This window comes from Myotis myotis, unplaced genomic scaffold (genome assembly GCF_014108235.1).
Source record: "Myotis myotis isolate mMyoMyo1 unplaced genomic scaffold, mMyoMyo1.p scaffold_m19_p_1, whole genome shotgun sequence".
In the NCBI taxonomy this organism is placed as follows: domain Eukaryota; kingdom Metazoa; phylum Chordata; class Mammalia; order Chiroptera; family Vespertilionidae; genus Myotis; species Myotis myotis.
Genome location: NW_023416313.1, coordinates 24,316,645 through 24,543,046, shown reverse-complemented (window position 1 = coordinate 24,543,046; position 226,402 = coordinate 24,316,645). Strand labels below are relative to the sequence as shown.

General features: G+C 40.6%; 5 protein-coding genes and 2 non-coding genes across 14 annotated transcripts; 4 read left to right on the top strand and 3 right to left on the bottom strand.

The window, feature by feature from the left end:
- The first annotated feature begins 28,363 nt into the window (after positions 1–28,363).
- On the top strand, positions 28,364–88,679 carry SMIM14 (small integral membrane protein 14). 2 transcript variants are annotated; one of them, XM_036331618.1, is made up of 6 exons: positions 28,364–28,490; positions 56,647–56,756; positions 59,843–59,923; positions 70,752–70,800; positions 82,450–82,592; positions 85,536–88,679. In XM_036331618.1, exons 2-6 carry the CDS (start codon positions 56,682–56,684, stop codon positions 85,566–85,568), a joined length of 381 nt encoding a protein of 126 aa, XP_036187511.1. In that variant the 5' UTR covers positions 28,364–28,490; positions 56,647–56,681; the 3' UTR covers positions 85,569–88,679. The 2 variants fall into 2 exon arrangements, with proteins under 2 accessions (XP_036187511.1, XP_036187521.1); XM_036331628.1 differs by lacking the exon at positions 59,843–59,923.
- Positions 88,680–100,245: 11,566 nt separating this feature from the next.
- Positions 100,246–141,221, top strand: UGDH (UDP-glucose 6-dehydrogenase). Of its 6 annotated transcripts, XR_004971392.1 has the most exons (13): positions 100,246–100,492; positions 108,801–108,969; positions 115,434–115,535; positions 117,585–117,785; positions 117,897–118,094; positions 118,555–118,702; positions 121,717–121,811; positions 123,523–123,653; positions 124,276–124,409; positions 125,023–125,114; positions 125,225–125,335; positions 140,251–140,357; positions 141,019–141,221. XR_004971392.1 is itself a non-coding variant. In XM_036331525.1 (12 exons), the coding sequence occupies exons 1-12, from the start codon at positions 100,329–100,331 to the stop codon at positions 128,146–128,148; spliced, it is 1,656 nt and encodes a 551-aa protein (XP_036187418.1). In that variant the 5' UTR covers positions 100,246–100,328; the 3' UTR covers positions 128,149–128,555. The 6 variants fall into 6 exon arrangements, 5 of the variants coding, with proteins under 5 accessions (XP_036187418.1, XP_036187422.1, XP_036187420.1 ...); XM_036331525.1 differs by lacking the exons at positions 140,251–140,357; positions 141,019–141,221 and adding an exon at positions 128,038–128,555; XM_036331529.1 differs by lacking the exons at positions 140,251–140,357; positions 141,019–141,221 and adding an exon at positions 128,038–128,555 and having other exon boundaries at positions 100,357–100,492; positions 108,806–108,969.
- On the bottom strand, positions 109,913–110,046 carry LOC118662070. Its single transcript, XR_004969587.1, has one exon. It is a non-coding gene; the product is annotated as a U11 spliceosomal RNA (small nuclear RNA).
- Positions 135,425–155,842, bottom strand: LIAS (lipoic acid synthetase). Of its 2 annotated transcripts, XM_036331530.1 has the most exons (11): positions 155,659–155,841; positions 154,078–154,250; positions 153,037–153,130; positions 152,125–152,205; positions 149,389–149,545; positions 149,247–149,304; positions 147,678–147,806; positions 145,485–145,630; positions 143,901–143,971; positions 139,018–139,129; positions 135,425–136,333 (listed from the first exon to the last, which is right to left on the bottom strand). In XM_036331530.1, exons 1-11 carry the CDS (start codon positions 155,701–155,703, stop codon positions 136,281–136,283), a joined length of 1,119 nt encoding a protein of 372 aa, XP_036187423.1. In that variant the 5' UTR covers positions 155,704–155,841; the 3' UTR covers positions 135,425–136,280. The 2 variants fall into 2 exon arrangements, with proteins under 2 accessions (XP_036187423.1, XP_036187424.1); XM_036331531.1 differs by lacking the exons at positions 149,247–149,304; positions 149,389–149,545; positions 153,037–153,130 and having other exon boundaries at positions 155,659–155,842.
- Positions 155,843–155,852: 10 nt separating this feature from the next.
- On the top strand, positions 155,853–160,132 carry RPL9 (ribosomal protein L9). The gene is made up of 8 exons (XM_036331536.1): positions 155,853–155,948; positions 156,395–156,441; positions 156,531–156,646; positions 157,203–157,298; positions 158,423–158,555; positions 159,433–159,513; positions 159,690–159,804; positions 160,040–160,132. Exons 1-7 carry the CDS (start codon positions 155,869–155,871, stop codon positions 159,794–159,796), a joined length of 660 nt encoding a protein of 219 aa, XP_036187429.1. The 5' UTR covers positions 155,853–155,868; the 3' UTR covers positions 159,797–159,804; positions 160,040–160,132.
- Positions 160,133–166,835: 6,703 nt separating this feature from the next.
- On the bottom strand, positions 166,836–208,327 carry KLB (klotho beta). Its single transcript, XM_036331524.1, has 5 exons — positions 207,561–208,327; positions 185,654–186,164; positions 183,142–183,410; positions 172,055–173,198; positions 166,836–168,385 (listed from the first exon to the last, which is right to left on the bottom strand). Exons 1-5 carry the CDS (start codon positions 208,296–208,298, stop codon positions 167,997–167,999), a joined length of 3,051 nt encoding a protein of 1,016 aa, XP_036187417.1. The 5' UTR covers positions 208,299–208,327; the 3' UTR covers positions 166,836–167,996.
- Positions 191,244–191,369, top strand: LOC118661869. The gene has a single exon (XR_004969509.1). It is a non-coding gene; the product is annotated as a small nucleolar RNA SNORA25 (small nucleolar RNA).
- Positions 208,328–226,402: the final 18,075 nt, after the last annotated feature.

Below are 226,402 nucleotides of genomic sequence, written 5' to 3'. Positions count from 1 at the left end.
AGAAAGCTGGATTTGATTCTCTTTTTCAAGTTTTAACAATTCAGAATTCGAAATCATCATCTGGAAACCTCTCCTTAAATAGACTAAAATAAATTATAAAATAAACACACCCTTCCAGCAGAGCCCCCTAGTGGTCCTAAGAAGAACCTACTATATATGTGGGTCATGGAACAATGAATTATTTGTATAATGTAAATCATGCAATATTATGGATATTTGTGTCAATACAATAAGAATAATTATTCTGAAGTGTGCAAAAATTTTTTTACTATTTTACATTTATCACCTTCATTCAGTCCCTAATCTTAATCTTGGAACTTCAAAAAATGTGTAATGCTCAAATCCCATGGGAACTAGTTAGAAGGGCATTGTAATTTCTTTAATGGAAAGGGATTTGGTACCTTTTAGAGCAATGATCATTGGCTCTAAAATTCCATTTCCAAGTAGTCATTGTCACCAGCAAAGACTGGCATTAAATGGAGCTCTTTCAGACCAGAAACCAGCAAACACCCTTCAAGATGAAACACCCTCTTAGTTTGGACATGGTACTATGGTTTTTTAAGATGTTCAAATCAGTAGAAGTAAGTAAAGCGTATACAAGAATTTTTGAAACATTTCTGTAAATCTAAAATTATTTTTTTTTAAAGTTTACTTTTAAAAAAACGATGGCCCTAATTGGTTTGGCTGAGTGGATAGAGTGTCAGTCCTTGGACAGAAGGGTCCCAGGTTCGATTCCGGGCGCTCGATCCCCAGTAGGGAGCTTGCAGGAGGCAGTTGATCATTGACTCTCTCTTCACTGACCCCTCTCTCTCTCTCCCTCACCCTTCCTCTCTGAAATCAATAAAAAATATATTTTTAAAAAATGAATATATGAGTCTTTCACTTCAAAGAAAACAACTGGCAGAATTTGTTGCCTACGATAAAATTCAAACTTTCAACAGAAAATTAGAGTGTTAGAAAACATATCTGCCACTGTGACTTGACAACTTCCAAATACACTTAAAGACAATTCTGTTTAAATTGGTGGTAATATTAACAAATGTGATTGCTTGAAATTGTACAGTGAAATCGCCGAAACCGGTTTGGCTCAGTGGATAGAGCGTCGGCCTGCGGACTCAAAGGTCCCAGGTTTGATTCCAGTCAAGGGCATGTACCTGGGTTGCGGGCACATCCCCAGTAGGAGATGTGCAGGAGGCAGCTGATCGATGTTTCTCTCTCATTGATGTTTCTAACTATCTCTCTCCCTCTCTGTAAAAAATCAATAAAAATATATTAAAAAAAAAGAAATTGTACAGTGAAATGTATTAAAATTTGGAAGAGCTGCATAAATCAGTGAAGCAATATTTTCCAAATGAACAATGCAGGATGTTAGAGAATCAAGGCATAGGTAAAAACATTCATTCTAAGTTCAAGATAGACCAATGGATTTTAATGTAACAGAGTACAAAAAGTTCATTGATAACATTTCAGATTCCACATTGCAACTAACCTTTAAGAAACTATAATTTGTCTAGATTTAGCATAGTATTGAAGAATAATATCCACAATTTTCTGAAAAAGTTATTAAAATATTCCTTCCCAGCACTGGCTGGTGTGGCTCAGTTGATTGGAGTGTTGTCCTGTACAACAAAAGGTGGTGGGGTTTAATTCCCGGCCAGGGCACATACCTAGGTTGAGGGTTCAATCTTGGTCAGTCAGTCAAGTTGTGTGAGGGAGTCAACTGATTGATATGCTCTCTCTTTCTCTCTCTCTCTCTCTGAAAAATCAGTAAAATAAAATAAAATTTTTAAATAAATAAAACATTTCTTCCCATTCCAACTATGTATCTGTATGAGGCTGGGTTTTCTTCATGTACTTCAACCAGAACAACATATGCAGTATATTGAATGCAAAAGCATATGTGAAGATATGGTTGTGTTCTATTAAGCCAGGCATTAAGGAGATTTTTTGGGGAAAATATAGTTATTTTTCACTAATAACATTTATGTAAATATGTAATGGATTTGTTATAGTTCTTTATTAATAAATGTTCCAAAAATTTCTCAGTTAATTTTTTAAAAATCCTCACCCAAGGATATGATTTTTTTTAAATATATTTTTATTGATTTCAGAGAGGAAGGGAGAAGGAGAGAGAGAGAAACATCAATGATGAGAGAGAATCATTGATCAGCTGCCTTCTGCACGCCCCCTACTGGGGATCAAGCATGTGCTCTTGACCAGAATCGAACCTGAGATCCTTCAGTCTGCAGGCTGATGCTCTATCCACTGAGCCAAACCAGCTAGGGCAGGATATGATTATTAATTTGAGAGGGAAAGAGGAAGGAAGAGAGAGAGAGAGAGAGAGAGAGAGAGAGAGAGAGAGAGAGAGAGAGAGAGAGAGAAGAGAGAGAAGAGAAACGTCGATCAGTTGCCTCCTGCACATGCTGGGGATCAAACCTGCAAAATAGGTATGTGCCCTGACCGAGAATCAAAGTCACAATCTTTTGGTGTACAGGAGGACACTCCAACCAACTGAGCCACCTGGCCAGGGATCTCACTTTTAATTTCTAACACAATGTTGTTTGATCTACATAAACATGATCTTTGGAATTCTCAATATTTTTGAAGAGTGTACAGGAGTCCCAAGTACATTTAAGTATACTGTACTCCTTAAACATGAGGCTTAGATCTAAAGTCACACATTTTTCAGAATATACAATTTCCATAAAAATTTTTTTGTAAAGGTTGTAAAATTGGTTTTAGATTGATGAAGGTAATTAATCTGGTAACTCCTGTTGTTCCTAACAGAACAATGTGTTTTGATGTGTTGATGCATATAAAAAAAATACAGCAAGGCATAATAGTGCTTTGCTGACCCCTGATAATAATCGCCAACATTGGAAATGTGATGCAAGTCTTCCTTTTTGGAGCTCTTATTAGTTACTGTTACTGCTTTTCAGATTCAAATTTCCTGTTCTCTAAAGTCAGAGCAGTATTTCTTTCTACAGTCCTTATGTTTTCTCAGTTTCTGGAGATTTTTTCCCTCTCTGTCTCTCACCACTGGCTATTCTACTCACGCCTCTCATTTAACTCTTTTTGAAACACCCAGTCATAACTCTGAGATCATTTTGCTCTCCCCGCCCCGCCCCCCGCCCCATTTCATTGAGTTCTGTTCTTTCCATCTTGTTAGCTCTTCTCCCAATCGGGGATCAAACTGGCAACCCAGGTACATGCTGTTGGCTGGGAATTGTACCCACAACCCCTTGGTGCATGGACCACTGCTCTAACTACTGAGCGACACTGGGCAAGGCTGTACCACAGCTTTTTTATCCATACATCTGCTGATGGGCATTTGGGCTGTTATAAATAACTAGTGGCCCAGTGCACGAAATTTGTGCACATTAAATGGGAATTAATTAGAGGAAATATTTTAATATTGCTATTTGCTCTTTCTCTATAATAGAAGTGTCAGAGATAAAAGAAAATTAGTAAAATGTATATGAAAATCTTCCTCCTGTCAGAGTCTGGGGCACCCCATGGGACCCAGAGTCAAGTCCCCGCCCACCCACGTGTGCCTCGAAATTGCATGAGACCCAGACCCAGCCGGCCCCACCCTCATTGGGCTAGATCTAGACCTGGTCGGCCCCACCCCCGTCAAGCCGCACCGGGCGGGGGGTGCAGCCTCAGGTCCCCCAGCCCAGTGCCAAGCAGGGGGCGCAGCCTCAGGTCCCCCGTCAAGCCCTGCTGGGTGGGGGGTGCAGCCTCAGGTCCCCTGTGAAGCCCCGCTGGGCGGGGGGCGCGGCCTGAGGTTCTCCAGCCTGGCAGGCAGCAGGGTGGGGGGGCGTGGCCTCAGGTCCCCCGGCCTGGGACATAGGGGCGCAGCCTGAGGTCCCCCGTCAAGCCCCACCGGGCAGGGAGCGCAGCCTCAGGTCGCCCTGGCCTGGCGCTACACAGCCTCAGGTTCCTGCTGATTGCTCATTATGGGAACCCTGCCTCTGCTGTGGGCGCAGCCATCTTGTGTTACAGGAACCCTGCCTCCGCTGTGGATGCAGCCATCTTGTGTTACAGGAACCCTGCCTCCGCTGTGGATGCAGCCATCTTGTGTTACAGGAACCCTGCCTCCGCTGTGGATGCAGCCATCTTGTGACAGCATGACAGAGTGAGGGTCAATTTGCATATCACCTCTTCATTATATAGGATGCTGCTATGAACATAGGGGTACATATATTCTTTCTGATTGGTGTTTTGGGATGCTTAGGATATATTCCCAGAAGTGGGATCACTGGGTCAAATGGCAGTTCCATTTTTAATTTTTTAAGGAAATTCCATACTGTTTTCCATAGTGGCTGCACCAGCCTGCATTCCACCAGTAGTATACTGAGGTTCCCTTTTCTCCACATCCTCACCAGCACTTGTTTGTTGATATGTTGATGGTAGCCATCTGTCAGGTGTGAGGTTATATCTCATTGTAGTTTTAATTTGCATGTCTCTGATGACTAGTGATATTGAGTGTTTTTTCATATGTCTATTAGCCATCAGTATGTCCTCTTTAGAGAAGTGTCTACTCAGGTCCTTTGCCCATTTTTAAATTGAATTGTTTGTCTTCCTTTTGTTGAGCTATTTGGGTTTTTTATATACAGAGAGTCCCCCAAAAATGTATACACAGATTTTGCCCAATTTTAAAGGCATTGTTTATTAAAATACATTTCATTTTCAAAATTGAGCTATCAGCTGTTAAAGTGTATGTACATTTTTTGGGGGGATACCCTGTATTTTGGAAATTAGCTCCTTATCAGATGTCTCATTGACAAACATGTTCTCCCATATAGTGGGTTCCCTTGTCATTTTTAATGTAAACCCATTTGTTTGTTTTTGCCTTTGCTTCTCTTGCCCTAGGAGATACATTGGTGAAAATTCTGCTATGTGAAATGTTGAGATTTTACTGCCTATGTTTTCTTCTAGGATTTTTATGGTTTCATTCACTTACATTTAAGTCTTTTATCCACTTTGAGTTTATTCTTATATGTGGTATAAGTTGGTGGTCTAGTTTCATTTTTTTGCATGTATCTGTTCAATTTTCCCAACACCATTTATTGAAAAGACTGTCTTTACTCCATTGTACACTCTTGCCTCATTTGTCAAATAGAAATTAATTGACTGTAATGGCATGGGTCAATTTCTGGGGTCTCTTTTCTGTTCCATTGATCTGTATGCCTGTTCTTGTGCCAGTTCCAGGTTGTTTTAATTATATTGGCTTTGTAATATAGTTTGATATCCAATATTGTGATCCCTCCAACTTTGTTCTTTTCTTTAAATATATTTTAAAAAATATATTTTTATTGATTTCATAGAGGAAGGGAGAGGGAGAGAGAGAGATAGAAACATCAAGGATGAGAGAGAATCATTGATAGGCTGCTTCCTGCACATGCCCCACTGGGGACTGAGCCTGCAACCTGGGCATTTGCCCTTGGCCGGAATCAAACCTGGGACCCTTCAATCCATAGGCTGACTCTCTATCCACTGAGCCAAACCATCTAGGGCCAACTTTATTCTTTTTTCTCAAGAATGCTGAGGCTACTCAGGGTCTATTTTTGGTTCCATATAAATATTTGGAATATTTGTTCTAGATCTGTGAAATATGCCCATTGATATTTTAATAGGGATTGTGTTTAATCTATAGATTGCTTTTGGCAGCATGGACATTTTAATTATGTTAATTCTTCCAATCCATGAACATGGTCTATGCTTCCACTTGTTTGTATCTTCCTCAATTTCTTTTTTCAATGTCCTATAGTTTTCTGAGTACAGGTTTTTTACCTTCTTGGTTAAGTTTATTCTATGTATCTTATTTTTTTTTTGTTGCAATGGTAAATGGGATTTTTGTTTGTTTTTAGTTTCCCCTTCTGAGAGTTCATTATTGGTATATAAAAATGCTATGATGCCGAAGCCGGTTTGGCTCAGTGGATAGAGCGTCGGCCTGCGGACTGAGGGGTCCCGGGTTCGATTCCGGTCAAGGGCATGTACCTGGATTGTGGGCATATCCCCAGTGGGAGATGTGCAGGAGGCAGCTGATCGATGTTTCTCTCTCATTGATGTTTCTAACTCTCTATCTCTCTCCCTTTCTCTCTGTAAAAAATCAATAAAATATATTTAAAAAAAAAAATAAAAATAAAAATAAAAATGCTATGATATTTATATGTTAATTTTGTATCCTGCTACCTTGCCAAATTCACCTATTAAATCTAGTAGTTTTTTTTGGTGGAGTCTTTATGGTTTTTCTATGTACAATATCATGTCATCTGTGAATAAGGACAGTTTTACTTCCTCCTTTCCAATTTGGATGCATTTTATTTTTTCTTCTTGTCTGATTTCTGTGTCTAGGACTTCTAGTACTATGATGAATAAGAGTCGTTGAAGTGGACATCCCTGTCTTGTTCCTGTTCTTAAGGGAAATGATTTTTTAGTTTTTGCCCATTGCATATGATGTTGCTGTAGGCTTGTCACATATAGCCTTTATTATGTTGAAGTATGATCCCTCTATTCCCACTTTGCTGAGAGATTTTATCAAAAAAATGGGTGCTGGAGCCTAGCTGGGTTGGCTCAGTGGTTGCGGGTCTACCTATGAACTAGGAGGTCATGGTTCAATACCTAATCAGGGCATATGGCCGGGTTGTGGGCTCAATCCCCAGTGTGGGGTGTGCAAGAGGCAGCCATTCAGTGATTCTCTTTCATCATGATGTTTCTGTCTCTCCTTCTCCCTTCCTCTCTGAAATCAATAAACATATACACGTTAAAAAAAAGAAAAAGAAAAATATCCTTGAGTGAGGATTAACAACAACAAAAGAAAAATTAAACACACACACACACACATACTAATAATTTCATTTTTCTGGAGGACCCTAACACAATTCCAAAGACATACATATGTATATACCTATTCCTCATATTTTCATAATAGTCAACAAGTGACAATCCATTTCAGGGAATGCTTATCCAAACCCACAGAAAGTTGGGAAGTACATGGCAATAACTAACATCTCACATCTGAACCTGATAAATGTCTTAAGGAGCATATCTGCCTCTCTGAGAGCACTGCTCTTCTCGGAATGTTCTGAAACTGTTTATGATGTCCAGTCCAGGAGAAATAGAGGTGACTCAGGGGCTACAGAACCAAAATAGACGTATCAATCAAATCACTCCTTAAAAGTTACCTTGAGGGTGGGACGGAGGGGTAAGAGATCAACCGAAGGACTTGTATGCATGCATATAAGCATAACCAATGGACATAAGACACTGGGGGATAGGGGAGGCCGGGGGAATGTCAAGGGGGGGGGGGGGAGATATATGCAATACTCTTTGTAATACTTTAAGCAATAAAACAAAATTTAAAAAAAAGTTGCCTTGAGGAATAGAAAGTTTGAGCAAAACTTCTGCATCATTTTCATGGTGCCCTCAAGCAACCAGCTTTTGCAATTCTCTATCTATGGCATTCCTTTTTAGTGGGCTGGGCTTGGGAAGATCATGAATCTTTTTTTCTTTTTTTTATCTGTCTTCTCACCAATTGGTGACTGATGGCAGCTGAATGGGGAGTGCATTAAGTGAAATACATTTTTCTAACAATGTTTGGTCTAAACTCTAAACAATCAACTCACCATTAAATAAATGTTTTATGATTTTTGGGTTTTAAATTTCTAAAATAGGGGTAACAATGCTGTCTATATCCTATATAATAAAAGCCTAATACGCAAATTGTCCCCTCAACTGGGAGTTCAACTACTCGCTATGATGTGTGCTGACCACCAGGGGGTGGTGCGGAACATGGTGGGCATTGGAGACGTGCTGCTGGCAGTGGGCAGCAGTGGAGGTGCTGCCAGCCCCGATGGGCTTTGACAAGAGCGGGACCCCAGCAGGATGGTGGAGCAGGTGAACAGGCAGTGCCAGGCTAAGGCAGGTGCGAGTGGGGCTGAGGGCGCTGGCTGGGGCCCGATCACCCCATCTATTGCCCCTCAGATGGTGACCAGCAGTGGCGGCAGGGGCCGGGGCCACCACCTGGCTCCCAGGTGCTGAGGGAGCTGGGCAGGGGCCTGATGACTCAGGTGGAGGGGGACACGTGCAGAGGCCTGGGGGCCCAGGTACTACCCAGGGCCCAGAGGTCAGCTGGGACCTGCCCTTCCACACCAGAAGCTCATGCTTCAATTGCCGGCTAGGCCTAGGGACCACACTCGTGCACGGATTTCGTGCACCAGGCCTCTAATCCTATATAATAAAAGCCTAATATGTTAAGTGTCTGGTCTAGCAGTTGGCCATTCAACCAACCAAAGCATAATATGCTAATGATATGCTAAGGCTGCTCAACCATTTGCAATAATGTGCACTGACCACCAGGAGGAAGACACTCCAACTGGTAGGTTAGCTTGCTGCTGGGGTCTGGCCCTGGAGCCCTCCTGCGGTCCTTCCCCATCTGGCCAACCTTACGCATCTCTCTCCTGCCCCGATCATGCACCGGTGGGGTCCCTTGGCCTGGCCTGTGCCCTCTCGAAATCTGGGACCCCTTGGGGGATGTTGGAGAGCCGGGTTTGGGGGATGGTTTTGGGGGATCCACTTAAGCCAGCAGGCGGACATCCCCCGAGGAATCCCAAACTGTGAGAGGGTACAGGCTGGGCTTAGGAACCTCCCCACCCCCCCGCCCCAGTGCATGAATTTAATGCACTGGGCCTCTAGTATTTAATAAATATGGCAGGAGAACTACAAAGAGTCAAAGTGTTTTACTTTTTAGATGATTAGAAATGATGCAAATACAAAATGTTACTGCAAACACTAGAAGGCACTATTACTCTACTGAGGCAGAAAATGCATATAATACAAATTTCTTATATCTTAAACCCCTCCTTTTGCTCAATTCCTATTCAAGAACAAAAAGTGCAGTATGACAAATTTTTAAATGTACATTTCTACAATGTATTAAACTATTTAAAAAGGGAAAAGGAGGACTAGTGAGATAAAGGACACAATTGCAAAATGTAAATCCAATAAAAAGAAGCCAGAAACAAAAAAAAAGCTGCAAAAGGCGATAAAGGAGAAAAGGAATAATGAGAAGAAAATGAGGTCAAAGTAAGTTTCTTTTATACAACGTAATATAAGGGAACTGTTTTCCACGTCATAGCTCTTTGCCATACTATGTTGAAAAACTCTAATTTCTAATTAATTAGTAGCTCTCTAGGTCTGCGCTGGCTTGCCTTTTCAATTTTCTCACCTACCCCATTTGTTTCAACTGAACCTTGCAAGTAATGCATCAGAATCTATAATGAAGATAATGGTGAGGAGTTTGTAGTTACCATGGACATTCAAATGTTTTTATAGTACTGGTTGGTGGGAAGGGAAGTGGACAAATGTCCTACTTATCCTTCCCTAAATGATTGTGCCTCAACACTTGGTTTAGAGTCCAGTGGTCGGCAAACCCATTAGTCAACAGAGCCAAATATCAACAGTACAATGATTGAAATTTCTCTTGAGAGCCAAATTTTTTAAACTTAGACTATATAGGTAGGTACATTGTTATTAACTTAATTAGGGTACTCCTAAGGCTTAGGAAGAGCCACACTCAAGGGGCCAAAGAGCCGCATGGGGCTTGCGAGCCACAGTTTGCCGACCACGGGTTTAGACTTACAAAATAATTGAAGGGATTGTGAATGATGGAGAACTAGACTGGCCTGGACTAATTTTGGTTAGAGGCTTTTTAAAATTTTTTAATTTTAGGGACTTTAGGTTTCACAATAGCTTGAGATTAATTTCTTCTTGCTGCTGCTGCTGTTTTGGTGATGGTGGTTTTGTTTTCTTTTTCTCTCTTTCTCTGAAGGAATGCCCTCTGCTCCTTTCAATTCTTGACAATGAAAGGAATCCAGGAGGAGGCAGCACAGACCTAGCTGTTTAGGATTTGATCTAGGTTTCAAGAGGGATCTTGAGGTTGACTTCTAATACCCTATCTTTGAATCAACTGAAGAAACAGAAGTTGAAAATCACGGATTTGTCTAAATCAAATATTGTGCATTTAAAAGCCTAGGAAATAATGCTTCAGATTCTGAGGACATTTTACTAACTGTGCTTTGAGGACAAAGAAATACAAGTGACTCATTTAGCAAATTGAACATTAGTTTGGAGGTTAAAACAACACCTGGGCCAAACAATTTCTCAATAATAAATCCTCTATCAAACTATGAGCTCTCAGGGAATCATGCCTTATGTAAGGAGGTACCCACTAAAAGGGGTAAAAAATTAATTTATTAGGTCATCTGGAAATCCAGATAGGCTGAGCCCCAAAATGGCGCCGAGACCCAGGGACAGAGTCAGAGATTTTAAAGGACTCAAGGCAGGGTTTTTGCTGAGTGAAGAAATCTCTGGGCAGGTCCAGATCCTGGGAAGGTCCGGAGGGGAAAGATAATGGTCCTAGCAAGTGGAATGTGGTCTAAGCAAAAGGGAATGTCGGTTGTGAAGTGGTCTAAATGTCAGTTCCCAGGGGAGGGGCTATTGATTCAATTATTTGATCAGATCTAACATTCCAGCCTTTTTGTTTTATGAAATAGGGACGAAGGTTATATCTTCCGTAGTTACTTCCTGCTGAGGGGAGACCTCAAGATGGGGGTGGGGGCAGGGTTGCAGGGGTGGACTTTGATTGTAGTCAGCTGGAACACTATAGATTTCTCAGGGTTGGAGCGAGGGGTTGCAGTGGCATGATTTCCCCAGGAGACTGATTGGTGAAGGCTCAAAAGTGGCCCTGTTGAGTGAAGGGAGGTAAAAGCTGGTCCTGAGGCTGCCACAGCGTCACTTGTCTGGTTTTGCTTTCTGAGGTTTTCCTTTCTGGGCCTGAAGCTGAAATACAACTGAAGCCTAATGTCATCTTCAGGGAGGAAAAGTCCGGGGGCCAAGCTGCCCGACTAGTGATATGAAAGGGGAGGATAGCTTATCCTGGGAGCGAGGTTCTTGTTTTCCCCGTTTTGCCCCTTGCTAGACATCCGGAGCTTTCTGCCCTGGTGAGTTTCTGTACCTGACCCACCATCCTTGCTCTGGGAGTCAGAGGGACGATCAGGCCTAAGCAGAAAATGGGGTTGTGATGGTGTGTAGGGGTGGTATTTCCTAAGTACAAGTAGGGTTTGTAACCTGGTGGAAACAAACTATTTTATAAATTTTGGTATTATTGAGGCAAAAACTAGAACAATAAGGATAATGATAAATGGTCTGGTGGCAGGAAAGAGACAGTAGTTTGGAGGGTTGTAGTCTAATATACCAAAATGAGGTTTTTTCTTTTAGTTTCATTTGTCCTTGGGTGTGGCTATCTGTCTCCCTGAGATAGATTTAAGCTATTTATTTGCCCTCTGGCTGGGGAGGAATAATGCAAATCATTTACTCTTTTTTTTTTTTAAGAGTTTCTTTTCTTTTTTTCAATATATTTTATTGATTTTTTACAGAGAGGAAGGGAGAGAGATAGAGAGTTAGAAACATCGATCAGCTGCCTCCTGCACATCTCCTACTGGGGATGTGCCCGCAACCCAGGTACATGCCCTTGACCGGAATTGAACCTGGGACCCTTCAGTCCGCAGGCCGACGCTCTATCCACTGAGCCAAACCAGTTTCGGCCATTTACTCTTAAGTGTCCTTGGTTTAGGGCAGTGGTCAGCTAACTGCGGCTCGAGAGCCACATGCGGCTCTTTGGCCCCTTGAGTGTGGCTCTTCCACAAAATACCACGTGCGGGTGCGCACGTACAGTGGGATTGAAAATTCGTGGCCCATGCGCAGAAGTCGATTTTCGGCCTGGGTGAGTCTATTTTGAAGAAGTGGCGTTAGAAGAAGTGGGGGGTGTCGGTCGGTCGGGCCACAGGAGAGGTGGCACAGGTGGGCCGCCGGATACGCAGCGCGGGGGAGGCACGCACAATTCATGCACAAGTTGAGGATGGGAGAGTTGGAAGGGGTCGACCTCAGCGAACGTACCTCAATCAGATTGAGGACGTTTTTAGCAAAGGCCAGCTTAGGAGTACCCTAATTAAGTTAATAGCAATGTACCTACCTATATAGTTTAAGTTTAAAAAATTTGGCTCTCAAAAGAAATTTCAGTCGTTGTACTGTTGATATTTGGCTCTGTTGACTAATGAGTTTGACGACCACTGGTTTAGGGAAGATAGGATTTACTAGATGGCTTTGGACTGCTTGGCATCCAAATGGCTGCAAACTGCTTTTTAACTGTCTCACTTTCCGTATTCTGCTTGTCCTGGCTTACTGGTCTGTGTCATTTAGGTGTAAGACACCAGTGTCATTTAGTTGTAAGACCAGCCTGATCAGACCTAACACCTTACATCTTTTACATCTTACTTGTCTTTGTACCCACAATACCTGGCATGTAAGAGTCTCTCACTAGATGGTAGTTAAATGGGTGAACATAAAAACACTCGTTTTTTTTCTGATATTTTTTAGTCTTTACTTTTTTTAAAATTTTTTTAAAATTTTATTATTGATTTCAGAGAGGAAGGGAGAAGGAGAGAGCGATAGAAACATCAATGATGAGAGAGAATCATGGATTGGCTGCTTCCTCCATGTGCTCTGACCGGGAATCAAACCGTGACCTCCTGGTTCATAGGTCGACACTCAACCGCTGAGCCACACCGGTTGGGCTAGTCTTTACTTTCATTCGTGCTCTTATGACAGAAAGTATTAACAATCTCTTTCTCACCTCTTATCAGTAGGAGTGTTTGAGTCCAAAGAACATGACTGAGGCTGGTGCCAATCTCTAAGTTAGAGAGAGAGGAGACTTTAATAGCCAGTAAGTAAATTTGAGATGTCCTTAAGCTTCTTGGAGTAGGAAAGAAACCATTGAAAACATTAACTCGATGGGGAGTCTTGATGACAGAGGATATAATCTTTCTGCAGTATGAATTTAGACTTTGATGCCAAGAGAATCACTGCTCCTCATTCTGTATTTCCAATGTTGGTTAGTGGACTCATCAGGGACCTAATCACTTAAGCTAGAAATGAGTCATTTTGAATGCCTCCCTCTTTCACAATCACATTGTTCCGTTGTTTCTGCCTCCCTAATATATCTCAGTGATTCTCTTGGCTCTGCTCTCTTTCTCCTGTCAGCTTCTTCCTTAGGCTAGTTTTTAGGAACCTGCAGCTATTCTGGCCTTATACGTGCACATGACTATACTGGGGAGGGGGGGCGAAGAGGCCATCTCTCCCTTTGAGAGATGAAAGATAGATTGGCCTCTTTTCTTACTTGTCAAAGCCTAGGCTGAATCTCATGCCCGGCATTAAGTCATGCCTGAGGCCAGAGGAATGCTTTGTGCTCATTTAAACCAATATCTAGCAAGGTGGTTGGATAGGATTCTTAGACTAATGAAACCTACCTCTGGAGTTAGGGTGTAAAGGATGTAGGGGATATAATCACAAAGTCCACTGGAATGACTTCAGCAGGCAGATGAAAATGTGATTCCAGAGCACAAAGAGATGCAGACATGGCAGACATTTGCATCAATGTTAATTTGAAGATTTAGGAGAATTTGAGGTCATTTAGGGTGACAGTGTATAGTGAGAAGAACATGTCAACATTGAGGAACAGTTACATTAAAGATTAAAGACTCAATGAGTGAGGGGTGGCCAGAGAGGCAGGCATTTGTAGAACCAAGGTAGTACATCCTCTCTGTAGCCATGGGATAAATGTTTAAAGGAGTTCATTTCTCATGTGTGTGCGCGTGTGTGCGTGTGTGTGTGTGTAACTTCTCCAACTTAGTGTGTAGTTCTCATGGACAAATGCCCTGTCATTTATTTCCTTTTTTCTTATCTCCTTTTTTTCACTCACAATGTCCATCAAAGTCTCTTGTACATGGCAAATGCTTGTTTGCATTTAATTTTCTGATTATGGTGGGGTATTTGGTTAATACAGAACATTATATGCATGTAAAGAAAAAGTATAATTAAAAGCAAGAGCACTTGAACTATGGCTCTTTATTAAACTCAAGTGTTGATACCCTATTTAACAAAAATATTTTAGAGCTAAAAGTTATTTTTGTGCTAATAAAACCACAGAAAGCATATTTTTTTCCTCCTGTAGGTATCTTTTGAGTATACTGATGACTATAGAAATGCTTAAAGCAAATTTACTATTGACATAATAAAATGGTTAAAATGTAAATTTTTAATTAAAGATGTTAGATGCCTGTTTCATTTTTAAAAGTCTGCCTTCCATAATGTCAAATTAGTGGTTCTCTTGTTACCTTTTTCCTCTCAGAATATAAGTTTACATGTATACATTTTCAATATAAGGAAGATAAAGACAAAGAACTCTTTATCACACAACTCAATCTGTTTTGCATTATTTTGTTTTTCATCTTCTCAAAATTTGTGTAGGCAGGGGTTGTTTTGCTTTATTGAAGGGGAGTGGGTGTCTGTTAAAGTCCCCAGCACACTAAGAAGCATCAAGTAAAGCCTTTTTGATTGGCTGGTTCTTTGATTAACATTTAGCACCATTGCCCTGGCTGTTTTGGCTCAGTGGATAGAGCTTCAGCCTGTGGACTGAAAGGTCCTGGGTTCAAATCCAATCAAGTGCACATGCCCAGGTTTTGAGCTCAATCCCTGGTGGGGCGCGTGTAGGAGGCAGCCGATCAATGATTCTCATTGATGTTTCTGTCTCTCTCTCCCTCTCCTTTCTTCTCTGAAATCAATAAAAATATATTAAAAAAAAAAAAAAGATTTAACACCATGCCCAGCTGGAGTGGCTCAGTGGTTGAGTGTCAACCCATGAACCAGGAGGTCACGATTCGATTCCCGGTCAGGGCACATGCCTGGGTTGCAGGTTGAATCCCAGTAGGGGACGTGCAGGAGGTAGCCGATCAATGATTCTCTCTCATCATTGATGTTTCTATCCCTCTCTCCCTCTCCCTTCCTCTCTCTGAAATCAATAAAAACATATTTAAGCCCTAACCGGTTTGGCTCAGTGGATAGAGCGTTAGCCTGCAGACTCAAGGGTCCCAGGTTCGATTCCAGTCAAGAGCATGTACCTTGGTTGCGGGCACATCCCCAGTAGGGAGTGTGCAGGAGGCAGCTGATCGATATTTCCCTCTCATCGATGTTTCTAACTCTCTATCCCTCTCCCTTCCTCTCTGTAAAAAATCAATAAAATATATTTTAAAAAAATATTTAGCATCACGTTAATACAATGCACAATTTACAATTAACACTGAATGATGATGCTGAAAATACTTTATGAAAGTGGAAATGTATAGCAGATGAGTGGATTAAAAAACTGTGGTACATCTACACAATGGAATACTATGCTGCTGTATAAAATAAAGAACTCTTACCATTGGCAACAGCATGGAGGGACCTGTAAAGCATTATGCTAAGCGAAATAAGCCAGCCAGAGAAAGTAAATATCTATGATCTCACTCATTTGTGGAATATAATGAACATAAATTGATGAACAAAAATAGATCCAGAGACATAGAAGCATCCAACAGACCGTCAAACCTCAGAGGGAAGTCAGGGGAAGGTGAGGGGAGGGGGCATAAGAGATTAACCAAAGGATTTGTATGCATGTATATAAGCATAACCAATCCACACAGACAGTAGGGTGGTGAGGGCCTGTGCAGGGGCATGGGGGAGTAGGAGCAGGCGGGGAGAGCTCAATTGAGGGGGGGAAAGGAGACATATGTAATACTTCAACAATAAAGAATTTTTAAAAATTAAAATAATAATAAAAAATAAAAAAGGAAGTGGAAATGTAATTGGTGCTGTGATTGCCAAAAGAAGAGATAGAATACATTTTCTATATGAATTCTTCTTTTGATGTTTTGGTGATTAGTCTAATGGACTGCTTTTTTATTTTCAGAAATTCTTTCTCCATTACTGCCAGTAGCCACTCTTCTCAGATCATTAAACAATAGCTTGTGGAGATTAGAGTTTTAGAGGACAGTGATTAGAAGCTCTGGTTCTGAAGTCAGAAAGCTGGAGTGATTTTATGTTCCTTAGGTTTCTCATCAATAACAAGGTAAAAATAATGTTATCTACTGCTTTATTGTGAGAATTACACATGATACTTGACATACCACAAAAGTTGGCACATCAACAATGCTCAGCTATTGATGGCTAATGACTATTAGGTATTGTCTCTGATGATCTATCTGCTCTGCTTACAAGTAATTAGTGGACAGACTATTAGGTATTGTCTCTGATGATCTATCTGCTCTACTTACAAGTAATTGGTGGACAGAGTCATCCATAATTTAATGTTAGTGCTGCTTATGTGATTTCCAGTATTTGGGTGGAGAATTATTTATCAAAGCCAAGAACGGTGTGTTCTGTGTCTGTCATGTTTACCCAGTCATTAAATAACCACAGTGTCTGTCTCTGGCTTTATATTACTCAGTAGTTCTATGATTTAATTGTTGAAAATGATATCTGTTCCTGAATTATGTACCTAGAGTCATTCTCCCAGTAGAAATAGCAGGACTCCACCCATATATATCACTCTATTCAGAAACTTTTATCCTAGATTTTGTTCCTGGTTCAAATACAATTACTTTGGTTTCTATAATTTTAGGGTAAGATTTCTTTGCTCTTACGCTATACCAAATATTATCTCTTTTTCATTTTTATCTGCTAGATCCATCTGATTTTGTACTCTCTCAAAACTTTTGCTCTAGCTCTAATCACGTATATTTAAGAACTAACAATTCTTCTGTGGGAAGTTTCACTTTCCTGCTTTTTTCCATTTCAGTTCATATGGGATGCTACAAAGTATTTCACCAAACATGCCAATTTATTCATGAATACTTCTCTTAAATTTCCCCACTGTCTCATTTATTCATGGATCGTGATGCCTTTTGCTTGGAGTTAGGGGATACTCTAGGATTACATGCTTAAATATCAAAAATAATTTGTTGTGCTCTCACCATACTCTTGGCTAACCATACTGTGATATCATAATAGCTGAAAGTTTAGCCAAGTATTTTATTTTTTTAAAGTATATTTTACTGAATTTTTACAGAGAGGAAGGGAGAGGGATAGAGAATTAGAAACATCAATGAGAGAGAAACATCGATCAGCTGCCTCCTGCACACTCCCTACTGGGGGATATGCCTGCAACCAAGGTATATGCCCCTGACCGGAATCGAACCTGGGACCCTTGAGTCCGCAGGCCGACGCTCTATCCACTAAGCCAAACCGGTTAAGGCTTAGCCAAGTATTTTAATTTCAAATAAATTGCTATGTGTTGAGGATGGTTCTAATTCAAACTGGAGCAGTTAGTTTTGACTCTCTTTTTTTTAACATTTTATTTTTTAATTTTATTGGGGTGACATTAATCAACATGAACATATAGGTTTCATGTGTGGATTACTAATTTACAAAATCTGTATATAGGAACATGTGTCCATCACCTAAAGTCAAATCTCCTGTCACCTCATATTAGAACCCCTTTCTTCCCCCATCCCCGCCCTCTGGCAACCACACTGCTGTTTGTGTTCATAAGTTTCAGTTTTATATTACACATATAAGTTAAATCATATAGTTCTTAGCTTTTTCTGTTTGACTTATTTCACTTCGCATAATGTCCTAAAGGTCCATCCATGTTGTTGTAAATGATGCTATGTCATCCTTTCTTATGGCCGTGTAGTACTCCATTGTGTATACGGTATATACCACCTCTTCTTTATCCAGTCCTCCATCGTAGGGCACTTTGGCTGTTTCCAACTCTTGGCCATTGACTCTCTTTTTAAGTAGTGGGGTTCTGGATTAGAAATATTCTGCTTATTATTTTTTCTTCCCAATTAGGTAATATTGCATTGCTTTGTCATCCTTTTTTAAAATTAAAAAAAAAAATTTAATCCTCACCCAAGAATATTATTTTCATTGATTTTTATTTTTTAAAAAATTATTTATTGTTGAAGTATTACATATTTCTCCTTTTTCCTTCATTGACCTCTCCCTACCCGTTCCCGCCCCCTAGCACATGCCCCCACCCTCCTATTGTCTGTGTCCATTGGTCATGCTCATATGCATGGAAACAAATCCTTCGGTTGATCTCTTACCCCACCCCCCAACCCTCCCTTTGAGGTTTGACGATCTGTTGGATGCTTCTGTGCCTCTAGATCTATTTTTGTTCATCAGTTTATATTGTTCATTATATTCCACAAATAAGTGAGGTCATGTGATATTTATCTTTCTTTGGCTTATTTTGCTTAGCATAATGCTCTCCAGGTCCATCCATGCATTGATTTTTAAATGTATATATTTATTGATTTCAGAGAGGAAGGGAGAAAGAGAGAGAGATAGAAACATCACTGATGAGGATCATTGATAGACTGCCTCCTGCATGCACCACACTAGGGATCGAGCCCGCAACCTGTGCCCTGACTGGAAATCGAACCATCACCTCCTGGTTCATAGGTCAATACTCAACCACTGAGCAATGCCGGCTGGGCTTTTTTCCATTGATTTTTAGAGAGGTGGAGGGGGAGAGAGAGAAACATCGATTTGAGAGAGACATCAATTGACCACCTCCTACACATGCCCCAACCTGGGGGCAGGGGTGGAGCCTGAACTGAGGTATGTGCCCTTGACCACAATCAAACCTGGGACCCTTCAGTCCGAGGGCTGACACTCTAACCACTGAGCCAAACCAGCTAGGGCTTGGGTGTATTTTTTTAATATTTTGCTGGTCACATAGAACATATTCTTCTTAAATAACCAGTCTCAACAGCAGACCTGAGTCCCAGTGTAAAACTGGTCTATTCCATATTACTGATGCCAAGAAGAGACATGATGGGACTATCCTTTCAGTCCATTTCTATCTCAGGGAATCAGGATAAGTAGAGAAAATGTTTGTTGTCCACTAGACAAACATTTGGACAGTTAGCCCCAATGTGGCAAGATGGGGGAAGGAATTGAATTCTATCAACCTCTTTGGAATTCTTGCATTAGGTTCAGATTAATAGACACAGTATCTCGCTTTAGATTATCAGCCTCTGGAGCCCTCAGTTGATTTCACTGATATTAATAATCAATGTTGGCAAAGTGGTACAAGTCACAGCTACCCTGAAATTCCTTAGACCAACGTTTTCAAAACAACACTACTAAACAATATGTTTCATGCCTTTATCAGGGGTCAGTGCCATGCAGGAACTTTAGAAAAACTGTTTAGTCTGATTCTTGACCTGCGGGAATTAACTGTCACATTACGGTCCTCTACCCTGATCTGTTGTCAAGATCTTTTTATGACAAGATCTTTATTGTGATAGAAGTTTAGATGCTTTAGAATTGAAGTGTACACACAAGCTTTAAATATTTGCAATAACCAGTGAAGAATTGGTGTGGATTTAAACAGAAACCAACCCATTTAACAATACCAGCATAAATTTTGTCATATTTTTATACTGACTTTATAATTCTTTTGCCTCCCTGATTTATAGCTATCTGAACTTGAAGGTATACATCTGCTGAGTGATAATGAACCATAATCAATCTGCCATTAACCAAGTCTACACCTTCCTTAGGTCAATTCTATCCATAAGGACAGTTTCCTCGGAAACAAAAACAAAAGAACATAGCCACATTAATATTTTTCTACATAGCCATATTAGAGCTCCTTTTTTTTCCAATCATTTTGAGAGTGTAGACCAGTTGTGGAAGTTTGTATTTCATTCAGCTAACTTCTTGGCTCTCCAAAACAGGAAAAGGTTTTGCAACAAGCATCTGCATCCAAGCTAAAAAAGAATATTATTCTCTTGTTCTAAGCCTCTCTCTAAGCCTCAGCGGAACTATTAGTTTTTCCCTTTGGTAAAATCCATTTATTGCCTCCTTTCTCCTCAGCAATAGTTTCACCTTTCTTTCATTAATCATTAATTTTAATCCAAGACTTTCTTTCTGGAGCAGATCCCTCTGGTTCAGCCACTGGGCTAGTCCACATAATTGATAGCAACATGAAACATGGTTGGATTTCCCTTTCAACTTCTTTCTTTCTTTCTTTCTTTCTTTCTTTCTTTCTTTCTTTCTTTCTTTCTTTCTTTCTTTCTTTCTTCCTTTCTCTCTCTCTCTCTCTCTCTCTTCCTTTTTATTTTTATTTTTTTAAATATATTTTATTGATTTTTTACAGAGAGGAAGGGAAAGGGATAGAGAGTTAGAAACATCGATGAGAAAGAAACATCGATCAGCTGCCTCCTGCACACCCCCTACTGGGGATGTGCCCACAACCAAGGTACATGCCCTTGACTGGAATTGAACCTGGGACCCTTGAGTCCGCAGGCCGACGCTCTATCCACTGAGCCAAACCGATTACGGCTCTTTCTTCCTTTTTAAAATATATTTTTTATTGATTTCAGAGAGGAAGGGAGAGGGAGAGAGAGATAGAGACATCAATGATGAGAGAGAACCATTGATTGGCGGCCTCCTGCAGGCCCCCTACTAGGGATCAAGCTGGCAACCCGGGCATGTGCCCTTGACTAGAATCGAACCCAGGCCAGCACTCTATCCACTGAGCCAAACCAGGGCATCAGCCCATTTCTGATTACAGGGGTTCATATTGGAAAAGTAGAGAAAATGGGGCTATCTTGTTCACTAGGCAACAACAAATAAACATCTGCACAGTTAGCCCCGATGTGGTGACCTAATTCCTGGGTCATACATTGCTGTCTTCTGTGTCCTCATATGACAGAAGGGCTAATAGTTTTAATTTCTGATTAGGTAACATGTCTATGCAAAATTCCTGCATCACTTAATACCTAAACTTATTTTCATCATACTTACTTAATGTCTACCAGAATTATGTCATCTCATGACCTAAATTTGAATAGTCACAGTTTTAGTTTGCTTTGAATTCTGAAAGAATTCCAGGAAGTAAGCTATATTTGCTTTTAAAAAAAGTTATGAGTCCTAGCCAGTGTGTCTCTGTTGGTTGGGCATCATCCCATGCACCAAAAATGTCTCCAGTTTGATTCCCAGTTGGGGCATATGCCTGGGTTTTGGGCTTGATCCCTGGTTGGGGCATGCAAGAGGCAGCTGATCGATGTTTCTCTCACATCGACATTTCTCTTTCCCTCTCTCCCTCTTTCTCTCTCTCTCCTTTTCTCCCTCTCAAATCAATAAAAAAATATACAGATTTTGTATCATAGAAATGCACACTAGCCCTAGCCGGTTTGGCTCAGTGGATAAAGGGTCGACCTATGGACTGATCAAGGGCACATGCTTGGGTTTAGGGCTTGATTCCCCAGTAGGAGATGTGCAGGAGGCAGCTGATCAATGACTGATCTCTCATCATTGATGTTTCTATCTCTCTTTGCCTCTCTCTTCCTCTCTGAAATTAATAAAAAAAATATATATATTTTTAAATATATTTTATTGATTTTTTACAGAGAGGAAGGGAGAGAGATAGAGAGCTAGAAACAAGCCCGCAACCTGGGCATGTGCCCTGACCAGGAATCTCCTGATCCACAGGTCAACACTCAACCACTGAGCCACGCTGGGTGGGCAACAAGGTAACATTTTTTAAAAATATATTTTATTGATTTTTTACAGAGAGGAAGGGAAAAAGACAGAGTGTCAGAAACATCGATGAGAGAGAAACATCGATCAGCTGCCTCCTGCGCATCTCCCACTGGGGATGTGCCTGCAACCCAGGCACATGCCCTTGACCGGAATCGAACCTGGGACCTTTCAGTCCGCAGGCCGACGCTCTATCCACTGAGCCAAACCAGTTTCGGCACATTTTTAAAATATCAAGGACACTTCTTCTTCATGCAGAGAATCCTTTCTTCTTTCAAATTTTAAAAATCTACATACAAATTAATTTTTTAAGCATGTACATTTCTATGAGATTTTATGCATGCATAGATCCTTATAACCACAGAAAAGCTACAAAACAACTGAACACCTGAAAGAATTTCTCCTGCTGCTCCTTTGTATTTAGACCCTTTTCCACACCTATTGTTGGCACTCACTGATCTCTATGAATTATTTCTGTTCCTATATTTATGCTTTTCTTTAGATGTCATATAAATGTAATCAGACAGTGTATTGTATAGCCTTTTGATATTGGGTTCTTTCATTTAACATAATGCATTTGTGATTCATCTGTGTTGTTGTATCAATAATCCATTCCTGTTAATCACTGCATATTCCATTGTATGAATGAACCACGATTTATTTGTCCATTTATCTATTGAACATTTGGATACTTTCCAGTTTTGGACAATTATGTATAATAATGTAAATATACAAAGACTCATTTTACACTAAAAACTCTTTTTGTGGTGTAATTATTTTTCGTAATAGTTTTATAAAATTTCATTTTAAATTAATTATTATGTTTAATCCTCACCTGAAGGTACGTTGTTATTGATTTCAGAAACGGAGAAGGATAGGGAGAGGGAGAGAGGGAGAAACATCAACCAGTTGCCTTCTGTTTGCGTTCTGACCTGGGATCAAACCTGAAACCTGGTATATCCCTGACTGGAAATTGAACCCGCCACCTTTCTTTTTTCTTCTTTCCCCCCCTATATTATTTAATGTGTTTTTATTGAGTTCAGAGAGAGGAAGGGAGAGGGAGTTAGAAACATCAATGGATGAGAGAGACTCCCGTCACCTTTCTGAATACAGATGACACTTCAACCAATTGAGCCACACCGGCCAGGGCAACATTTAGTTTTTAGTATATGAAACTTCCTTCAAGCAGGGCACCTTTGTATGAATGGCACTATGAATGCCTAACAAATATCTACTTCATATGACAAAAAGGAACTTTTTGGCAGTGTTGTCACGGTAGATATTTAATAAATTTCTAGGGATGAGGGTAAGGGGAGTAGCCCTTAATTTGTAACATTTGCCAGTTTCCATGGTGTAAAATATTACTACCATGGCAATTTAAAGCCACCAATATGACATCACTGAACTTGAAGTTGGGAACAGATGGGCACAATTGACTCTTGTAAGGAAGGATCAAGTATGAGCTGGCTCCAGCACACGAATTATTGATAATGTAAGTTTAAAAGGTGCATGAAAAGAATAGAGACTATAGAATCAGAACTACAATGTTACATGTATTTTCTGAAACACTGTTGGGAACTTCTAAAACTTCTGATTCAGTTACTGACCATTAGACAAAATGTAATATATTGAATACTTGCATATTAGAATGATTAACAATGAACTCTTTTTAATTTTTGTTTTCAATACTAAACTTAAAATATATATATAGATTGAGTTCAGAGAGGAAAGGAGAGGGAGAGAGAGATAGAAACATCAATTTTTGAGAGAGAATCACTGATTGGCTGCTTCCTGCACGCCCCCTGCTGGGGATTGAGCCCACAACCCAGGTGTGTGCCCTTGACTTGAACCTGGGACCCTTCAGTCCCCAGGCCAACACTCTATCCACTGAGTCAAACTGGGTAGGGCAACAATGAATTCTTCATAGAGGAGTAAAAAGCAAGGTTAAATAAATTTTAAAATATCATAAATATGTTTTTGAGGAAATATATTATGGATCAATTTTTACCAATGTGAAGAGAAAAGTATAATCTATCTATATATATAAAAGACTAAGTGTTCGTCCATCCAACTGGTAGCTATGATGCACACTGACCACCAGAGGGGCAGATGCTCAACACAGGAGCAGCCATGACACACACCAGCAGTTTAAAAAAATAAATGGCACTGTGGACCTGTTGTCAACAAACCAACACTCAGTTTACCCCAAGTGGGACACAAGCCCCACCACCACCCTGGAGCAACACCCCACCAAATCACAGCCAATGCTGCCAAGACCTCATGGCGCAAAATACGGCCCACAGCCCCGCCCAGCCCGGAAACAGTGGCTGTGGGCGCCGGGTAATCACATAGCAACGCCCAGCTTTCTCTCCCTAGCGACTAGCCTCCTTGGAGTTTCTTCAGCCCAGGAACCCAATTTGCTTCATAGCCAGGTGCAAACATTCTACAGTTTAACCAAATGTTTATGAAATGTCTTCCCATGCCTCATCTCATTTGATCCTCACAGAAGTTCTGGAGTAGGTAGATAGGAGATTTGGTAGAATCCCATTTTCTTTGCATTAGCAAGATGCGAATAACGATATTAAAATATTTCTTCTAATTAATTTCCTTTCAATGTGCACGAATCTGTGCACCAGGACACTAGTAAATAATAATAATGAACCAGTTTAAAAACTATCAATACATGGTCAATCTGTATTGATAATGGTCCATCTTCTTTCATCCAATCCACTGTCCATTTTCCTTTCCCTGATTATTTTGAAGCAAATTCCCAATATAACATATTTCATCTGTAACATTTTATTGTTTCTCTAAAACAGTGGTTCTCAACCTTCCTAATGCCACGACCCTTTAATACAGTTCCTCATGTTGTGGTGACCCCCAACCATAAAATTATTTTCGTTGCTACTTCATAACTGTAATTTTGCTACTGTTAAGAATCATAATGTAAACATCTGATATGCAGTATGTATTTTCATTGTTACAAATTGAACATAATTAAAGCATAGTGATTAATCACAAAAACAATATGTAATTATATATGTGTTTTCCGATGGTCTTAGGTGACCCCTGTGAAAAGGTCATTCGACCACCAAAGGGGTCGCGACCCACAGGTTGAGAACCGCTGCTCTAAAAGAACTCTTTTTAAACATAGCCACAATAGTGTTTAGTGTTACCATACAGAAAACAATTAACAGAAATTATTTTTTTCTTTTTTTTAAAAAAAATATTTTTACTGATTTTTTACAGAGAGGAAGGGAGAGGGATAGAGAGTTAGAAACAACCAAGGTACATGCCCTTGCCTGGAATCGAACCTGGGACCTTCCAGTCCGCAGGCCGATGCTCTATCCACTGAGCCAAACCAGTTAGGGCCAGAAATTCTTTAATATCATCAGATACCCAGTTAGTGTTCACTTTCTTGATTGTCTTATACTTTTTAAAAAAATGTATTTTTATTGATTTCAGAGAGGAAGGGAGAGGGAGAGATAGAAACATCAGTGATGAGAGAGAATCATTGATCCGCTGCCTCCTGCACGCCCTGCACTGGGGATTGAGCCTGCAACTCAAGCATGTGCCATGGACCAGAATCGAACCCAGGACCCTTCAGTCCACAGGCTGCTCTATCCACTGAGTCAAACCAGCTAGGGCTTGTCTTATAATTTTTGACAGTTTTTCAAATAGAGATCCAAATAAAGTCTATAAATTGTGATTGGTTCAATTGATTTATTTTACAAAAGCTTTTTGTGCCCAAAGGTATTTAAAAAATTTTTTTGTATTAAAAATTTAAATTAATATACAAAAGTAGAGGAAACTGTACAACAGAACTTAGCTTCAACAATATAATATACAATCACACCCACTACCTCTACTACTAGATGTGAGGAAATCCTAGGACTCTTATCATTTCAGCTTTGAATACATCACTATGTACCTCTAAAGATAAGATTTTTTAAATTTAATAACTTGAGTTTCTTTTGACTGGAGATAATATATAGTTGGTGTGGGTATGCATTGCATGTGCATTTGTGTGTGTGTGTGTGTGTGTGTGTGTGTGTGGTGATGGAGCAGTTTTCTAGGGCCCTGCTATACCATGTAGTACCACTTGATTTTTGGGAAACTTCTTACCATTCCAACAGTAGAAATACAGATTGTCCCACTACACAGCTGACACCTCCCTCTCTCAGTTTTACCTACCCTCTCATGTCTCTTTTTCTATTCCCTAGCAGTACCAGGTGTATTGCTTGGCAATTTTTAGACTGGAGGCAATCACCAATTCTCAACTTAGTGGCATCTAATAATTCAGTGGTTCAAGTACCCCTACTTTGAGTGATTCTTTTGGTGACTCCCTCCCCCATCTTGGGGAAAAGGAAAATTCTCTACCCTCCCTCACAACAGGAGAGAGAACACCCTCTTTATTTAGAACACTGCAATCCCCCCAAAGGGTAACTTTACCTTAAGAACACTGCCTTCTCCCCAAAAGATACCTTTCACTTGTTCCTGTCTTCCCCTTATATTGGGAGGGAATAAAGATGGTGGTAGTGCTGATTATCTTAACTAGTACCTTTCACTAGACCCAGTGAGGAAGGGATCGACTCCAAAAGCCCATGCTTCTTCAAACATACAACAGGTTAGGGGAAGGTAGTTATTAGCACCAGGTATTCTTAGTTGTGGGCTCAAAAACAGGATTTTGTTTCCCTTAAAATGAAACAACCTCTGACCTAAATAATGAGCTGGATTCCTTTCAAACTCCATTTAATTAGAAGAGGTGACCCTTTCTCTCATGGGACTGCAAGCAGATGTTGGGTCGGTAGGCATTCTAATATAATGCTTGATTGGGGTTGTAGGATCAACCCCATCGAGGTAGCTCACCCACAGGCTGGTAAATTGGTGCTTGGCTGGCTGTTGGGGAGGCTTTTGTTCCTCTCCACAAGGGCCTCTTCACAGGGCTGTTTGAGGAGAGATGGAGACTATCTTCCCCCAGAGCAAGCAATCAGTGTCTTTATGACCTAGTTTCAGAAGTCACCCACCTTCAGCTGTGTTCTACAGGTCAGAGTGCCCTTGATTCAAAGGGCTGGAGGAGACTACAGAGGCAATCTTAGAGCCACCAGGGATCCTAACATCTCGATTTTCCAGTAATTTATAAAGCAAGTCCTGATAATTTTGCAATAACCAGTACAAGTCTAGTTTTGTACCATATTGTTTCCTTAAACACAGCTGTGTTGTCACGTATGTGCACATGGTGCACTCAAGCAAACAAGACTTTCTGTCCCACAGATTAAAGGCCCTCTGCTGCAGGGTCAGCCCAGGAGCTTCTTGGGGCACTAGATTCCACTTCAAACTCCCTGAATTTGAGTCAAGTTCAAGAATTGCAGATTAAGGGCCAAGACGCTTGACTTGTACTTTGAATCTGTTATTTAACTAGGAAACACTTTTGAGTTTTACCAGAAACCTTTAATTTTCTAGAAATCTTTACCGGTGCTCAAACACTTTAATTAAAAAGCTCTCGCTTAATCATACTAATTTTCTGAAGGTGACTCAGGTAGTTGAGATGATTAACCAAATGGCTGAGGTAGAAGTCTGGGTAGGCGCAAAAGTCACCAAGTCAGAGTGAGGAAGACAGCTACCTTTCACTTCGCCTGCAGGACAGGCCAAGAGGCACCTTTGTGAAATCTTTCTTGGAACTCCTTTTACCACTGGTTCTATTTTATTTTTTAAATATATTTTTATTGATTCCAGAGAGGAAGGGAATAGAAACATGCATGGTGAGGGAGAATCATGGTTCAGCTGCCTCCTGCACGCCCCCCACTGGGAATCGAGCCCACAACCCCGGGCATGTGCCCCTGACCAGAATCGAACCTGGGACCCTTCAGTCCGCAGGCTGATGCTCTATCCACTGAGCCAAGCCAGACAGGGGACCACTGGTTCTATTTTGATTAAGTTTGTCAACGCATGGACCTTAAGAAAACAATAGAGTAGCCCTAAACTTTGCCAAATTGGGAGATTTCCTGGACCCCAAACGTTTAGCAGTGAGACTAAGGGGGCCAGAGTAGGAAGCACCAACTTGGTCTAAAAAGACGATTCTTAACTCCACAAATAGTATCCTTATTCCAGCACCTAAGGTCAAAGTAACAAAGGCTTAAGCTGGCTGCCTAACAATCTTAGATGGTTTCATTTTAAATGAATAGGATCCTATTTTCGACCTCACAGCTTCTCTCTTCCAGTCCCCCCCCCCACCCCCCCCCCCCCCCCCCCCCATTGCTCGACCAGCAAGTCGTCTTTGGTGACATCTTCCTTGCAGTACTCCTTTTGAGCTTAATTGTAGCCAGCTTCCTGGGTGCAAACATGTTAGGGTAAAGGGGATCAATAGCTGCCACATTCAACATCCCTTTGTACTTAAGACAAAATCCTCTCTGCCCCATTTTCACCTGGCCCTGAGTTTTGATCAAAAACAATGTCTGTTAGTGGTACCCTGTCCCAGCGGACATCAACCTGCGCCCACCTCCACCCCCGCTATTCTAAAGACTCCAGTCGGGGACAGCCATCCGTTTGGGCAAACAGGGACGCCCAGCAGAGGAAACAGTCCATCCCGGACAAAGCAGAGGCTACGTGGGGGCAGTTTAAGATCCGCGAGGCCTCGCCCCAGTCAACCGGAACTGCAACCGCCGCAATCCGTCCCCCGAATATCGCGACGCCCGCGCCCGTCCCGCCTCCGCCGACGCACTGCGCAGGCGCGGCGTTCGCGCACGCTCCGCAGACCCGCCGCCGGGGTCTCGGGCCGCTGCAATCTGTTGCGCCGCCGCCCGCGGAAGCGGGCAGATCCGGGTCTCGTGGCTAATAGTGACGTGGGCAGTCGCACCAAAACAGAGGAGGGGAGGAAGCCCGAGGCCAGGAGCCGCCGCCGCCGCAGCGTTCCGGAAGCCCCAGGCGGTCTTTCTGCCGAGCCGAGCTCCCGGCCCCCATCCTCCCCGCCCCGTCGGTTGTTTTCTGGGCGGGTGAGTGTCTCCCCTGCGGCGGCCCACCTTCTCCTCACCCCGGTTTTTCCTGGGGGGTCCTCCGGCTCTCGCGGGCTGCGGTGGCGACGACAGAGCGGGACGGCTGCTCGGGTTCGGTGGTTCCCGGCCGGGCTGGCGAGTCTGCCCGGGAGAACCCCGCTGCTGTCGAGCCCGGGTCCCCCCCGCGAGGAGCGAGGCAGAGAGCCTGCGATTTGGCTTTTCTGCAGGAAACCATAGTCGGGGCTATGGCAGGACAGTGGACGATGGCCCCGGGTGGTTTTATTTTTAGGGTGAGACAGTTAACTCGGGTGGAGGCGTATAATGGAGTAAAAGAGGGAGTCGTTACGTAGCTGGCAGGAGAGACCCACAAATCCTGAAATTCACACTATGTCGTTTACCTCTGGTTTTCAGCCCTTGCCAGGTTTAAGGCAGGCACCAAGATGCGTCCTTTGTTGGGATCGATGAGACAGGAAAGCTGCCATCTAGAAAGCGGGAGCTTTTTATCCTGCATTGTGTTGCGAATTTAAAGGATTTCCCCCCTTTTTTTCCTGTTTGTTCAATAAGTGGAACCAGAGCTGACAGTCAAGAGGAGGTTGTGCGCGATAAACTGATGGCAGGAGCACCTGAGATCCCATGTTGCCGTTGAAAGCCAAAGTTTTCCAAAGCGGCTGTGTCTCTGTGTGTGAAGATTTTAGCCCAGATGATGTTGCTTAGCCGGCGAGAGTCCATAGGATGTTTCTGGTTGTCCTAGTTGGCAAAGTCGAAGCTGTGGCCTTAATACCTTGGGTTTGCATTCGAGAGAGTCGGGTTAGCTTTATGCACATATTAACCTGTGTGTGGTGTTGAAGGGAGACCGTCCAGTTTGGGGGTTATTGTCAGAAATCGTTGGCAGCTCTGCCTGCAGGAACTTGGAGGAGGGCAGTGACTGTCTCAGCTGGTTTGGTCTTGAGAACCCGTAGGCTGAGGAAGCGTCTGGCTGCCGGTTTCTGTGGAGGAGGCTGAACGCGTGTGTTCCACCTCGGTGGCTGGCCACGCAGATTCCTCCAGCGTAGCCTGCAGCCAGCCCCCCAAGACACCAAGGAGACCTGAAGACCAAACCTCCTTTTTGTCCAAACTTGTTTTTTTAAAAAGAACACGCCCCCCCCCCTTCCAACTCATTAATTGAGGTGTTTCTTTGGTAAACAATAAGAAAGAAAAACAGAAGTATGTGCTAATTGCTTGTCCCTTATCAAATCCGGGAAGAGTGCTTACGAATTTAGAGGACTACCTTGCAGGGGACCTTCTTGTGTGGACCTCTTCTTAACAAATTTCTTCCTCCTGTGAGGGCAGTTGAGATCTTTTTTCGTTCTTTTTTTTTTTTTTTTTTTTTTTTTTTAAATTGATTGTAGAGAGAGAGGAAGGGAGAGGGAGCGGGCGGGAGCGGGCGAAGGAGGAAGAGAAAACTTGGGAGATCCAGGACGGGGACCAAGCCCACAACCTGGGCATGTGCCCTGACCAGGAATCGAACCCATGACCTTTGGTGCTCTGGAGCAGCGTGGGCAACAGATGGTCTGTGGACCACTGGTGGTCCCTGAGGTCCGAAAACCGCTGCTCTGGAGAATGCTCAACCATCTGAGCCACACTGGCCAGGGCTGAAATCTTTTTCTTAACACCACAGTTGGAACCCTGTTGAATTAGTTGTTTTCTTGCAGTTCTTTTTTAACCTTTTATGCTAATGCATAACTGAATATTTTTGCTTACACAAAATAATTTGTAATAGTTGGGAAAAATGTTGATTAAAGCATATAAACAAAAAAGAAAAAGAAAAAAGTCATCAATATTCCTGCCATCACCAATGTTAGCTGTGGTTTATATCCTTTCAGACTTCTTTTTGGCATTTATACATATATTTAAAAAAATTTATTTGTTGATTTTAGAGATAGAGAGGAAGAGAGAAAGAGTGAGAGAGAGAAACTTCGATTTGTGTCTGATTCTTCTATGTGCCCTGACTGGGAATCGAACCCACATCCTTGGCATATCAGGGCGATGCTCTAACCAACTGAGCTACCCAGCCTGGGTGGAATTTATATATGTTATACAAAAATGGTTTACAAGAAAAGCTATCACCTGCTTTTTCAGATGTGGGTTTTTGGACCTTAACTTTTTTTTTTTAATATATTTTATTGATTTTTTTAAAAAATATATTTTATTGATTTTTTACAGAGAGGAAGGGAGAGAGAGAGTTAGAAACATCGATGAGAGAGAAACATCGATCAGCTGCCTCCTGCACATCTCCCACTGGGGATGTGCTCGCAGCCCAGGTACATGCCCTTGACCGGAATCGAACCTGGGACCTTTCAGTCTGCAGGCCGACGCTCTATCCACTGAGCCAAACCGGTTTCGGCTATTTTATTGATTTTTTTACAGAGAGGAAGGGAGAGGGACAGATAGTTAGAAACATCAATCAGTCCTCCTACTGGGGACGTGCCCACAACCAAGGTACATGCCCTTGACTGGAATCGAACCTGGGACCTTTCAGTCTGCAGGCTGACGCTCTATCCACTGAGCCAAACCAGTTAGGGCTGGACCTTAACTTTTAAGGACTATTCACTGTATGTTTGCCAGACCATAACAATAAAAATGAGGGTTTTAAAAGATTTCCTCCCAAATATTTATGATATAAGATTTAAGAAATTAGTATGCGTTGTGTGGCAAAGTAAGGCCTTTCTAGTTTAACTGTCGGAAGAGCAAGCACAGAATAACTTGAGTTGACAGTATGGAAGTTTCAAAAGTGTTTGCTGTTTTAGTGATTTGATTCAGGTAGAGGTTTGGTTCTATTTCATAGTCACAGCATGTTCCCAATGCTGACCAGCTGTCCGGGCCTGCAACAGTAAGGTCCTGAAAGATTTACTTTATGAATCATACTAAGTATGCTTTATTGACATTGAATCTTGGATGTGTGCTTTAGGGGTGGTGCCAAAAGAGAAGGAAATGGCCTCTTCACCTCAGCTTCAAGGGATAAGTACATATTGTGAAGTACCCTAAATATGCTTATAATTTTGGTTTCCATTAGTCATAAATTTACCTAAAACCTTTAAGCCTCTATTTTCATTCTGTGTCTCTTGGGGAAGTAAAATCAGTCCCAGATGCTAACTACTCATTATCTGATTAATTCTTTTTCTTTGATTTGCCTTAAGTTATAGTGTTCAATATATATTCTAGATTGACCCACTTCTTCCCACCTTTACTGCCACCACCTTTGCCAACTATCACCATCTCTGACCTGGGCTCTGCAGTAACCTGCTGGTCTCCCTGCTTCCACTTTGGCTTTTTATGGTTCGTTCCCCTGACTACAGTCTAGGTCTAGGAGACCCTAAAATGTAGATCAGATTTTGTTGCCCCTTTGTTGAAAGCCTCCCATCATATTCAAAATAAAATCTGAACTCCTCACTGAAGCTTGCCAGGCACTACCTGTTTGGCACTAGATCAGCGTGATGGAGCCTGGCCACATCCGTTTCTTCCTTTGTTCCAGCCCCACTAGTGTTCCTGGAACTTGCCAGGCATGCTCCTGCCTTGGGGCATTTGCACTTGCTTGTACCCTATGGCTTCACTATTCTTATCCCAGATCTTGCTAATTCCATGATATAATTCAGCTCTTGATTCAGATGTTGCCTCTTCAAGGAGATTGCATTGCGTTGACTTCTCTTGTTTTCTGCATAATATTTGTCACTATTTGAAATTTCCTTTTTTTTTTTATATTCAGTCTCTCACACTAGAAATTAAACTCTGAAAATGGGACATGTCTTGTCTTTTCACTGCATAGTAGGTCCTCAATGAATGTTGGTTGAATGCATGAACTTGGTGAATATGTCTGTATTCCTCTTGAACGTACTGTTCCATTTGAATGTTTGTTTCCGTAGTTGGGCACGTATCAGTAGAAACTGCAGTTAGGTAAAGAACAGTTTGGCACTTTGAAAGCCATTCTGAAAGAGGGCTGAAAATTATTTGAGTCTGACATTAAAAAAACAATTACCTGTCTGAATATCAATAATAATGGCATTTACTGTTCATGGAATATATATGCCAGTCCCTTTATTTCCTTTATATTAAGTTTACCTGACATATCAACCCTCCAAGTCAGATATTGTTATCCCTAATTTACACTGGAGGAAACAGACTCTGGGTATTTAGATAAGTTGCCCAATGTAAAGTTACTAGTACTGTTAGGATTCAAGCCCAATTTTCCCTTGACACAAAGCTCACGTACCTCCTTATATTACAGCAGTATTGACTAGTCTTTTTGACTTACAGAATCATGGAAGTTGTCTTAAATAAATCTACCTGTTTTAGCTATCTGAATATGCTGCTAGCACTACTTTCATGAATCGTTTTGTTGTATTTAAATTTAAATTGGCTACACGTTTCTAATAGCCCTTCCCCCACCATTTTAAACAAAAGACATGTTATTGAAAAGCTACAAAGGATAGTAATATATAAAGCCAACAACAACAAAATATAATCCATTTATTCAAAAGTCATCTCCACATAGTTTTTTCCAGTGTTTTATTTTTTAAAAATTCATCTTTGGTGTAAATGAGATATAATATTCACATAGATTTGTAACCTAATTTCTTGTTTGTTTAACTTAATGAGTTTTATACCATGGCCTTAGAAACTTTCTAAGCTTGATTTTAACTGGCCGTATTTTATAAGATATTTTGAATAAAGTGTTTTTTTTTTTTAAATTATGGACATTAATGTAGTTTCTAATTTTCACCATTATACTAGTAAATATTGTGCTGAACCATGGCTTTAAGTAGTTAACCCAAGCTCTAAATAATTAGAGCAACCAGTCTAAATACAAAATAAGTCATATTTAAAACATTGTAGTGATTTGAAGTGTAGTGATTTTAATAGTAATATAACAAGTATATATAGCATGCATATACTTGCAATACCTAGAAGTTGCCTCTGAGGAAAGGAGAGTACCTTTTACTTTTGCAGTTTTATTATCTTTTTTAAACCTTTTTGTGTTTGAATTTTAAAACTATAAATGTGTATTGCTTTTAAAATTAAATTAAACTCTGGAAAAGTTTATTTTTTCTAAGCTAAAATTTTTAGGTGTATAGTAGTGTTTATATTTTGTTTATAACATTTTAAACGTCAATGCATTTGTTCTGGGGAAAGTTACCTTCTGTTGTTTATTTTCATATTGACTTTTCATTTCCTTTTTTAAACTTAGGTCAAAGCATTGATGTGAGTCTCAGCTTTGTAAAAATACAGGATGAAGCTGGTTTTTACTTGACCGCACTCATTGAGGAGTGTAACAGGTGCAGCACTTCTCAAAATTTGACAGCTAATAAAGGTTCTTTAAATCAAGTTAGGGATTCAGTAAGCGTCTTCATGGTATATGCCCCAGACCTAGAGATCAGTGGTCTGGCTGCTATCTTGTTTTAGCTCACAATATACTTTTAAAAAAACAAGTTAATTTAACATAGTATGTATTTTTTGCTTTGTTACTCTTAGCAAAGGTAATGTGGAAGAAATTGACTTGTTTGACATTTTGAAATCTTTGGTGTTTATTCAAGTTTCTAGGCTGCAGCATGGTTGAGAGAGGATGTAAGTTACAGGAGTTGGGAGAGCAGTAGCCATAATTCTTTCTGCTCAAAAAGTCATGTAGGCAAGCAAGTGAATGAGAATGATACTGAGAATAGATTCTACTCTAATTTATCTGAATGATGTAAATCAGGCATAAACTTGTAACATTACTTGTGATGTACCTCACAATTTCAGAAGACACTAGTACTTTGTAATACAGCTGTTGAAAAGTGCTTTCTTAACATTTATGAGCAATTTATATACACTGTGATTTGTAGTAGTATGGAATTTTTATATAATCTGTTGAATTTTTCTGTTTCTACCTTATGAAAAATAGACCTTGAGTTTAAATCTTGTAATTCAGAGTATTTCTACTAAGTACTCTTTTATTTTTTTATTTTATGAAATGCATATGCAATTTTCTTTTTTTGACTACTGAATACTCTTGAGTAGAAATTTAGAAGACATTCTCTGACTATGACACTTTGGGTTATGATATTGACTGTAAACAAAGATGATTCAATTGAAAAGTTTTCCTTTATTTAGCTACTTATATAAATGTTTACTCCTGGACCTTGAGAGAATGTTTGGGATTGTACAGGAGCAAGGAACAGCCAGGGAAGGATAGGAAGTTTTCAGGTGAGAGACCAAGATTTAGAACAGAGACTTCTTTCTTCCCTTTCTCTTTTATGCCCAAGAGTGATAGCTGAGCCCCAGGGGAATACAAAAGCTCTAAAGCAGTCTACAGAGAACTTGGCTGAGGGTTGAAGATACATTTCAAATCTAAGGGCTTAGAGTTGAATTGGCCCAGAGCATTTTACAGTTTATAAAGCACTCTTACAAATTCTCATTTGATCCTTGCAACGACCCTTTAAAATGAATAGTTTCAGTTAACACTCTGATTTTATAGTTAAAGAAACTGAAGCCACAGAGAGACTGAGTAATTTATCCATTCTCAGTAGTAGTGCCATAACTTGAATCATTTATCTAAGATTTTCTTTCTGCGGTCCCATGATGTTTTAGCAAGTGTTCCCTAAGGTAATTCCTAGAATACGATCAAATACTGCTAAGGAAAAAAGGGGTCACTGAGGAAAGAAAGGAAAGGAAAATAGGGTCGTAGTAACTGGGAATTTCTAGAAGAGTGGCGGCAACCCCAGGTGGACCTGTAGTAGAGTCCTGTGCTGCAGTGACATGGAGCTAAGAACATTCTTGATGACCTTCAAGAGTTAACTTTAATATCAATGTGATAGAAGGTTGAGAGAAATAGTTCTCCTTTTCTTTGAACTTGAGCTTTCTCCAGATTACCACAGAAGTCATTTGTGACATTTATGTTGGCTAATGATATTGGTATATAATTATATTATTATCATATGTAATTCAGAGTATTTCTACTACTCTGGCACTCTTGGAAGAAGGGGCTTTTTTATGTTTTCTATATCCTCAGAACTCTTCTGCCAGTTACTTAGTCCCCTGAGGACTTATTAGCAATATCCTTTTCAGGAAAGGAGAAGTGAGAGAAGACATGGGTTTGAATCCCACCTCTGCTGTGTGACTCTGAGTAAGTCACTGAAGCTTCATGAGCATCAGTTCTTTCCTCCTTAAATGAGAGGTTGAGAACTGCTGCATCCCCACAGTTTTAATAGTATCACTTGTAAAGTTGTCATTTGTAGAATCTGAATAAATGAAGATTTGACATCCTCTAATCTACATGTGATCTCTGCAGTGAAACCTTGCACAGGCTTCCTAGTCATGCTGACCTTGTTTTCTCTATACATTCCCATTCTTCTCCATGGAAAGAAAACATTTTGTTGTCTTCTTTTTTGTTGTTCCTAATCCTCACCCGAGAATATTTTTCCATTGATTTTTAGGGAGAGTGGAAGAGAGAGGGAAAGACAGAGAGAAAAATCGATGTGAGAGAAACACATCGACTAATTGCCTCCTACGTGAGTCCTGACCAGGGCCCTGGGCCGGAATTGAACCTGGGACCCTTTGGTCTGTAGGCTGACGCTCTAGCCACTGAGCCAAACTGGCTAGAACTGTTGTTGTTTTTTTACACGTTTTTATTTATTTATTTATTTTTATTTTTTTAATATATTTTATTGATTTTTTACAGAGAGGAAGGGAGAGGGATAGAGAGTCAGAAACATCGATGAGAGAGAAGCATCGATCAGCTGTCTCCTGCACACACCCCATCGGGGATGTGCCTGCAACTAAGGTACATGCCCTTGACTGGAATCGAACCTGGGACCCTTCAGTCCCCAGGCTGACGCTCTATCCAGTGAGCCAAACTGGTCAGGGCTGTTCTTGTTTTTTTAAGCTTGCTCTAGTCTCTTCCTCTTGAATAGTGTGTCCTCTGAAAGAGTGTCTTTAAGCTTTTTGTTATCCTATAAAAAAAAATTATTTTTGTTAATCCTCACCCAAGGATATTTTTCTATTGATTTTTAAAGACAGTAGAAGGGAGGGGGTGGGGAAGACAGAAACATTGATGTGAGAGAGACACATCTACTGGTCAACCTCCACACACACACCCTGCCTGGGACCGGGGATGGAGCCTGCAACTGAGGCATGTGCCCCTGACTAGAATCGAACCCAGAACCCTTCAGTCTGCAGGCCAGCGCTCTATCGACTGAGCAGAACTGGCTAGGGCCTGTAAAAATGTTTTATGTTAAGAATTTCAGAAGTGGTTTTCACTATATTTTTCTCTTATAAATAGCTATTTATAGATGGAACAATGTATGGTCACTTTATTGGATCAGTAGAGGGAATATATAAGAAATTTGTAACTGTAATTGCTTGACCGTTAATTTGAATTTTTTAAAATCTCAGAATAGAATTCAGAGAGTTCTTAAGCACAGAGAATTGTGATATTTAGGGTATATAATGGAGTTCATTTCAACATGTAAATTTTTAAAATTTCTAACTTCTCCCATATGTAGCTTTAGTACAGTTTTTAACAAATGATTGCTTGATTTGAATTTGAGTCTGTATCCTTTTCTTGCCCATCAGAGATGTAAATATGGTTTAAGAGAAAATATGGTTTAATTTCTGTACTGCTCACAAGTTGTCTTTATAGGCCTCACAAAGTATTGTATGTGGGTGAATTTGAGCTCCTTATTACATTGAGATGCTGGGTCATCTGATAAAAGTAATCCTAACTATATGTTAGTATATAGTATAATATCATATTGGAATTAATGGACAAATATTTTGTTTTCCCTGTTTAATATGCAAGGTAGCCAGAGTTTTGGGATAGCCCTGATCATTTGGGTGGTCAGTTTTTAAATTGGCTACTGGGTAAAATCTTAGAGTCAGAAAGCTGTTTCTAGAAAAACATTATTTTTAGAGGTGAGTAGTTACCTCTGCAATGTAATTTAGAATAAGGTTAAAGAATAGAGAGCAAACTCAAGTGAGAGAAAACAGGCTCCCTGAATGTCCTGGGGGCAGTTCCAGCAATTTCTGACATATGATTCACTTTTGTGGTTTTACAACTCTGGAGCTCTCATCAATAGAATTGATGCTTTTTCTGAGTTCCCCATTTCACTGGCTAGCATCTCTATTTTCCACCTTGTAAAAACAATGGGGAAAATATCCTCTGGTGAGGATTAATAAAAAAAAAAAACACATCTAAGTTAATTTTTCTGCATTCAAAAATTTTTTCTGATTATAGGAGTTAATATATGATCATTATATGATACTAGAGGCCTGATGCACGAAATTTGTGCAAGAATAGGCCTGCCTTCCCCCTGATGCTGGGACCCAGGCTTCCCTCGCAGCCCTGGCTTTGTCCAGTCTAATTAGCATATTGTGCTTTTATTATTATAGATTTGATAAAATGTATAAAGTAAAATCATGTCACCAAGTCATAACCAGTGTTAAAGTTTGGTTATATTTTCTTTCAACTTTTTAAAGTGTGTGTTTTTCTGTGCTTTTTATACTTATGTGCATGTGCTATGCTTATTTTTTAAAAATATATTTTTATTGATTTCAGAGAGGAAGGAAGAGGGAGAGAGAGATAGAAACATCAATGATGAGAGAGAATCATTGATTGGCTGCCTCTTGCACAACCCCCACTGGGAAACAAGCCTGCAACCTGGGCATGTGCCCTTGACCGGAATCGATCCTGGGACCCTTCAGTCTGCAGGCTGACGCTCTCTCCACTGAACCAAACTGGCTAGGGCTATGCTTATTTTTTTTTTTTTATCTTTAGTATACTTTAATATTGTATTGTGATCATTTCCCCATGTCGTGAAAGAAAATGAAACATAGGGCTGCATAATACATCATAGTATGTATTACAATTTAAACATTCCTTTTTAGCCAGACATTTAGATTATTCTAGATTTTGTTTTTCTTAATTCTTACGCTATCATCCTGACTGGAACTCCTTTTGTTCCTGTTTTTTACTATTATAAATCTATGATAACCACTTTTGTACATCTTAGATTTTTTTAAATAGAACCTTAGAGGTGGAATTATGGTTGGGATGTTCAGAAAGTTCTAGAAAGAAGAACTAATATCTTATTTACTTGGTTGTAATATTTATTTATTTTTTAATACATTTTATTTATTTTTTTACAGAGAGGAAGGGAGAGGGATAGAGAGTTAGAAACACCGATGAGAGAGAAGCATCGATCAGCTGCCTCCTGCACACCCCCAACTGGGGATGTGCCCGCAACCAAGATACATGCTCTTGACCGGAATCGATAGAGCATTTTGCAGGCAGATGCTCTATCCATTGAGCCAAACCGGCTAGGGTTGGGTTGTAATATTTATTATCTCTTATCCTTCTTCACCTTCTTTCTGTTTGCCATCCCAGCTATAGTATGCATCCAGTGTCTTTGGTTCTGGATGTGCCTTGGGAAAAAACCTAAAACAAAACCTGTGTTAGCCCTTGTTGTTTTCCTTCTGTTTGGTGTGTATTTTAAAAATGAATTTTAAAATGTATTACCATTTGCCTTTATTTTAAACTCAATTTGATAAAACATTATAGGAACATTAATAGTTGCTATGTACACTGTTGTTTTACTATTTTGATTCTCTTAATTGTTAAAGCTTCCAGCAGAGGGTGAATAGGGGGAGGGAAAGGTGCAATTTGTGTTAGGGTTACTGAAGGAGGAACGCATGAGGTCAAAGTGGTAAGGGATTATAAATTTACTAGAGGCCTGGTGCACGAAAATTCTGCACTGGAGGGGGTCCCTCAGCCCAGCCTGCCCCCTCTCACAGTCCGGGAGCCCTCAGGGGATGTCCTACTGGCGGCTTAGGATGTCCTAAGCCGCACTCTGGCCTCTCTCTGCAGGAGGCGACTGGGCCAATTAGGGGAAGGTGCTGCTCCCGTCACCCTGCCGTTGCTGCTGCTGCTGGCCGCGTGGCTGCCTGCCCTTGGCCCTCGAAGTCACCATGGCTTTGTCCGGAAGGACGTTCGGCTGTCTGGTCTAATTAGCTTTTATTATTATAGATTAGGTCATCTGGAGACCAGATGTGCTGAGCCCCAAAATGGCGCCAGCACCCAGGGACAGGGAGTCAGAGATTTTAAAGGACTCTAGGCAGGCTTTTTCTCAGCGCAGAATTCTCTGGGTGGGTCCGGATTCTGAGCGAGTCCAGAGGGGAAGGTACTGGTCTTAGCAAATGGAATGTGGTCTAAGTGAAAGGGAATGTTGGTTGTGAAATGATCTAAAGGTCAGTTTCACGGGACAGGGGATGTCAATTCAATTATTTGATCAGACCTATTCCAGCCTTTTGATTTTATGGAATAGGGTCAGAGGTCATTTCTTCCGTACTTCCTGCTGAGGGTGGTCATTGAGATCATAAGCAGATGGACTTTGATTGTAGTTGGCTGGAACACTGTATAGATTCCTCATGGTTGGAGTGAGGGGTTGTAACAACATGATTTCCCTGAAAGACTGATTGGTGAAGGTTCAGAAGTGGTCCAATTTATATTTAGCCAGTAGTCCCATGAATTTGATTAATGTTCTCTAATCTTTGTGGCTCTTTCTGTTAATTTTTGGGTGGCATCCCTGACTAGGCCAGACTTAAAAGACAGTTATGAGCTACATGATCAAGCAAGGTACCAGGCTTTTTCTTGCAAGTGGCTTTTGACTGGCGTCAATCAGTTTTGAGAGTGCTTTCTTGTGGTGCCCTAAATCCAGGCACATTTTTTTCAGGCATGGCATTCCAGTCAAAAACTTGGTTAATAAAACAACAATTGGAAAGTGGTCTTATTGAATTCATGCAAAGAAACGTATTGCCATGATTCACTCATTAAGAATTGCCAAATTCTAGAGCGATAAATAAGGTAGGGAGAAAAATTCATAATTTATTAAACTGTTTTAATATACCAAAATAAGGTTTATTCTCTTAACTTTATTTGTACTTGGGTGTGGTTGGCAAATGCCACTAATTGGATTTGTACTATCTGTCTCCCTGAATAGGTTGATTTAAGCTATTAACCCTGTGGTTGGGGAGGAAAAATGCAAATTATTTTCTCTTTTTTTTGTTGTTGTTAATCCTCACCAGAGGATATATTCCCATTGATTTTTAGAGAGAGGGAAGCATTGATGTGAGAGAGAGATATCCATTGGTTGCCTCCTGCATGGCCCCGACTTGTGGCCGGGGATTGAGCCTGCAAACGAAGTACATGATCTTGACTGACTGGAATCGAACCCAGGACCCTTCGGTCCGCAGGCTGACGCTGTATCCACTGAGCCAAAACGGCCAGGGTCAAACCATAAATGTCTTAACTGTCCTTGGTTTAGGGAAGATAGGATTTACTAGATGATTGCAGATTGCTTGGCATCTAGATTTTCTAGATGGATGCAAACTGCTGTTTAATTATCACAGTTTCCCTATTCTGCTTGTCCTGGCTTACTGGCCTGTGTCATTTATATTACTTCCCTTTAACATTTCTCTCTACAAACCTTCTATAATTTTTATAAACCTTTTTACAACTTTCACAAACTTATCAACTTTCACAAACTTTCTTACAATTTTAACGTACTTTCTTTTTCCTTTATAATGCATATCTATGCCTCATGCCTTCTATTACCAAATCCATACAATTTCTTTCCAACTTAATTATAATTCTTAACGCTTAGAAACCTTAATTCTCCAATGATAACCAAAAAGTAAACAACCAGCATTTCTTAGATTGACATTTATGAACACACTCACTTTCAAGAAACACACCTTTAACAAAGCACATTACATTAACAGTTCCAAATCTACTTTATGGGCTTTCTTTAACAAAAGGTAAAAGCAGGTGAACTTAAAACTTGCTATATTTAGATGTATGTCATTTAACCCAGTAATGCTTCAAAGCTTTTAAGTTACCAAAGACTTTGGAAAATTATGTATAGGCATATGAGGCTGGAGAAAAGGCGGGGCGGGGATGGGGGAGAAGCAGGTACCACAGCCTGTTCTAGGACTGTAGTTTCCAGGCTGCCAGCTACTTGGGTTTAAAACTGCCATGTTTTCCTTAGAGATAACATGCTAAGGTTTCGGTGATAATGAGTTCAGCTTCTGATAGTAGCAAGACTGTTAAGTGAGTGTTTGCAGTTTTACAGTAAAGGAAGTTGTTCTTTGGAAAGGGGGGATGAGAAGGCTCTGAGGTGAGAGCAGTTTTTTAGAGCATTAAAGGGGATGAGAAGGCTGGCCTTGGGATCTAAAGGCTCAGTGTGGGGTCCCTTTCTCACGCATCATAGAGGGGCCTTGCGAGAAGACCAAAGTTGGGAACCCAGAGGAGAAAGTACCCAGTGAGCCCCAGAAAGGAAACTATATCTTGTCTAGAGGAGGGGATAGTCATGGAGGAGATAAGGTGTTTATGGCCTAAGGTAATGGTTCAACTTTGTGGGGTGAGAGTGGAATGAGGTAGGTGAGTGGTTTGGGACAACTGGGCTTTATGAGGGGGATTCATGGTAGCCCTGTTGGGCACTGGGATAGAATGAGAAAAGAGTGGATAAAGCAGGTATTTAGTAAGATGCAGTGTAGAGGTGAGGTGGTTAATGGCTGTGAGACTAATCTGCCAACCCCCATAACCGAGACTGAGGAGAGGACAAGGGTCCCAGTGAATTTGGGGAGGGCAGAATAAGTGGCCCCAGTGTCAATTAAAAAGGAGATCGGCTTACCTGCCACCACAGTCATTATCTGAGGCTCTGTCCTAGTGATATAAGTTTGTGAGGCCCTATCAGGGCCTGGGCAGCTTCAGTCTTTGGTGGCCATTCCCAGGAGATCCAGAGGGCGGCTTTGCTGGACTGGCTGAGGTCTGACCTGGAGAGGCCAGACTGTAGTCTGATCTGCAGTGGCCTTCCCTTCCACACCTTGGGCATTGGCCCGGAGGAGGCTTAGCCCCTCCCTTGGTTGGAGGACCAGCACTTGGTTTGGGGTTGTGAGAGTAGTGGCTAGGAGCTGAAAGGCCTCCTTCTGGCCTCAGTCTTGGCCTGATCTTGCCTTTGTTTTGACTTTAAAGGCCAGGTTACAAGGTCTCTTTGAGGGGTTTGTGGATCTGTGTCTGTTTTTCAAGGTTTGTGGTGTATGTCAGGGGCTGATTGAGATATAAAATGGGTATTCAGAAGAAGGGTTCCTTCTGGGAAGGTGGGGTCTAAGGTGGTAATTTCTGCAAGGCCTCTGTGAGATGGGAGAGGAAGAGAGCTGGGTTTTTGTCAGAACCTTGAGTGATCTTGTTAAGTTTGTCATAGTTGACTGCCTTATGGGCAGCCTTTTTGAGTCTGGCAATGAAACAGGTGATCATGGATACGGAGCCGGCGCCCTGGAGAATTGACCTGATAGTTCCATCTCGGGTCAGTTTAGGTGACGGCGTCAGCACCAACCTGGTTTGCCGCCGTGTCCTGTCTATGGAGGGCATCGGCATAGCCCTGAGCTGCTAGCCAGAGGTGCTCCTCCTCCTCTGGGGTTAGAGAGGACAGGATGACGTAGATGTTGTGCCAGGTCAGGTTATAGGGTGGGGTCAGGTACCCAAATTCCTTATTAAAGGTGGTCAGGTCAGTGGAAAAAGACCCAAGACACCTCTCAATCTGTGCGAGGTTGGACATGGAAAATGTGTACTCAGACAGTACTCAGGCTACCTCTCGGGAGGGTAGGATGGGAGCTGGAGGCTGGGTTGCCTTGGAATGCGTCAGAAGGGGGCTTGGTAAGAAGGCTGAGGAGGTGGACAAAGAGATGGAGTCCGAAGACAGCGGGGCAGTTGGAGGAGGGACATGAGGTGGATTCGGGGGACCCATAGGGGAACAGAAGCAGGTGATGGGAAGGGTCCAAGGGAGGGTTTGAATGACCTGACGGGTCGGAGAAGGAAGGATCAGAAGCCTCAGGGTGGAAAGGTCCAGCAGAAGGGGGCTTTGAGTGGAGAAGTAGGACTTGATAAGTAGAGCAAGTTTGACAGAGAGAAGGATGATTGCGGAGTGTAGGAGATCTCTGACCATTTCCCATTGCGGTGACAGACATTGTCTAAGTCCCAGAGACTTAAAATTGAAAGTTCCATTCTCGGGCCAGTGAGTCACTGTCTAATTTATATTGTGGCCAGGCAGTATTACAGTAGAAGATAAGGTGCTTTGGTGAGACCTCCGTGGAAAGGCCGAGTTTGTTAAGATTACGGAGGAGGCATCCCAGAGAAGTGTTTTTCGGGGGAGAGGGGACAGAAAAACAATTCCCCATGGTGAAATTAGGAAGAGGATGTAAGCCACAAAGGGAGACCCGGGAAGCCAGGAGGGCGTCCCCACCGGCAAGTCAGGCTCCAGAAGAGAGGAAGACAGTCTGATCCGTGTGGCGGGCGTCCCCGAGGTGAGGAAGACTGTGGGACCTTTGCCTGAGATGGAAAACAGCAAATCAGAAATCCAAAGGGTGATCTAATTGTTATTTACCGGAGATGAAATGAGCTGGTGTTGAGTGCAGGGAAGGGGGGATCAGCAGTGGGAAGGAGGGTTCCCCATCCCGCATCCTCCTTGGCTGGTTCGGGAGGGCTATAAGGGAGGGAGGCCTAATCGAGGCTGGCGATCATGTCACCCGAGTAGGATTTGGAGGTAAGACAAGCTTGAGCTGCCGCTGTCTACTGTTCTCTGAGTAGCACACTTGGGGTGACTGAAGCTGGGGCAATGGCTCCCCTTCTCCGTGGAACCCCCTGTGTTTTCCGCACCAAATATTAGGGTCGCTGAAGGAGAAATGCATCAGGCCAAAGTGATAAGGGATTATAAATTTATTAGGTCATCTGGAGACCAGATGGGCTGAGCCCCAAAATGGCGCCAGCACCCAGGGACTGGGAGTCAGAGATTTTAAAGGACTCCAGGCAGGCTTTTTCTGGCTGGATTTTGGGCAAGTCCAGAGGGGAAAGATACTGATCTTAGCAAATGGAATGTGATGTAAGTGAAAGGGAATGTCGGTTGCGAAATGATCTAAAGGTCAGTTTCTGCCCTAGCGGGTTTGGCTCAGTGGATACAGCATCGGCCTGTACACTGAAGGGTTCTGGGTTCAATTCTGGTCAAGGGCAATGCCCAGGTTGCGGGCTCGATCCCTGGTAGGGTGCATGCAGGAGGCAGCCAATCAATGATCCTCTCTCATCATTGATGCTTCTAGCTCTCTCTTCCTCTCCCTCTCTGAAATCAGTAAAGGTCAGTTTCCCAGGGAAGGGGTTATTGATTTGATTATTTGGTCAGACCTAACACTTTGAAAATTGATTTTGCAAAGAATGATTACCTCAGATTTAGAACAAAGGCTGACTTCAGAAGTTTCCATTGTATGGTCTGTTTATATTTGGTCATTTCTCATTGATGATGAGATTTGGTTCATTTTATTACACATTTACTTAGAGAGTTTTGAAGATATCTGCTTTACCATATTACCTCTAGCCAACAAATTGAGTCAGGAATGAGGTTCAGATAGAGGGTTAAGATAATTTATCATATTCTTTACAAGAGCAAATTTAAATGTAATTATTTGTCCCTTCTGGTAGGGGGAATAGGAAGCTTACTTTAGAAGTTGTTCTTGCCAGTGCGGTGACGCACGCCTGTAGTCCAGCTACTCGGGAGGCTGAGGCTGGCAGATCACTTGAGCTGACGAGTTCTGGGCTATAGTGCGCTATGCCCATCGGGTGTCCGTCCTAAGTTCGGCATCAATATGGTGATCTCCCGGGAGTGGGGGACCACCAGGTTGCCTAAGGAGGCGTAAACTGGCCCAGGTTGGAAATGGAGCAGGTCAAAGCTCCAGTGCTGGTGAGCAGTGGGATCGAGCCTGTGAATAGCCACTGCACTCCGGCCTGGGCAACATAGCGAGACCCCTCTCTAAAAAAAAAAAGAGAGAGAGAGAGAGAGAGAGAGAAAGAAAAAAATAAAAGAAGTTGTTCTTTTAAAAAGTTAATAAGTAGTTCAGATACAAATGGTGTGCAGTGAAATGTTTCATTACTACTTCTGTGTCCTAGCCCCATTCCAGAGGCAACCAATTTTAAATTATTATTATTATTTTTTAAATATGTTTTATTGATTTCTTACAGAGAGGAAGGGAGAGAGATAGTCAGAAACATCGATGAGAGAGAAACATCGATCAGCTGCCTCCTGCACCCCCCCCCACTGGGGATGTGCCAGCAACCAAGGTACATGCCCTTGACCAGAATCGAACCTGGGACCTTTCAGTCCGCAGGCCGACGCTCTATCCACTGAGCCAAACCAGTCAGGGCTTAAATTATTTTTAAATACGAAATCCTTAATGTTTTAGACCATTTGCAAGCATCTCTCCATAGGTAAAAATTTATGTTTAAGTTTTCATGTGTGGAAGTTTGGGCATCAACCTTTAGTATTTACTTTGTGTAGAACCTTTTGTTTACATGTATACATGTTTGCACATATTTATAAATTTACATACTCATGTAAATAAAGGGTGGGGCAAAAGTAAGTCTAGAATTGTTAATATGGAAATAATACAATCCTATATAATAAAAGCCTAGGTGGCGTCACTCCCGCACATGATTTCATCACAAGATGGCTGCCCTCACATAGTCACAAGATGGCCACCACATGTTGGCCCCCCCCCCCATGTTGTCACAAGATGGCCGGCAGGGGAGGGCAGTTGTGGGCGAACAGGCCGGAAGGGGAGGGCAGTTGGGGGCAATCGGGCTAGCAGGGGAGTGGTTAGTGGGCGATCAGCCTGGCAGGCAGAATCAGTTAGGGGCAATCAGGCAGGCAGGCAGGTGAGAGGTTAGGAGCCAGCAGTCCCAGATTGTGAGAGGGATGTCCGACTGCCGGTTTAGGTGTGGGATCGGGCCTAAACCAGCAGTCGGACATCTCCCAAGGGGTCCCAGATTGGAGAGGGTGCAGGCTGGGCTGAGGGACACGCCCCCCGCCTCCCCCCCCCCGCATGAATTTTGTGCACTGGGCCTCTAGTAGTTAATAGATAGCAATACAAGAATAAACTGTTTTGTGTACTCACAATTGTAAACCTACTTTTACCACACCCTATATATAATTTGATTCATAAAGTAAAATGTAGTATACACAATTAAGAAAACAAGGAGAAAACACATCATCTGATTACCTTAACAGAATCAATATAATCATTTTAATGTAGAATACTTAATAAGGAATAATGTAGGTTTAAATTTTGGGCATATAGTAATTCTACATATTTTCTCCCTTAACCACAGGAATTTCACATCAAGCATACTGATTCTGTGACTCATTGCTTATGATGGAAATGAATTTCTTAGTAATATTGCTCTTGGAACCAGGAGCAGGGAACTAACCTTTATTGAAGAGAGGAAACTAGAGATTGGAAAAAAAAAGTGAGGAGGTTAAATAAGGGTACATATTTTTATTATTCAACTCTGAAAAAAATAAAGGAATCAAGTTGACAAATCAGATTTTGGGTTCTTAGAACTGACTGTTTCTCTTTTTCTTAGTAAGGAATGGATTGGAGGTGTGTACAGGATAAGCTGCCATTTTGTTATATTTTGAGGTGGGAATTGGAGGATTTTTTTAAAAAGAAAGGAAAAGACCTTTTCCAGTCTTGCATTCAGTTTATGTTGGCACCACAGTGGAGCTTCGGCAACAGGGACCAGAGACTCCAAGTCATAAAATGTAAAGGGATTGAATGCTTGCATGGAAGGACAGAAATGCCTATCTCTCCCTCAAATAAAAATTAATTTCTAAGTCTCTTGGTAGTTTCACAGGGAGGGCAGTCTCCAGAAGTTTCTGGAGAATAATGGATGATAATGGTACATTACCCCGTATTACTGACTTAAGTAAAATGTCAGTAGTAATCTTATTTCTTTTTATCATTTACTAGTGGCCTGGTGCACAAATTTGTGCACATTGAAAGGAAATTAATTAGAAGAAATATTTTAATATCACTCTTTGCCCTTTATAATAGAAGTGTCAACCAAATTCACGATCAACAATGACAGATTGAAACACACCCGTGCGATTGGCGCCAGCAAGAGCTTTATATCTATACTAATAAAAGGGTAATACACTAATTAGACCAGATAGACCGGACGTCTTCCAGACAAAGCCATGGTGGTGAGGCAGAGGTGGTTAGGGGCAATCAGGCTGGCAGGGGAGAATGGTTAGGGGCATTGGGCAGGCAGGCAGAGGCGATTAGGACCGATCAGGCTGGCAGGGGAGAGCAGTTAGGGGCGATCAGGCAGGCAGGTGGAGGCATTTAGGGCAATCAGGCAGGCAGGCAGGTGAGTGGTTAGGAGCCAGCGGTCCCAGATTAGAGAGGGTGCAGGCCAGGCTGAGGGACCCCCCTCTCCCCACCTCCTACCCCTGTTCATGAATTTCGTGCACTGGACCTCTAGTATATAGATAAAGACTTTTCTAGGATCACCTGGAAGAAGTAGTGATGTGCTTTGTAACTCCTCTGGTCTGTGATAGTTTTGTAGGCCTTCCTTGTTTTTGATGCCCTTGCACTTTTTTTTTTTTTTTAAATATATTTTTATTGATTTTTCACAGAGAGGAAGGGAGAGAGACAGAGAGTTAGAAACATCAATGAGAGAGAAACATCGATCAGCTGCCTCCTGCACATCTCCCACTGGGGATGTGCCCGCAACCCAGGTACATGCCCTTGACCGGAATCGAACCTGGGACCTTTCAGTCCGCAGGCCGACGCTCTATCCACTGAGCCAAACCGGTTTTGGCGATGCCCTTGCACTTTTGAGGCCCATTGGTTAAATGTAGAATTCTCCTCAATTAGGGTTTGATGATTTTTCTCATAATTTGTCTTGGTGTTATGGTTTTTGAGAAGAATACCACAGAGGTGAAGTGCCCTTCTCATCACATCATATCAAAGAGTACATGATATGAACATAACATCACTAATGATGTTTACCTCAATCTTTTGGTTAAGGTAGTGTTTGCTAGGTTTCTCTACTGTAGTTACCTTCTCTTTATGTATTCTGCCTTTTAGAAATGAGTCACTAAGTACCATCCTCATTCAAGGTTGGGGGAGGAGATAAACCTATTAGTATTTGGAATTCTGTAAAGAAGATGTATCTCTTTCCTTGTCTTGGAATATTTTAAAGCAAGCCACATATAACATACATTGATACGAACATTTTTATAATTCCTGATAAAAATTACATTTCGGAGGGGTTGTAGCAGTTAACTGTAGAATTAGGAATGTATGATGAAACTTTCATTATACTTTGTTTTGTTTTTAGGTGAAAGTTCACATTTTAATTTGCATGTTTTAGATGACTTACGGTTACCTTTAAAAAAAGTTTCTTAATTAGCTATAGTTCCTCTTTTGGGAATCACTGTTTCCTTGGGCCTTACCTATTTCAAAAAAATGTTATACACTTTCTTGGCTATTTTAACTCTTATGTCTCTGAGACACTTGAGATTTATTTACATTTTGCTTACTAGCCCTTAATTTTTAATCATCTTCATGGTCTTGTCTTTTATTCAAATCTCACTACCATAGCATTCTTAGTCCTATTGTGGTCTTTTAATTTTTTTCTTCCTTCTGTTATATTTAGCTACAGGAAGGAAATTTACTAGTCATTAGTGAAGCAAGAAATAAGCAAGTAGCCGAAACCGGTTTGGCTCAGTGGATAGAGCGTCAGCCTGCGGACTGAAAGGTCCCAGGTTCGATTCCGGTCAAGGGCATGTACCTTGGTTGTGGGCACATCCCCAGTGGGAAGTGTGCAGGAGGCGGCTGGTCGATGTTTCTCTCTCATAGATGTTTCTAATTCTCTATCTCTCTCCTTTCCTCTCTGTAAAAACTCAATAAATATATTAAAAAAAAAAAAAAAAAAAAGAAATAAGCAAGTAAGGCCATCTTAGGCAAAAGTCATGTAATGGCAGTTCCATTACAAATTTCATGTGAGAACTATTGTGGGTTAATCTATCATATGTTTGGATTTTTTGCTTTAAAAAATTCATGACTGATTCTCCCAAGAATTTTGTGTTAAAAGCACTTTTAGCCCAAGCCATTGGGCTCAGTGGATAGAGTGTTGGCCTGCAGACTGAAGTGTTCCGGGTTTGATTCCGGCCAAAGGCATGTATGTACCTTGGTTGCAGGCTCAATCCCCACCCAACCAATTAGATGTGTCTCTCTCACATCGATGTTTCTCTCTGTCTCTCCCCCTCCCTTCCACTCTCTCGAAAAAATCAATGGAAAAATATCCTCTGGTGAGGATTAACAACAATAACAAACAGCACCTTTAAAATACTATTTTGAAATGTTACAAAAATAGCTAATCTGTTTGAAAATTAATTTTATAATTTTGAGATACATGTTTACATTATATTTTGGGAATTTTATTATCCCTAATTATTAATAAAATATACCTTCTTTTAGAAAAGAAATTTAGAATATAATAGCTTCTTAAAAGCATATATCCCAAACCACATATTTCTTCTGTAATACAAGGAACCAAAGTGAACTCTCACACACACAAACATATAAACACTTTCTCCCTAAATCTTTAATGGTTTGGAAGACATTTTTCCCCCCTACATGTAAGTCCTTAACCACTATGGCAACAAAAAATAGCTCCAAAATAAAAGAGCTGAAGTAAATTCAGGGTTTGTCACTATCCTTCAGTTCCTCCTGGAAAAAATCAGTGTGTTAAAACATTATAGAAAATGAAAACACTTTCCAAATAATACGTTATATTATCATTGTTATTTTCACTTGCCCTGTTGGGATTTTAGATGTATTTTTCTGTGGTTTGCAATTGTATTAATTCTTTAGTCTGAGAAGATAGTTAAGTAAAAAGATGTGTGAAAACAGACGCTCATTAATCTGATTTTGGCGCCATCTAAAAGGAAGGCAAGAAAATAACCTATAAAAAGTTCTCAATTTTATTATGATATAACAATGGATTAATATTCAATAGTACAAAGAGCTAAAATCAATAAAACAAAAGGAAATTTACTAGTCATTAGTGAAGCAAGAAATAAGCAAGTAAGGCCATCTTAGGCAAAAGTCATGTAATGGAATGTAAAAGTCATGTAAATGTCAAAAATAAATATAAATACCAATAAACTTGAAAGCTGTACAGTTTTATTAGAATTAGGAAGTAAAGTCAATGAAATACATTTTTTCATCTTGACATCCTGGCAAAAACATTTTTTTAAAAATTGGTTTTAGAGGGTTCGATTCCGGTCAAGGGCATGTACCTGGGTTGCGGGCACATCCCCAGTAGGAGATGTGCAGGAGGCAGCTGATCGATGTTTCTCTCTCATTGATGTTTCTAACTATCTCTCTCCCTTCCTCTCTGTAAAAAATCAATAAAATATTTTTAAAAAAATTGATTTTAGAGAGGTGGAGAGAGACAGAAAGCCTGACTGGAGATCGAACCCGCAACCTTGGCACATGGGGACGACACTCTAACCAGCTGATCTACCCAGCCAGGCCACACATTTTTTTTTTAATATATCCATATATAATTGCACTATTAGTGATAGTAATAGTGATACTGTATGCAATTACTATGCTGTACAATTTGTAATTTGTACTATGTGCTGTTGATAGAATTAAAATCGCTAAAGACTCAATGAACGCCTTTACATCTATACAGATTTAATTTTGTTGTATCCTGTTCTACAGAAATATGGGCACATAAACTTTTTTATAACATTATATTAACAAAAAATTGGAAAGGCCCTAAGTAATCTCTACTAAAGATTTGCTAAAATTGTATGTACATGTTTTGGTGTACTAAAAAGAATGAGAGGTAGAGCTTTATGTATTGAAAGGTCTCTAAAGCTTTTTACGTTAGGAAAAAGCAAGTTGCAGAACATGTGTAATATAATCTCATAAAATCCACCAGGATGATACATGTATATATATAATTCTAAGGGTGTGATTACATATAAAACCACCTGGTATTATTCAGAACAGACTGCTAACTGGGGTGGTACCTTTGGGGAAAGGAAGAAAAGTTGGGGGGAGAGAGGAATGGGAAGGTTGACATTTTTCATTTTACGCTGTGTGCTTTTGGGGATGCCACTGATTCCAAGTGATCTGATGAAGATATACATCACTGATAATGTTGCTATCTTACTATTTCCTACTAGGAGGGTTTGGCCCAGCCGTGGGCAAACTACGGCCCGCAGGCCGGATCCGGCCCGTTTGAAATGAATAAAACTAAAAAAAAAAAAGACCGTACCCTTTTATGTAATGATGTTTACTTTGAATTTATATTAGTTCACACAAACACTCCATCCATGCTTTTGTTCCGGCCCTCCGGTCCAGTTTAAGAACCCATTGTGGCCCTCGAGTCAAAAAGTTTGCCCACCCCTGGTTTGGCCTAATTAAGAACCACTTTTAAGAAGTCTATTTCCCAAGGAATCAATTCTCTATATAAACACGTAGTTCCATGGCATAATTCTAGAAAGCACACTGTAACAAAACTACATTACCTACTTTTTCACCCCTTCCAAAGTTATAAGCAGGCAATTAAATTTGATTCCCCAGTGATGAATGATATAAAGTAAATTAAACCCACGCAGCATGAGCTGAAGTGTTTAAGGTTCTAACAGCAGACAATAACTTAGTTAACAACACTGGAAAATTCCCTCAGCGCATATAGAAACTGGATGACTCGACTGACATATTACAGCTGAACTCTACCAGGAAAGGTTTGTTAGTTGTAGTGGATGGAGAAAATGACCCAGATCTGAGGGATATAGGGAATTGTATTTGTCCTCTCAACATACAGAGTGCACTATTATACTACTTTTCTGGGTTGAGAGTTGTTTAGGAGTGGATGGTTTGAGAGATTTAAATGTATCCACTTATTTTGTGCTTTATGCTGCCTAATAAATCACCTATAAACTGTTGCTTAATTTAGGCCCAGAATCAGATTGGTATCACACATATTAATTATAATGGGAAAATACTGATGCATAAATTAGATACTTGTTATGGAAATTTTCAAAGTAAAATTATGTAGGAATATATATTTATACCTATTACCTAAGTTCAATAATTATCATCTGTGCCCATATTTACTTCACTCCTTCCTCTCCTGGATTTTTTTAATTTTGAATTTTTTTCAGTGCATGTTTCATATTTTTATGACTTAAGCCTTTTGTAACTGATAGTAATAAAGATGGTTGTCTTCAAGGGTCAATCAAGCCCATGCTTTTGGTATTATTTAACGCTAGGGGCCCAGTGCACGAATTTTGTGCACCTTGAAAGGAACTGTGGGCTGCGAGCCTGCGGTGGGCACAGGGGCAGGTCTCGGCCCATGCTTCGCGCCCCCCCCAGCCCCTCTTACCGAAGCCCCTGGTCCCCCATCTGCTGGCAGCCCCGCTCCCGCCGTTGCCACTCCCACATGCTGATGGTGTGGAGTGATTGGGGCTGGCGCCAGCAGCGGACATGAACAGGGCTGGCGCCGTCAGTGGGGACAAATGGTGGCTGCTGCCCCGATTGCCCCTCAGGAGCAAGGGGAGGTGGAGAAGCCCTCAGGGGCGATCGGGGCCAGCAGCCGCTGCTCACTATGCCAAGCGATCAGTACCTTTGCCAGGCTCCGGCAGCAGGTATGAGAGGTGGCTCCAGCACCGGCTGCGGGTGTGAGCGGGGCCAGCGCTGGCAATGGGTGTGAGTGGGACCGTTGCTGGCAGTGGGTGTGAGAGGCGGCTGCCGGCCCCCATCGCCCCTCAGGACCAGGGGGAGGTGGAGAAGCCCTGAGGGGCGATGGGGGCCAGCAGCTACTACTCGCACCCGCTGATGGTGCCAAGTGATCAGGGCCGGCGCTAGGTGCCGGCAGCGGGTGTAAGCAGTGACTTCGGCACCGGCAGTGGGTGCGAGAGGGGCCAGTGCTGGCAGCAGGTGTGAGCGCCAGGTGGAACTGCAGTACGCGGAAGCAAAGAATTTTCAGTAACCACCAGAGGCTTGCCTCGATGACAGCGACCAGCGCTCCGGCTTGGTCTGGCGCCCCCGCTCACCTGCTCCACCATCACGCCACGGCCGACACCCACCATGTTCCACTCTTTGCCACCTGCTGCTGATGCCCACCATGTTCCGCTTGCGCCCCGTGGTGGTCAGTGCACATCATAGCAACTGGTTGTTTGGTTGTTGGGTGCTCGGTCTGTTTGCATATTAGCCTTTTATTATGTAGGATTGTTCTTACATTAGGGATATATGTTGGGGAGGTGAACACTCCTCTGGAATGTGAAAGGCAAAAGCACTGCATTTATTTATTTATTTATTTATTTATTTATTTATTTATTTATTTATTTAAATGTTTTTTATTAATTTTAGAAAGAGAGGAAGGGAGAGGGAGAGAAATACTGATATGAGAGAGAAACATTAGTCAGCTGCCTCCTGTGCGTGAGAGAGAAACATCGATTGTCTGTCTTCTGTACTTACCAACTGAGCCACACAGGCCAGAGCAAAAGCATTGTTTTAGATTACTTTCTGTCCAAGGCCTCTTCTAGGCTGATTTACTGGGATTCTGATTGAGTAACTCAGTTCGGTCTTGCCCTGGATGGAGTAGCTTCTTTTCTCTCTCTCTCTCTCTCTCTCTCTCTTTTTTTTTTTTTTTTAAGGAGTAGCTTCTTAATGTCTCTGGACATCAAGGGATTTAAATGTGGGGTGGGATTGGTTAAGCTTTTTGCTTAGCTGCTGGTGTGCTGAGGTCCTAGCCAAAAGAACTGTTTCCATTCTATTTTTTTTAAAAACAAGTACTATTAAGTGGAAACTCTTAACTGAAAACTGAATAATACTTAAAACAGCTCAAATTTACATGAAGAAAATTCCATAGAAGAGTAACACTATTGAGGAATGCCCTATTTATGAATATTTTTTCTTATTTTACTGAAGAGGCTAATTAAAACTCATGTATACTTTAAAATTCTAGTTGATTTATGTGCTCTTGGCATATATAGACACAGAGAAAGTCAACCTTGGCAAAAGTCAGTAAATATTTATTCATCCCTGTGGCTTACTCAATGAGGGAGGTGTTTACAGACAGACTGATGACTAAGATGGGTTCCTGCCCTTAAACTGTGTGGGTTTAAAATAAATTTTTTTAAATGGGTGATAAAAACACGTCTCCCTTTCTTTATAAAAGTCAGTTTGCTAGTATAGTAATTCCTCACTTAATATCATTGATGGGTTCTTGGAAACTGTGCCTGTCAGCGAAGTGATGTATAAGAAACCAATTTTACCATAGGCTAACATATAAATAAGAGTTAAGTTCCTATGGCATATTTCTGGTCACAGAAACATGACCAAACTGCTATATAAAGACCCAAAACACTTCCAATAGTAAACATTGAAATAAATGTGAGCTATACAGACATTTAAGAAAGATGAATAGCCCTGGCTGGTTTGGCTCAGTGGATAGAGCGTCGGCCTGTGGACTGAAGGGTCTTGGGTTCAATTCTAGTCAAGGGCACATGGCTAGGTCCCCAGTAGGGGGTGTACAGGAGGTAGCCGATCAATGATTCTCTCTCATCATTGATGTTTCTATGATGGATTCTCTTTTCTCTCTCTTCCTCTCTGATATCAATAAAAATAGATTTTTTAAAAAAAGAAAGATGAATAAAAACAAATAAGATAATTTTAGTTTCTAGCCTGCTTATTCCACTTCAGGATGGTGTGTGTCCAGAGCCTCTCTCCACAGCTCAGGGTGCAAGGCTGGAACCCACCCTGGACAGGACACCCTTCCATCTCAGGGACGGACACACACATACATACACTCAGACTGGGAAAATGTAGACACTCCAGTTCACATGACATGCACATCTTTGGGATGTGGGAGGAAACCTATGGAGAGATGGGGAGAAGTTGCAGACTCCAGACAGACAGTGGACCCTGCTGGGGATCAATTTTTTTCTTCTCGTCAACATTATAACAACTGTTAATCGAGGACCTACTGTACTTTCTTAGCATTTCTGTGTTTAGAGGCTCCAGAACTGGATAGGTATTAAGCCCTTTATTTATTTATTTATTTTTAAATGTTTATTGATTTGGGAGAGGGAGAGATAGAAACATCAATGATGAGAGAGAATCATTGATCAGCTGCCTCCTGCACACCCTCAACCGGGGGTTGAGCCCACAACCCGGGCATGTGCCCTTGACCAGATTTGAACCTGGGACCCTTCAGTCCTCAGGCTGACACTCTATCCACTGAGCCAAACCGGCTAGGGCGGTATTAAGCTCTTTAGTATTTTAATTTCATTTTTAAAAATCTTAGTAAAATATCCTTTAATTTTAACTGACATTTTATTGGCCTAGGGAGGCACAGATAGGGAGGAAGGAAGGACCAGTATTTGTAAGTGGACACTTGCTTATATCACACCAGCAGTATGAGCCCCCTTTTCTCCTTATGGACAATTTGAAAAGACAGTTGAGAAACAGGCTTTCAAGGGTAACTTTATGTATAAGGGTGGATTATATTTACTTTCAGGGTTTTCTGTGTTGGATATATATAGTCAGTTCTCTAACATGAAGGCTAATCAATTTTCAAAGAAAGGTGTGGACACAGAGTGGCCTCAGACAGAACTAGGAAGTAGTCAGAATTGATATTTGGTGTTTCCTGCTTCTGGAGGGTTAGGCTATTCAGCTCAGGTTGTCTCTGACGCCACTTACCCTTTCAATCCCACCTCCCCTTACTTCAGAAAACAGATGGGAAGTAGGTTGCCCTGCTTGTTCTACAACTTGATTTCATCTCAGTATTAACTTGGTATTTCCCCAAATCATCACATAGAAATCTGCCTCATACTTTTCAGCAGCTGTAAAGGATGTACTTATACTATCATTTATTTAATCAGAACCACAGGGATGAACACTTAGCATTACCATTAAAATTTTTTCCCTTATTTATTGATTTGAGAGAGAAACTTCTATTTGTTTTTCCACTTTATTTATGCATTTATTGATTCTCGTATGTGCCCTGACCAAGATTTGAACCCATAACCATGGTGTATCGGGATGACATCCTAACTGAGTAAGCTATCTGGCATAGAATTCATAAAATGTTAGTACTAAATTCATAGATATAGGTTATTAATAAATATGAACTAAACAGGACTATTTTGAATTGTACAGTATATGAAATTTTCATAGCTCAAGAGAAAAAGTAATTCTGAATGATAGTCTTACAATATTTTTTCCTTTCTCCTAGATTTAAACAGACAAGTTAAATCAAGCTGGGTAATCATGGCAGAAGGAGGATTCGATCCCTGTGAATGTGTTTGCTCTCATGAGCATGCGATGAGAAGGCTGATCAATCTGGTGAGATGTACAGGACAGTCCTATTCAGAACTGAACTGTACTGCTTCTGCTCTGTTTTTGTGAAAATGTTATGGAAAGATTTTCATCTGATGGTCACTAAAATTATTTCCTAGTTGAAATTCCACTGTGGTTTAAGTTATGGTTAAAATACTTACTAGCAATTATTTTATTAAAGATAAAAACAAATTTATTTATGTTAGTGAAATTCCCCATCACTGTTGAGTAACATTCTGCCTATAGTTATTAACTATATGGAGCTTGTTTACCTGATAAATTGCTGTGAAGTCAGTTTCTGTTAATGATATAGTTCAAATCCTACTCCTTCAGATGGCATGACAATAAAAATCTCTATGTAAAGCATTTAAAAATTCAAATTATTTAACAGAGGCAGATTTCTGACCAACATACTTTGTTTGGATAGTAGTCTATAGACTTCAAAGGAGGTTTGAATTGTGGTGTTTTTAAGATTTCCCTAATATATAAGCTTAAGTATGGGGCTATTTATGCATTATACTTTTTCTGTACAAAAGGAGAAATTTAACCATTATTAACAATAAAGCATATTGTTATGTTATACATTATAACATTTTGTTGTTTTAGAATACTCTTGTACAGAGGTATATTGTCATTGGTCAGTTAAAGACAGGCACCAACATTTGCTCAAATATTTGAATTGTTGGTAGTTAATAAGGTTTTCTGCTGACTCGGTGTCTATATATAGTGATCAGAAGTGTATTTCTTGTAAATAATATTTCTTTTAGAATCAGCATATTCTAAGACATATGATCCTCAAGAATGCATTAGAGGGAAAGCAATAAACTAAGAACTTATAAATTAAATCTTACTCTTGTGGATATAGAAATATAATGGCAATGTCATATCTGTGATAACTTGATATAAAAATAGATGAGTCTGAGGAAAGAATATTTTTAAAAATATTTTCTCCTGTGTATTTATGAAGTTAAAGAGATGATAATTTTTATTTCTAAATTCAAATATAAGGCAAACATTTTTTCTAGTTACTGTGACATTAGGAACAACTTTTAGGTCATCTTTTACTCTTTCAACCCCATAGCTAATGCAGAAACAAATCCTTTAAGCTCAAAACATATCCTTAAAAACATATCCAGAATCCAGCCATTTCTCACACCTTCAGTGCAACATCCTGGTCTAATCTAAATCATCTCTTGCCTGGATTATTGAAATTAGCCTTCTTATAGGTCTCCTCTTGCCATACCTGACTCCCCTCAGGTTCAGTCTCACTACAGCAGCCAAAGTGATCTATTTTTGATAAATGATAAAGGAGTGGGGAAAAGTTGTCCCAAAAGAATGTGATACTCTAAATCTCAGACAAAATATAATTTAAAGCCAAAACAATGAAATGGGACATGGGAATTACTAGTATATTGACCAAAAAAACCCAGTTCATCAAAAAGATATAAACCTTTATGTCCTGAACAACAGAGAATGCAAAAACTACTAGAAAGACAAAAAGAAGTGTTTTAGAAGTATCTGAGAAATGCTAGTGAAAGCCATAGGGATGCCTTTGCAGGTTAGAGAGAGAGAGAGGTGTGCAGGTCAGTATATGTTTGTAAGTACATAGAAGCGGTTCCAAGGGATATACCTCAGACTCCTAACAGTTACATTGGGGAGAGTTTGAAGGAAGTCGGGTACTATTTTAAGTCCATAGAAAGCATCTAATGTAGGTTTTCCTCTTACAAATGAGGAAACTGAGATAAAAGAGGTTAAGTCACTTTTCCCAGGTGTTGGAGTTGACTAGTGGGTGTCAGGGGATGCTCAATCTGACAGCTTAGCTCCAGGCCCTGCCCTGCTTCTTTAGTACCATGCTCTCCTCCACTGCCTGTTGATCTCCTTCAGGCATTTAAAAAGCACTATATTTGAAATCAAGGGTGGGGGGGATGGAGGGACAGCTGTAATACTTTCAACAACAAAGATAAATTTAAAAATAAGTAAATAAGTCCTGGGATGTAAAAAAAGAAAGAAAGAGAAAAGAGAAGAAGAAAAGAGAAAAGAAAAACAGAAAAACCAAAGGGGCAGTGGAAGGATAGGAGAAAGTAGGAGGAGAAAGACTCTTCATTGTATTTTTACTAGAGGCCCAGTGCACGAGTTCGTGCACCAGTGGGTTCCCTTGGACTGGCCTGCGGGATGGGCCAAAACCGGCTCTCCAACATCTCCCAAGGGGTCCTGGATTGCGAGAGGATGCAGGCCAGGCCGTGGGACCTTTTTAATTAATTTAAAAAGAAAACTTTGTAAGCACCTTCAAAGGTATTAAAAGCAGTACAGTTATATACAAAAATTTGTAATTATAGACTTTTTCCACTGGAGAATAAAATTTTTGAATGTACTTTTAGGTGATTTGAAAAGAAAATACTATATTTTACAATGTTTGGCTTTTCAATAATTCTAATAAGATTTTCTTCTCTTCTTTGACCTTCTTTTAATTTCTAAACTGGTAGAATTTTTTCTCATCAGAATGTAAAACATACATAGAAAAATAGAAAAAATGTGTATGTCTCCTAAGGCTCAGTGATACAAATAGCAATTCAGACTCTTCTCTACTGCCTCATCAGTACTTATATACAGAACAAAGAATATAATCTGATTTTCATTCATTGTATTGTCTATCTGCAATATGGACTTTCGAGTAAATGATTGTATCTCTGACTATATTTATGGGAATGTTTTAAAATGATACATTATAAACAGCATTTAAGTTCAAGGTTGATAACACTGCAGTACAAAAAATGCCCAATTTGGGGTGCTGGTGACAAAGCTTTACTTACTCTCTTGGCATGTCTCCTTCCTGTGATTTAATTATATCACTGAGTTACACAAGTGTTAGACTGGTCTTTTTTTTTTTTTTTCCCTAGGCAGTTTTCTACCGCCTCAGTTCAGGGACTTGTTCTGTATCTCGACACAACAGAAACTGATTTGTTGGTATTTTGTGGTATAAATGTGGCATGCACCTCAAAGTTCTTAATGGGGAATGTATCTAGTTATCATGTCTATTTAGTCTTGATTTCCTTGTTCAATATGAGTACCGTTTCTATCTGGATGAGACATAGGTCAAAAGTCCTGTCCTGGGATGTGAGAAAGGGGGGCCTCCACATCTATTCCTGTCTGCTCAAGATCCCAGGACTGTAAAGGTACTTGTTCACTAAAAGGGTGTAAGTGTAAATGTTTATTTGATGTTTGTATGTCTACTTGGGTATAATTTTTTTTATATAATCTTTATTGTTCAGATTATTACATTTGTTCCTCTTTCCCCCCCCCCCCATAACTCCCCTCCACCCAGTTCCCACCTCACCCTCCGCCCTCACTCCCCACCCACTGTCCTCATCCATAGGTGCACGATTTTTGTCCAGTCTCTTCCCACATCCCCCATACCCTTCCCCCCCCCAAGAATAATCAGTCCATTCCCTTTCTATGTCCCTGATTCTATTATAATCAACAGTTCATTCTGTTCATCAGATTATTCATTCACTTGATTCTTAGATTCACTTGTTGATAGATGCATATTTGTTGTTCATAATTAGTATCTTTACCTTTTTCTTCTTCTTCCTCTTCTTAAAGGATACCTTTCAGCATTTCATATAATCCTGGTTTGGTGGTGATGAACTCCTTTAGCTTTTCCTTATCTGTGAAGCTCTTTATCTGACCTTCAATTCTGAATGATAGCTTTTCTGGATAAAGTAATCTTGGTTGTAGGTTCTTGGTATTCATCACTTTGAATATTTCTTGCCACTCCCTTCTGGCCTGCATGGTTTCTGTTGAGAAATCAGCTGACAGTCGTTTGGGTACTCCCTTGTAGGTAACTGAGTTTCTTTCTCTTGCTGCTTTTAAGATTCTCTCTTTGTCTTTTGCTCTTGGCATTTTAATTATGATGTGTCTTGGTGTGGTCTTCTTTGGATTCCTTTTGTTTGGGGTTCTCTGTGCTTCCTGGAGTTGTAAGTCTATTTCTTTCACCAGGTAGGGGAAGTTTTCTATCATTATTTCTTCAAATAGGTTTTCAATATCTTGCTCTCTCTCTTCTTCTGGCTCCCCTATAATTCGGATGTTGGTACACTTGAAGCTGTCCCAGAGGCTCCTTACACTATCTTGGTATTTTTGGATTCTTTTTTCATTTTGCTTTTCCGGTTGGGTGTTTTTTGCTTCTTCGCATTTCAAATCTTTGACTTGATTCTTGCGCTCCTCTGGTCTGCTGTTGGGAGTCTGTATAATATTCTTTATTTCAGTCGGTGTATGCTTAGTTTCTAGTTGGTTCTTTATCATAGCATCGAGGGTCTCATTAGATTTCTTGTAGATCTCATTAAGTTTATCGGCAGCTTCTAGACAGTTCTTGAGAGCCCTTAAAAGTGTGGTTCTGAACTCTATATCCTCCATGGACAGTTTTGTCCTGTTTCTTTGTCTCCGCATTTTTTATGCTTTCGTGGTGCACCCCCTAGTGGTCTTTGTGCACAGTCTTGTTGTAGTTAAGCCTTAATTGTTGTAGTTGATACGGGGGGGATTTGACCTCCAGGCCAACTGGCTGTCTAGACTGGTCTTAATGCAGTAGTATTTTGCTGGGTGCATGTATGTTTCTGTTTGTCTCAGGAATGTTCAAAAACATTAAAAATGGAGGTATTGCCCAGCTGGCATGGCTCAGTGTTTGAGCATCAACCTATAAACCAGAAGGTCATGGTTCAATTCCCGGTCTTGCACATGCCCCAGTTGTGGCCTCAGTCCCTAGTGTGGGGTATGCAGGAGGCAGCTGATCGATGATTCTTTCTCATCATTGATGTTTCTATCTCTCTCTCCCCCTCTCCCTTTCTCTCTGAAATCAATAAAAAAAAATGTTAAAAAAATGGAGGTATTATCTGACATTACAGAGATTTTTCTTAGTCTGATACTCTTCAAATACTGCCTAATAGGACTCAAAGGAGGTAGATATGAATATATAGTAAGTCTGTCTCAATTAAAATTCGATATCTTTGTCATGTTACATATAATTCTGTGTTTTATTACTTGACTTAAGATGGGAATATACATAGTGATAAAAATAAGGATATTTAGTGATATAGAATATGTAGTAAGATGCCAACATAAAACCATAATCTAATTATAAGTTATTCTTTTCTGTTGACTAGTATTTTTTGTCCCCCATCTGAAGTCAGTACTCTTTTTTTAAAAAAAAGAGGTATTTATAATTACTGTATCTAGTTTTGGGGTTTTTATTTTTTAAAAAATTATTTCAGAGAGGAAGAGAGAGAGATAGAAACATCAATGATGAGAGAGAATCATTGATCGGCTGCCTCTTGCACGCCCCACGCTGGGGGTGGAGCCTGCAACCGGGCATGTGCCCTGACAGGGTATTGAACCATGACCCCCTGGTTCATATTCAACCACTGAGCCATGCCAATTGGGCTAGTGTTTGTTTGTTTGTTTTAAAATACTCATATTTCCTTAAACCACACAAACTGCCTGGAGAGGGGCTTTTTTTTTCTTTTCTTTTTTTCCCCTCCCATTTCCATTGAAGCCATTTGTAAACTTATTCTGGCTTCATCCTTTCCTACTCCCTTGCCACCACCTCCTTCTCATGTTTTCCTGACTGGCTGTCTCTTGGTATATAGTTTCTTCTATAATGATAGGTGTTTCAGAAAGAGAGAACAGATGGATTTAGAAATGTGAACTTGAATTATGCTCTGTTTTTCCTATTCTCTGTTGTAATCTAAGATTTGGAATGCAGATAATTTTTTTTGCCTGTTTGTTTTGAGCTCTATTTCAGCTCTAATCTAAATAGTGTAATTTAAACTTCTACATCTTTAATTTACTTAAATTTGTTTCCGTATTGAAGTACTATAAGCATGTGATCTGGGAGATCCTTGGACAGATTCCTCTATATGGCCTGACAGCCCTGTGAATTGTGACTAATGTTTTCTGTACTTAAAGAAGTCATATTAAAGACCTATTGGCTTTTACCTGGAAGAAGATGTGGGCCTGAAAATCTTAAGAAACCTCTCTATCTAGCAAATATATCTACTACTAGTATATTTTAATTTTTGTAAAATATAAGAATTGATACAAACCATATATGAATATGTTCTTTTGAAAAAAAGCAACCAATGTATTGAAAGTAAGACTGAACTCCTCTGTCACTTCTCCAAACTGGCTTATTTCCTGCTTCTCTAGATGAATTTGGTTTGCATTTTCCCAGATCTTTCTAACAAATATATATTTGTAAACTTTCCCCCAATTCAATAATAGTATTTAGCATTTCCCATGTTGCTACAAAGTCTTTTTAATCATATGATCAACTTACAGTCTTTATTTTAGTCAGTAAAGGAAATTTTATTGGACTTTGGAGCTGTGCCAGCACAGCCAAGGGTTCAGTGAACCTGGGGGCGTGGGGGAGGGGAGGTGCGGCGGGCGGCAAAGGATGTAGAAAAGACAGACAAAGAGAATAAGCTGGGTCTAGTGCAGCCGTGGGCAAACTACGGCCCGCAGGCCGGATCCGGCCTGTTTGAAATGAATAAAACTAAAAAAAAAAAAAGACCGTACCCTTTTATGTAATGATGTTTACTTTGAATTTATATTAGTTCACACAAACACTCTATCCATGCTTTTGTTCTGGCACTCCAGTCCAGTTTAAGAACCCATTGTGGCCCTCGAGTCAAAAAGTTTGCCCACCCCTGGTCTAGTGCCTGGCTGAGACCACAAAGAGAGATCCAGACAGCAAGCTGAGCCTTTAGTTTATAGCCAGAAGTAAACAAGGTAGTGGTCACCATAGTTACAATGTTCTTATGAGTTTCACTTGTTTTGGCAGCACTTGCTGCATCTCCCTCAGCCCAGTTAGCTACCCAGGTAAGATCTAGGGGGGTCATAAGGTCAAGCCTAATTATGCTAAGAGGTCTGTGCCCTCTAAGCTGGGACTTGTTTGTGGCTTTGGCAAGGCTTAACCCTATAGCTGCTCCCTACAGACTTCTTTCTTAAATCTTAATGTTTTTAATCACTATAATCCAGGCAGTGGAAAACTAGATACTCTTCCTGTGGTAGAGTTTGTTTTATTTAAAAGACTAGAGACCTGGTGCACACAAATTTGTGCACTCGGGGGAGGGGGTCCCTCAACCCGGCCTGCGCCCATTTGCAGTCCAGGACCCCTTGGGGGATGCCCACCTGTCGACTTAGGCCCACTCCTTCTGGCAGCCAGGGAGCCCTCAGGGGATGCTGACTAAAGGCTTAGGCCCCCAAGGGAGCTGTGATGAGGAAGCTGGGGTGACAGAGGAGCCACACTTTCCCACCCCGCCGCTCTGGGTTGGGTCGCACACAGGATGCCCGGGCGGGCCGGCGGATCACTGCTGCCCTGCCCGGCTGCCCCGGGTTGGGTCTTACACGGGATACCCTCAGCCCTGGGTTGCAGATAGCAGGCCCAGATGGCGGCAGGGTAGGTGGGATGGCGCTGTCCACCCTGCCTGCAATATGCAAATTAGCCGCCATCTTTGTTTGCATATCACGCTGATTAGCCAATAGGAGGCATAGTGAAGGTACGGTCAATTACCATGGTTTTTTTTATTATTAGATAGGATAACTATTGTGTGTCCTCATGGCACAAAATTCACACAGTGCTAAATGTAGAAAGGGAAAGACAAAAAGTCTCCCCGAGTTCCCCAACTCCTTATTGCCACTTTATCAAATTTGAACTATTAACAGTTTCTTTTATATTGTTCCAGTTATTATGGCTATATAAATAAGTATCCCAAAACTTAAATAAAACTACCTTTTATGGAGTTCGCAAACTGTGTGTCAGGAGTTCATACAGAGCGCAATGGAGGTGGTTTATCTGCTGTACAGCATCTGGATTCTTAGCTGGAAGACTCAGGCTGGGAGCTGGAAACATCTGGAGGCTTTTGCTCACTCACTGTCTGGCAGTTGATGCTCATGGGCGTCTGAAACCCTACCTATTACTGTCAGCAAGAACAGCTACATATGGTCCTTTCAAGTGGCTGTGTGGCTTCATCACAGCATTGTGGCTTTGTTCCAAAGAGGATTGGGGAGGAAGAGAACCAGGCTGCAGCTGGCAGCTTGTTATGATGTAGCCTAAGTCACATACATACAACACTTCTGCTAAACTCATGGTTGTAACAGTCACAAGCTTGCTATTGGGTTCCAGAGTAGGGGAAATAGACTTCATTTCTTGGTGGGGAGTGGCAAGATTCTGGAAGACTGTGTGACTGGTAATAGTGCTATGGCTATTTTTAGAATATATAACCTGCCACGTATATCTTTCTAGAAAATTGTTTTACATAGGAGAGATTATAGTATGTATACATTTCTACAACTCCCCCCCCCACACACACTTCATATATCTTTGCATATTAGCAATATCTTAGTTCAGGCTGCTTATGAACAGAAATGTATTTCTCACAGTTCTGGGCTTGAAGTCCAATATCAGGGTGCCAGCCTGGTTGGGTTCTGGTGAGAAACCTCTTCCGGGATGCAGATGGACACTTTCTTGTTGCATCCTCAGTTGGTGGAAAGAGGGTGAGAGAGCATTCTGGGGGCTCTTTTATAAAACCACTAATCCCACTCATGATGGCTCCACCCTCATGACCTAATCACCACTGAAAGTTCCCATCTCCCAATAGGGGGTGAGGGTTTCAACATACAAATTTTGAGGAGACCACACATTCAGTCCAAAACAGCAAATCAAAGTCAGGTTCATTTTTTTGTGTATGTGTGTCTTTTTTTTGGCCTTTCTTTTTAATAACACATAAAATATGTGAATATCTAAATTATTATCGCATGAAACGATACAGAAATATAGAGCAAAATATCAAAGTCCCTCTCCCTATTGCCCACACCCCTTCCCTCCATCCCACTTCATGACCTCAATTGCTTGCTTGGCTGGAGGTTGCATTAAGTTTGTGGACTTTCATATACCTGTGTATTTATGTCTATGTTTTTATATATAATAAAAACAAACTGTACCATATGGGTGTAGCATATAAATTGTACTATTATCTTTTTTTTTAATATATTTTTTATTGATTAAGATATTACATATGTGTCCTTGTCCCCACGTTACCCTCTACTCCCCCCCCCCCCATTGTACTATTATCTTACCAGTGCCCATAAATTGTGTGATGATTTTTGGTTCAGTAAATTAACTCAAATTCAGATAGTATTTTGTAGGATTAGGGAAAGTATGTGCATGTCATATGGTCAAAGCAGCCCAGCCTATTAGTGTTAGACATTTAAAAAATATTTTCAAAATATTCAGTCTTGCCTTTACCTGATTATTTGAAGCCTTGAGGCTTAAATGTGAATATATTATTGTGGTCTATCAAAATTATGTTTGTTAATGTTGTAGGAAAATATGTAGAGATGCTGCTTAATCATTAAGGACTAAATGTGCTCAGAAATATTAGGTTTTAGCTGATCTCCCATTTGAAACACTGAACTTCTGCAGTGGTGTGATTATGCAGAAATACTTGAATTGAATGTACTTTGTCATTTCTTTAAAATTCCCCTCCTAAAAAAGGGCTTCTGTCGTGAGTGGCACACGTAGAGCAGCCTGATTTAAAAAAAAAAAAAAAATTCCCCTCCTGTTGTCCTAGCCAGTTTGGTTCACTGCATAGAGTATCGGCCTGGGGACTGTAGGGTCCCAGGTTCGATTCCGTTAAAGGGCACATACCTCGGTTACAGGTTCCCTGGCCCTGGTCAGGGTGTGTGCAGGAGGCAATCAATTTGATGTATCTCTCTCACATCGATGTTTCTCTCTGTCTCTTCCTCTCCCTTCCACTCTCTCTAAAAATGAGTGGAAAAATATCCTTGGGTGAGGATTAATCAAAAAGTAAAAATAAAATTAACCTGTAATTGGGGAAAGTGTATCAAAACTTAAAATGCACATACCTTTAGTATTCTAGTAATTTTTATATGCCTTATCCTAAAAAGATTAATGAAGTATGCAGGAATGTATTTGTAGGAACATTCACCATAGCATTGTTTTTCTTTTGTCAGAAGTGGTTGGGGGGGGGGGGGAGGAAAATCAATGATGAGAGAGAATCATTGCTCAGCTGCCTCCTGCACACCCCCCACTGGGTATGGAGCCCGGAACCGGGACATGTACCCTGACCAGGAATTGAACTGCAACCACTGAGCCACACCAGCTGGGCAGCATTGTTTTCATATACAAATTTGGGAATGATGCAATTAAATGGAATACTGCGCAGCATTAAAAGTTATATAGAATTGGGTTTGGTCATTAAAAGATTTGCAACTAGTTGTTGAGTATGGCAAAAAGGTAGCAAAATAACATGAAGTGTTCTATTTTATAAAATTATGTGTACATGCATATATATATATATTACAAAAATGTATGTCTGGAACACAGTTAACCAAAATGTTAGCAAAATGGTTATCATTGGATGGTGGGATTTTGTGTATTTTGCTTACTGCTCTATTCCAACTAACTACTAGAACATACGGAGCAACATTGGAATGTAGGAAAATTTTTTAAAGTCACTGTTTTAATATGTTTTTATTTCAGAGATTGGAAGGGAGAGGGAGGGAGAGATAGAAACATCAATGATGAGAATCATCGATTGCTGCCTCCTACACGCCCTCTGTTGGGGATTAAGTCCGCAATCCCACATGTGCCTTGCTGGGAATTGAACTGTGACCTCCTGGTTCATTGGTCAATTCTCAACTACTGAGCCACTCCAGCTGGCCTGTTTTGTTTGTTTGTTTGTTTGTTTTAAGAGACTTTATGTTTTTATTTTCTATGTGAGATTCTCTACCACATCTTCAAATCCATAATGTAGAGTCTATTTATATGGCTATGTTTCCTAAATCCCACATTGAAATCCATGACCTGACATTGATGACCATTTCAAACAAGCATGTCAAACTCAAAGGCTAAGATGGGCCAAATAAACAAGGTTTAAGTTTATGTGGGCCACAAAAAAACAAAAGCTTCAATTTTCATAGAAACTTAGGTATAGAAACTTAGGTTTATTTCGATAGAGACATGGTGAATACAAAGGGCTGAAATAAATGAGTAATCGTTAACATAAAATAATAGAACATTTTAGTAAAAATTAATATTTTTTCTTGAACATTAACTTACCAGACACTGAATAATTGCACAAGTTAATACGCGTAACGCAAATAAACCTATTTTTCTTTTCTCTGAAAGCAAAATATTTCCTGTTGTGCACACCAAACAAGTCAGTACAAGACTAATGACATGGCAATCAGCTGCTAAAATATCCGCTGCTAGTATTAGTGTAGAGAAATGGTGCGCCGGCGTGTAAGGGAAATTAATGCAGCACGATTATAGTAGTCAGTCATTAGCAAACGTTGTAGTTCGTTATTAATAACTAGAGGCCTGGTGCACAAAAATTTGTGCACTCGGGGGGTGGGGGGGGTCCCTCAGCCCGGCCTGTGCCCTCTCGCAGTCTGGGACCCCTCAGGGGATGACCACCTGCTGGCTTAGGCTTGCTCCCTGGGGGATTGGGCCTAAGCTGGCAATCAGACATCCCTCTGGCAACCCAGAAGCCCTCGGGGGATGTCCACTTGCCAGCGGGGAGCAGACCTAAGCTGCAGTCGGACATCCTTAGCGCTGCTGAGGAGGCAGGAGAAGCTCCCACCACCACCGCTGTACTGGCAGCCATCAGCCTGGCTTGTGGCTGAGCAGAGCTCCCCCATGTGGGAGCACACTGACCACCAGAGGGCAGCTCCTGCATTGAGCGTCTGCCCTCTGGTGGTCAGTGTGTGTCATAGTGACCAGTCATTCCTAGTCTTTCTGCTGTTAGGGTCAGTTTGCAAATTATTCTTTTACTATATAGGATAGAGGCCAGCTGCACGGGTGGGGGCCGGCTGGTTTGCCCTGAAGGGTGTCCCGGATCAGGGTGGGGTTCCCGCTTGGGTGCCTGGCCAACCTGGGTGAAGGGCTGATGGCTGTTTGCAGCTAGTCACACCCCCTTCAGGGTGGGGGTCCCCACTGGGGTGCCTGGCCAGCCTGGATGAGGGGCTGATGGCTGTTTTCAGTCTGCCTGCTTCCCTCTTAGGGTGGGGGTCCCCATTGGGGTGCCTGGCCAGTCTGGGTTGAGGGGCTGAGGGCTGTTTTCAGGCTGGCTGGCGTCTGAAGCTCCTAGCCTCTCCTTTTTTTCTTTATTTTTTTAATTCTGGGATTTATTTACCTTCTATAATTGAAACTCTGTTGCCTTCACTGGCACTCCCAGCTCTGAGGCCGTGGCTGGCTGAAAGCAGGTATCTGGGGTTTGTTTAGCTTCTATAATTGGAACTTTGTTGCTTTGGAACTGTTGCTTTCGGAGCTTAGAGCCGGGCTGCGGCAGGTGGGGAACCTTGGCTTCCTTCATCACTGGAGCAAGCAAGCTTCCTGCTCGCTTCAGCTGCATGGCTGCCAGCCACCATCTTTGTTGGCAGTTAATTTGCATATCTCTCTGATTAGCCAATGGGAAGAGTAGGGGAGGTACGGTTAATTACCCTTTTGTCTTTTATTAGATAGCATTATGTACTTCAGAATATTGTAAAAATTAAGCTACGAAATTTTTGAAATGTTTCTTACATACTATTATATTGGCTGGGCCACAAAAATATTTGTGCTGTGAGTTTGACATGCTTGATTTAGAATATTTTAAACTGGGCACATCTATTTTCCATCTTCATTTTCAAAAATAGCTTGATTTTAAGCTGGCAGTGAATTGAGTTGTTGCAAATAAAGTTGACATGAATTCCTGAGGAATTTGAAAACAAATAGCAAATAGACTTTTAAAATTTAAAAACCTTATTTTAACAAAATGCACATAGAAGGCACTTTTTAAATTTTTTTCAGATAGGCCTCCGCTGGGTAGCTTAGTTGGTTAGAGTGTTGTCCAATGCACCAACGTTGCGGGTTCAGTGACTATTTAGAACACATACGAGAATCAACCAATGAATGCATAAATAAGTGGAACAACAAGTTGATGTTTCTCTCCCTTCTCTCTCTCTCTCTCAAATCAACTTTTTAAAAAATTTAAAAAGTATATTTGTCAGATAAATGGATACTTTATGTATGTTTTGAGGAAAGCCATACGAGTCTTACACTCAGATATTTTCATACCAACGTTATGACTGTGAGCTGTGTGAGGTCTGGTCAGAGAGGACATTGACTTGGACACTTATTCATTGATTTGAAAGAACTTTTTTGTTGTTGGTTTGGGAGTTTGGTTTAAGAAAATATTAGTGATAATTTTGAGCAGATTTATTTGCACAAACAGGCAGGACTTTTCCCCCCTTTCCTGAATCTAGTCCAATCAAAGTAAAATGTTTCATCTATGGGTAACCAAGTTTTAAATATAACCATTTAATCAGACCTCCTGAGGCCATGAATTCATTCTTTCTCATTTATGTGTGTTTTTGTTGTTGTTTTTGTTTTGGAGTGGGGTTAAAATTTTTTAAGGTGAAGCAAACTCAATTTAAATGAACATTGAAGTAAAATTTAGTTACTGTGGACTAGTACCACATGGCAGGGAAATGGGACTTTGAAAACTCAGAAATTTAATTCTGCACAGATAAAAATCATTTCATTCTCCTGTGAGAGTCTCAAAAAATTCCTTTTCTCAGGAAATCGTAAGAATCCCACCCTCAGTGACAACCAGGGGAAATAAGCCCCCCTCCTCTCCTGTAACTCTTTAGGAAGTCTAATGACATATGGGAGCAGGAGTTCCTGTCATAGGTGTGCGTTTTCTAATTCCTTAACTTAAATAGGTGAATTGTGGTAGAGCACAGTATATTTGAAAATTACTTTAAGTAGGAAAAATCCCCCAAAACAGAACAGCCCCTCAATGTGTTCTGCATTTATATCTGATTTTGAAGATACGATATACACTGTGGTAGCATTCATTAAATAACAAAACATGACCATTCTAATGAATGGTATCCATTTTTGGTGAAGTCCAATGGCTAACTTTCCTTTCTTCTTATTCATTGTAGTTGAGGCAGTCCCAGTCCTACTGCACAGACACAGAATGTCTCCAAGAATGTAAGTAACGATGGGACAGGAGGAGGCTTGGCATTGAGGGCAGAATTAGAGGCCAGATGACTGGGCATATTTGTCAGAAATTACTCCTGGTTTGTTCTTTAAGAAAATGGTCCTCAGTAATGTATTTCTACTTAAATATTTCATCTCTAACTGAAAAAATGGTATGGTTTTGTGTTTGTTTGTTTGTTTTTGCCTCAAAAACAAATCCTGTTCATTGAAGAAAATTCACAAAGAAGAAAAAAGAAAAGGAAAAACGCCCAGAATACTAAAAGATAACCACTGTTGACTAACTTGGTGTAAACCCTTCCGGGCCTTTTCTTGGCAAATATATGTGTAACAGGGCACTTTTGGCTGGTTGAACTGGAACGTTGAGGCTGTTAGCTCAAACCCTTGCTCTTTGCTTAGCATCTATTTTCATCCATTGGCAGCTCTGAGAACTTCTGTGTAAAGGAAGAGGCCATTCTTTACCAAGGTTTGGAAGCTTTGGGAGCCTGTGCAGTCATTCGTTTGGTTCTGACATTAGCATTCCCAAGAGGAATGAGCAGTGGGAAGGTTTCTGTCTGTGTCTTTATGCTCAGTGGTGACAGTAAAGTGAGATTCAGCAGGAACGTGGATCCTGCATGGGAATGCAGCTGGCAGACTTGGTGGCCATTATGTTAAGTATCTTTTCTTTCAGGACAGAAATAACTTGAAGGATACTTTGGGGGAACTGATAACTAACATTTAAGTCAGTCCAGTCTTGTACTATATTAATTCAACAGTTATAGAATGGAAGTATGACATTCACAGTTAGGTTTCATATACACTTATAAAAAGGGGATCACTTGGTATTGTTTTTCACTACTGTATTATGAAAATATCAGTATATATCTATATTAAAAATATTTACCAACTGCTCTGGCCAGTATTCTCAGTGATTAGAACAACGGCCCATGCACCTAAGGGTCACGGGTTCAATTCCCAGTCAAGCGCACATACCTGGGTGGCAGGTTCAATTTCCAGCCCTGGTTGGGAGTCAACCAATTGATGTGTGACTCTCACATCCTTGTTTCTCTCTCTCTCTTTCTCCTCCCTCCCTCCCTCCCTCCCTTTCGCCCTCTTTGAAAAAATAGTCTCAATTGAGGATTAACTTCTTTTGCCCTTATAAGTAATACTTAAACATCCTTTGTATGTACACTTTAGGGCTTTTCACATATGCTAAATTGTGTTTATTTATAGGCTAGTTGTTTATATTTAACCATCTCTGAAGCTGAGCTCCACTTTATTATGCATATGAAGTAAAACAAATCACAGTAAAGTACCTTTATAAAGGGGCTTGTTATTACATGATTAATTGTTGTTCTTGCGGTGTGTACTGGGTGTTTCATCAAATTCTATAAATATAACAACTTATAGGAGCTGGTACAGTGCCTCGTCCAAAGTAAGAATTTTGTCAAAACATAGTCCATTGGTGCGACAGGGTAAGCATTTTATGCCTCTGGAGAGAAGGTAATGGTACTGTGCAGATGTGTTAAGTTGTTAGGATGATGAGTGGTGGTTCTCTCCACCTTTCTTTATGTTGCTTCTTTAATAGCATTTATTAATCTGCATTATGCCTTCTGATAAGCAACTCAGTTTTTTGACTCAGCAGGTAAAGCTAAAACTTGTTCTTCTAGTTGAAAGTAATCTTACTGAACTTACAGGAAAACTAGTGTTTATTACATTTGTGGTATTTGTGACCTTTGAGCCAGCCCCACCTGTAAACAGGTACACTCTTATTTCTGTGAGTTAAATTTTCACTTCCTTAATTTATTTTATTTTATTATTATTTTTTAAACAAGCTCCCTTTCCTTCAGGGGTTTATTTTTTAAAAATGTATTTTATTAATTTTTTACAGAGAGGAAGGGAGAGGGATAAAGAGTTAGAAACATCGATGAGAGAGAAACATCAATCAGCTGCCTCCTGCACACCTCCTACTGGGGATGTGCCTGCAACCAAGGTACATGCCCTTGACCGGAATTGAACCTGGGACCTTTCAGTCCGCAGGCCGACACTCTATCCACTGAGCCAAACCAGTCAGGGCAGGAGTTTATTTTTATATATATATATATTTTTTTATTTCAGAGAGGAAGGGAGATAGAGAGATAGAAACATCAATGATGAAAGAGAATCATTGATTAGCTGCCTCCTGCACGCCCCCCACTGGGAGGATCAAGCCTACAACCCAGGCATGTCCGCCCCCCCTCGCGCCCCCCCCCCCTACCGCCGGGCCAAATGGAACTGGGACCCTTTAGTCCGTAGGCTGATGCTGTATCCCCTGAGCCAAACCTGCAATGGCCACTTCCTTAATTTAAATATAAAGGCAAGCTCTAGTCCTTGAGTATTAATTTGGTCATATTTGCCAGGTTTTTTCCTACCAGTTCTTTTAGCATTTATTGGAAATCCTTTCTGAGAGCCATATTTTTTAATGGTTTAAGCAGTTGTTTCCTCTGGGTAATAGAATCACTTTTCTGTTTATTCTAAATTTTCCCTAGTGAGCTCTTGCTGTTTTCATAAAATATAAATCAAGGGTTCCCATGACTCCCCTCCTGAGGTTCAATAATTTGCTAAAATGCCTCACAGAACACTGGAAAACAGGTAATTTACTATCACTGGTTTATTAGTAACCAAATGGAAAAGATACATAGGGCAAGGTGGCGGGGGGGGGGGGGGGGGGGCAGAACTCATGTCTTTTTCTGGTGTGCCCTCCCAGCACATTGATGTGAACACCAGCCAGCAAGCTCTCTGAACCCCATTGTTTTATGGAGGTTCCATTGTATAGGCGGGAAGGATTAAATCATTGGCCACTGGTGACTAACTTCTACCCTCCCTGGAGGTCAGGGAGTGGAGCTGAAAGTTCCAACCCTCTAATCACCTGGTCTAAACCCTGGGCAACTAGCCCCTATCCTGAAGCTAGGGGCCCACCAAGAGTCACCTCATTAGCGTAAACTCAGGTATAGCTTTAAGAGATTAATTATGAATAACAAATGATGTTCCTATCACCCCAATCACTCAGGAAGTTCCAAGATTTTAGATCTCTGTTCCAGGAACCAGGATGAAAGCCAAATATATATTTTGAATTATATCACAATATCACAGTACCTGTTATGCCTGCCACGTAGAATTGAATATTTGAGATGATGTAGTTGAATAGGGAGCTCATTACTTCATGTGGGAGCAGGATCTAGTTGCAGTCTGTTAACAGATCTAGTTGCTGTGTGATTCTTTATATTGAGCTACATTTCACTTTATTGTGATATACACCCACAGTTTTGCTCTCTAGAATAGTATAGAACAAATCTGCTCACTTTTCTGAAAGACTGCCTACGAGATAGAGGTGTATGGCAACCAGCTCTATCACTAACTTACTGTTAAAGTAAATCAGCATGAAAACAGGTAGCTGTACTGAGGATAATGTAATTACTGCATACCAGCTATTTTCAACTGTTTCATCTCGTGGCACACATAAACTAATTGCTAAAATTCTGCGGTACACCAAAAAAATGTATTTTTTGCCATTCTTACAAAAAAATAGGTATAACTTTGATTCACACTGGATGGCTATTGTTTTTGTGTTGATTCTTGTCATTTTTTTATTTGACAATCTAAGGGAATAGAGATCAGTGCCCCTGAATAAATAGTCAGGTATTGCATGTTTTAAAAGTTGTTGCGACACACCAGTTAAAAATTGCTGCTGTATATAATCCCCACAATTACAGGCTTAAAGCCTATTGGTGCTTTGTCCACTTTCACTGTTGTAGTTCTACTTTTCCAGTGAAAACTTATAAAAGTCTACAGAAATAATCCCTTAGGCTCTGCCACCTCATAGACTTCCTTCTCTACTCTCTCATCTTCCCGTGTCCAGCTAAGTTAATAGCTTCTTTGTAATATTCCATTGGCATCATTTTTTATTTTTCTTCTTTAATTCTTATGAAACTGGACAACCAATGGGTCTGGGCTGCCTGTCACTACTTGAACCAATTAAGCTGAGACAGGGTTGAATCATATATGAGCATTTATTCCAATACTGCCAGCAGTATGGGAGAGCAGCAGGTCATCCACAAAAATCTGCTCTTGCCCACCTGGTGTGCTCAGTGGTTGAGCGTCGACCTATGAACCAGGAGATTGAAGTTTGATTTCCACTAGGGGCACGTGCCTGGGTCGTTGGCTTGGTCCCCAGTCAGGGGCATGCAGAAAGCAGCCTATTGGTGATTCTCTCTCATCAGATGCTTCTTTCTCCGTCTCCCTTTCTCTCTGAAATCAATTTTTTTAAAAACCTGCTCTACCCCTTCCCATATGCCAGCTGCTCATATTGGGTAGAAGGACAAAGATTACATGGGAAAGTAGGAATTGCAGGCATGGGAAGTGGGCAAGGTGTAATGGTTACAGGTTACAGGCCATGTGGGCTGGGGTGCAAAGGGCAGGCAAAGGTCGGTACCTCTAGAGCAGGGGTGGGCAAACTTTTTGACTCGAGGGCCACAATGGGTTTTTAAACTGGACCGGAGGGCCGGAACAAAAGCATGGATGGAGTGTTTGTGTGAACTAATATAAATTCAAAGTAAACATCATTGCATAAAAGGGTACAGTCTTTTTTTTTTTACTTTTATTCAAATCACATGGGCCAGATCCAGCCTGCGGGCCGTAGTTTGCCCACGGCTGCTCTGGAGCCAGATTGTCTCAGCAATAAGGTGGTTAATCTTTCCATGATGATGGGCCGTTCTCGGAAGAGGAGGATGGACTGCATTCTGATGTTGGCTGGAGTACAGCTCTCAGCCAGGTTAGAATGTGCTTTCTCTAATCAGAACAGAACAATCACAATTAACAGAGCATGATTAATATTTCTTATAATTATAGCTAGTCCCCACTGTTCTATTTCTGCCCCTAAAACTTACCTGAGGACATGATTAGAGAGAGAGTGAGAGAGAAAGAGAGAGAAACATCGATCAGCTGCCATCCTCACACGCTGTAACCTGGGATCGAACCCATAACCCAGGCATGTGCCTTGACGAACTGGCAACCCTTCCGTGCACAGGATGACACTCAGCCAACTGAGCCACTGTCGCCGGACTGGCATCTTTTTTATAATACTCATGTTTGCTTTTAAGGAAAACAGAACACTCTATTTTGGTGTAAAAGTTCTTTTGCATTTTTATGATTTGACATCTTTCCAGACCATAGAGTAAAAAGCATTCACCCTCATTTTTAAAAAGTTTATTTTAGAGGTGAGAGAAAGGGGGAGAGAGAGGGGGTGAGAGAGGGGTGGAGAGAGAGAGAGAGAGAGAGAGACTTGTTGTTCCACTTATTTATGCATTCATTAGGTGCTTCCTATATGTGCCCTGACTGGAGGTAGAACTCGCAACCTTAGAGTATCGGGACGATGCTCCATCCAACTGAGCTACCCAGCCAGGACTAAAAGGTATTTACCCTCTTTTTTGTTGTTGTTAATCCTCACCTGAGGATATTTTTTCCATTGATTTTTAGAGAGAGTGGAAGGGGGGGAAGAGACAGAGAGAGCCACATCGATTGGTTGCCTCCCACAGCCCCAACGAGGCTAGGGATCAAGCCTGCAACCGAGTTCATGCCCTTGACTGGAATCGAACCAGTGACCCTTTAGTCCCGGCCGACACTAACCACTGAGCAAAAAGGCTAGGGCTGTTTACCCTCTTATGGCAAATAATTTCCAGATAGTGAGGGAACAGATTTTATAACCTCCACTTGATGTTCCCCTTATTATTTATACGTGCCTAAAGGTTATAACAATGAAAAGCACAGAGGCCAGGCCATTTAAAGGTCCATTTACCTCTCCATACTGACCTTAAAATAACTGCTCCTAACATTTGTTTGTATTACCTGCATACAGCGTCAGGGAATTTGAATAGCATACCTGTTCTGAGACTACATGAAGTGAAAAGCTGTCATCCTACTCATTCTCCCATCTACCCAGATCAAATCTCTAGATGTTATTAGCCTTCTATATATCTTCCCAGAATTTCATATACATGTACAAGCAAAATATGTATTTGCCCCTTGTTTTTGGACACACTGTTCTGCTTTTTTTCTGTCAAAAAATAGTATATCTCATGGAAACTTCAACTTTTTTTTACAGCTTTAAAGTATTTTATTATACAGATATACCATAATTTATTAGTCAGACACTCTTGATGGACATTTAGTTTGTTTTAGTTTCTTATTAACCTCTAGAGTGCCGGGGAGCACGATCGCGCTCCTCCTCTTTTACCAAAAGTGCCCGGAGCGCTATCAAAGCTTCGAAATGGCGTCCAGTTCTAAGTCTGCTTTTATTAGTGATGATGATATTACTAAACATGTCAATGTAGTAAAGGTTTCCTTAAGTTTTTGAATGTGTAACTTCATTTACTTGCGATTCATAATTTTTTTCCTAAACTGCTGTAAAATCAGCAAAAATGCCTTGGCAATTTTAGCATAGTTCCTAGGATATTGGTTGGCACTCAAAGGGTTAATAACCTTGCACGGTATGCCCATGTGAAAGTAAATTCTAGAGCGAATCTTAATTTTGTAGGACTGCTATAAATGAAAAACATTGACTATGAGCAAGAGGTTTTACAGCTGGTTCATCTGTTATCCTTTACTCCTAGGAGGGTCTTTCAGTTAGTGGAAAATACGAGAAATGATCTTATTAAACCTTGGAGGTTAGAAAAACTATATCCAGTTAGCCTTTTAAAGGGAGAAATTCGACTGCATACTACTATCCTTTAGAGCAAGGGTGGGGAATCTTTTTTTCTGCCAAGGGCCGTTTGTATATTTATAACATCGTTCATGGGCCTTACAAAATTAACAGCTTAAAAATCAGCCTGCTGTTTGGTCAGACATTTAATTAACTCACCCTAATGCCATGGCAGGGCCAGACCCAGTGATTTCATGAGCCTTATATGGTCTGAGGGCAGGTCTCCACCCCTTGTCTAGAGGCACCCTTCACTTCTTTTTCTTCCTCCTCCTACCACCATTCTAGTCAGCCACCAAGTGTACTTCTTCCATCCTAATACCATTTGTATTTGACCCTTTTCCATTCCCACTTCACCATCTTATCTAGGCTAGTTATTCCCACTAGGATCCATCTGCGCTCAGTCTTTTCTGTGCTGTAGTTGACCTTAGTACTGGTAGTGGCTAATGTTTATTGAATACCTACTGTGCACCAGGCATGGTGCTAACTGCTTTCCGTGTACTGATCATTTCAACCTTCACAACTCTCTGAGATGATGGTAGTATTTCCATTTCACAGCTAAAGAAACCGAGGCATGGATTACATAGCTAAGAGGTGGTCTCAATTCTTAAAAAGTTAATGACTTAATTAGGAGAAATAGGAAACCATTTCTTTAAATTAGAAATGCTATACTAGTCCAGAGCAGAAAGGAAAGAGTGGTGAGAGAAAATGGAAATTTTTACAGAAGAGAGAGAGGGATGTAGGATATAAGAGAATAAATAGAGGTTGTATACTAGTATAAGAACATGTCAGACAGAAAAAATAATGAGTACCCCAAGGCTGAGTTTGCAGAGTTGGCAAATGCTGACAGCCAAACTAGTATTGAACTATTGCATCAGATTCATTTGGAAAGCTTTGAAAATATCGTTGGTTCCTTACCCCACCCCTGAGTTGCTTCTGAATTAGATGGTGTGAATTAGAATCTGTGGTGTTGATATTGTTGCAGGCTATCCTGATGCACAGGCAGACTAGGAACCACTGGCTAAAGAGAAGGTATAGGGTTAACAAAGGATGCTTTTTCTGAGAAATGATAAGAGTTTATATTGATGAATAGGTCAAATCTTAGGAAGGGCCAGGCTGAAAGAGTTCAGAGTGGAAGCAACAGAGTGAGTCACTGGGTTGGTCAGCAGAGATGTGTTAAGAGCAGAGTTTTCTGGCAGCAAAATGCAGGAAGGAAAGGCTGTAATAGGAACCAAGCTATGAGACAGTTACAGGGAACCAAGTGTCATATTATCCCTATGAGAGTTTTAAAAAGGAGTGGGCCTTTTGTCAGGGCTGCTTGGTCCAGAAATATGAATTAGTAAATTTGTGGTCTGAGGTTCAACTCTGAAGCTTCAGAATCTTTTACTTACATATAATATAAAAAAGTAAAGGATTCATTTTTCAAATTGAATAAAATAAGAATTGGCATTGGAGTTACACTTCTGGTTTATACAATTAATTAATATTTTATTTCTGAGAGGGACACTATAAGGTGATAATGTACAACTATCTTTCTTTGGCTAACTTAAAATCTAGTTTTACTTAACAGGTAGTTATAAGCTTTCTTATAAAAAATTATTTTTAAATCTGTATTTTCCAGTTTTACTACCTACAGTTCTAATAATTTTCAGAGGTCTGCCTCACTATGTGATATTGTCAGAGATTATGACATAGCAAAAGAGGTCAAGAGCACAGGTTCTGGAATGAGAATACTTGTATTGAAGTCCCAGCTTTGCCACATACCACCTATATGACATTGGGATTTAATCCCTTTTCCCCCAGTGTCCTCATCTATAAAATGAAGATATGATAGTACCTACCATAAAATAAAATTGTTAAATGGATTAAGAGAGATAATACTTGGTTCAAAGTAACCACTGAAATTTTTGCTGTTTAGTAATGAAATAATAAATAGTATATGCTTTTTAAAAATCACTGTTGGATCAGCATATAGCACAGAATTAGAGGAGGCAAGAGTAGGTATGGGGAGATCTGCTGAGAGGCCATTGCAATAGACCAGACAAGAAGTGAAGGTAGCTAGAGCAAGTGTGGGAGTAGAGCTAGAATTGGACAGATTTGAGTAATATTGAGGTAGTAAAATTGACAGAAAACTCATGATGTGTTAAATAGATCATTGAGAGAGAACAAAAGATATTCTCATAGGTTTCTGGCCAAGGCAGCTGAATGAATGGAGACCCAGTTTGGTGGGACAGAGAAGGTGGGACAGGGGAAATGCTTGTTATTTTAGTTTAAGAAGCTGCTGAATGGTTCTGATGTATACCACAGTTTAAGAACATTTGATGGCGGTGTCATAGGTGACCTTTGGAAAAGCTGTTCAAATGACAGTGGAGGTGGATACCAGCCAGAGCCGTGATGGGAGGTAGTGAAATGTAGACAGTTCTCAAGATACTAGCTCAGGGAAAGGGGTTAAGATAGGGGAAATGAGGATTTTTTTTAAGATGGGATAAACTTGCTCACATTTAAGTGATTCTGGGTTGGCTGCAATGGAGAAAGGGGTGTTGAATACACAAGAGAGAAGATAGTGGGTCCTCTGTAAGAGCAATGGGATCCAAAGCTCAAGTGGAGAGAAATGGGTTTTAGTTATAAAAGAGGCACATTCAGTATAATAGGAGGGAACCAAGGAAAAGATATGTATATAGAGAAAAACCTGCTGATTCATTGTGTGGTGAGCAATGCAGTTTTGGTGACTGAATACTATGTTAGCTGTGCCTGGGGAAGTGATTGGGGTTGGAACAGACCGAGGCTACATTCCTATCCGGCCTGCTGTTGGGCTAGCTAAACCCTTTGCCTGACTTTGTCCCCTTTGGTCACTAATCTTGTGGCCTCAGCAATGCCACCCCTCATGGCCTTCACTTTCTTGGGAGTGAGTCCTGGGCCCACGGACCCCAGTTGCAATGCATCTTGCATGGATTTCTTTTACTTTTTCCTGAGGCAAGGAGAACAAAACCAAACAGTTATAGTCTTTTTTTTAAATATATTTTATTGATTTTTTTACAGAGAAGAAGGGGGAGGGATAGTTAGAAACATCAATGAGAGAGAAACATCTATCAGCTGCCTCCTGCACACTCCCCACTGGGGATGTGCCCACAACCAAGGTACATGCCCTTGCCTGGAATCGAACCTGGGACCCTTGAATCCGCAGGCCGACACTCTATCCACTGGTTAGAGCGTCAAACTGGTTAGGGCAACAGTCTTGACAGCCTATTTTAATAACCAACTAGAGATACTATGCTTAGAAATTCAATCTTCTGTAATTTTCATTTCTGATAATTGAATTTTCTAATATAGTACAGTAAAAATTTGTTTCATTTATTAGAAGTTTTTGAAGCTCATACCATGGACTAGGCACTGTGGTAGGTACTTGTTATTTTGAATGAAATAAAATATGGCTGCCTCAAGGAGCAGAGAAAAATGATATATACATACGCACACCTGACATTTCTTTTTTTTTTTTTAAGATGTGGAATATTTTTGTTGTTGTTTTATTTTTTTATTGATTTCAGAGAGGAAGGGAGAGGGGGAGAGAGACAAACATCAATGATGAGAGGAATCATTGGTCAGCTGCCTCCTGCACGCCCCCTACTGGGGATCAAGCACACAACCTGGGCATGTGCCCTTGATCGGAATTGAACCTGGAACCTTTTAGTCCGCAGGCCGACTCTCTGTCCACTGAGCCAAACTGGCTAGGGCTGGCATTTCTTTTGATAAATGCATAGACTTTAAATTTATATATATATATATATATATATATATATATATATATATATATATATATATATATGTAAAATTGATTTTTTACAGAGAGGAAGGGAGAGGGATAGTTAGAAACATCGATGAGAGAGAAACATCGATCAGCCGCCTCTTGTACACCCCCTACTGGGGATGTGCCCGCAACCAAGGTACATGCCCTTGACCGGAATCGAACCCAGGACCCCTGAGTCCGCAGGCCGACACTCTGTCCACTGAGCCAAACCGGTTAGGGCTAAATGCATAGACTTTAAAATATCTAGATCTGAATCCAACTTATTTATGCAAAAAAAGGCCAAATTAATATCTCTTTGTTTGAGAATATCATTAAAGAGATCTTTAATCTATATATTATATAACTCAGATGTTCCTTTTTCCTTAAGCTTTGTTATTTTTTTCTTGCTGCTTCTGTAATTAAAATGCAGAATTCCTCCTTCCCCAAAAGTAAGTGTCTTTATTGTATATCAGATAATTTTAACCTGGTTCCATAGATTTCAATATATCTGGATTAATGGCTTTGTGGGACCATGAACTTTCCACAATTATATGCAAAATTATTGAATTTGTATACATAGATATTTACAGTGAAGAGGGTCCCCTTAATTTTTATCAAGTTCTCAAAGGATTCTATTATTCCAAGATATTAAGAACTACACTACTAAAATCTTCATTTAGCCCTCACTAGTTTGGCTCAGTGGATAGAGCGTCGGCCTGCGGACTCAAGGGTCCCAGGTTCGATTCCGGTCAAGGGCGTGTACCTTGGCTGCGGGCACATCCCCAGTAGGGGGTGTACAGGAGGCAGCTCATTGATGTTTCTCTCTCATAGATGTTTCTAACTCTCTATCCCTCTCCCTTCCTCTCTGTAAAAAATCAATAAAATATATTAAAAAAAATAAAATCTTCATTTAGTAGGTTTTGGCTTTTGACTATTTTATACAATTTACCATTTAGATTTTCTCACAGGAGGAAAGGGAAATTGAAAATGTAATACTTCATAATTCTACTTCTCTAAATTATGACTACAGTTTTTTATATTACTACAGTTTTTGAAGTTAACATTTAAACATAATTGCTTTTACATTTATCTAACAATATTATAATCATGCTGCAGTTTTTGTTGCAAATATTTTTTTTGTCTTTAGTACCAGGACCCTCTGGTGATAATGGCATCAGTATTACCATGATCTTAATGGCCTGGATGGTAATTGCATTGATCTTGTTTCTACTGAGACCTCCTAATCTTCGAGGATCCAATCTCACTGGGAAGCCAACCAGTCCTCATAATGTAAGTGCTGTTGATTAGAAACCCATTTGAAGAGGTGGGGTCGGGGGAGTAATGGCATGAAAAGGGGGGGGAGTTTGTTTTGACTGAAAGATTGAATTAGCAAAAGGAAGATTTAATTCATGGAGTAAATTAAAGTTCTTCCTTTGTCATCCTAGTAAATCTTGCAACCTCAAATGGCTTAGTGTTTATAGCGTTTACATACAGAGATAAGCATAGTAGCCCAAAAATAATTTAAAATAAATTCCAATTTTCACTCACACGAGAAACATTAAAAATGATTCAGCTTATGATAATCTACAGCAATATTTCTCAGATCTCAGGCCTCTTCCCCAGTTCTATCCACCTCTCAGTTGATTCTTTGCCTGTCATGTTTCCAGCTCCCTGAATTCTCTTACTAGCTGCAATTGAAATGGTTTTACCCACACTCCATTTTCTCCCCTCTGTTCTAGTTATTAAATACAGTAAAGACACTGAGTCTACCTGGCTAAATCCTGTTTTCCCATCCTATTTCTCTCAAACTCATTTTTCTGATTCTGCATCATAATAATCAACTGAGCGGGCAAAAGCAGAGGTAGGAATCACCCATGTTGATAAATTTTGATAGTCATGATTACAACCATTTTTAGAATTTTCTATATGAAAGACATCACTTCATCATGTTTTCTCACAGGAGGAAAGGGAAATTGAAAATGTAATACTTCATAATCCTACTTCTACTAGAATTCTACCCAGTACAGAGTTCTCAGTACTGTCTTTACTAGAACCTCCATTAAAGGATCCCTTTTCATCATTTTTAGAACCAGCATTTATTTATTTATTTTTTCATTCGATTTGGATGTCTCTTTTAAAATATTTCTGTGATGGATTCATTTGTTGAACATCAAATTATCCCACACATTCCTTCAACCTTCACCATGTGGAATTCCTAAAATAATTGCTTCTTTTCCTTAATCCTGTGTTGTTAATATAAAAAAGTTCAGATAACCTAATTTCTTATGTAAGAGAAAGCAAATGTGCAATGTTAATTGGTCAGTGCTTTAGTTTTTTTAGGATTAGAACATTTAGATATATAACATGCTGACTTCAGTTAAGAAAGAAGGCCTCATTAGCACTATCTAAAAAAGCCTTAAATTTATTTTTGTTTTTGTCTTGGAGAGGGGATTAGCCATTAAACAGCTATCTTTTTTTTTTTTTTTTTTTTTTTTTTTTTTTTATTGCTTAAAGTATTACAAAGGGTATTACATATGTGTCCATTTTATCCCCCCGCCCTAGACAGTCCCCTAGCCTCCCCTATCCCCCAATGTCTTATGTCCACTGGTTATGCTTCTATGCATGCATACAAGTCCTTTAGTTGATCTCTTACCCCCCTACCTCCTGCCCCGCAACCCTCCCCGGCCTTCCTGCTGCAGTTTGACAATCTGTTTGAGGCAGCTCTGCCTCTGTATCTATTATTGTTCAAAAGTTTATAATGGTCTCTATTATCCATGAATGAGTGAGATCATGTGGTATTTTTCCTTCATTGACTGGCTTATTTCACTTAGCATAATGCTCTCCAGTTCCATCCATGACGTTGCAAATGGTAAGAGTTCCTTCCTTTTTAGAGCAGCATAGTATTCCATCGTGTAGATGTACCACAGTTTTCTAATCCATTCATCTACTGATGGGCACTTAGGCTGTTTCCAGATCTTAGCTATGGTGAATTGTGCTGCTATGAACATAGGGGTGCATATATCCTTTCTGATTGGTGTTAAACAGCTATCTTGATAAATTGCTTTCTCCTTAGCCCTTTTTCTTACTTTCTATATACATTTTTATTTTATATCAAAGATCTACCTCCTCACCGCTTGGAGCTAAAGAAATCCAATTTCATAAACTAATTTAGAAGCCATTAAAAATGACAAGATTACAGCCCTCTGAGCCTTAGGTCATTGTTAGTAGTAGTCCCACTGCTCTAAGAAAAAAAACATATCGCCCTGGCCGGCTTGGCTCAGTGAATGGAGCGTCGGCCTACGGACTGAAGGGTCCCGGGTTCAATTCCCTCCGAGGGCGCATGCCTGGGTTGCAGGCTCGTTCCCCAGTGGTGGGTGTGCAGGAGGCAGCCAATTGATGATTCTCTCTCATCATTGATGTTTCTATCTCTCTCTCCTTCTCCCTTCCTCTCTGAAATCAATAAAGAAATATATTTTTAAAAAAAAGAGAGAGAAAGAAAAGAAAACGTATCGAATAATTCCAAGTAGAAAAATTGACCACCCTCTCCTCGGGCCTCATAGCATGTCAGAGTAAATACATAGAATCTTCCTGAAGATTCCTGAAGTGCTGATATTCCCTTTACAGTTCAGGTGCTTTCTATTGCAAGTTACAAAAATCAGCTCAACCTGGTTTAAATAAGTGCTTTATTGGTTTACACATCAGAAAATCCAGAGGTAGAGTCAGTGTTTAGATTTAGAAAGTTTAACAGTGCCATCAAAGACAATTCTTTCATCATACCATCAGCTTCACTCCAAGATGGGCTCCCTCTGTACTCATTAGATAGCTGCCAATAGCATCTGGAGCCATGTGCATCCTCATTGACATTCTGTAGTGAGAAACAAGTCTCGAGTTCATTTTGTACTGTACTCAATCCATCACCTTAGCAAGAGAGAAGAGACTACCTTTATTAGTTTGAATATCACTTCTGGAGCTGTTAGGGAGAGAAGTTTCATCCAAAACATACCACTGTTAAACAATTTTCCTTTCTTCCATAGCACAGGGAAGAATGAGACAAACATTGGTGAAACACTAGTAATCTAGTGTTCCCTGTGCAAAACCGTATGAAAAAATCCTAGTAAGGATATGATTTGAGATGGGAAGTTGGGGGACACTGCTGCTCATTTCTTACTAAATGTGTTAGATTGGTTGCACTGGGATTTAAGAAGTCAGTTCTATAATTTTTCTCCAATACAGGGACAAGATCCACCAGCCCCTCCTGTGGACTAACTTTGCGATATGGGAAGTGAAAATAGTTAACACCTTGCACGACCAAATGAACGAAGATGACCAGAGTACTCTTAACCCCATTAGAACTGTTCTTCCTTTTGCACCTGCAATATGGGATGGTATTGTTTTCATGAGCTTCTAGACATTTCATTTGCAAGCTTATTTTTGCCTCCTGTGTTAACACCATTCCTATTCATGGTGTATTTGAGTAAATAATTATATTTTTAAAAAATTACATGGGCTTTTTGGTTACCCTAAACTCAAACATTCCATTCATTCTATTGGTAACTGTGATCACAATTTTGGTGATGATTTCTGGCCTGATTGAAGGAAATTTAAGATCTCTGCATTTAAATATTTTAAATAGTTTTGATAGATTTTAAGGTTGCTTTTTTCATAGGCTATTTATAAAGTTATTTGGGGTTGTCTGAGGTTTTATGAAAGAAAATTAAACCACACTATATTTCTACTTACCTTGGTAGTTTATTTGTGTGTGGGTAGCAGTTCTTGGGACTGTGGCAGCCTTTGGAATTTTTACAAGTTACAGCTGAAATCTGCATCATCCATTACAACTGGCTTATGTGACTAGAAAAGGAGGAGAGAATAAATTATATAACTGTTTACTAAGGTTTTCATTCCCATAAAAATGTCTAATACTAAGAAAACTTTAAATAAACGTGATTTAAATATGGTGGATGATTTTCAGTCCATTATATGACATATGAAGCCACTGTATATTAACTAGCCTTACAAGGTTCATGAAAGGAGGAAAATAGTTAATTCTTTTTGCCTTTGCCGGGTATAATCTATTCAGTAATAATTTAATCTGTAATTTATTTCTTAAATGAGTGCCTCTCAGAAAGCTTCCTTTTTGTTCAGACACTTCCCTGTTAAATGAAACTCCTAAAGCTAACTGTATAGGGAGCCTGTTTGCTTACTGACATTTGAATGCGATTTGCTTATTTACTCTCTTTTCCTTTGAAGAAAAATAAATTTTGAATATTTTGTGGTCCTTCTGACTTTTAAAAATATTTAATAAATTCTTGGTTTACTCCAAGGGAAAAGGAGAAAAATGAGGAACAATCAAGGATTTTTTTCTTACCCTGTATCTCATTCTTATTTTGGTAATGGAATGGATTGGGGTGGGGAAATATAGGCAAAATTTTGAACTGTATGAAAAGTAAAAGGTTGCATTGTTTTGGTTAGTTTGAAAGAAAATGAATACAAATGGCATTTTAAAAAGGCATCACCTATGTGGTTATGGAATTTTTTTCTAGCAAGTGATTACAGAGGATTTATGGGGGCTAGAAGAAATTTTGCTATCAATGTAAGGAGTTCCCCCCCGCTAGACTTGTCTAGCTTTTCACTGTATTGATCTGAGAAATTGTATGAATTGAATAAACTTCTCAAAATCATTGTACTGTTTAAGAGTCTCTGATATAGTTGTGTGACACTCCTAGGGTATTTCCCCCCCTTTATTATGATTATATTCTGGGCCATGAACATTGTAAGGGCTTCATTTCATTATATAATCCATATTGACTGCTTGCATTCCTCCTGTGCATCTTGGCTTTGTGCTCAACTTCTTGAAGTAGTATAACCTATTCTTAATTACTTGTCTAATCAAGGGTATTGTAACACAGGTAAGTCAAATCCTGGATAAATAAATACCACAGACTTACGGTTTTTCCTCTTGCTGTGGTGTACTGGAAGCCTTCCCAGCTCTATAGCTACTATCATATTTAAAGCAGAACAGGCAGGAATGGCATAAGATGGAGCTAAATGCCTATAAGCATTCCTATTTCTGCCCTTGCCCCCCTGAACTTTGAAGGCTTACACGTACATCCTAAATCTGTTCTCTAAACTGCTAGAAATCCTGGCAAGGATCCTGATGTATTCACTGAATCAACGGCTCACAAGTAATTGAGAATTGGCTTTGGTAGAAGATGTGGCTGTGACATGGAAATAATGTCTAGTGTTAGAGACCTGGAAATCTGGATTCTTATTCCTAGTTCTTCATTTCTGTCACATCCACTTAATTGACAGAACATCTAGAATATTAACCTTTCCCTGTATGGATCATCTAATTAGTAACAAAAGTTTTTAGTGGAGTATTTAGTCTTGGGTTTTGTGCTTGTAAAATATCTGCAGTTCTAAAAAAACATAGTGTGCTACTACATATAAAGTATTCCTATTAACCTAAGTAGTAATTTATATTCTTTTTAATTCTTAAAGCTTCCACATGTGGCCTTTTTATTAAGCACACTCTTATTCATTACTTGGCTTGTAAACATTCACCTGAATTATGGCTACAAGCATTTTTAAATAATCTGGAAAAAAGAAAAATAAATCTTCACATTTTAATCACTGCAGGCTCTTAAAACACTCCACAAATGCCATTCAGAATTTATTTTTAGAGCCATTTAATGTCCCTTTATGCAAAATAATGTTTTGTTTGTTTTTTGCTTTCCATTTGGAAAAAAAGTTAACATTGGAACTATGTTTAGTAAAAGATTTTATCATGTAGATATCCAAGCACTGTTCCCTGGTCAGCAAGTCATATTTTAAACAACTTGTAGAGATTTTCCAAAGTAACTATGAAGTTCAGCTATTCCATAGTTACCTTTAGTGTCTTTGTGTGGTATGTAATATGATAGTGTTTATGGAATAACCAAATTCTTACATTTTCAAAGGAACATTGGGAATTTTTCACTCGGAATGAAAGTCGTCACTCTGAATGAATATGTGCTAAACTTTGACCAGCTCAGCTTAAGACATAAAATAACAACTTGAAGGAGAAATGGGAGTTTACAGTTAATGAGTTAAATTTTTGTTGTTGAATTAGTAGGTTTAGTTTTAACATTATAATATTTCTAAATGAAAAATCATGTATTTGTTACCATGTCTGATGATTACTTTGTTAAAAGGAAAGTGGCCATATGCTATGCTAAATGTTAATTGCTGTTTTTAAATGTTTAATCATGCCAAACAAATCATGTCTGTGCCATCCAGAGTTTATTGTAATCTCTTACTGAGTACTTGGATTGGGATAAAGGGCTTGTACTATGCACTTTTTATTAATGAATAAATAGAAAATGTTAGTAACACTCATTGTTTTCTGTTTGGCTTTTGTTGGAAGAGAACCAAGTATCTTCTGCTTAGTAAAATGTTAACATCCTTTATTAAAGTTTCTTTGTAAGCCTTTTTACCCCTAACTAAAGACTTTCCTGCCTTAGCCGGTTTGGTTCAGTGGATAGAGCATTGGCCTGAGGACTAAAGGGTCTTGGACTCGATTCCCATGAAGGCACCTGCCTGGCTGCAGGCTCGATCCCCAGTAGAGGGGCGTTCAGGAGGCAGCCAATCAATGATTCTCTCTCATTATTGATGTTTCTATTTCTCCCGCTCTGAAGTCAATAAAAATATATTTAAAAAAGACTTTCCTAAAAGAGAACTTTAGGTTATAAGAAATACATTAACATTATAATAGCAGTATGGGACCTTACAATTAATCCAGCAAGTACAATTTTTGTGTTTACAACATACAGAACAGATGTAAATCTAACACCAGGGCATACACCCCCAATAAAAGGGTTAAGATTTATCCTTGCAAATGTTCTCAGTCTTCATTTTTATCTAACAATCTTAAAGACTACACTTTCTCCCATTGCACCTTTGTCAACGTTCTCTTACTTTACCATTTTTACTAGCAACAGCCTATTGAAAGCTGGCAGTCTCAAGCTTCAGTCAAGCATGATTCTGTTAGCCAAAGCCAAATCAGAAAATACAAGTCTTAACAAAATCTTGGGCAGCTAAGTAGCATTGAAAATTATGGACTTGGGGTGGTGAACACACAATCTATAATAATAAAAGGGTAACATGCTAATTAGACTGAACGTCATTCCAGACGTCCTCCCTGACGAAGCCGGGTTTGGAGGGAAGCCAGCCCGGGCCCCTGATACAGTTGTGTGACACTCCTAGGGTATTTCCCACCCCCTTTATTATGAGGACGGCAGGAAGAGGGAAGCAGCCTGGGTCTCAGGTGCTGGAGGGAAGCTGATGCCAGCAGCCAGGGGAAGGAAGGCCTACTCGTGCACAAATTTTCATGCATCAGATGTCTAGTCTATAGATACATAAGCTTAAGCGACCAAACGACTGGTCGCTATGATGCGCACTGACCACCAGGGGCAGACATTCAATGCAGGAGCTGCCCCCTGGTGGTCAGTACACTCCCACAGCAGGAGTGCCGCTCAGCTGATTGACCCATCCTGGTGGCCCACCAGCCCGGTGGCAGCCACTCACTCCATCAGTAGTTTTGCAGGTCCAATCTGCGGAGAATGGGCCAGGCACCAACGACCAGCACTGTTGGCACAATCCCAACAGCACCACCGGCCTCCTGGAAGTCAGCTTTGGGCATCGCGGCCACTTCCCCTCCCTAAATGCTCTGCAAGGAAGACGCAATATAAAAGCAGCTGCCAGGTGGTTCCTGACAACAGGCATGAATGTCAGCAGGACAGATCCAGATCCCAGGATGGCAAGGGTATCCCACCGCCCACCCGGAGGGCTGATCGCATCCCACCCCCACCCCACTCCCCTCAGGATGGGCACCAGATGCAGGGCTCATGGCTGGTGAGCCTACTATCCCAATCAGGACTGACTCGGCGCAGTGGGGCCGGGATGAGCAGGAGTGGCAGGTGGTGTTGGACTGCCAGTTTTGGCACAGTCCCTGTAGGCTACACTGAGGAACCCCAGCCATGCACAAATTCATGCACTGGGCCTCTAGTATAATATGCAGATGATGCATTATAGAATTATACCCCTAAAACCTATATAATTTTATTAACCAACTAGAGGCCCAGTGCACAAAAATCATGCCCTCGGGGGAGTCCCTCAGCCCGACCTGTACCCCCTTGCAGTACGGGAGCCCTCGGGGGATGTCCAACTGACAGCTTAGGTGGGGAGCGGGCTAAGCCGTCAGTTGGACATCCTTAGCGCTCCCTCCACCACTGCTGCTCTCGGCAGCCGTGAGCCCGGTTTCTGGCTGAGCGGCACTCGCCCCGTGGGAGTGCACTGACCATCAGGGGGGAGCGTCTGCCCCCTGGTGGTCAGTGCACGTCATAGGGACCAGCCATTCTACCGTTGGGTTGATTTGCATATTAGCTTTTTATTATATAGGATGTCACCTCAATAAATTTAAATTAAAAAGAAAACTATCGTTTTTCTATTGAAGAATGGGTAGGGCCCACCCAGAAAGTGTGCCTCAGTAGTTGAGCATCAGCCTATGAACCAGGAGGTCATGGTTCAATTCCCAGTCAGGGCACATGCCCAGGTTGCAGGCTAGATCCCCAGTACGGGCTGTGCAGGAGGCAGCTGATCAATGACTTTCTCTCATCATTGATGTTTCTATCTCCCCTTTCTCTTCCTCTCTGAAAATAATAAAAAAATATATTTTTAAAAAGAATGGGTAGGGCTGATAATTTTCTCCCTCTACAACATCCAAGCAATTTTTTTTTTATTGTCACAACATTTTAATAACTTAGTCACATAGATGTAAACTGGCAGCATTTAAGGTTGAAATCCTTTGCCCTCTCATATTAATAATTTTTTGTGCTAATATATGAAAGCATCAGATATTCAGAGAATGTTTTTGTTGAAGAAAGATGGCTGACAATTTTTAAAATCACTCTAATTTTCACCCAGTTCTCAAACTTCTATTTTTATTGCAGCAATCTTATTGTGTGCTAAATAAGAATATTTAGTATTGTCAATAGTGTTTTAGCCTTGGGGAAAAATGTTAAAGTAGCTTTGTCTGATTCTGGCTTAATGTTAAGGTAAGCAATTCATTCGGATTTTAAGCTTTTCTCACAACTAAAAAAAATATGACACAGGCTATAGCATTTAGTGATAGCTTACAATGATTCTCAAACACTGGTTTGGGGACCCCAAAGAGCTTTTGTTTATATGGGTATGTCTATCAATATGTTGTATCCCAAATTAAAACATTTAAAATATTAAATATTTTTAAATAACAATAAACCCAATACATGTTAATATAATAAAATGCTTTAAATAAAAAAATAACCTTTTTCCAAAATGAGAACTTAGTAAGAAGAGTGGCACTGCTTTACAATTTGCGAATCTCTTTAATGGCTGGCTTAATAGAAAAACACTGGTTTATCATTTTTACTTCCACATTTTAATGTTGCAGTATCTTCCCTTCTTATGAAACTGTATGTATGTTAGTTTTCAATTATTAAAACACTAATGCTATTTTGAGCATCCTATGCCTTGACAGTATCCATTTATTTTAATACAATCTTTGGGGTAAAGCCATTAAGTGATAGTAAGATCATAATGCAGAAACTACAAGAGATTTTGCAGGAATTGCAGGCAAGACTTGGATAGCTCCAAAGCATTAAGATAATTGTAATCCTAGCTGCTGTCCAGAATGCTAGAGTCAGTGTGATCAGACAGCTTGGAAAATAAAAGATTTGCTGGGCTGGTGTAGTTCAGTAGTTGAGCATGGACCCATGAACCAAGAGGTTGCTGGTTCAATTCCCCGTCAGGGCACATGCCTGGGTGTCAGGCTTAATCCCTGGTAGGGAGCATGCAAGGGGCAGCTGATCAATGATGTTTCTCTCTATCCCTTTCCTTTTCTCTCTCTAAAAATCAATAATAATGGTAATAAAAGACATTCATGAAGCATTCTGAGAAAAAAATATTATAAAAAAAGAAAATATAAGATTTGATAAAACTAAGTTGAAGTACTTTACTGGATAAATCTTGTAAATTTTATCTGTGTCAATTTTATCCAGCCTCTCTAGAAAAATTTAGTAGTATTGTATAATATTCAAGTTACTTTTAAAAGAATCAATGTTATCATTTATATGGCCAGAGTGTCCTGATTCTCAGAAGAAAAACAGAGGTGTAAAAAGATAAGAGACATCTTGGGACCCAGATGGGTCCACTTCTCAGAAAAGAAAATGCATTTGGAGAACAGACAAAGGACAAGGTGCACTTTGGGTTTTTTAAAATTTATTTTTAAATTTTTAAAAAAAATATTTTATTGATTTTTTACTGAGAGGAAGAGAGAGGAATATAGAGTTAGAAACATTGATCAGCTGCCTCCTGTACACACCCCACTGGGGATGTTGCCCACAACCAAGGTACATGCCCTTGACTGGAATCAAACCTGGGAACCTTCAGTCCGCAGGCCAATGCTCTATCCACTGAGCCAAACCGGTTAGGGCAACAAGATTCACTTTGATTTGGTTGCTGTGCCTAGACCCTGACCCGCTCTGGGAATTTGCCTCAGGAATGCTGACCATCCTCAGGTCCCAGGTACTGGCTGGTGAAGGTGGGTTTTAATACCATTGAAAAGTGACTATCTTGTTATCTCTCAGAATTCAAAATTCTGGAAGAAGATACACGGACCACAGACTCTGCAGTAACCCCCGCTGCATGCAGCATTTCTTCCTTATCTCTATATAGTCAGCCAGCTAGCAGGAGGTGTTAGAGCAGATTTTTGTGGATGACCTGCTGCTCTCCCATACTACTGGCATTATTGGAATAAATGCTCATATGATTCAACCCTGTCTCTGCTTAATTGGTTCAAGTAGTGATAGGCAGCCTGGACCCATTTGTTCAGTATCATTTTCTGGCGGCTCTGGTGGGATTACACGTGGGGGACTCCTCTGAGGTAAGTACTGGGGATCCACTTGCTGCCTGGACTGGGGGTTCCTGGGGCTGAAATTCGGGACACTATTTGCAGCATGGCCAGGAATTTGCCTATGGAGTCCCACTCTCAGCCCGGCAATTCCCATCCTTTCACTTAAGCATTTTTGTATAACATGAGAAGCATTTGCAGCCTCTCATCTGGGCTTCTTTGTAAGGCACAGGCAGCACTTACTGTGTATAGCACCAGAAGCATTCACTGCCTCTCTTCTGAGCAAGCCTGATCAGTGGGGTTTTTTTTTGTTTTGTTGTGTGTGTGTGTGTGTGTGTGTTAACACAGAACATCTGAGGTTTCTGTGGCTGGACAGATAAGCACAGTGTAAAGCTCTTGTCTGTGGGTTGTGTGCGCCTGTAAATATTGTACATAAGAGTGTCTCTGTTGATTGTTCTTTTGTGTCTCTTTGTTGTTTGGTTTAATTTGTTTTAAAGATGAGGGCATATCCCACTTTGCTGGGGTCCCCAGCTGCTTATGGTGGGCTGAACCCGGGGCAAGAATTGCAGGGACTTCCCAGTCGCTGCCAAGAGTTCTTAATCTTGGGGACCCTCCCTGCCTCCCTCTCAAGGCATTAGCTGCCTGAAACACTTAGCTATAGTGAGAGATCTTGTCTGTCTGTAATGCAACTTTGGTTACAGGTGTCCGTTGCTTTCTTTCTTATCTTTTGGAGATTTAGTTTGCTCTTCACCATTTTATGAACACAGGGAACCCTGTGTCTCTGCTGTTTGGACTTTGCACCACTCAGATTAAAGGTCATTTGCTCTGCTGGGTTAGTGTGAGATAAGATTCTAAGGGTTATGTCCCAGTCTCCCCTTTTGAGAGTACTCATTTATTTACTTTAGGGGTTGTTTTTGTTTTGGAGGGAGGCCCCAGCAGCTGTAAGGCCCCAATTGGCCCTGATCTCTGGTCAGGTCTAGGGCCCCTACCTATGCACAAATTTCGTGCACCAGGCCTCTAGTAATAATAATAATAAATGTTTTGGTCAAATATGTTTGACAGCCTTCCCAGGGTTTGAATTTTAAGAAACTTGCCCAGCAGGTGTGGCAAAGTGGTTGAGCATTGACCTATGAACAAGGAGGTCACAGTTCAATTCCAGGTCAAGGCATGTGCCTGGGTTGTGGGCTCAATATCTAGTGTGGGGAGTAAAGGAGGCTGAAGATCAATGATTCTCTTATCATTGATGTTTCTATCACTCTCTCACTCTCTCTTCCTCTCTAAAATCAATAAAAATATATTTAAAAAAAAATTTTTATTGACCTATAATTGGCTTTAGGTTCTTCCAATAGACCCTGGAATGCATCAAGGATTTTTTCTCTCCTTATGAAGGAAATTTTTATGCTTAAGATACATGGGAAGCTTTGTCAAATGAAGAAATAATAACTATACTTATATATGCATATTATTAAAATGGATGTTTTGGAGATTATCTAAAAATCTCTACGAGTCTATACATTCTAATATACTTTCATTTATAACTCTGCTATTCTAGAATATTGTATTTTACAGAAAGGACAAGGTTCCATGTCAATTGTAATCAGGTCCATAACCCTATCATTTTAAATTTCTTCTTGTCATTTAGAGACAGTCACTGTTTTGTTATAATGCATTTGCAAAAATGTGCATCTTCTGAGAGCTCCATGGAAAGGACTCTGATTTATTTTAAATTACATATCTCTGAGAATAGATTTTCAGATCATCCCCTTCAAACTGTATGAAAATTATTTTTAAAATGTTTTTATTGATTTTCAGAAATAGGGAGAGGGAGAAAGAGATAGAAACATCAATGATGAGAATCATTGATCAGCTGCCTCCTGCATACCCTGCACTGGGGATAGAGCCTACAACCTCAGCATATGCCTGAACCCATCCATGAAGGAAGTGTTTTTATTTTTTAAATTTTTTTTAAAGTAACATATTTTGCTCAACAGCTTTTATTTTCTTTATTTTTACTGATCTCAGAAAGAGGAAGAGGGAGAGAGAGAGAGAGAGAAACATTAATGATGAGAGAGAATCATTGACTGCCCTCTGCACATCCCCCACTGAGGATCAAGCCCACAACCCAGACATGTGCCCTTGACTGAAATTGAACCTGGGACCCTTCAGTCTGCAAATTGATGCTCTACCCACTGAGCCAATCTAGCTAGGGCATAAGGAATTGTTTTTAAATTGTAAGAGGAACCTGTTTATAAATTGAAATGCTACATAAAAATTGATATAGAAAGCAGATAACAGTAGAACTGTTCTGAATTGAAGAAGGGAGACACAGGAAACCCAGAACCCAGCCTGTTTTAACCTCCCACTTATTCTCTCCTCACAGACTGACACACCACCAGAGAAACTTAGAATTCGTGAAACATAATTTGAAAATACATCAAGAAGTTCTCAAACTCTTTGTTTTCAAGACTCCTTTAAACATTTATACTTTGAAGACCCCAAAAGTTTTTTCATGTTAATTTATATCTATTGGTATTTACCCTATTAGAAATGAAAACTGACAAATTATGAAAAATACATTATTTTCTTAAAAATGACTAATAATTACATGTTAACATAAGTAACATTTTAATGAAAAATTATTATATTGCCAAATAAAAAATTAGTAAGATTGGGATTGCTTGACTTTTTAAAAATCCTCACCCAAGGATATTATTTTTCATTGACTTTCAGAGAGAGTGGAAGAGAGAGAAAGGGAAGAGAGAAAGGGAAACATTGATGTGAGGGAGACACATTGATTGGTTGCCTCCTGTGCACCCTGACTGGGGCTGGGAAGGAACCTGCAACCTAGGTACATACCCTTGACCGGAATTGAACCTGTGGCCCTTTGAATGCTCTACCCAGTGAGCACACCAGCCAGGTCGTGCTTGACAGTTTTGTAAATCTAAAAGTCTGCATTCAATATATTACAATGTCAACGAGCCTCTAGCAAATTCCAATATGTTACTAACAGAATTAGAGTGAATAAAGCAAGTAGCATTAGTTTTATATTTTTATTTTATTTTATTGATTTTTTACAGAGAGGAGGGAGAAGGATAGAGAGTTAGAAACATCGATGAGAGAGAAACATCAATCAGCTGCCTCCTGCACACTCCCTACTGAGGATGTGCCCGAAACCAAGGTACATGCTCTTGACCGGAATCAAACCTGGGACCTTTCAGTCCGCAGGCCAAAGCTCTTATCCACTGAGCCAAACCAGTTACGGCTAGTTTTATCTTCTAAATGTTTTGATCCCCTGGATCCCTTAAAAAGGTCTCAAAGACTGTCAGTGCGTCTTGAGAATGGCTACCCTAGATCCAAAGGTCCATTCTAGCTAATATTGATATTCTGATTTAATTTCTGAGATTTTACTGATTGCTGTGAAGATTGTGATGATTATCAAAATACTAACAAAGAATGTAAAGTGAATAATAGGTAGAAAAATGTTGAATTCATAAGAAGGGGAAGAATAGAAAAGTGCATTATTTTATTTTTTATTAGAAAGCCAATTGTAATAGGTAACAAATCTACATGCCAAGTTAAAAGTGATACCCCCTATTATAGTATAACTCATATGCATTGCAATTATTTATGTGTTCATGTCTCCTACTAGCCTGCGAGTTTGGAAGAAGGAATTGGGTCTTGATTCATTTTGCATCTTTGGTCTCTAGGATAATGTCTAATGCACTAAATATTTGATGGGTGATAGAATTTAACTGCATAGAATGTACAACGCCTACATATACTATCACACTTTATACAATTCACAGCAAATTATTTTATTTAGTCAACATTCAACAGCTTTTTAAAAGTCCTCATTATGATCCTATCAAGAAAACCATCATCTACATGCGGTATTTTAAGGTCTTTATAACCTAATGGATCTCCTCATGATGTATCTAAAAATGCTTTGACTTCTAGTACAGATTGTTACCTGATGTAATTCTTTTTTTAAAATATATTTTTTTGGAGAAACCAAGATGGCGGCATAGGTAAACACCAGAATTAGCTGACTCGAACAACCACTTCAAAAATACAACTAAAAGACGGAACGGACATCGGCCAGGACCACAGGAAGACTGGCTGAGGGGAAATTCTTCAACTAGAAGGAAAGAGAACAGCATACGAGACTCAGAGGAGGCGCAGTGCGGAAAATACAAAGGTGTGGAGGTACGCGCGGAGCGGGCTGGTAGCTGAGGGCGCAGTTGTCGTTTTCAATCGGGAGGGAGGCTCAGATTCTGAGCTCCAGTTCTGGGCGAGCCTCTAGGGACCCAGACTCAAACAAAAGAAGCGGGACTGTTTGGCATTGGTCGGAAAGCGAGGGCAGCTTTCTCTCCAAGGTTTGCAGCGGTTGCTGGGACTCTGAGAGGCAGAGCCTCTGAGGACGGGACTGAGAGCAGCCATAAATGCTCCCTCCACCCGCTCTGTTGATCCCGTGAGACCCGCCCCGCCCTGCCCAAGCCCTGCACAGAGCCATTTGCCAGATAGCCTCAGGCAAAGGCTAGATTAGCACCTGCCTAGAGGACAGAAGTTTTCCCACTGCAGACACAGCTGATTCTCACAGCCAGTTGGCCTGGAGGTCAAATCCCCCTAGTATTAACTACAACAATCAAGGCTTAACTACAACAAGACTGCGCACAAAGACCACTAGGGGGTGCACCAAGAAAGCATAAAAAATGCGGAGACAAAGAAACAGGACAAAACTGTCAATGGAGGATATTGAGTTCAGAACCACACTTTTAAGGTCTCTCAAGAACTGTCAAGAAGCCGCCGATAAAGTTATTGAGATCTACAAGAAATCTAATGAGACCCTCGATGTTATGATAAAGAACCAACTAGAAATTAAGCATACATGGACTGAAATAATGAATATTATACAGACTCCCAACAGCAGACCAGAGGAGCGCAAGAATCAAGGCAAAGATTTGAATTGCGAAGAAGCGAAAAACACCCAACCAGAAAAGCAAAATGAAAAAAGGATCCGAAAATACGAAGATAGTGTAAGGAGCCTCTGGGACAGCTTCAAGCGTACCAACATCAGAATTATAGGGGTGCCAGAAGATGAGAGAGAGCAAGGTATTGAAAACCTATTTGAAGAAATAATGACAGGAAACTTCCCGTACCTGGTGAAAGAAATAGACTTACAAGTCCAGGAAGCGCAGAGAACCCCAAACAAAAGGAATCCAAAGAGGACCACACCAAGACACATTATAATTAAAATGCCAAGAGCAAAAGACAAAGAGAGAATCTTAAAAGCAGCAAGAGAAAGAAACTCAGTTACCTACAAGGGAATACCCATACGACTGTCAGCTGATTTCTCAACAGAAACTTTGCAGGCCAGAAAGGAGTGGCAAGAAATATTCAAAGTGTTGAATGCCAAGAACCTACAACCAAGATTACTTTATCCAGCAAAGCTATCATTCAGAATTGAAGGTCAGATAAAGAGCTTCACAGATAAGGAAAAGCTAAAGGAGTTCATCACCACCAAACCAGGATTATATGAAATGCTGAAAGGTATCCTTTAAGAAGAGGAAGAAGAAGAAAAAGGTAAAGATACTAATTATGAACAACAAATATGCATCTATCAACAAGTGAATCTAAGAATCAAGTGAATAAATAATCTGATGAACAGAATGATTATAATAGAATCAGGGACATAGAAAGGGAATGGATTCACTATTCTTGGGGGGGAAAGGGGTGTGGGAGATGCGGGAAGAGACTGGACAAAAATTGTGCACCTATGGATGAGGACAGTGGGGGGGTAAGGGCAGAGGGTGGGGTGGGAACTGGGTGGAGGGGAGCTATGGGGGGAAAAAAAGAGGAACAAATGTAATAATCTGAACAATAAAGATTTAATAAAATAAAATTAAAAAAATATTTTTATTGATTTCAAAGAGACAGGGATGGGGAGTGATAGAAACATCAATGATGAGAATCATTGATTGGCTACCTCCTGCACGCCCTCTACTGGGGATCGAGCCCACAACCCAGGCATGTGCCCTTGACCTGAATGGAATCCCTGCGGCACTCTATCCACTGAGCCAAACCGGCTAGGGCCCCTGATGTAATTCTTAATGAGGGAAACCAAATGTCATGACTGCTTTTATTTGAGGTTGAAATGCCCGTGGGATGGGGAAAGAGAAACAGAACTGCTTTCCACATTAAAAGTGGGCAGGCTCCATGTTAATTTCACCCCCCCCCCCCCCCATGCACGGGACTTACATGTGCCATATTCTGCTAAGTCTCATGCACAGACACCCCAGATCCTGCATTTGGCAGGAGCTTCAACTCTAGAAAACATCTCTGAAGGGCGTGGGTGTCCCGCTTCTCCTCCCAAGGGATCGGGGCGGGGGCACCAAGCGGTCCAGTCACGACAGGACTCAGCATCCTCCAGACGTCAGGCATCTCCTTCCCAGAAGCGGCGGGTCCGGCCGGATCTGACTCAACCTTAGGCCGCAAGCCCGCAGGGTAAGGCGGCCCCAGGGGCCTGGAGGGCGTGGGAGGGGAGTCAGCCGCCGGCCCCGTCCGACCGGCCCCGTCTAACCCACCGTCTAGCGGGCCAAAGACGAGGCCGGCCCGCCGGGCTCCTGGGGAGACCGGAAGGGGGGCCCCGACCTTCCGGTCCCCTCGGGCTGCCGCGGGACCAGTCTCCCCACTCGTAGCCCCGGAGCATGGCGGACCTGGTGCGCATGCGGCAGCACCTCGGCGCTGACAGTTAGCCAGCACCCGGTGACACGGAGGGAAGCGGGGCGCAACCGTGGTCCCAGTGCCTCTGACAACCAAGACGGGGACGCGCCAGGGCCCCAGCCCCGCAGAGAAGACTGCTGCGCGCGCAGCTCCGCCCAGAGCTGTTCGCGGCAGGGGCGGGGCCGCCTACCTGGACAGAGCGGATTGGCCCAGGCTCGACAGGGGCGTGGCCTGACAGTCCCAGCCGCGACTGGCCCCGCCCCGCCCCGCCCCGCCCCGCCCCGCCCCGCCCCTGGACCCCGGGCCTGGTGTGGCGGGAGGAGGAGCAGGCTTGCGGCGGAGAGAGGAGTCCAGGAGGGCCTGGCAACTGGGGAATGAAGCCTCCGCCTTCTCGGGCAGAAGCCTTTAAATACTGGCCCAGGCCGGGGACTCTCGTTGCAGTGAGAGGAGACCTGGCGGAGCGGCTGCAGTGCGGCCCAGAGGGAGGAGTTGTCCGCGCCGCGGGGACAGGAGCGGAAGCCGCGCTCGGTGCTTGGAAGTGGGTAAGCCCCTTCCCGGGATGGCTCGCCGCCCCGTCGGGATGCTCCGGGGTCCCAGCGGCGTGCGCAGGGAGCGGGGCGGGGGTGTGCGCGCTGCCCCAGGTCCCTCCCAGCGCTCAGTCCCGGGCTTTCTGTCTCCAGACCCCCGTTTCCTCCTCTAGGCTCTGGGCGGGAATCGCCTTTTGGGTCTGCTGCCCTGGGGATGGTATTGCTTGGGCTTTTTATCCCAGACTCGCGAGTCTTCCCGTCACATCTCTGTCTGATTTTTCTCACTTTCTGAGTTGAAATAAAGGAGATTTCCCCGGCCGCTCAGAAAGCCGAACGCCCCCCGAAGGAAGCGGTCCTCTGCTTAGGGACCCCATTTTGGCCTCAGAATCACGCCTGGTCTTTTGTTTGTGTGAAGTCTGCTTACCGGGTGGGGGGGGGGGGGGGGGCGCTGGGCTGCTGCTTTCTTCACTGTATTGGCTCTTCTTAAGAAACCAACGAGAATACGAAGCCAGAAAGCCCTTTTGAGGGCGAAATCCGAAGGCATTCTATTGTGGCATCTGTATGGGCTGTCCTGGAATGCATTGTTGCCGCTACACCATATACATGGTTTTTATTTCATGTCAGGGGAGGCCTGTTGTGGGTGCTTTAGGAGATCATGTTTGCGTGAGACCTTGATTAATTATACCTCTTCTATAGGAAGGTAATTGAGTAGGGTTGAGAATTCTGGAACCGAGAAAAGAGGGATTCACTGGTATGGAGCTTTTTATGGATATATGTACAGAGGAGGGCTGTCCATTGACTGCCCTCAAAGACACAGTGAGTCTTTGAGTTTCTTCAAGGCCCCTAAGAAATAGAGAACAGTAGTCTGGTCTGTTTCTTCAGGGGGGTTCTGCAAATGAAAGAGCTTACTGTCTGCTCTGAGATGTGCTTGTTAGTACCAGCAGCTAGTTAAAGGTAAGTGGGAGACAGTCCTGATTGGGAGGATCCCACTTCTTCTCTGACCGCTGTACTTCTTTCTCTAACATAAAATCTACAGCTAAGCCCTAACCGGTTTGGCTCAGTGGATAGGACGTCGGCCTGCGGACTGAAGGGTCCCAGGTTCGATTCCGGCCAAGGGCATGTACCTTGGTTGCAGGCATATCCCCAGTTAGGGGTGTGCAGGAGGCAGCTGATCGATCTTTCTAACTCTCTATCCCTCTCCCTTCCTCTCTGTAAAAATATCAATAAAATATATATTTTAAAAAAATCTACAGCTAAGAAGCATATTCCATCCAGTCTCTCACTATTTCCACAGCTAAAGAAACCCTTTAGATCTAACATTAGCACTCTCTCACTGATTAGTACTTTTCCTGGGTCAGGCATCTGTTAGGATATAACTTTTGAAAATGACTAAAATGATTTGTGAAGTTGATATATCCAGCTATAGTCAGTCCATTGCTTTGCGCAGAGTATATGAAGAGGGGGGGCGGGGAGGGATTGTATTTAGTTTAGATTATGATAGGACCTTCCCTATCTGTTAGCCACATATTCTAGGTAGAAATATTGACCTCAATTTGTAAAATTTTAAATGAAGAGTGTTTTTGGAATCGCCTGGTTTGTTGTGACTTTCCCAAAATACAGAGGTAAAAAACTCATTTCAAACTGACTTATAAAGCAAACATGCCCATTTCCCTGACAGCCCAGTAGGGACGGTCAGAAGGTACATAAAAGTAGAAGTAGGAAATGGAATCAGAAGACATCTGTGTTGGGGAAAGTATATAGCTAACACTGTATCCATATTAAAGCGTATTGAACATTTTATTGAAATTTCCAAAGATAATTTATTTGGATTTGCACAGATTGTACATCTAACTTCTTCTGTAATTTTCCCATTGTCATTTACAGCCATACTTCTTATGAAATAGCAATGCAGGGACCCCAGAAACATATGTAATTCTATAATACAGGTCCACCTGCTATCAGTCGTTTACTCCATCTGTTGTACATGAGACAAGCTGAATACAGCTTTGCAATCAAGGTAGTTAAGAAATAACTGGGAAGACATACTGAAGTTCTATCTAAAGAGGAGAATATGATAGGATTCTGGGCAGTCTCGGCAAAAATACTATGATCAGCCATCTAAGCTAAAGATATTAAAATAATAGTCTTCATTTATAAAGGTAGACCCTCATGGAGAGTTACTCATTCATTCAATTAATATATATTGAGAGCCTACTGTTCTAGGTATCGAGGCGAATAGCAACAGGTAAGCACTGGGAGTACCTCATTAAACTATGAACTTCTTGAGCTCAAGTTGCCTCATGTACACATTCAGTCCATGTTTTTATTATTATTATTATTATTATTTGCTTTTATTAGTATTTATTTTATGCTGAATTTACTCCCCGGCCATAAGTTTTTGTTTCTTCTGGGTTATCTTTTTCTTCTGTGCAACCTCCTCTTCTCGTTTAGGAACACTCTGCTCTTTTTCAGTGGGATCATCTCCATGTGGCAGGGAGAGCTCCTGTGTGGGTTAATCTGCCCATGAGATCTGTAAGTTCTGTGCTGCATTTTAGGAACTTCGTTCACCTGGATGTGCTCAATGACCAGAGAATCTACGTCTAAACCCTCAAGTTCAGCATTACTGTCTGCATTTTTAAGCATGTGCAGCCAGCACCTGTTTTGCTTGAGATTGAGGGCATAGGATTCCCTATTAACCTCTGAACTATGGGGTTAAGTGGTAACCCAAGGAAATCCTCTGGTCCAAAAATACTTTGAGATGACACTTTTTACGTATTCTAGATTTATTGGTTTTACTTAGAGAGAGAGGTTGGCTAGCTGTCCAGTAAGGGTGTTATAGTGTAGTAGTTCTTCAGGTTCATTACAGTTCAGAACTTGATCTTCAGCCTTTCATATCTGGAAGGTAGTACCACCCTCCAACCTCCATGAACCCAAAGTTAATGAGGCTTTAAATGTTAACTTATGATGATTAAGCTCATAAGAGACTGATGAATAAACTAGACTAGAACTTTGCTATCACAGTAGAGAAATTTTATTCCAGTGCCTAGAATACTGTTTCTCAAATCCAGGCCATCACTTTCTAGTATTATGGTTCCTGGAAATCTGAATTCGTAAGGCAGCATGGAATCAGAACAAAGAATCTTGGGGGAGTATGCCATCCAAGCATTGGGAAAGCCTGTTTTTGCCTTATTCTCTGGAATCAGAGTACTTCTGACTTCCAGATTCTGTGTACTCTTATGTAGACAGGACTGAAATAAACAATGTCATTCTTGTTCTTAACTCCCTCTTTCCAGACTGATCATTCCCTTTGTGTCCCCCCCAACACACACACCCACACCACCCCTTTTTTTGTGTAATTATTAGATTTTAGCTACATTAATGCCATTGATTCTTAGGTTACTTTTGCCATGTTACCTTAAGTTACTAAGTTGTAGTCCCATGGATTGTTATGGCCATGCTTTCCTGAGAGAGGCATTCAAGACCCACTTTCAATTCATTTCCATTCTAGGAGTCAATTATTGCTGCTCACTACTTCTTAACATCCACTTTTTTTGTCCAGAGAGACAGATCTCACTTCTTTGGACTCATTTCTCTCTGTAAGTCCTTATTTATTCTCTGCTTCTCATCTGGAATGTCCTCCCCCACTAATCTATACTTTTTATATCCTACTCATTCTTTAGGTCAAGCTTAGATTTTACATTTGCCTTGATGTAGATGCCTTATTATTTTGACTTTCCCCCCGCCATAGACTTTAACACTCATTTTGTCATTTATTGTTTATACTGCCTTGTATAATTTAGCCATGTTATCTGGGTGCAACTAGCAACTTTTCAACTTTTAAGTCAGCTTAAAAGTCATTTTCTCAGAGAGTCCTTCTTTAACTACCCTATCTAATGTAGTCCTTTCTCCACAGACAGCTTTTCCCTCCCGCCCTGTCTCCTACATGATTATTTCCTTTATATGGAACTAGAGGCCCAGTGCATGAATTTGTGCACCTGTAGGGTCCCTCGGCCTGGCCTGCGGGATCAGGCCGAAACTGGCTCTCCGACATCCCCCAAGTGGTCCTGGATTGCGAGAGGGCGCAGGCCAGGCCGATGGACCCCACCGGTGCATGATCGGGGCCGGGGAGGGGGCAGGGGAGGGCTCCAGGGTATGTCCAGCCTGACTCACTCAGTCCCGATCGGTAGGACCCCAGCAGCAAGCTAACCTACCGATCAGAGTGTCTGCCCCCCTGGTAGTCAGTTGCGAGCTGTTGAGAAGCCTTAGCATATCATTAGCATGTTATGCTTTGATTGGTTGACCAGACGACCAGACACTTAGCCTATTAGGCTTTTATTATATAGGATGTGTCACAACTGCCATTATTTTGTCTGTGTGCTCTCCTAGAATATAGCCATATAAAAGTAGGAACTGTATCTTTCTTTTTTTTTAATATTTTATTGATTTTTTACAGAGAGGAAGGGAAAGGGATAGAGAGTTAGAAACATCATTCAGCTGCCTCCTGCACACTCCCCACTGGGGATGTGCCTGCAACCAAGGTACATGCCCTTGACCGGAATCGAACATGGGACCCTTCAGTCCGCAGGCTGACGCTCTATCCACTGAGCCAAACTGGTTAGGGCGGAACTGTATCTTTCATGCTCACTACTAGTATTATCCATAGTACATAGACCAGTAGTGGTTGTTACATAGTAGGGTGTTTAATGTCTTTCAATTGAATCATTCCCTAGAATAAATTGTTAAATACCAGAGTGTCAGTTCCTGTATCCCTCTATGGCCAAATTCTCTGCTATGCCTACACAGTAGACCCTTACATTGGAAATACTAATTTTTCATGAAGATGAAAATGGGAATAGGCCTGAACTAAGTTGAAGCAATTTTTAAAAAATATGTATTTTTATTGATTTCAGAGAGGAAGGGAGATGGAGAGAGAGAGAGAAACATCAATGATGAGAGAGACTCATTGATTGGCTGCCTCTTGCAAACTCCCTACTGATGATGGAGCCCACAACCCGAGCATGTGTGCCCTTGACCGGAATCGAACCTGGGACCCTTCAGTCTGCAGGCTGATGCTCTATCCACTGAGCAAAACCAGCTAGGGCTTGAAACAATTTTTTTGAAAACAGATGCTGAGCCTTTTCTGTTATAGAAGTGGGAAGAGCAGCAGCAAATGCTGGAGACACATCTTTGGTAAACCTGCTCCAGAGTCAGAAGGCCCCTTCCCACAGGTGGGAGCTTTAGCCAGTTAGCTACCCCAATGCAGTCTTTTCCTCCCATGTAGTTTTTCTTTCTCCTGGTGTATAGGACACTTGAGGCATGGACAATGGTAAAGAGCAGAACTGAAAAGTAGAAGGGTGAAGAAATGAAAGATGGATGGTTGCCAAAAGTAAATTTTGAATTTTTGCTGAGTTGAATCTTGTAATCCTAAATGTTTAATAAGAATATCAATTAAAATATTTTTAATTGATTTCAGAGAGGAAGGAAGAGGGAGAGAGAGAACTAGAAACATTGGTGATGATAGAGAATCATTGATTGGCTGCTTCCTGCACACCCCACTCTGGGGATCAGCCCACAACCGGGCATGTGCCCTGCCCAAGAATCGAACCATGACCTCCTGGCTCATAGATCAGTGCTCAACCACTGAGCCGTGCCAGCTGGGCAAGAATATCATATTTTTATGCTTCACATGATAGGAAACTAAGTGTTAATCCACTTAGATTATCAAGGAGAGAATCTACCAGATTTAGCATTGGTAAGTACATCCACACAATGGAATACAGTATAACTTTTTTTTAAAAGTAAGAGGAGAGGAGACGAAATGGATAGGACTTCAGAATGCACTAAGTGGAAAATAAAACAAATGTTGATAGTGTATATGGTATTCTATCATTTGAATTTAGGAAGAAAAGATGATTAGAATTTACTATGTATTTACTTGAGTTAAAAATACTGAAAGGATACACAAAATTCTAATAAAGGAGTTGCTTGTGGGAACAAAGTAGATAGGGATGGGGTAGTTATGAGACTTCTTAGAGTATATACAGTAGGCCCTCGGGTTACGTCGGAGATCCGTTCCTACGTCGCCGTAAGTCGGAACCCACCTACATAAGCACGTACGTCACTCACATGGAGCACACACACAGCAGTAATGAAGTGAAACAGTAAAAAAAATTTAAAAGAACTATAATTCCTGACCTTGTGGTAAATAAATAATAAAAAACATAAAGCACCTATGTACATACGTCAAAATGACGGAACTTTTTTTTTATAAATAAATGGGAGATGGCGACATAACCACGAAAGGAGGTATGTCGAGTCCAACATAACCCGAGGACTGCCTGTACCTTGTTATACGGATTTAATTTTTGAACCATATGAATGCATTACCTGTTCAAAACAAAAAACAAATTTAAAAAATATCTTTGTATGTATATCACTAAGAGTATTGCTTTCTGCTCATATTTATTGTTTTACTAAAATTCAGTTTCTTTATACAGTTTTAGAAAGTCATTAGAGATTAGACTCTATGATTGGTTCTCAATCTTGGCTGCACATTATAATCGGAAATCTATTTCTTTGTTATGGGGTGGGGCCACTACATTAGAAACAAAGAAACAGAATTTCCAGGGGATGAGGTCCAGAAATCAGGATTTTAAAAAGATTCCCAGGTGATTCTAATGTGCAGCCAAGGTTGAGGACCACTGCTCTATGAGTTGATATCTGCTAATTATGACCACTGACGATCAATTTATAAGCCAGGGTTAATTGTTAATAATACAAACCAGGATACTTTTATGGTTTGGTCAGCTCATTCGTTTCCAGTAGGGAAATCTACCCAGAGAACCAGTGAAGATTAGGGATATATTTGGCAGGCATTGTAATGAGATCAGCCTTCTCTGATCCATGTAGGAATATACTAAAAAGTTACTGAATTTTCTGATTATCATTTTTCTTTACTTTGGAATCCATGAATTAGATGTCTGCGGTCTTGACAAGGAGTAAAATTCTGAGAATTTGATCAGTTTGATAGTTTTTGTTCTCACTATAATGAATAAACTGACATTCTTATGTTTAAATTAGTCTTTTGTAATTTTGGTTAGTGTAAATCAATTTAACAAATGGTTTTTGAAAATCCGTGAAGCCCTTGCCGGTGTTATTCAGTGATTAGAGTATCAGCCTTTGCACGGAAGGGTTGTTGGTTCAATTCCTGGTGGTCAAGGGCAGATTTGATCCTCGGCCCATTGGGGCATATGTGGGAGGCAACCAATCGAAGTGTCTTTCTCACATCGATGCTTCTCTCTCTCTCTCTCTCTCTCTCTCTCTCTCTCTCTCTCTCTCTCTCTCTCTCTTTCTCTCCCTCCCTCCCTCCCTCCCTCCCTCCCTCCCTCCCTCCCTCCCTTCTACTCTCTCTAAAAAGCAATGGAAAAAATATCCTCGGGTAAGGATTAAAAAAAAAAACCTGTGTTAACAGCTTTGGTTACTACAGAAATTTCTTTCTTTTAACTACCTCATGGTTTCTGATTAAATTTGAAATTGAGTTTAAGATCATCGTCAAATACCTAAAAGTAAACTGAAGCCAAACTGGGTAGAGAGTATAATCTCAGAGGCCAATAATTCTGGACGTCAGAACTAATCTTACTATCACTGTGTTTGTCTAAACCGGTCTCAAAGCCGACCTTTGTATACCAGCATTTATTTAAGCAGGAATTGCACTGGTATTTCACCTTTGAACTTTACTTCCGCAAAGTTGTTCTAGTGTATTAAGAGGCCTAAGTAAGGTTTTATTTTGCTTCTTGAGTTTCTGAATATTGGGTCATTATAATCTTTGTGGCTCTTCTCCAGTATTACCAGTTATTGTAATTTTTTCCTTATGTTTCATACTAGTGCAGCTGAGAACAGGTTTGGTCATCCAAGTGGAATGTTATTTTATTTTATTTTTTTAAATATATTTTATTGATTTTTTACAGAGAGGAAGGGAGAGAGATAGAGAGTTAGAAACATCGATGAGAGAGAAACATCGATCAGCTGCCTCCTGCACATCTCCCACTGGGGATGTGCCCGCAACCCAGGTATATGCCCTTGACAGGAATCGAACCCGGGACCCTTCAGTCCGCAGGCCGATGCTCTATCCACTGAGCCAAACCAGTTTCGGCGGAATGTTATTTTTTAATCACTATTTTCATAATTCTTAATGAGTGTGAATGTAGGAAATCTTTCCAGATGTGGCACCTTGACAATTTTTATTGTGTGATGAATAAGCAAAGTTATTTTAAATTTTCTGTTTTCAATAGTAGAACAGTCTTACTGTTTCTCTTCTAGTACAGTCATGTTTGAAATTAAGAAGATCTGTTGCATCGGTGCGGGCTATGTTGGAGGACCCACGTGTAGTGTCATAGCTCAGATGTGCCCTGAAATCAAGGTAACGGTTGTTGATGTCAATGAATCAAGAATCAATGCATGGAACTCTCCTACGCTGCCTATTTATGAGGTAAACCATATTGTACAACTCTTTGTTCTTATGTTCTTTGTTTTCTTACTGATTTTGTGAAATAACTTACTATTGATGTAAAAAATCTATGATCAAAACTGATAGGAAATTAAATTAAAAAATTTAGATATACAGTGTTGTGGACATTATAATTACAATTATGTCAAGTATGACCAGGAAAATGACTGGAAAGAAGTAAATTAGAATATTAATAATGGTTGTATTAGTGCAGTGAGTTTATGGGTAATTTTTTTCGCTACTTTCTAATTTTACTATGGCTACCATACATAATAGTAAAATTAAAAAGTGGTATTCAGGAAATACAAAACTATGGATGTTTATAATATTAATTCATATATGTCTGTTACAGTTCTTGGATTATTGTACTTATATCAGGTAAATCTTGGATTGGTAAATGGTGCTTTTCATATTTAGTGTTTAGTATCACAAGTTTGTTTAATTAGAATTTCAAAATTTCTGAATTTAGAGAATTTATAGTTAAGAAAATATGCTTTTAACTATTTTATTAAGCTCTCTGCATCCCTTTTTAAAAATTATTTCATTGTAAATGAATTCATGATAATGATTTTGAAGCCCAACAGGGAAGCATTTGAAAATTTGATGGTAGCATTTTCTATTCAGTATTTTTATATATAAATACTGGAGGAACAATAAAGAAAAAATGGCAATAAATATGTACCTATCAGCAACCACTTTAAATATCAATGGCTTAAATGCTTCAATCAAAAGACATACGGTAGTTAAATGGATAAGAAAACAAGACTCATATATAATGCTGTCTGTAAGAGACCCACCTCAGAACTAAAGACATAACAGACTAAAAGCAAAGGGCTGGAAAAAGATATATGTTTTTTTTATTTCTTGATTTTATTTCATTTATTTATTTATTTATTTATTTATTCATTCATTTATTTAGTTATTGCGGGGGGCCAGGACCAACGATCACCAGCTGCCCAAGTACCAAAAAACTATGCTTCTGAAATCTCTTGATGTCAATTCCGCACGTAGAGCAATCAAGCTGCTCTATGTGTGCCACTCACGACAGAAGCCCTTTTTTTAATTATTTCTTGATTTTAGAGAGAGGCAGGGAGAGAGAGAGGAAAATGAGAGAGAAAGAAACATCGATTTGTTATTCTACTAATTTATGCACTCATTGGTTGCTTCTTGTATGTGCCCTGACCAGGGACTGGGATTGGACCTGCAACCTTGGCATATCGGGATGATACTGTAACCAACTGAGCTACCTAGCCAGGGCAGAAAAAGATATTTCATGCAAATGAACAATACTTATATCAGACAAAATGGACTTTATAATGAAGACTATAATAAGAGACAAAGAAAGACATTACATAATGATAAAGGGATTAATCGAACAAGAGGATATAACCATTGTAAACATTTATGTCCCCAAGATAGAAGCACCTAATTATATAAAGCAAATCATGATTGTAGGTATAGGAGGAAATGCCATAGAGAAGCAATGAAGAATTTCAGAGAAGGTAAACCAAATACCAGAGAGTTTTTTTGTTTTTTTTGTTTTGTTTTTTAATTTTTATTGATTTCAGAGAGGAAGGTAGAGGGAGAGAGAGATAGAAACATCAGTGACAAGAGAGAATCATTGATCGGCTGCCTCCTGCACGCCCCCTACTGGGGACCGAGCCCGCAACCCAGGCATGTGCCCCGACCGGAATCGAACCCGGGACCTTTCAGGCTGCAGGCCAACACTCTGTCCACTGAGCCAAACCAGCCAGGGCATACAAGAAGAGTTTTAATAGTGCAGATGCCATAGAGATGCATGTCTTGGTTATGAGTGACTAACACAGTGAAGAGCACATAGTAAGTGTTCAATAAATGTTTGCTGAATCAATTGGTAAGCTGTCAACTATAACAAATGCAGGAGAAATAAGGGCTGAGACATGTTCATTAAATTTTGTATAATGGAGGGGATTATAACTCTTGCAAGAATAATTACAAATGATAGGAGCTTGAGGGTGAAAGTGTAGAAAAGAAAAGTAAGACTCTTTAATTTAGAAGGGGGTGGTCACTGAAGAGGGGCACAGGGTAAATGCAATGATTTTATTTATATTTGATGATCGAGCACGTTAATAAACTAAAGTAGACAAATCACATAGAGAAGGAATAGTCAAAAGCGTATGAAGAAAGGGAAAATTGATCGAATAATGTAGACAGAGCAGAAGGATGGGATCAAAAGCACAAATGGAGGGATTAGCCTTAAAAATTCCTTCTTGGAGACTGAAGGGAAGCTAACAAGGATGGAGAAACATATAGACCAGTGATGGTGAACCTTTTGTGCTCGGCGTGTCAGCATCTTGAAAAACCCTAACTTAACTCTGGTGCCATGTCACATAAAGAAGTTTTTTGATATTTGCAACCATAGTAAAACAAAGATTTATATTTTTGATATTTATTTTATATATTTAAATGCCATTTAACAAAGAAAAATCAACCAAAAAAATGAGTTCGCGTGTCAGAGGTTCGCCATCACTGATACAGACAGTTTTGCTGGTGGGGACCTGAAATAAAGATGACTGACATTGGTAATCTTAATTGTCTGGAACTGAGAGGTAAAATATTCTGAAGAAGATAAAAGGGATAGTGTTGGGTCAAGGATTGTGAATAGTAAAGAGCAGTACAGGTGCTCCTCGTTTTATGAATGGGGTTACATCCAGGTAAACCCTTTATAAGTTAGAACTATTGTAAATAAAAAATGCATTTAATATACCTAATCTACTGAACACCATAACTTAGCGAAGCCCAATTTAAACGTGTTCAGAACACTTACATTAGCTTATAGTTGGACCGTTATCTTGAGTTCTATCTCAAGAGCAATTGCCTTCCTTTTCTCACCAGAAACAATAAACAGAGATGTTTTGTAGACTTGATGGGATGCAAAACACAATACCCAAAAAACACTGGCGAACACGTTACACTGTAGAGTATCTCTCATGGTCACTGCTGCTGAACAGTGTATTGCTACCCTGGGAAGACATCAAAATTCGAAGCACAGTTTCTACTGAATGCATATCGCTTTTGCATCATTGTTCAGTCAAAAAGTTGTAAGGTGAAGTCCTGGCCAGGTTGCTCTGTTGGTTAGAGTATTGTACCGAAAAGCCAAGGTTGCGTGTTTGAACCCTGGTCAGGGCGCATACAAAAATCAACCAATGGCCGAAACCGGTTTGGCTCAGTGGATAGAGCGTCGGCCTGCGGACTGAAGGGTCCCGGGTTCGATTCCGGTCAGGGGCGTGTGCCTGGGTTGCGGGCATATCCCCAGTGGGAGATGTGCAGGAGGCAGCTGATCGATGTTTCTCTCTCATCTATGTTTCTGACTCTCTATCTCTCTCCCTTCCTCTCTGTAAAAAATCAATAAAATATATTTAAAAAAAAAAAATCAACCAATGAGTGCATAAATAAGTGGAACAACAAATCATTTTTTTTCTCTCTCTCTCTTTCTCTCTCTCTCTCTAAAAAAAAGATTTATCAGGCCACAATGAAAACCCAACGAAATATACTTAAAGCCTAGGAGTTTAAGTTTACTGTGGTTCTTTCTAATCTTATAGGCTTATATTTTATGGGTCAAAACTATATTAATAAACAAGTAGTCATTTTGTATTCCATAAGAAATAGTAATGATTTCTAATGTAAAATGTGGTACTAAGTTACTTAAGTTTTTACTCAGAAAATAATGTGGTAGATACTGTTAATATTTAGCAATTAAAACATTCTGTTTTGTGTTACCATATTTATTGAATAGTCTGCCTTTTTCATTAATATTGTTCATCAAAATAATTTAATAACTACTTTTTAAATTTAATGTTTTATTGATTCTGTAATTTGATAAAGATAATAACTACTTTTTATTTTTATTTTTATTTTTATTGATTTCAGAGAGGAAGGAAGAAGGAAAGAGAGAGATAGAAACATCAATGATGAGAGAATCATTGACCAGCTGCCTCCTGCACACCCCCTACTGGGGATGGAGCCCACAACCCGGGCATGTGCCCTTGACTGGAATTGAACCCAGGACCCTTCATTCCGTAGGCCTACGCTCTATCCACTGAGCCAAACCAGCTAAGGCATTAATAACTACTTTTTAAAAAACAAAATGAATAATTTGCTTTTCTTTTTCTGAGTAAAATTAAAGATAATTTTACCCTGTGAAAGGATTTGAGTTTTTTTTATATAAAAAGTATTATATATAAATTCTAATTACTAATTATGATAATTACATAATGACTCTAGTAAGAGGTAGAACCTATATTATTAATTGCTTCTGCATCACTTCTGCAGTTCTACAAATATCCCATTGGTTTTAGCAGAGTAATGTAGTTGTTAATTTTGAGGTCTTATTGAAGCTTAGTATAAATTCTGCATTGCCTTAGCTGGTTTGGCTTAGTGGGTAGAACATCGGTCCATAGACCGAAGGGGCGCGGGTTCCATTCTGGTTAAGGTCACATACCTCGGTTGCTTACTTAATCCCCGGCCCCAGTCGGGAGACAACCAATCGATGTGTCTCTCTGACACTGATGCTTCTCTCTCTCTGTCTCTCCTCCTTCCTTCTACTCTGTCTAAAAAAATCAATGTAAAAATATTCTTGGGTGAGGATTAACAAATAAACAAACAAAAAGCCCTGGCCCATGTGGCTCAGTTGGTTGAGCATCATCCTGTGCACTGAAAGGTCGGTCGCTGGTTTGATTCCCCCTCAGGGCACATATCAGTTGCAGGTTCAGTCCTCAGTCAGTGTGTACCAGAGGCAACCGATCTATGTGTCTCTCTCACATCAATGTTTCTCTCCCCCCCCCCCATCCTTGTGTGGGTGTTTTGCCTTCCTCTCTCTCTAAAGTCAATTAAAAAAACATATTAAAGAAATTCTGCATTGCCATAATTTTAAGTTAATTCAAATACAGTATTAGGAGATTATACATAGGACTGAATTAAATTCCTCTGCAAAATCCCATAACCTTTTAGTCTGATTTTCCAGAATCTAGTTAAAATAACCAAGGAAACGTTACTGATTGATGACACTATATTTATGGTTGTTGTGGTTCGTGTATTTTGCTGGTCCTAGTATATATTTTAGTCAAACTAATGGAAATTGAATTTACATTTAACACTTCCTCTAATTGCTTATTTTCAAAAGCCTCCGAACCATGAAGAAAAGTAAATTGCCTCTGGATATAACTAAACCTGAAGCCCTGAAGTGGCTTTTTACTTTGCTATATACGCAGATAGTTTTATAAACATCCATAATATTGTGGGCATTGTTTGAACCCCTCTGCCAAGAAAAGTAAGTGTCAGTGGTTTAGTCTTTTTTCCCCTCCTTTTTATTATGAAAATTTAAAATGTATTAAAAGCAGAGAGAATAGGGTAATAAATCCCCATATGCCCATCACCCTGTTTCAACAGTTTATCAACATGGCCCAGTCCCCTCTCCCAAGTACCACCTACCTGTTTATTTATAATTTCATCTATACTTATTTCATTATGTATCTCTAAAAATAAATTTTTTTAAATATAAGCACATCACCATTATTACTGATAAAATTTTAAACAATTTCTTAATATCAAGAATTCTTATTCATGTTCTTCCTCCCATAGTTTATTTGAATCAGAGTGCAAGTAAGATCCAGACATCCCAACAGATTTGTGTCACCTAAGTGTCTTTCAAGACCACAGTATTTTAATCTCTTTCTCTCTCGGTTTTTCTCTTTACTCTATTTATTGAAGAAACCAAGTTGTTTATCCTGTAGAAATTTTCAGTCTGGATTTTGCTTATTGGACTGGTCTGATCAGATTTAGTTCTGATTTTTTTTTTTTTTGGAGGGGGGCAGGAATACTTGTTAGGTGGTGCAGCACAGCTTAATATTCTTAACATTATTAGATCTCCTGTTAAACTATGAGAAAAGTAACAATTCTCATTAGAAGTGTTTCTTACAGTATGACTTAGAAAAAAATATATTAATGTATTTGTAAATAGTGACTTTCACAACCAGTTGTATGGCCTAAACTCTTGGGGGTAAAAATCTATATTATATTCATAATGATAATGTGAAATCAAATGTTTGCTTGAACTCACAGAAGATATTGAATTTCCTGATAATTGTGTTGATACTCAAGAGTTAACTATTAACTCTTATGAAATAATCTGGCACATGGTAAACAATGACAAAGCATTAAAATAAGCTGCTGCTTTAATTGTGGGAGGTTTAATTTGCTTTATTGAATAATGTTAAATAATGTACACTTTATGGCCTTTGGTGTATGATCTTTGATTTTTGTACACAGGTGTTATTTGAGAGCGAGTCTAGACCTTTAACTTACAATATAAACTTCTGCTTCTTTAACACATGTAATTCTATACTCTTAAGTTATCTCATATAACTGGTAAATAGTATGTACAGCTCCTTTTCTTTTTTTCTTTTTAGCCAGGACTACAAGAAGTGGTAGAAGCCTGTCGAGGAAAAAATCTATTTTTTTCTACCAATATTGATGATGCCATTAAAGAAGCTGATCTTGTATTTATTTCTGTAAGTATTTTCCTTTGGTGTGTGTTTTTTAATGTATTCTTGTCTATACAGATGTTTCATTTTATTTTAATAGTAAATGCAGTGTAGTAAGCCACAGCATTGCTTAGGATAGCATTATCCAGTTGAATTTTGGTTGTCACTGACTTTGTCCAACACCTTGCCAAACCCTATAATCATTTGGTCAAATACGTCATTAGATCATTTAACAAATAAATTCAGAGAAAGTTCTAGTTTGAGATCTAGAATTAGGAAGTGCTGGTAATGTGTGAGCACATATGGTGATAGTATTTTATATCATCATTTTCCCCCCCTCTGGTTGGTGGAGGTGAGGTAAAGAGAATCAGGTGAAGTTTGCTTGCAAACTTACAGGCATCTCCTATCTAGATGAATTATGTTCCAAAACTCATTTTAAATTAATTTGGAACTTGGCATCTGTTGGTTAGGTTGTCAGGCTAGCCTACAGACACCTTCAGCTCATAGTATGGCTACACTGTTGCACCTTTGTAATTAAAAAAAAAAAATAGATTCAATGCTTGGGAGTAAACTCTGATAATCCAGTATTTGAACCAAGGTAACTTATTTCTTGCTGTCCTGGTAACCATCTACTCACATATTCTGTGTGTGCGGGTATAGTTATCACCAATTGGTGTCTGAGCTAGGATGTTATAGGACTCCAGACCGTTAGGGCCTTACAGAATAAAGGTGAAGCCAGTGGCGTGAGTTTTGACTGGGTCCCCTGAGATAAAGGGAAGAAATGTCATGAGGTCCATCTACCCTCTGCATATTGTTAATGACTATAAGTTAAAGAAAAGGTGTTTTCTTACTGGTGAGAGACAGAAGCAGTACTGTGAAGGTATGTGAACTCCAGAAAAAAAGTGGTAATGAAGCCAGTCTCTCTCCCTTTTTGGCCTTTTTAATTACTCAGAGCAATTGGTGCAGCTTCTATGACTCCCCTACCCATCCTCTACTTAAGCTTGCAGGAGGGAAGCCATCTGATCATCTCCCATCTGTGGCATGTTTTGCCTTATCCATTAGCCAGCCATCATTTCCCTTCTTCCTCCCTTGCACCGTGGCTTCATGACTTATTCTTTTCCTCAGTTGTTCTATACATATAAACAACTTTTTCTTCCTGCTTTTCACTCCTCAACTCAATCCTCAAATTTTGATTTATTTTGGCTTGATTTCTTTATTTAGTTCTCCATTAGGTTATAAGCTTGTCAAGAGAAGAAAATTGGCTCTTCTTCCTCCTGGTTCAGAAATTATTCCTGTATAGAATTTTATAATTTTCAGTGTACTTCCATTTTTTTCTTCTTCTTGTACTTTCATTTTTATCAGAGTGTTATAAAACTCGTGTGTTAGATTTTAAAGAGTGTGTTATCCTGATGAGGTCATTGAGGCAAAGGCAGCCACACTTCCCCAAGGTTATGTAATAGAACTAAGCCGAAACTAAATGCCTAGAGGACTCTGGGCTCAGGATTTATTTTTCTTTCTGTTTGATAGTCTTTGTCTACGTAGTATTGTGTATGCTGAAAATGCTAAATGATTCTTAGCTTTAATGAGCCAAGAAGGTATTTGTGAATGATACTGTAAACATTTTTAAAAGCTATTGATATTGGTCTATAAAGAAGGATAATAAGAAAGGAATTTAAGACCATGATAATATATTACATACAATGAAGAGAGGAAAGAAGAGAAAATTTACATTTCATTTCAGATTGTGAAGTCCTTTAAGATAAGAACTATTTCATTCATCTTTATAGCTCTAGCACTTTTTTTAGCTTGGAACTTGCCTGGCTTGGTGTCTGACACATTTATGGTAGTTCTCAACAGAAATTTATTGAATGAATTCTCCAGAAGCTTCAAGCTATTCCTTCTGGTGATTATATTTATAAAATGTATTGTTTTTGAGGAGCGAATGAGTTTTAAAATCAGGGCTACTGATGACAGGTAACTTCCCACTTGACTAGCTAATTGATGGTCGATGGCCTATCTTGAAATTGCTGAGTATCTCACAGATAATCTGTTCTTAATCCCGGATACTTTCACCAGGTGAACACTCCGACAAAAACCTTCGGAATGGGGAAGGGCCGTGCAGCAGATCTGAAGTACATTGAAGCCTGTGCTAGACGCATTGTACAAAACTCACATGGGTACAAAATTGTGACCGAGAAAAGCACGGTTCCTGTGAGGGCAGCAGAAAGTATTCGGCAAATATTTGATGCAAACACAAAACCCAACTTGAATCTACAGGTATAAAAAAGAGGAAGCATTAGAATCTGGTTTTTCATATGTAAATATTGATGTCTTAACTTTGTTCACAGTGAACTCTAGCTTAAAACTTCCTTTGCATTGGGATTCTAGGTTCTGTCCAACCCTGAGTTCTTGGCAGAAGGAACGGCCATCAAGGACCTAAAGAACCCAGACAGAGTACTGATTGGAGGGGATGAAACCCCAGAGGGCCAGAGAGCTGTGCAGGCACTCTGCGCTGTGTATCTGCACTGGGTTCCAAAAGAAAAGATCCTCACCACTAACACTTGGTCTTCAGAACTTTCCAAACTGGTTGGTACATAGCATTCAACTCTCCATTAATTTAAGGCCAAGGATTTATTTCTCTTATAAACTGTTAGGTTACACAGCTACTTCCTTAATATTAACAAAAGGTATCCTTTTGAAGATAATATTCTTATACATTATGAAGTAATTTTCACAAGGGGGATTAAATATTCCCCCTTATATAAAATTTTCTGGAAAATTCTATAATTTTCATAAAATTTAAGAAAATGGAGGGTAGAATAAAAGTATTTTTTAAAGTCATTCCCTTCTTTTACCCTCTTTCACAATCATCTTCTTTTTCTAATTAAGACATTTTCCCTTACCAACCTATCTATTGACTCCTCAAATTGAGCCCTTCAGTAACTTTTATATCTCCCTCAGTAATTTGCATCAACACAATGAAATATATTCCAGTTGTATAAAATTGCTATTTTAGCTTATCATAGTTTTCCTTTTATTTTTTAAGGCAGCAAATGCGTTTCTTGCCCAGAGAATCAGCAGCATTAACTCTATAAGTGCCCTCTGTGAAGCAACAGGAGCTGATGTAGAAGAGGTGGCAACAGCCATTGGAATGGACCAGAGAATTGGAAATAAGTTTCTGAAAGCCAGTGTTGGTAAGCTGAAAATTTCAGCACATAAAGTGGGTTCATTTAGCTGGGTCTCTAAATTTAAGGAAGTCTCGCCCAGCTGGTGTGGCTCAGGGTTGAGCGTCGACCTATGAACCAGGAGGTCACGGTTCAATTCCCAGTCAGGGCACATATCTGGGTTGCTGGCTCAATCCCCAGTAGAGGGCATGCAGGAGGCAGCCGATCAAGGATTCTCATCATTGGTGTTTCTCTCTCCCTTTCCCTCTCTGAAATCAATAAAAATCTACTTTAAAAAAAATACATTTAAGGAAGTCTTTGTTTAACTTAATGCCCTTAAAATAATCATTCCATTATACATGTAGCCTTCAGCCTATCAGGAATTTTTTTTTTTTTTATAAAGTATTTTTATTGATTTCAAAGAGAAAGGGAGAGAGAGATAGAAACATTGATGATGAGAGAGAATCATTGATCAGCTGCCTCCTGCACACCCCTTGCTGGGGATCGAGTCCACAACCCAGGGGCACATGCCCTTGACCGGAATCAAACCCAGGACCCTTCAGTCTGCAGGCCAACACTATCCACTGAGCCAAACCAGCCAGGGCTATGAGGGGCTTTTTTTTTTTTTTAAATATATTTTATTGATATTTTACAGAGAGGAAGGGAGAGGAATAGAGAGTTAGAAACATCGATGAGAGAGAAACATCGATCAGCTGCCTCCTGCACACCCCCCACTGGGGATGTGCCCGCAACCAAGGTACATGCCCTTGACTGGAATCGAACCGGGGACCCTTCAGTCCGCAGGCCGTCGCTCTATCCACTGAGCCAAACCGGTTAGGGCAGTGAGGGGCTTTTTAAGTGAGGTAACAGTTACTTATGTTGTTTAATAATTATTGACCGATTAGTAGGATAAACATACTTCAGTGTTTTAGAAGGAATAAATTGGTATTTAGTAAGAACATTTAAGAAGAATAAGTTTGGGAGACCACATAAAAAAAAAACCTCAAGTAATATCCAAAGCAAGTAGCAAAAATTTGCTATCATTTGCTCTTCTTACGAATATACTTTTAGAAATCTGGCTTTGATCTTCATTACTTCCAGATTCCATATTTGTGAGTTAGCTTACTCACTACAGTTTATTTCTAACCTCCTAATCAATCCTCGGGGTGCTTTGTGGTCCTTTGCGGTCCTTTGCAGAAATGAACAGAGGAGCAAAAAATTTGAGTCACCTGACATACATTCCCAGCTAGAGCTGGATAAGGCAGTGCTCTTGCCTTCCTGTTTCAGCTTTCATACTACAAACATGCACTGTTTTTGTGGTTTATTAAGTTCCAAGGGTTTTGCATTTTTGTGCTTTTTGGTTATGGTTTCACTGTTTAAAATGCATCCAGGAGAAAATACATGTGGTTAAGCTTCATTCCTGCATGCGTGATAGTGCTGATGGCTGTGAGTTCAATGTTAATGAATCAATAATATGTATTAAATAAAGTGTCTCTAAACAGAAACACATAAAACAAGATTATTGATTGATTGGTTGATGAAAATGTGACCAGAAGCTCATAGGAACCTAACCCTGTATTTCATTTAGGAATAGTGCTACAGTATTTGCTAATTCAGCAATCTGTAGAACATAACTACCAAGTAAAATGAGAACTGATTTGATTGTATTTTTGGATATAAGTAAATAAGGTTGATGTAAAAGTAAACAGAGCCTCTTTAAAAAAATTTTTTTTGTAATCCTCACCTAAGGATATTTTTTCCAATGATTTTTAGAGAGAATGGAAGGGAGAGGGAGAGAGGGGATGTTGGGGGAGAGAGAAAGATCGATGTGAGAAAGACACATTGACCAGCTGCCTTCTGCATGAGGGCCGGGGATCAAACCTGCAACCAGGTATGTGCCCTTGACTGGGAATTGAACCCACTACCTGTAGCCCCACTGGCCAGGGCGTAAACAGAGCCTTTTACACATTGGTCCATAGCGCAGCCTTTCTTGTATTTCCGGGACCTTATGCCATTTTCCAATATTGGTTTCCCTGGCTTTTTGTATCTTTTTGATATTTTCTTCTAGCTACCATTTAATAAAAATAACTGCAATTTACTGAAGCCATATTGTGCACCAACTTCAGAACCAGCACTTTATATATCTCATTATTAATCCTTACAACCTGTTACAAAGGTGCTGGTATTTTCTTTATAGAGGTAATTGAGGTTCAGGGACATTTTGCAACTTGCTCAAAGTCATACAGCTACTGAGTGGCTAGATGTTTCTGACTCCAGAGCTCATGCCATCCCTCACTGTATACGGCATTGCACTAGAATAGGGGTGGGCAAAATATGGCCTTCAGGCCAAATCCGGCCCAGTTTATTTTTGTAAATAAAGTTTTATTGGAACATAGCCCCAACCATTTTATTACATATAGTCTATGATTGTTTCTGAGCTACAAAGGCAGAGTTGAAGAGTTATGTCAGAGCACTGGGTGGTACTCTCAGTGGTTAGAGCATCAGCCTGCGGACTGAAGAGTCATGAGTGCTATTCCTGTTCAATGGCGTGTGCAGGAGGCAACCAACCCATATGTCTCTCACTTTGATATTTCTCTCTCTCTGTCTCTCCCTCTTCCTTCCATTCTCTCTAAAAATCAATGGAAATAATATTATTGGGTGAGGATTAACAACAAAAGAAAGTTGTGCCAGAGACTGTATAGCCTACAAAGATTTAAATATTTGCTACTGGCTCATAAAAGTTTGCCACTCTGTCTGTGCTAAAGTTAGATATGTGGGGCAGTTAGACAGACGACTGAGAAAAAAAAAAGAAAATATGAAAATAATAAAACTTTAGCTAGAAAATTATTTGGGGTTTATTTATAGAATTGATTAGTTGCCAGCAAGTTTTACACAATTTGTAAACCTACTAATTTTCCAGTATTCAAACTTTAGTATTTAAAATCCCAGCATAGGTCCTCTGATTTAGTATGACAAATTTGTCACGATTCAGTTTTGTGGTATCCTAAATGAAAATATTGTCATTTTCTTTTTTCTTTCTCTAGGTTTTGGTGGGAGCTGCTTTCAAAAGGATGTTCTGAATTTGGTTTATCTTTGTGAGGCTCTGAATCTGCCTGAAGTAGCTCATTATTGGCAACAGGTATTGATCTTTATAGTCAACAACTTATGATTAACTTCTAATTAAAAATGTCACCCTTTGTGAAATGTTTTTGATAGGATTTATTTATTCCAGGAACTCAACTATTACTATATTCAATTTTTAAATTTTAGGTTTATTTACTGGGTTTCGGTGTTTTTGTCTCTTGCTAATCAACTGTGATAGAGGTTTCTGATAAAGGAGTATTTCTTCTAATTTTATAACTAAATTTGCTCCTAGAGTAAAGCAAGAACTTGCTCAAAGTTTTTGTTTACTCTAAATTGTAATTATCATTAAATGCATAAAATCAAAATAAAGGAAGGATCTGTATTATAATGATTTCATGTGGTTTGCATAGGCTGATATTTGTCCTGTCCCTTTGAGCTAAAATTGGAGACCTTCTCAAATTGGAAATAGAGTTAACATTTATTGAGTCCTTACTCTGTGCCAGACTCTCTCTTTTTAAAAAAACAAACAAACATATTTATTTTAGAGAGGAAGGGAGAAGGAGAGAGAGACAGAAACATTAATGATGAGCGAGAACCATTGATCGGCTGCCTCCTGCACACCCCACACTGGGGATCTAGCCTGCAGCCCCAGGCATGTGCCCTGACCAGGAATTGAACCTTTGACCTCCTGGTTCATAGGTCAATGCTCAACCACTGAGCCACACCAGCTGGGCCAGACTCTTTTTTAAGTGCTTTGCCTAGTCCTCATTTATAGTGCTCCGCCTATGTTTATAAGTGCTTTGCCTAGTCCTAATATTATCCTTCATTTATAATGAGGAAATTGAAACTTACAGATGTTAAGTAATTTATCCAAGATACCAGCCAGTATATGTACCTTTCCCAAATATTTTCCCCCCAAGTTTGTAGTTTTTCAGATTTCAGCAGTGGGTAGGAATGTAAGGAAATACACATTTTAAAAAATGGAAATGTATACTCGATCCCACATGATAGCTTTATCTTACTGTCCATTGGGGGGCAAATGCAGATAAAGGCTTGCTTTTCCAACACTTTGGGCTCATTTCTTGTTCTCAGGATACAGCCCCTTGAAGCTTAGAGCCTTAAAAACAAAACAAAAAAACCACACACAGAAAGTAGTCTCTTTCCTTACATTCATTTGGTCGAAGTCTTGTTTATAAACTTTTAGGAGAAAAACAATTAGGTGATCAGAGACTTTTTACCCATAACATTTAGTTAAAAATTGCCAGATGTTCATGGTGTTATAGTTCATCCAGAGGCAGCTGTAACTCTGCACAATGTTTGACAGTCCTCTCTCCACTTTCTATTCACTCAATTGTGGTGAGGGGTGGGAGTAAGCATATGAGGAAGTACTTTGGGGTTTGATTGCTTACAGCCCTCCTTCCACAGGGTTTGGAGAAGTTAGCTAACGAGAACACTGCTGCTATGTGCTTATTTAGGCTGGCCTCATAGCTGGACCTCAGATGCTGTGTTCTCCATCTTTACAGCCATCCCAGCCTGATGCATGGAAAGATAAGCCAAATGAAAAATACAAATTTTAGTGTGGCTTTAAAGAGGGGGCGGGGGTTTTTGTTTTTTTAATCTGTAGATACTAAAGCGGTTGGCTAATCTTTGTCTCCTGTTGATTTATAAGGCTTGGATTCATACAACAGTTAGCATCATAAAACTAAGCAATGTATGGCACAAGCGGTACCTCTTCAGTTGTTGCATAATTGTACATGTAATTCCAGGTCATAGATATAAATGACTACCAGAGGAGGAGGTTTGCTTCCCGGATTATAGATGGTCTGTTTAATACAGTGACTGATAAGAAGATAGCTATTTTGGGGTTTGCATTCAAAAAGGACACTGGTGATACAAGGTATTATTAGTTCTTTAAAATATTTCAATCCCTTTGAGAGTGTTAACTCCTTATCTTATCCTGGTGTTTGACTGGTGGATGAGTGTGTAAAACACCTGTATGTATATAGTATAAAGAATAAAAATAAAGTGAACATCCATATCGTCACAAAATATAGAATCTTACCTGTACAGAGTGGGCAAAAGTAGGTTTACAGTTGTTCATATGGAAAATAATACAATAATTAATAAATATAAGATGGAGGGTAGGGGAATTGAGTAAAACAGAAAAAACAACTCATGGACACAGACAACAGTGTGGTAATGGCCAGAGGGAAAGGCAGTGGAGAGCCATGCATGACAGTTCAGGGGGCGCAAATGACAGACAAAGACTTGACTTGGGGTGGCAAACACAGAATACAGTGTACAGTAATGTGTTGTAGAATTGTGCACTTGAAACCATATAATTTTGTTAACCAGTTGTTGCCCCAATAAATTCATTAAAAAGGAAAAAATATAAGAATAAGCTCTGTTTCTTATACTCACAATTGTAAACTTTTGCCCCGCCCTGTATATTAAATGCCTAAGGTATGAGAATATATGCCATTTAAAAAGCTTAACAACACTGTTTTTTTTTTCATCAGAGAATCTTCTAGTATATATATTAGCAAATATCTGATGGACGAAGGTGCACACCTCCATATATATGACCCAAAAGTGCCAAGGGAACAAATAGTGGTGGATCTGTCTCATCCAGGAGTTTCAGAGGATGACCAAGGTAAGGCTTTGAGTCTCATGTATCACTTTGAGTATGGTCCCAAAATTTGTTTGTTCTCCAGAAACCTTTGTTCAGGTTCTACCATTGGTAGGCCTGTTTCACCGTCATTTCTCTAATGAAACCCTTAGGCCCTGGTCAGTTTGCTAAGTGGTTAGAACAGGTTCTATTCCTGGTCAAGGGTGTGTTCCTTGGTTGCAGGTTTGATCCCATCCCTGGTCGGGGGCTCCTGCAGGAGGCATTTGATGTGTCTCTCTCACATCAATGTCTCTATCTCTATCTCTATCTCTCCCTCTCCCTTCCTCCCTCCCTCTTCCCTCCCTCCTCCCTTACACTCTCTCTAAAAATCAATGGAAAAATAAAAAGAAACCTTAGGCAGTTTTGTCAACTTCAGTTTGAAGTAGTGAGTTGTGGGTTACTCTAATGATTTTTCCTACATATTCTAAAAAGCCCAGAGGCTCCAAGGAGATGCTTCATGGCCACCTCATTCCCCTCACTCACACTTCAACCGAACCATTCCATTTCTTTCAGGCCCTCAACTCCTCCTGCAATCCTAGTGTTAAAATGCACAGTTTCAAATAACTCCTTTCCTATTGCCAATTTTTTGTTGTTGTAGTGTCTCAACTTGTGACCATTTCTAAGGATCCATATGAAGCGTGTGATGGCGCCCATGCTGTTGTTATTTGCACCGAGTGGGACATGTTTAAGGTGAGGTGGCGAAATGGCAAGGGGAGATTTTAGAGGTGTTCTAGTACCAGTTGGGGTTGATATGTGCTCATGCGTGTATTCTAACTGCTCCTTTGGTTCTGTCTCTATAGGAATTAGATTATGAACGTATTCACAAAAAAATGCTGAAGCCAGCCTTCATCTTCGACGGACGGCGTGTCCTGGATGGGCTCCACCATGAACTGCAAACCATTGGCTTCCAGGTAATCATGGCCTAGACTGGTGTTACGTTGTTTGGCCATTTGCTTTCCAATGGTGTTGCGTTTTAGTATTTTAATATTTTCTCATTTACAATAACATGACTCTAGGGCAGTTCTCCGGGAAGTCTCTATGGGATTTTTGTAACTGTTCTGTACCTTCCTTAAATTTCTGATCTAGCCTTAGCCGGTTTGGCTCAATGGATAGAGCATCAGCCTGAGGACTGAAGGGTCCTGGGTTTGATTCCAGTCAAGGGCACATGCCTGGGTTGCGGGCTTGATCCCCAGTGGGGGGCATGCAGGAGGCAGCCAATCAATGATTCTCTCTCATCATTGATGTTTCTCTCTGTGTTTCCCTCTCCCTTCCTCTCTGAAATCAATAAAAATATATTTTAAAAAAATTTATGATCTAAAGGTCATTCAGTCTTGATCTCCCTTACATAGTAGCTAGATAAAGTCATTAGTTGCCTATCGTATAGGGACAAAATATGCCCTGCCTGACCTTGTATCATAAAGATCATGAAAAGATATAAAAAAAAATTTTTCCTGTAACTGCCAAGGCTGCTTTGCTAAACTGTCTGCAGCACACTGACTCCTCAGAGGCCAGGTCTTTCATTCCTGCGCAAATGACTGGAAAACCGCAGAATGCAATGTAGTTGCCACTTGTTGGTATAGGATCTATGCCTTCTGAATTCTGAAACTGTCCTAGTGCTGAGAGAGGCCTGCAGGAGACGAGGAGCTTCAGTGGTCCTGGCCCTCTGCTTCTTCAGTTTGTCACTGAACTGTGGAATGCTCAGAGAGCTGACAGAGACCTCTGCCCAGAACAGAACGTCCATATGTCGATTTCAGTTCTACCAGGCGTCCTAAGATTAGTCAGAAGGAGCCACTTTCTGTTTCCTCACAGCAGTGTATAGGGGGCGGGAGGCCAGGTTGGGGGGAGGGGGGGGCGCGTAAAGAAATGTGCCAGGAGATTGCTGTCAGCATAGGCCCCTAGCAGAGTGGAAGCGGACAGAGTTCAGAGCTGGCTGTGTGCTGAGAAGGCCTCACCTCCTGTTAAAATATCAGATCTGGTCCTAACCTTCACCGAATTGTTGAAGCTCTTTCTTATTTAGAATTGTGTTCGTTTCTCATTCATGAGAGATTCACTTGCAGCAAGAATCAGATGGCAGCCTCGTCTGTTAACATTTCATCAAGGACCTTGGGATTCTTCTCTCCCACCCCTCCGTACTGAGTAACAACATGACTTCCCAGTCCTTACTGAACTCAGCAGTGTTATTTTTTAAAGATTATTTGCAAGGCATAGACAGACTTTCTCTCATTCCTGTTGAACTCATGTAAGGGAGAAGATGTGTAAAGGGTATCTATTTCAAATGAGTTCTAGTTCTTATAAGTTAACTTTTCCTAGTAAGCATTTTATTTTATTTACTTATTTTTAAATATATTTTTATTGATTTCAGAGAGGAAGGGAGAGGGAGAGACAGACAGAAACATCAATGCTAAGAGAGACTTATCGATCAGCTGTCTCCTGCACGCCCCCCACTGGGGATTGAGCCAGCAACTCGGGCATGTGCCCCCAACTGGGATCAAATCTGGGACCCTTCAGTCTGCAGGCTGATGCTCTATCCACCGAGCCAGACCAGCCGGGGCGCCTAGTAAAACATACACTTACCCCTCAGAGGCCAGGTCTTTTATTCCTGACCGGGAATCACACCATGACCTCCTGGTTCACAGGTCGACGCTCAACCATTGAGGCACACTGGCCGGGCAAACTTAGGACTATTAAAGAAGCAATGTCTTTAAACTTAAGATTGATGATTTTGAATATATGGAAAAGAGTTTAAAATGTAATATCCAAAATACAATCTGACTTTATTCATTGAAGGTTGACTTGTATGCCAAACATTGTTGAGCACTTAATCTAATTCTTTTTTCTTTTAAATATATTTTATTGATTTTTTACAGAGAGGAAAGGATAGGGATAGGGAGTTAGAAACATGGATGAGAGCAAAACATCGATCAGCTGCCTCCTGCACACCCCCCACTGGGGATGTGCCTGCAACCAAGGTACATGCCCTTGACCGGAATCGAACCTGGGACCCTTGAGTCCGCAGGCCGATGCTCTATCCGCTGAGCCAAACCGGTTAGGGCTAATTCTTACCACAACCCTTTGAGGCAGGTGGTAGTGGTAACATTTATAAATAAGGAAGGAAAACCTAGAGAGCTTAGGTAACGTAGTAGGATTCCAACTGGGCCCTCCAAACTCTAGAGCCTGAACTCCCAAAGACAATGCTAATAGAGCTTCTGCAAGTTTTTTAGAATAAGGGAAGTGGGCATGAAAACAGAGTATGAGAGAGAATTTGAATTAACTGGAGTCTAGTGTCTTAATTGCTTCCATATGTGCTACCATAACAAAAGCAGCATATGATTCTCTGCTCTGTTTGAGGGGGGGTAGGGGGGATGTCTGCTGTTGGGACTGGCTGGAGTATCTAGATATGGAGTATCTAGATCTGACTATGAAAGTGAAGTATACATGGGATTGAGAAACATAAAAAATAGGCAAGGAACCAAAGATCTCTCGTAGCAACTCAGACAACTTGGAAAACATTTTCTGCTTTCCCCTTATTATACTTCAATATAGAGTTTTTACAGTTATGTGTTATACTTGCTAGTTTTCTTTCTAAAATCCCCCCCCCCCTTGTTTTTTCTAGATTGAAACAATTGGGAAAAAGGTGTCTTCAAAGAGAATTCCATATGCTCCTTCTGGTGAAATCCCAAAGTTTAGTCTTCAGGATCCACCTAACAAGAAACCCAGAGTCTAAACATTGTCATTTTTATTTGTAATTTTTTGGTACTTCAGGATAGCAAATATCTACCTGATATTTAATGGTAAATGAACCAAGTGTTTTTAAGGAAAGAAAACTATTTTTTTTAATAATCAATTTGTATTAGCTCTGTGGGAATCAGCATATCTAGTAATTATGAATCTAGAATATTTTTTACATATTTTTATAATATTGTTACCTCAGTGGTTGGGTGAGTGGCAAATGATCATGTTGGCTTTAATGGTGTTGGTTTTTGTAAAACAAAAATTAAACTTCAAACACTTTTTACTTTACAAAATACCCATAGGCAGCATTTTAATGTATTATAAAGGGAAAGCACTCTTCAGGTTTTCTGATTATCGGTTTGATGACCTGTCATTAAATATGTATTTTAAATCATAAAATTGCTATGCTAATTACTGGGCAACCCGGTTAACCTTTCCGACAGTGTTGTGGAGACTTAGAGGTTCTGGCTTCACTGGGGAAAGTGCTTTCCAGACCGTTTGTCTCGATGACCGTTTCTTAGGAGGAAGATGCAATGGGCAGAATGGGGCCTTTTGTGCTTTTTCTTTTTATTATGCTTCTAATATTTTTCCTGTGCTTCTGTGTTAGAAATAATCCTTTTGTCTAATGAGCTGTGTCATTGATTTTTAAGCCCCAAAAGGTCATCACTGCCCTAACTGGTTTGGCTCAGTGGCTAGAGCGTCGGCCTACGGACTGAAGGGTCCCAGGTTCGATTCTGGTCAAGGGCATGTACCTTGGTTGTGGGCACATCCCCGGTAGGGGGTGTGGAGGAGGCAGCTTATCGATGTTTCTCTCTCATCGATATTTCTAACTCTCTATCCCTCTCCCTTCCTCTCTGTAAAAAAAAATCAATAATAAAAAATATATATATATGAAAAGGTCATCACTGCTTATTTCCAATCAATCCAAATAAGATTAAAAAGCCTTTTTTTTTTTTTAATATGAAGAGAACATCAGTGGTATGATCTCTATAATTTCTCTTCACTTCTCGTTTTTCCTCACTGATGATTCTTTTTTTAGTTCAAGAGCCAAAAATATTTGTTACCTTGACTTTGCATTTTTATTTTTATGATTTGTTGCAATTTTCCTACTTTTTCTTTAAGTAGGAAAATGGATATAATCTCATGTATAAACTTAAAGACGTAGATTTTACAAATTATGGATAGTTTAATTCTAACAGAATTTTTGTATGTTTCCATGCTTTTTTCTTATCTCTTGTTGACTTATGTTTGATTGTTTTCTGTTTTATCATTGAAATGTGTCAGATGTCCATTTGATGCTTATACTTTGCTAAGGGGGTACAGAGCTCAACAGATACAGGTCTTATCCCTGAGGAATTAATGCTGGTCAGTAAGAACACAGAGACAAATATAGAGATAAGGACAGAGACATCTGTACAGATATCAAATACATAAATAAAATATTCTGCATAAACAACTGTGTAGCTGTATTTGTGTCACAGTGCAAGTAACTAATGAGTTATGACAGTCTGACATTAGAAAGGGAAAGTATCACTTCTTTTTTGAGAAAAAGCCATTACATCATACTTGCAGATGATGCAAGAAAGGGAGGGAATGTAGCAAGTAGACCAGCTATCAGCAAACTAGCTCATGAGTCAAATTTGGCCAGCTGCTTGTGAGCTAAGAATGTTTTCTACATTTTTACGTAATTCCATTTAGAATGGTTATATTAGTCTCCAATTTTGCCCCTTAGTTCGAGAAGCCTACAATATTTGCTATCTGGCTCTTCAATAAAAAGTTTGTAGACTGCCCTAACCGGTTTGGCTCAGTGGATGAAGCGTCGGCCTGCGGACTGAAGGGTCCCAGGTTCGATTCCGGTCATGGGCATGTACCTGGGTTGCGGGCACATCCCCAGTGGGGGATGTGCAGGAGGCAGCTGATCAATGTTTCTCTCTCATCGATGTTTCTAATTCTCTATCCCTTTCCCTTCCTCTCTGTAAAAAAATCAATAAAATATATTAAAAAAAAAAAAAAAGTTCGTAGACTCCTGAAAGAAACAAACAGCAGAGTGTTTGAACATAAAATGAGCCTGCCCTAGCTGATAGGCTCAAGTGGATAGAGCGTCGGTTTGTAGACTGAAGAGGGCACATACCTCAGTTGCAGATCTATTCCCTGGTTGGGCATGTGCAGGAGGCAACCAATCAATCTCTCTTTCTCTCTCTCTCTCTCTCTCTCTCTCTCTCTCTCTCTCTCTCTCTCTCTCTCTCTCTCCCCCCTGCTCCCCCAATCCCTTGCACTCTCTCTTTCTTAAAAAAAATAAGATGAGCCCTCACAAGATTTGAAAGTGAGGATGAGCTTATTTATTAGAATTTGCTTTACATTTTTGCTTGAAAATGTTGTATTCTGTTTAATAATTGTATATTCTAGTTAAGGGATTATAACCCAAAAATGTCTTGCTAAAGCAGATAGAATTAGGCACTCGTTTTTAGTTGTAGCATGCTTCAATGCCTAGAATTGGTTTTTTAAAATGTGTGTAAAATACTGCCTTAGTTGGTTTGGCTCAGTGATTGGAGCATCAGCCTGCGACTGAGGGGTCTTGGGTTTGATTCAGGTCAGTTGCAGGCTCAATCCCCACCCAGTCGGGGTGTGGGAAGGAACAAATCAATGTGTCTCTCTAGCACAGATGTTTCTGTTTTCCCCCCACTCTTCCACTCTCTCTAAAAATCAACGGAAAAAAATACTCAGGTGAGGATTAACAAAACAAAACAAAAAAGTGTAAAATACTGATCAAAAGGTAAGAGAATTGGTAAGTGGAGGAAAATGGGCAATAGATGGCTTATAGAGCCTTGTAAACTTGATGTTTGTGGTGGGGAGGAAAGAAACAAAAGCAACTGGGGAGGTAACTTAGCACAGCTATTTGAGAACTTTGTGTGAAAAGTTGCAAGAATGTGGTTAGCCTTTTCTTCCCCTAATAAAATTAAAAACCACTAAAAAAAATGTGATATGTGGTTTCTATTTTTCTTAGCTAGTATTTTTGGCGGGGCCAGTGTATATTGGTGAGATTATTAGCCAATAATTAAAACAGAAAATCATACATAAAAATGGTTTTAAAAAATCGTTCAAATAGATACAGAAGAATATTTAAAAAAGTAAAATCTCTCTCCCACAGTGTACTCTCTAGAAATTATCTGTTATTCCACTAAGACTTTCAACTTTAACCTGTCCAGCGTGGCTCAGTGGTTGAGCATCAACCTATGAACGAGGAGATCACGGTTTGAGCACATGCCCAGGTTGCGGGCTTGATCCCCAGTAAGGGGCGTGCAGGAGGCAGCCGATCAATGATTATCTCTCATTGATGTTTCTATCTCTCTCCCTCTCCTTTCTCCTTTCCTCTCTGAAATCAATATATATATACACACACACACATATATGCTTTTTTCAATTAGCAATAATCATGCCTCAGATAAAACTCATTGGCTACAATATTGACACTGCACAAAACTGAAATCAATAAAAATATGTTTTAAAAAGATTTTCGGCTTTAAATTTTTAATGCATTATCTATTAGCATGTGATACCTTGGCTAAGTTACCTGCAGACCTTATTTTCCTCATCTGTAAAATAAAGGTAATTCATCTCTAACTCAAAAAATTGTGATAAGCCCTAGCTGGTTTGACTCAGTGGATAGAGCATCAGCCTGCGAATTGAAGGGCCCCGGGTTCACTTCCAGTCAAGGGCACATGCCCGGGTTGCCGGCTTGATTCCCAGTAAGGGGTGTGCAGGAGGCAGCTGATCAATGATTCTCTCTAATCATTGATGTTTCCATCTCCCTCTCCCTCTGAAATCAAAACAATAATTAAAAAACAAAACAAAAAATTGTTATAAGGATTTCATGAGATAAATGTTCACACAAAGATCTTATCAGCATAGTAGCTGGCAGGTGATGGGCACTCCTGTTAAACCCATGATGAGCTGGTCCCACTGAACCAGAACCACATTTAGGTTCTGGAATCCCTAAGAACAGTAACACTGAGCATTACAGGACAGTCACTGTGCTAAGCCCATTGGGTGCATTTTCTCATCCATTTCTCACATAATTCCTTTAAGATATAAGTCCTATCCTCATTTTCAGATGAAGGGCAGAAGGTTAGAAAGATTAATAACTTGCTCAAGTCAGAACTGTTTGAATAGGAGCTTTTCTTAGTTGAAAGCATCCTAATTTTAGAGGTACTAATATGAGTGAGTACCTAAGTATGGCCTTAGGCAAAGTCTATATATATAAAAGCATAAGCGAACTGCCGACCAGGCAACCATCCAGTAGCTATGATGCACAATGACCACCAGAGGGCAGATGCTCAACACAGGAGCGGAAACCACAGGCATGGAAACATGGAACAGACTGATGAATCTCAGAGGAAAGGGTGGAGGGTGGGAAGAGATTAACCAAAGATCTTATATGTATACTAGAGGCCTGTTGCATGAAGAGATTTGTGCAATAGGCCTTCCTTTCCCCTGGCTGCTGGCACCGGTTTGCCTCCAGCACCCGGGGCCCAGGCCTTCGCTCTGGCCGGAGCCGGCCCCGGAAACGTCAGGCCTCACTGCTCTTCCGGCCCCGGGGCCGTGAGGCCTCGCTGCTCCACCGGCCCCAGAAACGTCAGGCTTCGCTCCACCGCTTGGAGCCTATGTATGCAAATTAACCGCCATCTTTGTTGGCAGTTAATTTGCATATCATGCTGACTAGCCAATGGGAGGTGTAGCGAAGGTATGGTCAATTACCATGTTTGTCTATTATTAGATAGGACTAGAAGCCTGGTGCACAGATTGTGCCTTCTCACAATCCAGGACCCCTCGGGAGTGTTGGAGCCCTGGTGCATGGACTTGTGCACCAGTGGGGTCCCTCAACACAAATCACGTTTATAACCCACATTTATAACCCTCAAGGAAAGATAACTTGATTGGCTTCAGTTCATTGCCCTGGCCCGTGTGGCTCAGTTGATTGGAGCATCAACCTATACAGACAGGTGGCAGATTCGATTCCTGGTCAGGGCACATACCTAGGTTGGGGGTTCTATCCCCGGTTGGGGCATGTGCTGGAGGCAACAAATTGATATTTGTCTCTGTCTCTCTCCCTTCCTCAATCTAAATCAAAACAAAAAAATATCCTTGGGTGAAGATTTAAAAAAATTAAAAAAAAAAATCCAGCTCAAATCCTCCCCCGCACAGCACCCTAAAGTTTTATTTTTAAATTTAATTTATTGGAGTGACATTGGTTTGCAAAACCATACAGGTTTCAAGTGTACAACTCAATAAAACATCATCTGCACACTGCATCGTGGGCTCATTGCTCCAAGCAAAGTCTCTTTCCATCCCCGTTTGCCCTCACTTTGCCCGCCTCCACCTAGTCCCCACTCTCCTTTCCCTCTGGCTATCACTACACTATTGTCTGTGTCTATATGTTATGTATACGTTTTTTGGCTAATCCCTTCACCTTCATTCATCCAGTCCCCCCTTCGCTCTGAGATCTGTCAGTCTGTTCTCTGTGTCCATGCCTGTTTCTATTTTGTTGGTCAGTTTATTTCATTCATTAGATTCCACATATAAGTGAGATCATATGGTATTGTCTTTCTGACTGGCTGATAGCTCCCCCCACCCCAGCTTCCAGCTAGCTGTAGAGTGCTTTAGCACTTAGTATGCATGGAGAGCCAAGGATCAACAGGCATTTGAGGGGAGCCTTCAACCCAAGGGGCAGAGACCAAGACAAAAGAAACAGACAATGCTCAATGCAGAAAACTCCAACTTAAAAAAAAACTAGCTGTCTTTAGAGAGAAAATTGGTAGAAATTGCAGCTAGGAAACAAGAACAGGATGCTATTTTTTAAATATGGAATAATCAAAGAGCTCTTGAAAATTTAAATGTGGTGGCCACAATTTTAGCAAGAGAACCCTGGGCGTATGAAAACTCCATGGAAGCCCAATATAAAATACATTACAATGGTATATCATTAGCATAAATGTATGTTACAGTGTGGACGTGTGGCTCTGAGCACCGCCGGGAATCCCCAGGGGTGAAGGACCACTCACACCCCTCTCAGCTGCTGCTCCTGCTATTTTGCTCTACTTACATTCTGAATTTTTCTTTGTGGTGTTTTCCCCATTTTTCTGCCTATGGCCACTGGTGCTCACATTTCTTAACGTAACAATACCTCTAAAGTTACGATGCTTCCAGCTTCAGGGAAGAGAAATTCCTATTTACTAGTAAACCAGTTTCATTAATAAAGACATTTATTATCTCACCAAACAGGAAGTGGGTTACAGGAGATGGTTTCTCAGTTGGAAAGGGGCTAGTTTTCTTAAAAAAACAACAATGTGCATTTATCATTTTCACTTTATTAAAAACACCATCTGTACTACATAAATAAAAAGAGCAGACATACTGAAATGGGCACATAACAAATTGTAACACATGGGAGAACACTGATGTATTTATTAACTTGTGCTGCCCAATCAAGAATCTTTGTAGAGACCTCCTGCCGTGCCTCTGCATTTAAACGTACTTTTTTGTTGTTGTTAATTGTCACCAGAGGATATTTTTCTATTGATTTTTGGAGAGTGGAAGGGAGGGGGGAAAACACAGTGAGAGAAACACCAATGTGAGAGAAACACATCGATTGGTTATCTCCTGGACTTGCCCTGACCAGGACCCAGGGTCGAGCCTGCAACCAAGGTATATGCCCTTGACCAGAATCGAACCTGGGACCCTACAGTCCTCGGGCTGACGTTCTATCCACTGAGCCAAGCTGGCTGGGGCGAAATGTACTTCTTATTAATGCATCATTTGTTTAGGAAGGTCAAAGCTCTGCCCTGGCCTCTTAAAAATTCAAACCTGTATGTCTGTTACAGGTGTGCAAGGAATATACCTTTACAGTATATGTTCATCACATCCAAATGTCCAGCAAGACCCAGGCAGTAGGTCATGGATTTTAGTCATGGTATAATGGTTAGTTATGACATTCTAATTATTTTACACTGGATTCCATTACATTTCATTTGACAAAAAGATTCTTTTGCTAAAATGTTTCATTCTCATTCGCCTCCATAGTGCAAAATTAGGAAACATTAAAATCTAATCTATTATTCCCGTGAAAGAATAGATTTTAGGGAGGATGGTTGTCAGAGATGTTTACCTTTAAAGTGATGGAGTTAATTTTACACGGCAAAATTTACTAGGATCTCTAAAGAAAGTGAATCAAAGTATGTTTGATTCCCGTGAGTGAAATTAAAATGTACTAATTTTCAAAGTTATGCATTATTTTTATTAAAAATACTAGTTCACACATTTTAAAACTCAAAACAGAACTGGCTATCCACATTACATATTTTACAATATAGCCACCTAAAGACTTCCTTTGTGAGATATAGAAGAAAGACAAGATTCAGTCAAAAGTTCCTGGTACTTAGGAAATAAATTCCTTACTCAGATCACTACTATTATGCATACAACCGCCTCCTCAGAGCAATGTGAGGAATAAAAGGGACAGTGCATGGTGATAGCAAACTACCCTTAGATCACATTTCCCTGTCTTGGACAACATCATGGTCTTGGTTTCACAGAGGCCCTAAACAAGTAATCGACGCAAAACTATTTTGCCAAACTAAAGTGGTCACACCATTGTAAAAGTCAACATGCAAGCTCTTAAGCCTTTCTAAATCATCCCAATGATGTTATACTGTTATGTGAAGAACAAATCTAATTACACGTAATCTGATCAGAGTCTCCAGCTATATTGCCTGTTTCATCATAGTATGTTATTTATCAGAAATGCAATGCATCAATGATGCACAAGTAAGAGAGGCTTAAGGTTTGCTAGAAGTTTTCAATGCATTTTTAAATTATACTGTAAAACAGTAAGCTCTTACAAGGATGTTTTATGATTACATCACAGCAAGCAACTATCTATTGGGGGACAAAAAAGATATGTTAAAAGGCAAATAAATTGCTATAATTAAAATATGAACAACTTATTGACATTTTTCTTAAAACAAAAATTGGGTTCATCCAGTGAAGCATAGGCATTCTGTCACCACCTCTGTTAGCAAATGGAATCCAGTTCTAGAATTCCTGTGATCTTGAATGTCTTGTTAAGTGTTACAGGGCTTTTGTTTTTCTTTTAGCCACTAAATTTTTCAGGAAAAATTCACCTATTTAGGAAAAATGAAAATAGATTAATATCAATTTAAAGTCAATGTCAGAAAATTATACTTCAGTGTTTCCCTTTAAAGAAGATTTTTGTGTTTGTTGGCATTTCTCTCTTCTCAATGGCAATATCTCCTATATCTTTGGCTCTTTCCCCAACAATGATTAGTCATTATTCTTAAAATAATTTTTTTATGATCACTACAATCTCTACTATTATTCTTGTTTTTTTCCTCTTTATTATATTTTTTCCATCACCATTTATCCCCCTTCACCCTCTCCCACCTCCACCCACCTTCCTCTCCCCTGCAGTCACCATACTGTTGCCTGTATCCATGAGTTTTTTCTTTTTTGTTCAATCCCTCCATCCCCCATAACCGCCCCCCCCACCACCACCAAAGCTGTCTGCCTGCTCTCTCACTATGAGTCTGTCTCTATTTTGCTTGTTAGTTCCGTTTGTTCATTAAATTCCACATATGAATGAAATAATTTACTATTATTCTTTCTAGTAACTCAGTATTATAAAGGATGACCCTATTGTATCTATGGGTCTTCTGTACATTTATTCCACACTATGTGTACTATCTATTCCTCATCACTGACAAAGGTATTGCTGTTGGCACAATTCCTTTCAGAGAGCAATTCTGCTACATTATTAGCCTAGATGTGATGTTTATAAAACAGACCTCGTTTCAGTTGAGCAGACTCATCTGATGGAATCTCTTTAGCTCATTCCCCTCTAGGGAAGCAAGAGCTCTTCCTTTATAATGGCTTCTTCTCCACCCCCTAGGTGTGTCAGTCACTGTGACAGCACAGCTCAATGCTTACTGGCAGAGCTCAGAGCTGCAGGTCTGATTTTATGAGGAGTCTGATCAAGTCTCTTTGTCATCCAAATATACGAGTAGAATTGCAACCTTCCGTATACAATCACAAAGAATCCCAAAGCTCATAAACTAGCCAAGTGATGGAGATCCTTGCTGCTCCATACCTCTATCTAAATCTGATAGGAGCGAAACAAATGTTATTATCAGATCCTAATGCATGGTCTGAATCTAATGCTCTATAACCAGAATTTGATCTTTTACTGGTAATTTAAAAAGCATTAAAATATTTGTAATTAATTTCCTTATAAATGTTAGAAAATTTCCTTAAAAACATACATACATACACAAAACCAAAAACAACAAAATAAAAACTCCTTTCAAATGACAGTACTCTACTGTAACCACTTTGGAAGCTGGTATTTTTCTATTCTTTATATATAGTGTTAGCTTGCTAGCACTGCCTGAAGAATAAATCACTTGTAATTATTAGTTTCCAAAGTCCCCACATTCTGTCAATGCAGTCAATCAAACTCTTGGGTTTTGTAACTAGGATAAGCTATTATTACTTCATTTAATTTCTTTACAGGAACACAATAAATATTACTTATACTTTGTATAATTTTTATAAATATAATTCATGCCAAATTTAAGCTTATCTATGATTTAGACCCTACTATAAAAGTCATTTAAAAGAGCATTAAGCCCCCCCCCCCCAAAAAAAGAGCATTAAGCCCTAGCCAGTTTTGCTCAGTGGGTAGAGCAGACCCAAGGGTCGGGATTCGATTCCGGTCAAGGGTACCTACAGTGGTTGCAGGCTTCTTCCCAGCCCCGGGCCCTGGTCAGGGCTCCTGCAGGAGGCAACCAACTGATGTGTTTCTCTCACATTGATGTTTCTCTCTGTCTTTCCCTCTCTATTCCATTCTCTCTAAAATCAATGGAAAAATATCCTTGGATGAGGATTTAAAAATAAATAAAAAAATAAAAGGGATAGAGCAGATAAAAGTATTTAAAAAATAAAATGAAATAAAAAGAAAAGATCACTAACAGTAACAACATGGCTCAGACACATCCAAAAAATAACTAGCTGTTTATTCTTCAAAAAATTATAATTAAGTCTAACCGACAGGGCAAACACCATAAAGATCTCTTGGATTAAATTAAATTTTCAGATATGTTCTCACAAACCTTTTAATGGCCATTATCATGATTTTTAATCTCTTGGAAAAGGCTTTTATTTTCACTAGTCAGCTCAAACTATGGATCAAAATAAGAGCTAAAATTACACAGGTGAAAAATTGCATGTAGCAAGTAAAAGCAAAAAACGTTTATAGGGAAAATAATCTTTTTTTTTTTTTTTTTTTGGGGAAAATAATCTTAAGAATTTTTTTTTCTGTTGCCTCTGGGAGGAAAAACACAAAGCTATTAATGTTGCAGGCAGCAATGCTGTCAAACACTTTTAAGGGTTTAGTTTGATCTAAAATTTGGAGTTTGAAAAAACAACTGGCATCATTGTCAAATGACTACGTTTTCCAAAAAACCATGTTATATGCTTGATGGATCTTGGTCATTTCTGAGTAACCTACTATTGATATCCAAGCATAGAATAAACTGATTACTTCTGCTTTCATCAGAGTAGCTGAGCTATTACATATTAAGGTAGGGAAGGGAAGGATTCTTTATTTAACAAATGAACAACTAAGAGTAAATGTTCCCTCAATATGACCCTTATGAAACAAATCTCCTAAGGAAGTCCCCCCAAACCCTCCCCACTTTTTTTCTTCTTCACAAAAGACAACCACAACTATTAAAATGTAAATATGGAAAGTTATGGCCTACATGAAACCATCCCGCACAGTCTACCTTACCTGCTTTATATGAAGAACGCACCAGAGGGCCACTTGCCGTATAATGAAATCCAAGGTCATTTCCTACTTTTTCCCAGTATTTGAACTTTTCAGGAGTAATGTATTCTTCAACCTAGATTTAAAGAATTAATTTTGATTCTAGAATTTCCATAAATCATTTTGATTCTACAGAAAATTGATACCCATGTATTCAAGGTGGTTTCATAAAAAATTATTTATTGTTGAAAGTATTATATATATCCCCTCGTCTCCCCCATTGACCTCTTCTAGCCTGCCCCCACCCTATTGTCTGTGTCCATAGACGATGCATAGATGCAAACAAGTTCTTTGGTTGATCTCTTCCCACTCACCAACCCTCCCCTCCTTCCGAGATTCCGCAGTCTATTCTATGGTTCTGTGTCTCTGGATCTATTTTGTTTATCAGTTTATTTTGTTCATTAGATTCCACATATGAGTGAGATCATGTGATACTTACCTTTCTCTATCTGGCTTATTTCACTTAGCATAATACTCTCCAGGCCCCTCCATGCTGCCTCAAAGGGTAAGAGACCCTTCTTTTTTACTGCTGCATAGAATCCCAAGGTATAGATGTACCACAGCTCTTTTATCCACTCGTCTACTGATGGGCACTTGGGACTTTAACTATTGTAAATTGTGCAGGTTTGATTCTGGTCAAGAGCACATGCTTCAGTTGCAGGCTTGATGTCTCTCTCTCTCTCTGACTCCCCCTTCCTTCCACTCTCTCTAAAATCCATGGAAAAGTATCCTCAGATGAGGATTAACAAACAAACAAACACAAATAATAAAAAGTGGGATCTACCTTTGCACAATGACTCCTTGGTCTGGTTTCCTCCCTGATTTTATTGTTTGGATAATGACTATTAGCATCTGAAGGGAGCCCTGCTTTCCCCCTCCTTCTTTCCCCACCCTATCCAGTCCCTTCCCTCACTGGAGGTCAGATATCCCTCAGCAATAGAGCAAGCCTGAGAATTATTCTCAGATAAAAGACACCATTAAGCTTATTGTCACTAAGGTTTAATATTTGTTTTGCATGTGATTTTATTTTCGATTACTCTGTTTCATGGGAACCATTATAGAATTCTGAAAGGCAAATTTATATGGCAACTATTTCCTTTAGCATGGCCAAAATAAAAATTTTAGGCTCAGAATATCCTTGCAAAGGTTAACATTATTTGCAAATCTTTATATAATGTGTTGTTTTAATTGCTACAGGTGTGAAAAAATTGAAAGATGTGGAGTATCTGGGGACAGTAGCCAGTGTTTGCCTTCATTCAGACTACGCTGCTGCTCTTTTTGAAGGCAAAGTCCAGTTACACTTGGTAAGTATAACTTTGAGGTCCTGGAGGCCTGCTCAGTTAACTTAGTGTCTTATTAAAAACTTCGGTCAGGAAGCAACCTTGTACAGACTAGCTAGAAAGCCAGGTGTGGATAAAGGATTAACAAAAACCTTTACCCTTCTGCAGGAGATGGTCAATTAGTTTTCTAGCTCTGGCAAGAAACCCGCCAGTTTATCAACTGTGCTGCTTCCAACAGTGCTTATGGTAAAAATGACCCTGTTGGTAACTGCATGGAGAAACCGTAAATGAACTATAAAAGCTGATGAGAATGCCACACATCTGGGCCTCCTGGAGTGCACTGACTCGTACATTTAGGCACGTTGCTTGTGGGGGTCCTTGAAACTAGGCCTCTTAAGTTGTCCAAGAGATACTGGCCCTGGAATGTGGGGCTTCCAAACCAGGGCATCTGCCACATCTGTTCTTGGCTCTTTGCTTCTGGGAAGCCAGGGCTTAGCCACCAGACAACTTCAGAGCCTGTGTTCCCGCTAAAGAGGGGGGTCTAATGCTGCCCTGCTCGTAAGCCGTGCTTCCTGCTCGATGCCTTTCTGAGTAAACTGGCCTATGCAGTCTGCTGAGTCTGAATGTTTAACTGAACCTAAGGAAAAGATCCTCCCCTACGAGCCACTGCTATTCTTTGTTTTAGATAGAAAGTGAACTCTTGGATACGCAAGAAGAGCATGGGACTCGACTCTTCCCAGCAGTGGATGATAAGTGCCGGATTTTATGTCATGCCTTAACTGGTGACTTCCTCATCTACGGCACAGATGTACGTACTGTCTTCTTTAATATAGAGCACAGGGCAATTTTTAGTTTTTATTTTGTAATATATTTTATATGTATATACATATAGTGTGTCCTGAAAACTATACACACACACCTTTGAATAATTATAAAGGCAGCGTTTATTAAAATACATTTCATTTTTACAACTGAGCTATCAGATCTTAAAGTATGTATACATATTTTTGGGACACCCTGTATATATTATATATTACATACATATTATATATTACATATATTACATATTACATATTATATAATAGACATAAGTAAATATATGTAGAGCACATAGGTGGCATGATTTGTAAGTATTGAGTGCTTTTGTGATTATAAGCAATTTTGAGAGCACAGAAAAAAGGGCAAACTATTGAGTGTAGAATATATGGATTTAAATATCAGGATTTTTCTTTTTTTATTTTTTCCTTGCATCAGTTATTTTATTTGCCAAGAAAGAAGCACTGAGGAGGGCAGGAGGAACTTGGTTTCAGGAATGCAGGCATGGATAGAAACATCAAAAGGGCATGCTTAAAAAGTGTACATGTTAGCCCTCCCTGGTTTGGCTCAGTGGATAGTGTTGGCCCTACGACTGAAGGGTTGCAGGTTGACTCTGGTCAATTGTCTGTACCTCCATTACGGAGTTCATCACGGGCACCGGTTAGGATGTGTACAGGAGGCAACCAGGTGATGTGTCAACCTGAATAGTTTAAACCTCTGTCTCATAGAGAGTAAATCCAGGCTCAGAGACTGAATGTAGATTACCTGATGATAGAGTAAATAAAAGGCAGGACTAGAAGTCAAAACCATGTGTTTACAACAACGGAGGTCTGGCCTCTAATGTTAGGCTGAGATTAACACCAGTGTCTCCTAGAGAGCAGAGTTGCTACTTCATAACCATTAGGATTGGCTAGATGTTACACCCATAAAGCTTTAGTGGCTTTGCATGTAGAAGTTATCTTTCTTGTTCATACCACATGTCCATTCTGGTTCTCCTAGGACCGGAATAAAGGAGGAGCCACCATGTAGGTACCTATTGACATTATCAGAGATGGACAGAGAGGGTGGCCAGTCTCAGTGTTTCCAGTAGGATTTTTTTTAACTTATAGGTAGATTTTTATTTTATTTCTTAAATATGTTTTATTGATTTTAGAGAGGAAGCAAGAGAGTTAGAAATATCGATGAGAGAGAAATATCCATCAGCTACCTCCTGCACGCCCCCTACTGGGAGTTGAGCCTGCAACCAAGGTACATGCCCTTCACCAGAATCGAACCCAGGATCATTCAGTCCACAGGCCGACACTCTATCCACTGAGCCAGATCTGTTAGGGCGATATTTGTTCTTTTACTTGATTGTTGCTCTTTAACCCCTCCAAGCCTCATTTTCCTTATCTGGATGCTTTAAGGACTTAATGTGATGACGAATATAAGATACCTCATTCAATTTTAGATTTCCAGTGCCTACGTTTAGTAGGCATTTAATAAGTATTAAAATTAAAGGAATACTGAGGACCAGTGTTTTGGTCCTTTGAACCACCATTATCCTGTACCTCTAAGTTTTACGTTAGCCACATGGACATAAAGCATAGTTACAGTAATAGCACCTAATATTTGTCAAAACGTTTTCAAAGATTTTTCAAAGCATTTCATACCTGTTATCTTGTTCAGTCTCTAAATTCAGTAAAGTTGGTAGAAAATGTGTTGTTTTCCACATGAGAAGAACAATGATTCACATTTCCATTTTCTCTCATTAAATTGTTTATTAAAAAGAGCAGGTCTTAAAGCATGCTTATTGCCATAGAAAGACTTTATAAGTTGAAAATAGCAATCTTTGTGCTAATTTAATAACATTAAATACAGTACGTTTGCATGACACCTAACATTATAAAGCCTGATGTCACTCAGCTCATTAACTATATAAAATAAGCAGGGACGTTTTAGAGATGAGGACACTGAAGACTGAGGTCACTAGGTTTGTGACAGAGGTGGAACTTGGACAAGCAAGTGGAAAACGTACTCTTTCCACTATGCCACAGGCACTTTGAAGTAAGAACTCAAAGTGTAGTGGCCTGTCAATAAGGCAGTACCTATCTGTCTCATCCTTTTTTTTTTTTTTTTGAAGTATAATTGACATAAAACATTAAACATTATATTAGTTTCGGTGCACAACATAATGATTTGATATTTGTATATATTACAGAATGATCGCCATAGTAAGTCTAGTTAACATCCGTCACCATACATAGTTACAAAATTTTGTTTCTTGTGATATATCTCATTCTTAAGTGATTCTGAAAATATTGGTGCTTTTTAGCAGGTTTACTGAAGTATAACTGGTAATAAACTACACAAGTTTAAATGAAGTTTTGACATATGTATGCACCTGTGAAACACCATCAACTCAATCAGTATAATGGACGTATTTATCACCTTTAAAAGTTTTCTCAATCCCTCCCTCCCACCCCTCCCCACTTACTGCTTTGTTACTATAAATATTTTTGTATTTTCTAGAACTTTATATAAATGGTTGTGGACTTGATCCCCAGTTTGGGGTGTGTAGGAGGCAGCCAGTCAATGATTCTCTGTCATCATTGTTGTTTCTGTCTCTCTCTCTCTCTCTCTCTCTCCCTCTCTCTCTGAAATCAATAAAATAATATTTTTAAAGAAAAGCCAGCAGCTTTGTAATTTTACCTGTGGAAAATAAAGATTTAATTAAAATTAACAACATTTGGCAATTCATGGTAGCTGTACCTTGAGGTGGCGCTTTGTTGGCTGCATATACTGTCCTAAAGTCAAACAGTCCACGTCTGCCTCACGAAGTGCTAGAGAAAAAAAAACACACACACATTATATTAGCAGATGCTTCTATGATGCTAAAATTATACATTTAAGGATAATTTTTCAGAAAGTAATTTCACTATAGAACAGTGTGAACTTTATCCTGGCCTATAATCCTGATGTTGGAAAGTAAGACTGTACCCATTCATTCAAAGGTATTTATGTGCCAGGAGATATAGTAAGGACTGAAAACATAGGAATGATTAAGACAATCACGGGGGCTGATATAAAGATGAATGACTCCAGCCCTAACCGGTTTGGCTCAGTGGATAGAGCATCGGCCTGTGGACCAAAGGGTCCCAGGTTCGACTCTGGCCAAGGGCATGTACCTTGGCTGCCAGCACATTCCCAGTGGGGGGTGTGCAGGGAGGCAACTGATCGATATTTCTCTCTCATCGATGTTTCTAACTCTCTATCCCTCTCCCTTCCTCTCTGTAAAAAATCCATAAAATATATTTAAAAAAAATAAAAAATAAAGATGAATGACTCCAGTACTATGGAATAAATGCTAAAATACGGTTGGAAAGTGTCTAGAGCACTTAGAGTCTGTTAGGCAGAAAAGATGAAGAGAACAGTATATCAAAGGCCCCAAAACACCCACATTGTAGACCAGACATGCTATATAAGGCTTTAGGTAAATATATAAGATATGCACTGGGGATGTGATTTGATCTTTGACTTTGGAATCTTTCTAGTAAAACATTATGAACTGTGGAAAAGAGAAGCTTTTAATTACTATTTGAACTCATTACTCTTTGAAACAATAAATAGCTACAAGAAGGCCAAGGACTTTCAGGTAAAATAAAAGCTGTTATATTTAAAAATTTAAAAAGCCTAAGAATGACAAAGCAAATGGGCTTACGGGACTAAGGTTAGCAAAGTCCAAAATATATCATGTTATGTGACAATGTTGCCAGTAAGCTCTTTCTCAGAGGCCTGGATTCATCTTACTCATCTTTGAACTGTCAGTGCTGGCCAGAGCTCCTGGTACCTAGATGGCTCTCAAAAATTGTCTAACTGAACAAGAAAAGTGGACAAAATCATGTTTTTACTTGATACAAGGGTAGAAAATAAAATGGGATGCAAATTTCATATCTTGGCCTTCCTGCATATCATTCCACAAAATTCTAAGAAAACATACATCCTTCCCTTTTTATGTTACTATTTCTAAACATATACTGTACTTAATTCTTGGGACTTTCACTGAGATTATGGAGGGAATCGTAATGGGGCCTTCAAAGTGGGGATCCTGTCCAGCCACTGTGGCTCAGTGGTAGAGCATCGGCCCATGAACCAGGTCACGATTCTATTCCCAGTTAGTGCACATGCCCAGGTTGTGGGTTCGATCCCCAGTAGGGGGTGTGCAGGAGGCAGCCGATCAATGCTTCTCTCTCATCATTGATGCTTGTATCTCTCTCTTTGAAATCAATAAAAAAGTGAGGTTCCTGCTATTATTCAAATGAAATGGGAAAGAGTTTTAATTTTCAATTCCTTTACCTTTCATTGTTGCATATACTTGCTCGTCATCCTCGCCTAAACCCAACATTATAGATGTTTTAGAAATGACATCAGGCTGAACCTCCTTGGCGTGCTTCAGGACCCGCAGAGATTGGTCAAAGTTGGCCCTGAGATCACGAACTTTCCTTGAAAACAGCAGGGCTGTTGTCAGCAAGAGTAACCACAAGCTCAACTAAGCACATGGTTAGGTAAGCAACATGAAAGACCAGAAAAGTACATTCTGGATATTACATTACATCTTATGGTTCAATGGTAGAATTTGTGCACCAATGTCTAACTGCTACTTTAGGAGAGAAAATAAGGCTTTGCCGGGCGCCCTGTTGACTTTTAAGGCCTTTCAAGTCTGGGGCAAAGAAAAGAAAAGTAATTCAATTTATGAAGTACTTGAGGAGAAGCTAGAATTCTGAAGCTGAGAGTGAGTGATTATAAGAGGTAGTCAAGAAACAAAGGAAAAAGCGTGGAAGAAAATCTTCATATTGAACAAAGAAAAAACTGTTTAACTTAAACCCACATTTCAGGGCTGAAACTTTTATGATGATTTCTTTTCAAAAGACTGAGCTGCCCTCTGCTGGTGAGTATACAACATTGACATCTCCTAGTTTAAAAAAATGCAGGATTCTGGAATTTTCACTGGAAAGGATAATGTTTCTTAAGTGAAAACAGGGAAATTGGCACCCACTGGTGGTGGTATGATGAGATAGGGCAGGGTTGGAACAGACTGTGTGCCAGACTTCAACAGGGGCCAAACCACCATGGTTTAAATTGGGACAAGGCCCAATGGATAGAAATTGCTGATGTTAGCCTGGCTGGTGTGGCTCAGTAGTTGAGCATCGACCTATGAACCAGAAAGTCAGTTCAATTCCTGGTCAGGGCTCAATCCCCAGTGGGAGGCATGCAGGAGGTAGCTGATCAATGATTCTCTCGTCATTAATGTTTATATCCTCCTCTTTCTTCCTCTCTGAAATCAATAAAAATATATATTTTTTAAATTGCTGATGCTAAACCAGCATTCATCTGAAATCAAAAGCAATCTTTATTTTTGAGTAATTGATTTGTTGTTGTGGTTGTTATTTTTAACCAGAGACCAGTTCACTGAGAAGAGAGGAAACCAATTAATGAGTTAAAAAATAACCACAAAACTGGTAATACAGAAAGTCATTATTTTCTGAAAGTACTTCTTCACTGAATTTAAATTATGCTCCCTAATGTTTATGATTTAGTGGAAATGATGGTTATTCTTTATCATATTTCTTTCAAATTCTATAACACAGTATAATGTCTATAAACTAACAAAACCATTATCAAAAACTTTACTAAAATTAATAAAAATGAATGTTAAAGGTTAAAATAATTTTTATTTTTTTGAAATATGAGCATAGTCATAATGTGGAATAACAATCTATAATTATTCTTACCCACTAAAATTTTTAGAAAAAGTAAAGAAGTATAGTGTCTACTTTTTAAAAGAGATTTTAAAATACATCTGAATACCAGTTTTCCTTTGGCATCATTTATTGCATATCTTTTTTTTTAATATATTTTATTGATTTTTTACAGAGAGGAAGGGAGAGAGACAGAGTTAGAAACATCGATGAGAGAGAAACATCGATCAGCCGCCTCCCGCACATCTCCTACCAGGAATGTGCCCGCAACCCAGGTACATGCCCTTGACCGGAATCGAACCTGGGACCCTTCAGCCCACAGGCCGACGCTCTATCCACTGAGCCAAACCGGTTTCAGCATTTATTGCATATCTTAATGCCAAATGTATTTTATAGTCTTTTTTGTTTGTTTTTTTTTTTAGAATTATAATCAAAGTATTTGCTCTTGTGTAATTTTTTTTTTAACACTGTTCTTTGAAAAAATAACTCATTGGCACTTGTAGTAAGACAGTATCAAAAAAAGAAAAAAAGGTGCTCATTATGTGTGTATAACAAAACATACACATGCATAAATATGATATTTATACTTGGATACTGGAAACTGATATTACTGGGTAGAAATATTATGGGTGATGATCACATTCTTTTGTTGGCAATATTATTTTAATTTTTCTGTAACAGGCTTATTTACGTTTCTTTTGTTTAAAAAATTCACTTTCTAAAAGTCTATTACAAAGTTCTTTGAAAAAAGTGAGAAAACATTCCAACATTACTCTGTATGCGTAATCACCTCTGTAATTCTGGAACTGTTTCTACATTATGTGCATATACATCTAATCCTGACAGAGCGACTTTTTCTATTGCTTTAAGATCTCCTCGGAAATCAGGAGTGAGACATTCCACAAGAATTTTTGGATTCCTAAAGGAAAAAAAAGATAAGCATTAAACTGAGGAGAACTGACATAACTGCTGCTCAAAAGAGAAATCACCCTACACATTCTGTATCAGTTTCAACACAGTAATCTTTAGAATCCTGCCCCCAAAAGCATGAACATACAAATGTTTATATCTGAACTGTTTAATGAAAAAATAAATCCAGAACATCAAATAATATGTACACAGCGGCTAAAACACATCTGTAAGCAAAGGACAACCAGGATACATTTTGAGACTGTGCAGATTTTTAAGCATTACTAAGAAGGCATATAAAAAATATGTATTTTTTAGGAATTAAAATATAAGTATTACAACGTTAAATATAAAATATTTTTTATTTTTTAGAAAGTAAATTGGGATATCTCTGTGAATGTAAACATTATTTGATTGCTTTGATTTTTATTTCTTTTAAAATTCATCAAATAGGACTGTCCTCGCAAATATTTCACAAGTGTTATGGGCTTTAAAAGCTGTTCTGAGTTGCTGAATCAAGTTGAGCTTTGCTTAAATAGAATGTAAGCTAAATATTAACCTTTCTATTTATATTGGCTATATCTATACATTCAAGCATTGAAATGTGAACTAGCTCATAGAGCTGCTTTCTCTGACAGCAGGAGAAATGACCGGGACAGCTGACAAATTTTTCCACTAACTGTAAAGTTTTGGGAGCTGTTTCCTAAGAGAACAGATGTAAAAAAAAAATATGCCCTTTCATGGATATAAAAGATATTGAAAGAACACATCCTGTAACTCACTGTTTGTTAACTGCAAATTGAAACCCATTAGTAGTTTGTGAAATCAATTTAGTGGGTTGCAAACAAAATTTTTTTTAATGAATTACAAAATATATTAAGTAGAAAATATTACAAGAATCACTGAAGAAACATTTACTAAGTATGTAGGTGCTAGACTAGCACTGAGCTGTGGGAAATAGGCATAACTCCCTTTTTCAATCTTTTTAAATGGACGAGATTAAAATCGCAAAAGTGTGGATTATGGGTAAAATTCCAAGGACATATAAATACAGATAAAATCTACATCAAGACTTACATATTTTTACAGTGTGGGAGCTTATCTCATCCTTATTCCTTCTAGATGATGATTTATTCAAAATCAGTGCTAGGAAGACTGCAGCTTTATACTTCTTTTAAAATTACTCAAAGAAAGTTTAGACTAGCACTCAAATACAAAGCAGGGGCACCAAAGGTTCGTGGATAAGTTCGTGTCTCCAAATCCCTAAAATTTCTGCAAATATGTATCTGTATGTTTACATATGCTTTTTTATGGCAGATAATTTCCAGATTATCAGAGGGATTTATAACACGCCCCCCCCCCCCAAAAAAAAGGTTAATACCACTGCTTTGAAGTAAAGACCATACTGAACTTACATGAGACCAAAACAGTCCTTAAATTACACAAGTACCTTTCCTTTAAGTATGATACAGTCTTTGCAAAGTGTTCAGCTCCTCCATCAGGCAAATCTAGAAACAAGAGAGCCCACTGCTCAAGGTGATGCCACAAATTAGTAAGAGCCAATTTCCAGAAGAGGTAATAATGATACTAACCATCTCGATCCACAGATGTCAGGACAACATAATCCAGACCCCACTCTGCTATTGCCTTCGCAGTATTGTAGGGCTCATTGGCATCCAGCGGAGGTGGCTTTCTTGCAGTCTTAACGGAACAAAATCTGCAACCTCTTGTACATGTGTCACCCATCAACTAAAATAGAGATGTTACCATTTCAATCAAGTAGACAGATGACCCTCAAGAATATAATATTGAGAGGATAAAGTTACAAAGAATAAATACAATTTGACTCTGTTCATAAGAAATTTGAACCATTCAAAGCTAAGCAATATAGTTAAGTGACACAAATATAATGTGGTAAAACGAGAAAAAAATAGGAAGTGATAAACTCAGGACTAAGAATGGTGTTAAGGGAAAAAGAAAGGGGATGCATGCCGGAAGCCGGTCCACCCTTGCTGCTTGACACAGTCGCTGCAAGGAAGAAACATCTGCACAGCTTATGTTTCAAGGGACCTGGCGTATATGGCATATGGTTTGCTCCCCCTCTTAGCGCTATGTGTTTTAAACAGGCCCACCTCCCCGAGAAAGGTTGTTTCCTCAGGTTAGGGGTTAACAGGACTAAGGAAGAGAATAAATCAGTAAATCCTCCTAGTGTTACAGAAATACCATGTACTACTTATGAAGAACTTGGACTAAGACTGTTGGCAATAAATTTGGGGCTTGTTGGGCCCACATCCCCAGGGGTCTGCCCACCAGGGAAAGCACCAAAGCCTATACCCCTAGAGATCCACCGACACAGGGCAGTCCCAGGGAAGGCAAGCATCGAGGCTGGGAGGACATAACCTTTACTGTGTAGGATAATCTCCTTCTGTCACTTCCTTGAAGCTTATCAGTAGAGCAGCGACCTTGGAATAGCCCTTATAATGGAACACAGAGATTAACCTAGACAAGATTAAAATCAACAGAACTAGATAGAGACAGGATTTTTGGTAAAGGTCAGATAAGAAACTATGGAAATGAAACCAGGAACTGTAGAAGGTTACCCAAAACATACCATGATGTGATTATATGCTTATAGGATCAAATGATATAAATACAGATGTAACAGGACAATAAAAAGAGAACCTAGCTATGATGATCAACTGAACGCTGCCTCCGTGTCATTTATTCTTCGCCGACTCCGTCCACACCTTTGGGAACCCCTGGACCTGCTGGGGCTGGACGCCAACAGATGCAATCCGCAAGGAATGCATAGGCGGGTTCAAAGATAATGCTAATGTTCTACTCTCAAACTGGAGCTATTGAGTTATTTGCTATACTGATATTCTTACACATAAGTTATAGAGATTCTTTTGTATCTATTTAATATTAATAAAATGACTTAAAAGAAATAAAATATTTAATGAACATCAATATGCAGGTCTCTGTGGAAATTAAATAGAAGGCACAGCTCCTTCTTGTTAAATAGATGAAACAGAAAACACATAAAAAAAGTTAACAATCTGCTCTCTGTGGGTATCGCTTTCTCTAGGACACTGCTGCTGCTGCCACAGGTCACCACCATGTCTACCCCCTGCAAGCACAGCCATTGCAGATGTTCTGTAGGGGTTGTAGTTTGGGGGAGAAAGCTCCTTTCCCTCTTTAACCCTCTCAGAGGGGACTCACAGCAATGATGCTTAGGCCCAATGTCTCACAGAGTTTTAATGAAACAATGAACTCTCCCAGGAACCAGTTATGAGTCAACAGTGGGAAAGGGGACCTGGTAAGGGGAGGAACCAGAGATCCCCATCATGGAGTATTCAGAATGACTCCTCCAAGAACTGAGGTTGTGTAACTTGGATAGGCTCCTGGTTGGCTCTGCATTATAAGAAGGAGCTCTATCTCATAAGAATCCCCACTTCCTCAAGTGAATAGCCTCCAGCTGGTACAATGCAATGGTTTATCAGACCTTTCCGGACAAGCGTGAATTCTCAGTTGCACATAATACAGGTTAACCTCAATACCTCTATATCCACACTCCTCTGGATAAATATGGTAGACTGCACTGTTAATCCAAATTTTTAGGCAACCAAATTAAGGTTATACATCTCACCATTTGCCATGTAACTTGCAGGCCCCCTGCCCCCCGCCCCCCACCCTCCCCACACACTGGATGAGGAGTTTATGTGTCTATCCCAACTGATGTTTGGCTTGGCCATATGACTTAATTTGACCAATAGAATGATAGCAGGCATGACCAAGCAGAAAGCTCAAATGTGCATAGGTGGTTGGCTTACCCTCTTGTACTCCTTCCATTCTCCATAAGAATATGCCCTGGAGAGCTGCTGGTCCAAGGTAAATAAAGCTCTGTAGAGCAGACCTGAACCCAACCTACTTCCTGGAGTTCAGCTTAGCTCAGTCAAGGTCAGTGGAACCCCAGCCAACCAAAAGCCCATGAGAAAAATAAATTCTTGTTGTTTAGGGGGAAAAAGAAGTTCAGTACCATAAGTAACATTTCCAAAACTTAATAGAAGATATAGCTCAAGACAGCACATGATTAACTGTCAGACAGATGGAAAAATCAATAATATATTCAGAGATTTATTCAGAGAAGGGAGAGATCATAACAGGCTGGTTTATTTTGTCAGGTTTTTTTTTTAAGCATTTCGCAAAAATCCATGCGAAATGAAAAATCTAATCAGAGGCACATAATGCATATTTTTAGGAGAAAGACATAAAACATTTCCTTTCAATTTCTAGACGAAAGCTTTAGAGTTTGAGACTGGCCTTACCATGATTGTGGCTGTAGCAGTAGCATATTCTCCACCTCCCCAACACTCTCCAATATTGGGACAGCGAGCTTCCTCACACACCTGTGAGCAAAAGGGAACTGAGTACAACCAGGTTGAAAATATTTACCAATTGAACAAATGAGTGACTAGGCATTTTACCTGTACATCTTTACAACATATGTATGAAGAAATTCACTATTTAAAAATGCTGTTAAGTTGCCAAACTGTATCTTTATTAAGTTAAAAACTATATGAATGTATACATTTTATATGTGCAAAGAAAAGGTCTGTAAGGATATATATTGAACAGTTACCAAAGTGGTATAGTTAACATTTGGGATTATGTAAATGAGGTCTTTCCTACAAGCAAGTTCTTAACTTGTAATATAAAACAAACAAACCCTCATTTCCTAAGATGCAGGAAAATCTTTTTTTCCCCTACTATTAAATGAGAAGCTAAGAAATTCAATTACTTTTTTTTTTTTTGCTTAATTCTCACTGAGGATATTTTCCCATTGATTTTTAGGGAGAGTGGAAGAGAGCCGGAAAGGCAAAGAGAAATACTGATGTGAGAGAAACACATTGACTGGTTGCCTCCTGCATGAGCCTGACCAGGGCCCGGGCTGGGGAGCCTGCAACTGAGGTACATGCCCTTGACTGGAATCGAATCCAGGACCCTTTGGTCCACAGGCTGATGCTCTATCCACTGAGCCAAACCAGCTAGGGCTTCAATTACTTTTTGTTTCTTTTGTAAGGAAAATAATTTTTAAATTTATTTCCATTATTAATAGTAATGTATCCTAAACACTTTACTTACTGTTATTGCTATGTAGTTTATTAATTTTTAAGTTACACATGTAGAAAATGTATGGCTTTTGGTTAGGAGACATATTTAACACTTTGACAACTTACTGTATGGAGATTTAAATTCCGCAAAGTATTTTTCAGCTTATTGTAATTTTTTCCCATAGGAATCTCTGTCTTTAGCCATGGAGGTAGTCTTAACCTGAGGAAAATGAAAACCATCCATTAACAAACTTATCCCCAAATAATCATACAGCTTTGATCTATTAATTCATCTAATAATCATATGTTGATCTATTAATTCCTGGTTAAGAGGTTTACGCCCCATTATTCTGAATTAACTTATAATTTTTGCCATAGAAGAAAGAACAGAGATTCAAATGTCGGCTTGCTCAAACACTTTAGGAAACACTGATATTTGTGTCTAACAGGGCACTATACTCATGGCTATCATTTGCAAAGGCACAGAATAACACCATCCTAATAAAAAAGAATGAGGAAGTTTTGAACATCTCATTTCCCAATGAAAAAATTCTATATTTTTTCAGATTAAGGAGGATTTTCTGCTGTACTTTATATTCTCGATTTTTATGTTGATTATTAAATGAGAAAAATCTGAAATTTGGAGTGAAGACTATGTATCCTCAGGTTGACTTCCACCCACTTGGGATCTAGAAGTTGTTGGGTAAAGTATCAGCAAAACAATTTGTCCTCTGCATGAAATCCCCTCACCATTCTTTTAAATTAAGTCAAGGTATCCATAGGTCATATGTACACAGACTTCGAGAAGCACAAGTTAGATCATAAACACCCAATTACAATGAAAAATTTAACAAGGTCTAATAGATTAGTAGTAAGGTAATAACCTTTACTTTCTGAAGAAATTTGATGATGAATAGAAAAAAGGAGATGGAGATGTAGGATGGTTCATCCTAGAAAGGTTAAAGGAAAATTATCAAAGAGCACAGAGAAAAGCATTTCAACAATTTCACCTACTTACCTATTCTATGTCTGTTATCACTTCCTTTTAATGATTTTAAGCTAAATTTAACAAGTCTGATTAAAAATATACTCTAAGGTTTGGTTATATCTTAGAATAATGCAAGATGAAGGAATTGGACATTAAAATGATCTAAAAATTTCAATTACCTTTCTCCTTTCTGGCGCTTTAAGTTTCCTTTATATTCATCCCAGGTGCTCTTGTCAGCAAGATTACCAGACACAAAATCTTGAAGGTCTGGTCCATTTTGTAAAACTTCCTTTTTTTTATCTGGCAAGGAACTTACTGCTCTGACTGGACTGCACAAATATTTTCCAAATACCTAAAGAGTTCATTATGACATTTATTTAGTGGGGTTTGGAATAATTTACTTACCATTTAATACCCCGCTCCCCACCCTCCTGCAGATACCAAAATTTGAGGATGCTCACATCCCTGTATAAAACGAACTGGATCAACGCGTACAATCCTACCTTCCCATCGGGATTCCCAAATGCAGATAGGGGAAAAAAAACACACACACGCCTCATTAGTGGGCTTTTGCAGTTCAGACCCTTGTTGTTCAAGGGTCAACTGTACATTTGTTGACCATAAGAAACCACTAGCTTCTAGATGTGAATACGAACGTGACAAGATAGCCCAAACACTGCAAAAGTCATTAGTCAGTACATCTAATGCAAAAGAATCTTCAACAATTTAAGAAGAGCGTCTGTTAATGGTGCTGCACATTGCTACAGCACTTGTCCTTGTCTCCGGGAAAGCCTACAGCACAGGTTTGTGTGTTCAGCATCCAGAGTGGGGTCTAGTACATCCTATCCTATGTAATAAAAGCCTGATATGCTTCCTATATAATAAAAGCCTAATAGGCTAAGTGTCCGGTCATCAAAGCCTAATATGCTAATGATATGCTAAAGCCGCTCAACCGCTCACTATGAGGTGCACTGACCAACAGGGGGCAGACGCTCCAACCTGTAGCATAGCTTGCTGCTGGGGTCCAGCCAATCAGGGATTAGCCCGCCAGGCCCTGGAGGCCTTCCAGGTCCCTCCCCAGCTGGCCAACCTCCCGATTCCTCCCTGGCCCCAATGGGCACCCCTTGGCCTGGCCTGTGCCCTCTTACAATCTGGACTGAGGGACCTCCCACCCCAGTGCAAAAATCTCGCACACTGGGCCTATAGTAGTAAATAATAAGGGGTGCTCAAAACAGTGCTCCTATAAATGTTCCAAAAAGTGCAGGGTTCAACTCAGTGATAAACAGAGAGAAAAGCTCTCAGCGTGGGCCAGAGAACCTACAAAGAAACCAATACCAGAGACTGTACCACACAGGGGAGTTGGGAGCATTAAATGACACCACGTGAAAAAAGATTAGAGCCCCGCGGGCAGGGCTCAGTCAGTGGTGGGGCGGGCCCATTCCCGGATTACGGCACCAGCAGGGCTTTCGGTTAGACCCCTAGGGGAGGGTGGTGCAGGAAGCAGCCAGTCAATGATTCTCCCTCTCCTTTCCTCTCTGAAATCAATAAAAATATTTTTTTTTTTTAAAAAAAGCAGCACATGTTATCCCGAGGGCCACGAGAATAGAGCAATTTGTTGCTTCCGTTAAAATAAAGAAAAAAGATTAGAACAGTGCCTGGGTAGAAGTAAATGATCAGAAATTGTTGGCCTTATTATTGGGCGCACTGAAGAGAATGGAGCCCCCCACCCCACGCCCGCACCCTGAAGTCCCGCCGCTCACCTGGGGTCTCACGGTGCGGACTACTACCCCGCATCGTAGAGACATCTCCCTCTTCCGTCTTCCAGCAGGGTCCCGGGATCTAGTTACCAGGAAAAAACAGGTAGAAAATCCTCTTGGTATTTATGACAGCTGACCTTAAATACCACTGAACCGGTGGAACTTCAAGCTGGCTCCCGATTGGCTGCTTTAGCCGAGTGGCGGCGCGCGCTCATGACGTCATACGCAGCGCCCTTACGGCTACAAGTACGTGATGACGAAAGACGCTTCCTCTTTGCCGCATCTACTGCGAGGTGAGGTTATGTCTGAATTCGGTGGGCCTTGGGAATCTGAAGCCATCGGCTCTGGGAAAGCCAGCGGCGCCGGGATGGCGCTCGGAGGCTTTATCCTGGCTGTTCCCCCGCGCGGCGGGCCCTGTTTGGGTTTGGTGGCACTGGGATTCGAGCTCTGTCCCGGCTGTTGGGCCTACCCCCGCCCCGCAGCGCTGCCGGGATGGCGCCTCGCTGATAGGGCTCCCAGGGTGGCGCCGGGTCGGAGTTAGTCCGCTGGGCCTCGGGACACCGGCTTGCTGCTCGCAGGCCGGCACGCACGGGGCGCCGCTCTCCCGGTGGGTCCACCCGTGAGCTCCCCGGGATTTTTGTCTGCCGGTCTCCGATAGATGTGACACCCGGGGCAGGGTAGTTTGGGCGGAAAGTGGCCCTGCTCGGGTCTCTGGTTATCCCGAGTGTTTGTGTTTCAGAATGAAGACCATTCTCAGCAATCAGACTGTGGACATCCCCGAAAATGGTAGGGGACTTGACGTTAGTCTTTTTCTTACGCCTTTACTGCGCGCTCTGCCCCCGGCTCCGCCGCCTCACCAATGCGTTCTTTCCTAGTGGACATCACGCTGAAGGGGCGCACGGTGATCGTGAAGGGCCCCAGGGGCACCCTGCGGAGGGACTTCAACCACATCAATGTAGAGCTCAGTCTCCTCGGAAAGAAGAAGAAGCGGGTAAGGTTTTGGGTGTGTATGTGTGTGTTTGACACCTTCATTGCTTGTTTGGAAGGTTGTGCTTCAATGACATCGTATTTGGCTGCTTTAAAAAGGACAGAACTGAGGGTTAATGTTTTAGCTGAAAATTTGGTGTCAAAAATTGTAGGTAGCTTTTGCGAAGTTGGAGAACCAAATTCCTGAAGAGGGGACTATCAACAAAGCTCCATGCTGGTAGCCCTCGGTAGTGGCAGGTCTTAACAACTGTTGCAAGTTCCTCGGGATTGTTGTTGTAAGAATCTTCGGAATCGGGCAGTAGGCTTCTTCACACTTAGCATTTTAGCTTTCTAGGAGTGAAGTGGGTTGTCGTTCCTTTGTAAAACTGTGTACCTGTGATGAACAGTGACAGCTGTTAATTACTGGGGGCTTTATATGTGGTTACATCTTTCCAGTTGAAAAGCATGTGCTTTAATTAGGCCTCATGTTAGAATGTAGTGTAATTCTCTGGGTACATGGACTTTTCTTCCAAGTTACTTATTACTGGAAAGAATCTGCTAAAGTTTTTATTCTGTTACAGCTCCGGGTTGACAAATGGTGGGGAAATAGAAAGGAACTGGCCACAGTTCGCACCATCTGCAGTCATGTACAGAACATGATCAAGGGCGTTACGCTGGTAAGCAAATCCCTCAGAAAACTCTTTAAGGGGTGGCTGTACTTTAGGCAGCGGAAGTGTCTACTGTAGGGAATAAGTTATGCATGTGATTTACTGAAATTTTTGAGCTCTAGAATGTGGGAACAGGTGATCTTATTAGTAAGAGTGTTTGCTTAGGGTCATCTTTAAGTGTTTAGCATTAAGTGATCAATGCAAGGAAAGACCCGGTGGTCTTAGTGGGGCTGAGGGTGTGTTTTGTTTTTGCTTTTATTGCAAATTGTAGCACATCGGGTAGGTTTTGATTCATTTATGGTGTGCCTCGCATCACCAAGGCCTCTTGATAGGGATAGGAAAAGATGGATCTGATTTCTGAGCTCCCTGTTCATTTCCTTAAAGGCATATTTGATATCACTATTCTCCTTCCAAATCCTTCTCCCTGGCCTTTAAAATAAAATTGATGCTTCTGTCTTTGCTGAAATGCTTTTCTTTTAATTAAAAGTCTGTCCTGGAGTACACCTGATAATGGCAACTTGTACTGGACTCCATTATAAGCCTATCTTGCCACGTCTCCCTTTGTTTACCCCTTGCTCCCAACCTAATAAGTTCCTTGAGGGCAGAGTGCTTGTCTTAATATCCTCAGTTCTTGCCATCTATCCTACCTTAGTGACTCAGTAAATGTTAGTCTTATGTCCAAGGTAAAGGACTTGGGGTTTCTTATTAAAAGAAGCTAGCTTGATTGCTGTGGGCACAGGCGGTAGTAAAATAATGCTTCCTTAATGTAGTCAGTAATGTGGTAACTATGCCAGGTGGATACTGGAAATATTGGGGGACCCTTTGTAAAGTATATGATTGTCTAACCACTATGTTGTCCACCTGAAACTAAGACAAAATAATATGTATGTAAACTCCAAGTGAAAAAATACATAATGCTTCCTTAAGGAGCTTTACAGTCCAGTGAGGAGACACTGAAACAAATGTTTGTGTATCAAATTTTTGTAAGGCTTGGCTCAGGTGACAGTTATAAAACCTTGACGAATGCTATGTGAGGACTGTTTTATTTTTAAATTATAAGTATCCTACAAATTTTTAAAACGATTTCTTGTCTTTCAAATTCCTCAGCATTGCTAATTGTTTACTTAATGTAGGGCTTCCGTTACAAGATGAGGTCTGTGTACGCTCACTTCCCCATCAACGTCGTTATTCAGGAGAATGGTTCTCTTGTTGAAATTAGAAATTTCTTGGGCGAAAAATACATCCGCAGAGTTCGGATGAGGTCAGGTATGTGCATACCTTCTGATGGTTCAGAAATATTTCCTTTGTACTTGTGAAGGCTGGTAGTTTGGGTTAGCTATGAATACAACCAAATATATTTCAGAATTGTCTGTTTTGATGATGCTTATAATAACTCTTGGCGCTAATTAAAGGCTTTATACCAATTGCAATTCCTGAAGGCTTTTGCATTGGAGTAGTTTGCAGGGCCTTGTAGTTGTGTTTAATTCGCTTTGCAAACTGAAATCCTAAAAAAGACTATTTGGATAGCAGTTAATAACATAGAATGCCTAGGCTCAATTCTGAGGCCTCACAATCAGCCTTGGGCCAGTTGTCTCTGTACCTCATTTTCCTTATCTGTAAAATTGGGAACATCTCATTAGCTAAATTTGAAGTGCACTTAGAGCAGTTCTTGCCTGATACATAAACACTGAAGCATTAGAAAATTGTGTGTTAATTCTTACCCGAAGATAATTTTTCTATTGATTTTTTAAGAGAGTGGGAGAGAGAGAGAGAGAACTATTGATTGCTTGCTTCCTGAATTGACTAGACTTGGCCAGGGATCAAACCTGCAGCAAACCAGGTACATTCCCTTGTGCCCTTGACTGGGAAACCCCAGATCATTATTCAGGGTCCACACTCTAACCACTGAGTAACACTGGATATGGTGTAGAAAATTTTAAAGCTCTCGGTGCTTTTTATTCCATTGGGGTCTGGAGGGATGGGAATACAAGCTTTCTATAGCTAAAATGTACTAGCTGAATGTCATCTTCTCTACTCCGTAATTGAATCAGTGTGTAACTACTATGGGAGAGATTAAATGAAATATTTTCTCTGCACATCTGGTTATACGTTGACACTATGCAAATACCTTCTCCCCTTTTAGGCGTTGCTTGTTCAGTATCTCAAGCCCAGAAAGATGAGTTGATTCTTGAAGGAAATGACATTGAACTTGTATCAAATTCAGGTTTGTATGTTTATTATGCCTATAATTTTTTTCTAGTTGAATATTATTATAGTTGAATATGTGGTATTCTGTTCATTTGGTGAGCTTTTTCTAATTGTGGAAATTAAAAGCTTTCCTCAAAATACTCGGGTTTTAAATGGGTTTGGCTGGTAAAGTAATTGCCTTATCTCTTATAGCTGCTTTGATTCAGCAAGCCACAACAGTTAAAAACAAGGATATCAGGAAATTTTTGGATGGTATCTATGTTTCTGAAAAAGGAACAGTTCAGCAGGCTGATGAATAAGGTCTAAGGTAGGTTCTTATAGTGTCTTAAGTTTTATTACTGCTTTACTTGGGGTATCTTAATTTACTAAGACTTAATGAGTTACAGTGGCAGAAATGAGTTGCAATCTGAAAGTAAATTTGGCAGATAAATGAAATTGCATTCACATTTTAAAATGTGAATCTATGTTTTATATTTAGAGTAGAACTTTTCTGGGCAAGGATTTTGATGGAGATTTACAGACATTTTTATTTCTTTTTACAGTTGTCCAGCTATAGAAACACCGAGATGCCGAATGGTTTGCCACATTTGTCAAACTATAAAGATGTACAATAAAAGCCTTGTATTGATTTGAGACTTTTTCTTAAACTGATAATTCTTTCCAACTATTTGGCTGGTAAACAGTTAAGTTTCTAGTAAGACTTCATGGGAAGAGTGACTTCTTTTTTTGAAAGAATTATCAAGGCAAGAATATACCAGTGACAGGCAACACTGTGTAGCTATTTATCATTGGATGGAGAATTCTGGGGGGTGGCCTGAAGGTAATCTAATTTTGCAGAGGCGTGAATTTGAATCTGAGGCAAGGGTGTCTGAATTATTTGTCTGTGTACCAGTAACTTATTCTGCGAAGGGAAACAAAGTGGTACACCCTTAGTAGGTATTGGGAGATGCAGTTAATTTGTGTTTATGATAAACACTAGAGGCCTGATGCACGAAATTCGTGCAAGGGGCTCAGCCCTTGCAGCCCCGCTCACTGGTCGTTCCAGAAGGTTGTTCTGCAGTCTGGTCTAATTAGCACATTAGCTCTTTATTATATAGGATAGTTGCTGTGCTCCAAGGTCCTCTCCGTGTTATCCTTTACCCTATACCCTTCGTCATCTATTTACTTTCATATCCTAGTCCAGTAATGGTGAACCTTTTGAGCTCTGCATGTCAGCATTTTGAAAAACCCTAACTTAACTCTGGTGCCGTGTCACATATAGAAATTTTTTGATATTTGCAACCATAGTAAAAGATTTATATTTTTGATATTTATTTTATATATTTAAATGCCATTTAACAAAGAAAAATCAACCAAAAAAATGAGTACGCGTGTCATAGGTTCGGCATCACCGTCCTAGTCTTTGATATTTAACAAACTGATAACATTCCATAATCTCCTAATTTCATATGTCAACACTTCAAATACATATTGTTTGGTTTGATGATTATAATTGTAAGGTGTTTAAGAAATTGATGAAATGATAAGTCAATTTGTTTTGAAGTGTTTTAGGTGGGATTGGGGTAGGCATTGAACAGCATTTTAGGTGAAACAAGTTATTTCCAAGTTGATAATTTGTTGAAGCTAGATGGGGCTTCATTATAATATTCCTACTTATATAAAGATTTGAAATTTTTCATAATGTAGAAATGAAACAAAAATCCCTGTATATTTTGCCTGGATTGGTGTAATAGTCTTTTTTTTAAAATATATTTTTACTGATTTCAGAGAGGAAGGGAGAGAAACATCAATGAGAGAATCATTGATTGGCTGCCTCCTGCATGCCCTCTACTGGGGATCGAGGCCACAACCCGGGTATGTACCCTTGACTGGAAAGGGACCTGGTACTCTCTGCAGGCTGACTCTCTATCCACTGAGCCATACTGGCTAGGGCTGTAATAGTCTTTTAACTGGTTACTTTTGTTCCTCCATGTTTTCAGCAGCAGCCAGAATGCCTTTTTTTAAATCCTCACTCAAGGATAATTTTCCATTAATTTTTAGAGTGAGCAGAAGAGAGGGAAAGACAGAAATATCTATGGCCCAGGCTGGGGAGGAGCCTGCAACCAAGATACGTGCCCTTGACCAGAATCGTGCCCTTTGGCGAATGCTCCATCCACTGAGCCAAACTGGCTAGGGCCAGAATGCTTTTTTAAACTGCACCTACCCTTACTTTTACAGACTGAACTGACCTTTCTATTCAATATTGTTGCTCCTAAGGCTTCAAGTTATCTTTCCCTTTGGAGGTTGTCTTTGGAATCACCAATGACCTCAAATTTTACTAAAGCCCACCTTGACCACCCTCTTGTGCTCACTCCTCACCCCCAACCTAGCATACCCTTACTCTGTTTCAATGTAATATTTGTAGTTTGTCATGTGTTAATTGTATGTTTTCTTGATGCTAAATTAACCTTCATAGAGGGGTGGGTTTCTATAGGGATATTTTAAGTACCTGGAACAGTGTTTGGCACATAACTGTTTGCCAAGTGAATGGTACCCAGATTGCCAGGGAGGTTCAGTTTATAAAGATTTAAGACGGTAATAGCAGTGGAAATGTAAAGGAGATGTTTTGACAGGATTTCAGAGCTGGATGTGAGGAAGAAATTTTCAAGTGGCAATATCACAGATGTTAATATTGAGTGTGGGTAATAGACCATAGTAGCAACTCTGAGAGTAAGTGTGATTTCTCCAAGAGTGAAGTGGATTGTCATGCAGGGTGAGACCTTCACTGGAGATAGCTATTGGAGGTTGGTTGTATCCAAGGAGTGATCTCCATTTTGTTACTTGGGTGTGGTAAATGAAAGTCTAGTTCTCCCCAAGGAAGTCTTTCCTATCCTCTGGGTCTTCTTTGGATAAGCACTGTATTGCCCCAACTTTGAGGTGGAGGAGTACATATTTTATAATGAGACGTTAATCTGGTTGGCACACAGCTTGAGAGGAGGGGGAGGCAGTGTTGGTACAGCACCCAGTTAACATCAAACCCATTCATATTTCACAATTCTTACATTTGACCTAATTGTTAACAGTTAATTTAGAGTAAATTGAAAATTAAGTCAATAAACTGACCTCATATTCCAGCTCTTTAAACCATAATTAGGTTGTGATATTTCCATATACATATATCAAAGACTTGTTAGTGAAAGATGGTTATATTGCATATGCAACCATAACAAGTTAGATTTTTAAGATTTTTTCCCCCAACAAATCTCAAAAACTTACTCTAAAGATCTTACTCTGTCAAATGTTATTAACCATTTCTAATTGACCCTTTATGATTTTTAAATGAGTTTAGCTAAACCTAAATAGTAAATATGATTGGTCATGAGCCACATTGAATACTTACCTACAGATAACTAAGATAAATTGTATTTTAATGCAATACTTTTTTTTTTTTAAATATATTTTATTGATTTTTTACAGGGAGGAAGGGAGAGAGATAGAGAGTTAGAAACATCGATGAGAGAGAAACATTGATCAGCTGCCTCCTGCACATCCCCCACTGGGGAAGTGCCCGCAACCCAGGCACATGCCCTTGACCGGAATCGAACCCGGGACCCTTCAGTTTGCAGGCCGATGCTCTATCCACTGAGCCAAACCGGTTTCGGCTAATGCAATACTTTTTAAAATATATTTTTATTGATTTCAGTGTAGAAGGGAGGAGAGAGAAACATGAATGATGAGATAGTCATTGGCTGCCTCCTCCATGCCCCATGCTGTGTATTGAGCCCGCAACCGGCCATGTGCCCTGACTGGAATTAAACTGACCTGTTCATAGGTCGAACCCCAACCACTGAGCCATGCTGGCCAGGCTACCTAAGGATTCTTAAATGGTGTCAAAATACTTCCCAAGTGGCAGAAAGGGAGGACTGTAAGCATTGGGTTTGGAATTTGCATATTTGGGAGAGTTTATGGCAAGGCAACAAGTTTGAAAATGGATAATACATTTTTAAGCTCTAAATGTAAAGACATTTGAAAAATAGTGAGTTTGATTAATGGAATTGTAAACCCATGAATATAAGATACAAAGTAGAGACCAAAAAAGCAAAACCTAAACTTAGCTCCATTGTTATTCTTATGGCTAAATATGCATTTTTCTTTTTTTTTTTTTAATTAAATCTTTATTGTTCAGATTATTACATTTGTTCCTCTTTTTTCCCCCCCATAACTCCCCTCCTCCCAGTTCCCGCCCCACCCTCCGCCCTCACTCCCCACCCACTGTCCTCATCCATAGGTGCATGATTTTTGTCCAGTCTCATCCCGCATCTCCCACACCCCTTTCCCCCCCAAGAATAGTCAGTCCATTCCCTTTCTATGTCCCTGATTCTATTACAATCAACAGTTCATTCTGTTCATCAGATTATTTATTCACTTGATTCTTAGATTCACTTGTTGATAGATGCATATTTGTTGTTCATAATTTGTATCTTTACCTTTTTCTTCCTCTTCCTCTTCTTAAAGGACACCTTTCAGCATTTCATATAATCCTGGTTTGGTGGTGATGAACTCCTTTAGCTTTTCCTTATCTGTGAAGCTCTTTATCTGACCTTCAATTCTGAATGATAGCTTTGCTGGATAAAGTAATCTTGGTTGTAGGTTCTTGGTATTCATCACTTTGACTATTTCTTGCCACTCCCTTCTGGCCTGCAAAGTTTCTGTTGAGAAATCAGCTGACAGTCGTATGGGTATTCCCTTGTAGGTAACTGAGTTTCTTTCTCTTGCTGTTTTTAAGAGTCTCTCTTTATCTTTTGCTCTTGGCATTTTAATTATGATGTGTCTTGGTGTGGTCCTCTTTGGATTCCTTTTGTTTGGGGTTCTCCGTGCTTCTTGGACCTGTAAGTCCATTTCTTTCACCAGGTAGGGGGAGTTTTCTGTCATTATTTCTTCAAATAGGTTTTCAATATCTTGCTCTCTCTCATCTTCTGGCACCCCTATAATTCTGATGTTGGTACGCTTGAAGCTGTCCCAGAGTCTCCTTACACTATCCTCGCATTTTTGGATTCTTTTTTCATTTTGCTTTTCTGGTTGGGTGTTTTTTGCTTCCTCACATTTCAAATCTTTGACTTGATTCTTGCGCTCCTCTGGTCTGCTGTCGGGAGCCTGTATAATATTTGTTATTTCAGTCCGTGTATGCTTAATTTCTAGTTGGTTCCCCAATATAAGATCGAGGGTCTCATTAGTTTTCTTGTAGATCTCATTAAGTTTATCGGCGGCTTCTAAACAGTTCTTGAGAGACCTTAAAAGTGTGGTTCTGAACTCTATATCTTCCATTGACAATTTTGTCCTGTTTCGTTGTCTCCGCATTTTGTTACGCTTCCTTGGTGCACCCCCTAGTGGTCTTTGTTCGCAGTCTTATAGTTAAACCTTGATTGTTGTAGCTAATACCAGGGAGGGTTTGACCTCCAGGCCAAGTGGCTATGAGAATCAGCTGTGTCAGCAGTGAGAGAACTTCTGTCCTCTAGGGAGGTGCTAATCTAGCCTTTGCCTGAAGCTATCTGGCAAATGCCTCTGTGCAGGGCTTGGGTGGGGCGGGTCGCACAGGATCAACAGGGTGGGCCGGAGAGAGCAGTTATGGTGGCTCTCAGTCCTGTCCCCAGGGGCTCTGCCTCTCTGAGTCCCAGCACCGGCTGCAAAGCTCAGAGAGAAAGCTGCACTCGCTCTGACCGAAGCCAGACAGTCCCGCTTCTCCCGTTTGAGTCTGGGTCCCTAAAGACTCGCCCGGATCTGGAGCTCAGATTCTGCGACTCCCTCCCGATTGAAAACGCCAACCGCGCCCTCCGCCGCCAGCCCGCTCCGCGCACTCCGCACCTCAGAATTTGACTTCAGCACTGCGCCTCCTCTGAGTGTCCGTATGCGTTTCTCTTTCCTCCTAGTTGTAGGACTTCCACTCAGCCAGCGTTCCTGTGGTTCTGGGTGATGTCCCTTCCGTTTTTTGGTTTCACTTTTGAAGTAGTTGTTCAAAGCAGCAAACTCCGGCGTTAACCTATGCCGCCATCTTGGTTCTCCAAAAATCGCATTTTTCAAAACCTTGGATGTTACTGGTTAAAAAGTTGGGTCAAGTTTCACCCTGGGTGATAATGCTTAGTGGTTAGAGGGTTGGCCTGCACACTGAAGGGTCTCAGGTTTAATGCCTGGGTTGCAGGTTCAATCCCCGGCTCCGGTGGGGTGGGGGCACATGTGGGAGGCAACCAGTGGATTTGTCTCTCACATCGATGTTTCTTCACCCCTCCTTCCCTTCCATTCTATAAAAAAATCAATGGAAAAAAAGAAAAGTTGATAAGAGATTCTTAACTGGTACTTCCTATAAGACTGTTTACAGGAGCTCTGTGGTCAGAATGTGTGCCACAAAATAAAAACCTGAGCCAAGTGATGAATTTATTTTTTATTTTTTTAAAAAAATATATATTTTATTGATTTTTTACAGAGAGGAAGGGAGAAGGAGAGAGAGATAGAAACATCGATGAGAGAGAAACATCGATTCAGCTGCTTCCTGCACACTCCTCACTGGGGAGGTGCCCGCAACCAAGGTACATGCCTTTGACCGGAATAGAACCTGGGACCCTTCAGTCCGCAGGCTGACGCTCTGTCCACTGAGCCAAACTGGTTAGGCCCAAGTGATGAATTTAAATGCCTCTTTTTAAAAAAAAAAAAAAAAGTTGACTGTGTATACCTTCAGGCCCACTTAGTGTTCATATGAAAATATCAAAAATCTAAAAACAGCCATGGTTGGAGGAGTGGGTGCACTGGGGGTAAGATGAATAGACAAAAAGCAATAGCCAAAATTTGCTATTTGAATTTGGCCAACCAAAGCAAACTGATTTCTCATTCCTTTTGCATTTACTTGATCAATTGTGTTACCTCTTTATAGTATCTTTGAAACTTATTTATTTCACTTAGAATCTCATATATGTAATTTGGCTTCTGGTAGAGGTGGCCTTGGAAAACAATTACAATTGCCTTAATTTAGATTATTTTCCTACCAGGCCTTTTTGAACTGAAGAGCTTTCCTTTGACTTAAGAAAATCTGAATTTCTGGAGAGGATGGCTAGTGACTAGCTGCTGTGGTTGTTTAAATGTTGATTAACCTAAAGAAAGAAAATGGGCATAATTGGGTTTACATGCAAGATTTATTCCTCCAACAATTAGAATACACTGAACAAATCATAAGAAAGAATTAAGAAAGTTAAAACTCCAAGTTTAGACTTAAGAATTCACTAAATCTCAGCTGCAGTGTAAAAAGTTGGAACTCATTCAGACTCCTCATTCTGAATTGTATCCAAAGAGTCATAGTTGCTAGGTCCAGATGTGGCTGCATTCTACACCTTGAGAGGTCCATGTATGCATGTGGTGTCTGAAGAGTGAAGCTCCTCAGGGGAGAGCTAGTCTTGGGAATGATATGGTCCTTGGTCTGATAACTTGGATAAATAAAACATTTCCTAAGTATGCTAGATACGATTTTGTCACCTCACAAAACTCATGTGAGGAAGAATGTCAATTTGTCTAAAGAGAGTTCCTTGGGTGACTTCCTATCTTGACAGGCATTTGGGTCTTGCTGTCCTTAATCTTAGTATTCTGATCTTTACATGAGATGAGTTAATGGAGGTTAACATCTTATTTTTAAAAAATCACTTAATAAAGGAGAGACCTCACAAAATTAGATGATAATTTGTATTTCTATTGAGGAAAACTAAGGGATGTGCTTGAGTATGCTGTAACTGGCTATAGACAGCACTCTACCCTATTGTTTTTTCTCTTTCCATTTGAGAACCACTCTGCCATAAAGGGCAAAGCACCTTATTAGAAGTGACAGAATATATCACTGATCATCCAGTGTTGAGTTTTAAATCTCTGCTATGGAGTCTAACAAAACAAAGTTGCACTTTTTCAAAGTAATTTTTTTTATGACAAGTAGCTTGGTATTCATAAAAGAAGAATGATGGAAAACATCATTGAAGCAATGTATCAGATAATCTTCATAGCTTATTGTCTAAGTCAGTGATTTTTAACTGGTGTGCTGCAAGGATTTTTAAAACATGCAATACCTATTTAGGGGCACTGACCTCTTTTCCCTTAGATTGTCAAAAAAATGACAACAGCTAACACAATAGCTATCCAGTGTGAATGAATTAGAATTACACTTTTTTTTGTCAGATCAGCAAAAATAAATTTTTTGGTGTGCTACAGAATGTTAATAATTGGTTTATGTGTGCCATGAGATGAAAAAGGTTGATAATTGCTGGTCTAGGTAAAGCCTTTATCTTCAGATCCAAGAACTGAATTCACTGACATGAAGAGACCTACAGGAAAATTCATCTGAAACACAAGATCGATTGTCATCATCTTGGCTACCACTAATATCTCAAATTTTCTTTGTTACAATATAGGTATATCTTATGTAAGTTATGAGTACATGGAACTGGAGTGAATTTTTAAGATTTCTATCATGCAGGCAGAAGTAGGATCAGTTTAGCTAAGAACTTTCTTGTGGCCTTTCTTTAATGGTATGTGTTGGAAGTCCTTTGCTTTCCAAAATTTTCTCCTCTTTCGCTTATGAAAAAAGGTGATTGATAAAAGTAGAACCAGGGTAGAGAAGAAGCAACAACCAAAGAATATCAGTGGCTTCTTCTGCACAAGAAATAAGCAGACAGTGCACTCTGTGTTTCTTTGAGTCTGACTGCATCTAGGACTATTGTTCTCAGAAGGGAAGCCACCGTTGCTGATCAGTTTGTTGTAAAACTGAATTGAGGATTTAGCTTTTAAGTCAGATGTGAAGAATCCAAATCTGGGTTTAAATTTTTCTTCAGTCAGTTTGAATGCATAATAGCCTTTGATTTTGACTTTATCAACCAGGTATGCTGAAAAAGAAAAATATCAGAAATGAGCATTATTAACCATAAATGGATTATAACACACCTTTGAATAAGAATTTAGTTTTCATTGAAACAAGGTAAACCCATGCCCATAAAAAAGGGTGATTTTTCATTAAAGGTCTTTTTAAAAAATGTTTTTTTAGAGAGAGAGGAAGGGAGCAGGATAGAGAGAGAGAAATATTGATTAAAGAGGAGCATCATTGATTGGCTGCCTCCTGCACACCCCCTTTTGGGGATCAAGCTAGCAACCTGGGCCTGTTCCCTGACTGGAAATAGAACCAGTGACCTTTTGGTTCCTGGGTTGACCCTCAACCACTGAATCACATGGGCCATGCTAAAGGGATGTTATATACTTTTTTAAAAATATATTTTATTGATTTTTTAGAGAGAGGAAGGGAGAAGGATAGTTAGAAACATCGATGAGAGAGAAACATCTATTCAGCTGCCTCCTGCACACTCCCCACTGGGGATGTGCCCACAACCAAGGTACATGCCCTTGACTGGAGTCGAACCTGGGACCCTTCAGTTTGCAGGCCGACACTCTATCCACTGAGCCAAACCAGTTAGGGCTGTTATATTCTTTTGTAATTGATACAAAGGTGGTGAAAATACATAGTTAAGTCTAAAAAAGAAATTTGAAGTAAAACTTTGATTTATAAATGACACAAACACAGCTGGAGGGAAAAGCAAATTTGAGAGTTGATGCCATGAAGGACTTATTGTCACTTGTTCATAGGGAAAAATCTTACCTATTTGGCCTGATTCCAAACCTCAAATGTGCCCTTAGTGTTGCCCTATAACCACACTTGGTTTCCCCTAGTCACTCACTCTTTTTTTTTTAATGGTTTTATGGGGGAGTTATCTTATTGTTGCTAATTTCCACTTGAGGATATTTTTCCATTGAGTTTGAGAGTGGAAGGGAAGGGGAGAGATACATTGACTGGTTGCCTCCCACACATGCCCTGACTGGATTGCGCCTGCAACCTAGGTATGTGCCCTTGACTGGAATCAAACCTGGGACCCTCAGTCCTCAGGTCAACGTTCTATCCGAGCCTAACTGGCTAGGGGTCCTCTGTCATTCTTGCTTTGAAGTAATGACCTTCCTACTTCACTGAAAAACTGAAGTGCTCAGGGAACTTCCTCAATCTTCCACAAATATCTACCTACCTACTGGCATCTGCACACATATATTCTGCCTTCTTATTACTCTGATTTGTCTGTGCTCTTGGAGGAGGCTGATTCCTCCACTTACAAACGAAGTTTATTTTCTCTTGCCTACTCAAGGACATTGCTCCATCTGTTCTCATGTATCTTCCCTCACTACTGTATCATCTATATATTCTATATATATAAAAAGCCAGCGACCGGAATGACCAGTTGCTATGACACCCACTGCGGCCAGCGAACTGGCCCGATCTGGGGTGGGGCCTGCTGGCCAACCTCCCAGGGCCCCTCCCCATGGCTGGCCCTACCCTCAATCAGCCCCCACCAGATGGGCCTCCACCACCCCAATCAGGGGCAGGGCTGGCCAGCCAACCACCCATGGCCTCTCCCCCAGGCTGCTGGCCCCCTATCGGCCCCCCCATTTGGGGGTGGGGCTGGCTGGCCCACAGCCCCTCCCCATGGCCGGCCCCATCCCCCATCAGTCCCCACCACCCCAATTGGCCTGCATCCCCACCCCCAGCCAGCTCCACCCCCCATCAGTCCCCCCCTACACACACCAATTGAGGGTGGGACCCACCAGCCAATTGCCTGCAGCCCTTCCCCCCAGCTGGCCCTGATCGGGGTGGGCTGGCCGGCCAACCTCCCGCCACCTCCTCCTGAAAGTCCTGGCCCCAATTTGCTGATTGGAACCGGGCTGGCTGGACCCCACCTGTGCATGAATTCATGCACTGGACAGCTAGTTTAACATATAAACAGGCTGTTGGTTATCTTTTACAGCAGTGGGTCCTCGTCAGTGATTTTTGCTGATTTCTCATTTCTGACCTCTGAATACTGAAGTGTCCCAGAACTCAGAGCCCCCCTTTTCTATCCTTGCTCCCTTAGTGATTTCAATAAGCCCTATTTTTAAAAAATACCAAAAAAAAATACCATCCATTTTTTTTCTTGGCTCCCAAATATGTATCTCAGCCCAGACCTTCTCCTCTGAACTTGAGACTTACACCTATTAGCTTACTTGACATCTCTAATTGGATGTCTAACAGACATCTCAAACTGTGCAACATCAAACAACTCATTTCCAAAAATGTGCCTACCAGTCTCCTCTAACCTAGTAAATGGCCACGTCATCCTCCCCCCTCCCCCTCCTCAATATATTTTTATTGATTTCAGAGAGGTAGGGAGAAGGAGGGAGAATCATTGATTGGCTGCCTCCTGCATGTCCCACACTGGGGATCGAGCCTGCAACAACCTGTGCCCTGACTGGGAATTGAATGGTGACCTCCTGGTTCATAGGTCAACACTTAACCACTGAGCCATGCCGGCTGGGCTACTTCATTCTTTTAATTACTCAAGCCAAAACTTTGGAATCATTTTTTACTCTTTTCTCACATGCAATCCTGTTGACTTTACCTTAAAAATATACCCACTTTGCCCAGCCAGTGTGGCTCAGTGGTTGAATGTCAATCCATGAGCCAGGAGGTCACAGTTCAGGGCACATGCCTGGATTGTGGGCTCAATCCCCCCAGTAAGGGGTGTGCAGGAGGCATCCCAATTGATGATTCTCTCATCATGGATATTTCTGTCTCTCCCTCTCCCTTTCTCTCTCTGAAATCAATGAAAACATATTAAAATATTTTTAAAAATATATATCCACTTATTACCATCTCCACTTTTTTTTGTTTATTGGCTAGTGTCTCAGGAATTTGACCATAACACTAATTTTCTCATGTATGCCCCAGAAAAATAATGCAACTTTTTCCTTAAAAAGAAAAAATTAAAATACCCAGTATTGTAAATAAAGTTATTTTCTCTTATTCTGGATCTCCTGACTTTCTGCTTTCAAATGCAGTAACAGTCCTAATATTGCTTTAGGCTAGAGGGTGAGGGTCTGCTTCCATATTTTGTACTAAATTAGGTCTAAAATTGGTAATGGGGATGGGGATATATTCCTTCATGGGCCAAGACTTAAGCCCTCAGGGCTGGGTACCCATTTCTCCTCTACATGAGCCGTTAAGATAATGTTAACAAGGAACACATTTATAATGTGATATTAAGAAAAAGTTGGGTACAAGATTGCATTACAGCATGAGCTCAATTGTATTAAAAATGTCTAGCAAGCACAAGTCTAGGTGCTTGTTTTGGAGAATGGGATTTCAGGTGATTATTTAAAAAAAAATACTTTTCTAAACTTGCCAAATTTTCCATAATGAGCTAACACTGTCTCTAAGGGGCCTACTCTCCTCTTTTAGTTTTGGTAATCATCACCAGAGGATATTTATTTTTCCCATTGTTTTTCAGAGAGAGTGGGAGGGAAGGAAGAAGGAGAGAGACAAAGACTGGTTGCCTCTGGACTGATTGCCTCCCGCATGTGCCCAACAGGGAATAGAACCTGCGACCATTCTGTGCGTGGGGCTGTCCCTCTAACCATTGATCCCACCGGCCGGGGCTCCCCTCCTCCTTTGTTCCCAGTAGCTGGTGGCCCGCGAACCTCACCTTTCCTGGCCTCCTGAATGTATTTCTCTAGGTAGTACTTTCGGAGTTCATCGTTTTCCAGAGCTGGGTCATCAATGCCATTGGCCGTGATGTAAACATCGAGGTCTCCGTAGTTCCTCCGGATCCAGCTCAGCACCTTCCGCTGTCCCCAGGGCAGCACGGCCAGGCGGGAGGGGGAGCTCAGGCAGGTGATGTCTTGCAGAAACTGGACGTCCCTGTCCGTGTCATAGTGGCTGCCGTTCTGGCGCGCGTGCATCACGAACCTGGTGGTGAAGTGGTTCAGGGCATAGAAGTCGGCAGTGCCCTTGACTAGCCGCCTCTCCTCCTCGGTGAACTGAGGCAGCGTGGAGCGCGAGAGCCCTTGCCTGTTCTTGAAGGCGATGTACTCCCTCATGGCCAACGGGTAGTCCCCGGTCTTGAAGAGGGGTTCGGCGAACCAGGCGATTTCGAACTGGAGGAAGCGCTCTGCCGCCTGCCAGTGCGACTCTGCATAGGGGTTGGCGGGTTCCGCCCAATCCGAATGCAGAGACAGAGAGACCGACCCGCGCTGGGCCGGCCTGTACTGCCGGTCGTAGAGGTGCCAGGCCAGGGCGTGGGCGATCAGCAGGTTGTGGGCTGCCCTGTAGGTGTCGTTACCAGTGCGGTTGTAGATGTCACTCAGTCGGTTGGGCTCGTTGATGGTGATCCAGAGCTTCACCAGGTCCCCCAGCTCCTGGAAGCACAGCCCGGCGTAATCCTGGAAGGCCTTGGCCGTCGATGGGTTCAGCCACCCCCCGCTCTGCTGCAGCGGCGTGGGGAGGCCGAGCTGGGTGTGGGTCGGGTAGTACAAGGTGACCATTGGGGAGATGTTGAGCTTCAGGCCCTCACTGACCACACACCTGTAGTACCGCAGAGCTTGTCGGTTAACTGTGGACAGGTTGCCAGTAGGAAGGACTGAGGGCCAGTCCAGAGCAAACCGGTAGTAGGTGACTTTCATCCTTGCCAACATCTCAACCTGTCTTTTGATGCTGACAAAATCTGTGCATTGACCTGGCCGTGTTTTCAGCTTCACTCCTCCCACTTGGTGCAACAGCCTGTTGCCTGTCACATTCCATACATACAGGTGAGGATCGGTGAACTGTGGGGAGGAAGCCACCAGCTCTGGCTGTGAAAAACAAGCACATTCAGGTCAAGTACACCCAGGTGGACAGGCTGTCAGCATGCATCATCTGAGAGGGAGAAGGGCCTGCTCTTATTTTGCCTCTCACTGACAATAGAGAAGATAACATGATGAGTATGTTCTTAACCTAGTATAATGACCTGTGTGTTCCAGCTGTTCTGGTGATGTCATGGAAAAGGCCTGATGGATGATCTTTTCTAGCCCTTGAAATTTCCTAGGGAGACCAGAAGACTTCAGGAAGGAACCACACCCAGGAGGGCTTAGCTTGGAAAATAAGCTGTTTTACAGAAAACCCTGAGAGGCTGTTTTCCAGTTAATTTGTCCTAGAAACCCAGGTCAGATGATGGGGTCTCATGTGATTTTATTCAAATGCATCAGGATATTGGCTTGGTACTCTCAGTTGACAAGAATCATGGAAGATGGACCCTTTAAACACTGCCATAAATTGAAGCAAAGTTAAAATTCCAGTGTAGAGGATTTCACTGAGGGCAGCACTTCGGGTTAGAGGAGGCTAGTTGATCCCAGCCAAAGTTCCTAAAAGAAGCCTGTGTGACGGGGTAGAGAATGACCCCTTGCTTTTGCTGAATGCAAATCTCTAACACCCTCTTCGGTTTGAAAAGTCCAATGATATCATCACATGTGCATCATTATATTCTCCCCACCCATATGCCTGTGAGAACATAGCATTTACTCATCCACCAGGAGAATACTGAACACCGTCTTTATGCAAGGCACTTGGATACAAGCAGAAAGGACAGTAAAATACTCCCCAGAAACTCCCAAGTTGACTCTTTGATCTGATGGTGTCTCGTTCCCTACTGCTCACCAGGAGATAGCCCTGGACTCTTTCTGAAACTCAGGCTTGAAAACCCTGTACAGTGACCGCTCAATCTCACTCACCTTACAGGTGTGCTGTGAGGAGTCAGTGACTCTGGGAAAGTGCTCTGTCAACTCTAAAGCACTGTACAAACATAAACTAGACATGACTTGGGTTTAGTTTTCCCTGGTTGCAATAATTGCCTGCTAGCTAAATTATAACAGAAGAGGGCTTAAGAAAAAAACACTTCCAAATTCAAGATTAATAAGAAAAAGTAAAAGTTGGTTTTTTTTAAAAATGACTTGTTTTAAGTTCTTGTTTTAAAGTACTTTTCTCCCCATGGCTGAATTTAAGTGCACCTGGAAAAAAATGATAATTAACCTTTGGTAAATATTTTCCCTCTAATTGTTTTCGCATGTGTCATTTTTCATAGTCTAATTATGAAACCATATCACTGCTCACTTGCCATCTGTCAACCAGTTATCTAGAACATTAAACTGAGAGAACATTGATCAGGTGAGCATGAAGTTAAATCTGTATATAATTATTTGAGTAAAATCCTTCTAGCCTAGATGGCCAGTTTCAGTGTCTTGAAACATCAGAGCATCCTGGTAATGATAGGGTGTTTACAAAGGGCAATCTTGCCATAAGGTAAGGCAATATTAAATGAAAATGTCTTACTTGTAAAAACCTCCAGAAAGCATTAGTCTTAGCAAGTGGTGTGTGACTAATCTGCTAACAGATCTAGTTAAAGATAATGCACCTTGCTCTCAACCCTAGCTCCCAGAGCTTGGTTCTAAATTATTCCCCACTAAAAGGATCCTGAGCTTTGGAGGAATATGGCTTTTTCCAGGCCTGGGGCAGGAGGAGAATGAGGTGATGCTGGTACATCTTGTGCCAGAAAAATAAGGAAGTGCTTAAGAATAGAAAAGGAAATCTCAAAAAGACAGGAGTAGCTGAAAGGAGTCCCATTGGCCAAATTTGAGATAATTTGAGCATCAAAAGGAATAATGAAACAATGACAACAATATCATTAAACACACACACACACACACACACACACAATAAATGTAGATGGAATAATCTAATTAGAAATTTGTCATTTTGGCCCTGGCTAGGTAGCTCAGTTGGTTAGAGCATTGTCCCAATATGCCAAAGTTGTGGGTTCAATCTCAGGTCAGGGCACATACAAGAACCAACAACAAATGTATAAATACGTGGAACAATAAATGTTTCTCTCTTTCTCTTCCTCTCTCTCTAAAAACCAATAAAAACAAAAACAAACAAACAGGATAAATTCACCACTTTGCAATTTATAAAGTATAATTAAGACAAGATTCATGAATCAGTATGAAGACCATTGGGTGAAATGCTATTGGGGAATAGGATATTTATATGGTCTCAAAGTATCACCATCAGATTACTTTTTAATTACAAATGGAAAAGATACCTTTCAATGAAGAGATCTGGCAAATGCCACCTTAACTAAGAAATCTGGTGACAACTACTTCAACTAATGTCTTTAGTAATGAAACAAGCTGATGTCATGTACTTTCTGATGTGATATGCATCGTCTATGTACTATTATGTCCAGAAATGGTTAACTGAGTCTAATAAAGAAACAATAAGAAATCCATGAGACATTCTATAAGCAACTGGCCTGGACTCTTCAAAAAAGCCAATATTGGAGGCCCAGTGCAGGAATTCGTGCACGGCTGGGTTACAGCCGGCCTAGCCCCAATCAGGGCAGATGAGAGCTGGGCCTGTCGAGAGGAGGAGATGTGGGAGGTTGGCTGGCTAGCCTGCTTTGATCAGGGCCGGGCTGGCTGGGGGAAGGGACTGCAGGTGATTGGCTGGCAGGCTCCGCCCCCAATTGGGGTTGGGGGACCGATTGGGGGGCAGGACCGGCCAGGAGGAGGGGTGGTGGGCTGGCCGGTCCTGCCCCCGAATGGGGTGGGGGTGCCAATCAGGGGCCAGTGGCCTGGGGGAGGGGCCTTGGGTGGTTGGCCAGCCAGCCCTGCCCCTGATCAGAGTGGGGTCTGATCTGGGGTAGAGCCAGGTGGGGGAGGGGCTACAGGAGGTTGGCCAGCTGGCCCCACCCCCTCTTGGGGTGGGAGGGTGATCAGGGATGGGGCAGCCGAGGGGAAGGGCTGTGGGCCTATTGTGGTGGGGTAGCCTGATTGGGGGCGGGACTGGCCAGGGGGAAGGGAGGGGGAGTTTGGCCAGCAGGCCCGCTCTTGATCGGGGTGGGAGAGTCCCATCAGGGGCGGGCGGGCAGGAGGGAGAGGCCACGAGGGTGGCTGGCCAGCCCCACCCCCTGATCGGCTGGTTAGTTGGCCACAGTGGGCATCATAGTGACCAGTCGTTATGGCCGTTATGGTCCCTGGCTTTTTATGTAGATAGACTAGAGGCCTGGTGCACAAAAATTTGTGCACTCGGGGGGGGGGGGGGTCCCTCAGCCCGGCCTGTGCCCTCTCGCAGTCTGGGACCCCTTGGGAGATAACGACCTGCTGGCTTAGGCCTGCTCCCAGGTGACAGAGGGCAGGCCCAATCCCTAGGTGCAGCCCCTGGTCGGGCTCAGAGCAGGGCCGATTGGGGAGTTGGGGCGCTGCCCCCGTCATGCACAGAGCAGGGCGGATTGGGAGGTTGCGATGCCACCCTCAGTCATGCTCAGGGTAGGGCCGATTGGGGGGTTGGGGCACCGCCCCCTGTCACACTCAAGGCAGAGTCGATGGGGAGGTTGCGGCGCCACCCCGTGTCACTCACAGAGCAGGGCTAATCAGGGGGTTGGGGCGCTGCCCCCTGTCACGCACAGAGCAGGGCCGATCAGGGGGTTGGGGAGCTCCCCCCTGTCACGCACAGAGCAGGGCCCATCAGGGGGTTGGGGCGCTCCCCCCTGTCACGCACAGAGCAGGGCCCATCAGGGGGTTGAGGAGCTCCCCCCTGTCACTCACAGAGTAGGGCCAATAGGGGAGTTGGCACACCGCCCCCTGTCACACACAGAACAGGGCGGATCAGGGGGTTGGGGCGCCACCCTCTATCACCCACACAGCAGGGCCGATCAGGGGGTTGGGGTGCCGCCACTGTCACACTCAGGGCAGGGCCGATGGGGAGGTTATGGCTCTACCCCATCACACACAGAGCAGGGCCCGTGGCGGGGGGTGGGGGTGGCATTGGGGCACCTTCCCCTGTCACGAACAGAGCAGGGCCGATAGGGAGGTTGTGGCCCTGCCCCCTGTCACATACAGAGCCGCAGGGCAATCAGGGGGTTTGGGCGCTGCCTCCCGTCATGCTGATCCCGGTGCCGGGAGGCCTCTCAGCTCTGCTGATCCCAGTGCTGGGAGGCATATTGCCCTTTTACTATATAGAATAGAGGCCTGGTGCACGGGTGGGGGCTGGCTGGTTTGCCCTCAAGGGTGTCCCGGATCAGGGTGGGGGGTCCCCACTGGGGTGCCTGGCCAGCCTGGATGAGGGGATGATGGCTGTTTGCAGCTGGTCACACACCCTTCAGGGTGGGGGTCCCCACTGGGGTGCCTGGCCAGTATGGGTGAGGGGCTGAGGGCTGTTTTCAGGCTGGCAGGTGACGGAAGCTCCCAACCGCTCCTTTTTTCTTTTCTTTTTTTAAATTCTGGGCCAGCTTTAGCTCTGAGGCTCCAGCTCTTAGGCCTCCGCTCCTGAAAGCAGGTATCTGGCTTGTTTCGGTTCGAAACAATGTATAACTCCAGCTCTGACTCCAGCTCTGAGATCCCAGCCACTGAAAGCTGGTTTCTGGGCGTCTATATTTGTTACAATGTTTGAAACTGCAGGCTCAGAGGCCTGCAGCAGCCGGTGGGGAACGTTGGAGTCCTCCGTCACTGAAGCAAGCAAGCCTCATGTTAGTTTCAAGCTGCCTGGCTGCCGGCTGCCATCTTGGCTGACAGTTAATTTGCATATCTCCCTGATTAGCCAATGGGAAGGGTAGCGGTTGTATGCCAATTACCATGTTTCTCTTTTATTAGATTAGATAGGTTTCTCTCTCTGTTTCTTCTTCTGAGCAATCCCTTTAGCATTTCTTGTAATGCTGGTTTGGTGGTGATGTACTCCTTTAGCCTTTTTTTGTCTGGGAAGCTCTTTATTTGACTGTCTATTTTGAATGATAGCCTTTCTGGATATAGTAATCTTTGTCTCAGATCCTTGCTTTCCATTACCTTGAGTACTTCATGCCATTCCCTTCTGGCCTACAGAGTTTCTGATGAGAATCAGGTGCCAGCCTATGGGAACTCCTTTGTAGGTAACAGTTTTCTCTTGCTGCCTTTAAGATTCTCTCTTTGTCTTTAATTTTTGGCATTTAATTATGATGTGTCTGGGCATGGGTCTGTTTTGGTTCTTCTTGTTTGGGGTTCTCTGTGCCTCCTGACCTTGTGTGACTTTTTCCTCTACCAGGTTAGGGAAGTTTTCTACCATTATTTCTTCAAGCACCTCTCTATTCCTTTCTTCCTCTCTGCCTCTTCTGGAACACCTACTATTCTAATATTGTTATGTTTCACATTGTCCCACAGCTCCCTTAAGCTGTCCTCCTGTTTTTTAATTGTTTTCTAAAATAAAATAAAAAGAAAAGAAACAAAAAAGTCAATACTGTGAGGTTGGGGGATTGCTCTGAATTAAAAGAGGCTAAAGATACATGAAAGCCAATGTGTTATCCTTGTTTGTGATCAATTTTTTAAAAAATCTATAAAGGACATTTTTGGAACATTTAGGAAAATTTGAATATGGATTGTACATTAAATGATATTGAATCAATACTAAAATACATAATATTATAATGAGAGAGAAAGTAAATGTGGCCACATGTTAACAATCAATTTGTCTTGATGAGGGGAATATGTGTGTTTATTGTACTAGTTTGAAATTTCACAAAACAAAATGTTGGAGGAGGAAAGAATGCTAAGAGGTGGGGTAAGTGGGTATAAAGCGGGGATGTGTGAGGGTAGGCATAGTAATATATTTATTTTCATTTTGGGATATAAAGCTTTTTTAAATTAAAGTACAGTTGACACAATATTATGTTAGTTTCAGGTATACAACATAGTGATTTGACATTTACATACCTTACAAAGTGATCACCATGAAAAGTCTAGTAACCATTTGTCATCATACAGTTATTGTGACATTGTTGACTATTCCCTATGCTGCACATTGTAGCCTCGTGACCTATTTATAACTAAGTTTGTACCTCTTAATCCCCTTCACCTTTTTGCCCATCCCTTCATCTCCCAACCCTCTGGCAACTATCAGTTTGTATTCTCTCTGAGTCTGTTTGGTTTTTGTTTGTTCATTTGTTTAGTCTTTTAAATTCCACATATAAATGAAATGATACAGTATTTGTTTTTCTCTGATTTACTTAATTTAGCATACTAATACCCTCTAGGTCAGGGGTGGGCAACCCCTGGCACGCGTGCCAAACCTGGCACGCCAGTAACTTTTGCTGGCACACGAAACCCTCTCTTATAATCTTCCACTTACAATTTTTTTCTTAATATCGAATTTTTTATTTTTCAGATAAATTCAGTGTAGGTGCATCTTAGATAAATAAATAATTTTACATAACAAGTTATCTTAAAGACCATAGACATGGATTGACGAGAGAGGGGAAGAGCAATTTCTATGCCTCTGCCTTAACTCTCCCTGCCTTCCTAGATCCGACCAGTGTTTTGGTTTCATCCACATACGCTTGTGAATCTTTGTTCTCAGTGATGAATTTTGTTAAGTCTCGGTATAGGAGTAGCCTGACGGATGAAAGTAGTAGCTCGTGCATATCTCTGAAGGTCACGAAATATAAACCTGATGTAAAATCTCTGTCATCAGTGATGCAGCAGCAAAAGTCCCACTGATAATATCAAACGGAGTCATAAAGTTTTCTGTCGGACTATCAGTATACATGTATACATTAAAAAATAAATGCATTTTTCATCATTATATACTGTGTTTTTGTCGCTCGAATGAATTTTATTATTCAAGGTTCTTCACATACGTACACCTTAAGAGATATCAAGTAGGCGTAACATGTTCTCAAAAAATTAGGGTTGGCATGCAGAAGAATTTTGAGTCAGAGATTTTGCTGGTTTTGGCACACACTCACAAAAAGGTTGCCCACCCCTGCCTGCTCTAGGTCCATTCGTTTTGTCACAAATGGCACAATAATATTCTTATTTTTTTTTTTTGTAATATATCTTTATTGATTTCAGAGAGGAAGGGAGAGAGAAAGAGAGATAGAAACATCAATGATGAGAGAGAATCATTGATTGGCTGCCTCCTGCACATCCCCTAATGGGGATTGAGCCCGCAACCCAGGCATGTGCCCTTGACCGGAATCGAACCTGGGACCCTTCAGTCCACAGGCTGATGCTCTATCCACTGAGCCAAACCAGCTAAGGCCACAATAATATTCTTAAAGTGATACTTTCATTTTGTCAGTTTTCCTATAGAGACATCTAGTTTTTGCTAGCACAGCATCTATTCATACATCCTCTGGCTGAAATGTCAGAAAGCATCCTAATTTTTCTTGGCAAACGATTCAACTTCACTCTTAGTTCAAATTCAAAGGGAGCTGACTTCTTGCTGGGCTGCAGGTGTGAACATGAAACCCAGACCTAGTTTATTGCAGAATTACTTTCCCCTGACCTGAGTGATCAGCTCTTGAGACTAGGAATAGGGTCTTTAGAATGGGGCAGACATTCACATCACCAATCAATGTGAAACAGATGGAGGTCTTCAGATAGGGCAGGAGGAAATTGCAGGTTGGGTCATGTACAGGCAAGAACTCCTGTCTCTTTTGGATCTCTCTTTGCTAGGCCTGGAATTTTGAAAAATATAAACCCACTTGAAGTGGCAGGGAAGAGATGGCTGTCTGACTATGCTGTGTGGAGGAGGAGACAGGAACTGGGTAAGTAAGTGGCTCTGTAGGGTACACGAGCTGAAGGTGAGTCACTGTGTCTGTGTGGCTCTATGTATGTTTCTCCTTTTATCACTTCTGGGCTTTTACTAAAGTCTTGTTTACATATTGACAGGGTTTGAGATTCATAACCTGTGAATACTGCCTACTTATTATGGTTTGAGCCCTTTTGTCTGGTCCCATCTTTGTACATCTTGTTGTCTTTCTATATGCTTCTAGAATACAGGCAATAGTGTGGTACTGTGAGGTCTTATACTGGTCAGGAGACAGATCTGGGGAACCTGGACAAATTATGTAACTTCCCTAATCTTCAGTTTTCTTGCCTATAAAATGAGGGGTTTAAGATTAGCTAAAGACAACTTGCATACATTTAGGTAAATGCTTGGCACGTAATAAGGGCTTAAAAATAGTTGTTATTATTATTTTGGAGAAAGCACTCTACCTCTGGGAGCTTGAGGGTGGCTTGTTACAGTTGTGCCACTATTTGTGTTACCTTGGGCAAGTCACTTAGGTATCAATTATTAATTGATATATCTCACTTTCCTCATTCATAAAATGAAGCATTTGGAACAGGGGTTCCCTAAGGTCTCACTTGGCTCTAAAAGTTGACCTTGCCCTAGCGGTTTGGCTCAGTGGATAGAGCGTTGGCCTGCGGACCAAAGGGTCCTGGGTTTGATTTCAGTCAAGGGCATTTACCTGGATTGCAGGCTCCTCCCCGGCCAGGGCCCTCATCAGGGCTCATGCAGGAGGCAACCAATCTATGTGTTTCTCTCACATTGATGTTTCTCTCTCTTTTCCACTCTCTCTGAAAGATCAATGGAAAAATATCCTTGGGTGAGGATTAACAACAATAAAAGTTGACCTTTTTCATTCACTATGTATTGAGCCTGAGCTTCTCTAGTGAGGCATACACATCGCAGGCAGCAAAGCCTCAAACATGCCCACCCTCATGCAGAGAAAGTTTGCATTCTAGTGGGGAAGACGGGTGATAACTAAGAAGAATGTGTGAAGTGATTACCAGGGGCTGGGAGGTGGGGAAAGTGGGAAGATATTTGTCAAAGGGTACAAACTTCTAGTTATAAGATTAACAAGTACAGCATGGTGGCTATGGTTCATAATACTGTGTTATATTCTTGAAAGTTGCTAAGACAGTATGATTTTTTAAAAAAAAATGTTTTTATTGATTTTTAGAGAGAGGAAGGGAGAGGGATAGAGAAATAGAAACAATGAGAGAGAAACATCATCGATCAGCTGCCTCCTGCATGCCCCATACTGGGAATCGAGCCCGCAACCCAGGCATGTGCCCTGAGCGGGAATTGAACCAGTGACCTCTTGGTTTGTGGGTTGATGCTGAGCCATTGAGCCACACCGGCCTGGCAGGGAGTATATCTTAAGCGCTCTTACCATGAAAAGAAGTGGGAATTGTGTGACGGTGTGGAGGTGGTAGCTAACACCTCGGTGGTAATGATTTTGTGATATATAAATGTATCAAATCAACAAAAGCTGTATATCTTACACTTACACAACATTGTTATATCGCTTATATTTCAGTAAATATAACCTGGAGGAGAAAATGTGTAAAGTCCATATATGTTAGGGAGTGATGAGTGCTACATGAAAAAAATAAAGAGGAAAGAGGTGAGAGGTGATAGTAATGGGGCTATGACTTTTGGGAGTGGAAGGAAGCCTTTTTGAGAACATGACATTTGAGTAAATATTTGAAGAAGGTGAGGAATGGGATGTGTGGGAAGGCCCCTCTGGGATATAGAGACCTCATAAGGCAAATTACCTAAATCTATCAAATAACAGGAATGACTTAAATAAAGGGCCACTGAGTAATTTGCTTTTGGCAAAACAAAAACCTATAAAATGTTTTCCCTATAACTTTGACACTGCTCACAAGTGCCTCTCACAAAAAGAACGCAGTTGTTTCTAGACTTGAGGGCATCCTCTCCGACTCCTTCACCAAGCTCCCCATCGTGAGTCCCGGCACACGCAAGGCTCTCAGGAAGCCTTCGTTCTACTCTTCCTCATCCTTCCTCTTCCCCCAAGTTCCCTTCAGAACCTCCCAGTAATCGTGGCATTTGATATGGTCTGCGGCTCTCTCTTAGCTGCCACTGAGTAAGTGCAATAAAATTTTGAACACTATTGTCCCGCCTTAGAGTTAAGTAGCCACTTACCTTGAGGACAGACTCAGTGACGCCCCAGGAGAAGTCGCAGGGAAACTCACCCCGCACGTCGGAGGTGGACTCTTTTAGAGGGAAACCATTTTCTCGTATGATCTGTTTATAGTAATGTGCTGAGGACTTGGGCTTTCTTTCCTTTTGTTTACTATTAAAATCCACATAAAATAATCCTCGACGTGTGGTGTAGCCATCCTGCCATTCAAAGCCATCCAGGAGAGACCAGGCAGTGTAACCAAACACGCGTATTTCATCAAACCTTATTGCTGCACAGAGAGAGAGAGAGAAAAAAAAAAATCAGAGATGTTTGGAGGCCTAAACACACTCGTTCATGTTGATGGCTTCACCAACACCAGGCCAAGGGGACAGCGTGTTGTGAAACCAACCTTTTGCCCAATTTGTAGGCCCATTAGATCAAATAGAAAATTCATGTTTATCCTTGAAAAGCAGCGTTTATTTATTTTTTTCCACCCAGGATGGTCCTCCCCCAGCAAGTGAACCACAGTCAAAGCACCCAACTGAACATTTTCCTGAGACTTGGTGTGCAGGTCTGTGTCAGAGGGCATGGTGGTTCCCAGAACTCCTTGGGACAAATGTCTGCTTAGGACCAAGAGGGTCTCATTTCAAGCTTGGGTTGGTTCCCATTTGTGGACAAACTATCTTCTATGAAACGATCCTTCAGGGACTGAAAAACTAGCTTTGAGAATGAACATACATGGATGTAAATATAAGGAGGGGAAAGTCGTGCAGTGATGTAAGAGAACAAGCACTCACTGGGCCGAGGGGCAGGGGAAGGGAGGGTACTGTTGGGCAAGTTTCTTGACTTTAGTTTTCTCAATTGTAAAGAGAAAAGATTGGAAAAGATGATCTCTCAGGGTCTTTCTAACTTTACAACGCTGATTCAACGACTTTTAGGAGTTGGGTAAACCTGAGATATGAAAATCAACAGACAGCAGCAATAAAAGCAACAAAGACTCAAAACCAATCAGGAAACTTTTTTTTTTTTTTTTTTTTTTTTTTTTTTTTTTTACTAAAAGCTTTCATTTCTCTCACAGGAATGCCTCACTTCTGCACTTTTGATTTTTGCTGTTGTTGTTAATCCTCACCCGAGCATATTTTTCCATTGATTTTTAGAGAGAGTGGACGGGAGGGGGAGAGACAGAGAGAGTGAGAAACATCAACGTGTCTCACATCGAGTGGTTGTCACCCAGGGCCAGGGATCGAGCCTGCAACCGAGGTATGTGCCCTTGACCAGAATCGAACCCAGGACCCTTTAATCTGTGGGCCGATGCTCTATCCACTGAGCCAAACTGGCTAGGGTGCATTTTCTGGGTTTTATCATTGACACCCTTTTCCTAAAAGGTAAAAAATCCTGACCAAGAGATTTCTTGAAGATCACTGATGTTTGAAATAAACACATTTTAACAGGCCCTGGTTCTAACCCCGTGGGTATAGGGCACTGAGGAGAGGTGGAATAGTGACGCCTGGGAAATGACACCCTTCTGCCCACGGGCATGGCGTTAGGCACAGGCCCTCTGCTCCAGAGGCCCCCTATACACATGCTTGTGGCTGGGCACGACTCTGTTCCATGCTGCTCCTTCCTGCAGGGTGGGCAGCAGGCTCTTGCTGTTCCTGAGGACGCTCCCTGAGCACTCTCTTTGGCAGAATTTGGGATTTTTCTTCAGACAGGTGGCTTTTAAAGATAGCTACAGAATTTTAGAAGGATCTACCGAGAATTCCTTTATATTTGCGCGAAATGGAGCCCAGCTCTGACAGAGCCATCATGATTTGAGTTTGTGTTCTGCTCCTTTATTTCAATCAGCCACCTGTAGATGTCACTACTTGAGTAATAGAAAAGAAATGAGGGGATAAGAAAGGGTCAGAGAAATACTCAGGATCAATAGAAATGACTCAGCTTTGAGATTCATGGCTCATTCTGTGTCTTCGGACTTTTTCAGCATTTGGACATGTGATAGAGTGAAAGCACAATTCCACGAAAGCCGTCAGCATCTTAGAGTAAAGCTCTACTGTTAAAAAAACTTTGGACATATCTTTCTCAGCATTATTGACTGAAACAGCATCTTGTTGCCAATTAATTATGTATCTATAGTCTAAAATTATTTTGTTCTTAAGCTTTCACTAAAAAAGAACATGAGATAACATTAAAAAAATGTTGTTGCCCAGCCAGCATGTCTCAGTGGTTGAGCATCAACCTATGAACCAGGAGGTCATGGTTTGATTCCCTGTCAGGGCACATGCCTGGGTTGCGGGCTCAATCCCCAGTAGGGGGTGTGCAGGGGGCAGCCGATCAATGATTTTTATCATTGATGTTTCTATCTCTCTCTCCCTTTCCCCTTCTTTCTGAAATCAATAAAAAATACTGTAAAATAATTTAACACTGGACAATAAAAAAGCTGCGATAACAATAATCATATAATCAAAGGCAACTTTAAATATATATCATAAATATTCAAAAAATCCTTTTAAATTGAGCTAATGTGCAACCAACCTTGAAGAACCTGGTTGAGGAAATTCTTCATCATGTAGATGGCTGTGGTATCTTCTGTTTTCACATGACTGTCCGTGAACCAGCCATTCTCAGTAATCAAGATCCGGGGGTGGCCATATTCCAGCTTAATCCAGTTCAGCACTTCTCTCAAATTGAGTGACACATTTTGTCCCATTTTAGCCATGGTGCTCTGGGGCTTGAAATTGTTGGGCCCAAAGGAAAAGGCAAAGAAGTCAGCTGTGCCCCTCACCTCCTTCTTCTCCGCTTCTGAGAAAAGGGGCAGAATGGAGAGCAGCTGCTTTTTCATCAGCTCTGGGTAGTCCCCGTCCCCGTGGATAGGGCTGGCAAACCACCCGAGCACAGAAACCAGGGACTGTTGGCACTTGAGGACATCCATCGTGTTTCCTGGTCTGTTCGGTTCAATCCAATGGGATCCCAGTGTGATCGATAACCGCCCCTTCTGATGTGGGCGGAAATTTATGTTGTAGTTGTGCCAAACTTTTGAGTGAGCCTAAGAAGAAGAAAATACGATTAACTTATATTGTTCTTACAAGGGTTTGACTTGGTTGGTATAAGGTCTTTCATGGATAAATGAATGAAGCACAGGGTGATGCAGAGGAAAGCTGCCAGGAAACCCTGATGGCCTCCAAGGCGGTGCTCTGCCCACCTCCCCTTGCTTGCAACCCACGCCTCTCCTATAGGACTGCTGAGAGGCAGGCAGAGAGCCCTCGTCCAAACTCCATCTTACTTCTCTTCTCCCTGACCCCCTTCCTGGCCCTCCTGGGGCTGGTGCAGGTGAGATGCTATGTGGATTAGAGGATTTCTTCCTTTAGATAAAAAGACGCAGAGCAGTGAGCTTTCATTGTCCCGCAGAATCTCCTTCTGGCCCTGACTTAGAAGTCCAGGATAATGTGGGATCCAGATTCTGTCAATGAATAATAATAGAGCCACCTCCTAGGCTTGTTGTGAGGCTTGAATGAATTAATGTGTGTACAGGGCCTCAGAACAGTGCCCGGCACAGAGTAACTTCCATAGAAGCTTTAGCTGTGATTACTATCATTATAAAAGTGTGGCAGGCGCTGCATAAAGCAGAAAACCAGGGGACAGTGTGTGGGTCTTGAGGTCAGCACACTGGGGCTTGAAGTTCAGGTGTTTAATGTGTGGCCGTAGAGAAGTCACTTAACCTATCCTAAACCTGTTACTATCCTCATCTGTAAAATGAAGTTAGAAATAACAGTAATACCCTTTGTAAAGTTGTTGTTAGATGTAGAGCTAATGTGTGAATTAAATCTGTAGCACAGAATTAAGTATGTAGCACTTAGGAGCTACTGCCTAAAGATGAATGTTATTGCCTTGGCTGGGTAGCTCAGTTGGTTAGAGCATCGTCCGATACGGCAAGGTTGCGGGTTCAATCCTCGGTAAGGGCACATACAAGAATCAACTAGTGAATGCCTAAGTGGAACTGCAAATTGACGTTCCTCTCTCTCTCTTAAAAAAAAAGAAGAAAGGATGGACGTTATTATTATTAGTCTCCTGGAGTTTACATTGCCAGTTGAGCTCTTATGACAGAGCCTCATGATCGGTTTCCAGTCTATCTAATAGGTACGAGTGTCACTCAGTGCCTGTCTAGCCTGCCCTGAGAGGCTGAAATAATTGGAACAGGAACTCGCCCTCAGGAGCCAATCATCTTATTGAAAAAATGAGACTGAAAGGTGTGAAAGAGAAACATAAAATGGCATAAAATAAGGCCTTAAATGAAAAAATATTTAAAGCAAAAGGACAGGTTCATTAGAGCCATGAGCTCTATTAGAAGGAGGAGCAAACATTAAGGACTCCAATTAAGGACCCCTGACCAGTCATAAAATTACCCTTTACCTGTGACCATGTCTCTTTTCCCTCAGCATTTGACTTGCTTGCCTCTTCCCAGGTCTCCCAATTTCTCCTCTATTTGGCTGTTTCTAAAACCAGTGTGCACACCCTTCCCTTTAACCCACAAAGTCTGCTTTTCTTTGTTCCTTGGCTTTTCTTTTGCTCATCAGAGACGCTGTGTATTGGGTTGAATTATCTGAAAGGGCCTCTGTAAGTCAAGGACAATCAAATGTGCCCAGTGGTTCAAACCTAATAGACCCTGCGGACAGCAGCTGTGCTTCAGAAATCCTGTTAGGGTGGGGAAAGGTAGGTGAGGATTTCAAAGTTGGTGCCTTGTTGCTTGATGGAAGGAGTTCATTGAAATCATTCCCGGGGAAGATTTTCTTAGGTAGATGTCTCGAAGTATTACCTCTGTCTATCTGATCTTACTTGGTTTTCACTGCAACCATTTAGCACCCAAATGTCCCCAAGGATCTGTAAGAATGCTCTCCCGTCAGAGAAGTGTACAGGCTGCTGCCTCCTCCCCTGCCTCCAGCCTGAGGTTCCAGCTTCTGGAAGGAACCACACGGGGACGGGGGACAGACACCACCTTAAGTGGTCTCAGCTGCTCTGTCTGGGCTGAAAAGCCTGGAATCCCAAAGTCTTGAGAACTGCATTTTTTTCTGATTTGAAACAAAAGCAGTCATGCATTGCTAGAATTCATTGCTTGCTTCTAATCAGTCACTTCATGCCTTGATACTTGACCAGGGCAGTCATGCAGCTCCGACATGTAAACTATAAAGCTCAGCACCCATGTAAGATCCTGAGCCAGAAACTTGCTGCCATGCAAATATGACGCCATCAGACACTGAAGGGAGAGTGAGATGGAGTCAGTAAGAAATTTATTAAATCAGCAATGAACCAGTCCTAATAGGAAAAAGAAAGGGAGGGAGACGTTTTTTAATTTTAATTTTTTTGCGTTTCTTTATAATTGGTGTTTTATTGCATATTTTAGTGATTGTATGAAAGATAACCTAAGCTGTGATAAAATCTTGGTGGCATCAGCATTTTAATGAGAAATAGAGCAGCTTAGAAGACAACGGATATGTACCTTTGCAACATCTTTCCAAACAAGTTTTCTGGATATATATGTCTATATACTAGTTTCGTCATGCCCCAAGGTGACCTTCGTGTTCCACAGCGTCTCTTTCACCTTTGCTGCTATTTGCATAGGCTATCAAGGTATCTAGGGTTATCTTTGCTCTGGGCTGAAGGCAGCCTCTCCATTCTTGTGTAGAGAATGTGGGGGAGGTTCTTTGGACAGTGCTTATAGTTATAACTTGATCCTGTTTGCCAAGTAACAAGGTAAAAAGTATTGCTCAGAGGTAGTGAGTTTGAGATAAATCTTGATGAAACAGAGATATCTACGTGTGTGCGCTGCTCTGATGCTCACAAAGGAGGGCTACTGGGAAGACTAAAATAGGGCTAGGAGGGCCGTGCAGCCTGGGCCCTGCCACCTTGCACAACAGTCTTTCTGAGCTTTCCCAAGGTTACCCTCTATCTGTACAAGGCCATCTACCTTTGGAATGATTGATTTAAGGGAGCTTCAACCTTTGTTCTTTAAATTCAGTAGCTTAAAGGGGAAGTCAGCAGCTTTTTTTCTGTTGTTGTTTGGGGTCAGCTATCAGGGCCTCATATCATTGAGAGGCAGCTGCTGGCCTAGCGTGGCAGTTCTCTCTGATGCCCCTGGAAATGCAGACTCAGATCAGTTCTGTGGGTGATAGGAAGCAACTAAGACACAACTCTAGAAGCCAAGATGAAGAAGGGGCTGGAGGTCGGGAGACATGGCGGGACACTGGTGGGAGGGAGTGCTGTGGAGGGCGTGGGTTGAAGACAGAGAAACTGTTTTCCTGTTTCTGTGTTCCCTGCCAGCTTTTCCCAGTATATTTCCCAACTAAAATGACTGAACATATTGCATGTTGTTTTTAGTCTTCATAACTATCGTAACAGTATAATAATTCACCAATTTTATGAAATACGATTTACTTAGTCATCTCTCTCTTTTGATAGAAATTAGCTTCTCCTCTCTCCCTCCCTCTCCCTTCCTTCCTTCCTTCCTTCCTTCCTTCCTTCCTTCCTTCCTTCCTTCCTTCCGCTCTTTCCCCTTTTCTATCATAAATAATGTTGTAATAACTAATGGTGGGCATATAGCTTTTAATTTGTTTGAATTATTTCCTTTTGTTAATCTCAGAATGACTGCCTAACAATTTTTAAAGTTGTTTTACATATCTCCAAATGGTTTTTCGGCCAGTTTGTCCTTTGGTGTGAGTGTTCTTTGACCACCTGCTTCGAAATATTGATTGCTCTCTTTTAGGGATAAATGGCCATGAAGAATGATATAAAATGCATCTCACCTACATGGCACTCTAGGCGACAGGGCCTGGGCCTTGAAAGCAGGACACCCAGCCTCCAGTACTGGCACAGCGACTAATGAGCTTTATGATCTTGGATAACGCATTTCCCATTCAGCAGCCTCAGTTCCCTTCTCCATTATACTGAGCTAAAAATAAACACTAGAGAATTGTGGTGAAGATGGAATGAGGTAATATATGTGAAGATCCTGTGCAAACTACACAAATGTAAATTTGAAGTATTTTGAAAGAGCAAGCTGAAAATTAACTTGCTGTGGAAAACAACAGTGGGAGTCTGTGTGGGATGAAGAGTGTTAATAGAAATGATTCCTTCTTCCTTCCCTCCTCCCTCCCTCCCTTCCTTCCCCTTTTCCTGTTATAAATAATGTTGTAATAACTCTCCTTTACCCCTTGAGTTTCATGGCTAACCTGTTTGTCCTTATTTTTTTTATTTTTGAAGTTGACCGAGTTTTATTCATTGTCCATTGGGACTGAAATTAATTTCAGGTTGATTCATTTTTTCATCTATTCAGCACTTCTTTATATTTGTTTTCTACTGATTACAATTGCTGTTCCAGATTTTTTTAATCTTCAGTGATTCATTCTGCATTCTACAAATATTTATTAGGTGTTTAAGGTGTGTGAACTTTACAGAAGTTCATTGCTAAAAAATTATGACTATTATCTCCTTAAATATATCACTGTCATTTCTTTAATTTTTTTGATAATCTTGAAACTCTCTTAGAAATATCTTACCCTCATTATTCTTAGGAGAGAATATTTAAATATTAAAAAAAGTTACCACCTTTCATAAGGAAAATATTTACCCATCCTATTCATGTTTTCTATAGTTGAAATAACTCAGAAATAATCATATTAAAATCAATTTTAATGAATTTTCATTTTATTTTATTTTTTTATTTTTTTAAAATATATTTTATTGATTTTTTACAGAGAGGAAGGAAGAGAGATAGAGAGTTAGAAACATCGATGAGAGAGAAACATCGATCAGCCGCCTCCTGCACATCTCCCACTGGGGATGTGCCCGCAACCCAGGTATATGCCCTTGACCGGAATCGAACCTGGGACCTTTCAGTCCGTAGGCCGACGCTCTATCCACTGAGCCAAACCGGCTTCGGCTGAATTTTCATTTTAATAAAATTCATTTTAATTAATTTTCCTCCCATTTTCTTTGTAATCATTATATTTGCAAAGTATTTTTTTAACAAATCATTGATTGTTCTCAGTTTGTATAGTTTCAGGATTTTCCCCATAGGAATCATGTAAAAACTAAGCTCTAATATATTTGTTCCTTTAAAAAATGGTCCTATAGGTCATTTCAAAGAGAGCTTATGGGACCAAAACCAGGAGTTCTTAACTCTGTGACCTAAGATTGAAGATCTTTATAGTATGTAATAGACACTCAATAGTGCTCTGTTTTCCTGAGGAGTATAAGATTTAAAAAACGGTCCTATTATTGTTATAGAATTCTAATTTCCATTATAATATTACTGAATTAAATCAATGCCTGAGCCAGAGTCTAAACCTGGCAACACAAAGGGAAAAAGCTCTAGAATAAAGTTCCTAATTAATTAAACGAAGCATCTGTGGTTTCCACAGATATTGGAAGGGAGTTTAGAAGAAATCAATATTAGTAAATTGGAGCTTTACTGGAGGCCAGGTTCCCTGCCCAGAGATAACATTTGTATGCCAATTTCAGCATTCTGTTCTTACTAAATTAACAATGGCAATCCTGTTAGTAACTTTTTCATGCAAAAGGACCATATCTCAGAGAATAATTAAAGCTAAAACAGCCTGGGTTGGGAACCTGAAGTTTTTCCTCAGGATTTAGGAATGAAGAGTTAAAGATAGTCAGTACGAGTATAGCCTGGCTGCTGTGGTTCAGTTGGTTGAATATCATCCCAAGAACCAAGAAGTCACAGTTCGATTCCTGGTCAGGGCATGTGCTGGGTTGTGGGCTCGATCCCCAGTGGGGGCTTGCAGAAAGCAGATGATCGATATTTCTATTTCTCCCTCTCCCTTCCTCTCTCTGAAATCAATAAAAAATATTTAAAAAAATAGAATCAATATAACAGCCATTCTAGAAATCATAAATAATATAACTCTTACAATAACACAAATACCCCTAGCAGGTTTGGCTCAGTGGAGAGAGTTGTTGGCCTGCAGACTGAAGGGTCCCAGGTTCGATTCCACCCAAGGGCACATGCCCAGGTTGCAGGCTGGATCCCCAGGAGGGGGAGTGCAGGAGGCAGCCAATCAATGATTCTCATCATTGATGTTTCTATCTCTCTCTCCCTCTCCCATCCTCTCTGAAATTAATAAAAACATATTTTTAAAATAACAAAAATAAATGTGGACTCTAATAAACAAAATAAACTGATGAACAAAATAGATCCAGAAACATAGAGTCATGAACAGACTGATGAATTTCAGAGGAAAGGTTGGGGGAGAGAGATTAACTGGGGGAATTTATATGCATACTAGAGGCCCAGTGCATTAAATTCGTGCATGGGTAGGGTCCCTAGCGGCTGCTGCCTGCCAGCTGGGGCTCCCATCCTCTGGCTGCCTACTGCTGGGGCCTCCCTTTGCACCCGCCTTGGCCTGGTGCCGCCCGCTCACCTGCTCCACCATCCTGCCGCTGTCCCGCTTTTGTCGGGGCCCATTGGGGCTGGCAGCACCTCCACTGCAGCCCACTGCCTGCGCTGCCCCCTGGTGGTCAGTGCACGTCTAACTCCTGGTCGGTGGAACACCCACCCACAGGGACAATTGGCATATTAGCCTTTTATTATATAGGATATGCAGAGCCCATGTACGCAGACAGTAGTGTGGCAAAGGCTTGGGAGGGCAGGTCCAGGGAGGAGGAGGTCAGTGGGGGAAAAAACCACACAAAGCGGACATCTGTAATACTTTCAACAATAAAGATACATTTTTAAAAAATAACAAAATGAAGGCCCCATCTTGGGGCGTGCAAGAAAGGCAGATTCACCATGAGCCTCAGGAGCTGAAGCTTCAGGCCCCTGGCGTGCATGGGTCCTTGTAAAATGCTCTACGTGGGTTCTGAGTAAGGCTGTGATGAAGCACTGCTAGGTAAGGATATCTGATAAATTCCCTAAAGAGACCTCAGAAAAGAAGGAGTCAGAATCTCCAAGACTACAGCAATCTGATGTAAGATTTCTCTTATTCTAAACATTCACTTTTGTACCAACTTTTGTGTTTGTCATTTTTTATATATTTTTTTAGATAGGGCCTCCAGATTGTGTAAGTCTCAGGCCAGCGCCACACAGGTCCACGCCTGGCCTATGAGCTTTTTGAGTGCAGGGACCATAAGAATTTTGTCCACAGTTGTGCATACACATGCCCAGGATAGAGCCTGGCATAAAATACTTGTTGAATGAATGCCCACTATGAGCCAGCTAGTATGTTGGTCACCTGACAGCCTCTGTGAGGCAGATTTTATTTTTCTAATTTTAGAGAAGAAACTGAACTTCCCAGAGGCTGGGTAGTGGTGGAGCTAGGATTTGAACCCAGGTCTTCCCTGATCTCCTTACTAAACCATCCTGCTTTCTGTATGTGCCAGTTCTAAATTTTGAAGCTGTTGGGGAAAGAGCACTGGATATGAACCATAACATACTGTTTTAAAATTATGCTTTCTTTCCGCTGAACTTGGTTATTAAAAGAACTAAACTGTCTTGCATGCTGAGAAGAAAATGTCTATGTAGCAGTATGTCTGGAATTCAGGATCACCCAGAAAGGTTCTGGAAGACCTGCCAGCAAATTTCGGGTGTTCAGAAGACCACATAGTAGTCCAAGTGCCCAGCACAGCATGTAACATTTATGCGTATTTCCCTGTCCCAGTATTGGCATTGGATACTGTCCTCAGAGGCTAAATGAATCCCTATGCACCACTTCTACATTTCACTGTCTCAACTGAGGGTGGTGATCTTTACACCACTGTCAATGTTAGACCGAGAGGGCAGGGATGCCGTGCTTGCATAGTGTTTAACACTGCATCACCTACAAACAAGTCATTAACAAATGGTCCTTAAAGATGAGTGACTTTCACGATCAGATAGAACAGAATAGTGATTAAATTACAAAACCATAGAAAATTAATAATATAAATGGTAATAAGAACTAACATCTATGAGTGCCAAATATTGTTCTAAGTGCTTTCCATTTAATTCACATTTATCTCCTTTAATCCACTCTTAAATTTCTTGAGGTAGGTACTATTATCATTCCCATTTTAGAGGAGAGTTTCATGAGTTGTCAAGTCCAAGCTGTAATGCTCCAAGTTTTGTGCTCATGAGTGCTAATTAGAGGTAGAGGATGAACCTTATGGGTCATTTGGTCCAATAAAATTTTTTAAATATTTTAAATGAAGAAGCTGAAACTCATAAATAAATGGCTTACTCAAAGTCCCAGTTAGTGGCAAAGCTAGAATTAGAAGTAAGTACTTCAGCCTTGTAGTTCACTGTCATATCATCACGAAAATTAAATTATGTGTCTTTGAAACACACTTTTATACCTTAGATTCAATGGTGATTGAACAGGCTGTGAAAATGCAAGGGGTGTGCTAATATAACAGCTATGGCCCCAAATCAAGGGCCAGTGGACCGAGAAAGCCACGTGTCAGTGTACGGGTGCCAGGAACACGCTCAGGAGAGGAGCAGTCCGGAGCAACACCTCGGTAATTAAATGGAGATTCTGTTCAACTTCTTTCGCTTACAGAAATTCTGTACATCATCAAAGGCAAGTTTAGATAAATCATTTTTCTTTAAGTTCCTACAACCCACAGCTATTATTTTATCCTTCTTTACTCTTCATTCATTTACATTGATTATTTCCTTAAATTCAAGTCTACAAACACTTATTTAACAAATACAAGGCACTATGGTAGACATTTGGATAGAGATGAACAAAACAGTGCCGGTTTTATGACCTCTGACCTCTATTAGGAGAGACAAGTACAGAAATAAATAGAATAAAAACAGTGTAGTTTTATGTTTCAATTAATCAGAAACAATAACAAAAACTTAATATGATTCAAATTTTATTAAAAATTTGACCAAATGTATGTGTTTATTTATACATAGAAGAATATTTGGACATTGAACAAGCTGCTAGCAGTTGTTACTTCTGGGCATGGAGTTAGGGAATAAGACTTATAGAGGAGAATTCAATTTTTTTTTTTGAGACTTCATTTTAACTTTATGTGTTATATATTGTTTGAACGTTTTGTGGTAAAAAGCATCATTTTTGTAATTTAAAAAGGCCAAGCCCAGCTGGCGTGGCTCAGTGGCTGAGCGTCGACCTATGAACCAGGAAGTCACCGTTTGATTCCCAGTCAGGGCACAGGCCCGGGTTGTGGGCTTGCTCACCAGTGTGGGGCATGCAGGACGTAGCTAATCAATGATTGTCTCTCATCATTGATGTTTCTCTCTTTTCCTCTCCCTTCCTCTCTGAAATCAATAAAAATATATTTTAAAAAATACAAAGGTCAAGAGCATTGGTTGAAACAAATAGTTTCTACCAGTGGATTTAATTGCTCTTTGCTTTCACTCTTCAGTTTCTCCAAGTTCCATAAATCTCAAAGGAAAAACCAGAAACTTAAAAAAAGTTGTTATTCTGGATTCCATTATATATTAAAGAATGTTTGTTTATTCTGTAACAATACATTGATATGTAAAGGTAAAAGGAGGAGACGTACAATGCATATGTGATTAACATGAAAGAAGCACTGATAATAGTAAAACCCCAGCCCTTTATTTAAGACTCAGTCACATAATCTCTGGTCAAGATATGATGCTATGAAGAGCCCACCAATGGCCTCTCCCAGACACACTTCCAGGAAGCAGTACTAGGTCACCCAAGAACCACTTTGATTACTTAAGTATGCACTCATTACTAGTTAGTGAAATGTTTTGATGTTTTCTCAGCATCCCTGCTACTTTTCAGCAACGAAATCATTGTTAAGGTTTAATAGTTTTGATTATACCTTTTTTTTTTTTAACAAAGACTATTTTCTAATGCTGAGTTTTCTCAGTAAGCCTTTTTATATACAGTAAAATGGCTTATTTTATTCTATAAACTAATGTAAACTTTCCCTCAGTTCATAGACACATCATACTTAGTACCGTTTCCATTACTTACCATTTTTTTCTGATCTCCAGTTGGGCCTAATTTTCCATGTATGAGAGTGTTCATATCAAATCAAGCTGTTTAAACATGATCCCAATGTTATTTTCTGGGCATTTATAATTACATTTATCTAAACGCTTGTTAATCATTCACTGAAGTATAACTTTTTCTACTTAATGATTAGAAAAAGTAAATATTGCTCTCTTGAAGGTTTTGGATACCAATTGTCATCTACAAATAGTTGTGTTTTTTTTACATGGTTCTTGTATCTAATGGTGCTTTCTGATTATAGAAACTGTCTTTGGCAATTCTTATCTGTAAGCGGTTTTCATCTTTCTTCAGATTTGGTTAGAAACATGTATAAGAATGCTAGTTTTAACTTGTTTGATCATTATTTTCTGTATTTTGTTGGAGATGTCTTAGGTCCCAATGGAGATGAGTGGGGATGACCATATAAATACTATGATCATTAGCTAATTAAATGAATAATTGTGTTAACATTTAATTAAACTTTAGATGATATTGCCAAGGGCACACATATGTGATTTAACATCACTTTAATGGAGTATTAAAGTTTTTAAATATAAATATATATATTTTTATTGATTTCAGAGAGGAAGAGAGAGGGAGAGATAGAAACATCAGTGATTAGAGAGAATCATCAACTGGCTGCTTCCTGCACACCCCACACTGGGGATCGAGCTCACAACCCGGGCATGTGCCCTGACTATGAATTCAACCGTGACCTCCTAGTTCATAGGTCGATGCTCAACAACTGAGCCGTGCCAGCCCGGTGAGCACTAAAGTTTTGAGCAAATAAAAATTAAAATCATGGGGACAATGAATCAGGGATAAATTGTTCAAAGATTTTGCAGACAAATAAAACATGTACATAGATTGTTCTGGTCTTTAAATAGGCAAAGTGAAGTCAAATATCTGTTGAGTCAGTATCAACACTAGTGACTGCTATGGGTTTAAAGCTGAAAATTGTTATCTTTCATTGAACCTAGCTAGGTAGCTGATTCATGCCATTAAACCTGGCTAACTTGGATTCAGATGGCTAAGATTTGAATTTTGGCTCTGATACTTAATATGGAGTAAAAAAACCCCACTTATCAGCTGTGTAGCCTCAGGCAAATTTCTCTGGGCTTCAGTTTCACCCTATACTAGAGGCCCAGTGCACGAAATTTTGTGCATTGGTAGGGTCTCTAGCAGCTGTTGACTGGGGCCTCCCTCCCTTCCCCTGGCCAGCCCGCCCCCCATGGTGAAACTCCGGAACTCGCAGCCAAGGGGACAATTTGCATACTATGATTTTATTATCTATACTAATAAAAGACAAAGATGCTAATTGACCATACCTTTGCTACGCTCATCAGCCAATCAGAAGAGTATGCAAATTAACCCAACAAAGATGGCCATTAAATTTGCATACTGCAGGCAGATTCTGCTGTGCCGCCCTGCGGGGGTGGCTGTGCAATCCCCAGCTGCTGCCCGCCCCAGCGCGGGATCCGGGCCTGCCGTGTGCCAGAGGGGCGGGGGGGGGGGGCGGCAGCAGCGAGATCCCCAGCCACCGCCCACCCCAGCGCGGGATCCGGGCCTGCCATGTGTGGCCCAGGGCGGGGGTGGGGGTTGCGGGCAGTAGTGAGATCCCCAGCTGCCGCCCGCCCCATTGCGGGATCCGGGCCTGCCATGTGAGACTGGGAGAGACGGGGCAGGCACTGCGGGATCGGGTGTGCCATCTGCCACCAGGAGAGCAGGCCTAAGCCAGCAGGTGGTTATCTCCCGAGGGGTCCCAGACTGTGAGAGGGCACAGGTTGGGCTGAGAGACCCCCCCCCCCCATGGCCAGTGCACAAATTTTTGTGCACCAGGCTTCTAGTATCCTATCTAATAAAAGAGAAACATGGTAATTAGCCGTACATCCGCTACCCTTCCCATTGGCTAATCAGGGCGATATGCAAATTAACTGCCAGCCAAATTGGCAGCCGGTAGCCAGGCTACTGACACGAACAGGAGGCTTGCTTGCTTCAGTGACAGAGGACTCCAACGTTCCCTGCCTGCTGCTGCTGGGCTCTCAGCTGCTAAGAAACATTGTTACAAATATAGAAGCTAAACAAAACCCCAGAAACCTGTTTTCAGTCAGCCGGGATCTCAGAACTGGAGTCGCAACAAAGTTTCAAATACAGAAAGTAAACAAAGCCAGAAACCTGCTTTCAGCAGCGAGGTCTCACAGCTAAAGCTGGCTCTCAGCTCCAGTGACAGCCATAAATCCAAGAATAAAAAAAAAAAGGAAAAAAAGGAGCGGTTGGAAGCTTCAGTCACCCGCCAGCCTGAAAACGGCCCTCAGCCCCTCACCCAGACTGGCCAGGCACCCTAGTGGGGACCCCCACCCTGAAGGGGTGTGACCAGATGCAAACAGCCATCATCCCCTCACCCAGGCTGGCCAGGCACCCAAGCGGGACCCCCACCCTGATCCAGGACACCCTTCAGGGCAAACCAGCTGGCCCCCACCTGTGCACCAGGCCTCTATCCTATATAGTAAAAAGGTAATATGCCTCCCAGCACCGGGATCAGCGGAGCCGTGAGGCCTCCTGGCCCCTGGAGCAGCGTGACAGGGGGCAGCGCCCAAACCCCCTGATCGCCCTGAGGCTCTGTGTGCGACAGGGGGCGGAGTCACAACCTCTTTATCCGCCCTGCTCTGTTCATGACAGGGGAAGGCACCCCAACCCCCTGATCAGCCCTGCTCTGTGCCTGATAGGGGGGAGCTCCCCAACCCCCTGATCGGCCCTGCTCTGTGTGTGACAGGGTGCGGCCCCCAAACCCCCCATGGGCCCTGCTCTGTGTGTGACAGGGTGGAGCCGCAACCTCCCATCAGCCCTGCCCTGAGTGTGACAGGGGGGAGTGCCCCAACCCCCTGATCAGCCCTGCTCTGTGGGTGACGGGACGGTGCCCCAACCTCCCCATCGACCATGCCTTGAGTGTGACAGGGGGCGGCGCCCCAACCCCCCAACTGGCCCTACCCTGAGCGTGACTGAGGGTGGCATCACAACCTCCTGATCGGCCCTGCTCTGTGCATGACAGGGGTGAGCTCCCCAACCCCCTGATCGGCCCTGCTCTGTGCGTGACAGGGGGAAGCTCCCCAACCCCCTGATCGGCCCTGCTCTGTGCATGACAGGGGGAAGCTCCCCAACCCCCTGATCGGCCCTGCTCTGTGTGTGACAGGGGAGAGCTCCCCAAACCCCTGATTGGCCCTGCTCTGTGTGTGACAGGGGGCAGCGCCCCAACCCCCTGATCGGCCGGCTCTGTATGTGACAGGGGTGGCACCACAACCCCCTGATCCACCCCGCTCTGTGCATGACAGGGGGTGGCACCACAACCTCCCCATCGACCCTGCCTTGAATGTGACAGGGGGCGGCGTCCCAACCCCCCAATCAGCCCTAACCTGAGCGTGACTAAGGGTGGCATCGCAACCTCCTGATCCGCCCTGCTCTGTGCATGACAGGAGGCAGCACCCCAACTCCCCAATCGGCCCTGCTCTGAGCTGGACCAGGGGCTGTGGGGCAGGCACCTAGGGATTGGGCCTGCCTTCTGCCACCCAGGAGTGGGTGTAAGCCAGCAGGTTGTTATCTCCCGAGGGGTCCCAGACTGTGAGAGGGCACAAGTGGGGCTGAGGGACCCTCCCCCCCACCCCGCCCCGGCCAGTGCACAAATTTTTGTGCACCAGGCCTCTAGTAGGATAATAAAAGCCTAATATGCAAATTGCCCCTCAACTGGGAGTTCAACCAGGGGGTGGGGCCCGCCAACCACCTGTGGCCCCTCCCTCTGACTGGCCCTGCCCCTCATCATCCCCCCCCCAATCAGGGACAGGCTGGCCAACCTCCCATGTCCTCTCTCCCTGGCCAGCTCGGCCCAATTGGCCCCGATCGTGGCGGGCTGGCCGGACCCCAACCGTGCACAGATTTGTGCATCGGGCCTCTAGTCAACCACAAAATGGCTATAAGAATACTTACCTGGTAGGGTTGATGTGAGAATTAAACAATATATGAAAAGTACCTAGGGTAGTTTCTGAAACTACAGTAGGTATGCAATAAAATAGTCTTACTATAAAAATAATTATTAAGAATAGTAGTATAGAATGTCAAAACATTACCTGTAGTAATGTTTCAATCCTCCACTTAAGAATTAAGACCTGCCGAAACCGGTTTGGCTCCGTGGATAGAGCGTCGGCCTGCGGACTGAGGGGTCCCAGGTTCGATTCCGGTCAAGGGCATGTACCTGGGTTGCGGGCACATCCCCAGTGGGAGATGTGCGGGAGGCGGCTGATCGATGTTTCTCTCCCATCGATGTTTCTAACTCTCTATCTCTCTCCCTTCCTCTCTGTAAAAAATCAATAAAATATATTAAAAAAAAAAAAAGAATTAAGACGGATCTCTGTCCTTTTTTCTCCCCATTTCTGCATTCTTTTTTGGGGGGTGGGGTGGGAGGGGAAAGTGTGGAAAGTAGCAAATAACAAGTTTTGGGGTTTTTTTTAACCTTTTTTTTTATTCCTTCATTGACAGAAAAGCTTGAGCTAGCTTTTAAAAAAAGGAGGTGGTGGGGCAGGCTGGAGGGAGTCGATGAGGGGGAAAAGGGCACATATATAATACTTTCAACAATAAAGAATTATATATATATATGTATATATTTCAGAGAGGAAAGGAGGGGGAGGAGAGAGAGAGAGAGAGAGAGAGAGAGAGAGAGAGAGAGAGAGAGAAAAGAGAAATATCAATGATGAGAGAGAATCATTGACCGATTGCCTCCTGCACGGGATTGAGCCTGCAACCCAGGCATGGCCCTGACCGGAAATAGAATTATGACATCCTGGTTCATAGGTCGACGCTCAACCACTGAGCCATGCTGGCTGGGCTGGACTAGCTTTTTAGCTACAAGATTTAGCAACCCAACTCTAACACAGGAATTTTTAAAAATTCCTTTATCTTATGGGAAAAAGTCATTTCAGATGATCTTTGAAGATTTTGGTTCTATCTAACTAAAACAAACTAAAAAAGGATTCTACTAGTATTTCCATGTCAAAATATCATACTTAGTCTTCAAGACATTGGTGGGGGGTTGGGCAGAAGAGGTTTAAAAATGACATTTAATCCATTTAAATGTGCCTGTGAAATATGCAGTCTTCTTGTTCAAGAAAGCAGTTGCAGCAGCCTCCTGGCAGAGAAGGCTTAGCTGTTAATCATGTGAATGGTGGCTTTTTCACATCTGTTTTTGCAGTTTTCACACTAAATTTTGGCTAAGAATTTTGACAGAGCCTTCAAGAAGTGTATTATATAGAGGTGATTGTTTTATTTTAAAATATAACATTTCTTTTACTGTCTACTTTATTTTTTACTTTTAATTGTGGAAATTGTCACAGTACACAAAAATCGAAAGAATAACATAGTGAACCCCCATGAACACATCGCTCAGCTTTGAGAGTTGTCAGCATTCTACACCTTGGTTGAAGGCGGGCTGTTAATGTAAAATTTTTCATAGAAACTGGCATACCTAATTGATTTGCATGTTCTGAAAAGACTGTATGTTTGTGCCAGAGTATGTGTTGAAGTGTGTGTGTGTGTGTGTGTGTGTGTGTGTGTCTGAAATCAATTTCTCTTCAATTGCAATTTTAAATCCTTTCTGGGATAAGGTAGGTCTTATTTAATTATAAAATAATCAATTGAATTATTTCTTGAATATCTAACACATACCCCAGCCCGGTGTGAGCTTCTCTGAAGGGATGATGGCAAGAAATGCTAAGATAGTTTCCCAAAGAAGTGAAAAAATAAGGAGAAGTAAATATCCCAGGCTGAGGAACAAGTTGGTAAGGCCTTGACCTAGATTAGTGTTTCCCAACATTTCTTGTCCTAAAAGCCTCTTTCCCAGTATTAAACAATCTCTTAAACCCCTGAGGAATTTAAAACATTATTTCATCATTTGTGTGTAGTATACGCAAACGTGTTGGCATATATTTACTTATATAATCTATTTTATTGCTAAAGATTATAAAGTTTACTTTAAATATTCAGAAAATCAATAATGAATATTTAAAATACTCATAATATACAAACATGAATGTTAGCATTTTCCCATCTTATAAACACTATTACATTATGTAAATTATTTTAATGACATAAGAAAAATTATTATATGACACATTTTTTAAATGATCCTGTGTTTGGTTTTAGGACAGCATGTATACTAAAATGCAGAGTAAAATTTGCCCATTCTGTGGTGTTTTCCAAGTCTGGTACACCTACCTCTTTTGTATGGGAGATGACTTTAGGTGTAACAAAAATGAAAATTTTTATTTTAAATGTTATATTTTTTATTTTATGGGTATTAGAAAATACTGGTGTCTCATGTATAGTAGGATATAAAGTTTCCTTTCAAAACAAACATTTTATAGGAAAAAATTTTTTTTATATATATTTTATTGATTTTTTAGAGAGAGGAAAGGAGAGGGATAGAGAGTTAGAAACATTGATGAGAGAGAAACATCGATCAGCTGCCTCCTGCACACCCTCCACTGGGGATGTGCCCGCAACCCAGGTACATGCCCTTGACCGGAATCGAACCTGGGACCCTTCAGTCCACAGGCCAACACTCTATCCACTGAGCCAAACCAGTTAGGGCAATATAGGAAAATGTTTTAATAAATAAGACTACATGTGGTTTTTGGATACGCAAACAAACAAAAAAGCCAGCAAAAAAGCCAACATGGAGTGATGTCCAAAAAACTACACTTTGTGAAACACAATGTTATAGCATCAAAAATGGATAAAAATTGTTTCTATAACATTTTGCTTAAATTCTTAAATTTTGATTTTTAAAAAAGTACAAGCTTTAAAAAAGTAGGTTTAGTTTTGCTCATAAATAGCTACATATGTAAGAGCAATGATTTGGGCCAGCTCTTTCAAGTATTTCACAAATAATTAAAAAGCCACTCTTAATTTCCAATATGTGAAAAGTCAAGCTAGATATAATCATCAACATTATTTTCTCATTTAATATTTCTGAAAGCTTTGTTTCTTCTCCTGAAACATCCTGATAATACTATAAATTAATTTTGAGTTTGTGTGTGCAACTTATAGATCTGGTGAAACTCTCCTTGAGGTGATTTTGTAATTTATCTTTTTCATGTCCCTCGTACTGGTTATATTTCAATGTCCTTGCTCTTTATGCTTCATGCCTTTAACCACTTCGTCAGTTGTTTTTAAGGGACTGAAGGAAGAGGAATTTTGCTCTTCCCCCCAGGGTATATTTGGCAATGTCTGGAGACATTTCAGTTGTCACAACTCTGGACAACAGGGGTACTACTGAAATCTAGTGGGTAGAGGCTGCTAAATATCCTACAGTGCACAAGATAACCCACCACAACAAAGCATTCTCTGGCTCAAAATGTCAATAGTGCCGAAATTGAGAAATCCTGGCACTATATAGACAGAATATGGCTATGAAAGATAATAATTTAGAGCTGTGAAATGGTCAGGACTATCATGGAAGCTGGCAGTATTGAGTGGAGTAATCAAATGAATCAGCTACCATCTCATGAGCAAACTTACCTGCCCCAACCTCTATGCGTATTTTCTCAGAGGCTCTCAAATATTCCATTTTTAGTGGGAAAGAAATCTACAGATTTAAATTATATTATGCATGTAAATTGATCTAAAAATAAAAACGGGCACAATTACTGCCTTTACTAATGTGAAACCTTGGGACTTTGCTGATCTGAGGAATGAGAGTATATAGGCCAAACAGGTTGAAATTTTAAAAACTGAACTTGGGAGAAAGAACTCTTTCCTCTACAAAGAAGAAAGATGCCAACCCTCAAGAAGAAATGGACACGAAAGACCGAGATAAAGGGCTTCTGAGAGTGTCCTGGTTACCGGGTCCATTCATTCCTGTGATTTGGTTACTGAGCCAGGAAGTGGCTCATTTTTGCTTAAGCCAACTTGAATTAGGCTTCTGTCACTTGCGACCAAAAGAGTCCACACTAATACACCACTGGATTAATACAGGCGATTTCAGGAATTAGCAATAATGCAATGAAATATGTATTTTATACTTGGGATTGGGTCTTTGATTACAAGTTTAAGAGACATTCCTAAACCACTCATTTAATGTACCTAGCATGTATCTAATATTCTGTGCAAGGTGCTAGAAATATGAAGACAAACAATAGCATCTTCTTTCAAAGAACTCTCAGTCTAGTTGGGGAAACAAAAAAGCACCATATGGTATGAATTCAATGCACATCTTACTATGTGAGCCTTCAGGAGGGGCACTGACTCTAAAGGATCAAGAATAACGTAGAGTGGTAACTGCCTAAATTGAGTCTTGAAGGACATTATCAGCAAAGCTGGGAGTAAGAAAAGCTTTTTAGTTGCACAGAGCATTAATGAAGGCTGAGCAGAGGGCAATAGTAAGGTAAAATCCAGACACTTTAGTAGTGCATTACAGCCGAGTGTGGGATGCAAGGGTTTGGCATTAGTGATGGGGGTGGGAGAATGGCCAGGAAGGAGTCTGGAATGGAGGCCGAGTTTGTGTCTTGAAGATCTTGATGAAAAGTTGGGACTTTATCCCAGAAGTTTTGGGACATCACTGATGGATTTTATGCAGGGGAGCGACATGATGCATTTTTAAGAAGTATCTGCTCTGTAAAATGGGGGTAATAACAGACACCTAGCAATATTATTGCAAAAATTATAGATAATCTTTAAAGCTATGTTTGCTGTGCTTAAAGATGGACAGGCCAATCAAGGTGTGCTCTTTCTGTTCTGAATATTGTTATGGATTCAGAGTGAAGCATCCATTAGCTGGTGTGATTACCACAAACTTTTATCTGAGGCTTAGACTTGCTTTAAGCCAGGTAATGACCAGATCTGTCCAGCTCCGTCTCAGGACTGGCCAGACAATTCAGGTTTCCTCCAAACCAGGACATTTCAGACTGAGATGGAGTTTTCAAGATCATCCTGGAACTTAAAAGACCCTGTAGCCACTAGGTAATCTTCTCAATAGCTGAGGATTGGGATATGGAGTGATAATCACCATCCATGAATTTAGGTTTATATTAGGCTTTAAAAAACACTCAATAAATGTTCTTGGACTAAAAATTAATCCTAAAGAATGCTTCTTTTGGGTCACAAGGTGGCATAATAAGGAAGAAACGCTCCATTGCAACATAAAATATCCAATTAATCTTTGCTATGTTAAAAGAAAGGCAGAGAGGGGACAAGTGGGAAAAACAAGTTCACCTCAGGCTACCAAACCACTGCCAGCTTTCTCTCTAGTGCTATAAGTCACTGGGTTATGCAGCATATTTCACTTTTTTTTGAAAATTAAAATTATTGGGGTGACATTGATAGATAGGACTATATAGATTTCAAGTGTACCTCGCTATGATACATGATCTGCATTGTGTGCCCACCACCCAAGAGACCCCTTAGCAATTTTAAAGAGGTGGAAGAAATTACTTGGAAAACACAATAATTTAAAAATGTAATACCTCAGTTTAAAACAATAAAATCTCTACCAGAGTGCTAATTTTGTGGTAAAGACAGAGTTTATCTCAAATTAGAGGAAAATGAAAATTATCTGAAAATATAGCATTTTACATACTAAGTTTGGAAGCAATATCCATTTGTTAGTTACATCTTTTTCCTGTGTATTTTTAATCAGATAGCCAATTTTAAGGCTTTAAATTAGCCACTTAAACATATTTTTAATGCAATTTCTAATTGTTAACATTTTCCCAGGTAACTGAAAACTTTTCAACAATTTAGAATTTTTAAAATAAGACATTAAATAACAATATATGTACATGTAATTGTATAGAAAACTTTAAACAGACTATATTAGAAACTATTAACAGCAGTCTTTTCAAGGTTGGAGTTGTCAGATGGAGAAGGAGAGAAGAATTTAACTTTTTCACTTTATATCCTTTGGTACAATCTGATATTTCTCAATTTACACCAGCATGTATTGTTTTAATAATTAAAAGAACTAGATAAAAGAAATATTTTTGCTAGCTTAAATATGTATATTCTTCATAGTTGACAGCTCCAAGTTTTCTCCCCTTTAATGTCTTTTTCCCAAATCACAGAATACCCATGCATTAATATGTTATACATACAACTCTATTCAAAGATATGTAAATGACCTTGAAATTATAATGCAATCTGTTTACTGCAAGGGCAGATGTGACTGAATCATAGTACAATAATCCAGAAAGTTCATGTATTTTTGTATGTGCAAATTAAGACATGGAGTGATTTTATGTTCCTATACATTTTTTCTATTTCTATATATTTAACATTTGATTATTAGAAATCAGATTACTTCTCCTGTCACATGATTAAACCCCACTAATAGTTTTTTCATTTTCAAAATGTAACAGTTATTCAGAGTAATTTATTTTTCCCAAGCAAACTAGTTGACTTAAAAAGATAAACCTGATTTTAAATATTAGCCTCAATGTGAGGCAAAATCTCTTGAAATTTTTCAAAAGATTGTTCCTTTAAAAATATCCTTAATAAAGACATTTAGTGTTTAATTATATTGTAATTTACAAAGCCCATGTTTTCAACAGGTGCGTTTTACTCTGTAACCTTGGGCAAGCTATTTAATCTCACTAAGCTTCAGTTTTCTCATCTTTAAAATGGGGATAATAATAAGACATAGTTCATAAGGTTATCATGATGATTAAATGAAATAATGCAAGTAAAATGCTTAAAGTAGTCTTTAAACACTCAATGAATATTAATTTATTTTGCTTAGAGTTTCACTATTATTTAACATCTCCCAGCATAAAGTCTAGCTTTTGAACTATATAGCTTTAAAACACTTAGTAGAGCATATTCTTCCAGTTTTGATATTACTCATTTAATTTTAACTCCTAGAACAATTAATCTTTCCTGCTATGTAACAACTGAAACCAACAGTGAATTACATTTATTTCAATTCCTGCATTTAATATGTATCAGTTAGCTAACACTTATTTAGCTTACTATAGCTAAGTACCAGTAAGAATAGCGATAGTAACAACAAATACATATTTGAAATGGTCATGCCTTAGAATAATTCTGAAATGGTTGCATATTGTCAGAAAAGGCTTTCCAACAATTACATTTATAAGGTACTGGTTTTCCACAGAATGAAAGGAAACTCATATTCTCATCCTCTAATGTATAATTGTACATTTAAAAATAGTTAATTTTTAAAAGTGCACTTTTAAGGAAAATAATTGGATTAATACAGTAATAATAGCTTAGATAAATAAAATATACACTACTTTAAACATGAAACTTGAGGATAGACCTTGAGGGTTAGAATAAAATTAGTTGAGTTGATTGCAATAAAGAGACTTATTTAAACAGATGATACATTTCTTAGGGTTTCTTTTGAACTCCTGCTCCTCATTTTCGGAAGCTATAATATGAAGCCAGCGGTACAGTACCTTGATCAGGTTGTGTCCCACAGCGTAGACAGCTGCTACATTTCCTTTCTCTCCAGGGGCATGCATACCTGTCCCATACCCATGCCAAGCAACTAGATATGGGTTGTGAATTGTAATCCAGTATTTGACACGGTCCCCAAACGTCTGGAAACAGTATGTGGCATAGTCATTGAAGATATCTATTAGAACTTCATTTTTCCACCCCCCGTATTTTTCTTGCAGTGCCAAAGGCAAGTCCCAATGGTATAAAGTTACTATAGGTTCAATGTTTCTAAGTACTAGAGCGTCCAGAAGACTGTTATAGTACTGGAGACCTTTTGCATTGGCAACTGCTGCTATTCCATCGGGGAAGAGCCTTGGCCAGGAAATTGAAAACTGATAAAAAGAAACGCCTATAAAATCCAGAGCCGATAAGTCCTTTTCCAGAAAAATGTAACTGTCACTGGAACTATTCACACTGCTGACATTTTTAAGGTGCGTCTGGGTGAAACGGTCCCATATAGAGGGACCTCTTCCATCTGCCTTCCAACTCCCTTCCACTTGAAATGCTCCAGTCCCAACGCCCCAGAAAAAGTTTTTAGGAAAAGTGTCATAGAGAAACAGCTGACTTTCATTTACCGGGCTGTAATTAGGATTTTTAGACCATATAGCTCTTCCGTCTCCGGAGAATCCAGTAACAGCTCGGAGGAGAAGAAATGTTGACAGGATGACAGATCTCTGCAGTCCCCCGGTGGACATTGTTTCCCTATAGCGTACGTTGCTTTCATCAGTCCTGAAGCAAATCCATTCATTCCCTGGAGATTCTGCCGCACAGCCTGGCTTCACTCGCCACTAACTGCTCGACTGTCTTATCAACGCTTCAGTAAAAGCTTGTGATTGTAAAGCTCTGTCAATGATTAGCTTGAAGTGTGAGGCTTGGGATGGGCCATGGAGAGCAACGTAGTCTGAGGGAGGTGGCTCTATTACAGCCACCAACACATTTCATCCTCTGATTATGGGAAAAGTTAGATGAAAATGCATCAGTGGCAATAGTCCGAATGTGTAACTAAAACATATGTAAACAATAATAAAAATGCCATATTTTCTCTTTAGCCTTTTCTCTGTAGCCTACTGACTCAAATCTTTCCTGAATGTTTTGACCATGATTGCCTACAGTATATGCCTTTTTTATTTTTATAATTTTTGAGTGGTCATCTTCTTATTTCACATTTCAGGAAACACAATCTTATATGCAAATAATAGCATTTTTACATGCCAATAATAAAGAGTTAGAAAACATAAGATATTACACTTTCACAAAAATTATAATACATCTAAGAATAATCTTAAATGTTACCTAATTTAAGAAAATTATAAAACTGTATTGCTAAATTTGAAAGAAGATGAAGAACTATATAGCACTTTTTTTGGTGGGAACACTGAATACTTTCCAATTTAATTTATAAACTTAATACACTTTTAACCCAAATCCTCTAATACCAGATTTAGTTACACAAAATTATTGTGAAAGTTCCTTTGAAGAATAAATAGGCACTAATTACAAAAAATAATCTGAAAAAGAAAAGAGTGAAAGCATAGACTACTTTCAGATATGAAAACATTAAAAAAAGCACAAATTAAACAGCATGATTCTGGAATAAGAATAAATAGAAAGAAATATTGTACAGAACCTATAGCCTCCAAATAACCTTGAAAATGTTTTAAATACTTGAAATATCACACACCAATGAGAGGCAGAGTGGTTAATAGTTTGGCATCTGGAGTTAGACTGCCTAAGTTTAAGTATAGCTGTGTGACTAGAAAAAGTTATTTAATTTTCTGCACCTCAGTTTCTCTTATATAAGAAAATACATTTAATAGTATCTACTGCATGGATTAATGTGAGGACTACATACAAGTAAAGCACTTACAACAGAGATGGACACAGAGTAAGTGCTCAATAAATGTTACTATTATAATTTTTATGTGAAAACTGGGACTGAACCCTCAACCTAAATATATGCCCAGACCAGGAATCGAACCGGCTACCTTTTGGTGTATAGGATGACACGCTCCAACCAACTGAGCCACACCAGCCAGGGCCATAGCAAACACCTTTTAATAAGTTGTACACATTTTAATTACTCACACCCCTGTGCCTTGGTACATGTGCTCTCTGCATAGGATGTGTTCTACTGCATGTGAGGGTGTAAATGATTACATTTAAAAGTTTTATTTTTGTGATAATTTTGCAGCTTATACTTATAGCAAATCATTAGGCTGTACACCTTAAATTAGTACAATGTTCCAAAAGTATCAAAATTACCAAACATTATAAAAAGTACAAAATTACCAAAAGTAAACATTAGTGATGAAAACCAATGTTGATGATGCTCATGTCTACCTGTTTTTCAAAACTTCACTACTTCCTCTGGAAAGCCTTTCTGACTCCTGGTTTGAGTTTATTTATTTAAATTTTTAAAATGTGTTTACAGTTTATTAATCCTCTCGTGAAAAACCTTCACAATCACTGCAGATAAGGTCACTGCAGAATCTTTACTCCTCTGTTGTCCAATCTCCAACATTTTGCAGCATCAAACTTGGCCTTAGCAGCCCCCTGACTTTCTTCATCCTGTTCTTGTGACCCTTTCACTGTTTTCTTGAGGTCTGTTTCTTCTCATACAGGCCATGTCTTGCAAGTCTACGTGTGGGTTCATTGTGTGTGTGTGTGTGTGTGTGTGTGTGTGTGTGTGTGTGTGTGTGTAATCCAAGGAATTGTAAATAATGCTAAAGCCACCACCACAATGGGTTCTGAATCCAAATATAGAGATGATATCTGGTGTGGTCTTGTACATTTTGGTTAGTTTTTCCCAAAATTTCTGTCTTAGGGACTGTTTGCTTTCTCGGGGTGAAGGACGTCAATAACTGTTTGTTTCTGTTGAAGTAGTAGGTTGGTCATAAACTTCCTGGGCCAGACAGTTACTGTGTTGTTCATGGTGGTGGTTGATCCACAGGCAGCCAGGAAGGAAAAGAGCCAGTTTGATTTGATTTAGATGGATCTCCTCTGTGTTCCCATGGCAGCTCATGCTTTCTCTACTGGGACAGTCATCACACAATAAATCAATAAATTACACAGTAAATTTATCTGTAGCCTCTGTTCCACTGTTCTCTCTATCTTTCTTTAAAAAACAGCAATCATGACCAGTTAGTTGAATATTTAATATAGGGGGCCTAGTCATCACTAAAGTATATGATGAATTAATGAATGTACTTATAGTATACTATGTATACCTCTATCACTACATTTATCACATAATCCTAGAATGGTTTGTCTCTTCCACTTGACTGTAAGACTATCTCTTATCTAAATTTTTTAATCATTGTTTATCATAGAAAATGCTTAATTATTGTCTATGGAGTAAATGGAGTTGGTACAATTAACTCACTATAAAATAAAAATGTTCCAGGTTTATTGATATGCTAGAGGTCTAGTGCACAAAATTCATGCACAGGTAGGGTCCCTAGTGGCTCACTATACATTAACCCACTAAAAATTTAAAAGTTTTATGCACATAAATGTGCATATTAGGCTTTTATTATTATATAATTTAATATTTACTTTTATTTTCTTCCAGTTTGCTGTGGCTATATTATCTTTAATTTACCATCTTAACATTTCTGTGGCTATATATTTTTGAATTAGGTGTGTTTGTGTAAATTATTACATTTAAAAGTTTTATTTTAGTAATAATTTTGCAGTATATATATATTAAATCATTGTGTTGTACACCTTAAATTAATACAATGTTATATGTCAATTATCCTATATAATAAATGCTTAATATGCACATTTAGAGCTGGGTATGTGCCCTGACTGGGAATTGAACCGTGTCCTCCTGGTTCCTAGGTTGACACTCAACCACTGAGCTATGCTGGCTGGCCCTATTTTTTTCTATTACAAACAATTCAGAAATTAACAACCCTGAATTCATGACTGCATATGTAAGAGATACAAGAAATTGCTAAAACTGGAATTGCTGGGTTAAAGGGGGTGTGCATTTTCTGCTTATGGATATTTCCTGACTGCCCTTCAGAAAGGCAGTTGGTACTTTTAAGCTCTTGCATTAGCACCTGAAAGCCAGTTTCCCCTACTCTCCTCAATACAGGGTATTTCCAGTCCTTTTACTTTGGTAAGGAAAAGATAGCATTTCATTTTTGCATTCATTTGGGCTTCTCTGATTATTGATCTTTTCATATTCTTATTGGTTCTTTCTATTTCCTCTCATGTGAGTTGCCTTTTCATCTACTTTGTTTTACTATTCTGTTTTTTTGGTCTTTTTTTAATGAATTAGAAGGAGCTCATTATATATAAAGCAGTAAATCCCTTGTGTGATATAAATGTAAATATTTTCTCTCAACAATCTGTCTTTTAACTTTTCAAAAAACAGTTTTATTGAGATATAATTTCCATGCCATACAATTCATCCACTAAAAGTATGCAATTCACCAGTTTTTAGTATGTTCAGTGTATTTAGACCCGTGCAACCACTACCACAATTTTAGAACAATATTTAATTTTGTTTTAATGTATTTACATGTGCAAATGATTTGAATTTTTGTGCAACCAAATTTATTATTCATTTCCTTTAATGTTTCTGGGCTAGGAAAGCCATGCCCACTCTAAAATTATATTGATAGTCTCTTATATCTTCTCTAGTACATTTATAGTTTTGCTTTACATGTTGTGATCTTTTTAAAATTAAAAATTTTTTTAAGTTATTTACTCCCCCCAGTCTTCTTCCCCACTTTCAACTCTTACAACTGTTCTTCTAGAATTTGTACATCTCCATATTTCATTTTGTATAATCTTCAGGTAGCGGTATCTTTCAATTAATTAATTTCAGACTATCAATTTCCTGTTTTGATAGATGAAGTTGTAGGTTTCTTTCTTTTTTAAAAATATATTTTATTGATTTTTTACAGAGAGGAAGGGAGAGGGATAGAGAGTTAGAAACATCGATGAGAAAGAAACATCGATCAGCTGCCTCCTGCACACCCTCCACTGGGGATGTGCCCACAACCAAGGCCCATGCCCTTGACTGGAATCGAACCTGGGACCCTTCAGTCCACAGGCCGACGCCCTATCCACTGAGCCAAACCGGTCAGGGCAAGTTTTAGGTTTCTTGGATCACCATTTCCTTTTGGTAAAAAAAAATCCCAACACTTACTTTTTTGGTTAAATTGATATTTAGGGTTTATATTACTTTTACATAAATATTATTCATTGCTGAGCATTGTAGTATACTATGATTATGCTCTCTCTCTTTTTTTCTTATAGTTTAATTATTGCCCTTTTTTAAAAAAAATTTTTGCTCAGTTGTCCTTGTAGCTATTGCTAAGGCTTCCCACACCTGCCAATAGCTCTCTACAATTTTCCTTAAGACCATCTCTTTTATTATTAGTTTCAATCTTTCCTCTTGGAGGTAGCCCTGCTGGGGACCTTTGTTCCCCTCTATCTAGTGATGCTCTGACTATTTGCTGTCTTGGGACTCTGCCCTTTGCTACTGTCTTAGGAATTCCTTTCCCTTTCCCCTGCTTTGTATTGTTATTTGAATCACATTCTCTCATTTTCCTTGGTTCACTCCCTCATTGTCATGGAGTGGATGCCCCAGCAGCTTGGTCCAGAGGCACAGTGATGACAGTTCTTGCTTTGCATGTCTCCTGAGCGACTGCTGCACCCAGACTGCTCGCCCGCTACCCCTGGTGCACAGCTGCCACCTGGGATGCCCCTCTTTATTTTCAGGTGCTCGGTCCCCTGTTTTCTGTACCCCACATCTGCCTCTTCTCTCTTCACTCCCTCATTTTGGTGGGACATGTTTCCCAGTAGGGAATCAATTTTGGAGGCAGGCTTAGGGGGGACTACATGTCTTTTTCTACCCACACGTTTGTTTGTTTGATTGAGTTTAGAATTCTAGGTTGGGGCTCATTTTCATATAAGCTTTTGAAGGGAGACAGAGGTGATGATTCTGGTGTTGGAAGAGCCTGATGGACCACCCTGGGCATCACTGGTATTTGTAGCAGCCAGAGTGACATTCCCTGGAATGTCTCCAATTTCATCAGTGAGGGAAGGGAGGCTGTGGCAGTGGCAGTGGTAGTGACAATAGCAGCAGCAGTTGCCGTTTCCAAGGGTAACCTTACACAGAAGCCTAGTGATGGCATCTGGCTTCATTTCTCCAGCTCCTGCCCCTCTAACATACTAAGTACCAAATTTTGTTAAAACAAAACAAAGCAAAATGCCCTCTTTTTGGTTGTTTCCTTTGACTCTCACTCATAGTGCTTGTACTTGGTCATCTTTGTTTTGTGGGGTGTGTGTGTGTGTGTGTGTGTGTGTGTGTGTGTGCGTGTGTGTGTGTGTTAATCATCACCTGAGCATATTTTTTACATTGATTTTTAGAGAGAGTGGAAGGGATGGAGGGAGGAGAGAAAGAGAGAGAAACATTAATGTGAGAGAGACACATTGACCGGTTGCTTCCCGCATGCGCCCTGACCAAGTCCAGGGATCGAACCTGCAACCCAGTTATGTGCCCTTGACTGGATATTCTGAGATCCTTCGGTGTGGGGGCCGACACTCTAACCACTGAGCCGCTGGCCAGGACGTGCTTGGTCATCTTTAATTGTGAGTGGAGACTTTGCAAGTGGTGAGAGGGTGAGCCATACAGATATCAGGGAAAAGAGCACTCCAGGTAGATAGTGTGTAGTGAGTAAAAGGTCCTTGAAGTAGAAGTATGTCTGGCACCTTCAAGAAATGATGAACTCCTTAGGAGCAGAGACTGGACTTGGGGTGGTGAACACACAATACTCAGCGTGATTTCTGTTTCCTACACTGAAGGCCAACAGACACAATGTGCAAATGAGATGTTGTAGAATTGTGCACCTGACACTTGCATAGTTTTGTTAACCAGTGTCACCCAAATAAATTCAATAAAAAGGGGGAAGAAAAGAAGAAATAATGAAGCCAGTGTGGCCGGTGGAATGAATGAGTGCAGTAGGGAGTAAGTACAGAGAGGGATGGGACCAGATGGTACAGGGGGATGGAGAGGAATCTGTCTTATACTCTTAGTGAGAAGAGGAGCACTGGAGAGTTTTTAGCAGAGTGACCTGAAAGGAACCACTGTGGATGATGTGTGCAGAGTCTACTAAAGGGTGACAAAGGCAGAATCAGGGTGATTCGTCAAGAGACAGTAACAAGTAGAGAGGCGACGGTAGCTTGGACCTGCATGGTAGTGCTGGATGTGGTGAGATTTGTTGGGTTCTAGTTATATTTTGAAGAATGAGCTAACAACATTTCCTGAGGCTTGAGTGTGTGTGTGTGTGTGTGTGTGTGTGTGTGTGTGTGTGAGAGAGAGAGAGAGAGAGAGAGAGAGAGAGAGAGAGAGAGAGAGAGAGAGTGAGAAAGTTAAGGGTCAAGGATTACTTCAAAACTTTTGGCCTGAGCAAATGGAAGAATGGCAGTACTATTAGTTGGGATGCAGGTTTGTGAGGGAATATCAGGAATTTGGTTTTGGACATAATAACCTTGATATATCTATTAGATAGCCAATAACCTTGATATATCTATTAGATAGCCAAATGGAGATGTGAAGTTGGAAAATGGACACATGATTCTGAAGTTCATGGGGAAAATCAGCAGTTGATACAAATTTAAAAGTGTCAGTATTCAGCCAGTATACAAGGCTATGCGGCTGGGTGAGCTAGCTCACCAGGCAGTGAGTATAGAAATGAGCCCGCAGGCAGTCAAGTATTGAGAGGACAGGGAAATCAGCATCTGAGGAGTGGCTATAGAAGGAGGAAGAAAGCCAGGAGACTACTGATGTCCCCAAAACCAAGTGAGAAAGTACTTCATCAAGAAAACTCCTGAGGAGAACCAAGATGGCGGCATAGGTTAATGCCGGAGTTTGCTGCCTTGAACAACTACTTCAAAAGTGAAACTAAAAGACGGAACGGACATCACCCAGAACCACAGGAACGCTGGCTGAGTGGAAGTCCTACAACTAGGAGGAAAGAGAAACGCATACGGACACTCAGAGGAGGCCCAGTGCTGAAGTCAAATTCTGAGGTGCGGTGTGCGCGGAGCAGGCTGGCGGCGGAGGGCGCGGTTGGCGTTTTCAATCGGGAGGGAGTCGCAGACTCTGAGCTCCAGATACGGGCGAGTCTTTAGGGACCCAGACTCAAACGCGAGAAGCGGGACTGTCTGGCTTCGGTCAGAGCGAGTGCAGCTTTCTCTCTGAGCTTTGCAGCGGGTGCTGGGACTCAGAGAGGCAGAGCCCCTGGGGACAGGACTGAGAGCCGCCATAACTGCTCTCTCCGGCCCACCCTGTTGATCCTGTGCGACCCACCCCACCCAAGCCCTGCACAGAGGCATTTGCCGGATAGCCTCAGGCAAAGGCTAGATTAGCACCTCCCTAGAGGACAGAAGTTCTCTCACTGCTGACACAGCTGATTCTCATAGCCACTTGGCCTGGAGGTCAAACCCTCCCTGGTATTAGCTACAACAATCAAGGTTTAACTATAAGACTGCGCACAAAGACCACTAGGGGGTGCACCAAGGAAGCATAACAAAATGCGGAGACAACGAAACAGGACAAAATTGTCAATGGAAGATATAGAGTTCAGAACCACACTTTTAAGGTCTCTCAAGAACTGTTTGGAAGCCGCCGATAAACTTAATGAGATCTACAAGAAAACTAATGAGACCCTCGATGTTATATTGGGGAACCAACTAGAAATTAAGCATACACTGACTGAAATAAAGAATATTATACAGACTCCCGACAGCAGACCAGAGGAGCGCAAGAATCAAGTCAATGATTTGAAATGCGAGGAAGCAAAAAACACCCAACCGGAAAAGCAAAATGAAAAAAGAATCCAAAAATGCGAGGATAGTGTAAGGAGCCTCTGGGACAGCTTCAAGCGTACCAACATCAGAATTATAGGGGTGCCAGAAGATGAGAGAGAGCAAGATATTGAAAACCTATTTGAAGAAATAATGACAGAAAACTTCCCCCACCTGGTGAAAGAAATGGACTTACAGGTCCAAGAAGCGCGGAGAACCCCAAACAAAAGGAATGCAAAGAGGACCACACCAAGACACATCATAATTAAAATGCCAAGAGCAAAAGATAAAGAGAGACTCTTAAAAACAGTAAGAGAAAGAAACTCAGTTACCTACAAGGGAATACCCATACGACTGTCAGCTGATTTCTCAACAGAAACTTTGCAGGCCAGAAGGGAGTGGCAAGAAATAGTCAAAGTGATGAATACCAAGAACCTACAACCAAGATTACTTTATCCAGCAAAGCTATCATTCAGAATTGAAGGTCAGATAAAGAGCTTCACAGATAAGGAAAAGCTAAAGGAGTTCATCACCACCAAACCAGGATTATATGAAATGCTGAAAGGTATCCTTTAAGAAGAGGAAGAGGAAGAAAAAGGTAAAGATACAAATTATGAACAACAAATATGCATCTATCAACAAGTGAATCTAAGAATTAAGTGAATAAATAATCTGATGAACAGAATGAACTGGTGATTATAATAGAATCAGGGACATAAAAAGGGAATGGACTGACTATTCTTGGGGGGGAAAGGGGTGTGGGAGATTCGGGAAGAGACGGGACAAAAATCGTGCACCTATGGATGAGGACAGTGGGTGGGGAGTGAGGGCGGAGGGTGGGGCGGGAACTGGGAGGAGGGGAGTTATGGGGGGGAAAAAAGAGGAACAAATGTAATAATCTGAACAATAAAGATTTAATTAAAAAAAAAATAAAATGTGAAAAAAAAGAAAAGAAAACTCCTGCCCTAGCTGGTGTGACTCAGTGGATAGAGTGCCTGTGAACTGAAGGGTCTCAGGTTTGATTCCGGTCAAGGGCACATGCCCAGAATGCGGGCTCAATCCCCAGTGGGGGGTGTGCAAGAGGCAGCCAATCAATGATTCTCTCTCATCATTGATGTTTCTAGCTCTCTCTCCCTCTCCCTTCCTCTCTGAAATCAATAAAAATGTGTTAAAAAAAAAGAAGAAAATAAAAATAAAACTCCTCACGGAGAGATATTTTATTGAAATCACAGAGATTTAATTTACAGGTCATTAATAATTTATTAATTGTACCTTCTTAAAAATTTCATCTTCACAGCCATCTTATACATTATTTATACATAAATACAAATTTTCTGATTTCTTTGCTCATGATTATTTCTTTCATTCCAAATCTAACAGACATTTTAGACATAAAATGTCCAGAAACAAATTCTTATTTCCTATTCCCAATCCTGTTTGTTGAACAGTACAACTATCCACCTTGGGGGTATCATTTTTTTTAATTAAAAAAAAGTTATACTTATAGAAAACTTACAAAAAGCAGTACAGTGTTCATGCATATCTTTCACTCAGTTTAGCTTCATGTTAACTTACATAATCATTTATAATGATAAAAATCAGAAAATAAACATGGCTATGATATTATTTACTAAAGTATGAACCAATCAAATTTTACCCATTTTCCTCCCAATGTCCTTTTTCTGTCCAGGGATCCCACATTGCATCTAGTTACTGTATATTTTTAGTCCTCTCCAATCTATGACAGTTCCTCAATTGTTCCTTGTCTTTCATGATTTTGACACTGTTGATGAATCCTAGTCAGTAATTTTGTAGAATGTCTTTCAATTTTGGTTTGTCTAATATTGTCTCATGATCAGATTTAGACTATAGTGGAAGGAAGGGAAAGAAGTGGAATCTATATATATAAAAGGCTAATATGCAAAGTGTCCCCTCAGGAGTTCAACCGGGAGACCAAGAGTTTGATCGCTCCTTATGATGTGCGCTGGCCACCAGGGGGTGGCGTGGAATGAGGGAAGGCCCTGGTCAGCAGCCAGAAGGCCTCGATCGGCCCTGATTCCCAGCCAGGCCTAGGAACCCTACCCGTGAATGGCTTTCGTGCACCGGGCCTCTAGTTTAACTATAATAGTGAGTTTCAACATATAGTAATGTTAAGTGTTCTTAAACTGAAATATTTTCAAAACAATGTCTAGAGAATTCAAGTTATTAGTAATGATGCTGCACTAAATTCACCAATGCAGTGCATCCCAGAGCTAATGATAGTATTTCTATAAAGGCACCAAACCAGGTATAATATTTTAAAATGTGGAGTCTAACGCATTTGACCTTGTCCTTTTTTTTTTTTTAGTCCTCACCTGAGGATATTTTCCCATTGATTTTTAGAGAGAGTGGAAGGATGGGGGAGAGATAGAGAGAGAGAAACATTGATGTGAGAGAGACACATTGATTAGTGTCTCATCTGTGCAGCCTGACTAGGGCTTTAGTCCATGGGCCAGGCCGACACTCTATCCACTGAGCCAAACCGGGGCGACTTTGTCTTAAAGCAAAGTTAGTTCTCTCTATAGCAGGTAGCAGCTTAAATGCATATGTTAAAAGTATTGTTTATATCCCTTTTGTGGCAATAAATCCGACTTCATCTGATAAGTTTTTTGCTGTATATTTTGTGGAAGATGTGAATTTATTGGAGTTCCTTTTTCATATGTCTTCTATTCTGACTTGTGTTCATTTACAAGATTTTTTTTTTAACCTCCAATATACCCTAGTCTGTATAAACAATGATGATATTCAATTTTATTTCATTTCAACTGCATATTGAGAAATATGACTGTGAAATTTCCATGGAAGTTAAATTTTTATTTTTACTGCTAACATTGTTAAAATATAAATGAGGGTTCTGGGCATACCTTATCATAGAATCTCAGATTCTCAAGAGTCTTAAAGGTCTGTTATATCCAGGTATGTGGTCATTCTTCCTATAACAGTTGTTCTCAAATAATAGCTGATGGCAATTTTCTTTATTCACCATGCCTCACATAGTTTCTATGAAACAACAATAACAACAAAATGATGGAATTACTTTGGTTTGTAGCTTTTGGGAAATGAAACATTATCCTAATCATAAACCTATCACTACGAAATGCTGTTGGCATTCCCGTTGCTCTGTTTATACACATAGATACATTATATATAATAAAATACATTGAGATACATTATATATAATCAAATGTGTATATCAACAGTAAAGCTTTATGATTTTTAATAAATTTACTATTTTAAATGTCAATGTTTCTTCTAACCTAAGTGAAAATACTGATTTCCTTGGGAGAAACTTTCTATTATTTATACGTTATAAAAATCTTCAGGCAAATTTATATAAATTTAGATTACCCAAGCATAATCCCATTAAGAAGGTTAACTGGCTATCATCCAAGAATTAAAATAGATGACATAGTTAGTGTCTAATATCCTAAATTAGAATATGTGCACTTTAATGGTAACAGATATGACTTAATGATTACGTTCATAAATGGATTACAAGGTCGACATCACCGGTCTGGCTCTGCAGTCATCGCAAACACAGCAGAGGACAAGCTGCCTAGCAGACTGTTTTCTATAAGGAAAATGTTCCAGTAAACCCTGACAAGGCAGGACAGGCTAATATTTATCCAGAGGGCCGAAAGTCACATTTGTTGTTGCACAGTGAAAATTCGATTGATTCCTATTGACTTATAAACGTCTATGTGAAAGACAATGCAACAATTGTGCTCCTGAGAAGGAGTTTAAAGTGACTTCAAGTGAAGAGGTATTCCTATGGCACAGATAAGTTAGATAACACAGATAACCAGGGCGGAGGCATTGCCACTGAGGATTTATATTGACCTTTGCAGTTGTCTTTCACTGATACACAGTAGTTCCGTGAGATTATAAAGGATGACCAAATACAAATCATGCCCTTTTTAATGAATACACATCTGTCAGTCCATTCAGGAGGGCAGCGATTTAACTCTCTGTGTAAGATATGGAAAGAGTGGCAAAAATATAATAAGAATAATCCCAACCATTTGCAAATTTAGAAACATACTCAGAGAGATGTTAATGTCAATATTCTAACTTTGGGAGTAAAGAGTTCTCCATGGAATGTAAACAGTTCTTCCAAAGGGATCTGTCCCTAAGTGGGGCAGGAAAGGGACCGCTGACTTGCACAAAATTGGCTTTGTTGATAGAGTTTTCCCTGAAGCCTTTTCTTCATAGGACTAAGACAAGGCCAGTGAGCATCAGGTAGTCAGATCCAATATAAACATATCCCTTAAAAATTGTCTTCTTCGCTGAAACCGGTTTGGCTCAGTGGATAGAGCATCGGCCTGCGGACTGAAAGGTCCCAGGTTCGATTCCGGTCAAGGGCATGTACCTGGGTTGGGCATGTACCTGGGTTGCGGGCACATCCCCAGTAGGAGATGTGCAGGAGGCAGCTGATCGATGTTTCTAACTCTCTATCTCTCTCCTTCCTCTCTGTAAAAAATTCAATAAAATATATTAAAAACATTGTCTTCTTCATGTTAGGTCTCAAATCCTTATTATAAGGACAAGAAAAAAATATTTTAGGATTTCAATAGGTGTCTTTAATTCTGGAACTTTCAGTGCTATATTATCTGTTACCAACTACACTCTACAAATGAATTGTTAGTCTTATTTATTCATCAGCTGGTTTGATATATGTTGATATTAAGAAGAGCTGAACTAATGACTAAGGAGAGTATGAAGAAAACTTTTGATCAAAATACTTTTAATAAAACATGCATGGAATCTTTGTTAGCTAATATTTTATATAATGAAGAACTGACTTTTCTATGCCTTTCTGAAAAACTATCTAAAAATCAGCAGCCCTGCCCTGGCCAGTGTGGCTCAATTGATTGGAGCATCGTCCTGGGCACCAGAGGGTTTCAGGTTCAATTCTTGGTCAGGGCACATTCCCAGGTTACAGGTTCGATCCCCTGGTCAGGGCACCGATGTGTCTGTCTCTATCTATCTGTCTCTCTCCCTCTTTCTCTCTGCGCCTCTCTCTCTCTCTCCTCTTTCTCTTAAAACAAACAAACAAACAAAACACGCACACAAACACAACAAAAACCCCCAAACCACACTATATCCTTGGGTAAAGATTAAAAAATATCAGCAGCCTAGTTTGTTATGTTCTTTTTCTTGGGATGCATTATTGCAGTCTTTCAACTAAGACCTAGAAATGGAAGTAGTTATGACGTATTATTTTATTCTCATCAAAGAAGGGCTATATAGAAATGGAAGGTGCATATAGAATGGTCTTTTGCCTGGAACAAATTCAAACTAGACACTATTAGAGAATAGTGACAAGTAAGGGTTAAAATCCAGATGCAGTTATTACGTAGAAACAAACTTAATAAGAAACTCACTCAAGAGATATATGCACCAGTCAAATAATTGGCTTTCTTGCTTTTCTTTGAATATATTTAACTCATACCACATGAGGGCCTTTATACTTGCTGTCCCTTCTCAACATTCATGTCTCAATGTCCCCTTCTTAGACGTCTTTTGATCACTACTTCCCCATTCTTCTCCCCAGCTTTCCTCTATCTCGCTATGTTGCTTCATTTTCTTTTAAAAAATATTTTTTATTGATTTCAGAGAGGAAGGGAGAGGGAGAGAGAGATAAGAACAGCAATGATGAGAGAGAATCATTGATTGACTGCCTCCTTCAGGCATCCTACTGGGGACCAAGCTCACAACACAGGCATGTGCTCTGACCTGGAATACACTGTGACCTCCTGGTTCGTAGGTTGATGCTCAACCACCGAGCCACACTGGCTGGGCATGCTGCTTCATTTTCTTTACAGCACTCACACTTATCTAAAAATAAAAAATTTATTCTTCCTCAAAAATATAAACTTCAAGGAAGCCGGGACTATCTGTCTTATTTACTGTGGGTTCCCAGCATGCACACACAAAAAAGTGCTGACACAGCAGAAGCTCAATAAATATTTGTTGAATAGTACATGAGTAAAAATCACCACAGTAAAAAAAAAAAAAAAAAAAAAAGGCATCAGTGTTCTGTTCATGCTTATTTTTTTGAGCCCTTTAAAATGTTTCTATTACGGTTATCTTCACACCAACTACCTCAAAACTTAGTGCCTTAAAAGAACAATCATTATATTATGCTCACACTACTGTCGGTCAGAGCATTTAGTCAGGCCTTGGTGAGGCGATCTTCCTGTTCTACACAGCGCTGGCTTGGGTCACAGTGGAATCCCACCAGCACCTGGGAAGATGGCTTCACTTTAAATTCTGGCACCTGATGGAGATGGCTATGAACCTGGGCTCAGCTGGCCCCTTCTTTCGCTTTACATGGCAGCTCAGGCCGCTTGAGAGAGCAAGGTGGGAGTCGCTAGTCCTCTTAAAGCTGTCTGGACCTGGCATAGTGCTGTATTCACCGTTTATTTGGTCAGATCAGTCACAGGCCAGCCCAGGATCAGGTGAGAAGTATCAAAGCAGATGCAGTCATTTTTAATATTTCCGAGAGACAATATTTCCAAGCAGATGTTCCTAAAAAAACCCCAACACAATCCAACAAACTAAATTCAGTATCTTTCTGGAAGTTACAGGCTTCTGATTGAAGTCCCACCTAAATTCAAAGGAGGCTTCAAAATGCTAATAAAGAAATAAAGAAGTTAAAAGTGATATAATGGAAAAGATATGTATACTTTTTATACTATGCTGTACACCTAAAATTAATAAAAAATAATATTGAATGTAAACTATAATTAAAAATAAAATAAAAACTTTTAATATACATCTTCTTTACTTATTTAAACACAATAAACACTGTGAATTGGTTTAGGGCCTCTGAACTTATAGGCAAAGATTCATATATGGACTCCAGGTAAAGGAACCAGCAAATGCAAAGTGGATAAATATTATTCTTGTGATTATGTAGTAATAAAGGCATATGAAATTACTAGAGGCCCAGTGCACAAAATTAGTGCACTGGTAGGGTCCTTAGTGGCTGCCGGCTGGCAGCCCGGGCCTCCCTCCCTTCTCCTAGATGGTCTGCCCCCTGGTCAAACTCCTGGAAGAACTCCGGTCAAAGGGACAATTTGCGTACTACACTTTTATTATATAGGATAGTTTTTATGTAATGTGGATAAATCTTGCTTTTGTAAATAGTATATGTGATTGCTATGATTAACAGAATCAATATAAGTAGTGAAATTACTAATGAGGGGCCCTAGCCAGTTTGGCTCAGTGGATAGAGGTTCGGCCTGTGGACTGAAGGATCCCAGGTTCGATTCCGGTTAAGGGCACATGCCCATTGTGGGTTTGATCCCCAGTGGGGGGCATGCAGGAGGCAGACGATCCATGATACTCTCTCATTATTGATGTTTCTATCTCTCTCTCTCCCTCTCCCTTCCTCTCTGAAATAAATAAAAATATATCTAAAAAATTACTAATGAGGGGACAAATAGGTTTATTACTTTTATTTGGAGCCCCACCAGTAGTTTAGTTGCTAACACAAATGGGTAACTGCTATCCTTAAAGATTGAAAAATCCATACTATTATGCATGAAGGCATGAATTGTCAGTTTTTGCATACTTTTTTGGTAAATAACAATTTTTACTTTCTGTTATTAGAGTCACAATCTGATGATTTTATTAAGCTATATTTACATTGTGCCCTTGCTTGCTGGCTCCCTTTTATTTCAAGAGTGGGAAGTGCAACTTCCTCTCAGCCAGGCCTGGTTATTTAATTGGTGGGAGGATATTTCCACATATGGGTTCATATGTGGATTCATTATGGATTCATATAGGCAAAGATTTATGTGATGTGTCTTCTATGTACATTTTTCTGAGGAGAAGGTTCATAGTTTAAAAAATATATTTTTATTGATTTCAGAGAGGAAATGAGAGATAGAAACATCAATGGTGACAGAGAATTATTGATTGGCTGCCTCCTGCTTGCCTCCTACTGGGGATCAGCCCATAACCCGGGCATGTGCCCAGACCAGGAATCGAACCATGACCTTTTGGTACATGGGCAGATGCTCAACCACTGAGCCACACTGGCCAGGCAGGTTCATAGTTTTTATTAATCTCTCAAAAAATCTAATGACTCCTCCCTTCCCCATTCAAGTATTTCTAAGCAAAATTCCAAAGTAGATAAGTTCATTTTTAGAGTTATCTCCCTTCTTGTGTAATTAATAATGGTAATAATAGCGGACTTGCCCGGCCAGCATGGCTCAATGGTTGAGCATTGACCTATGAACCAAGAGGTCATGGTTCGATTCCCAGTCAGGGCACATGACCAGGTCAGGGCACATGCCCTGGTTGTGGGCTCGATCCCCAGTGTGGGGCATGCAGGAGGCAGCCAATCAATGATTCTCTCTCATCATTGAGGTTTCTATCCCTCTCTCCCTCTCATTTCCTCTATGAAATCAATAAAAATATGTTAAAAAAAAGCTGACTTAAAAAATTATTACCTGCTACGTGCCAGGAAGAGTTCTGTAACAAGCCTATGAAGTAGTACTATTACTCCTATTTTACAGATGAGGAAACTGAGGCACAGTAAATTGCCCATGGTCACCCAATAGAATGTGGTGGGGCTGGGAACCCTAGCACATTGGCTTCAAAGGGACCCGTGCAAGGAGGCCCTGTTCATGAGTAATCGTTTACTCCTTTGCAAACTGCGGATAATAGCAGGCAGTGTCATCGTGGGGATTAAATGAACCAAACTAGGACAGTCCATAGTTGTAAGCCTAACACTGATTACAGCGGGCGCTTAATAAACACCAACTCTCCATGCTTAGCCATTGTTGAATTCCAGGGACCTCGCTACCTCTCATTGTAGAGACAGTGGTGTGATTAAGTGCAAGTCCTAACAGGGTGGGTGGGTTAGGACTTGAAAGTCTAGGACTGATGCTGGAGATACTGCTCTTCCCACTGAACTCATGCAGTGCTTCTCAACCTTCCTAATGCCGGGACCCTTTAATACAGTTCCTCATGTTGTGGTGACCCCCAATTTCACTGTTACAAATTGAACATAATTAAAGTATAGTGATTAATCACAAAAACAATATGTAATTATATATGTGTTCTCCGATGATCTTAGGTGACCCCTGTGAAAGGGTCATTCAACCCCCAAAGGGGTCGTGACCCACAGGTTGAGAACTGCTGCCTTAGGGTCTTACGTATTCATTTAAACTTGTATGCAAATGTCACATTCTATTCCACAATCCTGTCGCTTATCTATTAATATAAAACCTGTTTACTCCCAAAGCTTTGGGATCATTGTTTTTCCATGAAGATGCACCTTGGTTATGGTTATGACTGGGCTTCACCCCCCTCCCCTCCTCTGCTCTTTGGGGGACTTGGCAGGGAAGGTTTGGAGGCCTAGATGCCTAGTCTGGCTTAGTTTTGGAATAAAGCTGGACTTCTTAGCTTGGTTAGGTCTCATATTTTTCTTTTTAAAGAATATTTTAAAATTTATTTCAGAGAGGAGGGGAGAGGGAGAGAGAGAGAGAGACATCAATGATGAGAGAGAATCTTTGATCACCCGCTCCTGCACGCCCCACACGGAGGATCAGGGGATGGAACCTGAATCCGGGCACATCGAGCTTGTGCCGTGACCGGGAATAGAACCGTGATCTCCCGGCTCATTGGTGGACCCTCAGCTACTGAGCCACTCGAGCAGGACTAGGCCTCATATTTTTCATCCTATCTAATAAAAGAGAAACGTGGTAATTGGCGTACGACCGCTACCCTTCCCATTGGCTAATCAGCGAGATATGCAAATTAACTGGCAGCCAAGATGGCGGCCGGCACCCAGGCAGCTTGAAACTAACATGAGGCTTGTTTGCTTCAGTGACGGAGGACTCCAATGTTCCCCACCTGCCGCTGCAGGCCTCTGAGCTGGCAGTTTGAAACATAGTTACAAAAATAGAAGCTAAAC

Coding starts and splice junctions, on each gene's coding strand:
- RPL9 (XM_036331536.1), top strand. CDS start 155,869: ATGACGTCATACGCAGCGCCCTTACGGCTACAAGTACGTGATGACGAA. Junction 155,949..156,394: donor TTTGCCGCATCTACTGCGAG/GTGAGGTTATGT, acceptor TTTGTGTTTCAG/AATGAAGACCATTCTCAGCA. Junction 156,647..157,202: donor TCGGAAAGAAGAAGAAGCGG/GTAAGGTTTTGG, acceptor ATTCTGTTACAG/CTCCGGGTTGACAAATGGTG.
- KLB (XM_036331524.1), bottom strand. CDS start 208,298: ATGTCCACCGGGGGACTGCAGAGATCTGTCATCCTGTCAACATTTCTT. Junction 183,411..185,653: donor CCTCAACCAGGTTCTTCAAG/GTTGGTTGCACA, acceptor CTCTCTGTGCAG/CAATAAGGTTTGATGAAATA. Junction 168,386..172,054: donor CATTCAGGAGGCCAGGAAAG/GTGAGGTTCGCG, acceptor TTTCTTTTTCAG/CATACCTGGTTGATAAAGTC.
- LIAS (XM_036331530.1), bottom strand. CDS start 155,703: ATGTCTCTACGATGCGGGGTAGTAGTCCGCACCGTGAGACCCCAG. Junction 154,251..155,658: donor TCCGCACCGTGAGACCCCAG/GTGAGCGGCGGG, acceptor TGAACTCTTTAG/GTATTTGGAAAATATTTGTG. Junction 143,972..145,484: donor AGTATATGCAACAATGAAAG/GTAAAGGAATTG, acceptor TTTTTTCTCTAG/CACTTCGTGAGGCAGACGTG.
- UGDH (XM_036331525.1), top strand. CDS start 100,329: ATGAAGCCTCCGCCTTCTCGGGCAGAAGCCTTTAAATACTGGCCCAGG. Junction 108,970..115,433: donor CTACGCTGCCTATTTATGAG/GTAAACCATATT, acceptor TTTTCTTTTTAG/CCAGGACTACAAGAAGTGGT. Junction 125,115..125,224: donor CCGAGTGGGACATGTTTAAG/GTGAGGTGGCGA, acceptor CTGTCTCTATAG/GAATTAGATTATGAACGTAT.
- SMIM14 (XM_036331618.1), top strand. CDS start 56,682: ATGGCAGAAGGAGGATTCGATCCCTGTGAATGTGTTTGCTCTCATGAG. Junction 70,801..82,449: donor CACAGAATGTCTCCAAGAAT/GTAAGTAACGAT, acceptor TTTTGTCTTTAG/TACCAGGACCCTCTGGTGAT. Junction 82,593..85,535: donor AGCCAACCAGTCCTCATAAT/GTAAGTGCTGTT, acceptor TCTCCAATACAG/GGACAAGATCCACCAGCCCC.